The sequence below is a fragment of the Neurospora tetraspora genome (genome assembly GCF_033439725.1).
Source record: "Neurospora tetraspora strain CBS 560.94 chromosome Unknown B0H65scaffold_1, whole genome shotgun sequence".
Classification (NCBI taxonomy): Eukaryota; Fungi; Ascomycota; class Sordariomycetes; order Sordariales; family Sordariaceae; genus Neurospora; species Neurospora tetraspora.
In genome coordinates, this window is record NW_026944383.1 from 2210260 (window position 1) to 2424178 (window position 213919).

The window sequence follows — 213919 nt, forward strand, 5'->3', positions numbered from 1 at the left end:
TATTAGGTTCTATTTAGATTTTAAGAAATACGAGTTCGTGGTAAAGAGTATTAAATATTTAAATAGACCCGGAGAAAATTAAAGCGATTATTAAATAGGAGGTACCTACGTTTTAAAAAGGGGTACGAAATTTCTTTAAATTTACTAATTATTATTAGATATTCATTAAAGATTTTTCTTTAGTTATAGGATTATTAATAGTTTTTATAAGTAAAGGGGTCCCTTTTAAATAGATTAAGTAGTACGATATAGTTTTTAAGAAATTAAAGGAGTTATTTATTGAAGCCCTTATTTTTATTTAGTAGGATCCCAATTTATTTATTTTTTTAGAGGTAGATTATAATATGTATAGTTTCAGTGGTATCTTTATTCAAGAGAAGGATAGGTAGAAAATAATAGTTATTTATTATTTTTAAAAGTTTATTTTCATTAAGCGCAATTATTCCATTTATAATAAAGAAATGCTTACGATTATTAGGTATATAGAGGAGTGGTTTGTGGAATTTAGGAGTTGTAAGAAGTTTGTTATTGTTATTAATTATTATAATTTCGAATATTTTATAGAGAGGTAGAAATTCTTTAAATAATAGGCGCAATAGGCCGAATTCTTTTTATAGCTTAATTTAGAGATTTTTTACTACTTAGGGAAGTTTGCCGTAGTTTTTAATACTTTATCCCGTCGGGATTAGGATTACTTTAACGAAGAGGATATAGAGTTAGGGAAATATAGTTAATTTTCTAATTTATTTTTAAAAATTATATTTGTATAGTCGCTTCTTTTATTATAGCAGGGAAGGGCGTAAAGGTATTTGAGAATTTAAATTTATAATAATTTTTCAAAAAAGTTTTTTAAGAAGACGAAGTTTATTAAGTTATTTATTAAATTATTATTAATAAAAATAGGACCTTTCTAATTTCTACGTAGGGTTTAAAGGTTTAATTCGGTAAATATATTATCAATCGGTTCGGTAAATTATATTATAGAGGTTATATTTGGATTTTAAGAGTTTTTACTATTATTAAGGTTATAGCCTTATATATATCTTTAGAAGATATTGAAAGGAACGTTTTTAATACTTGTATTATTTAAAAAGTATACGATTTAAAAATCTTTAGGCACTTTAGAAGAGAAAGTATTATTTATATTATAAATAGAGATTTTTATTGGCCGTTAATAGGTATTTATATCTGTCGGTTTTTAATTAACTACGATATTTATAGTAAAGTAAAATATTGGAGAAATTAAAAAAGAGGGTTATTAAAGCTTCTTCTTATTTTAAATTAGTTCTTTAAAAATATTTAGATGGACTTTATTATTGATTTCCCCCTTGTAGGAGGTTGCGTTAATTTCTTCGTTATTAAAGATAGGTTTAGTAAATTAGGGATTTTAGAATTAATATTTATTATAGAGGTAGAAGTAGTAGCAGAAGTTTTCTTTAGATATTTTATATAATATTATAGGTAGTTGTAGTTTATTATTAATAATAAGGGTATTAATTGGATTAGCCGATTTTGGAAGTATTTTTTATTATTTATTAGGTATTAATTAGTTTTCAAATATTGTTTTTTACTTTTAAACCGACGGTAGCCCCGAAAGAATAAATTAGAAGGTGTAGGCCTTTTTGAAAGTTTTTATTAATTATGCTTAAAATGATTAGGATTATTAGTATGTTTCTATTCTTTACTATTTACGGCTATTATTTATAGTCCTTAGTAGCTTTAGTAATTCTTTTAATAGAAGCAGATTTTAAGAACTCGTAGGTTAGAATTAAGGATTTTGTTATAATATTATAATAAATTACGGATTTATATTAAGCGATTATAGTAGTTTTTGTATAAGAGTAGGAGCGTTTTATTAATTGTAAAAAGTAATTAGTTGAAGTTTTTAAGGTGGGAGATAAGGTTTGGTTAAATTTTAAGAATTTTACTATAGCCTACCCTAAGAAGAAGTTCGATTAGATCTATACGAAATATATGGTATTTAGAATTTTTAACCCTTTTATAGTAGAGTTTTCCGAATTTTTTTTAAAGGTCTTTAATTAAATTTTATATAGATTTATTTAAGAGGGTTCGTGATAATTCTTTATTAGGTTAAATTATTATTAATTTTTAATTACTAATTATTATAGGAGATAGGGAGAAAGAGTGTCTTGTAAATAAAATTTTCCATTATACGATCAAGAAAGGTCGTAGAATAATTTTAATTAATTAAATTAGTTAAGAATAATAATTTTAAGAGTTATTAGAAGAATTTGTTAATATAGTGGCCTTGGACTATTTCGAAGCAAAATATAGCCTAATTAATATTAATAATGGATTAGTTGAATAGTTTAGTACGGAGTATACGAAGTAATAGAGATAATAATAAAGGAAGAAAAAAAAAGGGTAGTAAATATCAATTTTAAATTCTTTTAATTCTTTTTCAATATTTTACGCTTCCAGTTATTCTTAATTTTTATAATTTCTAATTATTTTTCGAACGATTTAAAGCGGGCTATTAGTTTTATTAAAGTAGGTTCTTTAGAGGGCAGGGCGGGGGTTAGGGGAATAGTTGGGGTAGTAGGAGCGGTAGGGGTTAACGGAATAGCAGCGGCGTTACTAGGGGCCGAAAGGAAGTAATTATATTTTTATTTAAAAGTTTCAATTAATCGAAATTTATTTTACTAAAGTAAATAAAATAAAAGGAATTTATCAAGAAATAGCGTTATTTTTATATAGTTCGGCGGTATAACATTGGATAGTTATAGTTTTATAAATATACCCAAAGGCTTTTATTTTTATTTTATTAAAAGTCACCGCTTCTCAAATTATAGTAAATTTTTTAATTAAAGACGAAGCTCAGCTATATTATTTATTATTGTTATAATAGATTATATACGCCCGGTTTCTAGGCTTAGTATAGTGTTTGCGCAGGATATTTAAATATAAAATATATAGGATTTCGGAGAGGTTATAATTTAGTTAAAGAATAAATAAAATTAATAACGATTTTTTGAAGTAGGAATAATAAGGAGGATTTATTAGTAAGTATTTAGATTTAATAAATTTAGGCTTTTTAAGGGTAATAATAGGGTTTTTAATACGTTTATAATAGGCGGCCGCCTCTTAGGAGGGGGATTAGGAATTATATAATAATAGCGAAGACGGGGCTTCGTTTTTAGATGGTTAAAATAGAAATAAGAACGGTTCGGACGAAATTAGGCGAAGTATTTATTTGAGTTAGGAAGGGTAGGTGAGGAATTTGTTAAGGGATAGTAATATTTATTTTAGTAATTTAAACGATAATTAGAAAGAAAAGAAGAAAGGAAAGAGAAAGGAGAAAGAAGTAAGGGGAAGGGTTTTTGTATATAATTCTAGAGGTGTGTGTGTGCGTGCGCTATTGCTTGCTACCTACTACTTTCGTTGGTTGAAATAGAAGGAGTAAATATATAGAGAGGTAGGAGGAGGGAGGAGGGGGGTAATATTATAGGGTTAAGGCCTAGGTTATAGTATTTTAATTATCGATTAGAGCTATTATGAGGCGCCGTGGTTATATTTATATAGCCTCTATTAAAACTTTGTATTTCCGGTAGAGCCGCCTCTTAAATAGAACTTTTTTTCTTTATAGAACCTTAATTAAGCTATACGACTAGCACTTGTGTTAATTGTGCTGTCCCCATTATATTCTTACTTTATTACCTTTACATATAAATACTAATTATACCTCACAAGTATCGAAATAACCCCTTAATAATTAGTATTAATAATAACTACTTTAATAAGATTAAACCGTACTAATAATAACAACGATAATTCTATTACTATCCCTCGCGCTAATAGTAAATAGGTACGTCGATATATAGAGAAGGGAAACTTCTATAACGTTCGAATAAAATCGATAGCGTAAGTAAAAAAGGCATTACAAATACGGGCAAATATAAACGAGGTCTTTTAGTTATTCTATAAGACTATTACGAAATATAAATTAAGAGGGATAATATCTAGAATAGTAATAAATTTAATTTTAGAGTTAGTATATTAAATAAAACCTATTTCGTATAAATTTATACTAAAATAACCGAAGTGTAATCTATTAATCCTAACTAAAAAATCCTTATTACTATTCTTAAAACTATCTCTACTTCTAATCGTACTATACTACCCTTCGTTTTACTCCCCGGCGTTAATATTACATACAAGTATATTAATAATTCCCTTAACAATAGGACAATCCTCGCCGCATCCGTACGAAAGTATATAAATAACTAATATACGCTAAATTAATTCAAATACTAAGAGGAGCATTTACAACCTATTAATAAGGAAGAGAGGCGAATTTTAATATTAAATAATATAGTAATTACTATACTATCGAATTTTACGAATAATATAAGCGAAATAATATTACCCTATTTCTTTTACTTCCTTATTCTACCTACTTCCTTTAACCTCTCGATATTAGGATATTTTAGATCTATAAACATTTTTATTAGGTAGATATATGTAAGAAGTTCGCCTTCAATAACGTAAACTATAATAAATTAAATTTTCTTAATAACCTTAAGTAAGTTCGTAAGAAGGTGTCACAAGATTGCCTATAACTGTGCTTGGCACATGCACGGCTCCTACTATAGGTAGTTGAGCCTCGTGCCGTACTATTGCCGCTATTAGCCAATAGTATATTACGTACATATATACGTCCGCTAGTCCCAGCTCTAAGTATAGCCTTCGTACTTTATCCTATATCGCTAAATTTACGTATACTTCTCTTCTCCTCTCTTCGTATAATTACGTATATTTAATCTACTCCCTACTATTTGCTTTACTCTGTAATAGTTAATTACACCTTTCTATTACGCTGCGAATATATGTTATTATTATTACCGCTATTATTAAAAATCTCTAACGTACTCGCAATCTAATGCACTATAATAAATTAATTAGTCATACCGTAATATTAAATTAAGTAATTGTATTATAATACTTTCGAACGCTTATAAAGTAGAACTCTTTTTGTCTTTTATTAAATATTGCTATATAATAGTACCCTATTATTTAAATGATTAATATCTTTTATTATTAATATAGATATTACGATTTCTATAATTAGTTCTATTATTGATCCTACTTACGAATAATTCTTCGATAATATTATTAAGGCCCTTAACGGTAATTAAGAACTAAATAATTTAATTAAAGAGGACCTTTTTAATATTATTTTATAATTAATTAATTACCCTGCCTTCTCCTATATTATTACCGCCCTCGTACGCTTAATTAACGAAAATGTAATTAAAGTTGATTTATTTACTACTATAGTAGAAAATACGTTAATTATTATTAAAAAGTAATGTATTGCGTAAAATATTATAATTGCTAATCTTTTTAATATAATTAATATTTTAAATAGTAAAGTTATTATTTTTAAAAAGTATTTTATAAATATTTAAAATAATTTAACCGACTTTAATTCTATTTTCTTTACCGCTAATAAAATTTCAACCAAATTTAAAAAGGACATTACTACTTAAATTAAAGCCTTTAAGGACGCCCTCCGTACGAAAATTAATTTACCCGAAATTATCCCCATACTTAAGAATAACGAAGAAGAAAATAATATATTTACCCTTATTCTTAAATTACGTATTAATAAGGATCCCGAAGTTTTTACCGGCGAGGGTAATATAATTATTAAACGTATTAAATCTTACTATATTTAGCATATAAAGATCGAATTCTATTAATTTTAAGATGCTGAGTACTTTAATTAACATAAGCGTTATAAAATTATTTAAATTTTATAATATTTAGGTAGTCCTGTATTTTACGTTCTATTGCCCTAGGTTATATTAATATTAATGGTGGTTGATAAAAATAAATAAGTATAGAAGATTAGCGAATTTTTATTCGCTTACTTTGATATTAAATATAATTATATAAATTTTACCTTCGAATTCTATTGCGATTTTGAAAATTTGAAAATAATCAAGGGTTAAAATAATTCGATTTCGAACATAAATTTATTACCCTTATTGACCGTTATAATTTAAATAATACTATAAAAACCTATTATTTAAAAATAAAGGTTACTGACTAAGTTTATAACGTTATTGCGTACTAGTAAGAGACTCCCGCTCTTAACGATTATAATAAGTAGTTTACTATATATTGTAAGTTCGCTACTAACTTCGAAGAGTGTAATTAGTATAATAAAATTATTATATTTTATAAGAATAATAATTCCGGTAATTCTAGCTCCAGTTCTAGTAATAGTGATTCCGCCTCCGCCTCCGGATATACTATTAATTAAAATAGTAACGCTATAAATTTTAATACTATATTTGCCCTCGATATTTCTCTAGCTTGTATAATTAATAAAATTATTATTAATTACTACGTATAGAATAATCTATATAAATACTACGTTAAACTGGGTTATTAGGCGATTAATTATTATAATAGTATTAATACTAGTATTTTTAGGTTGGAGAGAGACTGTAATTACTATAATAACTATTATAGTAGTAGTAACGGAAGTAATAATAATTAATCCGTTATAGGCTAAACCGGCTATAGTAATGGCGTTCGTATTAATACTATAGGTATTAGAGAGGCTATTCCCGCCGCTCCTACTACTATAACCGCTCCGCCTATCGCCCTAATTCCCTCCGCCGCCGGCGAATATAGCGCGGGAAATACGTAACCTCCCTATTAAATTATACGGAGAAGCTATTATTTATTATAGTAATAAAAAAGGAGCATATAAATTTAATAAATTTAGAAATTATTTAATTAAAGAATTTAATTTTAAATCATTATAATAATAATTTCATCTTATTTTCTACTTATATTATTTACAGATTACGTAATTAAAGGAATAAATATACTATTTTAATCGACAATAGGTATTTAATATTCGCTTTTATTAATTATAATTTTACTATTTATTATATTATACTATTATTAAAGCTTCCTAAGCTAAAGGCTTTATATTTAGCCGACAGCGTCCCTAAGGATTTTATTATTTACTATTACGAAATCTAATTTTAAATTGGCTATTATATAGAAATAATTGTAATATTAACGTAAAATTTAATAGTAGATTACCTGGTAATTTTAAATATACTATAGTTCACATTTTATAACCCCTTAATATTTTAATTAAATAGATTAATTACTTTTAAGAAAATATATATTAGACATTGCTTACCCGTAAATTTATTTATTTCCTTTCGTCAAATACCTAAAGCTTAGGATAATAATTATACGAAACGTTATGAAGTTTTAAATTAAATTATTACCCCGCCTTTATCCTTAATAATAGAAGATAATACTGAAGAATCTTTATAACCCGAAAATAGAATAATATTCTATTTATAGGAGATGAATATACCCTTATAATTAAACTTTAACCCTAGAACCGCTAGCCGTCTATTACCCATTTAATAAATGAGATGTGCTATAAAATAATGTTTCGTACCGCTAGAAGTCTATTAAATACGTTCTAATATACTGTTAATTACAAACCCCGCCTCTAAAATGAAACTTGCAATTTACTATTTTATTACTAGTTAATAGAAATTTAATATAGGCTACTGTATATATATTCGCCGTATTTATTATTCGAACGATTTAATCATTTTAATAGATATTAAAGATTTAATAGTAGTTAATTTTAATTGGCTTTACGAAATTTATAAATTACGAATATTCTATATATTATACGCCGAAATTATAGATATTGTAGAGGAAGTTAAGGCGGAAAAGAAAGTCTGGGCTAAAGAAGTAGAGGGAAACGTCTTAAAATTTAAAGAGTAAAGAAATAATAGAAGGGTTATCGAATGAAGGGTAAGGATAAGAATAAGAAATTTATTAATTAAAGAAATAATATAGGAAATTATAAATAGTAAGGGTATTAAATATAAGAGGTTATTAGGTAAATATTTCTACTTTTAAATTAATGTCTACGCGGGTGGAGGATCTAAAGTTACTATTCGAGTTATTAGAATTATTAATAAAATTTACTTAAATAGTAAGTTAAATAAAGATTTCGAACGTTGTAAGGAAGCTATTAAAATTGTTAGGATTATTGAGGAAAACGCTGCTAAATTCTATAAAAAAGCCGATAAGCCCCCTAAAATTAACGAATAAATTAAAGAAAATTTTCTTAAATAATATTAGAAATATATGAACGTTTGTAAATTTAAGAAAGTTATAATTACCCCCCCTCACCGCTCTTATAACGTTAAAATCGAATTAAAATTAAGCGAATAAGTGCCCTATTTAAAGTTAAAACTTTTTAACCTTAACGAATTAAACATAATTAAAAAATAAATCGACGACAATTTTAAAATCGGATTTATCCACCTATTCTAATTAGAGGCCGCTTTTTAAATTTTATTCTCAAAGAAACCGGGCGGCGGAATAAGAATTTTCGTAAATATAAAAGTATTAATAATATTATATTTAAGAGCTAATACCCCTTCTTTTTAATTAAAGAGACTTTTAACGTTATTTATAAGGCTAAAATCTTTATTAAATTAGATATTATCGCCGCTTTTAACCGTATCTACGTAGTAGAAGGGTATAAATAGTTAATTATTTTTATTACTCGTTTCGAGCTCTTTAAATCCTTAATATACCCTTTCGGGCTATAAAGAATTTTAAATACCTTTTAAAATTACGTTAATGATATCCTATACGATATATTAAATATATATGCGACTACTTATTTCGATAATATCCTAATCTTTTTTAATAACGAGGAGGACTATAAGCAATATATAAACGACGTTCTCGAACGCTTAGCCAAGGCTAACCTATAAATAAATATTAATAAATACGAACTCTATATTAAAAAATTGAATATTTAGGATCAAATATTATATTTAGAAATATTAAAATAAATTTAAAGAAGGTTAAAACTATCGCCGACTAATAGCCCCCTACTTTTAAAAAATTCTTAAAAAGCTTCCTAGGCTTTACTAATTTCTATTAGTATTTTATTAAAGAATTTTCAACTATAACTATATTATTATACAATTTTACGAAATAAAATATCGAATAGGTATAGACTTTAATTTAGTAATCCGCTTTCAAAATATTGAAAGCTACTTTTAGTAGCGGACCTACTTTATATATATACGATTAATCTAAAAAAAATAATTGTAGAAATAAACGCTTCCAATTAAATATTAGGCAATACCTTCTTTTAATATAGGGACGACGGAATATTCTACCCTATAATTTATTTCTTATTAAAGTATACCGCCTAATAATATAATTATAATATTTTTAATAAGGAATTGCTAGCCATTATTAAAGCTTTAGAGGAATAGAGGCTAAATTTAGAGGTCGTTTAATAGCTATTTAATATCGTTATAGATTATAAGAATTTAAAGATTTTTACTACGAATAAATACTTAACCCTTTACTATATACGCTAATTATAATTTTTATTCTATTTTAATTTTTTAATCCGCTATACCCCAGATTCGAAGAATCTTCGCCCCGATACTTTGAGTAGGAAGCCCGAGGATATACTTTTAAATATAAAGGATTATTATTTAAAAATTAAAAACCGCAAATTAATCGACCCCGTTCGTTTTGAAAACGGTTATTTTAAATTATCGGCTATAAGTATTAATAATTTAAATTTCAATAAAGAAGTTTTCTTTCTAACCTTAAACGCCCTAAATGAATTAAATAAATTTACGGACAATATTATTAAAAAAAGCTATACTTAATTTTTAGTAATATAGGAGGTAATAATTTATTTGCAGGACCCGAACCGTTTTAAATAGTGCCCTTATATTAAAAAAAAGTTGAAAGTAGCATTCGTAGAATATTTAATAATAAAAAATAAAATATATTATAAGAGGAAAATATTTATTAACCCCGACGATATAATTATTTATTTATAATTGATTTATTATACGTATTTATTTTTAATGGCGGGCTACCCGGGTAAAAATAAAACCTAAATATAAATAAACGAATATTAGTATTAGTCCAATATAGCGGAGGCTATTAGGGCTTACTATAAGGGTTATTTAATTTATTTAAAAATTAAAATATTGTGGAAAACTAAAGTAGGCTACTTTAAGTTAATGCTAGCCTCTTTCATACCCTAGACCGATATTTCGGTCGATTATATTTCCCTACTCCCTGAAAATCTATATTTAAATTAGAAATTTAAATATATTACTATTGTAATAAATTAATTAATTAAAATTTTATTATTATACCGTTACCGAGACTATAGAAGTTAAAAAAATTATTTTATTATTTTATTAAACGGGTATATACCCTTTATGACCTCCTTAATATTATAGTATCCGATAGAAGCTCTTAATTTATATTATTATTCTAGTCTACGATTTATAAAAGATTAGTAATTAAGAAGCTACTTAATTCCGTTTTTTACTCTTAAACGAATGCCCAAATAGAGTATATCAACGCGGAAATAAAATAATATTTACAAATTTTCGTAAATTAGGTATAAACGGACTAAGCTAAGTCATTATTACTAACGGAATTCGCCGGTAATAATATAGTTTTAGAAATTATAGGAATTACTCTATTTTTTACTACCTATAAATTTTACCCGTATATAAATATCGAACTTTCTTCAATTACCCCCTTATAATTTTCGTTTACTTAATAAAAAGAATATTTAAAAGTTAACGAATTAATAGTTTGCTTTAAAATTATTTAGGATTATATATGTACTTCGATAAAGAAGGTATAAAACTGTTACGAAGCTAATATTAACGAAAAATAATTCGATACGCCAAAATACCAGCCTAAGGACTTAATTATACTAAATATAACTAATTTAATTAATTGGCGCCCTTATAATAAACTATACCCTCGCTAGGGGAGCCCTTTCAAAACCGAATAAATATATTCCTATAATATTAAATTTATTTTACTCACTAATATAAAATACTCCCTAATCTTCTATACCTTTATAATTAAATTATATAGGGAAGGTTTATCCGGTTAAACTACTATTTAAGAGGATATACGAATTAATAAAGGTAGGGTTATAATTAGAATTAATAATTATAAAGAAATAATAAAATAGGAATTCGATAAATTTCCAAATTATAAATAGAAGGGAAATAATTACTATTAATTCTATATAATAATATAAATTTATTATAACTTTACTAAAGAATTAATTACTAACGTAATTAATGTAATGAAGGCTATTATAACCTTCTATAATAATTACCCCAAAGCGCTGATTCCGTTAAGAATTTAAAAATAATTAAAGATTATAACTATATTATAAAAGTAAACCCTAGCCCTAATACTACGAATTCTAACGCCCTACGTACCCCGAATACCCCGAATTATATTATTAATTCCACCCTTAATATTACCGACCCTAACCCTAGCCCCAAAACGCTCTAAGCGTATTACTAATTTAAAAGAATATATCAACGCCACCGTTGCAAATATTACAACCGAACAGTAAGTAGCCCCGCCCCTAAAGCTAGGCCTAACGGTCGAAACAATCCCCTATAAGCTAAAAGTACTATTTATAAAGGATATAAAGAAGTTAGATAAAGTTTTCAATAATATCTTTAAAGAATTGTCGGAAATATAATAAAGAAAGAGGCTCCCTACGAAGAATATAGAGGATATGCTAGAGGCGGGGACCTATTAATAAAATAATAATAATTAAATAATAGAAGAGCTTAGGGATATAAGGAGGATCCGGGAATTTGAAAGCGGAAGATCTTATTTATAAGTAAAGGAGTTTAAAGATAAGGATTGAAAGATAATCTATTATTTCATATATATATAGATTTTAAAACTATAGAACTTCTTTTATAGGGAGGAAATATTACAAAATTACCTATAACTATACTTAACATATATACGGCTCCTACCATAAGTAATTAAGCCTCGTGCCGTACTATTACTGCTATTAGCTAATAGCATATTACGTATATATATACGTACGCTGGTCCCGGCTCTAGGCATAGCCTTCGTACTTTGCCCTATATCACTAGACCTGCGTATACTTCTCTTCTCCTCTCCTCGTACAACTACGCATATCCAATCTACCCCCTACTACTCGCCTTGCCCCGTGATAGAAGGTATTCAAACCAATTAATATACATTTTATTTAGAAACGTACCGGCTTAGCTCCCTTCAACCCTAATTTAATCATATCAAACCTTCGTAATCCGTTAACCTCATTAATAAACAACGAATTTATTAAAGAAAAGCGAGGGTATATAATTCGTCTCGCTAAATAGGGATTTATCGACTTTAGTATAGAAAAAGAACGAATATAATTTCGTATATTAAGGAAACTATTTACCAATGTACTAAATAATCCCCCTGTTGTATATAACCCCTATATAATAAGGGAATTCCCTATTTTACCAGAGCTATTTATACCTAAGTAGAAAGACCGCTCTTAAAGAGAATAGAACAATATAATTATATTAATTCTTAACCTCCTCTCTATTAAAAAGTATAATAAATATATTAATTAACGGCTTTCGTTTATAATTAAGGGAGATTACCCAATATTATTAACGGTTTTATACGTATTTGCCCAGTGAAATAAGGCTAGTAATGCACTTAGTTAATTAATTATAAAGGAGGTTAAATTAAAGCGTAAGTATAAAGATAAAGTAGTTAAAGAGGTACTACGTAAATTTTATACTACTAACCGTCTATTAGGCTGTAATAATATAATTATTATTAGTGATAGTAAATTATATACGGCTATAAATGAGTATTAACGTATTACCCTCACTAAGAAAGAAAATGACTGTATTTATATTCAAAAACTTCAATGAAAATAGAGTATATTAAGTAAATAGGTCAATAGCTTTATTATAATTTGAAAAATATAATTAACAAGCGAGAGGTTATAGTTACGTGTTATTAAAATACTAAGGAAGGAGATTTAAATATATACTATTCTATATAGAATTTAATTATTTAATAAATTATAGCTTATTAATTAATACCGTAAGAAGAGGGTAAACTGCTGGCGCTACTTTTAAGTAGAATAGTAAAAGGCTATAAATAATAAAGTAAAAAGGTTAAGGGGTAAACGTACTATAAAGGTCATAACCCTACCCATTTATTAATAACTTTCTAATAATCCCCCCAAATTATATACTCTATAAGTATTTAGTAAAGTAAGAAAGAAAATTACAAATAATACTATTACTACCTAATTAACTAATAAAAATACTAGTATAATACTAATTGCTAAAGAGGAACTACTAAAAACAAAGGTTATTAAAAATAAAGAATATATTAATCTACAAGATAATTTAAATTAGTAATACTTTAACAACAAACGGTATACCCAAATAAACAAAGAGGATAAGGAATATAAGGAATATAAAAATAAGGCTATTTCTAACAATGACGACGACGACGAGGGGGGGGAGGAGGATAATAATAACGATATAGAGGGATATAGGGATTCTAATTACGAGGAGGTTAATATACTACAGCAATAAGGGTATATAAAATAATCCATGTCATTAGACTCATACGTGTGCAAAATAACAATAATTTTACGTGTTGATGTATATGCTGGTCATGTCAGCGATTTTGCATGCGACTAAGAAATATGGATATATTATTATAAAAAACTATTGGCTCCGGGCGGAAGACTTCTATTTGTATGGGAAACGTTAGTAAGTGGATGTACCCCGCTCGGTATGAATCGCTGGTCGTGTACGAATCGCTGGCCCTGACTAGGGGGTTTCCCGCTAGTCAGCCGCCGATTTTGTAGGCCTGACGAGTATCTCTATCTACCTCTGCGTAGCATTATTGATAAGATTTCTTCCATGGACCTTCTCTGACCATTCGAAGTTTCTGCCGTGTTGCTTCCGTCACGAACTCCCACCTGCTCATTCACCTTAATCACCTCGGACACTTGGACAAACCACTAGACTTGCGGTTCATCATCACTACCAGAAAGAATCAAGAGAGGGGAATAGATCAACATATAACCACGGCAAAACGCACAGCTCCAAGGAGAAGGATTCCGGTGAAGATCTATCTATACCTCCAAGTCTGAAGCCTCACGTCGTGTTCCCATCCAGTTTCAAGTTGCAGATGATCGGGTAGGTATGTAGTTACTGTGCGTAGATTAACATGGTCAATTTAAGTGTTCACATACGATCCGATTCTTGCAATACTCCGCAAGCATGTGAAAAGAAATCACCGCGCGGAGCACTATGGCGAAGAACCCCGTACTGTATATCAAATAGTTCATTCTTCAAATGGGTTTAGCATCAACAACAACACACATCACTTGGAAATGAGAGCTCCAGAAAAGATCCAAGAGAAAGCACGTCGCTTGATTTTCGGGGTATGTCCACTAGCTGACACAAACTCACAAAACTAACTAGCGGTACTCACTCCATCTTCCTGTACCGGTAACAAATCCAGGACAGCCGACGCCTTCCTCTTCGACACCGTTGATGGGAAGATTATTAGCGGCATCATAGACTCGATGGTCGCTGTCGCTCCAGACATAAGCTTTGATTTGTGAGAGGCAGTAATCCTCGGCAGCTTGCTCAACCTTGGCCACATCGTGGAACTCCGCGCAGCATGTCCGCGTCCAAGTCCCAACATGACAAGCTTTACAGACCAGGCCGTCCACATTCCGCACAGGTCTTCTGGCCAAGCGCCAACCCACAAAAAACATGCTCCCACAACTCGTCGATCTCAACCATCGAAAGAACATACACCCAGACTTCTATCTGGATCAGGGCCTCCAATTCCCCTCGTACCATCCTCCCGAGGAGCAACCGGCTCTCCGTCCCTTCCCGCCTCTTCCTCGAGTCGCTGAACAGGATCATCCAGTAGTCGTCGTCCGTCTTTTCCTCTTCCACCCAGCGCTTCCATTTCCATTTCTGCTTAGCCATGGAAAGAACCTGGAGAAGCCCAGCCACCGTTGCTCCCGAGGAGCAACCGGCTCTACTCTTCCATCGGGTACTTGGCGCTCTGGCTGCCGTCTGGGTAAGTGAGGTGCTTCCTTGTTCTTGGATGCGGCTGTTGATGCCTTTTGCTTGGGGGCCGGTTTGTCGAGAACAGTACCCTTGACATCCAAAGGAGGGAACTGCTTCGCGGCATTGGTGTTGGTCGGTGTTTTGGTGATGTTTATGTTGAATATTGAATCGACCTGGTGGAGGACGAAAGCCTTGCGTGTCTGGGTCGAAGACGAGTATATATTGACTGTCTGCTGTAGTGCGGACGCTATTGTATTGATATTTGTCTCCGTTATCATCGATCGTCGTCGGGAGCCGTGAGGGTGTTCTCCTGCGGGTGGTGGAGAGAATCAGATTCTCTTCAAGCGTGAAGATGATCGTCGTGTAGAAGCAAAACTCTGGTGACTGCACATCGGGTACATGTCTCCAGATGTCGGTCAGCGGTCCGTCATGATCGTTATGCTCCAAAATCTGCCGGACCCTCGCCTTCTCTCTGAAGACGAGTTGCTCGATCAAGAGTTTTGATCGGTCGAATCCTTGGGCGACTTTCCGCTAGTCAGCGGCGACTAGTAGCCCAGACGAGAATAATAATCAACGCTCATTTCATCTGACGCAACATAAATAAATTGTTCGTCAGTCATGAATCGGAGCCGAGCTTCTTCAGATGTCCTCTTCCATCTCGTCCCATCCCCGTACCTATCGTCCTCCTCTACATCTCCTTACTACCTGCTTGGTTGGGCCCAAGGTAAAGTAGCCTCTCGTTGGAACCGCCTCCTCCACGTCTGATAAATGTTCTGTTAGAACATCGAATGTGTTATTGCCGCCGTGCCAGCGCCGCTCTTGCATCGACTGTCCGTTTAAATGCCTAGCCCATCCCCAAAGTCGGGCTATCACTAGTTCAACCTGTCCCGTCCCCGTTTCGTCCGTCATACTCTCCTTTAAGAAGTTCTGGTCAATTTTGTACCTAGCACGCGGGGTAAAATGAAATTGGACTTGGTAGTTCCGATATCCAAAGTCATGGTGCTGGCAAGTCGGCTTAAACGGGAAGCCCCAAGGGCTGTCCGGCACGGCGGTACACCCGTCCGATGACCAGTCCCACTCGAGCACTCCGCGCGAGGACGTCTCGGCCGGAGGGACTAACAATATAGCCAATAAGGTTGGAGGTGGGCTTAAATTTATTGTAGCCAACACCCAGGCGAGCGAGAGTGTGTACGGAGACCAGGGAGAAATCAAGCTCAGGGGTAATGAGGAAGGACCCCGGTCTGGTAAGGGTTGCTTGTCTTCCATTACCAACATCTATACTTGCCCGGAAGTTCGCGTGACCTAGGCTATTTGTGTCGCTGCCGGAAAATTCGTCATGGATAGGCCACAGAAAAGTCGGGGATAGGTTTCCCACGGTCAAATTTCTGGATGTCTCCTAAGACTACCCGGTAGAGATGGACAAGTTGAGACTCACCAAAGGTCGTGACCACGTTGTTGAGTTGCTGCAACTCATCGAGAATCTCGCCCGCAGACCGCGATTGGCACGGGAACGCCGCTTCGTTCGACATCGTTATCGTTTTGTTTTCGTAACAATGTGGTGTATTAGGTGTTGGTAGGGTAACGGGTGAAGAGAACGGGTGAAGAGTCTGAGATCGAATCAGAATTGGCTCCGTATGAAGACGAACCGTCTGCATCCTCCCCCTCCCTTCACGCCGCCCCACCGGCTATTATCCGCTTGTTGTTCATGTTTCTTACAACCGGTAGAATGACGCAACGTATTCTAGCCCTTCAATTCAGGGACTAGAAGAGGGGTCCCGGCGGGGGGTTGGAGTTTATGTACTCCAAGAGGGCCTCGCAGCCTCGCTCGTTTAGCAGGGCGGCTGCGGCGGAGAATGTCGCTGCAGCCGAAGCTGCCGACGTGGACGACGTTGTCGTTGTCGCCCTGATCAGCGTACTGGCGCAGCGCAAGCTCCTTCTGGAACTCCCGACCGACCTGGCCGTACATGGCAACCAGCTGCTTGCACGCACCGACGAGCGCCTCGCGAGGAGTGAAAGCTGTTGAAGAGGGCGATGTCGTGTTCAGTGGCCCGGTTTAGGATTGCTGGATTGTTCGAGGGGCTTTTTTCGAGCCTCCACAAGTTCAACTCAATGAGGTTGTGTACGCCGGTGCTCTTGTTTCTTTGCGGTGTTGGCTTCACATAGTAGGGTACATCCCACTCGTCCAGCTCAGGATCAGAATCCCCCCACTTCGTAACCGAGTCCTCGGGTACGGTCTCGTCGAGGCGAACGTTTTCGAAAACGGATTCGTCTGATGGAACCGTCCGTTTGGATGCGGATCATGGCTTCCGGCACATTAGGATGGGCAACTGTGTGGTGTTAGTTTCTGTTTATTATTGTGGTGGTTGTGGTTGTAGTTGTGAGGAGGGGTTGTGAGGGCGAGAGGGAGGTGAGGGAGAGTGAGATGGGCTGAAGGGGAGGTAAAAACGTACTCCTATATCCGGCCATAAGAACGTGAGACGCCTACTTCAGGTGCTCAGCAAGGAGGTGTGGTCCTCCTTAAGGATCTTGAAGTCGGTGTTGGACATTCCTTTCATCAGTGTCAGCCTCACGTCACCACACTTTAATTTTCGTCACTTCATCCTCATAATATCACGTACCGGTGAAGACTTTTTGGGACTCTTCTGCGGTCTCTGAGGGAACTTGCGGCGGCAGCATCATGGCAGCCTCCAGCGAGGTACTCATTGGCACTTCAACGGAAGGGCGGACATCCGGAGCAGCAGCGGTCCCTTGGGTGGCCTGTCCCCAGGGACGGGAAGGGGACTTCGGCGATGATGGCTGGAACTCAACAACTACCACGTTAGCGGACTCGGAGGCCGCCGGCGATCCATAGGCCCGTTCGGCCGCTTGCCTTCGGAGAACTTCCGCGACGCTCTTTGTTGGCGAGGGTGCGTTGGAACGGGTGTTGCGGGCAATTGAATCAGTGAGGATCTCCCCGGGCGACGGTGGCCACCTCAATCTTCTTCTCCCCATCCTGGAGAAGGAAGAGCTTCTCCTCTTCGTTTGTGTCCTGGTCGGTCTGGAGCATCTCGGTCTGGGGCATCTGGGAATTTCCGTGTCTCTTGGATCTTGGTACGGCCTGAAAATTCGTATGCGAATAAATTCCATTTCGTCGAGTTGTCGATCGAACGGTGTGTAGTGCCTGCCTGCGCCTGACCCATATCTCCCGAGGGCGTAGAGTGGAATGGCGTGTGTGTTCGTGTTGTCAGACATCTTTGGGAGCAGATACTCGTCAGGTCGTCGAAGTTGGCGGTGGATGTGGTTGCGGAGTCGGATGAGCTGGTGGACGTGCTGGTGCTCGCCGTCGAAAGCGTCGGGCGAGGCCCGTTTTCGCCAGTGGTAGTTTGTCCAAAACCCCTTTCCGTGGGGCGGGCCTGGTGCCCGTTTTGACCGTTCTCAATACGGACCATAGTGCTGGTGTTGATTTGGACGAAAAATTGACCGTGATTAGGTATAGTTGATGCTTTCGCTTCCATGGCGACGGCGGGGTATGGGGGTTTGACCACCCCCTTGCAGTTGACACTGCTGACCTCAGGAGCTGGTGTCAATAGGCCATTTAAGACCTGCGTCTGCCCGAGAGCGGGAGCGGGAGGTATGTAGTCGGGGAAGGCTCGTCGTAGATTGTTTCAACGTTGGTGATATAGTGAACACCACGTTGGCTGTTGCTTGAGCTCGTAGGCTCGGGAGCAAGGGGGCCAGGTAGACGGCGCTGAGCCCGGAGAGACCGAGGAAGAGGGAGGCACGGTAGGGGATGGACTCAGCGCGGGACTCTGAGGAGGACTCTGAGGGGGGCATTGTGGCGGTTTTTCTTTTCCGGATAGCTTTTCTTTGGATAGTAGGAGAAGAAGATTGTAACTGGATTGTTCTGAGTCGGCTGGGGGGAATGCGGCTAACGTGAACGGAAAAGTAGCCATGCGATGAAGGACGGGCTCATGAAAGTCTGGAATGTGCAACTGTCCTCTTGATTGCGACGTTTGATGCCGCCAATTCCTGATGAGCCGCTGCACATATCTCTCCGGATAGCCAGGCAATTCATCACTGCGAAACATCGGAGGTTGGAAGGTAGAAACCTGGAAGTCCACCCCTAGTTGCTCCAATTGGGCCTGCAGGGTTTGCAAAGTTCCACGGGGGCAATAGCCATCGTAAGTAGCGTTGTCCGTCGCATCTTCCTCGTCATCCTCGCGATCACACACCACCGAGAGCAGCTTCAAATCGGCCTGATCGTTGGCGGGATTACCGTCGATAATTATTTGAGAGACGACCAATGCTGCCGTCGTTGGACGACGACAATGATTTTGTGTTGACAGTGCTAGCGTCGTTGGACGACGACGACAGGGAAGAAACCAACAAGAATACTCACCTGCGCTGGTGGTATGCCAGCTCACGGATTCCTTTGAAGGAGCCAAATGAGACATAGTGTCCGCTGTGAAGAGAGTCACCCAAAGAATCTGCCAGCCACAAAGAGAGGGATGGCGACAGAAATCACTTGCATCAAGACGCCAAAGTTGAAGACCCAAGAGGATATGATGAGACCCCATCGCCGACCTATCTTATCCGCCAGCAAGGGAGAAGCCAAAGCACCGACAAAGGTACCAGTCGAAAGGATAGAGACGATAAGGGAAGATTGCGAGGGGCTAATGGTCAATTTCCCATTGACATCCGTATAGCCAGTGGAGAAATGTTGCTTCCAGTATTTCATGGCAATGACGCCGTTGATATGCTGCCGGTGTCATAGCCAAAAAGAAGACCTCCTCTTCCTCCTCAAGAAGGATATCAGGCCCGAGTGATGCCGCCTCGGTGGGGGCGAAGAAAGGCACTAGCTCCACGAAGAGAGCGGGCTCGAAGAACATCTCCGGCCCGTGTGAGAACTCGTCCTCGTGTGCGTCGTAGGGAGTGGGAACCGAGGGGAGGGTGGAAGTAGAGGAGAATGCAAGGCAAAATCTCTTGAATGTAGAAGAGCAAGAGGAGGTGGACGGAGAAGAGGAATGCGAACGTCAGGAAGAGGACAGTAATATATTGGACGAAGAGGTTGAAGGCTGGCTCCATTCTGCCAGGCCAGCAACCTCTCCTCCAGGCCAGTCACAGCTATACCTCCTTCAAACGGAGAGCTACCACTCCGTGACAGGCCCGGAGTCATGTCCCAGACGAGCCAACTTGCAACTTGGAGCTTGGTAGATGGCCTTTTGGAAAAGACCGCACTCCTCTGGCGAGAAAGGACTGTCTTTGGACTGATGAAGTGCTCACATTGCCACATGGCCCCCAGGACCGGTCTGATCGTTGATAGAATTGTGGCCGCCTCCGGGCGCCGGTGCCGGTGCCGGTGCCGGTGACGATGACTGTGTCGGGAAGCGGGAAGGAGAGGGACTCGGTGCCCGACTCCTGCGTCTTCTGGCCGCCATGTCCGCTGCGACCTCCTCTCTTCGGTAAAATGGACTAGCGTGTCCCGACCAAGAGCCCGGAAAACTTGCCCACTGTGACACAGCGGCTACTACCAAAGATATCCTAGCAACGGCTGAGGAATTCTGGAACTCGAAAACAACTACGTCAGAGGACTCGGAGGCCGCTGGCGATCCATAGGCACGAGCCCACTTTAGGAAGCGTTAACCTCCTCATAGAACTTCTCAACAGTAGGGAGGACTTCATCTGCAAGTCATAAACAATTTCGTTAGCATCAAATTTAATGAGAACAAACCAAATAAGAGGTTATACGTACTAATGGCAACATCACTCCCGCACTTCTCCAACACGCACGCCGTGCCGGCTTGGACGATAGCCGACGCGTTGTCCGCCGTGCACCAGTACTTATAGTCGTCCTGGGAGCACCGTCATCTCAATGTCTCCGACGGTCACCTTCGGGGTCGTACCCCGAGTCCGAATCCTGGGAGGAGGGAGACAAGGGTTGAGGGAGTGATGGTGTGACTATGTCAACAACCGCGACTCATGGATGCCCATGATCGAATTCCTCGACGACCAGCACGAGTCCTACATGCTCCAGGAGCAACAACCCCGCCGTGGAAAAAAGAAAATGTGCAAGATGGATGAAGAGAGGCTCTTACGTTGCTCATGTTGGCTTGCTCGAGATGCTCCTCTGGTAGCGTATGCACAATCACCGCGACCTCCTCTTGTAGTAGGTTCGGTGGTACTGAGTACACGTTTGAATTGTTCGTTGACGGGAAATTTAAGGGAGAGGTGCCTGATCAGTTTCCCCTTTTCTGGATCCTGCACAGGCGTTTCGGAAAGCCCGCTTGATCATGTTGGCAGCAGAGGTGATGGGTCTGTCAGTGACGTTGTTGGAAACGTCGACATGGAGCGTCGTCAGATTTGGTAACAGTGAACTCGACCTCTTCCACCGCGGTCAAGGTGGATGATCTAGTGATGGTTCTTATTAAGAGACTGCCACTCGTCGAATGTATAGTAGGTTGCGCGGGCCTTCGAGTTGTTGGTCTTGTGAGCGTTGGGGCACCGAAGGTAAAGAGACTTTGCCCGATTAGCAGGGCACGGTAAACGAGGAGGTAGAACATCGGCCGAAGATGGTCGAGCGAGGATGGCACTTTTGATCGTTGATCAAAACAACCTGGCCGTTTCAAGCAAGATGGAGGTGCCTCTAAGGGTATCTTCACGGACTCAGGCATACTTTGTTCCAGAGGGATGGTATTCCAACGGAACGGCCTGGTCACCATCAATGACTTTCTTGTGCGTCCGGGATTGCCGGCAGCCATAGTCCATGTCAAGATTATCAAAATCCGGAACGATTGACCGGATGGGTGGCAGTGTTGAGCGTGGCAGCTCCCACCAAGCATTGAGAGACCAGAGTCTCGCAACAACAGCAACAAAGCTGCTGAGTCTTCAGTGTGTCGGTGTTTGAGTTGAATAAAAATAGAGGAGGCTCATGGAGCCGGCCGAATGAATCGGCCATAACACGGGTGATTCTGCAAAATCACGTTAGCCGACAATAGTCAAATGGCTGTTCACGAGAATCACTTACCCCCAAAAAAAACGACCTCACCAAGCATCGAGGTCCAGAGCTAAACCAGATGATCGGCCATGTACGTTCCAATCTCCCTACAATCGCATGAGCTGCATGGCGACATCCTTGATGTCCTTATCCTCCTCAGACACACAGCTTCTCACGGTGGGATCGGGTGTGAGCATGGTCCCTGCCCCTGTGGCAACACCCAAGAGTGAAGTCAAGATGAGGAGGAAACGACTTCGCCATGCCAAAACAGATAGCCCAGCTGATGTAGACTTGACAGATGCCGGACAGTGCTTATTAGAAGTAGGGACTCCCAATCAAGAGGAGGCCAACCCGTGAGATGCAAGTAGGGCGAGACAATGCCGGCACCACTCGCAGATTCTGCAATAGACAGGTGTCGGATTTGACACTGCGGCATTTGTCGCCGCCAATCCTTGTGAATGGAGAATGGGAGGAAGTCGCATGAAGTCGTCAAGTAGCCGGTTCAGGAGTTGCGTGATTCGACGCCGCTGCTGACTCCCATCTGCCGTTCTGCCCAGGGCCCACATGTAGTTCTCACTCGCTTCCTTGAGAGCAAGGAGGTCGGTGAGCTGCACGGGATAATCCTTCGGTGGTGGACGGGAAGACGGTCGGGGGCCGCGTTCTCTGACCAGCCGTTCTCGATTTTCCTCGTAGGTGTGGCTATCGAAGAAGAGATCGGCCTCGGAACCGGTGAAGCGTTCATGGGCAGTGAGGTCAAAGTCTGGCATATGGTCCCGGACCTCTTGCCCAAAATCAGGAGAAGCGGGCGCTCGCAGAGTTCCAACATAAGGCTTTTCCATGCCATGAACGTAATCGATCAGCTCGTCCGCATCCTTCAACCTTGTCAGGTGCCTCACGAGCTCAGTTTCGAAGCACCCAGCACGCTCTTCTGCTTGGATGGCATCTCCATTCATCCTCGTTGACCACATCAAGAATCTCATCATGTGGAGACGCATTCGAAAGGCGTAGCAACCCTTGGCGTGCATGAAACAGCCAGAGCACAATGGTGTGTCACGGAGGCTGGTGCCTTTCACAATCATCTTGAGCATCTGTCTTCTCCCGTCCTCAGCGCCCTCGGCCAAGCGAAACAGTGCTCGTAAGGGCAAGGCGTCCAGGGAACCGCATTTGACGCACTTGGTCTTGACCGGGAAGGCTGGCACGATCTGCGGCTGTTGAGGCGTGTCGAGGGGCTCAGACTTGGGTTGATGGGTTGAGGAGGATGGTGTTTCCGGAGCCTGGCTAGGGAGTGGTGTCGGGAGGGTCTCCATTGAGGAGGGTTTTAGTGAGGAGGGTTCCCGTGAGGAGGGTTCCGCTGGGTGTGGGCACATCAGGTCCGATGATCGCTGCACAAATAGTTAGCATCTCCATCGAATACAAGCAGAGGTGGTGTCAGAGGGTAAGGGAGAGTGTGGGACGCTCGAGTGTGATTGTTCTCAAGCTTTGCGGCTCGAAGAGTTGGGGAGGTGGGGAGGTAAACCGAGGAGAACTGACCTGGAGGATAATGCCACAATAAGAAAAAGAATATGACAGAATGGGAAAAGATATGAAGAGAAAAAGATATGGTGCTGATGTCAAAAGCTTTGAAGATGTTTTGTAAGATGGGACTGTTGATGAAGAGGAGAGGGGACAAGATCAGGAGGGGGGGAGAAGAGGGAGGTATAAGTAGTCGAGGGACGAGGAACTCTCGCAGAGGAGTGATTCTGTGAGAACGAGAGAGGTGTATATTACTTCCTTCCCTCTGCTTAACTGTCTCTTGCCATGCTGAGGCAATGGAGAGAAGGCCGAAACAGCAGCAAGCAAGAGAGAAACAGCCTGCCTCCTGTAGTTCCGCTGGCAGGAAGCTTTTTCAGATGACAGGGCGCCCACCACTTGAGCTCTGTAGCGTTAAACTGCCGAAGATGTTCTTTCTTCGTAAGGTCAAATGGTCGGGGGCTCGTCCAGAATTGAAGTTATGAGAGGATGGATTTACCTTAAAGACTCGGGGAGCCATTCCCAATTTGAAAGATCGAAGGCCTCCGACAACCAAGCATACCTACCGTATGAACTCATCAAACTTGGTCGGGTAAGTGCGAAACGTGCCAGAACCAAGCACTCGGAGCAGCATAACGTACTGGAAAGCATCTTCGGGTTTTGGTTCAGCGCAGAATACCGCAGTCTGCAACAATGACTCTACATGGAGTCCGCAGGTTCAGTTGCATGCCTAGATACCCGAGCCCCGATTTGACGAGTTTATACGGTATGGATGCTTCTTGACAACCGCCAGACCGACCCGACCAACATACAGGTAACACTGCCCCGGTTTCCCGAGTCTCTTCGGTAGGTATGAATCGATCGACCACGCAGCTGTGAAAAGAAGGCGCAGTCCTTCAACACAGGTTGTTGCTGACCAGGTCGCCAGACATTGGAAAGTGGAAGTCAGATGCCGTTGAGAGAAGACGTCACGATGCACGTTATGCAGAAGAGTGAAGAAGAAGGGACGGGAGACAAAGAGAAGGCGAAGATCTGAGAGGAGAAGGAGATAACAAGGAAGATGGTGAAGCCCGATGCCATTCCAAGCGGACATTTGCCAACTTGGATGAGAAGTGGAAGCCACGAGGCTGAGTGTTGGTAGGTGCTATCCATCGATCTTGACTTGACCCTTGTCGAGGCAGGTGGTATGCACAAATGGCTGGCTGGCTGTCTTAGTTCTCGGTCCCGGGGTTCAAGTGGGCCCTTCGAGATCGTTACTGCCTTGACATTCAGACATTGTCCCTAGTGGGGTCAAGGGTTCGACCGAGCTAAGGCTGCTGGATCAGATTTCTGCCACCAGGTAGGTACGCATTGGACATTTCTTGTTGCCATAACATCGGTCTCAACCGAAGACCTGATCCAGATTGAGCTTGTCAACAGAGACCAAGATGATTCCACAGGCAAGTCTGTTGCGTAGGTAGTACTGGCAATGTACCTACCTCTTTACTTCTTCGTTTCATCTCAACTGCTCAGCCAAGAGCGGTCACTCGCGTTGCAATATCGGATCTTTCTCACTGCTATACTGCTCGGTCGCTCTTTGCTCCCCGCTGGCCTCCCCAGCTTCCAACCAACTTCATTGCCTTCTCTCCACCTCCCTCTAACCTCTCATCCTTCAATGCGCCTGCTAGGCACTTCCATGGGTCTTTGCTACCTCCCCACTTGAGCAGGTTTCCCTTCAACCTCTCTCCATTTTCTCTTTGCAGCGCTGCTCCGCCTTGTCCACCGGAAAAGACAACATTCCATACCCTCTGAGCCAAGACCCGGTCAAAAAGGTAACTGTAATATGTGCTGCCGTATCCGACCAGATGGCCGAAGAAGCCCTGCCATGCAGTTCCCTGGGGATCAGGCGGCGCGGTGCTGTACTGTCTCTGAAGGTTGTGGAAGACTTCGGTGGAGTCGATGTGGCCTTGCGACGCCTTGGACGAGTGCAACTCCTGATCGAGCATGGCAAGGATGATTTGGTTCTCAGTGTCCAACGCCTCAAACCGACGGGCCTCGCGGATCTTGTTGTCAACCCACTCATACGGAAGGGGGTTGTCGGTCTCGTAGTGGCGTGCGAACAGAGCGAGAACAGACGGGTCAGCAGCAAAGTATTCCATCAGTGTAGAAGGAAGCTCGGCGAGATCAGTGGCGCAACGAGTACCGCTGACATTCTGGAAGGAGGTGCGGGCGAGGATCGAGTGGATAGCGTGACCCATCTCGTGGAAAAGAGTCTCGAGCTGGAAGAAGGACAGGAGAGCGGGCCGGTTGTGGGATTGCTGGGGGAAGTCGCACACAAGAGCAATGGTGGGAAGCTGTTTGATAGTACCGTCCTGGGAGCGAGAGTAGGCCATGCCATCATTGGCAGCAAACTCGGCAGACTCGAACGAGGGGATCAAAACATCAGGGTTTTCAGCTTGGGCATGGGCAGTCTCAGCAAGCTCTGTGGGTGACAGCTCACGAGAGCAGCGGAGGGTGAAGTGAGCTGGGTTCGGCGACTTGAGGGGACGGTAGAAGAGGTCGCAGTATAGAACGGCGACATGACCCTCAACATCCGAGACGACATCCAACCGGCGCACATCGGGATGCCAGGTCTCACCGGGCATGGGCTCGCGGGGGACGAAGCGAATACCGTAGAGACGAGTGAATATCCTGGAGAGACCTTGCATGACGGTGCCGAGGGAGAAGTAAGAGGACAGGTCTTCACGCTTCTGTCGGGACTTGATGGCCTGACGGATAGACTCGGCGTAGAAGTCCTTGTCCCAAGGTTCAAGTGTTGCGTCCTCACCCTTGTGGGCCCTCTTAGCCGCGGTAAGATCGGCCACCTCCTGTTGAGCTTGAGGTCTGGTGTTTTCGGCCAGAGCTTGGAGAAACTGTCTAACAGACTCGGGGGTGCTGGCCATCATACGGTCATGGAGGACGAGATGGCCATAACTCTCGAAACCAGAGAGCTTGGCCGACTCACCACGCAACAGCATGAGCTGCTCCAACAAATGGACAGTCCTGCGGGAAGCGGTGCGAGAAGCCATAAATAATTGGTGTCGGGCGTGGTCATCACGAACGGTACGAAGTGCTATTGAGGCTTGAGGACTCAGAGTTTGGACGTACACTTTGCCCATAGAAGTCATCCTCTTGACCTCCACGGGGTCCATGCCCATCATCCTGGACTTTTCAACGGTGCTGTATGGGGTCTTGGGCTCCATGTGCTGGATAAAGTTGGTTCCAGTCTGGCTGATTGCCGACGACAGTTGGACGAACTTGTCCCGAGCGTCCTTGGGCAAGTGAACGGCGGATTTGGCAAAGTCGAGCTTGAGGACCTCGGCCACCATCCTCTCCTCCTCAGACCAGGTGGAGCTAACATCTGGGTTGTCCATTGCCTTGACCAACTGGTCGTACAAGCCCGTCATGGTGTTGAGCTGGTTCATGTACTCGTACATCATGTCCCAGGCTACCGAGGCGGTCCTCTGGATGGCCTGGTCAGGGTGCGTGACGCGCACAAAGTCGGCCATGTCCAAGACGCGACATAGGATATCACTCAGGCGATCGAGATGGCGGACAACGGCGCGGTATTCGTCGAGAGATTGGGCGTTGAGGACCTTGTCGACCAGGGCGCGAGCCTTTCCCAAGCTCACCTGGGCAAAGTCGAGGAAGCCATGGGGGCTGGTGAGATATGCGTTACGGAAAAGACCGACATTGCGGCCATGTTTGTCGCCGGAGAACTGCTTCCATGTTTCGGGTGAATCGAAGATGGATCGTAGAAGGGAGTCGTCGTGCTTTGCCCCGCCGTTCTCGTGGGTGACGGGGGTACTACCCGTCAAGGTCTTGGGAGCTTGCGCAGTAAAGCCTGTGAATCGTCGCCGTTGCTGTCTAAGCAGAGGAGAGGGAGTGCGTCGTAGAAGGCAGTTGGAGCAGACCCAAAGCCGGGGCCTGCTGGCTTTGACCAGAGGCTGTATCATGGTGTCGAGGTGCCAACTGGGTTTGGAACTTGGAGGAGGAGAAGGAGGAGAAGGAGGAGGAGGAGGAGGAGGAGGAGGAGGACGTGGAGGAGGAGGAGGAGGAGGAGGAGGAGGAGGAGGAGGAGGAGGAGGAGGAGGAGGAGGAGGAGGAGGAGGAGGAGGACGTGGAGGAGGAGGAGGAGGACGTGGAGGAGGAGGAGGAGGAGGAGGAGGTGGAGGACTCGGTTTATGGTCGCTGGGTCGGTAATGGTTGTGGATGGCGGGGTGACCAACTACTACTATAGTGTTTGTCTAGGAGGCGAGCATGTGCCGCGATTGTTCTGTCGTGAATACTAGAGTAGATCTAGAGGTCGGGATATGGTGGTGTTACAATTGGTGATAGGAAAAAGAAGTAGTCAAGACAGAATTATGAGACAGAAGAAGTATTGCCTAGAACAAGTTCCAGTTGTGGAAAAGCAAACAAAAGTCAAAGTCAAGCTCGCAAAGTGCCTTTTTAGCGGTTATCGGTACGTACTCTCGGTACTCCAATTGACGGAACGGTAACTGTACCGCTGTAAAGGTACGTAACCGTCACCCGCCAAGAGACGATCCCCCCCAGTCCGCTGCGGGAACCACCCCACCACGCCCGCAAGCCGCGACCGCAGTGACCAGGGGCAGAAAAAGCAGCAGGAAACAAAGTCCCGAGTTCCCGGAATTTTACCGTAACGATACGGGTACCACAGCTGTACCTTGACAGAAGCTTGAATTGGACTTTTTGCGCCTGGGCTTGTATGTGCAGTGGACATCCGACCGATTGATTGATTATCCTCCAACTGCCCTCATCCCAAGCTCTCTTCGCCAGCTCTACCTACCCACCTCTCCCCCCCTCGTCGACTCCATCATCCCGACGCCGTCTTTCTTCCCTAGGTCAATTGGGTTGGATAATGGCTGCCAGACTTGCTTTCCAGCGGGTGAGCTGACTTTTCTCTTTTTCTCTATGCGACTCCAATGTCTCTCTCTGCATCATCACATGTGCTGCGTCATAAGGTAAACATGGACATGGGATACGGACTCATGCTAACTTCTTGACTTTGACCAACAACAGCGCGCCGCCCGGGCTACCGCCGCCGCCCTCGTCGGCTCCTTTGCCCTCGTTCCCACGGTCGCCTTCGCCGAAGCCTCCGAGAGCCGTGCCTCTGTACGTGTTCAGCCCGATTGCCGTCCTCCATATTCGCGCTCGCTAACCGACGTCATATCTCTGCCGAAACAGGCCAGAAAGCCCATCTACGACGATGACTTCGACGTTGTGCCATCCACCCCTTCCTTCACCACCGCCGAGACCACAAAAGACGTCAGCTCTCCCGCCGCTGCCACCTTAAACGCTCCCGTCACCACCAAGTCCCCCGCCGGCCAGAAGACCTTCACTGATAGCCTCATCGACGTCCTCGCCAGCACCAACACCCCCCGCGGCCCTACCCCTACCGACCGTCTGGCCGCCCAGATCCGCCGTGCCCGCCTCTTCCTCTACGAACAAGCCTGCGTCGCCGAGGACGCCGTCAACTCCGGCATGTCTCGCGCTTTCGACCTCGAGCACTCCTTCACCTCCACCATCGCCGGCCTCGCCCCTCCCCGCGAGAGCGGCGAGCGCCTCATGCCCGGCCTCATCTACGTTCTCGTCTCGGGTATGGCCGGCAGCATCGTTGCGCGCAACCGCGGCGTTGTCTTCCGCGGCGCCACCCCTCTCGCCTTCGGTCTCGGGGCTGCCTGGACCTTCCTCCCCGTCACCATGAACAACGTCAGCGCGCTGGCGTGGAAGTACGAGCAAAAGTTCCCTGCCGTGGCGAACGCGCACATCAGGACCCGTGAGGGCATTGAGAAGGGTATCTACATGGCCAAGGTACACACCGAGATTGCGCAGCACAAGGTCGAGGAGGCGGTTACTGGCGTGAGGGAGACGGTTGAGGGTTGGGTTCGCAAGGGCAAATAAATTGTTGCAGCATATCACTTATAGAGAAATGGGAACCAACAAGAGTGGACGATGATGGTTGTGAAAAAAAGAGAACGAAAAGCGGGCACAGGCACATGGGGCTGTGACCTGCGCGTGTGTGTGTGTGTGTGTGTGTACATGTGTTAGGTATAGCTGGGCAATTCCAAGTGAAAGCGGAAAATAGAGATCGTGTTAAGCTTCAGGCGCGAGGGAGTTCCTCTGCCATGTATATTGTACGATATCACATCACTTGGTGAGTGGAAAGGGTCAAGCTGAATGGTATGATATCCTCTTCACAATTGATGTTTCTTTTGTTAGCGTCACTCAGGGGCTCACCTTGGGGCTTGGCATGCGTTCCGCTTTGGGAAATAATTGGCTTCTGCATGTCAGCAGCTGAAGGATGAGTTTGACTTCGGTCTCTTCTCTTCACCATCTCTTCACCATCTCTTCACCATCGACAATCAACCTGAAGAGTTTTCAGGGTCCGGCTTGCAACATTCATCAAAGTTTTTCTTTCTGGCATCTAGACACATACTGGTGGCTCAATCGGCAACTATACTGACCTCTATTTTGTCTGCCTAAAATCAGGGGTATATATGGTGTCACAATTCCGTCAAAACCCACTTCATTCATCGCTCTTTCCCCGCCTTATCAGACCCTGAGACTGGTTGGTCTTTCTATCTTCTGTTCTAATTTCATCAGGCCATCTCACTCAACCTGCCACAAATGAAGTGAACAACCAACTCTTCAACCACATCAATCCCCCAACCAAAGTGATCACACAACCACCACAACACCACAACCATCATGGCACCCATAGCCAGCGAACCCCGCCAAGTCCGGGTAGTCCTCGACCTCCCCAAGCGCAAGGCTCTCTACACACTCGTCGTCGAAATAACAGATTGGATGCGATCCCAGCTCATCCTCAAGAACCCCAACCAGCAGAACCAAGCCAACAACAACGCCTCTCGGGAACCCAACACCTCCGGTGGCGGCCCATCGTCATCATCATCATCATCCCTCATCGATGATCTGGACCATGATGGTCCCCCCTTACCTACCCGACCCAGCCCCGGCGGCACCGGCGGCACCGGCGGCGGTCCTCGCTCAAATCCCAACTATAGCAGTGGTGGTAGTGATAGAATCGCCCCCCTCCGGCACGCCACCCTATCCCACTTCGACACCTGGCGCTCCTCCCTCCTCCAATCCCTTAAAGACCTCCTGACTCCCGCCGACGACACCAAAGAGATCGACGCCCGGCGGCAGCGCTCTGAACGACTCGCCCAACTAAAGCTAGAGTCCCCGGCGCCTGGAGAGAACTTGATTGATTCCGGCGACTTACTCGGTCCCGTCGCCGCCGCCGCCGCCGAAGACGGCAAGACCGTAGCCGCCCTAAGGCGGCAGCGACAGAAGAAGGAGGTAGCGGCGTTGCAGGGACGGTATCACGCTATTCCTACCCCCCGGCTACTACTGACCGTGATGAGTCAGGAGGATAGGGAGGAAGTGGTGGTTTGTCTCTTGCTGCTGCTTCTTTCGGGGGGCAAGTATGTGGCGGAGTCACGGACGTTTTTGGTTTACCTGTGCTCTGCTCTGGAGTTGCCGTTGGCGGTTTTGAACGAGCAAGAAGCGGAGGTGGCTACTTTCCTTGTTGAGTCCTCCAAATCTCCCGAAGCGCAGCAACAAATGTCAGCAGCTAAAGAAGCCGAAGAGCGCAAAAAGGCCAATCAGACCAGCCGACTGTGGAAAGTTGGCCTGGCTTCCGTTGCAGGAGCAGCGATTATTGGAGTTACGGGAGGACTGGCGGCGCCGGCGGTGGCGGGGGTGCTTGGCGGGTTGATGGGCAGTGTCGGGTTGGGAGGCGTGGCGAGTTTCTTGGGTGTGTTTTGGATGAATGGTGCGCTTGTGGGAACGCTTTTTGGGGCGTTGGGGGCGCAGATGACGGGGGAGATTGTGGATCAGTACGCGAGGGAAGTCGAAGACTTTGCCTTTCTGCCGTTGTCTGGGTCTGGGGCGAACCAGGGAGAGAGGTTGAGACTAACGATTGGGATCAACGGGTGGTTGACCGAGTCACTTTCTTCGCTGACTGCTCCCTGGTCGGCGCTGGACGCTAGGTCGTCGAACCTGTTTGCTTTGCGGTATGAAGTCGCGGCCATGTTGAATCTGGGAAACGCTTTGAGCGCCATGGTCACGAGCGCGGCGTGGACGTATATCAAGGTCGAGCTGCTGAAACGCACGGTTTTGGCGACGCTGTGGTCAGCTTTATGGCCGATTTCGTTGCTGTCGATGGCGTCGGCGCTGGATAACCCGTTTTCTCTTGCTAAAAACAGGTCGGAGAAGGCGGGCAAGATTCTGGCGGATGCGCTGATTAACAGAGTCCAGGGCGAACGGCCGGTGACGCTGATCGGGTATTCCCTGGGCGCAAGGGTTATTTACTCGTGCTTGCGCACGCTGGCGGAGCGCAGGGCGTTTGGACTTGTCGATGAGGTCATCCTCATCGGTGCACCGGTGCCGAGCGATAGGGATGCGTGGGAGATGATGAGGAGTGTGGTTAGTGGCAAGCTGTGGAACGTCTGCTCGGGCAACGATTACCTCCTGGCCTTCATATACCGGACTAGTTCCATTCAGCTGGGTGTGGCGGGGCTGCAGGAGATCAAGGGTATTGAGGGTGTTGAGAATCTCGACTTGACGGGGACGGTCAAGGGACATGTGCGCTACCCGGACATCTTGGGTAAGATTTTGGACAAGTGTGGTGTCGAGATTAAGGAAGGATTTGGAGGTGAGATTGAAGTTGAGCAGGATCTCACGAGGGAGGAGGAGATTGTGTTGGCGGATATGGAGGCACAAGGAAAGATTCCTGCGGTGTCAAGGGGGGACAAGGAAGCTTGAGTGTAATGTGATGAGATGGGTGGAAACGGAAAAGGAGATATATATAGGTTTCTTATGAGAGTACCTACCTAGTTTTAGTAGTCATTAATGGTATTCAACTTATAATAGCTCATCATCTTTATTACCACTTTTGTCTCTTTATTAGCGGGTTTCAAAAGTTGAGTAGTGATCAAGTCTTGAAAACGGCGAGAGTAATTGTATTGTAGCTAAGTACTTGATTGACAACTATGTTCATGGCACAAGAGGTTTTTATCCTCAACAAGCCGACCCGACCCATCTCATCTTCTCCATAGTAGTAATCAGAAAGCGATTGATACAATCTTTGTGAACAACTCTCGATAAACCCCCGAAAAAACAACATCACCATTTCATAGGTAGCCAGACCAGCACACCGCAACAGGAGAAAGCAATTCAGAACGAAACCATCGGCGAGGGGGAAAAAACACATAGTGTAAACCTCCTTAACCATTCCTTCACATTATCACCCTTACACTAGAGACAGACTAGGTAAACACAAACGACCGACCGAACTCAGCAAAACCCTTCCTTCCTTCCTTCCTCCCAAACAAACAACAAAATCAATGGATGGTATACCTTGATAAACACCCTCTCTTTACTCCAACAGCAGCAACAAACAAAAAAATTCAAACAAGCCAATCCTTCCTTATTTATTTCCCTTCTTATTTCCCGATACTTCCAGCCCCAGCCCCAGCTCCAGCTCCAGCTCCCGCTCCAGCTCCCGCTCCTGCTCCCGCTCCACCACCAACTCCCCCATTGTTATTCCCCGTCCAACTCCTAGCAAGCGGACTCCCCACCTTCGGCGCAAACTGCAAGCTCTTTCTCCTAGCCGCATTCAACCGCATCATCACCCCCAAATTTCTCTCGCGGTTATCGCCTCCTCTTAGGAGACCCATCGTTCCGGCCATTGTGCTACTTAGCGGTGGGCCGCTTAGTCCACTCAACGACGACGACGACGACGAGCCTTCACCGGCAGCGCCGGCGGTATTCCCGCCATCATCAATATCCATCTCATCCAGGGCCGCCGGCAATCCAGAACACGACCCAACCGACATTGAAAAGAGACTTGTTCCCCCCCTTGTCGTAGTACTAGGCACAGCATAACTCAAACTAGGCTTAGGCGGACACGTCATCGCTCCTCCCGCGTGAAGACCGTGACCGTGACCGTGACCCTCCGGCATCGCCTCCCTTAGGAACTCGGCTTCGTGACCGGCTTCGTCGGCGGGGATTAGGAATGACCCACCGTCAACCTCATCATTGTCACCGTCACCGTGACCGTAATCGGTGGAAGAAGCGGGAGATAGATTAGCTGCTAGACGGGCGACGGTTTCGGGGGCGGGAGTCTTGGGGATTGGTGAGAGGGTTGTCCATTCCCTTTCTTCTTCCTCCTCTTCTTCTGTTTCGTTGTGGGGTCTTGTGGTGGTGGACGTTGACATGGCGAGGATGGAGTCGCTTACGCGACGGTTGTCACCACCGGGGGATGAAGAAGAGGCGTCGGGAGAGGGAGGGGTGCGGACCCAGAGGGAGGAGGAGCGGCGTTTGCTGCGGCCGGTGTTGGTGGTGTTGCCGGGGGTTGTGGGGTGTTGTTGTTGGGTTTGGCGGGTGGTGGTTGAGGATGAGAATGAGTTGGTGGTAGTCGTGGTTGTGGTCGTGGTCGTGTTGGTTGTGCTGGTGGTGGTGGTGCTGCTGGAGCCGGAGCCAGAGCCGGAGGGAACGAGGGTGCCGTTGAGGTTGGCTAGCGCCTTGGGCTCCATGCTCTTTCTCCTGCGGGCACCACCGCGGGGGATGAAAGAGAGATCGATCAAGTAGTCGGCCTCATCTAGCCACTTGTTTTCACGTTCGCAACTGTAAATGGTTAGCATGTTGTTCATCAGTTCATCGGGGATAGAATACTCACTCAAGAACCCAGCTGACACCCACGCACTGCACGACACCTTGACTCTCCTTGACCTTCTCCAACGTCCTCTTGCTACCATCCTTGAATACCACATGCGTGATACCAATCTTATGCCCCGGCCCAGACACCGGTTCATCACCCGACGCGCCAGCATTGGGATTCCATGACCAGTTCTTCACGCAGCGGGCGCCCATCTGGCCAAGCAGCTCAGTAAAGAGCCCACTGGCATCCGCGCCCTCAGCAGTATGCACATCGCAATATACAACTGCCCCCCTTAACAGCTTGGGGTTGAGGTCCTTGTGAGGAGTACGAGCAGGCGTGTCCATAGCCGACCACTCGACCTCGGACTTAGCGGGCGTGACCGGCTCGGAGGGGACAAAGTCATCTTCCTCATCCTCTGGCTCCGGTTCCTCGGCGATCGGGGACCCGAACTCGGCTTCGTCTTCTGGGATCTCGGCCAGTGATGCCCCCGCGCCCATGCTAGAAATGCGACGACTGCGGCGTCTCTGGCGGCCGCTCTCATCTGTAGTGATCTCGTGGCCTTTGGGAGGCGACGGCGCAGGAAGTTCGTTTTGTTCAGCGACAACTTGAGGTGGAGTCTGCTTCAAGGGTGTCTTGAAGGGAGTCTGTTGAGTCGGAGTTTGCTTGACAGGAGTCGCCTTCACGGGAGTCTGGTGGATGTGCACTTCAACCGGCTCGTTCTCTTGCTCATGTTCTTGCTCCTCATCGACCTCCTCTTCAACCGTCTCCATCTCCTGCTGACGCTCTTCGATGATCACATCAGCAGTGTCCGCGAAGGACACCCTCGAGAGACTGCTTCTCCCCGACTTTCTAGGTCTGAGAGAACGCGGTGGTGGAGCGGTAGCTCCGTCAGCAGACTTGAGAGGAACCTTGGAAACTGTGTGCACCTCCCTCATGGCAGCCTGGGGGCGAACGGGGGTGGTCGGGTGAGCAAGAGCAGCGGAAGCTCGCCTGGTGACCCGATTAGTCGTGTCAGCCGGCGTAAAGAGATTGACATTCAGCGGACGGGTAGTGAACTCGGCCATAATCGGAACAGCATTCTCATCGCCATATTCCTGGCTCGCTTCCGAAAGGTTATCGGAGATGCTGTGCTGGCTTCCATCCTTATCGGCGCCATCGGTCGTATCCATCACATCAGAAATGCGGGCTAGCGCCTCGGCCTCGGCTGCGAGCTCAACGTCTTCGGTGGTGATAGGGATGTCCTCGAGAATTGGGGATGCGTCGTCATCGTCAACCATTGCATCGGGGTCGACTTCGGCTTGATCGGCATCGGCCATGACTGTCTCAACGGAGTCCCCTTCATCCTGTTCCTCTTCGCCCTCGTCAACCTCAGCCGCCTCGTGAGCATCCCTGTCAACGGGCGCATCATTCGCATCAGCCGAGTTAGCCTCCGCTTCAACTTCCTCATGTTGCTCCATTTCGACAATCTCTTCCTCTTCCTGTGCCACTTCCATATCCTCATCCTCCTGTTGCTGCTGAACATCGGCCTCAACTTCAGCCGAAGTTTGAGCATCAACCTTGTCAGAGGGATCCTCCATGGTCTTCTCAGGAGAAGATTCCTTCGACTTCTGCTGCTGCTGTTGGCGAGCAACCGAAGTTCCAAAAATCCCAGCCTCTTTCATCGCGGCCACATCGAAGAGTGATTCCTCCTGCTCATCCACCTGTTGCAGCCTCCTGGAACTTCTTCTTCTACCGAACCTGCTTTCCAAAGGGGCCGCAGTGTTAGGCTTAGCGGGAGTAACACCGCCATTCCAACCACTTAGCTGCTTGGCCAGCGGTGTGAATCCCAAGCTCGAGTTACTCTCTTTCTTGGCGAGTGCCGGAGTCTTCGCAGGTGCTTGGGTCTTCGGAGGCGCCGGAGTGACTCCGCCGTGCCAACCGCTCAGCTTCTCAGCCAGGGGGGTAAATCCGAGGTTGGAGTTGTCGTTGGCAGCAGCCTTGGCTGGAGTAGCCTTCGCTGGGGTAGCCGTGGCCTTCAGCAGGTTCACCTTGGGCGGTGCCGGGGTAACACCTCCCTTCCATCCACTCAACTGATCCGCCAACGGCGTGAAGCCGAGGCCAGAACTGCCGTTGTCAAAGCGCATTCTCTTAGTTGTGCTTCGACCGGAAGGTGTCCGGTGGCTGGTGTTAACAGAAGGTGTAGCGGCGGGATGAGGGTTGGCCTTGCTGCCCCTTGGGGGTTGGGCGGGAGTGGCGTCCTCGCTCTCCTCGGAAGGGTTGAGGACATCTTGGCGGAGATTGCCGAACGAAGGACCGTTGAGCAGATGCTGAGGTGGTGACTCAGGAGGAGTGGTGCTAATGCTCTGATCGATGTCCAAGTAACTCTGATCATCATTTTCGGGCTGCGGGGTCTCGGGAATGACGATTTGCTCGACGCTTTCGTTGCCCAGCTCGACCTCATCGACCTCCATCGAGTCCTCGTCGTCTTCCGGCTCGATGACCTCGGGCTCGGCAACTTGCTCCTCTTCCCGGTCTGTCATCTCCTGGTCCTGATCTTGTTCAGCCTTGTGCTCCTCTTCTTGCTCCTCTTCGTGCACCTCCTCAAGCTCTTCCTGCTCAACCTCGTACTCTTCCTCATGCTCTTCCTCTTCCACGTTCTCTTCTATACCCTCTTGCACCTCCTCATGCTCATCCTCTTGTACCTCTTCTAGCTGCTCCTCCTCCTGGCTATGTTCATCCTCGGCTTGGATTTCTGGCTCTTCCTGAACAGCAGCTTCGACCTCTTTCTCCATATGCCTGAGAGATCGTCGGCGTCCAGTAAACAGTAGCCTAGCTGGCTTTGCCGAAGAAGTGAGAATCTGCATCGTGCGCTCGCCAAGCTCACCAGAAGGACCATCGTCGTCCTCCTCGTCCGCAGAGTCCATCCCTTCGTCTTCCTCTTCCTGCTCCTGAACCTGCTGCTCATTCTCCATCTCCTCATCCGCTTGCTCTCGGTTGTCGTGTTCCTCCTCCTTGTGCTCCGTTTCCTGCTCTTTGTGCTCCTGCTCCCGTGCCATCTCTTCCAGACGCTGCGACTTGCGTCTCGCAGTGCCGAACTTGACAGGTGGGCTGGCGAGCAAAGAAGGCTTTGTTTCAGCAGCAAGTTCCTCCACAATGGGCTGCGGCTTGACAGCAGACATTGGCACCCTCTTGGCCGGGCTGGCGAAGAGGGAGGGTGGGCCCATCATCCCCGCATTCGTCGAGGTGGTGGCGGGACCAGCGAGGACATCTCCGCCCATAAGCACAGTCGCATTTCCGGGTGGTCTTTTGGCTGGACTGGCGAGAAGGCTGGCACCGCTCTTAGCGGGTTGCGCAACGGGTTGCCCATCCGGTCGGTTGGCGAGTAGAGGGACGCCAGCAAAAAGACCCTCGACGCGCTTGGCCGGGGTCTTGATGCTGTTCTTCCATGGAGATGGTGGAGGACGGCGAGCGGGAGAAGCGAGCATCGAGAGGTGTTCGGTCGGAAGGAAGTGGGGCTTCAGGACTGAAGGTTCGGCGGAGGCATCCTTGTTTTGCTCTTCGGGTTCAGAGTTCGCGGTGGACGTAGATGCCAACGCGGGTTCGTGTTCCTGTGGCTGGTCCTGTTCTGGTTGCTTCTCCTGTGCCTTCTTGCTGGTCTTAGGGGCCGGCGGTTTAATGGGAGCTCTGCCTGTCAGTAAGGGCTGCAACAAGGCCGGACTGTTCTCATGAATAGCGAGTTCATCCTCCGAGTCGTCACCGTGTTTGGCGGCTGCCACTAGTTGGTTAACTTTCTTAGGGCTAAGGGGAAGGGGCTTGTGTTTCATGCCTTCGACCTTGATGTTTTCGGGAGCATCGCTGGGGGTAGCTGGTCGGCCAGCACGAGACACTGGCCTATTTGTCGTGCCATTGGCAGCACCTCTCCTGGCTGTCGACGTTGATCCCTTGGCTGTTGTACCCGTCCGAGTCCTGACTGGCTTTGCACGAAGTCCCCCGGTAATTGCAATTGGTCCTGCCTTCTTCTTCCTTCCTCCCGGAGGCCCGATGTTCTCTTTTTCTGGCTCCTCAAACTTGACCGTCTTCTTGATAGCGGGCTTTGCGAGCGCTTTGGATGCGGCGGTGGGCGCGGTCGCCGTCGAGTCGGTCGGTCGCGTCCTGGTTGTGCTGGTGTTCCTGGAAGTGGCTGTTGAGGAAGATTGGTCGTCCGGTTTGGCTGAACGCGTCGCGCGAGTGGCCTTGGAGGCAGGTTCTTGAGCTTTGGTCGGCGGCCTACCGCGCGTGGCCGTTACTGGCGGTCTGGTGGAAGCTGACGACGCAGGTCTCGATGCAAGCGAGGACGCGGGTCTAACCGATGCCGAAGGGGCAGGTCTCGATGTCTTTGCAGCTTCGTTGGCTGGATTCCGTGCTCGAGCCCGGGTGGCGCGGGTGGTTGCGAGAGCGGCAGCTGGTAGACGTACGGGTCGAGTGACGGGAGCTGGAGCAGGGCGATGCTTGGCGTGATGGTCGTCGTCTTCGTCATCGTCGGTCCGAGCCTTTCTCTTGAGGCTTGTCGAGGCAGTGGGCGCGGTGGCTCTGGATACGCCGGTCGTGGCAGATGTCGCGGATGTGGTGGTGGTGGTGGTGGTGGTGGTGGTGCTGGTGGTGCTGGTCGCGCTCCTGGCTTTGGCTGCGGCAGTCATAGCTCTGGCATTTTTGGTGACGGCAGACGAGGCCACTCGCGCTCTCGTCATGCGCTGTTGTGGTTGCTGCGTGTTGGATTTCGGTTCACCCATGATGGGCGATGTGGTGTGGTGTGGTTGAAGACTTTGGCGACGAGACTCTTCTTTGGCAAAGATCAAGGGCGAACCATGAAGGGTGGTTGCTGATGTTTGTCGTCCACGGGTTGTTGGGGCAAAGCGAGAACTCGATTCAAAAAGCAAACGACACAAGTAGAATAACCAACGTCCAAAGTGGCGGGAACAGTGAAAATGATAAACAGAGAAGCACTTGCACACCTGGTTTTGGGGGACGGCGATTCAAAGTCAACAATTGGGGAAAAGGGAAAATGCAAAAAGTGGCACCCTTTGTTGATCAAGCGTCACGCTCCTTGGTTGCCCTGGGAAACGACCCGCTTTTCGGCTGCGGTGTATCCACTGCCGTCATGCCTGGTGGGGAAGGTACGTACCTGGGCAGCTCGGGTTAGGGTTATTCTCGCCTCGTTCACCCCTCCAATATGTTACCAAGATAACTCATCGTGCCTTCATATTTGAAACTTGAAAGCCGGGTTGTTGAATGAGGGTGTGGAGTTCAAGGTATTATAGGCTGATTATCGGGTTGGATTGTTACTGCAATTTCTAGTTCGAGCATTGTGAAGACAATGGTGAATAGCTTCAAGTTCTCATCAGGTGTTTGAGCCCAGGGTTATCAGTGACGCGACATACCTACTTGTAGACTCCATACAGTGCTTGGACAGTCCCATGTCTCATCACACCCTCAACCCTTGACTTTCAACATCAACCTCGAAACCTCACTTCAAGTCGTCTTCAAAGACAGTTGACGTCCACCACACCCACAACCTCTCTCATCTCACTCCCTCATGTCAATCGACCTCAGCTGGGAAACCGTCACCGGCGGGCCCGACGGCCAAGAGCTCGCCCATAAAATTCGCGATTTCATTCACAACAAATTCCAGTCCGTCCCTCTACCGCGTTTCATCAAGTCCGTCACCGTCCATGACTTTGAGTTTGGCTCCATCCCTCCCGAGATCGAGCTAAAGGATATCACCGACCCTCTCCCCGATTTTTACGAAGAGCAACCCGGTATAGATTCCTCAGAGGAAGAAGACTCCGAAGAAGACATCGCCTACGAAAATGAAGGCGAATATCTTGACGACCCAGCCGAGCAGTACGGCAGGCTGAGAGGCGCCTCAGCCTCCGAATCACGGCGAAGACTCACAGTAAACAGCAGTACCGGAAGTGGCAGAACCAGCGGCGGAAACGGAAGCGGCGGGCCGAACTCAGGCAGAGTAGCCTACCTCCCACCGCACCTAAACCCACACTACAACGGCAGCGGCAACAACAGTTCTCAAAGCCTGGATCGAGATGGCAGATACTACCGGGACCCAAACACAACAGGCGGCGGTCCCGCCCACGGCACAAACCATCATCACGCCGACCTAGGCTCCCCCTTCCTCGGCGTCTCCACCCCCGGAATCCCCGGCGGCACCTCCAACTTGAACTTGCACTACTTCACCTCGCAATTCACCGCCGGCCTTTCCGGGACACAAACGCCTCTAGCCGCCGTAGCCGGCGCCGCCCACCAACGCGGCCCCTCATGGATAACAGACCAACAACAAAATAACATGTTACCAGGAGTCGGAGGAGTAGCAGTAGGAGGAGGAGGAACAGCAGCAGCAGGCCAAGGCCTTCACAGCTCATCCACGCCCAACCTCCGGCTCCACTTCCCCGGAGTCGGAACTACTAAAAACGCCCCGGGACCCAGTCCCCTCACCGGCTCCAGCACCCCGTTAGGCGCCCTGGGAACCGCCGGAGGCGTGGGAGGCATCGGCCGCGGAATGGGCATGGCGGGCATGGGAAGCATGGGTATGGGTGGCATGGGATACCCACCGACTGCTCCTGTGCTTGCCATTCCCACAGGTCCGAGACACAAGAGGAATCCTTCTTCGCAGAGCTCGAATTCGGTGGGTGATTATAGCCCTGTTGCAGCGCCGGCGGCGGAGAGACAGGGGTTCTTTTCGCCATCGTCTTCTTCGCGAACTTCGCCGTCGGCGGCGGTGGGATTGGGAATCGGAAGAGGGCTGCCGGCTGGTGCGCTGGGAGGGGCAGGATCAGGACTACTGACCGGCAGCGGACCGAGTAGGCTACAGATTCCCAAGCAAGGATTGAGGGAGAAGCATAGCGTGTCTACGTTGGCGCCTAACTCGGCTGGACCGTCGTCGTCGAGTAATCATAATCATGCGGGGTCGGCGATTCTGGACGATGATGATGGGTTTTTGGATGGGATGCATGATAGAGATCCGGTCCAACAACACCTGGACGTTGAGGAAGATGAAGAGGAGGAAGAGGAAGAGGAAGAAGAAAGACAACGGTTTCGGGAACCAAGAGTGGAAGACATCCAAGCTGTGTTCCGCATAAAATACGCTGGCGACGTGAAGCTGTTGTTGACGGCTGACATCTTGCTGGATTATCCCATGCCCAGCTTTGTGGGGATTCCGGTGCGGTTGAGCATTACCGGATTAACGTTCGATGGCGTGGGGGTGGTGGCGAATATCAGGAAGAGAGTGCACTTCTGCTTTTTGAGCCCTGAAGATGCGGTGGCTGCTGTGGGCGGGGAGGAGAACAAGGCTGCTGGGAGCGGGAATGGTGTCGGGATAGGAGGAGGCAGCGATGGGGCCAAGACGAAGATGGGTGGGCTGTTGCAAGAAATCCGCGTTGAAAGCGAGATTGGGCAGAGGGAAAGTGGGAAGCAGAGCTTGAAGAACGTGGGTAAGGTGGAAAGGTTCGTGTTGGAGCAGGTGAGGAGGATCTTTGAGGAGGAGTTTGTTTATCCTAGCTTTTGGACGTTCTTGGTGTAGTGGTGCTCACTTCATACTAACCCACAAAATCCTATGACACGACTCTACGTAAGTGTGCTCTTGAAGCCCTGATACGCCGAGTTGATATCCAGCTCCAACTCCCTAGCTTGTTCCTCACTCAGCTCTTCCGTCGCCTTCATCTGGTTGAGGGTGATCAGCCACTGCACAATCTTGCCCCTATTGTCAAAGTCCCTATCCGTCACCTTGTTTACCGACTGGATCACGTCTGTTAGAAGAGGGTGCAGCTGATCCTTGGCCAACAGACCCAGACGCAAGGCATCGAGGAAGGTGATGAAGTCCTGAGTGGCTTCGAGAATGAGAGTGCCGCTTGTGCCTCCCGAAGCGGCAACCGTTGCGGGTGCTGGGCCGGAAGAGGCGTTAACAGCTGTTGAAGGCATGCCGACGCGGATGCGTTCAGTTGCGCGGGGAACCTCGAGCTATGGGAAGGTGTGTAAGTCAGTCAGACTCATGAGACGGTGAAGTGACTTTGATGATGGACATACATCCCACTTAGCCTTGAACTCCTCTAAGCCGACGAATGCCTTGGCTACAGTCTCATCGGCAACAAGCGACTTGTACTGCTTCAGCGATCTCTCACAGATCTCAGTATAATCGGCCTCGGGGATGGCATCTTTTAGGAATGCCTTTTCCAGCTCATCCAGAGTGACGATGATGCTAAAGATTTCCGCTAGTGAGTCCTGAAGGTCGCGCTCAGCGCGGGTATCGGCGAGTTTCACTTCCTGTTAAAGTTGGGAATGGCATCATGTTGTCAGTAACAGGACCATGACATGGCAAGGTAACCGAGTGGGGTTTGTTTACCTCGTCCAGGTTTATCGTAGCTGAGAGTGCAGTGTTTGGAACATAGCTATGAGGTGTAGGCGCATATGGCTGGCGGGATATCATCTTGGGGGCTGGAGGTTGTGAAGTGTCGTCGTTCTTGTTGGACTCTTCATCATGAAATCAACTTGAAGATGACAAGTATCTTGCGGGCGAAGCACTGAAGCTCCAGTGGATGGAGAGCTGCGAGGACGTTCCAAGACAAGCTGCATGCGCCAGTCAAGAGTGGATCCGCACAGTGACAGGAGTGCCCCACCAGGTACACAACTAAGACCAAAGAAGGCTAGCGCCTCCACCGATAAGAGCAGCCGATAAGAACCCCGGAATCTAGGAGGAGAAAAAAGTTTGGGAGGACCGCGACGGCAAGAGCACAGAGCACGGGTCAGTTTGGGTGCGGAATTGGCTTCCACTTCCACTTCCAGGTTCTCTTCACTAAAAAAAACATCACCAGACTGGACTTATCACACCCCCCAGCCAGTCGCCCACCATGGTCAAAAACGTCAAACAAACGAAAAAGTTCGAAAAGAAGCACCTGAAGGGTGTTCTAGAACGCAGAAAGGTCGTCCAGAAGATCAAGCAAAAAGAACAGATCAAGCAGAAGAAGCAGGCAAAAAAGTCCCAAGATGACGCCTTCATCAAGGGCCCCGATGGCGGCAAGAAGCCTGTCCACGTCAAGAAGAACCTCGGTACTGCCGCCGCCGGCGAAATGACCGTCGACGACTTCTTCCAGGGCGGCTTCGAGATTCTCGACAAGAAGACCAAGGATGCCTCCGGCAAGCTGGGCAAGAGGAAACGCGACGAGGAAGAGTCCGACGCCGAGGAGGAGCAATCAGCAGACGAGGGCAGCGATGTCGACTTCTCCGACGACGATATTTCCCACGATGAGGTTAGCGACGACGAAGAGGATGACGAGGTCGTAGACGACACCGCCCCTACAGGTATGACCAAGGAGGCCATGGCCTCTCTCGCCGAGAAGGATCCCGCATTCTACAAGTTCTTGAAGGAGAACGACCCAGAGGCCCTCGAGTTCGACGAAAACGCAGAATTTTCCGAGATTGACGAGCTCAGCGGGAGCGAAGGCGAGGGCGAGGAGCCCAAGAAGAAGAAGCAAAAGAAGGACACCAAGGCTGCCGACGACGAGAACGGCTCCGAACTCACCCAGAAGATGATTGCCAAGTGGAAGGCGCAGATCGAGGAAACAAAGTCACTTAGAGCCGCTCGCCAGGCAGTAATAGCCTTCCGTTGCGCCGCCCATCTGAACGAGGACGACGACGAGAAGCCCCAACGATACACCATCAACAACCCCGATGCCTTCAACGACATTTTGGTTCTCGCCCTTAAGCATATTCCCGAGGTTCTCGCACACCACGTTCCCGTCAAGGAGTCTGCCTCCGGCAGGGCCTATGTCAACACCGATACCAAAAAGTTCAAGATTCTGTCGCAGCTCGTCAAGAACTACGCCGCCTCCATCATCCACCTCCTCGGCACCCTTTCCGACGAGCCCACCCTCAAACTCACAATCTCCGCTCTCGAGCCCCTTCTCCCCTACCTCCTCTCCTTCAGGAAGCTTCTCAAGGTCTTGATCAAGACGGTCGTCGCCTTCTGGTCGCAGTCCGCCAGCACCGAAGCCACCAGGATAACAGCCTTCCTGGTTGTCCGGCGCCTGATGGTGATCTCAGACAAGGGTGTGCGCGAGACGGTCCTCAAGGCCGTCTACCAGGGTCTCGTGCAGGGCTGCCGCCTCACCAATGTCAACACGGTAGCGGGCATCAACATCATGAAGAACTCGGCGGCCGAGCTCTGGGGTCTGGACCAGACCCTCGGCTACACCACCGCCTTCGGCTTCATCCGCCAGCTGGCCATCCACCTGCGCAACTCCATCGTCAACAACAAGAACAACGCCTTCCGCAACGTCTACAACTGGCAGTACGTGCACTCGCTCGACTTCTGGTCGTGCGTCCTCGCCGAGCACTGCTCGCCGCTCAAGGAGGCCGAAGCCGGCAAGGAGTCGCAGCTCAAGCTCCTTATCTACCCCTTGGTACAAGTCACCCTCGGCGCCATGCGCCTCATCCCCACGGCCCTCTACTTCCCCCTGCGCTTCCAGCTCCTCCGCTCGCTCCTCCGCCTCTCCCGCGCCACCGACACCTACATCCCGCTGGCCTCCATCCTCCTCGAAGTCCTCAACTCGGCCGAGATGAAGAAACCCCCCAAGTCGTCCACTCTCAAACCGCTCGACTTCGCCACCGCCTACAAGGCGCCCAAATCCTACCTGCGCACGCGCGTCTACCAGGACGGCCTGGGCGAGCAAGTCATCGAGCTTCTGGCCGAGTACTTCGTCCTCTGGTCGCGCAACATCGCCTTCCCCGAATTCTCCCTGCCCGTCGTCGTGGCGCTCAAGCGCTGGCTCAAGGACTCGCGCAAGAAGAGCAGCGGCAACAACAACGGCAAGATCGGCACGCAGCTGGCCCTCTTGGTGCAGAAGATCGAGTCCAACGCCAAGTTCATCGAGGACAAGCGCAACCGCGTCGAGTTCGCGCCCAACAATCGCACCCAGGTCGAGGCGTTTTTGAGGGATTTCGAGTGGGAGAAGACGCCGCTGGGCGCGTTCGTGGTGGGACAGCGGAAGTTGAGGGCGGAGAAGAGGAAGATGATGGAGGAGGCGAGGAAGGAGGATGAGAAGAAGAGGAGGGAGGAGGAGGAGGAGGAGAGGTTGGGGAAGCAGGCTGAGGATGAGGAGGATAGCGAGGAGGAGGAAGATCATGATGATCTTGCTGAGGATGATGATGATGAGGAGGAGGAGGAGGAGGAGGAGGAGGAGGATGACGAGTGAACCATTCCTCTTTAAAGTAAGGAAGGAAAGTAGTAAAATGTTTTGCTTTGTCTTGTCGAAATATTATGGTATAGATTAGAGATGATACCTGCAGTTTTTTGTGGTTTTGCACTGCCTGCGTCCATCGTATCAAAAAGGCGCCTCTTTGATAGTTTTTAGACTAGTACCTAGGGAAAATAACGGAGTTTAAGTGTTCTGAATTTTGGTCATTTCAACTTCATCTGAATGGATTGTTCTCTATGATTCTCCCTTCTAAAAAAAAAAAAAAAAAAAAAATCTCCTAAATGGGTTGGTTGGAGCTTGTCTCAGTACCGCAAACGAATCAATGGAAACCGACACCTCCTCAAGAAACTGAAGATATCCTAAAACCGAACTGAAGGGTGTTTTGCCATTTACTCAGTTCACACGCGATATATGACCAAAGGTCAACAACCATCAACATTAGCCGTACGATCAACTGTCAAACAAGTACTACTCGCAGAGTCTTGATCCTTCAATCAACTGTTCGTCATTGAGTTTGAGCGGCGAATGATCTACCATAACACCCCAACCAACACTGTCTTTAAGCAGCGTTTCCTTTGCCCAAATGTAACTACATATGTATAATAATGATATACCGAGTTTTCATACCCAGATCCAGCATACCCAGATTCAGCATACCCAGATCCAGCCAACCACCGTATTACCCCTTTAAGAGACGAAGTTCTGTTCCCTCGTTTGGTATCCTCTGCCTTGAAACTTTCCTTTCTTCCAACTCCCCTTTCCACCACCCCCACAAATACACCCACCCCCTCCCAAAATCCTCAACACCCTACCTCCCCTCCCCCAACCTCCTAAACCCCTCCAGCACCTCCTTATCCACATTAACCGCCCACTCCGCCTCAAACTGCTGTTCACCACCCATCCTCTGCACCAACCCCTGCAGTCTTTCCCTAGTAAACTCGTACGCCTCGACTCTATGCACCGGATCCTTCAGCGCAAACTGCCTCTCCGTCACATCCAGCGGGGTATCCCACTCGTAACTCGGCAAGCTATTGGGATCCCAAACCAGGTAATCTCTCGGGTTAGTACTCCCACCACCCGGTTGTTGTTGTTGTTCTTTGGCAGAAGCCGAGTTTATCGATTGTCGGAAATCTTGTTGTTGTTCAGTCAACGACTGCTGATCATCCTCGCTCGCCGCCAGCTCCGTCACCACGCTCGTCCACATCGCCAAGAAATCCTGCAGTCTAGCGAGCACGATCTTCTCCTGCACCATGGGATCCGGCAACTCCCAGAGGCGGGTGAGCGCCAACAAACTGAGCTTCTGCCGCTCGACCTCGGCCATGCAGTCGAAATTGTTGAACCACAGCGTGCCGAGCCACTCCCACACCTGCTCGACGGTGGAGCCGGCCGTCGTGGCGATGCCGGCCAGCATGGTTAAGAAGACCGTAGGGTCGCCGAGCGCGATGCGCGCTAGCAGCATGAAGTAGTCCGTCTGCTTGATGGTGTTGATCTGGCTGACCTTCTTGTTGGGGCCGTGCGTCGTGCTCGCCTCCCAGGTGCTGTGGAGGCCCTCGAAGATGGTGTTCAGGAGGCCGATTTCCAGCATGTCCTGGACGACTACCTGCAGGCCTTGGACGCCACCGATGTCCTCGGCGATGCGAAGCACCAGCTCGATGGACTTGGCACCGGTCTGGGATTGCTCGCGGGAGCGGGCGTCGAGGGTCTTGACGAGAGCGGCGAGGGTCGGACGGCGTAGGCGGTCGTCGAGGATCTCCCTGGGCGCGAGGAGGATGTAGTTCTTTACGACCTCGAGACATTGGTTTGCCACTTCCGAGTCGTACTCGAGGAGGGGCAGAGCAAGCTCAACCATTTGTACGAGGTCGGGGTGGAGGGGAGGGTAGCTTTGTGTGGTGACGGACTTCCACAGAGCTACCGATTCTTCGATGAGGTGAAGGTGAAGAGCGGACTCGGGCTCCATAGCCTCACGCAGCAGCGGAATAATCGCAGGTTGGTAGCGTTGAGAGTCTCCGCGCATCGAGTCAACAAGTGCAGACATGATGGCAAGGATCGACTGCTTGATCATGTACTCCTCCTTTTCAGCTGACTCCCACAACTTGGGTAGAGTCAGCATGATGGCGTCGCCAAACTGAGAGATATGCGTCTCCATTCGTTGGACAATCGCCCGAATAGTGTCCAGAACAGTCAGCTTGGTCTCATCGCTTGCCACCTCCTGGAGCAGCCCCATAAGCTGGTTGAAGACATCAGGAGCAAACGGCAAAAACTGCTCGCCCTGGAACCCAAAATCGTCCACGATCCCCTTGAACTCGCGGGCAGCGGTGATGCGGACAACCTGGTCGTTGTGCGGATCATCAGGGTTCATCAAGTGCCTAAAGATCTCGTACACAGCAGGTCGACTTTCCTCGGCGATCCGGATGGAGATCCACTGGTTGAGCAGGATAGCTATACGCCTACGGAGCAGCTTGGACATGGAGTCCTGTATCTGTGCGTCCTTCACCAGCGTAGTCTTCAAAAAGCGATCAAAGTCGAAGGCCTCGTGAATAACGGCAGCCGCACACCCAAGAGCGCAGTAAGCGGCCTCCTTGGTGACGATATCCATATCGACCTTGGTTGCAAATTCGCAATATGTGAGAAGTGGTTGCCCGAGCTCCTTGTAGTGCGTCAGGAGGTCAATGAGCAGCCTCTCAGCACAAGGCCGAACAGCCCACTCGTATGCTTGTCCCTCATTGCGCTCCGCAGCCTCCCACTCTTCCGGGTCTTCTTCCCATGCCTCAAGATCAGACTGCCGGAAGATAAATAGCCTACTGATGGTCACTTGGACAATATCCAAAAGGAAGTTATTTGTCAGTAGCTGGTCCTTGACAAGTTCCATCGCCTCCTTTTCCTGATTCTTGACCTCTGGGCTCTTGTACTTGAAAGTCTGCATCGGCCTGTGAGCAATCGACACGCAGCTTCTAAGCAGCAAGAGACCCTTAAGGGCCAACTTCTCTGAGAGCGGCCCTTCGTGCTTAGCGCTGCCATCGTGGTTCTCAGAGCCCGTTTGCCTGATGCCGCCCGACTTTTCAAACTCATTCGAGAACTGCTTGACAAGGTTCCAGTAAGCCTTGACAAGCGGGATGGAATTCGGTAGCAAGGGGAAACTGGCTGGGTGGGAATCGCACATGTCGATGTGCAGTTTTGTGAACTGGATCAAGTGCTTGCCCACCGAGTCCTGGAAAGGGGCAGGGATGTGTGACTCGGAGCTGATGCCGGTGAGGAACTGGTCAAACTGAGACTGCGACAGCGACCAGAAACCCTGGACCATAGGATCGGTATGCGGGTGTTCGTAACCAACCGTGACCAGCCTGCGCAGGATTTTGAGGGCCGTCAGGCTGTTCTGCATGTAGTAGTCGGCCTCATCCTCATCGCCGCTGCCACCCCTGGCGAAGAACTGCTGCCACGCGGCCGTCCGCTCGGTATAGATCTCACCGAGCAATTGGACGAGCTCGGGTGTGACAGCCTGAAGAGCGGTCTGCGACCTCCGCAACCGCGCTGTCGCAAGCTCTTTGACTACCCGCAGCAACACCTGCAGAGCTCCGCTGAGGGCAACAGCACTCTCTGTTCTTGCGCTCCTGGTGACATTGATAATGGTGGGCATGACGTCTGGCCAATCGTTGGGATAGTCTATGCGGACAATCTTTGCGATGACAAGGGCGTTGTGTAGTGCGAGGTTCTTGTCCTCCTCGCCGACTGAGCCCTGTAGTAGCCTCGAGCGAATAAACTGTTTTTCGGCGGGTTGAATCGCATGTTTCGCAGTGTGTCGCCAGTACTTGTCGATGCCGTTCTTGAGCAGAATAACTGCGAGAAAGCGGATGGAGTTGTTTATGGACTTGTCAAGGAACACAGTCTATATGGACAACATGTTAGCATGGGGCACCTCAAGTCTAAAGGTTGATACCTCTAACCCACCTGTAGAGAAACATAGTAGTCTGGGCGAGACTCCCATGACTGAAGCTGCTGGCCGGCTGACTGTCTCTGGGCGTGATCTGTAGAGAGGGCGGCGTACTCGAGCGTCCGGGCAAGCTCGACGAGGTTTAGAGGGGCTGCCTCGCCGGGCACCTCGATAGCGAAGCTCATTGTGTTGTTGTTGTTAGCGCCGGCTGGGGGGTGTCTCTGGCCTAGTCGTAGTCGGTTTAGGGTGGCCTGGGGTATCATATATAAGAAAGGAAAGAAGGTCGATTGTGTAGATGTTTCAAGTCGAGTTTGTGGAATCAGTCGAAGCAGGCGGAATGGAGATGGAGCTTGACAATCTGATCTTCGAGACTCTGGAGGTCTGGGCTGTGACGCGCTGCAGCTGTTGAAGCGGGCCCGTCACTGGGCTGAGATGTCCCGGCGGTGGAGGGAGCACTTCCACTTGGACAGGGGCAGCAGTGGATGTGATACGGATTAGGTGGGGTTAGCATAACAACAACGGGATGGCGGGGCAGCCAGAGTTGTTAGTGCAACAACATTACTGCAGTGCGAACTCTAACGCTGCTGCAACCACTTTCACCCATCCCCATTTCGAGACCGCTTTATCAACACAACAACAATAAAAGGGGCTTCCTATTCGAGCTGGCTGCAGACTAACACAGTTACACATTCTATGCTCTCGTCTTCCCACCCTACAAGCTCGAACTGGGATCAACCTGTTCCAACAACGCAATGCCCGTAAACGCTCCCTGGTCTTCATAGAATTTCTGTTTACCACTGCCGTCCATGTTGAACCGGTAGACCGCACCACCGCTGTGTGTGTATGGTTAGTCAGTACATCTTGAGTCCGAGTCTCTAACGCAGCAGGGGTGTTGACATACAGATCTGTGGCATAGATATGCCTCGTCGTCTTGTCAATGGCCAGTCCAATTGCCTCATGCAAGTTCCGCGCGATGACTTGATGGTTGCTGAAGGACCCATCCGGATTGAGGGTTGCCCGGTTCAGACTATTACCATTCGGCAGCTCTCCGCGGTCAGTCCAGTACAGAGCGCTGCCATCCTCGTCCATCTCGAGGTCAATGGGCTCCGGCAGGTGATCGAAAACCACCTCAATATCCGGTCTGTTGGAGGCATCACATCCTTCAGGCATCTTGATGGAGGCTCGGTAAATGCGTCCTTTAGACCCCTTCGGCGGTCCCTTTTGGGTCCAGTAGAACTTTCCCTCACGAGCTGAGACAGTGATGCCTACGCACCATGAGGTAGGGTCATCAATCCCCTTCCTCCAGTCGCCAGCCCGGACAAGAGTCTGGAGATTCGACCCGTCAACACCGCAACGGAAGACTCGCATACCCTCTCGGTCGGAAAAGTAGAGCATCTCGTTGTCCTGGTCAACAGACAACTGCTTGGGCGTGTGAACGGCGCCAGGAGGGATGATGACCCGTACGCCAGTGCCGTCCAGGTTGCACGACATGATGGAACCGTCGTTTTGGCCGGGAGTGCCCATGTTTGTCCAGAGGATCTTGCCAGCCTTTTGGGAGAGGGCAATCCCATCTGGCATCGGCAGGTGATCGACGATTACCTTGAGCGGAGATCTTCCATCTGCACTCCCGACGAGAATGCGGCCCTTCCTGTAGAACTCGACGTTATCCGGATCATTGTTCCATCCGATATCCAAGAAGTACAAGGACGGGGCATGCAAGTTGTCGTCACTCATTTGTTCCTGGTTAGCTGTCTTGACGGTGTAGCCAGGTGGGTAGAGACCGCCCTTGCTGCTTTTGGCTCCGAGTCTGCCCTCGTCAATGTACTTTTGTAGAAAGGGCAAGACGCCTCTGTCCTGCAGGCCACGCTCTTGGATGTAGTGCTTCTCGATGAGTGAGACGGTATCTAGGCCGACCGAGTCCATCAGTATGCAGGGCGGACTGCCAGCCTTGATAAACATTTCGGTCCAGACGGCGTCGAGTTCTTCGGGAGAAGCAACCCCTTCAGCTAGCACCATGAGACACTCGCGCTTGATGGCCGCCCAGACACGGTTCAGGATAAAACCAGTCGACTCCTTGTGTGCAATCACCGGCATCATGCCTGACGCTTCGAAATGTTGCAAGAGAAAGGGAAATATCTCAGGTCGCGTAGAGCCGCTGGTCATGAGCTCGACGATGCGGATGGCCGGCGGAACCATGTAATGGGTGTTCAGCATTCGTTGGGCAGTCTCTGGCTTGACCTTGGCCGTCATCTCGCGGGACTTGTAGGAGGACGAGTTGGAGGCCAGGATAGCGTCCGGCTGAGTGAGGCCTTCGAGTTCGGCAAACACATCGATCTTCATATCCAATATCTCGGGTACGCATTCGATAACGAGCCAGGAGTCCTCCACGGCGGGTTTCATATCTTGGAAGCCATGAACGCTGATGGTGTTCGGATCCACGATAGGCTTGTACCTCCATAGCTCGTTGGTGATGTACTGCAAAGCCGCGTTCGTCTGTTGAGGGTCTGGGTCTCTGATGTGGACTTTGTAGCCGGCGGATGCCCAGCAGGCACCGATTCGACGGCCCAGGACGCCGGCCCCGAGAATTCCGACAGACCTTCCGGCAGTAGATGGTAGCTTCCACGGCGTCATGATGGATTTCGACAGCCTAGGGGAAAATGTCCATAAGGTGTTGAAAGATGGGAACCTGACATGTTATTCAACGGGGAGGACAAGGTTCACCTAGGCATATGTTCCCAGGTACCTGTAGCTGCTCTCACAGCTGCAGTCTACACTCTCCCATCGCAGCTGCCTTGTTCTGGAAGTGCAATCCGAAAGCATTCTCAATGCACACGTCGGCATGACGCGAGGCCATCAGGTTCAACCAACCTTCATCTCGCCTCAACCCTCACCGGGCCTCGATTCCCCTCGGGTTCTTGACTTTGTCCGATGTCCTCATTGGGTCAGTAGCATGGACGCGTCTTGCGTGTTCAGCTCCACGAGAACGAGTAAGAAGAAATCAGAGAAGAATCACCGTTTGGTACTTGATCCAAAACCTCACTTATATCGGAAGTTCGGAAAGGGATGTCGTTTGGATGAAAGGGTGAAGTTGCAATTCCCCTTGCACTAGTTGTAAGCCAATAAAGTGGGTCCATCTCCACCTTCCCCGGCGTGCTTCTGCCGTGTCGTCCAGGGGCCCGGGGTTGCTGTCGGATGGGGCTGGCTGGGCTGAGGTTCAGCTGAAAAGGACGCCGTCAAATGCCAATTGACCAACGACGGTGACCGGCGGACGGTTGCCGGTCTGTTAGTGGCTAAATACCCTCTGTTTGTCACTCTCTGTCAGGCCTTCCAAGCCTTCCAATTTGGGCTGGAACAGACTGAACGGCAACCGCCGCCCGTGCCAACCTCGGCTCCCCCGTTGTCTTGGCTCCTCCTGAGATCAACACTAGACTCCATCGACCTCCCGACACCACCTCCACGCACCCATGATCATCGACTACCGCCGACTCTTCTAACTTTTCCCCTGGCCGTTTCTTGTTTCTCTGTTTTTTGTTTGTTCTTGTTCAACCAACCATGTGATACGACCTCCATCCCGATAAACGAATGATACACCCACGCCAGCCTTGAACCCTCGAATCCGAATCCCTCCTAATCCGATCCGATGAGCGACACCAAGTCCCCCCCTCCAGGGCCTCCGCCTTCCGCTCCTGCTCCCGCTCCTGCTCCCGCTCCTGCTCCCGTTCCCGCTTCGGCTCCTGTTGCCGCTCCCGCCGCCGCCGCGCCGACTATCCCTCCTCCTACCTTGCCGGCAAACAACACCTTTGCCCTCGCCCAGCAGCGACTAATCGCCCGCCGACAGGCTCGTGAGACAGAGAACGCCGCGCGCCTCGCCGCCCAGCGCTCGGAATCCCAACTACGGTCTCGCATCGCCGCCTCCCAATCCCCTTTAATCCGACGCCTCGGCTCATCCACCCTCTCTCTCTGGGATGCCATCTCCTCGCGCGAGGGCACACGGCCCGCCTTCCGCGTCGGCCAAGTCGACGCCGAACTTCTCGACGCCGAGCTCGTCGACCTCCTCCGCACCCAGGTCGGCGACGCCCTAAAATACATTGGCGGCGGCGTCTCGTCGACCCTCAAAGACGAATGGGACGCCGAGATCCTGCTCATCCTGCGCGCCATCCTCTTCAAGCTGACCATCTGGGACCACGACGCGACCTACGGCGCCGCGCTCCAGAACCTGCGCTACACCGACGCCCGCAAAAACGGCCCCGTTCTCCAGCCGCCATCGAAGCTGCAAAAGAGCCTGTACGGCTTCGTCACCGTGGGCGGCAACTACCTCTGGACCAAGTGGGAAACCTACCTGCTCGACCACGACGAGGCCTCGTCCTACTCGCTCGAGGGCCCCAACCCCAACATCCAGCGTCTCGGCCGCCTCACCGAATCGATCGGCACCTTCCACGCCTTCGCCTCCTTCGCCTCCTTCCTCGTCTTCCTCCTGCACGGCCGCTACCGGACCATCCTCGACCGGCTCCTGCGCATGCGTCTGGCGCCGCCCACCTCGCAGGTCTCGCGCGAGGTATCATTCGAGTACCTCAACCGCCAACTCGTCTGGCACGCCTTCACCGAGTTCCTTCTCTTCGTCCTCCCCTTAGTGGGAATCAACCGCTGGCGCCGCTGGCTAGCACGCACCTGGCGCCGGACCAAATCCATTCTCTCCACCTCGGCCAGCAACGATCCCACCCAAAACAAGGGCGGCGAATTCGCCTTCCTCCCCGAACGCACCTGCGCCATCTGCTACCAGGACCAAAACAGCGCCAAGTCCGAAGCCGAGCTTCTCGCCGCCGCCTCCTCCTCTTCAGGCGTCGTCGGCTCCGCCCAGACCGACATCACGAACCCCTACGAGGCCATGCCCTGCGGCTGCGTGTACTGCTTCGTGTGCGTGGCGACGCGCATCGAGCGCGAGGAAGGCGAAGGGTGGACGTGCTTGCGGTGCGGCGAGCTGGTTAAAGAATGCAAGCCTTGGAATGGCGATGTCTTGTCGCCCTCTGAAGCGCATGCAGCGGCGGCGAATAGTGGCGGGAGGAACGTGGCGTTTGCGGCTGGCGTAAAAGAGCGACCTGACTTGAACAGACTGTCGACGGAGAGCAGCGGGAGGAGGAGTAGTAGTAATCGGGTCTCGTTTGATGATGAGGTTAGGGAACGGAGGAGGGTGTCGTTTGAGGATGAGATTAGACCGGGCGAGGATGCGGCTAGTGATGATGGGCCGGTTCGGGTGCCAGAAAAGAAAGAGACGCAGCAGACGCAAACGACGAGGGCGATAGGAGTGGGTGCGGGTGCGGGTGAAAGTGAGGGCGAGACGGCGAGCAGTACGAAGGCTGATCAAGAGGAGGAGGAGGAGGAAGACGACGAAGAAGAAGAAAGAGAGGAAGAAGAAGAAGAAGAGGAGGAGGAGGAGGAGACACAATCAAGTGGTGACCTTCAGACAAGTTCTGACGCCGAGGACGCCGAGGACGACGAAGAAGAAGAAGACGAAGACGAAGAGGAAGAAGAGGAAGAAGAAGAAGAGGGCTCAGACTCGGGATCCGAAGGTTCCGATTCCGAAGACTACGAAGCGGAAGAAGAGGAACTTGGTCAAGATCTTGCTTTCTAGTTCTCATACCATACCAGACACCCGATTTGGTCATTGTCATCAGATACTTAAGATGGCTGGACAGACAGATGGATTCAAAATTCAACGGGCGGGCGGGTTGTCACAACATGCAACGTTGCAGAGTACGAGCGAGCGAGCATTAGATGGAGCAGGCAAGCAAGCGTGCAAATTATTTTCAGTGTATATGAATGACAGACACATCTAAGTACAAGTACAGTCAGGAAAGGTAAAGGGGTGACAAATAAGAGTACTATTCTAGTGCAATGTGTGGGTACTCAAGCCTTTGTCAAGATGAAATATGGACGGAGCGAGAGACCGGATAATACTACATAATGATGATACCCGCTCTCAGAACCTCTGCCGTACTCCGTTGATGGGACCCCAGGAGTAGTGATCGTGATCGTGTGAAGATGGTGAGTGGGATATGTTTGTTTGTTGACGACATGGACGAACTCATCTTCTTGACCAGTTTGCTACCATGCATGGGATTCATTGTAAGTGACGAGAAATCGAACTTTGCGAAATAGCTCGACACATCTACACCTAGTTTAGTTATAACATGCCCTTACTTGACACTCGTAAACATAACAGGTTCTCCGACGTGTATCAATCCCTTATTTCCCTAACCTATCATAATCATACAAGTGCTATCCATATCATCAAGTCATTATCATGTACGCTGTCTATCCTGTCCGTCTGTCTGTCTTTCTCCACCATCCATCCAATCCAACCCGGTCCATCTAGGATACCCAAAACTTCCTTAATCAAAGTAAACAAAAAGAGGCAAAGGAAATGGGAAGGAACGTATAAGGCTGTTAACTAGCCATGTGCCGCAACTTCTCATCACTCATCTCCTCCAGTCTTTTCCATATCCAAAAGTGCCTCTCATCTCACTCCTTAAACCTCCTCCCTCTTCCGCCTAAAACTCCCCAACCTCCTCTTCAGTGACTGTGCAATATTCTTCCCCGTGGTATTACTTCTGCGCAACCCACTACTAGACTCCCCTCCTCCTCCTCCTTCATAATCATACCCTCCTCCGTATCCCGTCGTAGCCGCGGCATTACTCACGCTTCTCTGACGGACTCTAGTGTTGCCTTCTTTCTGGTCACCCATCAAGCCAGAACTAGAGCCAGGGACGTCCAGGTGGTGAGTAGAACGAGGTTGCATCTCAATCATGGTCACGCCTTCCTTAGAGGCGTAGTCCCCATGGCTATAGCCACGGGCACGGCGAGAGGTGGCCTTGTGGTCTTTGAGTTGCTTCTCGATAGTGTAGGAGGGCTCGCCTTTGCCTTTGAGGTCATCGGGGTGGTATCGCTAAATGGTTTTGTTAGTTGATGGGTTCGTTTGAAAAGATAAAAGGGGGAACTTGGGGAAAGAAACATACATAACCCTCCCATCTCTTGTAGGCATTCCCGCTCGTGGCTCCCTCACGCATCAAGTCGATGCCTTCTTGATAGTCCATCGTCCGTCCAGCAAGATCTTGCATTCCGGGGGGAACGACGGCGGTCCCTTGTAGCGGAACGTGCTTGACCAATGAGTCCTGGACGTATTCACGGGGAGTGGCCCTGAGATCCTCCATGTTGGTGTCCTTGACGGCTTCGACGGGCGAATACTTCTTGTTGCGGTTGCGGGACGCCATGGTGGCATCATATGGGCCGTCATGGTGGTAGGTGACGCCACGTCCGGGGCCAGTGAGATCTAGTGTGTCGATGATATCGATCGGTTGCTGATGGCGAGGGTTGTGCAGGTTGGGTGCTCGATTGGCAGCCCGGTGGTCCCGTTCAAGCATGGCGAGTGGCCGGTGAGACATGTCACCAGGATAACGCTCCCTCAAGGAGCTGGCACGACGAGGCCGACCGGTTTGATATTCGCCTTCACGAGCCATTGTGTCTTGGTCTTCTCGTTGAGCGAGTGTTTCGAGTTTCTGGGTGAGGGTTTCCACAAATCGGTGAGAGTGATCTTTAGGATGATGCTCGGCAAGGGAGACAGCACGTCGAACGCCCCAGCCTTTCTCTATCAAGAGCTTATTTGACTCGTTTACGGTTGGACGAGACGAGGCGACGCTGTAGGACCTGGTGAGAAGAGTGCCCTGGTTCCAGCGGGTTGTGGGAGGGCTGGCCGTGTGTAAGGATTTCTTTCTTTCCAACTCGGTTACCGGGGGAAGAGGTAGTTCTTCGGAATGCTCGGCGGTAGGCGCGAGTGAGCTCCTACGACGGTGGGTACCAAAAGTTGGACGGGTAGGACTGGCACACGGCGGAGATGTGACGGGAAGACCTTGGATGCGAGTTGCGGATTCCTCGCTGGGCTCGGGCTCGTAGAGTGGTCCTAGGATATACTTGCTTGCCTAATCGGGTGTGTAAGTGCAAGCCGTGGAGTAGAGGGATGTGGGAAAGATGCGAGTTGTAGGAGCGAAATTGAGTAGGTTTTTTTCTGCAAACAAGATGACTGAACAAAAAAAAGAAAAGGGTGACTGGCTAGTTTATATCTGACGCTTACACGCAGGGTCCTGTCCACAGCAAGCCGGACGAAGCATCAGGCATGGAGTCTCTCGGCCTTCAAGTGGCTGCGCCTTGGCAGGGGATCAGCAGGAACGTGGGAGGTGACGCAACATCACAAGTACTTCCCGGCTTGCTGGCTGTCGTCACTAACAGCTGGGGGGGAAGGGGGTGTTAAGAGAAGACGGCAGAACCATGCGAAACTGTTAACAGAAAGGGTAGAACTGATAGCGCTTGCCGATCACCACTACAACTGGACATGTCAACACTCATGCAAATTCCGCCAAAGCCGAACATCCCGTCATCTTGGAGCTGACGACTTCTGATTCTTGTCGAGGGACCCAAAGTGTGCCCACACAAGCTGACACGGCTGGGCGATCTGTGGAGCAACATAGAAGTAAAGGACAAAGGACGACAAAGCTTACCCATTGCTTGTCGTACACCTGGTCATCGTCGTCGTACGTTCCGTCATCCATCCCGCTTGGCTCCAGTCTCGGGTGTCTCTGAGTCGACAGATGTGCGGCGGCCATGGCTTCCGGACGGCTGTGCCCTTGATGCAGGGGATCGGCAGTAGGTAGGTTGAGGTTGAGGTTGAGGTGGCACAACGGACACGACGGGAGCTATTACTTGTCGCACCTGAATTGAAAAAGAAAACGAAACAAAACAAAAGGAAATGTTACCAAGGGCAGCTTGAAAAGGTCGGGTCGACTGGGTAGCAAGCGGTGCGATATTATAATTGCCATCCGCTTCCCCCTCCTGAGCCTCGCTCCTCAAGAACGGGTGTCCCATGATGGAGACATGGCCAATTGGCGGCTTCATTTGGGCAGCATGACCACCAGGAGAGCATTACCACCCCCAGGCAGCGCAAGCGCATTTAGCCAGCCCGGAGACGATGCAATCTAGACCGGAGGTTCAGGCCGGGCTAGCGACGGCATGTTTGTTGGGCTGGTCGGTCGTGGTTGCGTGGTTAGGGTGGTGAGTTTGGCAGGATTCTGCTCACTGCACACAAAGTGGAAGGCACTGCACGCCATTGGGATCTGAGACCGACTTGATGCCAGGGCAAGATCTATACCTGCGGTAGGTACGATGGCTGGATTGGAAAGAGGACTTGAATGTACACAGTAGTGTAGAAGGAAGTCACCGTCGGGTCAACAGACCACACTCATCTCCAGTCCTGCGAGTGTACCTGCTTCTGTTCTGCCTCAGGGAGACGCAATGTGCGGGGAGAAAGGGTCGGAGAGGATCTGAGAGTGCAGGTGGAAGCCGCGATTACCGCCATGTCTTGTCAAGAACTCGATCTTTCCGTTGAGTGAGTTAAGAATTCTCCACTCGGTCTTTGCTCACACTTCACGCTTCAAGTTCTCGTCGCGACACCCTCCACAACTGTTCCGGTTGGCGGTTACAAGAGGAAGCAACCAGTGAGAGGATGGAGAATGGAAGGAAGGGGTTCCCCGATCCACACCTTCCCCGCGTGCCGGTACCTGCTAGAAAATGCAAGTTCACTCGCTAGCAGGTATGCGCATGTTCTCCGCCGCGCAACTGCCACCCAGGGCCCGGGGAACCGAGGCGGGTTAGCGACAGACTACCCCCTTCCCCTATATCTAGACTACTTAACCGCTTTGGGTATAACTTTTAGGAAAATGTCTTATCTTATCGGCCACTAACATTTCAACCCCAAATCAAGGCCAAAGTCCGTTAGTCCACAATCGGTCTTTTTCGAAAATTACTCCAAGAAATGGTTGGTCACACTTATAGTCAGCCTCCAGGACAATGCACCTTCACCAAATGCACTCCCACAAAATCAAAAGTTAAGCCTAGTCGGGATTAAGACCTTAATCGAGAATCGTCTTCATTGATTATAGTAAGCGAAAACTTGGACGAGGACATTGTTGTTTGCTCTTGCACTGTTCAGGTTGGAGTGCATCGCGACATTGAATTGCGCGACCTATGGAGTGGTTTGGAATGCGATTTGCTGCCCTGAAGACCGAGCTGCAATCACTGAGGTTTGGACTTTCAGTGCACTTGCTTTACGGACCTACAGTGGTGGTTGACCAGGTCCGACTTCTTTTTTGTACAGTGGAAAAAAGCTGGGAAGTGCTTCCCGAACCAGTTAAGTAGTCTAGATATAAGGAAGGGGAGTAGTCTGTCTCTAGCCCGCCTCCGGGGAACCAGGCACGCCAGACACGCCAGGCACCGCGGCACCTCGACCTCAAAAAGCAGATTCGACGACCTGGCAAAAACCCCATCTCCAAGCTCAGCAACTTTAAACCAAGAGTTCATTTTTTTTTTTAATTTCCGGAACGTCTTGGCTTTCTTTTTTGGCCATCCGCTTAGAGGTAGAATTTGACCATCCCATCTTTAGGGCGTCCATTTTTTGTCTGGTACATCACCCACTTGCCTACACAGATCTCAAGCCAGACCTCAGCTCACCTCTACTCAGCCAGTCAGCCAGGCATTTCTCAGCAACCTCCGTCGCCGAGCAGCCCCGTTACAGGCCAGCCATGAAACGGACTCTGGTAGAATATGAGTCCGGGTCCGGATCTGAGTCCGAGTCTGGAAGCCCATCGGAGAAACCGGAAGCGAGTTCGGCAGATATTCCTCCACAGCTCAAGAGGCGCCAAACTGGTGACATCGGTCCTCGGGCCCCACCCTCGGCTCCGGCTCCGACTCCGGCTGCCCCACTTGACCGAAGCTCTGGCACCCACACCATACCGCCAAAACCGGCACCGAAGTCAACGTCATCTCTCCCACCAATCTCAGATCGCTTAACTGATTTATACTCCTCTAACGCTCGAACTGCTGTCGCTGACGATCCTTCCCTTCACCAAGGCCGTCAGCGCCAGGTCCCTCACATTCCCGGAAACTGGCCGAGCCACGTATACATCGATTGGGACCCCAGCTCAGGGGAACGTGAGCTCCTCTCATCGCTTGTTGACAAGCTTCAAACCGAGGTGGCTTCTGCTGCTCAGTGTTACCCCGATCTCGAGAATGTTAAAATCAACACAGCCTTGCGAGATCCGGAGTTACCCGTGGACAGGCCATTGCACATCAGCCTGTCGGCCCCAATTACACTGACCTCGAAGAACAAAGACGCTTTTCTTGACGAATTGACCAGATCGATGAGGTCAAGTGGGGTGAGCCCTTTTGTGGTGGACTTTTCCGGAGGAGTCGAATGGTATCGATCCGAGGAAAGCACCAGATCGTTCTTGGTCCTGCGGGTGCGTGAGGTTCAGAACACTGGCACCACTGCAGATTCGAGCCCCAACCCACGACTGACCACCCTTCTTCAACAATGCAACAAGACCGTGAAAGATTACGGTCAACCGCCACTCTATGATTCTCAGGATATGGGCTGCCGCTTCCACGTCACGATAGCCTGGACCCACGCTCGTCCAAGTGAATCGTTAAAGCAGCTGACGGATTCGCTCCTCGACAACTGCAAAACCATTTATAGTGAAAACGTGTCGATCAGGGACAAGCTTCGTACTGGCTCAAGTTTCCGCATTAATACGGTCAAAGTCAAGATTGGAAATTACGTCACCAGGTTTGAGCTACGTGATAAGGGTCTCGGCTTACCAGTCAAGACTGCATAGGAGTGCGGGCCTTGCCAGTTCTCACGCGTCAAGTCATACTTGTCTGGCCTAGAAACGCCCTCAGATTGCTAGGGCCAAGGGGAAGAAGGCGATCCAAGCCCTGTCGAGTATGGGTGCAGCCCCAAGAAGTATTTCGATACGGAGGAGGAAGATTGCCAGCATTGCCTCGAGTCCCACCCGGAGATATCAAAGGGTTTTGACAACGCTGCAGAACGGTCTTCGTGCCCCGGATGCCATCGGATCTTCTTTTCGCGACAAGCTCTTGATACTCACCTGGATTCAGATGTTTGCGGCGCAAGGGAGAAGAGCGCGGAGATTGAAAATTATTTCGTCGATATCAAAGGGCAATTGATGTGCCGTTTATGCAAGACTTTCCTGAACCCTTCCCAAACGGGAAAGTATTTGAGGCTTTGGAAGCATATGGTTGGGAGTGGTTGCTACGACCTGTCGAAGTCGTTCGATGCAACTAAGGAAGCAATACAGTGTCGGCGATGCGGTTCACGCTGGGAGGGAAAAGATCCATCGGTAAATTTGGGCAATCATGTGCGTGACGTATGTATCGCTCTAGCGGAGTCGTTCGACGCAGTTGGGGAAGGATTCTGTTGCAGGCATTGTGGTGTTGAGTTCAGCAAAGGAGCAAAGATAGGCCGGAGCATGTATGAGATAGACAGGCACTTGGGTTCGCGAAGATGTAAGATTTTACAAGAGTACGAAAAAATCGAAGGAGGATTAAGGTGCCGGAAATGTGGTGCTGATTTGGAGTTCACCTATAGGCTGAAAGACATAAAGGCACAATGGCTCCTTGATCACGAGAAGACACTGAGCTGTAAGAGGGAATACGAAAAGCGAAAGGCGGATCCGCTGGGGCTAGGGAAGGAAGAGAAGTCTAAAGAGGGTGAGTCTGGAAAGGATGACGAGTCTGGAAATGATGACGAGTCTGGAAATGATGATGAATCTGGAGAGGATGATGACTTTATAAGCGAGCATGAGGCTGGAAACGAGGTATAAACGGGTCAACAAGGGGTCAATGAGGCTAATCCCGAGGAGAAAAGCGGCTGAGGGGACTTGGTATGACTAGAGGTTCCTAGATTCAGCGAGACTTCTTGGTGGTGTTTCAGAAGTCGACGTGAGCATAGTTATGGTTGGGGTACAGCACTTCTTTTTTGCATCAGCGTTCACATGTTCATAGAGGTAGCTAGCATCAAGGGTACGTGGACAGAAGACGGAGGAGGTGCCTTAGCATAGCAATGAGTTGCTCATGTATTACACTCGTACTTCCATCGTTCAATTAGCACTCGAACAGTGCTGGCAACTAAAACAAGTCAAATCTATCTTGGTTAGTTGTTTATTGTATTCAAGAAGAGACTGACTTGTTGAGTAGGTACCAACTGAAGTGTAGGAGTACATCGAGGACTAGACTAGACACAACCACTTAACTGAGTTCAATAACCCGCAAAGAAAGAAGAAAACACTTCTCGCAGCAGAGGAAAGATGTGTCCATGAAGATGCCTATACCTCTATTATGATTATGCCTAGGTAGTTGAACCCACATCACATCACATCAGACACATCGTCCAACTGATCTTTGGAACAAGAACCACCACCACACGGATGGAAAGTTGGCAACAACAGCCTCCATGTATAAATAATATCCTACCTTGCTTACCTATGCAAGACGTTCATGTGTTTAGCCTTTGAACATATTCGGACGAGAAAACCGCGAATGTATTTATGCGGTATATATATATAGCAGATTCAAATTCACGTTACTGTCTTCGTAAACACACACGTTTAGACAAGGGAAGTGTAAAAAGGGGGGGGGGCGGGGGGTGGTGAAACATTCAGCTGCAGAGAAATGTCCATCAGTGTCTATATAGTTCTTGAAGGGTCACGAGAAAGTACACGAACACTGAGAGTCTTACCGAGTAAGAATAGCCTCGCTCTCATTCACCAGAATTGAGGAAAACGCGCAAATCAGTGAGTGGTACAGCACATCAATCATAATCATATTACGCATGTTACTGTTCTGTTGTTTGTCCTTTCTTCTCGACACACCCATCGGAATTGTCACTCGAAAGGTAAAAAAAAAACAAGCCATGCTTTTATTATAAACAAGAAAAGAGAAAAGCTACCCTGTAAACTACACCTCTATCGATACCAAAACTCATCTTCTAAGCTCAAAGCCCAATCAAAGCTCATCAAGACTAGGTCTCCTAAACTCCCAAGTCCGCGGCATGACGGGCAAGCCGATATAGAATTGCCAGAACCGTTTAAGTTCGGTGGTGATGATTTCGTAGCTGTTTTTTTTTATTTTTTATATCACCAACCAATTAGCAAATGCACAAAGAAAACAAAGATGGAAATGGGGATGGGGGTTGGGGGGGTATAAAACTCACAGGAACCCAGGTAACTTGAAATAACTCTTGATCACCAACTTGAACGCCGCAAGCACCACCGTGAACTCGTTCTCGAGCTCATCCTTAATGGTTCTCTTCTTGTATTCGAAGTTGGGATCGGTGTCGGGGTGTTGCGGTTGTTGTTGGAACTCGTCGAAGTCATCATCATCGATATGTTGTTGCTGCTGCTGCTGCTCTTGCTCAACCTTGGGAGCTGGAGTAACTCCCGCCGCCGTGGCCTCGTCTACAGCGGTTGTGGCAGTATTTGTGACAGAGGCCTCCTCAGCGGCATCAGCGGCAACGGGTGTCGAAACAATAACGTGTCGTGGCTTTTTGGCTCGGTCGGGGATGTGATGGGCTCCCGAATTCTCGGCTTCTTCGACTTGCTCGTGGGATTGTTGTCCCTTCTCGCTCTCCTCAACCATCGCCCTAAACTTCTGAATGGCTTCCAAACTGCTGCTTAACCGAGCATAAGTATTAAACAGCGCCACTAGCTCGGTGCGCTTAAGCTTGAACGGAATCTCGTCAGTCGTAGAGGTTGTCGCGGGAGTATCGTTGTTAGCGAACTCAAAGAGAACCTTGAGCGCAGTCCCGTACCCAGCCGTCTGCAACTTGCCCCACAACCGACACTTGTCGCAGCCGACGCAGTCCATCAGCCTCGAGATGTTGCGGAAGCGGTTGCGGAAGTCTTCCTTAAGCGAAGGGCCCTCGCCGTTCTTGAACATAATCGACTCGTCGAACACAGGGCCAGGCACGCTGTTGGCGGCCTTGGAAGTGACGGCGAGGACCTTGGCGCGCGTGTCGGCGTCTTGGGCCGGGTCGCCCGTGCAAAAGGTGTACTCCTCATGAGAGGAGAGGTAGGGCCCCAGCTTGGCGACGGCGCGGGTGAGCAGGGCGTAGTTGAAGTACAGGTTGCTGATGCGGTCCGGGAACTTGTGCAGGCGGTTGATGTAGCAGGACAGGTTGGGCTGCCACTGGCCGGTGGTTTGGTTGAGGAAGTCCCAGCAGAGGTGCGTCGAGATGGACGCGTGCATGCCGCTGACGATCTTGTAGAAGACGCGCTTCTCGAGGCACTCGTCTTCGGACTCGAGACCGGTCTTGGCGACGAAGGGGACCAGCGGGTTCTGCTCGCGCTCATGCTCGAGCACCTGCTGCCGACCGGCGGCTTGCATGACGGCGCGGAAATCCTGGGCGGCGGGGCCCTTGGGGACCGAGTAGGTCTCGCCCAGCGAGGCGGACTGGGGGAAGGAGGATTTCTGGAAGCAGTTCTCGCGGTAGATGGCGTCCCAGACCTGCTTGGCGCCCTCGCCGGCGTATCCGGTGAAGCGCTCGGGGTTGCGCAGGAGAGAGACGTAATCGCCCTTGGAGGTTGCGCTCTCGTCGTCCGGCACGCAGTAGTCGCGGTCGTCGCACTCGTCGTCGTATTCCACCACGCAGGACTCGCCTACGTTCTCTCCCAGCTCGCCCTGGAGCGGGCGCTTCGGTTCTTGTCGCTGGACGGACTTTCCCGGGTGCTTAGCATGGGGTCCTTCGAGCTTGCCGAGCTCGCGGGCGCGCCATACTTCGGGAATGTCTTCTTCGTTGTCGAGGGTCTCCACGGCGCAGGCAATGTTGCCGCACATGCCGTTCTCGTCGTTCCAAAAGGGACATTGCTTGTTGAACAAGTTCAGGCGGTAGTGTGAGAAGAAATCGGTTGTCCGTGTTAAGTCGTCGAGCGCGGGCTTGATGTCGCGGTTAAGCTGTTCGAGGGTGGAATAGGAGGCGCATGCATCACTGACGATGGCTTTTGGTGATATCTAGAAGGAGAATTGGCGGTTAGCTTCAAGAGCCTCCTTTCGCAAGACACCATTGACTTACAGCGCATGATTTATCGTCGCTCTTGCACTGGGCTTCGGGACTCCAGAGCGCAAAGAGCGACAAGTAGAAAAGCCGCGATGCGGGCTTCATGGTGAGCTGTTGTTGCTTGTCCGGGACTCGTCTCCTCCGGGTGCATGAAAGAGGCCACTCTAGCTAATTATACGTTGACCTTGGGGTGTTCCACGGGTTTCGGGGCAACGGTGGCCAGACCGTAACCGTTCTCGGATAATCCGATGTTTCGTCCCGTATAGCAATGTCCGTGTAGAGATGAAAGGTACCTGTTGCTTCGTGGCACTTCTAAGATTCTCGAGGTATACTTTTTAGGGGCGAGTTCAACGTGTTCTGGACTCTGACGTCGCTCTCTGCAGGGGTTATCTGTCTTCTGCGACACGGAAAGAATTCTGATGGAATCTTCGATAAGCACACACGGACAGCGCAATGACAGGGGTCCGGGTGAGAAAGTGCCAGTCTCGGAACGTCAATAGGGGGTTGAATAAAAGTTGGGAAACGACAAAGACAAAAAAACACTTGAAAGGAAAAGGGCAGAGCAGACCAGGGACATGTAGGTGGGAATTGATATTTTCGAATTATCTGTCCACTACCTGGGGTTCTCGTACCGGGTCTCGCGGGCTTACATCTTAATAATCATCCCGAACCCAGTCCTCCATACAAAGGAGGCGAAGCATCTTGTTTGTTGCAGTCCGATCAATTGGACACCCTAATGGTAACTTTCTGGAAAGGTGTCCAGATGGAGATCGGGAAAATCAGCAGATTTCAAATTGCCGACCGAACGACCTTTTCTCGACTGACCTGACGATGTGATGCGGCACTGTCCGAGGTGGCGCTCCCTTGCATTTGTCCAATTATGTTGTTCCTTTGATGCTTGAAGAGAGGTTCAGTTTCCGTCTTTCTGTTTCGGGCAATGTCCGGGTTAACACACGATATGCTTCATTCAACAGCAAAAAGGCGTGACCTCATGAGAAAGAATGCTCTAAAGAATCCCACGAGCGGTTCAGAATCCATATCGAGACATCTCGAAATGCCCGACAGTATGCAAATTGAAGTTACTTGTGTGAGGCCGAAGACTCCGGCCCTCTTGGCACCCGTCCGGGTTCGGGATCCGAGAGCTAAAGTCCCGTGAATCTCCGCCCACGATAACACCACATCACGTATTTAAGATGCATATCAAGATCGGTAGCAGCCATTCCAAGAGCAAATCTATCGCTTTGGTCTAATAATGAAGGCATCGTCTTAATCTGGATGGGCATAAGTCATTAAATCCCAGCCATAAGAACATACGGTATATGCACCTACAACATCGCCTCCACTCATATCCAAAGTGAACGCAACCATCCATCTTACTAGGCAACGCATCGAGGTCAAATTCCAGGCATAGGTCAGCGTATTGATAAGACTCTTAACAATATAACGATGCCTACCGATGAACCGTAAACACATGAGGACTAGCGTCGACCTGGCTGAACAAGACGTTATCATGCCTTTTACAATTCATGACACATCCGACAACGAAATTTAGAAAAAAACATACAAGACAGAGTCACTTTTACATCAAATGTAGACAAGTTAAGTTTTGTTCATCGTTTGTATTGTTTTTGCACCTTCCCCAGTCTACATGCAGTTGCGCCGAAGAGATTTTGGGTCATAAATAAAGAGATCAATGGCGCTAAAAGGCAAGAAAAAGAAATCCATCCGGTATGTCATTCATTCTTGGAAACAACCATTCCCTGCCTGGGGATGCGACTGATGCCGTAGAGTGCAGATCAAATACACATGGCCCCCCCAACTTTTGAGTATCCGGTCCCAATGAACGAGGTATATGAAGACGTCGTCCCAATACAAGACAAGATTCTGCCTTCAATTAAAGTTCCTGTTCCTATTCCCAAGTATTGCGCTCGTTAAGCTAAAAGGTAATTTAGCGGGAAGACATGGCCTTGGTGACGAGGCGCTTGAGGGCAAGCTCCTTCTTCTTGAGGTCCTCGGCGGAGGAGTCCTCAATCTCGAGCTGGCTCATGGCCTCGGAGAGGGACTGCTCGATCTTCTCCTTCTGGCCGCGCTTGAGCTTGAGGGAGAGAGTGGGGTCGGAGACGATCTCCTCAACGCGGGAGATGTAGGACTCGAGCTGCTGCTTGGCCTCGAAGCGCTTGGAGAAGGCCTCGTCGTTGCTCTTGAACTTCTCAGCCTCCTCAACCATCTTCTCGATCTCAGAGGAAGAGAGCTTGCCAACGGAGTTGGAGATGGTGATGTTGGCAGAGCGGCCAGAGGTCTTCTCAGTGGCGGTGACCTTGAGAATACCGTTGACATCGACCTCGAAGACGACCTCGAGGACGGGCTCACCAGCCTTCATGGGAGGGATAGGAGCAAGAGTGAACTCGCCGAGAGAGGTGTTGTCCTCGCAGTTGACACGCTCACCCTGGTAAACGGGGAACTGAACGGTCTGCTGGTTGTCGGCAACAGTGGTGAAAGTGCGCTTCTTGATGGTGGGCACAGTCTGGCCACGGGGGACGACGGGGGCGAAGATGTTGCCCTCCATGGCGACACCGAGGGAGAGGGGAACGACATCGAGGAGGAGGAGGTCGGAGGTCTCGGCGGAGGTGGCCTTGCCGGAGAGGATACCGGCCTGGACGGCGGCACCGTAGGCGACGGCCTCATCGGGGTTGATGGACTTCTCGAGCTTCTTGCCGTCGAAGAACTCGCTGAGGAGCTTCTGGACCTTGGGGATACGGGTAGAACCACCGACAAGGACGATCTCGTCAACGGCGGACTTCTCGATAGCGGCATCCTTGAGGACCTGGGCGACAGGCTCGAGGGTACCGGAGAAGGCCTTGGCGTTCAAGTCCTCGAAACGGGCACGAGTGACGTTGATGTTGAAGTCCTCACCGTCGAAGAGGGAGTCGATCTCGATGGTGGTCTGAGCACCGGAAGAGAGGGTACGCTTGGCACGCTCGCAAGCAGTACGGAGACGGCGGAGAGCACGGGCATCACCGGAAAGATCCTTCTTGGTCTGTGAGAGAGTTAGCCCAAGTCCTTTGCATTGGATTTACCGGATTTTTTTCCCAAAAAAAAAAATCCAAAAAAACCCCCAAAAAAAACGACGGGAATAGGGAAAGCAAAGACAACGGAACAATTCCCACGCACCTTACGTGTGAACTCTTTCTTGCAGTAGTCAAGAAGGTTGGTGTCGAAGTCCTGACCACCAAGATGGGTGTCACCAGCGGTGGCCTTGACAGTGAAGACACCACCCTGGATGTTGAGGAGGGAGACATCGAAAGTACCACCACCGAGATCGTAGATGAGGACGTTGCGCTCCTTGTTGGACTTGTTGGCACCGAGACCGTAGGCAATAGCGGCAGCGGTGGGCTCGTTGATGATACGGAGGACGTTGAGGCCGGAAATGGCACCAGCATCCTTGGTAGCCTGACGCTGGTTGTCGTTGAAGTAGGCGGGGACGGTGATGACAGCCTTCTCAACCTTCTTGCCAAGCTTGACCTCGGCAATCTCCTTCATCTGTGTTGTGGGAGCACATGTTAGGATGCGGTTCTTGTGCGCACGGACCGGGGAGTTCGGGATTCGGATATATGGCTGTGGCTTACCTTGGTGAGGACCATGGCGGAGATCTCCTGGGCGGAGAAGGTGTGGACACCGCCGAGGTAGTCAACCTCGACCTTGGGGTTGCCGGCACCATCGTCGACAACCTTGAAGGGCCAAGACTCCATGTCCTTCTTGACAGTGGGGTCATCGATGCGGCGACCGATGAGACGCCTGGAGGTGCGTTAGTGAGGCTGCGTCTTTGAGACTGAGATACTGGATAGAGCGTACTTGACATCGAAGACGGTGTTCTTCGGGTTCATGGCGGCCTGGTTCTTGGCGGCCTCACCGATCAAACGCTCCTCAGCAGTGAAGGAGACGAAAGAGGGAGTGGTGAAGCTACCCTGCTCGTTGGCGATGATCTCGACATTGGTACCCTCGTAGATGGCAACGCAAGAGTAGGTAGTGCCTGTGTAGGAGGATTGAGGTCAGCAAGGTGCTCACATATGGGTGAGTCTTGACCGAATGCGCCGTTGCCCTTGGTGATGCCCAAAAACGCACAAAAACAAAAACTCGGGCGCAAACAGGTCGCAAAAACGGTGGCAACAACATGGTATTGCGCACGGCGGGGCTTATAAAAAAGGTTAAGACATACCAAGATCGATGCCAATGGCACCATCGTAAACTTCGTCCGCCATGATGAAGATAGTGTTGTCTGGAAAGGGAATGTCGAGACTGAGCTGAAGCTGGCAACGACGAAGGGGACGAGGAGGGAGTTGAAGGGTTTTAAAAGGCCTGAGCCGGTCCAGTCACTGGGGAGTGGGCTACGTGGGGCAGGGCAGGCCGGGCGACATTCAATTTTGAAATTTTCAACTGCGGTGCAACTTTTTTCTGTTGCATGGCCAACCGCCCCGGTTTTCCCCACTGACTAGCCTGGATTGGGCATGGCTGGCTATGGCCACTATCTTATCTAAGCCTGACACGTGACACTACTCGTGATATCTGGTCCCAGTCTTCTTCAATCCGAGCCTACGACTGGCTGGCTTCTGCCTGACATGGGGTGTGGGAGGGACGTTGAGACGGTCGAGGGGTCTTGTCTTGGAACTTTTTCACCTTGGGCGCCTCCTCCGGCCTCTGGGGGCGCTAGCAAGGACTGCAGTGCAGGGTGGGCAAGGGCAACTTTTCGAAGTGGAGGAGGGGGAGGGGTCTGAATCAGTTGCAGGAAAGACGGGAATGGTTTCATTGGATTGTTGACCTTCTGACACGACAGGGCAACTGAATGATGAAACTGAACTTTTGCCGACAATGCAATGTTGGAGACTCGGAGGGAAGTGGAAGTGGCCATTGTGAGTCGTAAAGTTTGATCTCTGGGAGTCTGGAAGCGGCGATGGTTTGGAAAGAAACAGTTGTGTTACGAGTCGTTACACGAATAATTGCTGCAGGCTACAGGAAGTAGTTGGCGTTGTCTGCATTTTGCTGCTTGTGATTGCGGCTACACTGAATTTGTCAGTTGGCCTCCATACGTAACTGCCAATACAAAAGTTTCTTCGATTTGTTCGACCGCCTCCAAGACAAACCCACTCTATCATCTTGTCGGTGACTATATCTCTCTAGAGACTACCTCTCTCTATCTGCACTACTGCAATCTCTGTTTGAAAGAGCAACCGACTTGTTTGCCTGGAGCAGCAAGTCGCAACTTCCACTTCCAACTTGCAAATCGCACCTGCCGTCTAGACCCTGAGTGCTTGGACCACGCGTCTAGAAACTGATTTCTTCTTTTTGCCGTGACAAACTTTCCTCGTTCCACGTCTTCTTCTTCTTCCTCTCAACATCTCAACTTTTTCTCAACAACCAAGCATCCAGAAACTTCCACTTTTCCTCGGAAGAGCAGCATCCCGCAGGCAAAAGCAAACTACATACACAATCCAAAACATCCGACCGAATCGTATCGTGGATCCCCCAAGTTGGAGCCCCCCTCGCCCGCAGTCCCCAATCGATTCGCGCTTCCACCCACGCCTCGCCGGGCCTCGCACGCTTAAATCACTTTCTTGGGCATAAACTGCTTTTTTTGTGGGCCCGTCTGTCCAAGCTCAGTCCTTGTTAGCTCGACTCCGTCTTGTCGCCCTTTGTCGGAACGACACACTTTGATCAACATCCACTTTCCAAACCCCCATCGCAACATCACAACCGCCACCATGTCCGAGCAAGTCGATCTCACCACCATCCCTATCAGCCCCGAGGGCGGCAACACCAACGGCGACGCCGCCGTCAAGGACGACAAGACCGTCACCGTCTTCCACGACAAGGAGCACTTCAATGTCAAGCACCCTCTCTCCAACCGCTGGACCCTTTGGTTCACCAAGCCCTCAAGCGGAAAGGTTGGTTTCCCTCCCCCCCTCCGCCTACCATCTGCCCCACCATACCATGCAGTCAGCTAACATCACGGCGACCAGGGCGACAACTGGAATGATCTCCTGAAGGAGGTTATCACCTTTGAGACGGTCGAGGAGTTCTGGGGTGTATATGTATGTCCATGAGTGCCCTCCCACCCCGCGCTTTGCGCAACATGCATGCTGACCAAAACGCGCGCAGAACAATATCGCCCCGGTATCAGAGCTCGCTCTCAAGTCCGATTACCACCTCTTCAAGGAGGGCGTGCGCCCCGAGTGGGAGGATCCCCAGAACAAGCACGGTGGCAAGTGGTCTTACCAGTTCAAGGAGAAGCGCAGTGTCAACATTGACGAGATCTGGCTGCATACTATGCTTGCTGCGATCGGCGAGACTCTCGAGGACGAGGAGGACGGTGAGGTCATGGGTGTTGTCGTCAACGTCCGCAAGGCCTTCTTCCGTGTTGGTGTTTGGACTCGCACTATCGGCAAGCACATTCCCGGCCGCGGCGACGGAGACATTTCTGGCGGCAAGGGTAGGTCCCCTGAGAAGGGCAAGGAGATCCTGATGGCCATCGGCCGTCGCTTCAAGGAGGTTCTCCAGCTCCCTGCCAACGAGGCTCTCGAGTTCTCCGGTCACACGGAATCCGCTCACAGCGGCAGCTCTCGTGCTCGTGCCAAGATGACCGTCTAAATGCGGCCTCCAGTTCTGGCCATGTCATTGACAAGCTAAAGTCAAACCCGGCTTTAGCAGGCGGCTTCGTTTTCATGCATACAACGAGCCGCTTATAATATCTACGACGTTCGAGAAAGGACGCCATGCGGTCTTGGCGGCGGCATACACGCAAACGACAACGCATAGAAATATGGGATATCTCGTTGACGAAAAAGTTACCCGCTTCATTTACTTGGTGGAGGAATCCGGGAGTCTGGAAGGGGGGAATCTAGCCGTGGCGTCGGTTTCCAAAAATCCTTTTTACATTTCATTCAGCAGCTCTATTGAGGTCCTTATCATGGCGTTATTTGACTTTGGAAGTTAAGGCAGCCTTTAAGTCGGTTTTATACACCGTGGCCTCCTACTCGCAGATTTGTGCATGGATCTGAGCGTGGGCAGTCGTGGAATTAGACGATGGTTTATACTCGGGACGAGATGGGATTGCCGCACTATTTCCATCGGGTTCCTGAGAGAGCATGTGTATGGTGTGTTGGGCTTTTGCGGCGGGCGTGGGACACAAGTCGTCGCGGGATATGGGACATTGATAGGAGCTTAGTGAGGAATAAAAGCATTGGTCCTCTACATTCGGCCGGAAATGGACATGCGTCTTTGTTGACTAACATTAACGTTAAGGCTCGGAACAGGAAAGTCCGGCTTGTTACCTCTGATTGTGGACACAGCCGTCCTGGGCACCGCTCATGGTTCGCCTTGAGAGTCAACGAGCTTTTTACCAGAGGTATTGATACCTTACAACCCAAACTCGAACGATGACATGATCGCGGATCAAGACGACTGACTTAAGAAGAGCAGGTATAGAAAGAATTTCTCAAAGATAAGCTAGCTACTATACAACTTTATCCAAACTCCAAGTTGACCTAACGCCTCCAAAAACCAACATCCCTAATAAGATCAACCAACGGACTACTTATCCAACTTTCCAAAACTTGTTATCCACGGTTAAACTGCTTCATGGCGTAAGAGGAGGAGGCGGTGCCGCGCCGGCAAGGGTGAAGGTTCCGTCGCCAGTAGTAACAGTGGAAGCAGTGGTGGAAGTCCGCCTCCCAGACGTCAGACCACCACCTTTAGCAGTGTTTTTCTCAGTAACAGTGAACACTTCTTCCCCACCGTTAGTGGTAACAGTGTAGGTAGTCTTCTCAGTCTTCAAATCAGACTCAACCCCCCTTGCAAAAGGATTCCAGTTACCACCACCACCAGCCACCGCCCCGGCCGTCGTCGTAGTTGTCGTCGCCGTCGTCGTCACCGTCGTTGTCAACCCCCCTCCCCCACCTCCTGTTCCTCCTCCTCCTACTGCACCTCCTCTCCTCCGCCACGCCTCAGGTAAAAATGTAGCACCAGTAGCACCACCAAGCCACCCATCAACCCTTTCCAACCCCCCTCTCACACTCTCATCCACCAACTTCACCCAATCTCCCCACCATCCAAGCGCACCTTCCAACCTCGCCCAAACCCATCCCACCGGTCCCCTCCTAACCAGCTGCGAATAAAGATACCCCACCCCTCTTAACAGCGCGGCTAGCGGCGGAAGCACCACCTTTTTAACCAGGTCCCCGATGGGAGCGAGGACTGGTTTGAGTATAGCTAACGCTAGGTTTTGAAGGAGGGTTAATGCGCGGAGGAGGAGACCAACCAGAGGGCGGAGGGCATCCACAATGGGGGTGAGGAGCGTGGTTAGGCCGTCTTTGACCTGGTTGAAAACGTGGAGGAGTGTTGATTCCAGGGCCAAAAAGAAGGGGAGGAAAGAAGGGAAGAGGAAGGGAAGTACCAAAAAGCGGAGGAGGGAGTAGATGAGAAGAGTAAAAAGGAGGCGGCGGAGATGGAGGAGGGTGCGGTTTGAGGGGATCAATCTGCTCAGGAGAGATGAAGAGGTGCGGGAGGAGGAGAAGTAGGGGGAGGAGGATGAGGATGAGGAGGAGGAGGAGGAGAGGGAATGGGAGGAATGGGAGGAATGGCGGGAGGTAAGCGGGAGATTAGTCCATTCTCTCAAGGTAGGAACGTGCTCCGGCAGGTAACCTGGGTAACCGATGTAATACTTTTCTGGACCTGCCGAAGGATCATTGCTGCTGCGGCGGAGGGCGGAAAGGTTGGACTCGTCGGCTACGCCCGAGTAGTAGATTGCGTTGCCTTTGGCGATTAGGTGGATTGCTTGAGCGTCTTCTTGACGGTCGAAGGGGTTCATGTGATGCTTGAGACGGCGGCGGGTGTGGGGGGCTTTGTAGCCCTGCTCGTCGGAAGAGTCTTCCTCTTTAGGAGGGGGATTGCGGGGGATGACTTTATCAAAGTAATACTCGTAAGTGGGGTGGGTCTCGATGGAAGCCATGAGGTCGTTGGTGTGGAAGGAGAGGCCGACCCGGAAGGACGGGTTCTTCTTGACCTCCTCACGTCTAAAGGTTTCCAGGTTCATGTAGCGTTGGATGGCGGGGAAGATGGCGATTTGAGTCTTTGCCAAGCGAGAAGGGAGGTAGAGCTCTGGACGGTTGGGGTCACTTTTAGACCTGCTATAGTTCGGCTCTGGGGCAGGAGGAGGATCGTGAACAGTGGGTGCAACAAAGCCGGGACGGAGTCGCGCAAGCCTGGCGGCTGTGGCCGTCAAACCGGACTTCAACTTTGTACTGGCGTCATCCAAGGCAAGTCTGAGGGTACCGCGTGCCATGGCAGCCGTGGTCCTGGGAGTACGTCCGTCCAGTCCAAGCTCCTTTCTCCTCTTCTTCCGGCGGCGGTCCGCTTCCAGGCCTGCGTGATACCGCTTCTGCGCGTCTTGCTCGTGCTTGTCGGCCCATGCCCGGGAGATCTCAAAGGGAATGTCGTCGACGTTCTCGACCTCAAAGCTCCATGCATCTCCAGGCAGAGGCCAGTTGAAGCGGAAGACGTCGCGGGATAAGCGCATGGCGATGTTGAAGTACCCAGCCTCGGCAATGATATCGTGGATTTCTTGGTGGAATTCCAGTGGGTCGATACGCTTCTCAAATTCGACGTCCATGAACCGGAGCAAGGGAGAAAACAAGGCAGTGGTTTGAATTGCCAGCTTGTCCACCTCGGGCCAGAACTCGGGAGTCAGAATGTATTCACCAAGAGCAGCGCGAACGCTTTGGGAACGCATCACGGTGCGGACGTAGCCTAGGTAGTCCGCGGTTAGTTAACGGCCACAAGCACAAGGGAGACAAAGGATCAGAAAGAAACATACCATCCATCTCAATATAACACTCATCCTGCGCCTCCAACATCCTCTTCGTACCCCTATCCGCCCCAAACAACAATTCATCAAACACCTGCTCCTGCAACAACCTCACCAACACCGCCACCATCAAAAACTTCCTATACCGTCCCTTAGCCAACAACACATCCCACCCCGCCGGGTGATTATTATCCTGCCTCGCCACCAAGCTCGCATAATGAACAAACTGGTCCGAAACGCCCGCCTGCTTCCACAGGTTCATCCAATCTTTAACACTCTTCGCACTGAGCTTGACGTCGGACCCTTCGTTGTCAAAATACTTCTCCGCCCACCTATACACCCTCCGCATGAGGTCTTCCCAAAGAATCCCATACCAGTCACTCTGGAACTCGATCTCCTTATCCTCCTCCGACAAAGTCGGCCAGCGGATATGATCAAACCCCAACTGCGTCGGCCTCCACCCCGATTCTCTTATAGTCACCACCTGTCTCGGGATCACAGGAGTCACATCCACCCCGAGACCGACATCGAGCCTCAACTTCTTAGCCACTCCCTTCAACCCCGCCTCAATAGCACCGAACGCCTCGAGGCTTGATCGCGCAAAGGGGATGTAATCCAGGGTATGGAACGGGTGTTTCTTTAGGGGCAAGGGCTTAAGCAGTCTGTCGTCGACTCCCAAGATGGCGATCTTGCGCTCGTGCATGGCTTTCTTGTTGAGTTCCTGGTAGAGCCCGTCCGAGGGAAGCCAGGGCCGCTCCTTTGTGGGGATGGGCTCGACGACGACGTGGGTGGATGAGATGCGGCTGGGTTGGCGGACGTCGGAGCGGGCTTTGGGGACGACGCCGAAGGAGGGGGGCTTGAACCCGCCGGTGCTGTAGAGGCCGGTGGGCGCGGAGTGGGCGCCTCGGTGAGCCATTGTTGTTTTGGTTTACGTTTCTTCTCCTTGCTATGTTGATGAGTGTTCGTCTTTGCGATTGTGGTATGCGCCAGCTTTCTCGTGTAGTTCTACTCGGGGAATCAAAGATATCGTGGGTTCCTAGTGAAAGCAATGATTTGGTGAAGTCATGAAGATGTTGCCAAAAGGAATGCAGAAAAGGTTCTGTAGGAAGATAGTTGGCAACATGCTGACAACATATGAGAACAGGACACAAAGGGGGGGTAGCTGAGCGGGATCAATGAAGCAGTCAACATTCTCGACCTTTTCGACAATGGGCAGAAACAAAGGGTGATGCGATGCTAGGGGATAGCTGACGGAAATGGACATGAAGCTGGAAGAACAAAGCAGACCCAACCGGACATGGAAAAGTCCAACAATGGCTCACCTGAGAAGCACTGGCATATCTTTGAGAGACAACATTCCAACCGTTCGCATCGCATCGAAGCTTTCTGTTCTTGTTAGCTGCCGTTCTCGGAATTGGCAAACATCTCAGGGCCAACAACCTGAGTGTGTTGCATTGTCTTGTTTGCGACTGTAGGTAGACAAAGAAGGCTGTCAATGATGGCTTCCTAGTCAATAGGTCAAAGTGCACATCGGTGCTCGTCTTATTTCCCAACTTGCTGCAAATCAAATGTCGTCGCCGACTGGCTTGTAAAAATTCGCTGTTTGGATACCCCCTTTTGTCACAGATATCATACATAACAACATGATGCTCTGGCAATGTCCACTTCATCCGTCCATTACCATACCTATACTCTCTCAGTCATAGCACCACCTCTTTATTTAGGCAAGCAGACCTAACAACCCCCATAATGGAGAGAAAGTACCAAATGACCGAGCCGAACGCATTGTATTCCACCTCCCACCGTCCATAAACTCCATGATGTAAGTAACTTGACGCTCGCCAACCCAAACACTTTCGAAATGACTCGACTATCTTGCGCCGGCCATGACCAAGCCCCATCGTTGAACCAGAACCTCCTCAACATTGCGGAAACCGACAAGATCTTGAAAGGAATAAGAAAGGTATCAGCAAATACCAGAAAAGAACATTTGAGACGAAAGTTCGTTCAAAGAAGCGGTTACACCCTAGGTAAAAAGGCATTGATAGAAATCCTCTCCAGCTCACACTCAGCGCCGCTGGGGAGCTTCTGGCCTTTTGGAAGGGCTGCAATCATCGTGACACTGATTACTGTCGTACCCGGCTGCAACGGAAGGTCAAATACTATCGCATTCACGGGCAGCGGGTCGTCAGAAATCGGTAGAGGAGTCGCCCTTCCCACCATCGAACCATTAATGGTGATGAAAAGGCGATATTGCCGTTGTTGCTGCTCCAGAATAGGAGACAGTCGTGGAATAAGTTGCAGTCTGCTGTGATTAGTCGGCAGATGAACTGTCAGGTTTTGTTGGGCCAGTTTTGGATGGGCCGGAACTTCAAGCCTAAACCGCCTCTCAAGGGGAATGCTTGGATGGGTACGAATGAGGATGCTGTGGATAAGGGCATCGGCAAGACCTTTAAAATGCAGTTAGCGATTAAGCCTTCATAAACAGACCTGACATGAACTTACCTCGACCAGGAGCACGGTATGTCTTATCCCATATAGGCGGAGGCGGAGGCGGCGCTACAATGGGCACATGGCCGTTCTGAAGCGCTGCAGAACCTGGCTGTTGCGAATTCAGTCCCGGCGTTGCGGTTCCAGGTACCACAGCGGCCCCATTCACACCCGCTCGGGGTGGTAAAGGCACAGGTGATTGTTGGACACCCCCTTCGAGCTTAGCCTGGGTGACGGCAGGGCTTGGTGCCGCAGAGACAGATAGACTCCTGGCTTTATCTTGAGATATAGCGGGGACTGCAGACGGGACAACTCTATTGCCATTGACGGCACCATGGCTATGATTGGAATCGATGGATTGGCCAGTTGGAGGCGCTGGCGAGGCGGCAGCGCTACCACGAGAACCGCCCACGTGAATGGTGATCTTCTTTGGACCGCTCACACTTGGGGTCTCCGAGCCGGGAGCGACCTTTAGTTTGATCTTGGGGGGCTGTGGCGGTTCTTGAACGAATGCCTTGGCCTGATCCAACTCTTTCTCAAAGCAGTTCTTCAGTTCTGTCGCAAGGTCGTAAATAACGCTCCCCTCCTCGTTGTAATAGTGGGCATTGTTCCAGAGAAGGCTGGCCTTCTCCTCGAATGCAGCCCAACTCTTGAACTCGCTCACACCTGTCGGACTGGCGCGACCGTAGATACCTTTAACGAGCTTCTGCAGGCCTTTGAGGGAGAGGGGCTCAGTGATGACAGCAAAGTAGTCCTTGAAGCTCCTTGGAGGAAGGTTGATAAAGTCAAGGAAGTAAGGGTCACTGTTTTGTCATGTTAGTTTAGAAAGGATGGCAATTTGGGACGAGTGAGCGATGGGGGTGCAACGTACGATCCATCCGGTTTGCGAATAAGTTCCTCCACAATCTTCTCTTGTGCTTGCTGGAAGTTGAGGCCTTTGTAGGGTACATTCTCGTACTCATGGTCTGCCTTCTTCCTGCCGCCTCTACCAGGCTTTGACGTAGGTACTGGCGAGGCTGTACTCCTAGCCGTTGGTCTGCCACTCTCGCGCCTCTTGATAACAATCCTTCTTGGGTTCTCGTTGTCTTCGTCACCGCTCTCGTCGTGGTCGTCATCGTGGTCGTCATCTTCGCCTTCAACATCATCCTCGCCCTGGGTATCCTGTACTGAGGGAGATTCGCGTTTCCGCACAGACTTGACAGAGCCGTTCGTCGAGCCGTTTGAAGAGTTCTTCTTGGTACCGTTCTGACTGGCGTTCTTGCTCTCGTCATCGTCCTCCTCTCCAGGAATCGGCGCTGCGGTGCAGCTGTAGCCGGTTTCTCGCTTGTAGGCGGGATTCGTCTTGGTCATATAGTTGCTAAGCGCTTTTCTGACGCGTTCAGCGTCCTCAAAGATGTCGGAGCCTTTGTTGTAGTATTCTTTCGCGTTCATAACCATACGTTTGAAATAACCCTCCAGCTCCGACATGTTCGCAAAGTCCTGGTTGTGCAGTTTGCGCTCGATTGTTTTGAGAGATATGGGCAGCTTGATGCGCCTGTAGTAGTCTTCGTTGCCTTCGCGGGGGATAAGGTCTTCGAAACAGTTGGCGACAGTCCGTCCACTATGATCAGGATGTCAGCGTCAACCTTGATGGAAAGAATCCAAGATATCCATCTGTTGTTGTCGATCGCAGGTGGTGCAGCTATAAAAGAGAAATTTGCACCGGGTTTCGTGTCATACCTCTTGTCTTTGGTCCTACGAATCATCTCGAGGAAGTGCAGGCCATATGCGGTAGTGGACTCATGGGTCTCTTCGATGTTGAGATCGTAATCCGTGTAGGGCTGCATTCATGGTTAGCTGGCTGTATGTAGTCGTACATTGAGAGCAGTGTTTGGTGGCTGGTGTATGTATTGTCGGAGCCAAGGGATAAGACGCGGGTTGAGCATCGTGGGAGGCAGATGCTAAGCTTCATTGACAGTGAGGTGCTGGGGTTTGATCAGATAATGGTGCTGGGTGCTGTCAATGGATGCATGTGCACTTCCTCAACTCCCTCCCCAGACGAGGGAAGGAAGGCAAAGGTTGTGGTCACTGTATGGCCGCATCCTCGTCGAAAGAGACCAGCACAACGGGAACGGGGGTGCATGTATATGGGGGAATGGGAGGGAATGGTTGGAGGTATGATGGACTTACGCCTGGTTCCTTCTTGGTGCGCTTCGCAGCGCGGTCGTCGCCATCCTGAATGTTGGCTCCGTTGGAGATGCTGGCTTTCCGCTTATTGTCCATGTCGGCGAAGATGTCGTCAGAGCTACCGGTAGGGCGGTGCCGGCGGGGCAAATGGCAGTTGGGGAGAAGGGTCTCGTCTGGGGGTCAGGGACCGGATGGGAGTCGCTGGCTGGCGCAGAGCAGGACGGGACTCGGGGGAGACGCGTTGCGGTTTGGCGATGTCGTTCTGCGGGCACAAAAAATGCCACTTGGGTTAGATTGATGGGTAGTGGATTAGTGGGAACCGCGCTCCAGTGCTCCAGCAGCGATGGGCCTGGCCTGAGCTGGGGCTGTAGCGGGCGGGCGGGCAGGCGGGCGGGCAGGCGGGCGTCGATGGAAGTGGACGGGAAGATGGCCGCTTGAGAACGTGATGGAGAGAACAGGGGGCGGGCTAGAATCGGGCAGTCCAGTTGTAAGTGAGGTGGGCAACCACCCGCGAGCCAATAACAGTGGTGGCTTGTGATGGTGTATCGACTCTGCGCAGGAACAGAAACACTTGTGTGGATGCTGCACGGCGTGCTGGGCAGATCTGGATGCCGGCAATGTGGACAGTGGTGATGGGCAGTGGGAATACCCTCAAGTTAACGTGTGGTATATAGATGGCGAGTTGGGTGCTCCAACAGATGAAAAAAAAGACGGTTGGCCGTTGCTTTGAGCGGATTGTCCCGAGCTTGTTAGTGCAGGTGGTTGTTTGCTTCCCTGCGCCGGGCCTGGTTGTGGTGGTGTGTCTGGTGCCCGTCCTCTGGGACGACTTTGAGAAAGTGAGAAGTGAAAGCGTCGGCACTCTGACCACATCCCTTGGCGACTTGGCGGCTGGCGGCCGTCTGTCAAGTTCTTATTCAAACATGCCAAGACCAGACAGCCTGCCGCGGCCGGCACCATTTAGGAATCTGGTGGATTTGCCGGCCGGACACTCCCGTCTGCCACCGAACCCCTGTCAACTGGGTGCAGTGGACTTGTGATTCCCCTCGTCACTGGCCGGCCGTTGTCAACCACATCAACCATCTCATCGCAACACCGACACTCTACAATAACGCCAAAGTCTCTCGACAATAGAAGCTATTGTTCAAGATAACCTTCGTGCGACTCACAATATCACCCGCCCTCTACAATTGACTCTCGGCTCCATCGTCCCAACTAATCCTGACCTCAATCTGAAGACAATAGTCACAATATACCTACTGCCGCCAAAGACGCCGACTCCACTGCCCTGACAGCGACCCTTTGCCTCCGGGTTCTTAAATAGCACTCTATCCGCCCCACGCGCGCGGCCACCACAGCGAGACCAAACCACCGAGAGACGCGTTGTGGAATCGCACAGCACCGCCAGCAATCATCGCCTTAGCAACCGATACCCAAACAACAACAATCGCACCACCGTAAAACACCCACAACGCAAGCAGGCAAAATGACACCGGAGGAGATGGGCATCGACACCAGTCGCCGCAACCCCAGCCCGCGGCCGCTGTCTGATAACGAGCGCGCGCGCCTCGAGGAGTTCATCGACTCTATTCACTATTCTACTCGGTACGCCCTTGCGCACTTTAGGGAGGGTTCTACTGTACGGTTGCTGACCCTGCCACTCGTTCCTATAGCTACTCCGACAGCGAGTACGAGTACCGTCACGTCCAGCTACCCAAGGCCATGCTCAAGGCCATTCCCTCCGACTACCACGATAAGTCCAAGGGCACTTTGAAGCTCTTGTGGGAGGAGGAATGGAGAGCCATGGGCATTACACAGGTGCGCGCCAACATGATCATTTGCGATGGGCAACGCATAAGGAACGGGAAGACTAACACAAAGGTTGCGACAACAGAGTCTCGGTTGGGAACACTACGAGGTTCATGAGCCAGAGCCTCACATTCTGTTGTTCAAGTAAGCGCATCCCATTCGACACTACCACGATCAACATTGCTAACTAGACGGTACCGCAGGCGTCCCCTAAACTACCAGCCCCCTCAGTGCTGAAGACAACTTGACTAGAGGAGGACTAGACGGGAACACACACAACACACACGCATTTGGAATTGTACCATACCTTGCATTACCATGATACTCACGACTGCATAGCGAACTTTTTTTTAGGGGCGACATGTGCCGACAGCGATCACGATCGATACTAGGATAATACTCGGAGGAAACTTGCTGGCTCGAAAGTTTTGCTTCGATCAATGCGCCCATGATCACCCAAAAAGCCTGGTGCCTGGAGGGCTGGTGTGAGCGGCCGCATGACGAACATAACCTACTGTGATATGGATGGATCGACTTGACGGAGACATAATACCACAACCTGGAGGCTCACTGCTGGAAGGGATGAACATGCCGAGCTCTCTGATAGTATAGGCCAAGGTTGGAGGTGGGTTCGCTAGACGTGCAGAATTCTTTTGTTCATGCACCACCCGGCCAGTCTCCGGGCCAGTCACTGGTCAACCATCTTGCTGTCGCGGCTCGAACCGAATTTCAGGCGCAACGGTTGATATCGGCAGACAATCTTGAAGGAAACAAAGCAATCATGCATGGGGGATTGTTGGCCTCATATCTCCGGGGTGGGCTGTTGGGTTCCATGGAAGGGTGAACGGAGATAGAGAATCAATGGAATGGAAATGATTTGCCAGTCAACACTCCCTAATGTCTCTATTACCAGCTAGCTTGTGTGTGCGCCGTTGACTTCCCACGTGGTCGTAGGTATGTACCGCCTCGCTGCTACGTTTTACGATGTGTACTTGAGGAATAGCTTCATTTTGTAGAAAAGGGGCGGCGTCCACCTCGAGCAGGAGGAGCCTAGGGAGCATACTACCTAGGTAGATAGATGGAATGAACCCATGTTGGGGGAGTGAAACTTGAAGATTGGGCGTTTCGTAAACCATATCAACCATTCCTTCACCATGGGTTTACAATGACGAGCCCTCGCATACATACCGATTCGTTGTGAGCTGAAGTGCCATGGAGAATGTGAACTACTCAACTCCCAATATAAGTAGTCATCAACGACAGGGTAATTAATGGATAGAAATGGAATCTATAGATGTATGTGTACAACAACAACAACAACTTGCGCTTTGACTCGAATCAGGCACTGCAGTGGAATTGCCTCTTCGGACACATAGGTGAGTGAGTGTCATTCAGTAGGTAAGGTACCAATTCACTAATGTTTCGGTGGTAGTTTTCCAAAAACAACAACCACTTAGTTCCTGGTCGAGTGGCGTAACGGTCTGTCTACCGTCCTAACACCTCCTCGAACCTCCACTCCAAAATTTCCTGTCCGGTTTGGAACGAAACGATGATGTACATTCAAGTAGTAACCCAAAGAGCGTTCACGTCGTAAGCCTCGTCCGTCCACTACCCGTCAGGGTTAGAAAAGGATCTGTGCAAGTGTGAACAGCGATAGAAGAAGGTAATCACAAGTGCGCAAAGAAACTCAAACTCAATAAGTTGGGGTGTTTCGACGGTTAACCGTCTCGTGCTCGGATGAGCGGTTGTCGTTGTTGTTGTTTTTTTGTACCTTTTTGTAACTTTTGTCGGAGGGTAGTAGACTAAGAGAAGGTTAGTTTGCGTATTTTGCGAGGTGGTGAATTCGATTGAGTCCGTCCCTGTATGACTTTATTCTTTTTCTTTTTCTTTTTACGTTCCTTCCCATTGCGTTGGCACCGACCGTATGGGCATTGGGTCAGGACTTCCTTGAGATGACTGGCGACGTTCGATGTTGAGCAATTTGCTTGTCCAGTCACCCTAGGTACGTATATCCACCTTATCAACCTGAGTGAGTTTGTCGCTCGGGTAAACTATCAACATAGAATGCCCATCCAGTCTCGAGCCGCCCCGAGCAAGGTACCTAATTGAAAGTACCGAAAGTGGAACGCACCCTTGCTCGTTACGTGAAAGCTGGGGAACTGGGGCTGGAACGGGAAAGAGCGAGCGAGCGAGCGATGATGGACGGACGGATCGTGCCTTCCTATTGTAGAACTTGTGCTCTCACTGGTTTGATGTTCCAAGTGGAAGGATGGTAAGCGTGACTCCCCGTCTCGTCTCCGTTCGAGATACGATCAACACTTTGGTTGTGATCACAAGAGATTGAAGAGGAGGAGGACTCGGAGGACGAGAGAATCCACCCTCCCGTCGCAAGTCTCTGGCTGTCACTGGTCCTCTCACGGAGATGAGATGGTGACACTCATGCAGGAACACATGCAGGAATGAACGTTTCAACACATTGTAGTCCTCCCGGTGTAGCTTTGGAACCGTTCCAGGGGCCTCTCAAAGGTTGTCATGATTAAGGGGCGGTAGTATCCTAGAAGTGAGGTTTCCAACATTACTCGATCGTCAAGTGAACATCAGGGGGGATGTGGGCAGCACACCGGTTAGACACTGACGCCTCATTGGTTTGTCTTCGCATTCATCGTAGCTTCGTCGACCTCCCTGATCCAGAAACGCCGAACAGCTCCTCTTGGTTTAGTACCGTCCAATGGATGAGTGACTGACTGTAGTAGCTGGTAGTTGATGTAACCGCCTAGTGGTGCAGTTAATCTACCACTCAAGTCATGAAACGAATTCCCTCTTTACCTCTTCTACAGAAAACTCCGACTGTAGGTAGATACAGACAGGTACGAGACAAACGGCTCTGGCATTTTGATTCCGTTTGAGATTAGGTAGTGTAGAGTAACCAGGAAACGGAGGAGGGAGCCCCTATCGTAACCAGTAACTAACTCCCTCAGTTCCCAATTAGTGAGGCCATCACAAACCTGGTTCGTCCTTTCATCATTTCGTTGGGAACTGTATTGTATGGTGTGTGTAACAGGGTCACAGTCATCACGACCAAGTACCAACATACTGGAACTTGGAACTACACTGCTACCGTGTCGTCGTTGATGAAGCGGAAGTGGTAAGCTCGACGAGGGAGGGCCCGGCGGACCAGAGGGGACCCATTACGTACATTCTCCATTCTCCATTCTCCCTCCTTCATTCCCCCTTCCCCTTCCCCCTCTTCCTCTTCCTCTTCCCTTCGTCCCTTGCCTCAGAGCCGGACCGGACTAGACTCTTTCAGGTAGATGTATTGATATTGATCACTTACCGAAGTGAGTGAATACCTAGGTAGTCCGATCTGCATAGAGAGAAGTAGCCCATGTCGTACTTACTGCCTTGTATGTAGGCAGGGCAGGGCAGTTGAGTCAACCTATGTGGTAGTAACATAGTGGCATATGTGAGGGAGCATGAGGGAGCATGAGGGAGTGAGTGACTTCATCACGCATCGTCGCGTTTCATCATCTCATCTCCCTCCCGTTTGGTCCGTCCGTCTGTACCTTTACAGTCGGTCCCAACAGGACAAATGCATGGGGACATTACTGGCTGGCTTATCACGCACTGTCAGGAGAACCTGGGTTAAGTGACTGACTGATGGAGTGATGGAGAGAGGGAGTGATCGAGGGGGGTCGAGTAATGTACAGTCCAATACTGGTTTGTTTGTTAGCTCGAGACTTCGAATCAACTTCCCAAGGTGTTTTTATATCTAATTGATTCGTTTGGTTTCATAGCTAAAGCGTAATCTTACCTTGAATATGTTATTTCCGAAGTTCAATATTTATATTGAATCTTGTTAATGCCTTTTCGATCTGTACTTAGCCATTCAATTTGTCCTTATGAGGTTTGGGACAATTCGGGACGGATATCGTCCAGTATACCAGGAGTACCAAGCTAACAAACAAACCAGCATTGGACTGTAGTGTCGAGTGCTCGAAGTGAGGGAGCAAAACTAAAGTGATGTGATTTCCACCATGCAGTTGCAGTAGCAGCAGTTGCAGCAGTTGGTGGTTTACCTCACTAGACACTCCCTCACTCCCTCACTCCTGGTCCCTTGACCCTCCTCAGAACGTGATAGTGATGTTCGTCGCCTTCGTCATCATCCTCGTTCGTACCATGTGCACCAAGTCTAGATTGTCACGACAGTGTATTTGCGGTGATGAAGAACACTATACTCGGAACTGGGTGTACTGTACTTGAAGGTGGCTCAGCATTTAGCAAAACTCCAAAATATCCACAGCAATGTAGGAAAATGTGGGAATTCTCTCCCTCCGTTGCCGCGTTGTCACGGTGGTCGCATCGAGGTCGACCACCCGGGTGCGGCATTGCTGTTGATGTCGATTATCATTGCAGTTGTGGTTGTGGATGTGGATGTGGATGTGGATGTGGTGGATTGGTGATGTAGTGTCTGCTGCGTGGTTGTTGTAGTTCGGAGGCAGTCGGCGTGACCGGGGTTGTACCGTGGTCTGTGGTCGGGTCATGCAGCATGCGGCCGGACTGCGGAGGCCGACCGGGTCGGTGGAATGGGCCGCATCGCATCGCCCCGGCCGGCATCGCATTAGTCTGCGGCGCAGACTGTCCCTGGACGGAGGGACTGGAGTCATTGGAGGAACATGGTTTCTTTCCACCCCTGCCTTGTGCATACTCCCTCTTTTTCTTTTTTCTGATTTCTGCTTTTGCGCATCTTTTGTCAACAACGGCCCTAAAATAAAAACCGGCCTGTGCGCAATTTCAAAATATTTGTATTATTGGGAAATGAAGCCGTCAGTTTTTATCTGACGTAGTATTGTTGCAACTCGGCATCCGCTCACCCGTTTCCCCGTCCACGGTGAGGTAGCAGCGGTCCAAGGGTTGGGAAGGAAAAGCAAGGGTGTTGATGTTGGAGAGGTGTTCGCGGAAGGAGCAATCATTGACGTGGTCAATCTCCAATCACGGCCGCTGGGGCGCCAGCTTGGAAGGCGTGCTTTTTTGTTCACGTGACTAGGCTCCTAGGTTAGGGGTTCAGTACCCGACATTCTGGTTCGGTGGCTTGGATATGTGGGCCGAATGCGAGGTCTTCTGCCAATGAAAATATTCCAAGATGAGGAACAACCCAATCACGAAATGGCCCTGTATCTTCCATACGCTTACACCACAGCCTTCACCCCTTTGAGACACCCCCTTCCTGGGCAGCTCGCCTTGGCTCTCATCCTGGTCTTGGCTTGCGACCGTTGTTAACTGTTGCTCACTACCCATGTCCCGGGGAACTTTATGCTATCATCCAATAGTCCCAAATGTCTTGCGTGCTGCTTGTTTTGTGAGCGTTGGGTACTGGAATGCTACGCTGGTCCTTCCAGGACATGCCGGTTACCGGTCGTGCCATCGAAAGAAAGGTGAGTTATTTGGTTTTCTTATCGATTTGTTTTCGCCGGCCGGGAGAATCTGGTGCCGTTCAAGTGGCTTACCCGCTCGCTCATACCGATACTTCACCTTGTTTCGTGTGGCTTGCACCTAGTCTTAGAGGCGTAAAACTAGGCGAGAAGGGGCAGAAAGAAAACTGTAAAGACAAAACAGATTCCGTGAGGAAGTCGGCCAGTCCGTAATGACGGGATGCTTGTCACGCCATCACGAAGCATCATCTGTTCCGAATGCACTGGCAGCAAATGTGTGACGACATTTGTTACTTACCGTGAAACCCACTTGCCTCAGATGAGCACTGGAGTCCGGCCCTACCAAACGAGAGCGACCAAGCTCTGTTTTTTGCCCTTCTTTGCGAGCAGGTTGTATGGCGTGTAGAAGAAGAAAGAAGAGTGAACTCTTCGTTAAGAAAGTAGACCCCCCCTTGCGCCGCGGATAGCACTGGCCACCATGGCATTAAGCCAAGATGGGATCAGCGATGATCTCGCTAACTGCCTGTTCCGATGTCACCCACATCTCCTCACTTCCCCGACTCCCTGATCCCTTCCAGTGCTCCTCTATCATTCATAGCTTTGCCCTTTTCGGCCATGTTTACAACATTCGAAATCACACAACGACAACGGCGGAGCGGCGGCTGGGCGGGGCGGTCGTCGGGGCGGGGGCGGCTGATTTAAACTGTGCTCCGGCCGGCTTTAGGGTGTTAGTTCCTGATTGCCGGGGCCCGATTGGCTGGCTTGGGGTCTGGTGCGACCCAGCTCCTAAGCCACTCGCGCTTAACTCGTCGAATGAAACGGGTTGCCTGTTCTCGTCACAACGTTTTGGCCCCATCTTTGTTCTCCCAGCGGGTGGTCAATGTCACCCTAACTTTGCGCGATGCCGCCCTTTGCTCACCAACTTCCTGCTCCGAATGGAAAGTCAACTTGGGCTTGGGCATCAATAATCGGACCTAGTTGATCGACTACCGTTGTTGGTGATGATGAGGATATCGTGTACACGGTGGTGCACTGCGCTGAGGTGGTATCCGCTCCAGTTAATTGCGAGTGAGGTTTGCGAAACGAGGTGACGTTGAGATTGGCTTGTCGCGGCCAGGGTTATGTGTCTGGGGCTGACAGACGTTAGTGCCCGCATACATAGTCAATCTCAATCTGGGGCCACAGAAGCAGGAGAAAGGCACGGACAGCCTCCTGCTGGGGTTGAACAATTATGTACACCCCCTGATCAAAAGGCCGACCTCGCTCAGATCAATCCGCTCAGTGATTCGCCCTGCTGGAATAGGCAAGTGTCGAATGTGTGCTCTCCAAGGTTAACCCATTCCACTCCTAGAGAGATTGAGCCTAGTAGGGTCGTCCGAATACATGAAGGGAGGATCGATTTACATCATCGGGACAGGGTCGGCATCGGGTCCTACAGGGTAACGGGAGAGAATATTCCTCGCTTGTTTCTTAGTCAGTGATGTGAATAGCAAATCCCATGCATTTCGCAATGATTTTGACGCAATGTGGCACAACCTACTTACTGTTATCGGTTTAGACGGTAATCTCGTTTCTTTTTCATCGGGAATCTCTTTCTAGAACGACATCTCTCTCTGGTTCGTTTACGGGCATCGTTTACGGGCATAAGGAAGTCTTCTTCCCGCCAAGGAAGCAGCCGTACCCCCGATAACCAGACCATGCCCAACATGGGCTCACATCCCAAAGCAGGGCCGCCGGACATCTTGCCGGACATAAGTATCGGGTAAGGTATGCCACCGTTGGTGATTGTCGGTTCATCCCATATTAAAACCCGAACCAACTCATCCCAACCAGGCTTTGTATAGTCAGGTACCGGTGTGCCAGAGGTACATTCGGTAATTATCGAAGGGTTCGAAGAAAAAGCGCAAAAAAAAAAAAAAACAGCAAGGTCTCGGCCAACATCCGGTGGCACAGCTAAAAGCGAGTCGGATAACGGGTGGACAAAACAGGAGATCAACGACTGTTCAAGCCAAGAAGAAAAGAAACTGAGGAGGATTCAAACCCTTGTCCCGAGCTGTGAGTGTCTGACTTCATGTTGTGAAGCACAAGGTTATGTGCATAGGCTGCTTGCTTGATCTGCTATGGCGCAAACTGCTGTGCTTCCCAGAGTAGAACGAGGTGTGAGACTGGACGCCTCGTCAGGCATTGGCGACAAAGGGTGTGACATGTTGATGCCAGGAGATGCCCGCCCTGCTGTTGTATGTATCACGAGACTCGGATCCGGCGCGAGTAAGGAAAGAAATCGTTCCTGTCTTTTTTCACCAGCCTTTGGGAATGGCCGGCCAGCCAGCATCATGTCATTAAGGGATGCATGCCGCGACCTGTGCGTGCGGGAAAGGCTTCCCGTCTGCCGTCCGGCTTACGGCGGCGCGCGATGTGCGGTGCGGGGGTAAGAAGCATAGTGCCATCCTACCTCTGGGCATCGCAAGGTACGCGGTGCGATGCTTTACATGTGTTGGCGTGCCCCGGTGGAGATGCGTTGTGCAAAATGGAGTCGGCAGCCGTAGCCCGTAAGAGACACAGTATGTGACGATACTGTACGGCATACGGGGGCCATGAACGGGGCCCATGCCGGGACCGGCCACACCAAAAGTTGAAGTACACAGCACGGCTCCTGATATTGGCATCAGATCAGGCACTATAGGTGCGTGTGACTTTTGCGGTGGTGTACTTACTGAAGGGGTTCGTGATGACGGCATCTGCACTATCAGCGGAGTCGTCACGTCTGTGGTGGCATGGCCGGCCATCCGAAGGCTGAAGCCCGTCAGGCCGGAGGACGTGATCCCTTTGCGCGATGGGTGCACTGCATCATCACATAGCAACAGGTGCCTAAGATGGCTCGTATTGCTGCGACTTTCCTGTGCCTCTACCGCTATGAGCAATCGACAAGGTAACGTTTCCCCAGATAGTCGGTAGATGTTTGGGCTTGTGGATATGGCCTTGAGGCGTTGGCCATGTTCGGCGGGGCAGGACATCGCTTGCGCTTGCGGCTTATCCTCGTTTAGATTTATCGCCGTGCTGTTGGAAGCTTTCACCCGATGAAGTCTCCCCTCCGCGACCGCGTTTATGACCCAGTAACAAGTCGTAGGTCCACGGGTATGTTCTGGGCAGAACAACCTGATCAGGATTGGACCGCGGTGCGAAGAGAGACACGGTGGTCAGCAGGACGTCGAGACATGCATCTGAACCTCTCTTGTTTGCGGCGAGGGAGTAGGTAGGAGTAGGAGTAGGCGGGGATTTGGTTCGTTTATTGCTGGCAAGACAAGTGGCTGCATACGTTGATCTCCCTTGTGCCTAGACTGAAGGATTTCTCGTTTGCCTTTCCAATGCCGGTGCGCGTCGGGGTCCGTCGCACAAAGGGTGCCGTACAGGTGCCGTTCAGTGTGAGAGTCCAAGAAGTTGAAAAGTGATGTTTTGTGAAAAGTGTGGGCCGAGAGAGGAAACGCGGAAGAGGTTGCCGAAAAGAGAACGACCGGGCCAACAAAAGTCGGCCTGCTCGCGCCTACGCTACGTAAAAGTGGATCCCTGCGGCTATTGCCAACCCCACACTTGCCTATAGTGTAGGGATGGGGTGGAATTTCACAGAAATTGTAAGGAACGGAAAAGTAAGGAAAATAAAGGAAAAATAAAGGAGAATTTCAACACGTGCCTTATTAGGTGACCTTGAGTCCTATATATACGTACCATATAGGTGTAAGTGCTAACATCTAGGCTAGGATTCTATATGCAACAGTGCTAGATTTCGTATAAAAGTACTAAATTTTATAAAAAATACTAGATTTTGTATACAAAAGTACCAAATTTCATAAAAAGTGCTAGATTTAGGTCAACATGCTAGATTACTAGTACTAAACTAATTAAATCTAACCGTCTTTTCTACTCCCTTCTTTCTATATTACGATATCTATTATATTTAATAACACTAGCCTTATACTTCCTAATCCTCCTCTACTACAATAGGATCGTCGTCCTACATTTCTATATATAACCGGTCCTCCAACTCGTCAAAGAATTCTTATCTAAACTACTCTAGCAAAGCCATAAAAGGAACGTAATTGTTTTAAAAGACCTTATAGTTCATATAGATAAAGGAAACTATATCCATCTTCTTAACTCTTATACAGTTGCGCAACGGTCCCTCAATATAATTCATAGCTAAAAAGGCACACCCAGAAAGCACACTATTAGCAGGCGTCTATAATAGTCTAATAGCTATAAGCCATAGTTTACTACCCTCTATGCGCAAGTAGGTCCAGAAAGTAATAGGCTAGAGGTTGTACTACTATACTTAGCGTTAAGGGGTAAAGAAGCCTTCTCTTACTAAGTAGAATAAAAATTCATTAACTAGAAAATTACCTTTAATACTGTTAACGTGTGGCTAGTACTGTGCCTTGTAACTGCCTTGTACTACCTTGTAGTATAGAAGGCTAGTTGAACTATTCCTTCTACGGAATCAGTTGACTCAGTCCCCACAGAATGTACTAGAATACAAGAGGTTTTGCCACTGTATTCTAGAGTCTTATAACTTAGCTAGCATTTCTTCCAGACTGATTTGTCATCACAGGATTCAACAGAAGCTTCTAGATGCTTAGTGTCCATGTATATAGAGACCTCTCCTCTCCTTCAGTTCGTCACTCCTTAAGCAAGTAAGCACAAGTCAAGCAATACAATATAGTCTTTTCTCACAGTGCAGAGTCCACTGTAATCTTCTGTCTTGAGAGCAGAGTCCTCTCTAAGACCTCTTTTACAACATCCTTTTATTGTACTTGCAACTACGCTGCTTCCTTCAGCATTGCTGTCGTACTTCCTACCGCTTCCGCTCCGCTCTGCTACAAGTGCATAGTTCACTGTAGCAACCTTGTACTGGTGCTATCATTATAGGCCAGTCAGGGCACCGCAGCAAACAAATACTAATTACCCACTTATACTAATTTTGAAAAGTATAAATCTAGGGTATAACTTCTAAAATAACTAATTAGATCTAATAAATTTGCATCCCTATATTATTAGGGCAAAGAAAATATACTAACTAATTTATAAGGGTAAATTACTTATTCCTCCTTACAATATAAATAGCTACAAACGACTCTTAATCGTATAGCATAATACTACGCTAAAAAGGTTACCAAACTTGCCAAATATTAATCTATCTAGGAATAACGTAATCGATAATTGCTTTACTAAATTTTAATATCAACTAAACCTTATAAATTAGCTATATAAACCGTTCAAAAACATCAAAAGCGTACCAAAAATTAATATTCTCGATAATAACCAATACGTTATTAAATTTAACAGGCTCGTTATTATTATTATTAATAACAGCGGGAGGTATATTGTTAGGCATAATATTATACCAAACGTTATTATATATATTATATATAAAAATAATTAAGGCATACTTTACCTTCTAGATAAGAGTAATAGATCTATACTATAACCCCCAACGGATAATTACACTACTATAAATTAGATTAACGTTAATATATATAAATAATAATCAATAAAAATCGATAATAGTCAATGTAAGGGACAATAGGGGATAACTCACGAAGACAGGATACTAACCAACTTATATAATTCTAATAATATATATACACGAAGTTTTACTAATTATAATTCAAAGGTTGTAAAGAAGGTTACTAACTAAGTAACGCTATTAATAATTATTTTAAACGGCTCTATCTCCAGCATATCCTTAATAAATAGCTAGAGGCTATAAAAATCATATAGAAAACGCGTACTGAAATGAAGCAAAAACACACTACCACAGAAAAGCATAGCCTACCCAAAACCTTGGAGTGAGGTGCTAATCTGAAGGTTAGGAATGATTTCGCGAGGATGCTAGAATGAAGCCTCTAAACTGTAGCCATCAACCACCAAAGGAGGGAGGGGGAAGCAGAGCTTTACCCCTAAATTAATTGCCCTAGAGTTAGGAACAGATCTGGAGGTCAGGTTCTTAGGGAGGGAATCACGAGCAAACTCAACAGTTAAGTCTTTTTGGGAGCGAAGGTCAAATATATTCTGCTAGTTGAAGTGATGTCTAGTCTAAGCTGCCTGCCTTCCTTCCTCTCGTCTCAAGGAGAAGTGCTACCCTTTTTATCCCTAGAGATCTCTACTATGACTGTCTACCTTTGGAGTTTGAAAGAGACGGTCCGACAGATCTGCTCCTCCTTATCTGAATCACTCTGCTTTTAATAACCCCCTGGGTCTATACTAAAAAAACAGAAAAAATTCCCTAAATTAGTACTTTAGCTCGTCCCTCTCTATTAGAATTATATTAATAAGGCGGGCGCTACTATATATATTGGTTACAAAACTAATAATCTTTACCTATTAATTCTCAATAATAAGGCCGGTTTCAACGAAAATTAGCGCTATAATATTAGCTACAATATATTCGGTATTACTAGTATAAATGTTCTTCCAATAGAACGTCGTCTTATTAGGGAGGTAAATAGAAATATTAAGAATACGACAGCTAATATAATTATCAAACTCATCAAAAACGATACTAACGTAGGTTGCTCGCTAAATTCTAATTATTACCGCCGCTTTAACCTTATAATAAATACAGGGAAGGTAGACGTCTAAAATAGTACGCCAGTATAATAAAGAGTATACTATATTAACTAACTGGAATAGCGCCTTTATATATAGGGTATCCAAGGTTCCAAAGGGCTTACCCCTATATAATATCGCTTTAACTATAAGGAGGTAATTCCTCTCTACCTAATCAGGACTCAAAACAAGGGCATAATACCGTATATTCTCGTTATTAACTACTTACTAATTGATTAAGTAGCATTAGTAAATATTGTAGGCCTACAAATAATCTCTCATTCTAGTAACATTAATACGTTATACCTAGTTATAAAAACGGTACTTTGTATCCTATACCTATCTACCAAGGCGGTTGCAGAATTCGAAATGTTAGTAAACCGCCTCGTTTCGAATAGGAGGCATCTCATGAGGTTGTTATGATGGCTTCAAGCATTCAAATACACTCGAAATCGTGTGGTTTGGTCAAGAAATGAAGGAGTAACTGGCGATAAGATATGTTGGAGGTATGGTGTGCAGACATTTCTGGTGGCTTGAGTGCACGGGCCGTTATTTGCAAACGGATATTTTCGTTATTTTCAGAATTTCGATAATTTCGGGATTTTTCTTATTTTTACAGGAATTAAGCAACCCTACTATAGTGGCGCATAGCGGGGGAAGTACCTAGCCCACTTTGTTTTTTTTGCCCACTATCAAAACGCTCAGATCATCAACTTGCGTTCAACTTCAACGCTGGGGATTGGAAAGTGCGAAGCTGTATCTTGATGTACCGGCAAGTATCGGCAGCATCCCACGGCTCCTTCCCGGAACTTTGGACCCCGGAGGCTTGTCGGAGCACCCCCTCCTCCCCTCCACCTTGACTGCATCACATCGCTCCTTCCTACTACCTTGCTATTTGTCCAGGTCGGTTAGATGATAAGGTGAAAATGGAAAGATAGACCACGGGACTTGAGATTTTCTCACATGCCCGTCTCGTCCGGGTTAGGAAGGAAGGCCCCCAAGACGCACGGCAAGCACATGACGGGATATGTCTGCGTCTTTCTGCGTCTTTCTGCGGACTGCGTCTGTCCGCGTCTGGCCGCGGCTTCCCAAGGCCGCACATTGGGCAACTGCCGCGCCATCGGCCTGCGTTAGCTGGCCAACAAACAGTCGATGAGGTGGTTCGATGTAAGCATGAATTTGGGGGTTAGTGTTGAACTGGCGGTATCACTGATAGGTTGGAAATCCGAGGTCGAAACAGACGTCAGGAAGTTTGTTGAATGTTGTCAGAGACTTCTTGTCATGAGGAGCAGTAGGAGGTGTGATCCCAAAAGTAAGCTGGGCAGGTTTGCTATTGTCTGGGCGCAGACAGATTGCTGTTGATGTGATGATGCAGGGAGTTGGCAAAGTCGGCTAGGGCGGTGATTGTTGTTGGTTTTGGCCCTCAAGACGACTTTTGATGCAAAACTGGGATGCGGGAGTAGTAGGATGATCCTGCTACGTAGTTCGGTGTCAAAGAGCCTCCTCGAAACCCCAAAGAGATGAGTGAGGTTTGAAGGCGGCTGGAAGATGACGAGAATAGAGTCGAGGCAAACACTCCCCTCCCACACACACACAGCACGGAAGTTTTTACTGCACTATTCCGGCATAGAAATCACAACATCGAACACAGCAGGTCAAAACAACATGGCACGCCAGGTCCCCCATGACTGTCACTTGTCAACACGAGCTTTGCCAAAGTCTCACAAACGCTCGCTTGCTTTCCGAGTTCTCTTTGCCAGAGGTGATTCAGCATGTGGTTGGAGTGTGACAAGCAACACATGGACAAACATGCACACGTACAACATGCGGCAAAGCTGTCTTGTCACGGAGAATTTCTTGACAAGCAGAGGTTTTCATAAAGCCGTCAATGTGGGAGCGCGGCTGTTGTACCACAAGACGGATAGCCTCAATATGAGTTCGGTAGATATTGCATTGCCTTGTTTACTTTCGATGCAAGGATTTGCAAGCAATTGTCAACAATTGGCGAGGTGGTTGAAGACAAGCAAGGGGGGGGGGGGGAGGACGGCTTATAACCCTAACCCGCGTGGAACTCTGCCTGGCCGGGTCGGGCCAGGCCAGGCCAGGCGACTTACACGAACTGAGGCCGGCCGCAGACCGGACCCTGCAGCCAAAAATGGCAGAACCGTAAGGCTTTTTTGTCACAGACGTCAACTCCTCGGGCTATTTTGCATGATGTTTGCTATTGCGGAAGTCGAACCTTGTAGGCTTTCGTGTTCACGAGCTGTGGGTCGGCGCGATGCCTAGAAACACGCTTACATAGAGGGTTAGCAGGTTGTAGCATAGGTGTATGCCAGTAGTGGCTACTGTGGATATTCCTTGCGGCGTTGGCGACGGCACAGCAGCAAACGGTGCGGGAATGGCGTCTGACGGCAATACTTTGCTTTCTGATCGGATCATGCGGTCCGAACCGCTAAGAATTTGTGCACTTTGACTGTTGGTTCTGTTGGTCCTTCAAAGGGGAAATGGGACTTTTGCAAAATGCTAGACTCGCGGGCAAAAAAAATAGCTGGTATTGCTACCATGATCTCAGGCTTATATTATGTTGCAAAACAAGGATATGTAGAAGAGAACATGTACAAAAGCGACGAGGGTGGATTTGGGACAATTAGACAAGTGAATTGCAAAGGATGAAGGAAACAAGAACAAATCTGGCCAGATACAAAAAAATATGTGCAAAGGAGAAAAGTAAAGATAAACATGGAAATCAAAAAGCCGCCCTTTTCCTTCATACACAAGGAGTCAGCACCAGTAAAGCCCAGTTCTCGGACCAGCCGAGAAATGAGCCAAGGCCTGACTCCCGTCCAACGCCCACATCTTCCACCAGTGCTTGTCCTCCTCCATCACCACCCAGTGTGCCTTTGATGTTTAGAAGCCAGCGATGGGATGCGCAGATGTGCGGCAGGAGGTCGATAATAATTGCCCGAAGGTAGAAAGGTGGAAGTGTTGCATATTTTGGGAGTTCTCAAGAGTTGTCGTTCCGGTGGTTATTGACTCGGGGATGCTAATGATATGCAAGACTCTGGTTAGGAAAGTTTCTGTCGCGGTAGATGAGAGACCAACGTACGAGAGTAACTCCTGTTCATTCGTGACTCCGCAAAATCAATGCTCTCCGCAGTCGCCGTCCTCCTTGTGCTCAATCTCCTTTGGCGCACCCTCGGGGCAAGTGTTGGTTCCGGATCCCTTCTTGGCCGCGCAATCGATCAGATCCTTCTTAACATGCTTGCAAGCACTGAAGCGGGTAATATAGACAGTGCACATTGTGGCGGCTGGGGAAAAGTTGACAAGAGGTGAGAATAAGGTGATGACTATTCGTCAGAGTGTTTTGACTCGTTGATGGAGGCTGTTGCGTAGGTGTAGAGAAGTGGTGGCGAGGCTGATGGGATGATGGGAGTAAAGTGAAGCAAAGATGGTGTGGACAAGTGCTTATATACTTGTCACGATCCACGGTTTGACAAGGCAAAATGTCGTAGAGGGTGTAAGAGGCGTAGATTGCTTGGTAGTATGTCCAGGTCCAATTCCTGTTTCAGAGAACGGTTGTAACCAAACTGCTGGTATCAGCCAAGTGTTCCCTATAATGTTGTTGGTAGGAGACACCTCTGGTGTAGTGGCGAACCCAGCAAGGATGGATAGAGGCTGTTGGTTGATAGTCCCAAGGTGGATGTGGAGGGTATTCTCACAAGATGGGGGCCCCGCGACGTGCTCGTAGACGAAAGTACCTACGCCGTTCGATACCTTCGACAACGACGGAAGCAGGGTGGGTCAGTGTAGGGGAGGCATGCGGCAAGGGGTTAGGGGTGGTCAGAACAGCCGGGCCTATCAAAACGCCACGGGAAGACGTCTAGTGCTTTCTGGACCGGGAAGAGCAAGCAGGTGGGATACCAGGGGAGGAGTGTCAAGGCTGCATATAGCCCTCGATAAGGAAAGACGACACGACAGTGCGGGAGAGGTGTGCCTTTCTGTGATGGCTGTCGGGTGGGAAGGGATGTCAAGTCCTTAGTAGATTAGCCAAAGAATCAGTTGGGCCGGTGTAGTAGCATCCAAGTTTGCGGTGCCTCATACGTACCAGGTATGATTCCTTCGTGGGCAAGAGTTTGTCAAGAGATGGGTGGATCGATCAAGCCCTGTAGTGACATGCAATTGTTCTGTTGGTCTGCTAAGCTGGGACTACCAAACCTAAAAAAGCACCGTCCTACAAGGCTATTGGCTGCCGCGTATGGTGAGCGAAGGGACAGGACAGAAAGAGTTGATATCAGGTCTGTGTAGAGTACAGTAGCGCGCCGGGGCAGAACTGGAGATAGATTCGTATAGGCGGCCAATATGCTTGCTTGCCATGTAAATGGTACGTCTGAGGGAGCTCGAACCAGGGGACGACGTACCTTTTGAGAGACATGGGATGAACAGAGACGAAGGAGAGGTAAGGTACGGCCAACTCTCGGCAACCTCTTGCAACCCCAAGGTAAGGCAGAGACAGCAAGTGTAAAGAGGAAGCCCTAACTGGCAACGCAGATTGCTAGGGAGTGCCCCTGACGAGCAAGGAAGGCCGGTTCACTTGCAGGGACATTGGCTTCCGTCACACAAGCCTACGAGTTCCGGTCGCTCCAGGTGTGTACAATCCTTGCTCGTTCAACAGGGAGGGGGTGTGCAGAACGAAGACTAGGCTATCCCGGGCCATGTTGGAGTACACAATGGAGGCTAGCCTTGATGGACTTAGTGAAGTGGGCAGTCTCCAGATGGCCAAGCTTGAGCCGGGCCCGGTGGAGCTGGGGTGGGTGCAAAAGAGATATTCAGTCGTTAGAGTTGTCGCTCCTGTCTGGTACCAGTCCCGGCACAGTGGCATTCTGGTGTTGTTGATGATGTGTCGGCCTTGTGCAAAGGTGAGGCGCAGAATTCGAGGCTGAAGAGGTGAGGTCGCATACATGGGTTGTAAGGTGCGTAATTGGAGATGGGTGCCCGGGGGGGGTACAAAGATGCTATTCGCTGACGCCACGAAGCGATGCAGACAATATATGTCCTGGGACTTCCATTGGGTTGAATTGATTGTCGCCATTGCCGAAATAGGTAATCCAGCAGAGACTGCTTCGCCGAAAGAGGACTCTAAGCGGCCGAAATTGGCCAAGATTGAAGTCTCGATATCTCCATCTCCAGGCTAGCCCATCTGAGTAGTGTCGTTCTGCACAGTGACCTTGTCGCATGAACCGTGGCTCGCGTGACTTGGGGCCGCCGGGCATCGTTAGGTCTGAACGAACAGGCCCTGAACCGAAGGCTCTGACTCTGAGCAGGCTTGGGGCAGGCTCGGGACAGGCCCTCGATGTCTTGGAGAGGGCCAGGGAGTTGTCGAAGAGTTGCAAAATGCTTGTTTTCTGGAAACTCGTTGGTTCGGTCGACGTGCCGCACGCAGTGATGATCTGATGTCTCTCCAGGGTCAGAGATAAGGTATTAGCCTAGAGGTAGCCCTCGCCTGGATTTGCCCTGGGGGATGGAGGGTTTGGAGGGCCTGGAGGGCATGGTAGCAGCAACGACAGTGGTGGGTGGCACATTGCGCCCGTAGCACTCTGCTACCAACACTCAGGTCTGGAGATGACGAGGGTGATGAAGTGTGGTATTTTGGAATATCCAGATCGCGCTAAGGCGCCGCGGCCTGGGAAACGGGCGAGCCGTGGATGAAGATGGCTTGCTCTGCCCTGCCCTATCCGCCGTGCTGGTGATGCTGGTTAGTCTTTCGTCTTGACTGCATTCACACGGGGCGTCGAATGGCCAGTGCCCTGTTCCTTCCCGCGGTGCCTGCCCCTCTAAATCTTCCGAATTGGCCAATCAGGGAGTTTAAATTTCTGGCTTGAACTGGATCGCCGCCAGGGGTCTCCAAATTTCTCTCAATATTCCAATCTCGTACCGGTGACCAGCACCGCAGCAGCCTTCCTCGCTGCAACCTTCGTACCACTGTACCTGAAAGATGCCCACTCACTAGCAAATTGCTCTACGGTACGGGCTGTCCACACTGCAATTTTCCCACCTTTCTTTAGTTTTTTTTGGTTACTAATGTCTTCGAGGTACTCATCAGCCCAACGGGAACGGCGATTCCGTGTCTCGGGGACCTCGTTCTTCCCGGTGAAAGTGTGCAAAATGTCCCCTTGCGGTTGGGATCTGTTAGCGTTCGCTGGTGGAAGCAGCGGTGGAAGTTGAGACTTGCAGCTTCTGAACCATCGGAGCGAGTGCGGGGGGAACTGGACTCCAATTTTCTGCGACTCCATCTCATCTCTTCCAGAAATCAGCCCAACGGCGGTCGCCATCTGGATCCGTTCAATCGCCAACTCCAGTCGCCCTCTCGACCGACTTGCACCCCCAACTCAAATTGCCGGCGTCCTCTCACCACCCTCCTCAGAGAAACAGTGACGGTAGCTTCATGCGGCCCTGAAGACGACTCGCTTTTGGCTTGGTTCCTTCCGGCTAGACCGGGACCCCGCTTAATGGCCCTCTGGCCGCCTTTTGCGGCCGCCACAGCCATGTTGGAGGCTACCGTGCCTTGACTACCAACACTCCGCCTCCGGCCGATATAAACTCGGGCCTGATATACCGGCCCGCTAAACGTCGACGAGCAGCATGTGGATGTGGCATTGGGAAACACAGGACCGGGCGGATTGATTAGTTGAATGCGCATCATGGAGGGGTTTCGGAGGCCCTGGCAGAGGGACTACTACACTCCCTTGCTCTCGACTCGCCAAGTGCCTCGAGCGAGGACTTGATAGCTCCGTCGCCCATCGTTGTTGCTTCTTCTGCATCCGATCAAAGATGCTATCCGGGATGGATCATCAAAAGCATGGTCTCATTGGCGACAGTACGACCGAAGACGCTCCCTCCCCGGGACAAGATGACGGGGTCGTCCAGTGCGTGTGACTATGGGGTCTGCCTGCTCTCCCCCCAGGTTGCTCTTTGCGGGAGAGCGTCTTGGGATACACTGTCCCTCAGCTGCGGGCGATGGTGATGTGATGCGTCTTCTCTGAAACTCCCTAAACTCGCACATTTCTGCAGTCAACTGACCTTTCCAGGGCGCACACCTATTCGACAGGATGAGAAATGATCCAATCTCGAGCGTCAATGAAGGGACGTCATAGATTGGTTTCCGACGCCCCAGTGATCTTTCGCAACTAACCCATGATCTGGGACACCCTCAACCATATTGGCTCAAGGTTAGGACGACAAATCTCATAACGGTGGCACGGTGCTCAGTACTTGATGCATCATTAAAACGCTCACGTATGTTGCGTACCGTTTTGCGGCCCATCCATGGAGCACGTCTCGCAAGTCATTGCTTGCTAGTGAGGGTAAAATGTGTCCTAGGATAAGACGGGAAAATTGCTGGCCGCCCAGACAAGTTACCTTGTTCTACGACCATCCAGGACAGGAGACTACGTTGCTAGCCCGTGGAATCTATGGCATGCAACATAGACGAGGACACCAAAGGGACACTGTTGGTTGATTCATCGGCTGTTCGCGGCTCTTGGCGTTCAAAGAAGCGAGGGCCGGCATGTAACTGAATATGTTCCGGCATAGGGGAAAGCGAAGAAAACCAACAACAATGCGGCTCTTGTCCTGGTCAATATTTGGGAAAGGGTGGTAAAATCACCGAGTTTGGGTGGTTATCCACCGTTCACTGCGCTTTATACGCGCGTGTTCGCGACTATGTCTGTGATGGCGCCCGATCTGCCAATCACAGGAACGAGTAGCCGCCAGAACCATGCTACCGGTAAGCACCATCAACAACTCAACTCTATCGCTTGGATATCTTCCGCCTGCTGTGTACTGACCAACTACATAGCCCATACCAGGCGTCACTGGCATCTGCCACCTCCGTGATCGCTTTTGTCATTAATCGATATTGTCTCCTACCTAATGGAGACTGAGTCACGCTTATCTGTGCCCCAAGAGAGGATAAGTACCAACAGTCACCATACCCGGCCCCTGACCGTACGGTCGATCGTACCTGGCCTCTGGCTGTGATTGGGAACTATTGCTTTCTACCACACTGTTCAAGTACGGCTGGTAATGATGGGTAGCATCGTTCTTTGACTGTGTCACAGGCTCCGGTTCACAACATGCTCCTGCCGAATATGGTTCCCTAGCACGGCATCCCCCTCCGCCGCGTGTCGACTGTGATGGCCCGATTGGCGCAAGTTTTCTGCACCAAGCCAGCTGTGGTGATATTACCTTTGCCCAGCTTTAATCTCCAATACGACATGCAGGAGACACCGGTGGGACCACGCCGTCTTGCCCTTGTGATATCGGAATCAAGTTGGAAGCACCCGGGCACAGTTCGCACAGCAAACGTATACCGGCCCTCCTTCTTCACAACCCTCGATCATGATCACTGTCCAGCAATCTCAGCATTTGAGCAAGGGTATCAGAACTCCCCCATGCCGGAGGAGGTACCGCAGAAGTGGGCAGGACTCCATGGGATGATGGTAGAGCTTCACCAACTGGATACATGCTCATATGCGTGTGCTAGGTGCGAGATATCCTACCCAGTTGGTCGTTGGTGATAGGACTCGCGCTAGGGACCTAATGAAGCGCACCAACAGTACCGTTGGAAAGCTATCATAGACCGCATCGGCCCGGGTCGATGACAGGCATGCATCTCAAGGTACTAGGCACACCCCTTCATTCGTGATCCAATTTGCGGGTGTCTCTAATCGTAATGGCACGGTGAGATATGATACATCCTCCTCAGGGGCTACTTTCAAGACGTGTAGGCCGCCATCTGTTCTTGTCCCTGTCTTTGCTTATACAGGCAAGACAGTCTATCAGTTCCGTGACAGAAGAGTCGCCGGACCAACAACCCGACCTTGATCAGCTATAAACAGGAACGAGCCGCACCCATGATTTTCAACTTGTCGAAGGTGGACTTCGTCAATTTTTCATCCAAAACGACCCTGCGGATGCTTTGTTCTGGGCGTTTATCAAAATGAACGCCTATATGATATGAGATCTCAACAGTTACAATAAGATCCCTTCACCCGAAATTCGGTATGTATCTCTGCATTCACATGCTTACATGATTGGAGCAATGCTGCCGGTGTTAGGTACTCTGCTAATACACGGAAAATCGACACGTAAGTTGCATGCTTCCATCACTCACACCACTTTTCTTCCCGCAACCTTGCCCCAAAGTTTGAAAGAGGAAAAAAGATACGCTGTTCAGTGGATAAACCTTACATCTATCGTGAGACGGTGAAGCGACCACGGCTATCTTCGGGGTTCCCATCCGACCATTTTATTCTTTGATAGCATACTAACTCTGAAATAGCATTTCCCCGATTTTCCTGCCTCTTTCTTGGTCACATGCTCAAGACAGGGCAAGGCACGCCATCAAATAACGTACTAGGGTTCCCCAGAGGTCAAGGCGCCCTAAAGAAACTTGAACCTGTGACGCAATTATCGGTCGGCATCCCCTTCTAGTTTGAGTGTCTTTCGACTTCCCAAGGCCTTCACATGGTACCTTTTGGCGGCTGGCCCCGGTTGAGGTGGCCCGTTTTAGGTTCCATTACCCCAGACTTGCGTGGTTGAGCTCCAGCTTTCCCCGCGCCCCACAACCCCCGAAATCCCGGATGTCAAGTGACAGTCGCAACATCTTCCGAGATATCTTCGACGGGTTAGCCGGCGACCAATCAAGGCCAGCCGAGGCCCGGTCAATCGAGGACGGCGTGTCGGAAAGACCGCCCAGACCTGCCAAAGAGCCGCTCATTGCTCCACATTTTATAGGCTACCCCTGGTGAGTATCAAAGTCTATTCTCGTTTCCGCCGCGATGGCCTTGTCCCAATCCGCCATCATTGCACCGGTCTATGGGCAGGTGCGCAAGCCGCCGAGCTACCGCTGCCCTACAGGGCATTTGACGTCGACATCAGTCGCCCGCTTCGCATGCGTTTTCTTACCTCCAGACTCTAGGCTGGCCAATTCGCACCGCTTGCCAACGTCTCTTCACCCGTTGTCAGCTTGCGGATAACAAAGGCTTTGAACCCCTCATTACGCGTCCATCCCGTTCTGTCCCAAGCCAATGACAACCCCACGTGTGTTGGTTCTCTGACCTGGCGCCTTCAAGCTCCGGCGACAGGGTAACCTCGCTTTGGTCAATCCAATCATGCGTCATAGAGGTTTTAGCTTGGGGCAAAGGTGTGTACTCTTGCAGTCCTCTTGCAGCATCGTTGCAGATAAGGCTTGGCAGGCAGCCGTCTCATGGGTTGGAAAAAGTTGGCGTCGGGGAACACTGGCGCTCTTTCGATCACCTTGTTCATGTGAAAAGTGCGGAGCACAGAAAAGAAAAAGCAATGATTTGCGGCTTGCACCTGCCTTGCGGTTGGTAAGCAGTCGGCCAAGTGTTGCTCGAGTCAGGATATAAGGGCATGCCCCGTCTCCATGGAACCCCCGTTCATTTCTCCAGAGCTCCTCCTTCCCATCTCTATATCAACCCCAATTCCCTCTGCTTTCCCTTCTCATCACGGTTTCCCAGACACTTTTCCTCAATCCAAAATCGCTCCCTCACTCAACTTTCGCAACTACCAGCGGGCTCTTCACCCACAAGAAAAGCACCACCTTTCTCGGTCTTCAACCACTCTTCAATCACCAGCCATGTCTTCTCAGGATACCCGCTCCATGAGCCAGCGTCTTCGCCCTCGTCGTCCCTCGACCTTCCTCACCTTGGCTCCCATCATCTCCGGTGCCGAGCAAAAGCCCAAGGACGCTTCTGCCGATGAGGTTGCTCTCGAGTCTCCCACTGAGAGCGTCAAGCAAGTAGAGGCCGACTCCGCCGAGGCCCTCAAGCGCCGCACCTCCAGCGTCAGCAGCGCCGGCGGATTCCGCTTCCTCAGGAACCACTAAAGGGTCGCACCACTCTTTGGTGGTCGGCACTTTGCCCATCCTGTCATTCAGTCATGTTTTTCAAGCGATAAAAATAGGCAAGCGCGAGCCTTGCTGCACGACACGTTTCTTTATCATATACCCTCCAGCCATGGTGGCATGAATCCCACCGACATGGGAACAACAACGACGTGCTATTTCGGCGGATAGAAATACACCTCTTTTGGGCGACAATGGCAAACTGGATTATTCTGATACCACAAAGGCTTCCAAACGGCGCTTCTCGGTTCTTTTTTTCTGTTTTCTGACGGGATTTCTGCGAATGATACGCTCCACCCGGGATGGAGCATTCAAAGGCGCTGCGGAATTTTTTTTTTTTTCTCACTCTCGATAAGGAGTTGTGGAGGTGTCCTTCAGGTGGACAAGGGAGGGATGAATGTGTTTTTTCCTTGGCAGTTTTGGGAAGGGGCAGGAGCCAAGCACGTGGGAGGTTCATTTCTGGGATGTGCTGGCGGCAAACAGGAAGGGGGGATCAACAAGGGGATAGTATACCAACTTTTCAAATGAGAACTCACTAGTTCCTCTGCTGGCTCGGTATCGATTGCCATCGTTGTGTGTGAGCGGGCACAATGTCTAAACAAAACAGTTTCAGGCAACTTGGGCAGTGAAACTTGAATCGTTTGGTTTCTCTCTCTCGAAGCTGACCAACTGTCTGCCCCCCACCAAGCTGTTCGTCTCGTATTTTTTTTCGGCTTCCCTCGGTTTTTTTTTTCAGCGCTTGTCATCCACATGAAATCCCCACCCATGACGTCCGTGGTTTAATCAACTCGACCATTGAGATCGTCTTGTTGAAGCACACCTTCGGTAGGCAGCATTACAAATACTGTAAATGCCGGATGGTGGGTTTCACATCCAATCTTACCAACGAATAGGATTCAAACCGTATTCTGACAGAAACAATGGAGAATGTTACTTGTCGTTGATGAAAAGAATGTCGATAAGGGTTGTGAAGCCAAAACCTTGTCTTGGCGCTTATTTGCCAGCATATCCTTGCCTCCAACGCACCCGGCCAGGTCTTATTTCCCCGATTGCGATAAGCTATCGAAACTTTATTTTGTCTACATCCGACTTGCGTTGACATTCCACTTCACACCTGCCCGCCTTCCATGACACTTTGGGGGAGAATACAGGAGACGGACATTTTCAGGAAGGAACAATCAAACAACAGATCACATCGATGGACCTCATCAACTGACACACTCCATCCCAAATCTCAAGCCGTCGGTGGCTCGGTGCAAGATGCCCGTTTCAGCTCGCACGATAGGAGGTATTAGATCTTGGGCTTGGCAAAACACTTGAACACTTGGCGAAGAGGGGTAAAAAGACAAACGGTTCAGGTTTGAGAACTGAGACCCTGATGGAGGATCACAGGCAGGCAGGCAGAGAGAAGGGATCTTCGGGGGGGAAAAAAAGGCAGGAGAAGCAGCGGTAAGAAGAATCGATGGCCGGACCGGGCGGATGCACATGTGAAAAGCCAGGAGAATTCGTTGGTCTTCGTTGTTCGTTCGTTCTTGTGCCGGTCGGTAGATCTTGGGACGGAGGCTGAGATCTGCATCAAGGGGTTGCGCTGTTGTGTAGATCATCGGCATTGTTTTTTGCACATCTGATAACAAGTTGACAACTCACTGGCACTGGGCTTGGTACATCATACAGCCGAGCAAAAAAATCCGGGGAAATGCCCTCCAAACCCAAAAATACCACCGTGCCTACATCTACATAGATGATGCTGTCTGGTTCTGTGCCGTTGTGCGTGCTTCAATAACCGCCACTGCCGACATGCCGTCCGTCCATCTGTTCCCTTGGGTCCCGTCCCTTCGGCACGGCGTGCGGCCATTCGGCCAAAGGAGGCAAAAGCGGTATAACACTCCGAGATCTTGCTTAGATTTTCAAGATCAAGATCTCTTGGCACACTTCATTGTGCCTCGCAAGCGCGGGGGATTTTGGGGCCAAGCTTTCAGGTACGGACTGTACACTGTACAGTATGAAGATAAAAGCGAAGAGACAGGGCATCATCTTGCTTGATACTGACAGAGAACGGATTTCAGAGAACGCAAAACTGAAGAGGCGAAAATAAATGCATTCGAACAACACCGCTAATAATGTTCTACACGCTCGGGAGTGGTGAAAGATCAACATCTGGCAATCCAGACAATGATTGACCAGAGATAAACTCCAAAACATGATCGTCACTGTCCGTCGCCGCCGCCGCCGCCGCCGCCGCCTCAAGCGCGACGGAATTCAGTGATCAATCACATGAAGCCTCTACTACTCGTGTGTTAGTTGTTGCCCACTGCCACTGCCAGCGAGCTCTCCCTCCCCCACCATCACACAAAAAAGCGGGGGCAAAACCGCAAGCTGCCGTGCCACGGTGCCAAGGCACTGCGCTAATGCCAAGCTAGAGATAAGCTCAGGCAGAGGCACTGCAGGCACAACCCACCACCCACCCACAAAACCTCCACACACAAAAGCCCACAACAAGAAATGGAAAGCCCGCCGTACGGCAGGCAGAGAAAGAAAAGAAACGACGGAGCGAGCGGGAACTTGAACTTGGAGTGAAGTTGAGATCCGAGACCCGAGACCCGAGGCCTCAGGCCTCAGGCCGAGCGGACGGACGGACGAAAGCGGATCTCCGAGCGAGCAGCTCAGCTGGTTTGGGCGGGCGGGCAGGCACGACGGGAATTCATAATGAACGGACGACGGGATGCACAGACCACACGGATACCGGCAACTGGCAATTGAAGTTGAAAAGCTTGCCGAGGGAGGGCCCGAGGCCGACCGGGCCGGACATGGCCCCACTCACGGAGAGTTACTAAACCGGGCCCGGGCCACCCGGTCCACCCGGTCCGGACTGGAGCCAAATATGCCGGAGGCCGGAGCGGGCGAGACATCCGGGCGCCGAGATGGCTGGCCGTGGTAACCGGGTGCCGGTTCGGGTGCCGTTTCAGATCCTGAATTACATCAATAATTGTGGCCATGGTAAGTATGTATTCACCCTGAGCGGCTGGGGGTCAGATCACAGCACCTAGAATATACGATTCGCATTCTCCTTGAGTTATGTCAGATGGCTGATTGATCATTTGTATCGATATCAAATTTGAGCGTTGATGAATGAGTTTCCACTTGTGCCAGCCAGGCCTCTACAGTCAGTTGTGAAACATGATTCAATTACGATGTCTTCTTCGGAATGTTTTTATTCTTTGATTTGAAAAGGAGGGAGATGGTGGAGTTTGTAGAAGAGGAAGGTTGGGCCGTGGTACGTATATCTTTCGAACTTGTTTTTACTTGTGCAGAGTGCCTTAAATGAACAGAGCGTTCTTCGGTATCTTGAATCCTTTTATGGAGTCAAGCAGTTGATCTACTGGTGGCTTTTGTGTTCAAAATCCTGTAACCGAATTTCGTTCGCATAACGGCTTTTGGTTGTGTTCCTCACATGAATAATACTGTTCGATGGTAAACTGGAGGAAACGAAAAAAGCAAAGAATAAAAACATATCATTCACCCACCCTTTTGCACCTTCACATATAGTCCACAACCCATCCCTTCACAGTCTAACCACCTACTCCCACCTACCTACTCAAAAATACCCCAACCCGCTCCACCCAAGCACCCCTCCCAACTCCCCTCTAACCTCCTCCCACTCCATCCCTCCCTCCTGCCCATGCAACCCATTCAACCTCAGACCCGCCAAACTCAACCCACCATTGCCTCCCAACATCATCTTCCCACTCCCCGCCGGATTGACCCCATGTGCACCGGTGCCAACCACGTACCCCGCCCGTCCCGCAATCTCTTGCCGTTTACCCGTTCCCAGCTCCATGAACCGCTCCAGGATTTTCCCATCGACAATGTTACGTCCGATACCTGCGTCCACGCCCGGCAGCTGCATGCTGGCCGAGGCCGAGGGCGAGGGGAGGCGGTAGCCCTTGGGGTTGAGGCCCGCAGGGTGGGGGAGGGCGTTGGTTAGTTGGACTGCTAGAGAGGAGAGGCGGCGGTAGGCGTTTTCTTGGAGGGGGCGGAGGGTGGCGAGAACGCCGGTGGGGGAGGCGAGGAGGAGGATGTGTGGGGGGTTTTCTTCTGTGTTGGAGGACGAGGAAGAGTGGGGTGTAGGGTAGACGGCGGGGAGGAGGAGGGAGGAGGTGGGGTGGTGGGCGCCGGTGTTGAAGGTTGTGCGGTGCAGGAGGAGATGGCCTTGGAGGGATTTGGGATCTGGAAAGGCTTTGTTAGTTTCTGGGGTTGAAAAGAAGAAGAAGAGGAGGAGAAAAAAAAAAAAGGGGGATACATACGCTCGGGATCAAATTGCAGAATGTGAATGTGACCATCTGCATCGCTAGCCACAATGTACAGCTCCTTCCCATCAGGCAAGAAATCCGCATTCAACACCTCCATCCTGGTCGAGCTCTTGCCGAACAGCATCATCTTGTAAGGCTCTTCCGTGTAGCCCGTGAACCACACGCCCTTGAAGGCGTCGGCCATCAGACAGAGTCCCGTGCCGGGCAGCTCCTTGACACTCGTGACGTAACAGTTCATATCCATAAACGCCACGGGCAAGAGCGTCCCGTCTTCCTTAAGACCGCGCACCATGCATTTCTGGCCTTGGGCGACGAGCATCAGACCCTGGGTGCCCACCTCGGAGAGCGCTGTGACCGCGCCGCGCGGGATATCCTCCTTAGCGACCAGCTTCAGCTTCTTGCTGGTCTCGGGCTTGCCAGGCTCGGGGATGACGTCGGCAATGTCGAAGACGTAGACGCGGCCTCTGGTCGGAAGATCTTCGCCCTTGGTAAGAGCGGTGCCGACAGCGATGAGCTGTTTGCGCTCGTTGGTCGACTCGGACACTTCAAGGTTGAGTGTTTCGACGCAGAGGACAGTTTCGCACGGCTCCATCTCGACGGTGTCGATGACGGTCCAAGTGATGCCACTAAGGAGTTTGAGCATGCCGCGGTCAACCATGGGCTTGAACGTGATGTTTTCGCGCGCCCATTCCTTGTGGTAGTCGTCGTCCTTGGGCAGCTCAAACGGTTCGACGTTGTTGCAGCCCACCACGTACGCCTGTGTAGGCGGGTGGTAGGCCACCGACTGCGTGTCAACTCCCACGGGGATCTTCTTGACGGAGAGACCGAGTTCAGCGTAGCTAGTGTCTGTAGGAATTTGTGTCACCCGCGCGATACCGTTGGTGTCAGCGTAGATAAAGCCATGTTCGCAACCTTCGGTATGGAAGGAGCTCATGGCTTGGACACCGGATCCCTGTAGGCTAAGCACCCTGGGACTGGACTTGGCTGTTTTGAGAATGAAGCTGGGCGACGACCCAGGAAGGAAGACGGTGCTGTAGCCAGAGATGTTGCTGCAGCGCCGCATAGGAAGGAATCGTTGTGCATTGTGAGGCTCGTCATCGTCCACCGGCTTCTCCTCAGGCGCCTTGGCAAAGGTTGAGTTGGGTACTTTTTGGAAGAAGAGCGATTTTGAGAACGGCTGTCCAGCAGTAGACTTGAGCCGGTAGGGTTGGTATAATGTTAGATCATCATTAGCATGGCGAAGCTGTACATTGATCGATTAGCTAACACTCATCGTGACAGGACGGGTCTATAAGGACATACGATAAGATATGGTGATTTGTGAGTCGTGTCACCCAAATCAGCGACCAAGATCTCGGCAACGGACTCCTTAGCTGTGCCTTTCCTGGCAGCATAGTCGGCAGAAAGTCCTGGTGGTATATAAGAAAGCCCTTCTGCCACATAAACTGGTTTCGTCAAGTCAGGTAGACGGTAAATCTAGTGAAGCGGGTCAGCATGTCTTCATCCGTGAGGCCTTGATGCTCTTACATATAGAACACCGCTTGTACTTAGCAGGAACATAAGAATACTATCTTTTGTTCCCTTGCCCGCGGTCTCATCGGCAAATACGCCGTTGGTGTCGGTATACAAGCATCCCGTCAGCCACTTTGTGCTTGTCAAAATCTGATCTTCTTTGTCGACTTCTTCAAGTTCCAAAAGCTTTGGACTCATTTCCGCAATGAATACGCTGAAGTCGTCCCGGATAAGAAGAAGGAACGGGTCAGCAATGCTGGCAGTCCGAACCCGCGGCTCCGCTCCCGTTTCTTCGTCAAGCATGGGCACGATCTGGCTCAGCCCCAGGTCTAGAGAGGTTGTGTTAGTATGGCACTTGAGGCGTCGTGCAAGCTTTGATCTTACGTACCTCCGTCATAGCATCGCACTTCTGACTTGAGGACTTGAAGGATTCTGGAGTCCTTCCCCATGGTCCCTGCCTCAACAGTCAAGCCAGCAGCCGGCTCGAATTCGGTTCCGGTAAGGCTCTCAAAGCCAGCTGCTGTAAGGGCATAGACATCAGAGGTTTCATAGCCATCAAGATCCACCTTGGCTACGATCATGAACTTGTGGTGCTGTCCAGAGGTGTCGTAGTCATTGTTCATGGGGCCCTTATCACCCACCAAAGTTTTTGGGATGGGCTTCTTGGCACAAACTGTCCAGAATCCTCTTGCCTCTGGGAACTCGAATCTTCCAATGATCTTTGGTTGTATTGCCAGGTTCATGATGGCGAGTGCGCTGGCCTTTCCCCGTCCCACGGCACAGACCAGTTGGAGATCGCTGCGGACACCTTCCGAGTTTCGTTCCTCCTCGCTGTCGGGTAACGTGACGGGTTGGCCATACGTCATCTTTTGTATTGGTGCAATGCTCAGGAGTCGGTCGTGGATGCGGAAGTTGAGATCTCCGCTCTTGATGGCCTTGGCGGCGGACATGGCTTGCTCTGGAGATGTTGACTCCTCGCCATATAGGTCATCGTCGTCGTCCTCGAGATCTTCGTCGTCGAGATCCAAATCCAAATCGGCATCCTGAATTCGCGACTTTTTCCTCTGAGTTTGGCCCTGTCTCCTAGTCCAACCAAGCAAAACGGAATCGCCTTCCTCGGAGCCCACGAACACAGTAGACCTTCCTACCCGGGACAGCGAAGTAACACGCGACTGAATGACACTACCGCCGGCTTCTGGGGCTAGCATCTTAATGCTCAGGCCCGAAACCGTACGGCCGTCGATGCGGAATGTGATGAGCCCCAGGCGTCCGTCGTTGAGAATCAGGAGGAACTCCCCGAGTTCTGCCGCCAAGACGTCGATAGCGCAGCCTTCGAGACGAAGTTCCAAGTCGGATTGGTCGACAAGACTAAAAGAGGTGGTCTGCTTGGTGAGGGGGTTGACAGCAATCCCGTTTGATTTGCCAGACTGGTCGATATGGATGAGTTCGTTGGCTCCTACAAGCAAAGCGCCACCCACAGGTGCCGGGAGGGCGACAACACGGAAGAGATCCTGGGGCAGTCCATTGACAGCCAAAATGGTGGTGGACGCCCTTTGCTGGAGGTCTAGGGTGAAGACCATGTATGTAAAGTGGTCCTTGTGACCGAGCGAGTTGGAGGCGGTCTTGGTGGAGGACAGGACACCAATGGTGGGATCTCGATACTCATGCAGGAAGGCGAGGTGCACAGGATGGAGGAGACTAGCTTCAAGTTTGGAGAGGCGAAGGACGAAAGACGGTGAATATGGTGTGTCTTCTATAGTGCTAGCTCCATTTGCGACGGCGCCGGAAAGGTCCTTCTTGGACCTTGGGCCGTCCAGCTCTTCATCCCAATTATCCATGTCCATGTCCTCATCCGGCTGCTTGAAGGGCAAGATGGCCAAGTTCCTCTCGCTGAACTTGAGCGCAGCGCATCTACTCGCGGGGTCTGCGACCAACAGGGTGGGATAGTGATGCAGAGGCGCGACCCACGGGCTCCCTACGAGCTCTTCTTGTTCGTAGTAGTGAATCGAGACGGTCTCGAGAGTGTTGCGTTCGACATTCCACTCAACCAGGCTGAGACGAGCGTCGCGGAAGGAGAGGAGCAAGCAGTCGGCGCCACCGGACGAGCTGCCGCTGGGCTTCTTGATTCGCGCGAGACCTGTTATGGTGTTGGGCAGGGTGACTTCGGCGACAAGAACCAGCTTGGCGCTGTTGGCACGATCGGTCCTTGCGGCAATATTATCTCCTCCCAAGAACGAGGCCTCGAAGCCGTCATCGTCGTTTACGAGTCTGCTATCGTAGCGGCCAGCCGTCGTAGGCTTGGATGGGTTTGTACCATTGAGGGTAGCGGGGGCATCGATCTCGACGGAAACGACCTTTGTCTTGAAGATTTGGAGTAATGATGCCTTTGCGACGGCGAGATTAGTACCCTGACCAGGGACGAGCTGGAGGGTTACTGAATGGGTGACGGCCGTGGGCGGCGTCAACTCTGTATAGCATTGCATCGTATGGGAGTCGGGAGCATGTCGATGCTAGACGAAGCTCGGAATAAGTTCTGGCGGCAGATGATGCTGCTTCCTGTTATTGTTTTAGTAAAGTTTAGCGCGCCAGTTGCAGAATGGTTGTAAAGTGAAGACGAAGGTACGCAGCCATAGATTTCCCTATGCGCGATGTGATGTTGAGTGGACGGAGGATTGTATTCTGTTGCCGACGATGCAAGTGGAAGTCAACACGATGATTGTCCCAAAGCTCAGACCCCCAGCGTTCTGGACCACACATTTGATGGCTTGCTGGATCCCACCTCAGCTGAATGTTGAAGCTGTGCGACCCACAAGGTTCTCGTTGGAGAAGCCCCGCCATCCCCTCGACACCAATTCACGTGGAGTATTGAACAAGATATTAGCATGGTACAGCACATTGTGTAGCCGTGAACTGAGACATTCTTGTACACAGCAATGACACCCAACCTGTGACGCCATACGATCGGTTGACATTCCGGGCGGGCAAGTGTGAGACTTCTCCAACCCACACTCAACCTGTGTCTGCCACTGACGACTTGCACCTCCAGCTGAAGTGCTCAGGCTGCAACAGTGCAACATTCAACTGCACCCTGACGACTTTGGCTGGCCATTGGCGATCCTGCACCTCTTCCCCTCCAACCAAACAACATTTTACATATCAACATGTGAACCATTTAAACGCGGGATACACACATACCTTACTTTGCTGGACCCTTCTTTTCCGAATCTGATTCATGACTGGGTGTTTCTCCCTTGTCTGATGCACCCCACGTCATCCGGCCATTGATGTTCTCCACGATTCCATCCGTACCTACCACTGCGACTTTTGTCACTTTTTTTTCTCCCGTTCCGCTGGGCTGGCAGCTGGCTGGCCGTCAAAAGTCCATTTCTTTCCCAACTTGTCGTGAGTCTTCTTCAGATCATACAATCACCACCCAATCACCACCCAACCACGGAACCCAGGCGGCCCAACAGCTGGGATCTTGAAAGCGGGAACCTTAACCAACTCAATGAATCTGACCCATATGATAGGTCCTTTATCCTTTTTTCCATTGGTCCCCTATTAGATAACGACGAACCTGTGAGCTACAAGGCTAGGCTTGGCCGCGGGGCAAACTATCGCTAGACACCCAAACAACAAGACGAAACCTGAGCTAGACGGCGCCAGAACCGGCTATCAGGCATACAGACTTCAAGATATAACCCATTCCATGTCCAGGTTGCCGCCTTCGTGTTCCGCCTTTATACCCTTCTGCGATTGACTGACGAGTACCCATGACCATACCGCCTGCCCGACGTCACCTAGAGAGTGTACCTGATAAAGGATGGTTTCCGACCCTCTTCACCTCCTGGATTAGCAACGACATCTTTGTCGTCAGTTTCCGCCGAGATGGCATTCAAGCTCCCCCTTGGTCCCCTTTCGCGCTCCAACAATGGCGACCATTCCTCCGAGTCCGACTATCCGGGCGGCCGTCGCGACTCCATGGCCGCTCTCTCCATCTCTTCCCATGTCAACCAGGAACAGCTCGCTCATACCCTTGACCGAATTCACAATACGGCAAGCCAGTCTGGGGTCCTGACCACCTTCAACGATTTCGCCCCGCCTCCTCCACCTACTGTGCCTGTCGCCGAGAGCAAGGGAACTACGGGCGAGTTGGTACAACAAGGCTTGAGTGGTCTCTACAGCCGTCTTAAGGAGGTCGTCGGGGTGGCAGGGAAATCTTTTGCCCAGGAGGCCGAAAGTTCTACTAACACCCAGGATGCCGCGTCCAAGAATCCCAAGAGCCCGATTCCCAATAGCTCCAACAACAGTAGCGCCAAGATATCGATTCCCTCCCTTCCCAAGGGAGATAGCTCATCCATCAAGTCGCCTTTTGATGCAAAGTCACCCTTTGATGCAAAGTCGCTCTTCAATAACAAGTCACCCTTTGAGGCAAGGCACACCTTTGATGGGCCCGCCTCTCTCGAGATCCCACCCGCCAGGTCTGCCGGCACATCACCGGTTTCGCCAACCACCATACCGGCAGACCTCCAGTCCCCCTCACAGACAACCAGACCACCATCACTTACTACGCTGCAGAGCCTCAAGACTGGAAACTCGAGCGCACAGACAATTCCGAGGACGGGAAGGACGCCCCAGTCAACCACTGCCAGCCCTACCGTTGCCCCCTTCATGGGAAAAGGGCCTTTCGAAAGGGATAGTTCTAGGGGTCCTGCCAGACACCTCGAAGAGCCCTCAAGTTGGGGCTCTAGCCGGCGGAGCATCAGCAGACATGGTGACGGATCCACGCCGCCTACCATCGCCGTGAGAACAAGTGTAGATAGCACGACGGCCGCTTTGGCGCGCAGTAGAAGGGAGGACGACGTGAGTATCGACGGCGGCATCGACAGCCCCATGAGCCCTTCTAGGCCTATACCAGATGTGCGCATCTCCTCTGCCTCGTCGCGCTTGTCCGAGACCAACCAAGTTAAGCGAAGGCCTGCCATTATTGACCGTATAAGTCAGTCAAGAGGTCATAGCCACTCCAGGTCCTCGTCTATGGAACCCGGCAAGGCAGAGCCTAGCCCCATTAGCACATCAGCTCACAGCACTGTCTATCATGACTCTTTTACTCATAATGTCAAACCACAGAGGTTGCAATCTGGAGCCATGAAAATACCAGGCACCACCACAAACGAGGGAGCCCCCGAGGTCGTCAATGCTAGACTAGAAATGATGAGGAAGCAGGTCCTGAGCAAAGAGTTCTGGATGAAAGACGAAACCACCAAAGAATGCTTTGCCTGCGGTAGCCCGTTTACTGCCTTTCGGCGCAAGCACCACTGCCGCACTTGTGGCTGCATCTTCGATTCAAAATGCACCTCTACCATTTCCGGGCAGAAGTTTGGCGTTCAGGGAACCCTTCGCGTCTGCAAGAATTGCTTGGAGGTCATAAACCGCCGCTATGAAAGCGGATCCGATGATTCAGCGGATGAGCCCTTTTTGCCCACCATCTTTCGTTCCAACCAGACTAAGCCGCCTCCTCTTCCAGCTAGACCTCAGGCGGATGACGAGGTTAGTATTGCCGAGCGAACGGAGCAAGCGAATGACACAAGGTCCGCCAAAACGCCCATGATGGCGATTCCAGCCACACGCCGAGTTGGTGATAGCAATCGTCACTCGGCCGTTCTGGAGATTGATATGCCACAGCTCAGCCGCCCAGGATCATCTCGGTCGCTGAGATCACTTGCGGCGGGCCGACCACAGTCGTCTAGTCACCGCAGGCTTCATTCAAAACATACCTTCTTGAATAGATTCAAGTCTACTACGACTGATGACAGGGCGCCTTTTCGCAAGCCTGCCAGCGAAGAACTCGGGAGAAAATCCAAATTCAGCGCGTTCCACGACGACAATATCATTGACCCAGAACTTGCCCCCTATATGTCGGACGAGTCAACCGATGACGAACAAATGAGTAGCATATTTGCAACCCTGAACAGCAATGATGTGCCAGCGGCCAGCCTTGATCCCGACAAAGCCAGCATGGGCTTTAGAAAACATAGGTTCCGCCACGGCGAGAAGAGCATCAGCGGACTTAGTTATACCAGCAGAGGCCACGAAGACACTGGTTTACCAACTCTCAATCTCCATACCCGGCCAACCAGAAAGAGAAACCTCAGCACTGCAAGTGTCACGGGCCACCCGCTGCGGTCACCACGCCCGAGATCTGGTATCTTCAGCATCATGTTAAACACTGGTGCCTCAGCTGACGCCTTATCTATGTGGGATAATCCTGGAGTTGTCGAAGCATCTGCACTCAGTAGAAGGGATTCTTATTTCGAGGGCAGGTCACCAACCGGTGGACTCAACCCCATAAGCATGAACCACGTCAAGAAGCTCTTCCGGCAGCTTTTGAACGACGCGGAAATTCCCAACCCTGCAGCGTGGGAAAAGGCCCTCATCCCAATCCTTGACAGGTGTGCTGATGACGTCGATCCGGACGTCCGCAACGGAGATGACATGGACATTCGACACTGGATCAAGTTGAAAAAGATACCCGGCGGCAAACCCGGCGATACTGCTTACGTCCATGGAGTTGTCTTTTCCAAGAACTTGGCCCTCAAGACCATGCCCCGCAAAATCGAGAATCCCAAAATCGTCATCATCACTTTCCCAATCGAGTATCAGCGGCACCAGGAGCAGCATTTTATGAGCTTGCAGCCGGTCATAGAGCAGGAAAAGGAGTATCTGAGGATGGTGGTGAACAGAATCCTAAACCTCGAGCCTCGGGTGTTGCTCGTCGAAAAGAACGTTTCTGGCGTGGCTTTACAATATCTTTCGGAAGCCGAGGTCGCGGTCGTGTATAACGTCAAGCCGTCAGTTATTGAGGCTGTCTCCAGAATTGCCAACATTCCTATCATTTCATCCATGGATATGCTAAGCTTGGGTGCCCGCGTCGGAACCTGTCAAAATTTCGAGGTCAAGACCTTTGTCAACAAGGAGCTCAAAGGAAGGAAGAAGACGTACATCTTCATCTCCGGCTGTCCGAAAGAGCGCGGCTGCACTATTGCTCTTCGCGGTGGGTCAACTGAGATCCTATCCCGCATGAAGAGGATCACCGAGTTCATGGTTTACGTGGTTTACAACCTCAAGCTCGAATCCTGCTTGATGCGCGATGAATTCGTTCATGTGCCTCCGAAGCTCGAGTCTCCCCCCCGGTCAACCACGAAGCTCCTGAGTGATGGCAGTCAGGTCCCGTTTTCAACAACTCCAAGCACACCACCAGAGGAAAACCCCCCCGCTCACAGGATGGCCGAACACAGCCCCGAACATAATCAGCCCCCTGAACCCTCTCAAGTGACCGATGAGACTGTCGAGAGCATAACCTCGACTGAGGAACATTCAGCTGCCGCCCTCAACACGAGTTCATCAATCAAGGAGGAGACCGAGGAGGAACTAATTCGGGCTGAGTCCGAAACACATGAAGGTCAAGGTGCGGAAGACTTGCCTATGCCCACATATTATGGTGACATGGTCGCCAAATACGAGACCAGAATCCTCTCTGCATCACCCTTCGTCAAGTTCACTCAACCATACCTGCTCATGAAAGCCCGAGAGCAGGAGAGGCGTCTGGTGTATCTCAAACGTCTTCGTGACCAGGACATCGTCGAAGAACTCGGAGAAAGCGAGAAGAGTGAGCCTCAGCCTAGGCAATTTCAGCTTATCAAGCCTGAAATGGTGCATGAACTCGGCCAAAAGGCCCCGCGCCACATCATGGAGGTGCTTCATGCTGTCTACGATGCGGAATATGACAAGGCCTTGTACAACTACCAGACCCAAACCAAGCAGTGGGAGAATTACATCCAGGGAAGCCTCGACCTATTTGATCCTCACTCACACCAGAGCATCGTTGTTCTGTACTCGGTTACGTGTAATGTGACCCAAGTCCCATGCACGGAGCCCAGCGTCGTGGCTTTTGAGTTCTATAGGGAAACTCCGGACGCACATAGTGGGATGTACCAAGACTGCACCCTGGGGCAGTACATCGAGGACGTCTGCGAAAGCGCTGACTCAATCTGTCACTCCAATGGATGTGACCGAAAGATGTTTGAGCATTACCAGACGTATGTTCACGAAAACGCGCGAATCACGGTCATGGTGGAGGACAAGCCAAAATGGCCAGAGAACTTCCCCGAGAGACCACACGAAAGAGATGGTTGGAAAGATGGCACCGGAATCTGCATGTGGAATTACTGCAAGGTGTGCAACAACCATTTCGGGCTGATGCCCATGTCTGTGAGCACCTGGAAGTATTCTTTCTCGAAGTATCTGGAATTATCGTTCTGGAGCCGTGGTTTACGCCTTCGTCCAGAGACAGGATGCCCTCATGATCATCAGAAAGACCATGTTCGGTTCTTCTACTACCTATATCGCGACATTGCCGTCAGGATACACTACGATCCGATCGACTTGTACGAAATCATTGTCCCTAGGTCAAGAATCACATGGAAGGTAGACCATGACCTGAGGTTGAAGAATGAAGTCTTTACCAAGGCAGAAGAGCGCTGGAACCGCTTTATCAACTCGGTCAAGGCCAGGTTGAAGAGCATCAGAATCGACAGCGTCTTGCCGGAGAAAACGGAGCACTGCAAAGCCGAAGTGGAAAGAATGACAAAGAAGGTACAAGAGGACCAGGCCGAGCTGATTCAAGACCTTCAGGACGCCTACATGGGCTCAAAGTACTACGAGGTTCTTGCCATGAACGGAGTTATACGTCAGATGGCGGAGAGAGCTACTGAATGGGACGTGGCCTTTACCAAATTTGAGGCCGACTTCCTTTCGGACAAAGATGTTCGCCAGTTGACTATTATCCAGCTGAAGAAGATGTTTGACCCAAAATCCGGATCCTCAGGTTCTGAACTTGGGGAGAAGCCGTCCTCTGAGGCAACTCACTCCAATGCCAACGCCGGCGAACCGGAAATGAAAGAAAAGCCATCGCAGCCAACGGAAGATGAAGGCCCTAGCCCCAAGACGCATTCTCCAGTGTCTTCCGCGACCAAACCTGTTTCTGTGGTAAGGGGGGAAGCAGTGGATGAAGCCGGGTCCATTCTGGGAAGAGTCGAGCCTCTTGACCTTGCAACTGCATCCTCGCCCACGCTCATTAGAAATGGGGCGGATCCGGTTCTGGAAGCAGCAAAAGTCACAGTCAACGAGCCAACGCCGATCGTCACAGCCGCAACCCCCACACCACTACCGACACCTCTCTCAAAACTCAACGAAGCACCTCAATTTACCGGTGGCGAGTTGTCTTTGGCTGAAACGATCGAACTCAAACGCCGAGAACAACAGGCAGCCATGCCTGAGGCTAGCACCTCCGCCGCCGGCGGTGAGGGTTCGATGGAAGGTTTCAGGCCTATTGTACCGGAGCGCACGTCATCCCGTAAGGCGGGTTTGACGGTGTCGCCTCCCTTAACACGGGCCATTTCACAGCCAGTGGGAGCCATTCCGAAGCTACAGTCCGCCATTCCGAAGGCTAAAGAGCATAAGATGCCTGAGCCGGGTGATCTTGCGCGGGCAACAGGAGAGGGCTCATCTCTCAAGGGAGATAAGAAGTTCCTTGGGATGAAGATCCGTCCTTCTGCTATCCCACGCTATCGGCATAGGAATTCGAAGGTGTTCACTCTTGCGCGTCACTTTGAGGAGTTGAGTCGAGAGTTTGAGAAGGAGCGAATCAAGGACAAGAGAGAGCGGCAGGCCAAGATGTCTTTTCCACGTGCATATCTGCCACGTTCGACTACCAAGGCCATCGTGGAGATCTACGAGGATGTCGACCAGGCTGTTCAGGAACCCGGTACTGCGGAAGAGGGCCACCCTGGTGACAAGGACTCGAAGGACAATAGGCCAATGGAGGGTTCCTCTCCGCCAGATCAAGCCCAAGGGGATCATGCCAGATTGTCTGCAGACCAGGGCCGCACTTCGTCAGTTGAGATCCCATCCCGAGAACCTACTCCTGAAGATCGGGACCACGAAGCGGACGCAGACGAAGGACAACACGAGAGCGAAGCCGAGTCCGATGAAGAAGGTGCAGAAAGTGATGCCGACCGGTCAACATATACGTATGACGATATCCCGACTGATGTCAGGGACCTGGCTGCATCCATCGAGCCAAGTGAGGAAATACCTGAGGAGCTACCAAAACACCAAAGGAAGAGCCTCATGACTATGCTCACCAACTTTTGGGCTGAACGCTCCGCCAGTGGATGGCCCGCGCTTGACTACCCTTACAATTCGACCGATCACATGTTCACGGACTCTAACGTGATTGTCAGAGAAGACGAGCCAAGTTCTGTTGTCGCCTTTGCGATGAACTCCATGGACTACCACATCCAACTTCGAAACATCCGAAGGAACTCCAGGAGAACCCAGCAGCAGCAACAACAACAAAGGCAGCAGAAAGAGCAACAGCAGCAACAGCAGCAACAACAGGAGCTACCATCCCAGGATCCCGAAGAGAGCAGCGACAGCGGCATGCTAGAAATCAAGGGCGGCGGCGCCGGTCCCGACCTCAGCGAAGCCGAACTCGAACAAAGCATGCTCCGCCCCTTCGGCACCCACCTCAAGTTCCAATTCACGGAAGGCTCCGGCAAGTTCACCTGCAAGATCTTCTTCGCCGAGCAATTCGACGCCCTGCGGCGCAAGTGCGGCGTCGGCGACCGTATCATCGAGTCCTTGTCTCGCTGCTTGAAATGGGACTCCAAAGGCGGCAAAACCAAGTCCGTCTTCCTCAAGACGCTCGACGACCGACTAGTCATGAAATCCCTTTCCCCCATCGAAACCTCGGCCTTCCTTGGTTTCGCGCCCGTCTACTTTGAATTCATGGCCCAAGCTTTGTTTCATGACCTCCCCTCCGTCATCGCCAAAATGCTCGGTTTCTTCCAAGTAATCATCAAAAACCCGCTCACCAACACCGAAGTCAAACTCGACCTTTTGCTCATGGAAAATTTGTTTTATGACCGCTCCCCCACCCGCACCTTCGACCTAAAAGGGTCCATGCGCAACCGCAAAATCCAATCGACCGGCGAACAAAACGAAGTCCTGCTCGACGAAAACATGGTCGAGTACATCTGGGAATCTCCCCTCTTTGCACGGGAGCACTCCAAACGTTTGCTCCGAGCATCCGTCTGGAACGACACCCTCTTTTTGGCAAGACAAAACGTGATGGATTACAGTCTCATGATCGCCGTCGACGAGAACAAGAAGGAGTTGGTGGTGGGCATTATCGATTGCATCCGCACTTGGACGTGGGATAAACGCCTCGAGAGTTGGATTAAAGACAGGGGGTTTGCGGGGGGAGGGAGGAACAGGCCGACGGTGACGAGTCCGAAGGAGTATAAGAGTCGGTTTCGAGAGGCTATGGCTAGGTATGTGCTTTTTGGTCCTGCGAGGTTTACGTGCTTGGTTACGAGGGGGAGGGATGGGGGGTTGGTTTTGTTGAGGGGGTTGGTTTAATCATGTTCGCATGAACAAGGTGTTCGAACGGATGAGGGAGGGGTGGTTGGAGTGGACGTTGAAATTGCCTGCTGACACATTCTTGGATACTTCTCCTTTTCCTCTATGATTATAGGTATATTCTCCAAGCACCTAATTGCTGGCATCACTTTGGAAGTGCCCTGGGCCCTACCGGCAATCCTTCCTTGAAGGCTGTTGTTGGTCCTGCTCCTAGGACGAGGTTCGCGGGGGATGTTACTCCGTCGATTAGGGGGTCGGTGAGGGGGTCGGTGAGGGGGATGGAGTGAAAAGGTGGTCGAGGGTAGGAGGTGGTAGGACAGGAAGCATATGGGAGGAGGATATGGTTGAGAGGTGGGTATGTGTTGGGAATGGAGAGCATGATGGTGCAATGACACCGGTGTGGCTGTGGGATGGGGAAAATGAGGAATCAGAAGAGTTTGTTAGGCCGCAGTCTTGTTTTTTGTCTGTTGCATTGTTGTTATCATTATTGTTAAGCACGGCGTTTTGCTGTTGTGTTCACCTGTCAGACAGAATGAAAAGGGGAAAGTGAGTCTTGGTCCGTTGCCCAATTGTCTGTTGAAAAGTGGTAATCAATTCAGTCATCTATCCATCTACTTCCTTTTGTGCCCTTGATCTGACTTCTGATTGGGAATGCTTACAAACAGCGACGCTGTCTATCCTGGTGAGAGGCCGGTCAGTTCCCCCCGTCCCCCGTCCCCCGTCCCCCATCCCCCGTCCCCCATCCCCCATCCCCCATCCCCCGTTCCCCTTCCCCTCCCTCTTTTTCTTTTATTCCTCGTTCATGTTACTAACTTTCCACGATAGTCTTCCTCAGATTCACCATGATCACTACCCAGCAAAAATGCCAGACTAGCCAACACAATCACTTGCCATCAATCACTCACCGGCTTAGCAACCATCAAACTAATAAGCGACAACCCAACCTGCGCAGCAGCTAGAACCGTCGTCTCCCCCTTATTATCATAAGCCGGGCTGACCTCTACCACATCCGCCCCAACAACAGACAAGCCTCTCAGCCCGTCAATGATAGTCAGTAGTTCCCTCGTAGACCACCCGCCGGGTTCCGAGGTCCCCGTGCCCGGAGCAAACGCCGGATCCAAGACGTCAATGTCGACGCTGATATACACCCTCGAGTCACCCACCCGGGCCTTGATGGTCGATATAATCCAGTCGATCCCGTGCTTGTCGATGTCCCGGGCTGTGATGACGGTGAAGCCGCAGCGCTTGTCGTTAGCACGGTCACTGCGCTTGATGATGGGGCCGCGAGTGCCGGCGTGGACGGAGGTGTTGCGGATTAAGCCCTGGGAACTTTGTGTTAGTGACTGGGGGATGTTATGGGCATTCAATGAGGGGACCTTACTTCTTCGTGGGCGATGTGGAGGAAGGTTCCGTGGTTGATGCCTCTGTGCCAAGAGGATGTGTTAGAGTTGTTGAACCTCGCTGGGTGCTCCGGTCTGAAGATCGACTTACGCATAATCGGAGATGCCGCCTCCGAGAACGTCAGGATTCCATGTGTCTATCGTGAGGTTAGTGTCCACTAGGCCGCCGCATCGATACACAGATATTCCGCGTCAAGACAACTCACCAATGTGACTATCGAAATGGATCACGGACACCTGACCCCATCGGTGAAAGGTTGATCGCAGTGCCGACAGAGTGGTGCTGTGATCACCGCCCAACATCAATATTCTCGGCACGGCTGCAACCGTGTCGTTGGCCGTGGGCCGTCCGGATATGACTCTGTGCGCCTTGTCGAGCTGCTTGAAGGCAACGGTATTGTCGAGCCAGGTCAAGGTGGCGTCGCCGCAGTCCACAACGGTAGCCCAGTCATGCAATGCATCTTCGTCTGCAAGTGACCATCACATCGAGTTAGTTGGAAATCTGGGAGCGGTGACCTTGACAATTTCCGAGTAGTACTCTTGGTGGGGTTTTGGTTGGTGTTGAGCTATAATCTATATTGACTACCATCGTGTACTTTGGAGGTACAGTACTTAGCTCGAGGGGTACTCTTTGTGAGACACACATTGCATTGGGGAACTTGGGGTCCTTTGGTCTTTGAGATCATGGTGGTACCGCAGCGAGTGCCGCGGAGAGATTGAAAGCTGAAACATACTTACCCGTGTAGAAATCGAATCCTCCGAGGCGTTGACTCCCGACCCTAATTCCTGTCGGCCCGTAGCGGGCTCCTGGTCGTCCGGTAACAGCCTGCAAGAAAGTGTATTTCGGGTAAGACAACTGGACTAATCTTGTCAAAGAGGAAAGAAACAAGACTGACTGTATCAAAGGGAGCGCCAAGAACAGCAATGTCGTACTTCTTGGAGGCCGCTTCTTCGTCCGAAAAACAATTCACATACGGAAGGCTGCCGAACGTCTTGAGTCCGTGGAACTGACTTCCCGTCAGGATGTCTATGTCGTCCACACTTGGATTGTCAAGGGAGATTGGATGTTGTCTGTTGTTGCTGGAAACCCAGAAGGAGGAGGATGAGGATGAGGAGGAGGAGGATGAGGAGGAGGAAGAATGAGGAGGAGGAAGAATGAGGGGTACCGTGAGCTACTACCCCGCCCATGCCGAGGGAGAACAACCCCAAGAATGATCTCATGCTGATTGACGTAAAATCAGGCATCATTAATATCCAAAGAAATGGAAGGAACAGCTATCCTGAAGCTGATAATAGTTTCCGCATTCCAGGAAGGAAAAGGTGAAGATGGCCAAAAGAATCATGGCCGTCAAGGTCCTTATACCAGGCCGTGCCTTCCCGTCCTCGATTGCAGATTTCCTGCCGCCCCGCCTTTCAATGCCCTTTGTCGGTTGCAGCATGCTAGATAAGCTGACATGGGAAGTCGCGGCAGGTCCAGTAATCGTGATGCAATTGAGATGGAGGCAACCTCGTTCTTTCCCAATGGAGCAAAGTTTGTTTTGCGGTGACCAGTCGAGTTATCGCCCCATTTCAAGAGAATCTCTCTCCATCACCACATCACCATCTTATGTCCATTACCTAATATCTTTAACCACGATATCCGACCTATCACCACCTAGAATCCGTCTGCGCAGGACCTCGATAGCATCTTTCAACAGCTACACCTTAAAAGACATTTTCAAGGCACTCAACCATCCAAGCTCCTCCGTCTTGCGCAATGGATCCTTGGGCTGGAGGCGACAGAGTGAGCGAGAGCAGTACTCGCCGCCATGTACCCATCAGTAGCATCAGAGAACCATCTGAGCATTTATCTCCCAGGGCCAGTCACCGAATCGATTCCCAACAGCCAGAAGAACGTCGAGACACGGCCTTTACTTCCCACCCAGACAAAGATGAAGTTTACGAGGCCTTCACTGATATTGACCTGGGACCAGAGCTGGAGAAACAGGGAGTGCCACCTCGCCCCAGCCGGAGGGTTCGTGCCAGAAAGCATTTCACCTACGCAGCTTAGTGGCAGCAAGAGTTCTGGTACGCCATCATATGCGTCTCCACGGCAGTTGGGCTGGTGACCCTCCTCAGATACTACGACAACCAGCTTGTGCCTGAACTGGGTGTCGGAGTACAATTTGACTCAGTCCTCCTTGTCATGGTCACAATCTTCCGAATCTCACTCATGGCCTTCGTTGGCTCTTGCCTAAGCCAAGGCGCGTGGCTTTGGGTATCGGAAATCTCGCAACAACGTTACAACCATGATGCGCTGCTGTCGGACTTCAGTGTCTTTGACGGATCGTCTCGGGGAATACGAGGCAGCTTGCGCTTGCTCTGGCGGATGAAGCTCAAACATCTTGGGTGTATCGGTGCGCTTATCATTATCCTATCACACTGGTTCGAGACCTTCAGCCAGCAAATGGTTCTCTTTGAGCAGCGTCCCCGAATTCTCAACCGTGGGTACGGTCCGGCACCGCCTCCTCCACGATCCGAGGTCTAGGACGCCTACATGAGGCGAGGAGGCTACCTTGGAGACTTGGTGCCTTCGCTCTCTACAAAGGCAGCCATCTACAGCGGCATCATCTCAACCGAGATGCCCAGGCTTCCTGTGTACTGCGAGACTGGAAACTGTTCTTGGCCAGTGTTCCCGACTCTGGCGGCTTGTGGGGAGTGTATCACAGTCACCAACGTCTCATCAACTTGCAATGAAACTTCACGCATGTGCACATACAGCGTTGACTCCGGTAATACATTGGATGTTCCCATGGATCCAGCAGCCGAGTTCAACATCTTCAAAGTCGCTCCGTCCAACGGGACATCTCATCCAATCAAGTCGACAAACCGGGCTTACTTCTCGGTTTTTGACATGCTCTCCCTCGTCCAATCTGAGGATCAGGGATTGTCGGTCACGGGTACCGAGTGTGCTCTATGGTTCTGTGTCCAGAGTTTCAAGCTCCTGGTCTTTGATGGAACGCACAATGAGACCATTGTGGGAAACTGGTCCACCACGGAACTTGCACATGCCGGTGGTGGCAATCTCCACGGCGCTGGATATTCCTTCATCGGCCTGCCCGAGCATCTGAATGCTGACAACACGACGACCTACTCAGTATCCAATGAGGCCATAACCGCTTTGCGAACGTTCATGGCTGATATAACGTCTGGAGTGGTCCGCGCCGACACAAACATGTTAGATTACTCCTCGGACTGGGTTGAAGCCATGTGGAACGCAACCAATACCCTGCAAGCCTGGATGGAGAGCTTCACGCAAGCCATGACAGCCGAGTTTCGTGTCAATGGGAGACTCTCCAACGGGTTAGGCGGCACCAAGGTTTATGCTGGATCTGCCACTCAGCTCGCCCCTTTCATTAGAGTCCAGTGGTGGTGGATGTTCTATCCCGGCTGCATGCTACTGATCAGTTTCTACTACTTCTTTCGCACCGTTGTTATCAGTGCTCGTCATGGCGTGTCTGCCTGGAAAGGAGATGCGTTGCCCATGTTGTTCGTCCGAGTCGACGACAACATCCATGCCCACGTTGGGGATGGCATGGACGTGCCAGATGGCTTGATGGGGAGAGTTGGGAATATCCGGATTGCCATGTACAGGGATGAAGATGGACAATGGAGATTCAGGTCGACCAGAGATGACCCTAAAGAAGCCTAGCCAGAACGCCATGTTGGTCATTGAGGCTTTCAATCGTCAACAGTGTCTCAGCTCCTCGGTGACACCGGCCACCACCAGCATCTTTTCCTACACAGTCACTCGTATAAAATGGCGGGATAAACTGCAGACCCTGGCCACAGCTGCCCTACTGAGAAGCTCCCCTGAAGAGTTGAAGCCGCTGTGTAAGCTCCTTTTCTAGTATACCAGGATGAATGACAAACACTTTTCAGCCTGGAGAACCTGACAAGAGCGTGATGTGAATAAGGTGTGTGTTGTAACCTTTCTGTCACACGCCCTAGGATCCAACTCCATATCACTAGGTCATTGCAAGGATGAACAGCAACAAGGTCTTTCAGATGCCATCGATGCGGTTTTGCAGGTGCCCGACAGCTGTACTGCGAGGAGGCAGGTCGCACCTGGAGATTAAGGACCGATTTCCCTGATGTCCCACTGCAGTGTGTGCTCATAGAACCTTGTGATGGAAGCACCTTCTTCATCCATATCGAGGAAGCAGTTCGTCGGATTCGGGCATCATAACCGTCATTGCGACTTCCAACAGGGCAGCCGACGATTTCCACTGGCCGTCTCCAGCGGGGACAAACAAACCCGATCCCCGAATGTCAAGGGCTGGAGGGACGCGCACCCGGGACTGGGATGATGGCGGTCAACACCAATAAGATATCATGAAGTGATGGGGTGGAAAAAGCAAAAGCGAGAACCTAATCTCGTCGGAAATAGGAGCAGCTAGGGAGTTCTGCCAACAGGCGAACGAGTTTGGCGTTCCGCGGACCCACCGTTCTGTCCTGGCGGTGTTAGCGCTCACCTAACCACCCTGCGGTTCACTCACCCGTCTTGTCCTCCGCTAAATCCCTGGCAGTATGGGGATCGCTGGGATGAGGTGGAAGGAACATCCTTCAGGCCATCTCGGGCACTTTCCCCTAGGGCAGTAGGGCTCGCGCCGGGGAATACTGGGAACCCGTCACCGTCGATCGCTTCCACCGTCCAGGGCACGAGTCCAGGGGAAAACACAAGGGCAGTTGGCAGAAATGAGCCTGCAAGATAAGATCTGATTCTAGGATGCCTGTACCTGAAGGTCGAACATTGTCTAACCACAAAGGTCGTCGAAGACCAGTCTCTAGGATTCTTCTTCATTTCCATTTGTCCGAACACCACAAAACATCCGCAGAGAGCCATCTTCAACTGAATTTAAGCCCACAAGCGTATTCGTGATCAGTCAGTTTCCCATCTCTCCTCTTGATGGTTCGGGGATCCACTACCGGACCGATGTCACCGCTGCCGGGTCGGGTCCGTTCTAACGATGGAGCTCATGGGTCGAACCAACCACTGAGGTTCGCAACGGCACCAAGTGGGAAGGAGAAGAAGCCCCGGCGTACCCCAGTCTGTCCTCCACTCGACAACAATTATTCTTCATCTTCATGATCCCAAGACACATCGAAACTCGAGCTATGTAACTGACTGGACCCGAAATGGCAGCACACCAGCAAAGTTTGCGAGTTCCAACAACGCCTATCTACACCGCCGTGGACGGGCGTTTTGTATTGTGGCAGCCGGACCATTCACATGTGTCTGATCCTTCCATGTTTAGAATTGTGGCTGCTCTGACGACGAATTGTCCGTCCTAAACCCGCAAAGCTACCAAACTCGAAGCACAAAGCGTTATTGGAACAATCTGCGACTGAAATCGTTCTCGGTTCTGGGCAGAGCTGGGCAGGTCTGGAGAAGTTGGGGGAAATAAGCTAATCGCAACACCTGGCGTCATTTTCGAGAAGAGCACCGTGTACCGAGAGACCTCATCCCCGTTAGGGAACTAGTACTACACTAGTAAAGAGGATAAGCTCGGCCAACTAAATACGGGCTCCGGTTAGTGGGGGAAGAACGGAATTGCACTAATAACATGGCTATCACGCTTGGCAGTTCAGGACAAGAGGGTTTTCGGCCTGACTCTTGAGAAGCTGTTGAAGATCACAAGACGGACGGTTGACGGACGGCAGCGGAAGGCCCCACGGCGGGATCGATCTTCTAGAGGCATCTCCACATTGCGTAAAGAGGCACGGGAATTTGTCAAACAAACCTGAGCGTCAAGGACAAGGCACGATGGAATTGTGCACCCCCCTCCCCCTAAATGTTGTGAAGCCGAAGAAGCGATGTACCTGTGGCAGAAAGAGTACATTGTCTCTCCACACGACTCTCATCACCGCGCTTGTTCTGCAAGTTGGCCAGGTCGGCCGGCCCAGTTGCACCGAACGAATACACGCAGTGACTGCAGAAATGGAATTTTACCTCTCAGCACCAGCCTTGGCGCGATAAAAGTGCGCTTCCCATTTCAGAAGCGCCGTTCTGATTCGCCGAGAAGCCGTCGAAATGGCGTGAGGCGGGGTTGGAGCATGCCAGGTAGCATTTGGACCCCAGAGCAACCCAAGGGCAACTCATCTCGCTGCATACTGTCCTGCTGGTCTCACTTTGGCCGTCTTCGCGAACGGCAATTCTCCGGCAGAGACGAGACACACGCTGAAGAAGACCCCACCACCACCGAGCACCGACCGCCGCTTAGAACATCCAGAAGGAATTGCAGCTCGCTTGAGTGTATATCGGCCGTGATGACCATTGGACAAGTTTCAATATGAAGTTGCACACTTCGCTACACGGGACGGCCGTCCCTCATCCGTCGTTTTCGGTCCCGATGGAACCGATAGCGATGATATCGACCGAAAGATGTGACTGATCACAACCTTTCCCATGATCTCGAAATGTTTGGCGCAGCGCCTTCAGCGTTACAGGTTGAGCCGTCTCTGTCTGTCCCTGCATCATTCAGGGCTTCTGGAGCAATCAATTGCCAATGAGCTGGACCAAGCCACAACTGCTTCCCCAGGGGTCGAGTCAAATGGTAGTAACGGCATCGTGGCACAGGAGCCTGATGTGCCATGCAACCCATACGCTATACAAAAAAAAGAGGCAGTATGCGGTGCCACGTCAAGTTGAGGGTTGCTCGGGACGGTAGCAGCCGAAGGCATCTTCAGGACCGGCGCGGACGAGTGAGAACGAGGTAGGATCCAATCGCAACAACAACACTTTTCGATAGGAGACACTCAACAACTGCCACAACTATCACGACTGCCCACAAACTGCCACTCACATGACAGGAGACGATACCGAGAGCTTGGAACTGGAGAGTTTTTGAAATCAATAGCGTGGTCAGCCTGGCAGTTCCGGTACTGCAGCATGCGGTCTGCAGCAGTTTAGGTTATGACCGCCCCCTTCCGCCTCTTCTCAGCCTGTCAAATTCGATGAGCTGCATCCGAAAAAAAGTTTGTTTCGAGTTTGGGTGTTCGTCCGTCTAGGGTACCCGAAAAAATATCTTTCTGCAGCTGGTCATGAGAGGCTCCGCTCCGACATTCAGCATGGCATGGAGTCAATCATGCATTGCCAGCGGCGGCGGTGGAGAGAGAGAGACGGAGAGAGAGGGTCAGAGGAAGAAATGAAAGGCTCCGAGTCGCTGCGCTGTAAGGAAGGGGAATGAATGGTGGACGGGGCATACAGTAGGAACCCCTGTTAATGCAAACACCCCCTTTTGCAAACACATACAAACTGGCCCATTAGATGCAAAAGATTTCTGCGGCCCGGATTCCCAGTTTTGTATGTAAGTGAGGCACCCCTTAATGCAAAACCCCCTCTTTTGCAAAGAATCCGAGCCATCCTCCATAGTGCCCGGATTAGTTGCATTAACAGGGGTTCCTACTGTAAAAGAAACGAAAAAGGAAAGAAAGAAAAAAAAACGAAAATCACGTGCCATGAGACCCGACAGTTTGGAACCGAGAAATTCTGCCAATGACAAGACCAGATGAGACCCGACAGTTTGGAACCGAGAAATTCTGCTGACAACTGTGCACTGGCGCCAAGCGGTGCGCGCCCGTTGGCCGGAGGCGACTGAGGGCTCTACTAGATGGCTGGCCGCTACTCCACGAGTACTTACATGACCCGACCCCATTACCAAAGCTTCCTGACCTAAGTAGATACGCTAAGACCGACCCTATACTGTGAAAAATCTCTCATCCGACCCTCGTCTCCTTAATATTTTCTTTCCCCGTAGAGAAATAATTAATCGCTCGCTTAAAGTTCCTTATAGAGAAATAATATTATTCGCGTTTTTAAATACTCCTCTTAAATATTAACGATTATATATTTAAATACGATTGTAAACTGATTACGACCGACATTTCTTTATTATATACGAATAGCCTGTGAATTATTTTTAATATATCTTTGAATTATTTTCGTAAAATAGCTAATGATAATATTATTAACGCCGACATTTTAATTATTATTACTAAGCTCGGTTTAATTAAGTAGAATAATATAATTTTTATTAAATTATTAACGATATTTAATTTAGAATAAATAGATAGTATAACGGCCGAATTCAATGAGTTAGAGAAGTTGAAGGATATAATCCCTCTTAATATATCGATATTAACAGATTTTTTTAATAAGTATAGTTAATATATTATTAATATATTTTAAATATATCTCTTATTAATCGATAATATAATAATATTAATTATATAAAAGTTGAAATTATATGCCTAATATTTATTTTATCCGATAGTATTAATTAATATTCCAATTTCGTCTAAATAATATATTATATTATAACTATTTTAGAATACTTTGACTCTTCTATTTTTAGTGTAGCTTACGTTGTATATATTAAGGGTTTAACTGAGGTTTAGGTTAAAGCCCCGTAGGACGAAGTATATAAAGTAAAATAGTTAGAAATAAATTAGTAATATATATAGAATTAATCCTTAATTAATTTACGATATTATAAATCTAGTATTTTATAAAGAGGAAAATGCTTATTAAGGATATTTCGTCTAATTATTTGAATAATACTATATATTATTATACTATTTATAAATACTTTCATATTAAATACTATGAATATTTAAACCTGCGAATTTAGTAAACGTATTAATAAAGGTTTACTATTATAAATAACGAAGAGATTATAAACTTTTTATTTAAAGTCCGCTTCCAATAAAATGAAGTCCTTTTAATTAAGCGAACTATTAAATACGGATTTATCATTAATTTATTCCTAAATTATTTATTATATTGTTTTAATTCAATTGAAGATAATTGTCTTTTATCAATATTATTTTAAAAATTAGTTGGGTATAGGCGACTAGGACGCGTTGGGAGATATAGGGTTATAAAAAATCGAAATTATTATATAAATTCGTTTAGTATATAAGTAAGGTAAGTTTTTATTTAAAATATATCTTTAATAATAAGCATTATATTTAAAATTTATTTCTATTTAAATAATTACTAGTTATAATCGTTATTAATTAAAGTATTAGAATTCGAAGCCGGGAGAGAGAATATACTTTTTTACTAACTTCCTTAATAATTTTAATTAATATTAATTATACGTTAAATTAATTATTAAAGAGTATTTAAAGTATTTTATATTCAATTTAATATATATTAAAATATATATTAAAACGAATACTATATTAATAAAAAGGACGTACTATAGTAAATAAATCTTTCCTCAATATATTTAAAATTATTAAAAATTCATTATCGATAAATTAGAGATTCATTACGTTTAAAGCTATAGTATTATTAAGATTCGAAATTATAATATTATTATCAATTTTTATATTCTAATCAATATTTAAACTATCTTATATATTGTTGTAATTTCCTATAATTAATATACTTACTTACCCCCCCCCCCCCCCCCCCCCCCCTCCCCCCTCTCCCAATAAAACTCCTAAATTGATTATTAATAATTTAATATAGGTATTAAAGAAGGTAGGAAATCTTAATATAATTTAGAATAACTAAATCCGGAATATATTATTAATAGATTAGGGACAGATTGGAAATTAATGTATAATTTAGTAATTTCAACCTATAATCCTTACTATATTTAATTATTTAACGAATATAGTACCAATACTATTCACTAAATCTATGCGAATTTTAATAATATTAATTAGGTTCGATTAGTAATTAAAAAGTATTACGCTCTTATTTAGCCTTTAGGAATTTCGAACTTTGAAGTTATAATATAAGAATATTAATTAAAATACTAAAATTTAAATACTCGTATAAATTTATATATCCGGGATTTATTAGGGATGAATTAATAATTTTTTTAATAGTAGATTTAAAAGGTTCTTAACGATAGGACTAATTTTATAATTATTAATTTTTTTAAAGAATAAGTAGAATTCTTTCGTAAAGGTTTAGTTACATCCTTCGAATTAAACTATAAGTATCTTTCTAGTATAGAAAATAGGGAAATTATTTAGGGCTTTTACTTAGACTAATTAAAACGATATAAATTATTAAGTTATCCCGAATTTATTTTTAATGAATTTCTAATTCCGATAATTATTCTTCTTGTCCGGATTCTTATTAATATTAATTCGCCGAAAATATACGCCCTTACTGTTAAAACGGTATTTGAAATTTTTAAAATCGATTATAAATATATAGTTAAATAGCAGGAGTTATTTAGAGATGGCTTTTATAGTATTACTATAAATTAAGATTTTAAAGTAATTATAAGTATATTATTTTATTTTAAAAATCTTTTTATAATATATCCTCATTAATTCCCTAACTAATCGATATAGGTTTTTCGGTATATATTTTTAAAATAGATCCCTACCTTTGTAAGGCTATATACTTCGTTCGCTATATAGTACGATTTTATTATATTTATTTTAAGTGTAGTATTAAAAAGCGTATAAAGAATAATCTTTAACTTCGTTAATAAATAGAAGGGTTACTTATATATTTAACCCTTAATAAATATATGTAATTTTACTGTTATTTAAAATGTAAGTTAAAGATTATTTATAATTATTTTTAGATTTGTCTAAGATAAATCTTGAATAGAGCCCTAATTAATTATTCTATAAATAATTTATAAAAAGAAATTCGGAATTAGGCTTAGAATAAGAATATTTTAATTGTTTGCGCTAGGTATAACCGCATTTGCTTTAATATAAATTAAGAAATATAAAATATATTTCGATTAAATATTAATATAGTCGAAATATTATATTAATAATTTTATTGTTGGAGCTATCGGTTTGTTTCGCTATGTCATTATATTTACGTATAAACTATTAATAAAAACTTATCGCTAATATATCTAAGATTTACTATTAATATATTATAATTAATTTATTAGTAGGAATATAAGATTCGATCGCTATTTTATAGTACACGAATAAATTTGGATAAAGTATAATATTAAATTCGGGTATCGAGCTAATTTATTAATAAATCGATTAAATTATAATATAATAAAGGCAGATAGTAAATTAAAAATAAATTAATAATTTATTTAATATATTAGCGGCTAATTTAATATAGATAAATAGAAGAAGAATAGCACGCTTATAATCAAGAAAGTAGTTAAAAAGGTACTTTTTTTTTTTAATTTAATAACCCCTCTTTATCTTTTAATTCCCCCTTCTATTGTTATTCGATAAAATAGAATAAGATTAATATTTAATAATTCTCCGATTATATTATTATTTTAAACTTTTAGCGACCATTAATCTTTCACAGAGGCTATATTTTTTAATTATTATTCTAAAATTAATTTTAGATATAATTTAGATAACTTAGCAAAATGTTTTTAAAAATCTAATATATATATTAAATATTAATTATTTTAAATGTTTACTTTGCGGCTACGAATATTGGCTTAAAGGGTAAGAGAAGTATAAATTAAAGAAAGAGATAGAGAAGTGGCGCGCGTTATCGAACTTGAAAATATATTTATAAAGCGAATAGAAGCGGAAATTATAAATATTAAAATATAAAAAGAAAATGCCGAAGCGTAGATAAAATTATGTTGATTAATAAAGGAGGGTAAATTTTAGAAGCGGGAAATATTTATTTTAATTATTAATATAATTTGTATATTCCTTATATATAATTTACTTTCGTTAGATAATATATTATATATAATTGTAGGTTTACGTAAGAATTTAAAATAAATAATAGCGTTTATACGTTTATAGGGCTACTCTTATAGAACCCTCCCTATACGTAGTTAATCCCGCCCTTATATAACCGGGGATATTATAATAATTATAATTATTAAATATTTATTATACTATTATAATTAATAAATATAAAAGATAGATAATTATAAGGGAAATAAGGATGCTTTTATTGAATGTTTAGAACGCTTTATATAAATTTTTATTTAAAATGTATTATTTTTCTATAGGGAAGGTTTAATTTAATTAATATTTTATAATATTTACTTTCTTCGAAATAAATTTATATACGTAAAGTATAGAACCTCCCCCGGGTCGTTCCTTCCTATCCTTTTTCTTCCTCCTTCTTATAATTCGCGCTTTCCCTTTTCTTTCTCTATAAAGAAATAATTTATTAAAAACCCTTAATTAATACTCTATTACGGTATATAAGTAAATTCATAATTATAATCGAACGATAAAATTTTTATACGGAGAAATAATATCCGAATAAATCTATAATTATAACCGAATAATAAAGTTTCTATACGGAGAAATAATATATTATAGACGATTCCAATATAAATAGTAATTAAAATACCGTTTGGTCCGGGCGAATTAATATAGTAAAGAATTTTAATCCGAACCCCCCTTTAATTTTTTTTGACGGTACCGATTTTGCGCTATTATCCTACCTTTACTACCCCCCCTTTTCTTAATATCGCTTAGGTAATAATAAGTAGGCTAAGAAATATAAGAAAGATTATCGTAAAAATATATTAGTCGATAAGGGATACTTACTCTATATTGGTTATTACGATGTAAAGATAATTATATTATAATTTAATTTCGGCAATAGTAGTAAAATCTCCGGTTATTATAAGGGAAATAATATATATCTAGTCGTTTATATTACCCTCGAGCCTATTAGTAATAAATATTGACGAGAGGAATTATTATCGCTTCTTAAGACTTTATTACCTAAATAGATTATAATATTTAAATTAAGAGTAAAGGCCCTTTATAAAATTAAAATTATTATTAATATATTAGAGTATATTAATATACGTACTTTAATATAATATACCGAATATAAATATATATCCCCTTCCCGTTAAAACTTTATTTACCCTTTCCTTATAGAGAAATAATATCCTCCTTCTTATATTACTTTGCTAATTTATATTTAGTAACGAATATTTTTAATCCTTTTATATATTTAAAAACTTTTCACGAATTCGGTAATAAGTTTTAGACCAGCGCGACCTTCGATAATTAAATTAATATATGGAAAGGCTTTCCCGGATACTTTTACGATAAATAATATAAATATATTTTAATAGTTATAGCGTAATAGGATGAATTAACCTATATCCTATATATAATTCGGACTGGGAATTTGAAGAGTCCTACCGAATAATAATAATGGTTAATATATTAATGGAAGATTTATATAATAGCGACGTTTTATATTATATATTTACTACATTTTAAAGTATTTTATATTGGAATTAATTAGTTTAGGAAGCTCCGATATACTTAGGATCCTTATAATAAATAAAATAAAAAGGGTTATTAAGGAAGCTTCTCTACCGATGATTAAGTACGTACTATAATATACTATATTTATACTATTAATCGTTGTATTATAAAGAATTATTATTTAGCCGGTTATAACGGTATATAGTTTAGAGAAGTTATACTTTATTAAATTATTTCTTTAAACGACCAGCTAGGGATTCTAAATTACAAAAGGTATAAAAAGTCGATAAATACCTTCGTTTAAATCGCTACTAACCGATTATATTTAATAGTACGGGATAGTTTTAAAGTTGTTGACGACCTTTCGGATTTTAATAAATTTCGGGTATTAATTTAAAATTTAAACCGCCTAGAAAAATTAATATATAATTTAATTATTTTCTAATAATTAGGCCGGACATTTTTAGAGTTATCGAAGCGGAAGAAGCTTATTAGGAGTTAGAAGGATTGGTTAATTCGCTAAGGCGCGTAGTAATTTTCCAATTTATGTTTTAAAATATTGATTCTAATTTTAGAATCGATATTTAAAATTTTTATTCGTATAGCCTATAACGCTTATTCGAATCCGCTCCGGCTATATTTTTGGGTTTATTATACTAGTAGAAGGTAATATGCTATTTAATATAGATCAAATATATTTTATGTTTTTTACTAATGGAGATTTAGAATATTATATATAGTACGACGAAAATAGTGAGGTTTATAAGAAAGTTATAGAGTGGTTAAAGGAGAATACGATTATTTATTAGGAGAGGTTAGGGTACGAAATTGCAATTCGTAATAAAGATATAAATAGGTAGAATCAATACGCCGAAGAATAATGGAAGTACGGTTTTATTATAATTCAATTATAATAGCGCGGTTATTTACTTAAAAAGTAATACTATAATCGAGCTGCCGAGTTAATATATAATACGATAATTAATTAGGGTTGCTCCGTTGATAGAAATTAAATATATCTACTTGAAGGGGGTAAATTTATAAATTTCGCTACTTTAAAGGGTTAATATAATTAGGTAAATTGGGATTTAGGCAGTAAAAACCGATCCTTATTACTATATTAATTTGTTAGTAAATTTATTCAGTATTTATTCCTCTTTGCGCTTCTGTATACTTTTTCTATAGAAAAATTATTTAAAGTTATTATATATTATTTGTTTTTATTCCTACTTCTTTAAATTTTCCCTATAGAGAAATACTTTAAAGCTATTATATATTAACTTTGTAGTTTAAATATATATATTATTCTTTAGCTTGAATGGAGCCCTTTAAAAGCCGCTATATTAGTTAATGATATTGGTATTGGAAAGACTATTATATATATAATAGTAATCCGTATATATGCGGATGGGGTCTAAAATGATCATAATACTGGGATTTCTACTCCGGTATATTTATTATTAGTTCTAATACTACTTTTATTTATTATATAAATCTGTTACAAATATATTATAATATTTAGCGATACGCTAATTTTTAAATACTTTTATGGCTATAGGGTAATTATAAGTATAAGAGACCCGTAGGTATAGGTAATATTTATTTAAATAGAATTCGACGAATTTATATAAAATATAGTTATTAGCCGAAACGATATTAAAACGGCGCGTATTATTATTTTAGTAGCCGTTTTACTATATTACTGTTGCTAGGTAAATAAATATATATAGAAAAATAATAGAAAATTGGAAGATTCGTACGAATTATGTAGTGTAATCCCCGCTAATACGTTTATTTAATTTAATAAATGTATTAAAAAGGTTACGATTAAAAAAGCCCGTATAGGGAAGGGTATTATTAAGAAAGGTTCTAAAAAAATTATTATAAAGAAAAGTATTTTTAAAACTATTATTTAATTTAGTTTTGAGGAAAATAAAAATATTGACGACGATTTATTAGAAGCGTATTTAGTTGAAGAAGAAATTGATAAAATAGGGGATATAGACGAAGAAGTTTCTTTATAGAGAAATAATGCGCTATATTGAAACTATTTTAAATTAATGTATATAGAAACTTTATTTCGGATAATAGGATTAAAGAGTAGGTCTAATTCTACTACGAATTACGGATAATTAAGGTAGAAGGTATTAAATTTTATTAAGTTATTTATAATGAAGTATAATTTCTATAGAATTAAGATTCTATAATATAGCGGTAGATTAGACTTATATTTAAATATATTATTATTTTCGTATTAGTAACGCTTTTCTTAAATTATATTATTAATTTAAATATTTTCGTTAAAATAGTTTAGAATAATACCGGTATCCTTATTATAATCCCTGATATTATAGAGGGATAAATTCTAATATAATTGGAGAATTTTGATTATTCCCTTAGGACTTCTGGCTACTAATTCTATAATAATACTCTATATTATATATTTATATTTCTATGAGAGATCGAATAAGAATAGGGGTTTAAATAGTAGGCCTTCTTAAACTATATTTAAATTTCTATTATTGATATTAGCGTAATAATATTGGCGGATATTACTAATATTATTTCTAGTTATCAATATATTTGGTTATCCCGCGGAATAATTATTGTAATTACACTACCGAATGGCCTTATAATTTACCTTTTAGCGACTATTCTACTAATAATAATTAAGTGCGTAGGATTTAGATATTAATACTTTACTAATATAGTAGTAATTCTAATTAATAGGATATTAAAATAGATTTATATCGATATAATTACTATAGATAACGATGGCGACGGCGATAAAGTAGGTTTAAAGGGACTAAAGATAGTGTATATTCGCGCTATATAGTATTTCGTTTAGGACTACTATTTTTGGGAATTCTTCGGCGTTTATAATAAGGTTATAAATATTCTAGTAATATAAATATAGAATTTCCTAAACCGTAACCTAAGGTTCTCTATTAATAGTAATGTTATTAGCGACGACGATAACGAAATCGCTACGAGGTTCGGTATAAAAATTGTTAAAATGTTAATTGAATAGAATTTTGATAGGGGCCTAATATATACCTTCGCTTAATTTAATTAGGACTTTAATAATTAGCCTCCCGTTGAACCGGAATAAATAATAGGGTTTAATTATTCAAAATCGCCCTTCTAGGCCTAGATCGTCTAATAGTATTTCTAATAGAAGTTATAATAGAAGCGTATCCTTATCATAATCAATTCCCCTTAAATATAAATATAAATAATATTTTTGGGAAGTCTTATTGTAATATTAGATTAATATTTTAATAGGACGCTCGTAATTATTTTAAAAAAAGAAATTTTTATTACCTAATCTATCCGCTCCTAGTAATTATAATTGAAATAAACTATTATTATTATTAATTAGAATTCGCTGTATATGGATTTTAAGATTTTAGTCATAAATTCTAATATTAATATAGTCGGTTTGAATATATATTAGTAATACTATATCGGTAACGGTCTCTTTTTTATATAGAACGTCCCTACGATCCTAAAATATATTGGCCGCCTATTCCGTATTAGGTAGACAGAATTAATAAAGTAGTATCTTTTTACTATTTACGGGATTATTAATTATTAGTAAAAAAGCGTATTATATGTAAAGTGAATATTTCTTTCCCTATAGAGAAATAATATGATTATTTATTAATATATTCTAGTAAGTATATTCTTTATAATTAAAAATTAAAAATTAGTACGTTAAGAATTCGTATTTACGGACTATTTTAATATATAAAGTTATTAAAATATCGATATCCTATAAATTTAATAAGTATTTGTAAGTAGCTTCCCTTCTTTAAAGTATAAATAATTATTATATTACTTATACTACCCGAATTGGAAATATATATTCGTTTATTATTTTCTTATATACCCGGGACCCTTATAGGTTCGAAGCCGATCCAATTTATAAATATTTCTTAGAAATACTTCATATTTTTAGCCTAATATTTATCGAATTTTATTTCTACAGCTAACTTAATATAGTTTTAACGTTAAAATAATTAGTCGAAATCGGTTAGTAATCTTTTAATTAAATTGAAATCGTTTAATAATCGATTAATTAAATCGGTCTTACTTAATAATTTATTAAATATATTATATAATATTAATAATTATAAAAAGAAAGGAAGTTATTGCTAATTAGTCTAACGAATATTCTAATTAGAGTAGCGAAGGATAACGTTTATAAAAGCCTTATTATTTAAAGTAAATTCATAAACAAAATTAATTAGACTGATATTCAAATCGAAAACGACGAATAGTTAAATACTTTACGAAACAACGATACTAAATTAATAATTTAATATTTAACTTTAGTAACGCTATTAAAACTTTAACCCTTACCCTTCAAATACAGTATCGATAAGGGCGAAAATTTATTCGTATTAGTCTTTAACAAACGGTGTTTAAGCGCCGATAGTATTTTTAATACGTTTAATAGGTAAGACCCGGAATCGATAAACTTTTTTATAAAAAAAGAAAATAACTACCCTAATCTACCTTCATTACTTACGGGCTTACGTAGACGATACTAAATTAACGAGCAACTTATTTTTACTAAGAGTATAGTAACTATAAATGCTAATCTTACTAAGAGTATGGTAATTATAAATATTAATTTTACTACGAAGAAGGTAGTTGCAAATACTAATCTTATAGTGATTTGGGGTGGTATGCCTTATAATTTTTGCGCTGATTTTTTCACGATTTTTCTACAATGCATTTTGTTCAGGAGCATGGTTACAAGACTGAAAGGAATTGGTCAGCTGACATTGATCAAGGATTATAGGAAAGATTGGAAGATTGACAGATAGCTAATCGTATGGATTGTCTAGATGGATAATTACTTATCTATAATTGATAGATAAAATTCGATAAGCTATTGATAGAAAAAGAACACTAATGGAAAAAGAAGACTAATGGAAGAAGAATGGAAGAATAGGAAGATAATAAAAAGGAAAGGGGATCAACACCAAGAAAAAGATTATAAGAAGAGAAAATAATAAGGAAGTAATAACATTCTTTTTAAATATACTCTAATATACTTTAGTTGAATACTTTAAATCGCCTTTCATTATTTCTTTGCATAAAATATCTAATTAGTCATTTTATTTATAATTACGCGTTTTCCTAATCTTTTACTTTTCTATTGAAGAGAAAGTTACCTTTATTTATTAATTATCGCATAGTAAGCTCTATATTTATTTATTCTTTGGATTTTAAAATCATTCACAACCTATTTGTTTACTCTCTTTAACCCTCCTCTCTTTAAACCTCAAACTTTATCCTTTCTATCCACAATTAGTACTAATTACTTCGTTTACTTAAATTATATTTTCTAATAGTAAAGCCTTAATTAATTATTTATAACAAAATTTTATTATAGTACGTAGCGTGTTTTATATTATATTATTATACTATTTTAATTTATTTTAAATTAGTAATAAGGATGAAATAGGTTATAAACTTATTATTAAATTAGTGGAAACGAAAATGGGAAGTTTATAGTTAGAATTTTCCATCCTCGTTACGGTTTACCCATTTTCTGAGAAGGTTAATTAATTATTTATTTTAAAACTATATTAAAATCATTAAATCGGAAGAACGACGAAAGCCTTAGAACTAATTATATAATAATTCCGGGGCCCTCGATAATATTAATATTTAGTTACTTTAATAACTATATTGAATCGTCGACGTTATAAAAGAACGGACGCAATTAGAAAGTAGCGATTATTTAGGTATAACGATAATAATATAATGAAAGATAACGATAGTTCGATAAGTGATTGGATGAAATAATAAGAACGACCGAACGTAATTAGATATAAATATGGACGATAAATTAAATACGATAATTATAATAGTTATAACCGTTCGTATAATAGTAATAGTTTGATAGTTAAATAGTTAATTAACGGACGAATACTAAATAGTATTTAAGGTAACAAACCTTTAAATAACGTTTACAACCTTTATTTTAGAATAAAAGATTAAATGAAGTTTAATCTACCTTTTTATAAGTATATAATTAAATATTTTTATAATAAAATATTCTTATAAAATATTTTTATTAATTTCTTTCTTTAAAAAATATATCTTCGGTTACGATTAATACTTTTTACTTCTTAATAAGATTTATTATTATAATTAAAAAAATATATAGAAATATAATCGGATAGTATAATCCTTATTAGAAAGTATTATATTAGTCGCCTCCGCAATACGGACGATAGTAAGAGAAAGAGCTACTTTTCAATAATTGTAGTAATTTCTGAAGAAAATATTAAAAAAGAACGTTATAATATTCCTTTTATTAGGTAAAAGAAATATTTAAGAAAAAGAATTATTAGTATTAACTAATTAGAAAAGTATATTAATACTAACGAAAGAATTAAGAGATAAAAAGTTTATAATCCTATAATAATCGTTAGGAAAAAAAAAAGGAAGAGGGATATGGATAGTAGCGACGACAATATTTTGGGAATTTTATTCACTAATTTTAATTTAGATACTTCTAATTAAAAACCAATTTTTAAATTACCTCCTTTACCTCTTTTACCTTTTTTACCTTTAAAATTTCCTTTATTTCTTTTACCTCCTTCTCCTTTATTATTACCCTTACTACTTCCCTTACTACTACTATCGTTACCCTTATATATACCCGAAATTACTTTCTTCTACTTCTTAATATTTAATTAACTTATTATATCTAATTGAAATTAGGTACTTAATTAGATACAATTACTTTCTTTATTTCCCTTAAAGTTTTCACAACCCATCTTATATTTCAATAGAAATTTAAATAATTTATAATTTTACTTTCTTTACCCTATAATAGAATTAACGGATATTTTTCTTGTTATGACGAATAGTGATAAAAAGACTCCTAACAATATTCCGCCAAATTTTGAAATTATATCTTTAAAGATTTGTTTACTAGAAGCCTATTTCGAATATTAACGGCCAAACTTTTAATTACTATCTTTATAATTAATTACATACTTAATAAAAAGTTCAAAAGTAAAAAGATTAATCAATACCTCGAAAAATTAAATAAACGTATCGAAAATTACGCGCTATTTGATCGAATGAAACTTGACGTATAATATTAATAATATACTAATAATATTAAAGGAATTTGCTAGGAAATTATTCGCGTTCTTAACGATAACGATAAATTTAATTAGGAATAGTACTATAAATAATTAAAATAAGAATTCTTCGCCCTAGACCCTAAGTAGACCGATTTAAAAATTATATCGTTTAAGATTTTTTATAATAAGTTAATTCTTTATTAAAAATTAAATATTATTAATACGATACTTTTATATTTTATTGCTCTATTAAAGTAACCCGGTAAAGAGAAAGAATATACGAAATTATTTGTATTTAAAGGTTTCTACCTTAAATTAAATAAGAAGACGCGGTAAATAATTATAAATTATATTAGCTTTAAAGACAATTTATATAAAATAATATAATTCGAATTTAGTACGCAAATTACTAAGGCAATTATTAAACTATTTAATAGAGGAGAGGAGGATACGATAATAGATTCATCCTATAATAATTCCTTTAATAACGAACGAATTACTATAATTAAATTAAAGAAAAAGACGAAGAGTAGTTCGACCCGGAAAGTTCGTCTTAATAACGGATTAAATAATAATTCTAATAAGATCGTTAAAAAAATTAAAATTATAGTAAAGGAAATAAAGCCTTCACCAATCAACTTTAATAATATAACTAATAAATCCGATATTAAATAAATTACCAAATAAATAAAGAATTTAGTACTAAAAGTATCAGTTATTAAGAAGAAGACTAATATATAATAAGAGCCAGAAAATTATTAGACCAATTTTAGCGCCGTTAATAATATTTTAATTAATACTAATAATTCCTGTAATAATACTTTTAATTTAATTCGAAGAGGAGGATTCGGACGAAGAAGGAAGAATATATTAGGGTAAGGTTAGAACGGTAACTATAAATGTTAATACTATTAGTATAGCGGTAATTATTTTTAGTACGCCTATTAAAAAATAATTACTAACTACTAAATTTATAAATTAGTAATTTATCGACCTAAAAATACTTAAACTACAATTTAAACTATAATTACTATTAACGATAAGGAAGAAGTTTCTAATTATATTTCAAACGAGTTAATAATTTAAATGAATAAATAGGGAAGATTTAGTACTTTGGCTCGATTATAGATATTTATTTATAATAAGATAATTAATTATAAAGCCCTATTCAATCGGTAGAAAAAGGTTATTTAGATACCTTATATAAACACTAAATTGGAATCAACCTTCGACCTTCTCTGAAACGACGCCTGAACTATATAGGAGAAAAAGAAGAAAAGTACGGAATATTAAACTAATATATTCAATACTAATATTATAAATTTTTATTATTATTAAAATAGTTTCAATATTAGATAATTAGTCTATTAAAAGAGCGAGGGAGAATGAAAAGTGATTTTAATTCGTTAATCACTAATTACGCCATTTAATAATATATCTTTTTATTTCGTAGGTACGTATTAGATTACCGAGGGCAACATTAGTCTATATATCCCTAGTCGAGTGCTTAGTTTTAGTGAGTTTATTAAAGATGAAAGCGAAATTATAGATAAATCTTCGATCGAACTAGTAAATTCGCTAGATTTTATTAAAATAGAAATATTGGATTCCGTCGAGATAGAAATACCCGGCGATAATAATATTTAATCGCCTATTAAATATTATAAAAAACTATCTAATTATTAAGTTATAGAATTATATATAAAGGATCCTACTTTTGAAAAGGAATTAGAAAATATAATTGTTAAAGTACGCTAAAAGGAAGAATGGTTAGTTAAAATTAGAAAATCTGTAGAAAAGTGAATTAGCGAATAAATATTGTATTTTAATTAATTAATTTAGTACTACCGTTTGAAATAAAACAATAAAAAGGATAGTATAATAGAATAAAAGATAGGGAAGAAGATAGAAGCTTTAACTATTCTAATTAGCGAAGTTTCTTTTCTTAATCGAACTATTAAGTGCCTTTGTACGTCCGAAGATATTAATAATAATGAAGCGATATTTAATAATTACCTTCGTTTCGATTTCTAAAAAATATTTATTATACTACCGGCACTTCCGCCTCTAATCCTAGATAATAACCGTAAGGCTACGGTAGAGGATAAGCTGATTAATTTACTAACCCTTAATTCTAATAAGGAGAATATATTATTTAAAAAGAATTGAATTATATAAACCCTTATTAAATTAAAATATAAGGACGGAAAGCCGATAAAGGCTATTGATTTTTAGGAATTTACTAATAAAACGATTAAGATTTTGAAGGATTAGTTTTTTATATTTGAAAAGGTAATAGGAATTTATATAAAATAGATCTACGCCTCGTATTAGCTATAATGATAATAATTAAGTATAATACGGGCTTAAATAAGAATACAGTTATCGTTTCTTATTAAGGAAGTACGACGGTTAATTAATTAGAAGAGGCGATTTGAGTAGTCCCTATACTAGGCGAAAATATATAGATAAATTCGATTACGTTGAACGATTAATATATATATTTAATTAGCAATAATTTCGTATTAATATATATTGCCTTAATTAGGTAGAAAATAGGAGAACGGAATTCCGTCGCTAAAATATAATAAAACCTATTTTATTATATATAGTTAGAAAGATTATTATTAAATAATTACGGGTCTATTTAATTTAATTTAGCTATCCTTCAATATTCGGGCTAATTACTAAGGTTTCAATCTTACTAACTTTATTTGTATCTTTATACCCGAATAAATAAAAAATTAGGGTATTACTAAATATAAATACTAAGGTAAATACTATTATTTAGGATATAATAATCTATTACAAATTATTTATTATTTTTATTATAGTATTGAATGTCGATAATAATAGAAGTAAAAAAAGCTTTATAGGGGAATGTTATATAAAAATATAATTAGTTCATTAATCAAAAGATATATATTTTTTCGTTACTATAATAGAATTATTATATTACGACGTAATTCTTAATTAGCTTTTCTTTAAAAATACCTACATTCATTTTAATTATTCCTTAATTAGGATTGAGATAATTAATATTAAGATAGACGATATTCTAATAAAAGTTATTTTTATATTTAAATAAAAGGCTAATTTAAATATATTCTTTTATACTTTATAGGAAAAGACTCAATAGCTATTTTCTATAGAGAAATTCGTTAGTTGTCTTAGAATTATATTAAATAAATATTAATTAATTCTAAATTAGTATAACGGAGAAGCAAGTGATACAATTTTCTGACGGGTAGAAAATAAAGTAATTAATTAATTATTCAAATAGTATTATTATACGAGGGAGAGATTTTGACGATTGAAGAAATTACTTTTAAATATCATCCGAAAATTCCTAAAAAATAAATTATTCGAGGAGGATAAATTGGAAAGGTGTTTATTTAGAAAGAATAAAAGAAATAGAGAAGATAATACGAATAATCCAGCGTTAAGCGTTTTAAGAATAAAAGATAAATCTTTAAATAATATTCTTTTTAATTGATAATAAAAACGAACTTTATTAAAGGCTTATAAAAAATAAATTTTAGAACTTTGATATTTTTATACTATTCTATAACGTTCGGTATTAGTTAGTAAAACGAAAGCGGGATTAATTACGCTTACTTTTACACCTTTCAAGACAATTAATTAATTATTTCCTAAAAAGATACTAAATTTAAAGACCTTTGCTATTTATATTATATATAAGAAGAAAAATTAGAAGGTTATACCGGTTAATAATAGACTTTTTAATAGGTTAAAATTAGAAGGACATTTTAAATAGAAGGTTAAGCGTTTTACTACCTAATAAGAAAGGATTAATAAGAGGAGGAAAACCTACCCTTCCCTTTAAAATAACGTAATTACCCTTCGCTTTTTTAAAATAGAGGAAAGTAAACGTCTAACCTTAGAACATTTTTAAATTATATTAGAAGGTATTTAAAATATTTTAAGTCCCGAAGAACGGAACCTTTTTATTTATATATTAAATAATCAAGAAATTACTCTAGCTTGGGATTTTAATTATATAGGGAAAATCGAACTAGATATTTTCCTACCATAAGAAATCTACACTATCCTTCATACCACTTAGTAGAGCAAATTAATTCCTATATTAAAAGCCAATTATAGTAAAGTCTATAAGCTTTTCAAGGATAGGATTAGGCGTAGAATTTTGGAGGAAAGTTATACGGCCTACGGAAAAATTTAATTTTTAATAATTAAAAAAAAGTTCTAGCCTACATTTGGTTAATAATATATAGAAAATAAATACGGTTATACTTTATAATTCTAATATCCTTCCTAATTATAAAGGATTTAAGAAAGAATTTAGAAGCTACAAAATATTATCGTTATTTAATTTATACTCCGGGTATAATTAGATTGAACTTGAGGAAAAGAGCTGAAATTTTACGACCTTTAGAATTCTTTAGAATTTCTCCAATATATTATACTACCCTAAAGAAGGATAAATTCAGTCCCTTAATTTATACATAATATAATAAGGATTTTATATAATTCAATACCCTAGGTTTATGGATTTTATTTAAAGAATATCTATATTAAATTAATTATTATGAATTATAATAAGAAAAAAATTAAATTTAAGATAAGGAAATACATTTTTAAGTACCTTATAAATATTAATAGGGTACTTACTAATATTAAATTAAGCAGTATAATAATAGTAGCCGAAAAATCCCGATAGTATTAGCTAGAAATTATTTTAGTAGGCTACTTCTATTTAAAGAATAATCGACGACCGGTATTTAAAAAGGTATCTAAAGTTATAATTTAAAGATACTATAAATATACTAAAATCAAAAGAAAAGAACTTTAATAACTAAGAACTTTTCTAGGAATTGTAAAGTATTATAGAGTCTAAATTAAGGATTTTAAATTAATCGTTTTACCTCTTTACGCCTTAATAAAGAAGGGTATAAAATACTAATAAATAGAAAGTAAATAGTTCGCTATAAAATATTTATAATATAAGGTTACCTCGGCGCTTTACGCCTTAATTATTTACGATAATTCGCGGTATAAATAAATTTTTTTCGTTGTTGATATATTATTAATAGGTTGGGGTAGGGTCTTTAAATAAATAGGATTTAATAAATTAAAATACTTTTATTAATTCGAAAGTAGAATTTAATCCGACGCGGAAAAGCAATATAACGCTATTAAAAGAGAGTTTCGGGGTCTTCTTTATACCTTAAAAAGAATACAAAGACATTTTTTTAGTATTTAATTTATTATTGAAATAGATACTTAAATTATAGTTTATTAATTAAAGGGTATTATTAATAATATTCTTAGAGTATTAATTATACGTTAGATTATTTGGATTCGTTTATTCGATTTCGAGATTAAGTATATTCTAGGAAAGAAGAATATTATAATTAATTATTTACTACGTTTACCTCCTTCCGACAATAATATTAAGGAAAAAGAAGAAGAGAAAAATATTAATAATTATATAGACTATTAGAGTTTTACTTTAAAATTAAAGAAAAGTTAACTTATAATATATTTAGAATAGGAATTACTTATTGGTAAGTAGTTTATTAATTCCTAATAGATTGTTAAGTACTTATAAATTTTTGAATTCTTTAATTCTTTAAAAACGGAAATAGATCGCTAACGTTTTAAAATAGAAATTATTAAATTTTCGTGAAGGATAGCGCCTTATAATTGTATTTTAAAAATATTATTTAAGTACTACGTAAATTAGTTAATAATATAATTAATTAGGATATTATCTTTTAAAAATATTATAATAAGGTTGGGTATAAGAGAAGAGAAGCTATTTATCGACGGATTACCAATTACTATTATTAGAAGGGGATATACTCTTACGTAGAAAATTGTATTAAATTTTATTAAAACTATTAAATATAAAATTTAAAGTAATTTATTAATACTTTCTAATATATTAATCCGACGTTTTAATTATTTTATAAATAGATTTTAGATATTTAATTTTTATTTAGAGAGAATAGAAAAAGAATCGGTATTATTAAAGCCCGGGATAATTTTATAGGTTACGTTAAAGCTGAGGTTTTATCCGTAGTAAATTCTAAGAACGTTGCTCGATTTATAGAAATATAAGTTATTTATCGTTAGGGATTTCCCTTATTAGTAATTGTTGATGGAGGATTAGAATTTAGGAAATATTTTGAAAGATTATTTCTAATTTTAAAGGTCTTATTTATTAGGATTTTACCTTATAATTCTAAAATTAATAGTATAAATAAATTTAGTTATTTCCTTATTATTACTACGTTTATAAAGATTATAAGCGGTATTAGTAAGGATTAGAAGCCTTAATTATTTTACGTTTTATTTATTGATTAGATTATAGTTCGTGGGAGCTACGGTTTTGTTCCCTTTTATTTCGGTTACAATTATAATCTGGTCTCTCCGATTAAATTTGATTTACTTTTTTAGAGAATTATATATTAGGTAACGATTAAAAATAATAGATTATTTAAAATTAGGCTTAATTTAATATTTATTAGGGCCCGTTTATTATAAGATAGTAAGTACCGTTTTAATTTGGTAGTAAAGAAAGTTTCCGCTATAAAAAAAAGGTTGTAAAATATTATAACGAAACGGATAACGGGAAGATTAGATGTAACGTTACTAAATCTACTATAAGGGATTCTATTTTAATTTACAATTTAATCCTCTGGATTAATATAAGTTCTATTCGGAAATTAATTTATTAATCGTTTGGACCCTTTAAAATTAAAAAAATTACTTTTAAATATAAATACCTCTTAAAAACTTTAAATAGTATTAATATTAAAACTTCTTACTTAGTGGAAAGGATTAAGAAGTATTTTCTTATTAATAGAATTTGGTTAGAAATTAATTAAAATATTGAAAATCCGGAAGTATTACTTTTAGTTTATCCGTAAAAAAGTTTAGAGGAAAGAGTAATTAGTAAAAATATAATAGGAAAAACGGTAGCCGATTCGGAAGGGAACGAACGGAATCCGGCGGTTAATAAATTCAATTAGATAGTATAATAGGAAATACGAAAAGATATTGAATAGAGAAACTGGAAGTTTGAAATTATTTTAATAAAAGGACCGCTTAAAGATTGGAAACCAATTTATAATTGAAGAAATTAAAAGAAAAATTGACGATAGATTTATATTCTATAATCAATAATATATAGATTGGATATTATTTTTATTTTTGTATTTATTTTACAAAAAGAACTGAGTAGATATTATTATTCCTTTCGAAGGGAAGATTATGATTATAATACTATAAAGAATACTTTATTATTAAATAAAGATTTGTTTGCTGCGGTGCCCTGACTGGCCTATAATGATAGCACCAGTACAAGGTTGCTACAGTGAACTATGCACTTGTAGCAGAGCGGAGCGGAAGCGGTAGGAAGTACGACAGCAATGCTGAAGGAAGCAGCGTAGTTGCAAGTACAATAAAAGGATGTTGTAAAAGAGGTCTTAGAGAGGACTCTGCTCTCAAGACAGAAGATTACAGTGGACTCTGCACTGTGAGAAAAGACTATATTGTATTGCTTGACTTGTGCTTGCTTGCTTAAGGAGTGACGAACTGAAGGAGAGGAGAGGTCTCTATATACATGGACACTAAGCATCTAGAAGCTTCTGTTGAATCCTGTGATGACAAATCAGTCTGGAAGAAATGCTAGCTAAGTTATAAGACTCTAGAATACAGTGGCAAAACCTCTTGTATTCTAGTACATTCTGTGGGGACTGAGTCAACTGATTCCGTAGAAGGAATAGTTCAACTAGCCTTCTATACTACAAGGTAGTACAAGGCAGTTACAAGGCACAGTACTAGCCACACGTTAACAAGATTATTCAAAATAAAAATCTATTCCGAACGAAAAATTCGAAAAAACTGTATACTTTTTTTTATATTATTAATAAACTTTTTTCGGAAAAATTAATACAAATTAATTAATCATTTAATAATATACGATTAAAAGACCCTTTACTTTTTTATATTAAATTTATCGAATTTAAGACCTCTAATTCTTAATTCCCTCTCTCTTACTAAATATTGAACCTATAGTTTAAAATTCATTCTGAAATGAATTCTAATTCGAAATTTAAAAGGATAAATACTAACGATTATCTAACTCTTATAATTAGAAGCCTACCCCTCCTTAATTTAATTAACTCTTAACAATCTTATAATAATAGTATTTTATACGTTTTTTATACTTATTAAATAAGAAGAGATTTTATTAAGGGCTTAGTAATAGTTTCTATAAATACCCTCCTTTAACATTAAGCCGGGAATTATTAGAAAACGGTATTTAATAAACGGAATAATAATCAGTACCTACTCAGATTTCCGGGTATTATCATTATATATTAATATACACTCCTGGGAAAACCGATCGGCGTAGTAGGAATAATATAGATAATTACTATTATTACGAAAAATTAATTAAAAATTAATTAATAAGTATAAACATAATTTAGATTTTACCAAAAACTTAAATAATAAATATTTTAATATAATCCTCCCTTTAACTTATAAGGAAAGTAAAACGACCGAATGGCTAGCCGCCTTTCTATTTAATTTAGATTGCGCTCTATAGTAATTATAATTAAGTCTAATTCTTTTCAATCGGATTAATTAAGCCTTATTTAATATTAAAATCTTAAAGTATTTTAACGAATCCTTTATAATTTCGTGAGAATTACTATAGTAAAACTAATTATAATATTTAAGGAGGATAGGTAACTATATAAAAAATTATTAACCGGAGTATAGCCTATAGGCGTTTAAACGAATTGGCTCCTTAAATAATATTATCGGGAAATAATCCTTTACCAATTTATTACTAAACCCGGGATTAAAGGTACTACTTAACTTTTGGGCGATTATTATATTAGATTTAGTAATCGGCTATATATAAATATCTTAAAGGATAACCTTAACGAAGAGGAAGAACATCGTCCTTATAATCTCGTTACTACCTAATAACATTCTAATTTAAATTCTAATTAGATAAAAATTATTCGGAGCGAAAATATTAAGATAAATCTTCATTAAATATCTTAATAGTTTATGAAGTCTAAGTATTTATAATAAAATAAAAAAATGAAGAAATATAATAATAGGCAAAGAAAAGAAGAAGGGAAGCGGGATTCTTATATTTAAATAGTAGATCGAAAGTAATTAATTAGTAATATTTTACGTTACAAAAATGTAATTAAATACTAAAGTAAATATATTACTTATAATTAGGGAGAAAAACAATAGACGAAAGGAAAAAATTATTAAAGTGGTTTATACTACTATTAAGAAGAAATGAAAGTAATTTCTAGGGAAAGTTCCGCTTTCAATTTTTAAGTTTATTTGAATTTGCCCTCTAGTATAAAAGTATTCAATAGAAAAGATAAAATATTTAAATTAGAAGTAAATTTTAATTAGATTAGGTATTATTTTATAGTCTATATAAGTAATAGCTTCGAAAAGATACTTTTTTATAAATATTATTACTAAACGGATAATCCCCGGGAGGTCTATAAAAATACCTCTCCCTCGCTTTATTTCTACTATTTTTTACCCTCCCTTTTCAATAATTACGAACGATATAAATAAAGTACTATTTACCCTCTTCTACCTATTCTTCGATTACTTAATACGCTTTTAAAATTCCGAATATTAATATTTTTCCTTCTTACCCTTATTAGCGAGAATATTACTTATTTAATTAATTTTATATTAATTATTAATTATTATATTTATTCGTAATACTTCCTCTACTAATATTCTAAGTAAGCCTTCCTCGTTGTTATTTAATTCGAAGAAGAACGAACGTTTTGCCCCGAAAGGTTATTCGTAAGAATATATTTCTAGCCCGAATATTATTACTAGCAACCCAAATTAACTTACTTAATTTATTAATTATATCGGGAGGGATAGCTTAATTGGGAAGATTTGGGCTTGGTTTACCTTGCGGTTGTTTCCGTAAGGTCGTGGGTTCGAATCTTGCTCTCCTTTCTTCCATCCGATCTTTTCGGCTTGGAATTCTTCCCCTACCCTAAGCACGTGGTTAAATTTGTAGGGCTCTCCCTAGTCTAAAACCCTGGGAACCTTACTAAAGTAGATTTGAATCGATTTTCCATTCTTCGATAAAAGAAATCACCCCGTCCAATAATACGACAGCTTTTCCGCCTAATTAACGTACGATTCCCTAATAGTAAGTAAGGTAATACTTATTTTCGCTTCCGAAATTAAGGCCTTCGAGCCGAAAGAAGACTTTAAGAACGCCGATTGAATCCGTAAATTCCTTCTTCCCTCCCCCTAAAATATTGCCCTATAAAAGATAAACGGTCCCAGGGTGGTGAAAAAAGGGTGGGGGTAAAGGGGTTGGCTAGAGGAGGATAACGAAGGGAAGGCTTGGAATAAACGAAGGAAAATATTAAATGTAAAGACGCGGGAGGTTTTTATCCGGTATTTGTAGTAGTAGTCTCGGATATACGGTTTTTCCCGCCCGGTTTTGAACGACGAAGGACCGCATGCTTAAATAGGCGACTAGTTAAATTAGATAGTCAAGCGTGAATAAGATTATTATTATTATTAATTATATCGATTATTAATTAGGCCGTTCGATATTTCGAAGTAGTTAGGTAGCTCCCGTTTACTAGAGACCCCTGAACTGGTATAACCTAGACAACTTACTACGGGAGAATATTAATAATTAAAGTGTCGTTTATTAAGGTATTACTCCCGAATTTATAATAAAAGTATTTAAAGGTTTTACTAAGGAGTATATTTTAAAATATTAAGAATATAATTAGTAAATATATAATTCTATTATAAAATAGTTATGTAGTTGGAAAAAGGATAAGCTATATAATTGTAAACTAAGGACTCCTAATATAAGAATAGATTTATTAGGAAGCCCTATCCCCGGTATAAAGTAACGTTTATATTTTATTCCCTATCGAAAAAAAATAGAAATTAGCGATATAATATTAACTTACTTTATACGGACGTCCAACATTATATATGATGATTTAATAAATCTTTTTACTCTGATACAAAATTTAATATAGTTAATATTTAACTTAATAATTAACTTCAAACCAACTTTATAATTTAGAAAAGAATAATAGTACAATTAGCGAACTTATAATATAGCATTAATAAATATATTTCTTTATTTGGCGAAAGCGTTATCGCTATACTATTATAGATAACTAAGAAGCGAGAATAATATATCTTCGTTATGAATGAGTATATGACGTTTTACGAATTAATTAATAAATTTCGAACGGCGCCTTATAAGAATTAGTAAGTAATTAACTTAATAATAATAAGAAGATTCTAGGTATTACCCATTTATTTTAATAAATATTTTATAGTAATTATCTTTAATTAAGTAAATAGTTAATAAGATTATTATAATTTATTATTTAATTAAAAAATAGCGAATAGGGTGACCGAAGTTGTAATATATATTACTAATTATATGGGGATATAAATAAAGGTGCCTAATAAGGTTAAATTAAATAAAGGAATTAGTATTAGATTTATTTACTTTACCGATTAAAAAAACCCTCAGATTTGTAGTTTATGGGTTTTAAAGCTATTTGTATACGTTTATTAGAATACGAGCCTGCCTTCTAAATAATAAAGCCGAAGAATTAGGATTAAAATTCGGTTTAGTATAGTTATAAGAAGTTTAATTAGGTTTAGAAGGAGAATTTAATAATTTTGTAATATTAAAAATTAATTTGTAATATCCTATATATTAAGTAATAGTATTTTTTAAGAATACTAAAAAATAAAGAAATAACTAAATTTTATACCGAGGATAAACGATTTAAGAGAACGTTAAGAATTTAATATTAAGAGATAGAAGGAAATTCGATACTTTAGAAATTAGTTTAGCCTAAAAATTATTAAATTAGTATAGATTGAAAGAATAAGAAGCGATAAGGTTTTGTAGGAGAAAGGATTTAATATAGATATCGGATTATTATTAAACCTTTTAATATCGTCGATATTCCGAAGTTCTTCCCTAATTCCAATTTGCTAAAGTAACTATCTATAGTAGTACTTTTATAGTTTAAGGCGCCTAAATAATAGAAACTAATTGAAAACGTATTATTACTGATTAGTAATCAGTTTATAGAAATTAACTTTATAATCCTAATTACTAAAAAGTTCTATTTATTTTCTAAAAGTAAATATTTTAAAGATAATTAGTACGGAAATTAATTGAAAGATTCTATATTAACCCTAATAGAACGAAGGATTATAATATAATTTAAAACTAGTATTATTATTAATTAGATTTTACGCCCGAATGTTTTATTTCTTTTGAATGCTTAATTACTGAGAAGAAGCGTATTGGTTCAAATTTAAAAAGAGATAATTAATTAATTAAAAAGGGAAAAATAAATGATATTTAATAATTATAACCTGTTAGGCGGCTATAAGAATACTTATATCGGGATTCCCTTTACCTAAATACGGTCGCTACTTATATTCCCGTTCGAAAATTTATATTTTCGGATATTTAATCCTTAGTAATTTTTAAATATTCTTAAAAGTATTAACGAACCTAAGAATTTAAAATTGGAATCTCTTATAAATATTATTTAGAAAATACTATGGCCGTTCGAGAATTTGAATTAAGTATTAATTTCGGCAATAATTTAAATAATAAATAATCTGATTATTTAATAGAGGAATAATTAAAAGAGGTAAATACTTATATTTAATTAAGGATATTAAGGATTATCGCTTGCTAGCGGATTTAAACGTTTTTATTTTATACGGTAGATTCTTATTTAGACTCCTGCTTAAAATCCTATTTTTAATCCTTTAATCGAAATATAGATTTAGTTTAATAATTATACTTTCCGAATAAATTCGTTCATTTATTTTATTCGGTATAAGGAAAGTAATTTTAATGGTTTGCTAAAGTATAATTTAGTACGTCTTAAAATACGGAGTACGGACTTCGAAGAACGATTTAATCTAAATATAAAGTTGCGTTTAGAGAATGTTAATTACGTACTAGGAATATTTTAGTAGGAATAGCTAATAAGATTAGATCGATAGAAAGCCGCTTAGGACCTACCGAAGAGAGAAAGAATTTTAAAGGAAAGAAGTAATATTATAAGGGGAAATTACAGTAATAATAATAATATAGGAAGTTAATTATATATATTAAAAAAATAGAAATTTATTCGGAGCACCTTTTATAGATTTAAAGGGAAGATTTGATTTGGGGTAGTATACCTTATAATTTTTGCGCTGATTCTTTCACAATTTCTTTGTAATATATTTTGTTTAGGAGTATAGTTATGAAATTGAAAGGAATTAATTAATTGATATTAAGTAGGGATTATAAGAAAGATTAAAAGATTAATAGATAGCTAATTATATAAATTATTTAGATGGATAATCACTTATCTATAATTAATAAATAAAATTAGATAAGTTATCAATAAAAAAAGAAGATTGATGGAAAAAGAAGATTGATAGAAGAAGAATAGAAGGATAGGAGGATAATAAAAAGGAAAGGGGATTAATATTAGAAAAAGGATTATAAGAAAAGAAAATAATAAGGAAATAATAATATTCTTTTTAAAGATACTCTAATATATTTTAATTAAATACTTTAAATCGCCTTTCGTTATTTCTTTACATAAGGTATCTAATTAATTATCTTATTTATAATTAAGCGTTTTTTTAATCTTATGCTTCTCTATTAAGGAGAAGGTTACCTTTATTTATTAATTATCGAATAGTAAACTTTATATTTATTTATTCTTTAGATTTTAAAGCTATTCGCGACCTATTCGTTTACTCTCTTTGACCCTCTTCTCTCTGAACCTCAAACTTTACTCTTTCTATCTACAATTAGCGCTAACTACCTCGTCTACTTAAATTATAACTTCCAGCAATATAGCCTTAATTAGCTATTTACAGCAAGTTTTTGTTATAGTATATAGTTGGTTTTGTATTGTATTATTGTATTGTTTTGGCCTATTTCAATAGAAATAGATTTCTCTACGGAAAAAGAAGGTAATTACCTTAACTTACCTTCGTTACTTACGAACCTATTTAGGCAATTTCAAATTGATAAGTAAACCCTTTTAACTAAGTTCAAAATAGCTGAAGAGGCCTATTTTATACCTAAAGAAAAAGCCCATCTTATTATTTAGGTAACTAAAAAAAATATTCGTTTTATTATTTAAGTAACCGAAAAAAATGTCCGTTTTACCGCTAAGGTAGCCGAAGAATAGGAAAGGGCCTATTTTATTATTAAAGTAGCCAAAGAAAAATATTCGTTTTATTACTAAAGTAGCTAGGGAATAGGAAAATACTTATTTTACTACTAAGGTAATTAAAAAATAAGAAAGGGCTCGTCTTATTATTAAAGTAGCTAAAAAATAGGGAAATAATGTATAAATTTTACCGAATACCCCCGTATATAATTAAAAAAGAATTTTTAATTATATAAGGCTCCTTACGTTCGCCAACCTTCTAATAAAGGCTCTTCGCATAATTATAACTAAAATTATTAAACCTAATATTAATAGGACGGCGACTATAAAATTCATATAATAAGAGTTCGGCATTATTATTTCGTTAAAGATTTATGCAGCCTATAAGGGCGCTAAATAGAAGAAATGTAGGGTTAATAGCCCTTCGTACGATGTAGTAAAATATTTTGGAGCCGAAAGGGATTGTATCTAAACGTATAAAATATTCGGTAAGGAGGTTTAGAAAAATATTTATAAATTCAATTTAAATTATTTAATAACTAGTATTATACTACTTACCCGATTAAATTTAAAAGATTACGTTGTAAATAAGTACGAAACCTTTTTAAATTATTAAGAGGGTTATAATAATAGTCCGGTTTAATAGGTAGTATTAATTTCTTTAGCCTTTATTTGCTCTTTACTTTTGTTATTTTATTAGTCGATTGCAAATAGTAATTACAATTCTTATAAAGGTTATTCGTTCGGGGTTCTAACAATAATATTAGATGAGGGATATATTTATTTACTTTTAATACTAAAGTTTCTATACTATTTTCGATATTAGTAGTAATAGCTTTTTATACTATTTTTACGTAAGTAAGGCCTTTATAATTTCTTTCTTTACCCGTAATTTGTATTATAACTTTACTTATATAGTTAATAACGGAGGGTTATATATAATAGTTCTAATACTATTTTATATCTTAGTATCGTATATCGTACCGTTTATTCCATTTCGTAATATTATTTATAAGTATTATAATTAATAGTGAGTCGGTTACGGTAATAATTAATACTTACGTAGTTTATATTATTAATACTCGATTTATTATTTCTTTATAAAGAAATAAATTCTAAGTATTAGTTTGAATACTAATAGTATTCTTAGTCTCGTTCTGATTTTATTATATCTATAATTTAATTTGAACAAATTGTATTATATATTAATTGTAATATTATTATTGATTATCTTCTTCTAATCCTTCTAATTTAATACCCTACCTACTATTTCTACATAGAGAAATAAATGTTTTATATTAGTAGTATTTTCTCGTTCTTATTTTATTATATTAGTAATTTAATCATATAAGCCTTATTATATATCAATTATAATATTAATATCAATTATTTTCTGTAATCCTCCTAGTACTTTATTTACTATTTCTCTATAGAAAAATAAATTCTACGTATTAATAATATTCTTTTATTCTTATTTTCCTTTATCATTTTAAAAATCTTATTTAGATAAACTTTATTTTATATCGATTATAATATTGTTACCGATTATCTGTAAGTATTCTTTTTTTAATAAAAGGCCTCGAAATAAATCTTTATTTTCGAAGTTAAATTTACATTTTATATTTTAATATAAAATAAATTCCTTCGTTTCTATTTTACTTTATTTCGTTAATTGTAACTCTTATATAAGTTAATTATATTAATATATTTACTTTAATTCTTATAAGCTAATTGAATTAGATTTGTAGGCCCGGAATTTACTAAATAATTAAGTAAACTATCGATTCTTTTTCTATTTAGGTTTTCGATAGCTTTAATAATATTAGGCTATCTTTAGGCGTAGGGCGCGGGATAACTTCATTTATAATATATTTAGCGAATACGAAATTGTTCGGTTAAATTATCTATTTATTTAATTCAATCTAATTATTTACAATCTTCGGTCTACCGTTTAAATCTATTTAATATCCTAATTATAAGCCTCCGCTACTTTTATTACTCCTTTAGGTAGGCGCCCTCCGATATTAGGACCGGAAATACATATATATTTGGTCTAAATCATTAAACTAACTAATTTATTATATTTAAAGCATTTCGTTATATATTAATACTTTCTATATATTATTTATAGTATAATAATTCTGTATTCGGTAAAGGAATATAAATTTTAGCGTTAGCGCCTAGGCGGGTCTATATCGCTATAGAGTTTTACCAACTATTTATCTTATATAATTATAATCAAATAGTCTACGCGCAAATAGGTAATATATAATATAATATAGTTTTATAGCATATTAATAATTAATTAAGTATTTATAAAGCGAAATATTAAATTATAATATCTTTACATTTTAAAACTAATTTAAATATTATTATATATTAGAATATTTATATCGTATATATTATTAACCTACTACTTCTCTAACGGTTATCTTATTATATATATAATATAAACGTTCAACAACGCAATACTTTAGGGGCTACTACGTAAATTAATTAAGTAGACCCTAATACCGTCGTTATTCGCATTAAATTAATAAATAAATTCAAAGATATATAATTAAAATTAACTATTAGAATTAGCCAAATCAATTCGAATTTGATCCTTTATTTATACCGGAATAATAAATAAATAAATCGGGAATACACTATACCCTTATTATTATATTTTTATTACATTTAATAATTCTAGCGAATTTTTATTAAGCGTTTTCATATTTTATTCTACTCGTTTAATAGGTCTCTCCTTATTCGCCATTTACTCCTCTATACTTTATTAATATTTAATATTCGCACCTACTTTATTATATCATTTCCTCTACTAATACTTTTCTTAAGTACGACCTATAGCTACTATTTATTCTTAATTCTTACGCTAAGCCCTAATTACTTTATTAATTGTAAATTTAATTTATAAATAAATTAGGATTTACAACCCTATAGACGTACTTTTCGGCCAAGCCCTATTTATTTTATTAATCTTCCGTACCTATTTTATTATATTACCTCTTTATTATATTACCTCTTCTATCATACCTCCTTCAAATACAACCTATAGCTACCGTTTATTCCTAATTCTTACGCTAAGCCCTATTTACTTTATTAGTCATAAGTTTAACTTATAGATAAATTAGGACTTATAACCCTATAGACGTACTTTTCGGCCAAACTCTATTTATTTTATTAATCCTCCGCACCTACTTTATTTCATTACCTTTTTACTATATCGCCTCTTCTACTATACCTCCCTCAAATACGACCTATAGTTACCGTTTATTCTTAAATCTTACGCCAAGCCTTAATTACTTTATTAATTATAGGCTTAATTTATAGATAAATTAGGACTTATAACCCTATAGACGTATTTTTCTGCTAAACCCTATTTATTTCATTAATTATAGGCTTCGTTGTAGATAGATCAAATAAAAAGGAGCGGTAGTATTAATACAATATTATTAATATATTATTTTTAGTAAAAAAAGAAAGTAGCCGGGTAAATAACCTAATATAATCGATAATAAGTATATAATAATTATACGTAAAATATAGTATTCCAAACCTTTACGTTATATTAGATTCTATTAATTAACCGAAGCTTTAATTATTTTGATTGTAGCGCGGCCGCTACTATCGGTATAGCCCGTAGAGAACGCCGACGAGAATGTCGGATATAGTAAAGAATCCGGATAATTATTATAAAAGAAGAAACGTAGTGCGGAAGAAATAATAGAATAGGATAAAGCGGTAGTACAGTTAATGATAGAATATTAAGAATTTCCTTTATTTATACTTCTTAGGGTACGTACCTTTTTATAAGCCCGATTTATAATACCCTATTTTATAATTTACGTTAATTCGTTAAACATAAATAGAAATATTTACCCCTAATATTAAATAATTAAACTCTCCTTTTCGTACTTACGTATTAGAACCCTATATTATCCAGTATTATATTTCATATTAAATATATATAATTAATTTGCGAAGACTATTTATTTATTCCTATTTAACTATTTAAATAGTAATTTATTATAAATCTTTTTATATTCGCTATTTTAAAAATTTCGACCCTTAAAGTTTAAACGGCCATTCTTACTACTTTATTCCCTAATAAAAGATTTTTTACTGAAAATATTTACCGGTCGGAATATTTATAATTATATTTTAAACCGGGCGTTTTTAACTTATTATCGCCCGACTATTAATAATAAGAAAGAAGATCCAACCCCGTAGTATTATATTTCTAATTATAATTCAAGGAATATTAAATAAATTAAGTCGCTGGACACGTACTTATCGCTTTTACCGACCGATTAATAACCGTTCGGGTATTATATTTAAATATATACTGGCTTTACCGCACTATATAATTCGAAGTCGATACTAACTATAATTTTAAATAGCGTAAAAATATAAAAGAATTCAATAATTTATTAAGATTATATTCATTATAACTATATCGTCGTTTAATTACTTTAAAAACCTTTTTCCTATATAACTACTGTTAATTAGGGAATTAATTATTATATAAAAATTTATTAGACTTAATAAAGAAATTCTTAATTAATATTGAAAAAAGCGGTTTAAGGGAATTGGAATTATAATAAGGATTAGATAATAAGGAGGATAATAACGAGAAGGCTTATTTTAAATTAGACTACCCAACGGAATTATATAGGGGGTAATTTCCGTAAGTTAATAATATATATTGATTTTAATATACGATTGCCATTTATCCGTCGGACGCGTACTAATTATAATTATAATAAATCTAAACGGCTAATTTATAGATAATAATTCAATTTAATTTAATAATTTAATATCAGAATTTAAATTAATTAATTATAATATTTACTATATTACTACATAATTCGTAATATAAGTAGCCACTAATTATATTAACATATTAGTACGAATATAGGTTTTTGAAAACTCTTTTACTAATATATTCCAATAGGTACGGAGAATAGTAAATAAAACCATCCGGGATAAAATTATTTTAAAAAAAACGGCGGAACGACGGAATTATAAATATAATTAAAGATTTAAAAGTAATTATTCGAAAGGGTTTTTATAAAATTAATAAGAGGTTGGCAAGTATTTAAAGGATAGTTGAAAATAAATATAGTAAATTATTAAGTATTATAAAGAAGGTAATGGATATAGTAGATGAAAATACGTAAGATTTTCTACGATTAGAGTTAGATTAGGAATTTCTCTGATAAAGGATAAATAATTTAGTAATAGGGTTCGAATAATTATCGGTATTTATTTATAATATTAAATAAATACTTTTCTAATTAAATTATATTCGATTTTACCTATAAAATTCTATACTATTTAACTATTCGTCTCTATTTAGCCTTAAGATTAAGATTAGGAAACAAAAGAGAAATTTATTGGCGTTTCGTCCTATTTTTATAAATAATAATTAGATCCCGTCTTCGTTATATTACGGTTCAGTCGATTTATTAATAAATTCGTTCGATACTTGAATTTAATACTAAATTTTATTTATATTTATTTATATACTATAAAATAACGATCGGGTTTTATATTCCTGCCCCTAGGTTAGTTTTTATACGTTAACAATAAGTGCGTTATATTAAATATTTTCCTTATTTCGTATATATAAATAGAAATTAGGTATTTAATATTTCTACGTAGGGAATTATATTAAATTTGAAGTTTATGTATTAGAATTTTTTCTATAAATAAATATTTACCGGTAAGCGTTTTGCTATTTACTATTTTAATATATAGTATTTTAATATATTTAGATTTATAATATACTTTATAATCTTTTTAAATATAAAAAGAAAATTTTATAATTCGAATTAGTAGCCTATCAACAATATAATTTATATAAATATTCATTATACTATAGTACTAAATTTTATAATATAATCGCTAACCGGGTCTATATAAAGTTTAAATAATATTATTTTAAAAAATTAAGGCCGTTATAAGTAGTTGAGCGAATGAAATTAGATTTATCCTAGTTTTATCCGAGATTAATCTATATTATAAATTTTATCTAATATTTTACCCCTTTTAGCGAATATATTTAGTATAATATAAATAGCGCAATTATGTACTTATATGTATTAATTTAGCGAGAAGAAAAATTATTATATTAATTAGAATCTTTTCTTTTTAAATTTCTTTTCCTTAATTCTTCTTCGATTATTTAAATATTTATTAATTTACCTCCATCTACCCCCTACTACTCTTCCGAAACATATCAAAATTAATTAAAAATTTATTAACGATTTATTTTTTATAATAGCGCCCGCTTACTACAAATTTATAGCTTCTAACGTATATAAAGAATATTTAGATAGCGATTAGAAACCCGCTAAACCCGAGGATAAGGATAAGAAGGATTCACCACAGGAAGCGGCATGCGTCTACGAGATCGGCTCATGCTGTGCCGCTCTGGATCCATCTGGTCCCAAGTACTACGTATGTACGTATCGCCCTCTGTACAATCTAATGCTGGTTTGTTTGGTACTCCTGGAACACTGGACGAGATGTATCCCGAATTGTCCCAAACCTCACAAAGAGATAAACTGAATGGCTAGGTACGAGTCGGAAAGGCATCAACAAGATTCAATATGGCATATCAAATTTCCAAAATAGCATATGCAAGTTAAGATTACGCTTTGGTTATAGAACGAAACGGATCAATTAGATATATAAACGCCTAGGAAAGTTGACCAGAGGTCTCGAGCTAACAAACAAACCAGATTGGACTGTATTGCAATACTGTACCGCTCAAGTTACCTGGTGGGTTTCTCCATTTTTCCCAAGTCAATTGCGAGGTTAATTGGCCATGCTGGACCGAAATTGTCCACTCCCCCCCCCCCCCCCCTTCTTCCCCCTTCCCACTCTTTTTTTCCCAACACCCCTCACCTCTGTCGTCATTCGCAATGGGGACCGCTTTCCAGTTTCCAGCACTACAGGTTCCAACTCGACCTTCCCGATTCTGGATCGGCGGGCATGAGGACACCCATCGATGGTCGTTTCCAATCGTCCCTTTCGATGGTCATTGGGGGTTGAAAACTGGGCGCAGTGTGCCAAGTAACGGTTACCTTTTTGCGACCACACTATATACCCAGAAAGTAACCAGACTGCGACACGAGGTGCAATGAGGTGAGCACTTGTTGCGGAGACAGCGGCACTAACTGATAGCAACAGACCATTCTTTGGGTAGGTAGTAGGTAAAATGTGAGAACCGACACCCAGGACGTCGGAACCAGCGCTTGAAAAACGGCCTTGCAACATAACAGCAGCCTCAGGTTGGCGCGGTTAAAGCAGAAGATTGTGCGCAGCAAAACCTCAGAGACAGCGATATTATCATGTGATATAACGTCTCCACGGTCCCGGGGGCACAACGGGGATGACGGGGATGCCGGATTGACGGGGGGCCCAACCGCAACGGGGGGGTAAGACGGGATCTGCTACCCTCGACAAGAAAATCAAGCTTCAATGTAACCCGGGGAACGGAAGCACATCATCCAGACGAGCAATGCCAGACTTCAACGGCACTCAATGGGACCTCGATGCTTCCTCGCAACCAAGGGGGGAGATACTCTCCAGCAGAGGAATGGGGATGATCCCATCGACCCACAACAAATTACAGGGTCTGCCGTGCTCCCCCCAACTGCTCAACTTTGGTTAACGTTATACAGACCCAGATCCACATACCAAGTAGGTACTCTCGGGTGCGCGCTTCCAGGAAAGGCATAAAGCAAGTCGGCCGGGTGCGTGCCTGCGCAGCCTCACCTATTCTTGTACCTTGTGCTTTGCATTGGACATCTCTGGGTCTGGAGGGGGAAAAGGAAACACAGGGCACATAGCCGAGATGGGGAATGGAGGGGACTCCAGTTCTCTGGGCAAACCAGTCCGGGGCAAGCCGGGACGTGGATAAACATTCCATATGCAGTTTGGCGTGTGGAGTGGAGGCCCAGATGTAGGCCTGCAAGTCTACAAGGGAACAAGCCTCGCAGGGCACACTTCTTAGTGTAGTGACTGGCGGAACAGGGGCTGGAGTCTTCCGTGTCGGTACAGGGTTGACCTTGCTCAGGGCACTCACTGCCTTTCCATATCTCGTTCTTGCCATGGTCACTGTGGGGAAATTATCCCACAATGTTTTTCTTTTTCGCTGCATATTTTGCACCCTACCTACCTCTCTCCACATCTCACCGAGTATTCTTCAAAGAGAAATACTTGTCCCTTGCTTGACTATATCGAATAGGCCTACGGCGTATGGGCAGCAGGCCGGTCAAGTTGTTTGCGATGTGCGCAAGGCAACATGGCGTGTGTGAAAGAGAAAACAAAACGGGACCCCCCTCCCCTGTCCCCCGGCCTGATATGTATCATGGTACCTCTGGGAATGGGCATGTCCAAGTACGCACCCTACGTACCTCTACTAGCCCGAATAAACACATTCTGGCATAGGACCGCAGACCCCGATGCCACTACTTCGAGTCTGGCCTTGTCTTCTTCTCTAGCATTCAGTTTGCCCGTTCCTGCCCCATCCACATCTTCATCGAGTCCACCGTGTTCGGTACCCGTCCGAGGATCGCCGTCGACTCGAATGCCCCATTGCTCGCTCTTTTTCTTCCATGGTGATTTCTCGACCTTGATCAACCATCTTTCGACTCCCCCAGTGTTCAACAAACCCCTTCGGGAATAGCTTGCGAGCTCATTACCAAGGACGATACCACCTAGGCCCGTCGCTTCACATCGCCTGAATCCCTCAGTGGTACCCTGGTCGACCGTTTTTGGCGGGGCTTTGCTGTTTTCCAGAACCCGACTGTGTGGTTCAGGCGTCTAGTTTAGGCACTGGTTGATAGGCCTCCTGCGAATCACGGCCCGGAGCTTGTTCTGCCACCAGCACGTTTGCTTTTGCTCGCCAGTATTAAACCTACCATCAAGTACCTCCCAAGGTCCCGAGACCATGCCCTTCATCCTTCCCCCTTCGCTACACCACACAAACTCATCATGCTCTACTTAAACAAACGCTCTCCTTCCGAGGAGTTGGCCTCTGTTCACAACCCAAACTCTCCCAGTGGTACCTCTACTTGGCACGATCACAAGATGACCGAGGTAGTCGCATACCCTCAACCACAACACCTCTACCACTTCGGTGGCTCATCACATCGTTTGCTTGCCCCTGCCCCTGAGCAAAAGTCCCCTTACTTCTCTCCGGATCTATATCGCGAGATGCCTGTCTACCCCGTGGGCTACCAGACCAGCTCTCATCTGCCCAGGTCTCCCCCAGAGGCTCGCTCGGCTTCGGTCTCGAGTATATCCTCTCCGGCCTCCCACGGCACACCTAACATGTCTTCCTCCCGCACCATGTCACCAGTCACGGACTCCAACTCTGACTCCATGGCAAGCCCCCCGGTCTTGACCAGGACATATAACCCGCCGTCGTCCTACCACCACACACACCACACCTCTCAGGCGCTACCTTCGTCGTTAATCCCCGCCCCATCGCATTACTTGCATGCTCAGGTCGCCCCTCCGCCACCAATGTCTCTCTATCCTTCGATGCCGGCCCCGTCACAACGAGCAACGACGTACCCACCATCATCCTCATATGGTTACCACCAACACATGGGCCACCCTTACCCATCTCAGCAGCCAATGCACAACTACCAGTTACCGATGCACAACTATCAACCAGTGTACACCTACACCAGCGCCCAGGCCTATCCCAGCCATTCAGCAGGCACAATATTACCCTCCATGCCGTTCACTCCCACGCCAGGGTCCTCGGTCATGTCCCTCCCGCATACGCAACGTCAGGGGAAGGCTCCCATTGAGCGCTTGCTGAAGGATAGAAACGACATCGTGATGATGATCCAGTCACACCTGGACTATTTCGACGTTCTCAAGGCTCAGATGGCGAGCAGGTTCTTCAGGGACCACTTTGACCCCTCCAAGTGCCCCGAAGAAGACAAGATCCGGTGCGTCATGTTCGCCGAGATCAACTTCAAGCGGTTCTGGCCCAACAACACCTCTTCCGGTGGCCGGGGCGGCGACAAGGATGACGGCAAGCACCCCGGCTCCTTTGGGTGCTACCACTGCTTCAAGGTCAAGAACCCGGAAAACTTTGAGCTGTTCAGGTGGAAGAACGATTTGGAGGATGCCCCTGATAGCAACAACAGCAACAACAACAATAACTCCAACAACAAGGAGCAAAAGAGCCAAAGAGGCTCCATCTCCTCCTCCTCCGCCTCCTCAAAACAACAACACCAAGCACCAACAATAAACATCACCCAAGCCTCCGCCCAACAAACCCCACCTCTATCCCCCTCCACATCCTCCCACACCTCCACCTCCTCATTTTCTCTCACCTCAAACCCCCACCACGACCCCTCAGTAACGCGCTCCTCCCTCGCCGCCGCCGCCGCCGCCTCCACCAAAAACACTGGCGCCCGCCGCGGCGGTTCCGGCGGCCATTCCTCCTCCGGCACTTATTCTTCCTCGGACCAATCCCCCCGCATCCACGAAACCTGGGGCATTAGGAGGTTCTGCATCGACTGCGGCATCGCCAAGAAGTTTTATAGACCGGGCGTGCTGATCGAGCTCCACAAGGAGAAGAACGCGGTGTGGGTGTGCGATTGCTGGGTCACGCATAAGCGGCCGCAGGAGCTGGATTGTAAGGTTTGTAAGAAGATTTTGCCGCTGAGCACGCCGAATCGGAGGAGGGGTTGATCTGGGGCTGATTTTTGGGGTTGGCCTCGGGGGTTAGGTAGTGCCGGGTTAGGACGGGGCGTGAGATGAAAATCGTGGTTGGGGTATTAGTTGGGACTTCGTGTTGCTTGGGAATAATGTTGGCTTTGATGGTTGCAGGCGTTGGGAGGGAGGGTTTAGCGCTGTCTTTTTGTCCATGTTTTCTTCTTCTTCTTCTTCTTCTTCTGTTCATGATTTTTTTCCTCGGGTTTTTGGGTATATGGATTCTATTTGATGGCGTTGAGAAACAGCGGTTTTACTTCCTCGAATATTATTCTGTGAGGTGACGAATCTCTATGATGTTTGATGATCTTGTCGTAGGTAGTAAGTTTAGAGTGCTGATAGAGCACGCCCCCTTCTCGCAGTGGTCATCAGGGGGTCAGGGGCATTGTTTCCCGCTTGCTGACCTTCCCGCTTGCCCTTCCCGCTTGCCTGTACGTGAATGTGATTGGGGCCGTTTTGGCTTGGGCTTGCTTATACGAAGTCCAGCCTATTGTATCTGTATGGGCCCTGTGTGTTCTCTTTGTTTTCTTTACCAACTGAGAGCGGGATTGATTGAGTGATTGAGTGATTGCTGGCTGGCGTCATTTCTTCCTCCTTTTTTCCTTCCCCGGAATCATCCATACCTACCTACATACATCCCGTTTCATAAGGTCGGCAATCACAACGTGCAACGGCGACCACGGGGACCACGCAAGGCAGAAAGATCCCCGATGCAGTGCGGTCAGTTCTCAGTTTTCGTAGACCGGCGTATGCAGAGACGGAAAAAAAAACATGGGGAAAACGTGGTGCTTGAAGCAAGGGAATAGATCGACTTGTCAAACTTCAGTGAAAAGACTCACTCGAGTCGCCAGGATTTACTTCCAGTGAGAGGTGCTATGGCACTGAAGAGCGGTGTCTCCGGCTCTGTGGCTTGAGTGGGCGTCTCTGACAGCAAGGTATTGTCGACCTGCCAGAGATAACGTGGGATGATGGAAAGGGCAATTATGTCGCCGCAATCTCCTCCCGGTGTTTTCCTATTATTCCTTCCCTTTCCACTTTCTTGGCCTCCATTGTTATCATTGCTCATCTTCTGTCCTCGCTCGTTTTACGTGCGCAGACCCCAGGCCACAATGTACACCTAGGTGAGCTTCCATGTAACCGGGTATCTAGGCCTCTGTTACCCGGACTGTCGTTGCTCTCCCAGAGTTACATTGACAGTTAGGAACCTCAACCGTCCCTCCCACCACCCAGACAAGCCACATACATAATCCCTCCCCCCCTTGATAGCGACAATTAACATCCCCTTCGTATTAACAAGGACCGTTCTTCCGCCTTACCTGACAAACATACCAAAAGGCTCACTTCCTATTGGTTAACCATGGAATTTTGGACAGCCACGGGTAACCACCTAATCACAGCCTTTCCATGTTCAATGTTACCCTGATCCAGTGATTTGCCACGGTAGAAGAGAACGGGAGGGACATGATGCAGAAAGAGGCAGCTCGCAACAGGCGCGTGGTAGTAACAAACGCGCGTCAATCACCAACAAAGAGAAAACTTTTCATTGTTGCAACGTTTGTTCGTCACCGAGAGATACCGCTTTTCGCCGTATATATGTGTCTATATCACCCTTACTTATGTTCGTGTATATGAGTTACTGGGTAGAGGTAGCGTGGCTGTAGATCATGGGGACGGATGAGTGCTATGTGATTCCATGTATAATGGGCCCGTGGTACGACTTGCATTATCCCACTGCCTCGATATTCATGCCACTAAACTTGACGGCCTTGGGGCAACACTTGTTCAGAACAGAGATGGACCAGACTACGACAAAGACTGGACTCGAAAGGTCGCGAATAGCACCAAGCCCCGAGTCCAAATTAAGGAGCTCACCGACTCAGGAGCCAACACGCACCCTCTGCCTTTCGATTGTTGCATTGGCGTCTGGCGTAATAACAAATAAGAGTAGTTACCAAGCTGTCGGGATTTGATATCTGATATTTGGAACGCTTGCACTTGTTTGCCTCCGGTTCCCCCTAAACCGGCTAAACCATTTCAGTAAGGAGCTGAGGAACTTTGCCTCTTCCTTGTTGTACCCGGTGCCCACAACATGATATGCAAATACAAGGAAAATTTCATTGAAGGAATGCGGAGGAGAGGCAGGGACTGAGACATGGCATGATTTCGCTGTGGCTCTGTGGTTCGGCGGCTAATCAACGAAGCGTTCGTCGCGGCACTTCCAAATTCAGCCATCCCGGGGAAGACTTCTTAGTTACAGGATTTTGTCTGCTTGTAGAAATATTCCCGTCGTAAATGGACCCCTATGAGCACTAGTAGGTGGGGAAGATGTGAATCTGGGGTATGTCATTGAAGGTGAGGGCAAAGAATAAAAGAGCAGCTTATCTTGTTCCTGGCACTCACCGAGCCATTGGAAGCTCACTTGAGTATGAGATAGGCTCACTTTGAAGATCCAGTCTCCTTGTCACCCCTGGCATCATCTCGGTTATAGAGAGCATCGGCACGTCGGCACTGAAGACCTGTGTTCGCCTCTTCATTCGGTCCCGATGTGAGGAAGGGAAACTTGGTGTCCTGTCAGGCCTGTATAGAAACTGCAGCTTGCGTGCAACCATCTGAATAAAGACGTCAAAATAACCATGGAGGGTGAGGGACTAAAGGGAGGAATAGCAGAAGACGGTGAGAATCGATACCTGGCTTTCCTGTATATGGGCCCCTGTAGGGAAAAGCAAGGGATGTCATGGGGGGTATAAGAAATTGTAGGCCAATAAGAAATGTCCTTCTGAATTCGAACATGCAGATTGGACGAACGTCATTCGTGGTCGGGTTAAGGATGGTGGGCGGCCTATGTGGCTTCAAGAAGACCGTCTTTGAGCCAGGCTTCCAGGCTCAACACTGTACTGGGCTTCCAGCTAAGGGTCTGATCGACCGCCATGGAAGAAGCTGTCTTCAGCCCATTCGGCTAGCAAACAATTCTTACTGTGTGCTGTACACTATGAACCGACATTCCGTGAAGCGCTTAGCGCGGCACTTTCTGACGCTCATTGGTAGGAAAGAAATAATGGCTGTCGTGACGCGATATCGGTGACACGTATATCTGGCCGTGATATGTTTAAGGTTGATGTTGTACATCCGTTCACACCATCGAACGGCCGACCAGAGACACTCGACTGTTCGGTACGGACTTGGATCAAAGGGGTGTCATCCGGTTAAGAAAAAGACGCCATCTCATGAACATCGTCTCGTTGACGGAACCGGAAGCCTATGCCCGGCGATTCAAATTCCAAATAGCGGGCAAATTTGCCGGCCAGCCGGTGTCATAATCAAACGGTGGGGAGACCAGAAGGACACCGAGGAAGTCTAGTCGGCGACTTGTACCGTTCTGTCGGGTCCGTAATCATTCGCTTCCAGGAGACTCGGGATTCAGGCTAACCATTTTCAAGACCGTTCAAGGCCATGGTTGGTGAAATGCTATGTCGGTCTGTGTTATTTTTTTAGACGAACGCATTGCGCTAGGGACGGCAGCCGGTTAGCTGCGGACGACTAGGCTAGGCCGAATGAGAGGAGAGAGAGTCGGCGATCCTGACGCCATCTGGTTAGGCGGAACGGTATGTTGAGCCCAGCCGCGCTGGCGCTTAAATCGGAGCAAGTTGACATGGCCGAGCGTATGGTCACCGTGGAAGTAAGGGCAAGAGGCCAGGATTCGGGACAGCATGTTTGGGTTGAACGAACGGCCGCATGAGCAGCAACGCCCCTTTGGATACTGGCTGTAGCTGTGTTCGGAATGAGGCGCTGGTGAGCAAGTGTCCAAAGGTAGGTAGGAGCAGTGGTATCAAGGTATGTATTGGTAGGGATTGGCGAGGTTGCAGATGTGGCTCAAGTAACATGATTTCGAATAGCTGCAAGCTTATGGTTCGCGAACCAGGCCGTGAAGAGGGCAAATCTGTGGAGCGGAGAAGTTGCACGCTCGCAGCTGTGAAAAAGATTGGGGTCAGCAGGAATGCAACTGAAGGGGGGGGTTTAGTGTGTTGCTTGTATGGGATACAGTGGTAGTGGGCGGTGTTACGGGCCGCGTTACCTTGATTGAATATGCATGTAGCGAGACTGCATCCTTGTTGACGTCGTCGCTCGTCGGCGTCGGGTGTTGTTTGCATTCTCTCCGATCGACATCACCAACGTCAGAAGAGTCTTTCGTTCGTTCTCAGAGCTGCAATTGAGACACGAGACTGACCGAACTCGAACAAAATGACGGTGAGGAGCTGCAGAGTCTTGTTTGATGACTTTCACTTTGACGTGCTGGGGCCGGTAGGGTGTTGGGTCAAGCACGCAGACTATTTGCAGCAAGTCGCCGGAAAAAGATACCAAGCCTGGCGATGTCTGAAGATCCGAAGCGGTCGGCGACGGGGCTCGATTTCCCCCAAGTGGTGATGTGGTAGCTGGTAGCATCATGGCAGCTGGTTGGATGTCAGACGGTGGAAAGCTCGAGATAGGTGGGAGATGACGGCTGCTTGGGCTGTTTGGCTGCCATATCAAGGATCAGAGCCCGACAGGACTGCCGTGGACTCAATACCCTGGATCTGGAGAGCAACCTGGACAAGATTGTGTTTGTGGGAGCAAAGAAGAGATTTCTTTGGCTGGTTGTGGATGCCATTGTCGCACCTTCCCCGTTGACGTGCACCTCAGAATCTTGAGGTCGGCTAATGCCTTCCCATCTTCATTCCTACGTGCCTTCCTATGCTGCTAGCTGTGCCCCGTTTACCTTACACGAAGGGCAGCAGGGCAGGTGCCTCTGGTCACCTGATACGTCATCTTAGCTCTCAGCTTCCAACTTGACGCTTTTCCCTTCCCGTCTTTCTCCCGCTCCTTTCCTTCTCCTTATTGGACTTGGACACAATAAAAGTTGCAAAAACACATTGCTGATACTATCTGCAGCAACCTCCATAAAGCCTGAGCCTGTCAACATTCATGGGCCAGAGCCATACCCGGACACCCACGAGACCACCAATCCGTTAATGTTAGGCTATCGGCAAACCTCATTGGATACGAGACTGGGCTCTCTGTGTGATGTGGTGCTCCAGACCGTCGTTGATGACGAGAAGTACGGGTTTATTCATGCCGCCTCTGGCGCTCGTGACGCCACCGACAACGGTTCGAGCCTTGGAGATTACACAAGAGGGGCGGCACTCGGCCATGGCAGGCTTTGGCAGCTTCGCCAACACGAACATCACTGGTCAGTCATCTCTCCCCTGCATCGTACACACCCTCGTACACACACCGACCAAACCCCAAATCTGGGGGCCGAGCAGATCCCCAGCAGGCGTGGGGCGGGGGTAAAACAAGGCCTCATGTCTTCATGGTGCTGTCACACTTTTGCCTCTCCCGCATTCTCCTATCAAACCGTCCAGGTGCATATGAGCAGACACATCACTAACGCACAACGGTCAGCCGGTCACCCTCAGACGACGGCAGGCCACCGGCCGGTTATCCTTTGCTCCGATGTGACCTGATATCAGGAGCACAGACACATATCGGCGATCCAGAAATAGCAGCCGTGTCGTGGCCCGCAACGGCGTGACACGGCATTTACATTTTTGTTCCTTACATCACCATCTGTTCGGAGTGCGTAGACACTGTTCTCTATTCCAAACATATGCTGCCTTTGCAACAGGAAAAGGTCTCTCATCACCAACAGCACAATCTAAATTCCAAATTGATGTCGAGCTCGACCCATTCTGGCTTCTCCTGCAGCAGCCGGAACTTTCGTTTCCGCTTACTAAGGAGTTAGGAAGGAAACAGGGGATTGTTTTCCTCCTCTGAAATAGCGCAGCCACAGGGCCAATATCAGGAGCTGATACTCCTTTCTTCTTCTTTTTCTGCACCCCCTCCCCTGTTTCCAGAATATTCTTCTTCAGGCGAATTATCACATATCATCTTCTTGGGGACAGCCGAATGAAGATTGCTATCTGCTCATGCCCTGGTGATGTCTCACTATCAGGCGATTGACACCTGTCCATGAAGAATTAGTGATTATCAAAGGTTTGGTTGGCTGGCTGAAACTTCAACCCTCAAGGATGGAGAACCTAACAATTGACTTGTGAACAAGTGCACACGAGACAACCAGTTCGTAACAAACAAAAACCAAGAAGAAAAGCAAGCTCCAAAAGGCCAAGAGAGAGGGAAGTTAATAACAAAGAATGGTAAAGCAAAAATAGAGAAAAATATTAGCTGCAACTCGTTTCGATCGAGTGACCTCCGGGTTATGAGCCCGGCGCGCTTCCGCTGCGCCATGCAGCTGAATTCTGATTTGATGAAAAGCTTTGGCCATTGTTGACCTTTTATCCCCACCAAGGGGTTCTGAACTCTTCACTGGCGAGACTGGCTCCTACACCATGCCAGCTCGCATCAATCCCCAACGGATGTCTACAATACGTTCATATTAAAAGACCCAAAATGTGTCTGTTAAAACAAGAAGCTCTGTGCACGAAAACCGGAAAAGACCGCACCAGGATGTCCTCGTCGTACAGTTCAACTTCCAAGAGTTGCGATGGCTCGTGCGCCTGGTAGCTTGGTAACGGTACACTTCCTTCGTCGAACAAGTGCTGGTTGGACACTCGTCCATAGCTTCGTCACAAAAATAGTGAACTCGTGCAAGAGGGACAGGATAACTGAGAATATTGATATTAGAATATTGATCAACCTTCTTTCAAAGAAAATAAAATACCATTGCAGTTGGGCTTGTTTTCATCATCAAAAGTGTTCGCTTGGAAGTGTCTCCAGTTCACCACTGAGCGCACGGACCAAGTATCGTTCATGTTGGGTAACAATGGCTTCGTCTGCTCTCGATGGTGTAGAACTACTGTTGACTTGAAGGAACGAGTCAGGTCAAATTTTGGAAGGAGATGAGATTCCAAGAAAACTAAACTGAAGGAGCAATGAAATGTCCGTTGTTCTGCACTATTGCTGCCAGGTATCTAGAGTAGATAAAGTAAGAAAGGTCCTAGAAAGAATACCTAGGTAGGTAGAAACATCACAGCCTGCCACTGCACGAAAACCCATCGGTACTATCATTCTATCTTGTGCCCTTCATGTTTCCAAGCATTACTACGGGGAAATTGTGAACAAAGAACTCCCCTAAACAGGATAAGACGGCGAAATAAAAAAGGGTAAAACCTAAGGAGTGTGATCAGAACAGAAAGACATGAAAGAAACCTATACTGAACTACCAAACTACCCAACTCACAAACCCCCCTTCTCATTATCCGGATTCCCACTCGGCACCGCCACAAGACTCGTAGCCACAGCCGTGAATATCTCCGTCGCCGACGGGAACGGCGAACCCTCCGTGGTAGTGTAAGTGATTGTTTCATGGAGACTTACTGTTCTGTCACCCTTACCGGAATCACCACTACCACTACCACCACCACCACCGGCCGCGGCGGGGGCCGAAACAGAAGCACTCGGTGCAGCAAAGCCGCCGGAAGTAAAGCCGGAAGAAGTCCAAGACCAAGTAAAGCCCGGGAAGGTGGTTGTCCAACTCCACGAAGAACCCGCACCTCCAGCACCTCCGGCACTGGTACCCAAAGGAGCATTGGCAGTGACTGGGCTAGCAGTTACCGTGACAAAAACAATGCTTGGAGCCGGAGCTTGAGGCGCTTGAGCAACGGTCGTTGCTCCTGAACCCGAGCCGCCCCCGTTACCGCCGCCGCCAAGGGTAATGGTAACAGTGCTAGCTGCTGCCGTCTGAGCCGGCAAGTTGGCTGCATTAGAGTTGGCGACAGTGACAATGACCGGAGTAGATTGAGCAGTGGGAAAGATGACGGGGGCAGTCACTGTTGTGACGATGATAGGGGCTAGGGAGCCGCCGCCGGCGATTGAGTTGGCCGAGCCGTTAGAGCCATTACTGGCAGCTGCTTGGGCAGCGGAGGAAGGGGCGGGAACGATGTCGATAACTATCACCGTTGGAGCCGCTGCGACGGAGGGAGCGATGGCGGTAGCGGAGTTATCGGGAAACCCCGAGATGCCGGAAAAAGCGGAGAAGCCAGCTGGTTGGGAGACCAAAGCGTTGATAATGACGGTGGTGGTACTGGCGAAGGATTTGGAATTGGCGTTGGTGATGATGTTAGTGGCGGCTGCGGTTGTGGGAGCGGGGAAGGAGACGGGGTCGCCGGCTGCTTGGGTGATGCTCACGACGATGACGCCGGGGGCTCCATTGGCGGCGGGGGCATCGGCGGTGATGAGGACCGTTTGGGTGGTGGTTGGGGAGGCTACACCGCCTGCACCGGGAGGGACGACGACTGGGCCGGCGGCGGAGTTGCTTGTTGCTGAGGGTGGTATGACGACGGCGCTGGCGGAGCTGATACCCGGGATTGGGGATGTGATTGAGGGGACCACGACAACGGCGCTGCTTGAGGAGACCGGAGGGGCTGCTGGTGTTGCTGAGGGAACTACCGGCGGAATAGAGGGCGCTGCTGAGGTGACTAATGGGGCTGTGAGAGTTGCATTGGACGGTGCCGGCAGGGGAGCAATGCTTGTGGCGTTGGGAAAAACACCTGCGGCAGAGGAGTTGCCTCCTCCGAGAGGACCGCCGGTTCCCGTGACGATGGGACCAGTGGAGGTTGGCACCGGAGGCGATACTGGGGGTTCGGTACCCGGAGGAGCTGGTGGTGCCGATACTGGGGATGCTGACGCAGGAGGAGCCGATGCAGGAGGAGCAGACGCTGGAGGAGCCGATGCTGGAGGAGCTGACGCCGGAGGAGCTGACGCCGGAGGAGCGGGAGCAGCCGTCGCCGGAGGGCCCGCCGCTGAATCAGTGTCGGCGCGGACGTCGGCTGGTGTACGGTTGATGGGATAGGTAAACTTCCGATGTTTGATGGGCTCCTCTTCGTTATTGAACAGACTCCATCGTTTGACGAACCCACGGAGCCCGTTAGAGAAATGATTTCCACTTTGTATTTGCCCCTGAGTAGACAACTGCGGAATGACCTGCTTGTTATCTTGGGATTGCCTATGAGCTGGTGCAGCTATAACAGACGTGCTCGCTACAAGCAAAGCAACAGCCAACGTTGGCAGCTGCATTGTGTCTGTTTACTTGCTGTCTCGTTGGTCGTTGGTGGTTGACAGATGGATCAGAGTCTTAGGTAACGAGCGTGGTGTTTTGGTGTGGAGGGCTGCTTAGCTTCCTACATTAAGATGGGTATTGACCGGAGCAAGATATATAGAGGGGCCGAAGTATGGGAAAAATCTCTCTTGGCTGCCACCTGAACTTCCTCCACTACTGTCAGGAGCCCTGCTGTCGTCTGGCCTTGTTTCTTCTCCCGTTCGGCCGTTCCGAAGCGTACAAGCTTCACCCGCATTTAAATACCAATGCTGGGAAGACATACCTTGGACATGGCGTCATACAGATCTACCACCATCGGGAGTCGGATGATGCTACTCTCCATATGGGTCATTTACAGCATCGAGATGAGTGATTTCCGGAGAAGAGCTCAAAGTACTACCAGTAAAGAAGGCTGATTTTCCATAATGATCGAGTACAGCCAATGCTTTGCCTCCATGGGATCAGGAGAAAGACCCGTACATTGGTACAAGTAAACCCCAAAGGTTGTTCGTGCCACAACCGCGCGTTGGCAGGTATGACTGTGACCAGAGGACAATGCCAGGAACCGTAAGTATCGAGTCCTGTGACACTTTCACGTCTTTGGCACTCGACACTGCTGTTTGGAATCTTTCAACGTTATTCGCGTAGTGTCTTCTCAAGGCCGCGAGAATCAACGACTGCGTGCGGCTGTTGAGGTCTTGCATGAGTTGTCTTGAGTTAAACTCCGAAGGCGACTCTGAAATGAGACCAAGAAGTAAGTATACGAACCCCTTATTTCTGGAAGTCGGCTGGAGGAACACTAGAATAGAGTGACGTGTTGGAGCGTGAGACCAAGAACGGACTTTGTACTCACATCATGAGACCGGCTTAGCCGTCCGAGTCCATCCCAGGGAAAGGCCATTGTACATGACTGAACACTGGGAATCCATGTGAATGACGGAAGTGATGAGAAGAAGAGGTGGCTGTTTCGTGACAGTGTGGTCTCGATGATTCGTAAGATGGCGAATAATCGTCCATCTTGACAATAACCCACGGACGGAACGCCACCTATCAGAATTTTCATGCCCAACCCGTGGATGTGTCTGGCCTCTGTGTGGTTCGAATATCCTAAGCAATGGTACACTTCGTATTACTGGGGAGAATGACCAAAGATGGTGTTCTCACCATGGGGTTGTCAAGAAAACTCCAACCGACGGTCTGGGTCAATGCTGTGCTGACGCTTAGCAGCCATTGGCAGCCTTTCATAGATGGTTTCGTGTGGCTTTTCTGTCGGAGGCGGCTTATTGTCACTGGCATCAACAAGGATAACTTTCTGTATTCCGAATCACCATGACCCAACTTGCAAGCGATGTCTCGTCGGGCCTTTATCAACTCTTCGGTATCATCAAGCGATCAAGCGACGTTCTAGTGATGGTGTTGAAGTGATTTCTGGCAACACCCTAGGGATAAGAATGCCGATGATTCGAAGAATCGCTCTAGTTGGCCATTCCATCCCAAAATGGAAAGCATTGGTGTACTTTGAGTTATGCTGGCACAGGGACGCGTCGCCCGTTAGGGTGTAACAAAGTCGGCATCGCCCATGGGAGTGTTGTAACATCAGCATTACTCAAACCGCAACAGCGACAGTAGCCGGTGAATTGTTCATGACTTGACTTGTGGGATCAAGTTGGCTGAAGAGACGAGAAAGATTCCACTGAAGCACAGGCTGCGTTTGAAGCCTGATGGTACCAGTTCGGAGTGGATATGCGGTGACCATTGCGCTTGTCTTTGAGATTCAGGTTCCCTGAAGCTTGGTAGGATCTAGAAAGATGCCGGTCCATTGAGCTTTGGGACGGCCAGGAGAAAATCATATTGCATGCTGGCAGCTGCATGAGCTAGGAGGCGTTATGTGTGGTTGAGTGCGCTGTACTAAAATCGTCCGATATCCATACCGTCGTGGTGTTCTCCAGGTCTTAGTGGCCAATCTCGACGTTGAAGGGTCAATTGACTCAGTTCGTCTGATGATGGGACCAGCCGGAGGGTTCCGATAACCATTTGGTACGATGTTTGCTGTTTGTGTGAAAGAGGTGATGGGAAAGTTGGACCCTCTTCTGGGTGATGTTGATGTCGTTATTGACGGATTGCTCCTTCTCTGTTGGGGAGCTCACACGTGGCTCGCTCTCACGGCCACACCTACCAACTGTTAGCTATCTCTGAACATTGAACATAAGGTATTGCTTCCAAAGCCTGTTGTGAAGATATCTGCGCTTGAGAACGGTAGCAACATGGATTTATCTCAAACAAAACGTAGCAAAGTTTGGGAAGATATTAGTAGTCATCACCCGCATCTTTGCGCCCTTGTCATCTCACCTATTCCCATGTTAGCCTCAGTCTCATATAGCCACGCTAGGGAGGACCAGATGAGAGCCCACCGCCGATCCATCTTACCCATGGTGGATCAAAATGTAAACACTTGAAGGTTCCTTCTCGCCAAACCCTTCACTTGCTTGTTTTGTCTTGACCCAAACAGGTCTATATAAACCGCAAGATATCTGGGCTTCCCATCTCTTACCCTTCCTCTCCTCCCTCACCACCACCAACTACCCATAACGCTCACTTAACTTCCAGTTTTGGTTGACGCCGGTCCTTTACAGACCACTTTTTGGTGATATTTTGGATCCAGATATCACTTAACCCATTCCCATTATCAACGTGAAGATGGCTTCACTTTTTACTGCTACCACCTCGGAGCGAGCAGCCGAAGACACCGATTGTTCTACGGACGTCAGCCCGGAGGTGTCATCCATGGATAGAGAACCTGAGGGTGGACTCATTGTTCCTGCTCTCAACCTATCCGAGTCCTCCATCGAAGATGCATGCCAGGAGTCAACTATCGCTATGGACGTCAGCCTGGTCATGCTACCGGTGGACGCTGCCGATGTTCCTCTGCCAGACGAGGAAAGTGATCGGGATGAGTTCGAGGTCAGTATCTACCCATCCATAGCGACCACCTCCTGTGCTAAAATCCTTGTTTAGACGTCACCAAATGCCGAAGAGAATGAGACCAGCATGAGAGTGGAGGTTGTCAAGCGTCCAAACAACAAACCGGCAGACGTGGACACTGTCGACCGGGGTCAAGATGACGACCAATCCGATAATTCCGACCATCATGACATGAGCTTGACATCGGCGTCTTCAGCGCCAAGCTCTCCCAAGACGCCAAACAGACAAGAAGAATCTCAAACCGACGATGAGGGCCTCCATGACACTAGCACATCGTCCATGCCGTCCATTGGAAGCTCCCCAAAGACGCCGAAGAACGAAACGTCATCAAGCGACCCTTTCGTTCTGGAAGATCCAACCAAGGGTCTCTCCTTGGACAACCTTGATCTCAAATCTCCGAATTGGATGGAGTACTTCACCAACCTTCTCAAGAAAATCGAACATATCAAGCCAAACACAAAAGAGATCTTGGAGCCTAGTACCGTCAAATTTGGTGATGAAGAAGGGGAGTACCAAGGACCGATCATTGCCTTGCCAGACACGCCCGACTACCACCCATACTCCAGCAATTTCCAGATACGCCTATCCAAATATGGAGGCTTTGGAACCTTCGCGACTCGAGACCTCAAGCTAGGAGAGGTCATTCTTATCGAAAAGCCCCTCTTGAAGTCAAGGCATGTCGATTTCTACTCCGACTTTCGGGAGCTCTCGGAGGACGACCAGCAAGCCTTTATGCAATTGTATACCCCCCCTGGTGATTACTTGAGTCGCGACGGAAGCGACTACAACCACATCAGGGCGATCCTAAAGGCAAACTCCTTTGCCATTCCCCCTTACGACTTCGGCATCATAGGCGTGTACAACGCCGCATCGAGACTCAACCACGCTTGCTCATGGGTTGCGAATGTCGATTACACATTCGACGCCAACAACTCTGATGCGATCGTGCTGAACGTTAGCAAGCTGGTGAAAGCTGGTTCGGAGCTGTTCATCAGCTACGGTGGAAGTCCGCTGTCGCTCTATGAGCGGTACGGGTTCCGGTGTTGCTGCGGAGGGTGTAAGGGTGTATCCGATCAACACCTCACGATCTTGAAGAAAATCAAAAATGGCGAGATATCCAGGAGGGAATTGGAATGGATATGACGGGGAACCCGGAGATGAAGATGCTCTGTGGGCTGGTCGTCTTGGAGGTTTGGACAGCAGGGCTATACCCTAACCCTGCAGTTTATGGTGGATGTTTTCCATCATCATTTGCTCGCGGTCGGCAATGATCTTCGCTATGGTGGTTACACAGCGTCGATTATTGACAGGAGGTACCGCATTCTTTGCTCAGGGAAGGATGAAAAGCATATCTTGGGCATTGTTACACAACCTCCATCTTTATCTGGGAATCAATCAGCAACGATATCCTTGTTCAAGGAGCAAGTGGTGGAGGTATCGAGGGATTGGGCTTAACTGGTTTGTAGTTCACTTAGCTGCGCATGAGGTGCTCTAGAATGAACGCAGTTTTCCAATTGATAAGTCCATGGTGCTTTGCTATTGTGAATCTGTGCGTACTGTGGTGGGCGATGGTGTTAATGTCTGCGCTCGCGGGGGGTTTCATCAGGTCGATAGGTGTTCACAAGTCTCCAAGTTGGCGTGATGTGAACCGTCCCCGTTCCGTGACAGAGGTGATCATGATTGAGAGAAGTGGTTGAATGCGGCAGTCAGATGTCAAACAGAGTGTCCAATGAAGTCAACCTAAAAGAAAGCAGATGATCTCCAGGTGGTGTGGGTCGCCGTCATAGGGCTGCTGCCCCTGCCGCCGTTTTTCTGGGGGCGCACGAGCCCTCTCCAACATCAGGCCAGGGGGCCCAACCCACGACCACGGGTCCCCGGGATTGGGCAATTGCTAGGGATCCAATTGGCGATGTTATCGACCGCTGATCAATGCGATAAGCTCTCTCACCGCACTCGCTACGGCGCCGAGTCACTCCCATCACCACTCGCGTCTTTTTTTGCGGTTTAGCCTTGTCTCTTCCCCTCCTTCCCCTCTTTAAGTCGCGAGAAATTACTGTGGACGTGGACGCCCGAGTATTGTACGATAACTTAACACACAAGGAACCAAGTGTTGACGGTAATGCATCGACACGTCTGTCTCCACGAGCCAACGCATAAACCACCATCTTCAACCTCCACTTGATCTCGATCAGGCACCGAGCTACCAGAAAATAATACTAGTCCGTTGGGCACCACAACCTCGAGTTGGGGCAGGACTCGGGAACGAAACGATCACCAGACCCGAAAACCAAGAAACGACTATCACGACAACGACTATCACGACAACGACTATCAATCCGCTAAACCCGCAATTCTAATGGGCATATTCGGTTTCTTCTCCAAACCCGATCAAGACCCTCTCGAAGCCCACCTAAACGAGTACCACCGCCGACAACGGCCTGGACCCACCCCTCATCGACAGTGGACGAGCAGCGGCGGTGTCCCAACCCGGAGCAATCCATCCTCTCGGCCCCCTTCCCGTAGCGCTTCCCGGTTCGGTCGCTCCCGCAAGGCCTGTCATGCCCACAGCAACAGCAATGGCAGCAACAAGGGCCCGTCAACCGCGTCGATAGCCGCCGCGCTAGCTGCCCAGCAAACGGGTCCACTGCCGAATTTCTTCTCGTTCGAACAGGGCTCCGAGCGCGCTCAGGGTCGGTACCAGAATGAGTCAACTCCTTTGCTTGGGAGGTTCCGGGCCATGCCTGGCGGGCCTGGTAGGAGGCGGGAGTCGGACGACCACCAGGGACTGTTGACGGCTGGGTGGAGGGGGAGCGTGCATGTGGGCTATGGCGCCTTGATGGCCGCTGCGGCGGAGGGGGATGAGGAGTACGACGACAGTGGGAGCGAGGATGAAGACGACAGCGAGGGCGATGGGATGCTGGACTCCGGATTCCTCGGCGCAGGCACGCTACATGGATCGACATTAACGAGGAGGGTGATGATAAAAAAGCTGAACAGGGCTCGCAGGAGGCTTTATTACACCTGGGTAGACCCGAAGGCTTCTGTGATCAGGAGGGTGGTAGAGCATTGGTGGAGCCGATGGTTTGTCCTGGTAGTATTACCGGCCATTTTGGTAAGTTGGCAGAGTGCGAATCGCTCCGTGAGCCCCAGCGATGTGCTGACAAAAGATGTGTAGGCTGTTGCGTGGTGCGCGATACCCATCCCACAATACCCAATACCGGACTACGACGACGGGCGCGACCCGACAACTCCACCGACAGTACCAGGCGAACAACCAGGGCGCAGAACTCCCGGCCACGGAGCGGCGCGAGTGCAGGTCAACTTCTGGTTCTTCCTCTTCGTCTACTATAGCTTCTACAACTTGACGGCCCTAATATGGATCACAAAAATCTTCAACCTCTACAGTCTGAACTGGTGGCCACAGTCTCTCGGGTTTCCCCTTACCGTCTTCACGATCGGCGTCATCTCGCTAGCAGCACCTATACCGCTCTACCTCATCCCCGAACTGCGGTGGCTGATTGTTCACAACACAGCATGGATTAGCTGGACCTTCGTCATTATGGCCATGCCCGTCACCATCGCTTTCTGCATCCTCATGACTAACGAGCGTCACCTCAAGCTACGACATTCTCTTTCCGAAACTCAGCGTATATTCACATCATCGTGGTGGGCCGGCGAGTCCGGAAACAACAGCCGCCGTGAATCGACGCGGCGGGCCGACACCGGGCTGGACGCCGCTGAGTTTGGGTTTGACGAGGGCCTCAACCGGAGGCCTTCGGTACCCGTCCGAATAAGGCGCAGATGGCTCCCGGCGAGCTTTGTCCGCTTCGTGTGGTTCTGCCTGGCCCTCTCAATCGGCCTTCTTGCCTATGTGATAGGAGAGGCGTATGCCGAGATTTACCTGCGTACGCTTCCGCATAACAACTTGGAGACCATTGTCTATGTCTATGGATGGGTATCGACCGTGTATCTTCTCGACGGGCTGACGGGTTGGATTTTGGGTGGCAGCGAGGGCGAGAGAGTCGGAAGCTATCCGTTAAGCTTTATCTTCAAGCTGTTAGTAGCCATCTCCTGCCCCTGACTTTGATCAACCCTCGCTAACCTCCCAACCCTTACACAGCTACTTCATGCTAACCTACCAAACCTACGTCCGCGCCCTATACGCTCGCCTCCGCTCTCCAGAACAGTTCGTGATGCTTCAAGTCCTCTCCTCCACGACCCTGATCATCGTCACACCCATCCTCATGTCCCGCCCCGTCCATTGGTTCCTGACCATCACCAACCTCAGCGGCCAATCCTACGGCTCCTACCAGAAGATCTGCATCCGCAACGTCTTCATCCGCTTCGTCGCCGAAAACGCATCCATGCTCGCCTTCTTGGGGAGCGTTGTCATCCTGCACTTCGGCCCGAACAAGGACGTGTACCCCTACTTTGCCTTTGACGGCGAGCCGGACGACACCTCAGACTTCGACTTTGGTCTGACATTCTATGCCTCAAGCATAACCTGGGCGTGCGAGTTGGCGGCGGGATTCATCGTGTCGGGTCTGATTAGGCTTATCTATGGCGTCAATGTTGTGACGGAGGGAAAACTTGATTTTGCGGTATGGCCCGAGTTGCTGCCGACCAGTGTGGCGGTGGTGTTGCATGTGTTGCAGAATATGCTGTTTTCCATTGTTCGGTTGCAGTTTCACTAAGAGCAACTGTTTGTTCGTTTTGGTCGAGTGGTTTGATACCCCTGGGATGGATGCTGGGAACGTTAAAGGAGCGGGCGACGTGTTATCGTTGAACGTGGACGTGGGAACAGTTGTTGGGTCGGTCGGTACAAGTCGCGCAAGTTTGTGTGTGCCGGAGCACACCAGTCCGGTCGGTAACACGACGCCGTTTTGGTGCTTGCGATTGCGAAGAGTCAACAGGAAAAGAAAAAGGGGAAGAAAAGTGAAGAGACGGGAAAGCGGATGGGGGGAAGTGATGCGGATGCGAAGAACTATCCATCAGTTTCCCCGCTACCACCAACTTCAGATCCCACACCAGCCATCCCTCACACATTTCATGCGCACCCACAGCACAGCACAACCACCTCACCTCGCGATCACAAAAGAAACAAACAAGGCGTCGTGTATTGGCGGCTAGCGGAAGTGACGAAGAAAGAGGAGAGAAATAACAAGCCAGTGGTGGTGGGGTTTGTCGTACGGCGTCCTTTTCAAGGAAAGAGGGGTGGGATACGCGCGGGATTTATATTAATCGGTGTAGATGCGGTTTGATTGCGTGCGCCGGCGGCCATCGTCACTGTCACAATCACAGTAGCCGTTGGGTTCATTGCGGAAAGGGGGCCCAGGACCGTTACGGGGGGCCATGGGGATGGTGGTCACACCACATCCGCGACACGGGCGACCAGAAGCACGACATACTTATAACAGCCATCGGATGCACCACACACACGAAACGCAACGAAACACACGCAACGAAACCAAACGCACGACACGACATGACGATAACCATGAATATTGGAAGAAACAAGGAGGAAAGACACGAATGAATTTCACGAAGATCATGAACACAACACTGCCATGACAGCGGCATCGCAGGACATAACGTTAGACAGTCGTCATTTGTCCAGGGAGAGCAAACCACAATCAATACGCACAAAGGACATAGAGGCATACTGGACACCGAAACAACCACGGTTGAGTGTACATAGTATACCTTGCCATACCTGCTTCGAAACCGCCCTGCTTTTTGCTTGCTACCACCCATCATTCAGTCAGAGCAGTTAGAGTTAGAGAGAGAGAGAGATACATACCACTGCAGAGTGAGATAGAGAGGTGGAAAAGGGGAATTGAATAACCTCCCCCAAGACTAGAGCAGGTCATAGAGCATTTTTCCATACCATCCACGAGTTACTGATGCCACACAATTTCCTGACTAAACAATATACTCTACCCGTGTCCGTAGTAAGATGTAACTATTGTGGGTACTTGTTCCGGGATGTGGGCAAGGATGGTGCTGTGCGGTAGGTAGGTATGTGGTGTGTATGCCATTCTATATATGCTAGGGATACGAGAAATAGGAGAGTGAGTGAGTGAGTGACGTATCAGATTGAACCATTTTTATCATATGCAGTATGGCATGGCATGGCATGCTTGGTACTAAAAACCCCCCTTGGCATGTCCGGAAACAAAACTATATTGACCTGGGTGGGCTATGCTCCTTGAGATCTCCATGTGAGGTACTTGTAGGTATAGATTGACATTCTCTGAGTCTCATAATTGTTTCATCGTTAGGTACTTCAATTCAGGTTCCTGATAAGACTACGAACTACTTAGCGACAGCTGGCAGCCCGAAACAAGGTGCAAAGGAGAAAGAGAACCTTGATGGCCAACCTCAACATCGATCTTAAGCACTTTTCTCATCGATGTGTTTCCGTCATGCTCCTGACTCATCTTCCTTTTTAGGTAAGGTACTCCAGTCGGCAGGCGTATACTCTGCTCCTACCCAGTTACTACGTTACCGAGTACATTTCCTTCCCTCTTCTCTTATTCTGAGATTTTCTCTTCCTTTCTTTGTCTTATCTTTTCTTTTCTCTTCCTTTCTTTGTCTTATCTCTTCTTTTCTCTTCCTTTCTTTGTCTTATCTCTTCTTTTCTATTCTTTTTCCCTTTTTTTTTTTTTTTTTTTTTTTTTTTTTTCCCTCTCCTATTCTTTTCTTTTCATCTCTTTCTTTCTCTCTACTGTCATTTTCTGTGTGTATTTTTTTTCACGCTCTCCTTTCTCAAAACATCCATATAATATGAGACGCCCGTCATTGAAGCCCACAGGATGCCCAAAAGTTAGCTAAACCTGGCCGAACTTGCCAATCAGCCCAGGTACAAGAGGCTGCCGGGGAACGCAAAGCATACAGACGTGCTTGCTTGCTTTTGCTTGTCTTATACATAGTAAGGCTCGAGGCATCCGTCGACGTGCAGTGAAAAGCACACTTTCCGCAATGTCATGCAGTGTAATCCTACCAAGCAGCATGTGGGGATCGTGTGTGTATGCCAAGACGGTCCGGACCTGGAATGCGAAGGGTACGTACAAGGGGGAAGGAGGGTGGAAGGGGTGTGTGCATGGTGGAGGAGTGGTGGTGCTGTACTTTATGCAGGTGTTTCCAAACATATTTGATATCTATCAGCTTAATGTTGATACCCAGCTAGTGTCAAAGGAGGCAGTACGAGAAGCTTGCATGACTCTCCGTGGGTGATTGGAGAGGATATTGTAATCACCGTTAAACGAAACGGATCAAAGAGCAGGATTTGATATCTGCTGGTCAGCCAGAGATAGCGAAATGCCAGACACAGATAGGAAGGTCAACGCGGGACGGCTTCTGGCGGCTGAGGAGGACATGCCATGTTTGGTTGTGTATAGGAGCATCGAATATAGCCTATAGATCACCTACCTCTAGGGGAGGCGTGGACAGATTAAACGAGCAAAGCCATGGTCTGCAAAGTGGTGTGCTGGCGGCTTTATGATTTTCTGCCCAGCCTTATGACTGAACGTCTCTACCCATTCCCCTTGATCTGCAACGTCAAAACCCGGTAATTCGGGTAAATCGGTATGGCATAGCCGGACTGAGCGAGTTTGATGTTTGGTTCCGAAATGGCGGCGTAAGGATAACCATGTCTAACCTTGAAGAATATGGCTCGCTCGGGGAGTCCTGGGGAAGAGGATTTGGTTCGGATGGAGGTTAGTAAAGTCAATAGTGTACGCCTCGGCGGGGATCTCGAAGAGGGATCTCAAGGGGTGACGGCGTGGATCGGAAGGCCACGAGGAGGTGAACGTGTGGCGGTCAGGATGTCTTTTGCTGGGTCGGGTATCGCTCATCCCGCAGGCTAATCAGGGGTTACCGGCAGGAGTCCTGGGGCTACCGGCCTTCTAGAAATCTTGGCTATGCTTGGCCCCGCTTGTGGAAAAGAGCGCCATGTCCGTGTCCGTAGTGTCGAGCGAAGTGTCGAGCAAGTGTCGCGGGTGTTGGAGAGAATTGCCCATTGTCATCTCCTCTGCTCGTATCTTCTTTTTGGATCGTCCTGCATGAGAACTTGTTGGTTATGTTGGCCAATGGAGATAGCACGGTAATTCGAGACTGTGTGACTAACAACACAAGGCGGCTACGGGAGCCTTTGTGTGTGGTGTGCTATCAATCTAAATGAGTAAAAAAGAAATAACGGTCCCGTGGGGTTTGGAGATCACGTAAGGTGGAAAGTGGAAATGTGAGACTGGAACCTCGGGAGCTCTCACCCCGCAGCCACGACATGACTGTAGGCCAGTGAGAGGGCAATGTTGAGGCATCTTGTCGTCGATAGGATGTCGCACGATTCATGAACAGAGAAAGAAGGCGTTGCGGTCGTTGCAGACCGAACGGAGAGGGCTCGTTGCCATGCAGCTGCTGTACAGGGATGGTACATGATGCAGTGCAAGGTACACTTTGCAGTAGCCTAGACTAGTGTCATTGCTTGGATGGTGAATGTTGAGAGGTAAAAATCCGAATGGCCTCAAATCCTGCTCGAGATGATGGCTGCCTGCTGCTCGTTGCCCTTTCCTTGTTTCGTGAGTTGCACTTGTATCCGTTTTCATCATTGATGGATGTCCAGGAAGGAGCGTGGATGGGAATTTGGATTGTCAAGACGAAAAGCACATGCACAGGCAGGTGGGGTTGGACTTTTTAGTTTTCTTAGCCCCACAGATATCTACAACTCTACCCCACCTTTTCAGCGAGCAAGGTCCCCCAATCGGCCAATGCCCCTCGCTGGTTACATGGACTCAGGGCAGGACGGGACGTGAGCCCCTCTTCATCGAGCTCATTCACAAGAGAGACACTCTACACCACATTACGCCCACCTGCCATTTCCGAGGACCATCATTTGCTGACAGTCTACTCATCATATTCCGAATTCGTTGGCCCGCTCTACGTGATTGGGCGGCACGTCAACACCAGCTTACGTTGATAAGATGATGAAGTCGTCTCCATCAGAGTCCAGAACCTCGACACTGCGCAACACATCCAAGGGGTAATCCACCTTCTGTATGCCCAATGCCAGGTACGTTCGGCTATATGTCGCCATCGTTCATCAAGCTGTTACGCTGCCGGTTTTACAACGTCTCGGTGATATGGCTCCGTGATACCTATGGCTGATGCCGCTGACCGTTAGGCGATACTGCGATATCAGCCATTTAGACGACCATTGAGGGTCTCACCGACTCCACTCTGCGACGGGCCCCGGGGGGTGCCGCGGCTCCATCTGACTCTTTCCGGCAACGGACCCGCCCGTTTTACCATCTTTTTTTTTCACTGCGATCGCCGTCGTGCGTGTTTGCGATTTGCGCCCGCCTGTTCTACTGGTCGATAATTGGATCGCCTTCGCTTCCGCGCCGTGTCCGTTTTTTTCTCTCTCTTTTCCCTTTTTCACACCGCTCGCCATTCTTGTGAATCTTGTACGTACAGTCCGCTCACAGCAGTTCGGAGTCCCCTCGGTAGGTCCAGACAATCCCGTCTATTCTATTCACACCCACAGCAGCACGCATACCCAGCACACACCAGCACGCACCAAGACGAACACCCCACTCGTCTCGTCCCCGGCTCGTGTCTGCTGCAGCCCGCCCTATCATTATCACTCCTTACATACACCCTTGAGCTTCACCCCCCCAACACTTCGGTCCTTTCCCGCGGCCGGAATCTAGGTGGCCTGTCACCGCAGCGCGCAGCTTGCCATTAGGAGAAGTTCTTGTCTGACACCAACCGAACCCTTAGGTTGCTTTAGCCAGCCCTCCTTTATATCCCACATAGATAGGCGCGAGCCGTCCAGAACCTCTTTCCCTCTTTTTCTCTCTTCTCTCTCTCATCATGAGCGCCAACGCCGAATCTGCCCCCCAAGTGGCAGACTTTGTTACCCTGACCCAGGACAACACCGCCAACACGCAATCCACCGTCAACCAAGATGCCTCGGGACGCAAGCCCTCCTCCCCCGCCGCCGCCGCCGCCGAACTCGCCAGTACAAAGGTAAAGCTGATGGCCGCCTTGAAGTCGTTCCGCGATTTCCCTATCCCCGGCATCAACTTTATCGATATCCTCCCCCTCTTCCAGGACGTCAAGACCCACGAGGCTCTCCTCGTCGCTCTCCAGCTCCAGATCGAGCTCTCCCAGCAGAAGCCCGATGTCATTGTCGGTCTCGATGCCCGCGGCTTCCTTTTCGGCCCCTCTCTCGCCTTGAGAATGGGCGCTAGCTTCGTCCCCGTCCGCAAGCAGGGCAAGATGCCCGGTCCCTGCGTCACTGCCGCCTACGAGAAGGAGTACGGCACCGACTTCTTCCAGATGCAGGAGGGCGCCATCAAGCCCGGCCAGAAGGTTCTTATCGTTGACGATATCATTGCTACTGGTAAGCATTATGCGCCCACCTTTCCTTTCTTGGCAATTTTTTTGCCCTATCACGCCATATCTCATCTCAGCGATGCGCTGGATCTTGGCCTTGCCCAATTGGCATACTTGCAGTTCAATTCGGCTAACAACAACTTTTACAGGTGGCTCTGCTGCTGCCGCTGGCGAGCTTGTCCAGAAGCTCGGTGGTGAGACGATCGGTTATCTCTTCATCCTCGAGATCGCTTTCCTCAAGGGCCGTGAGAAGCTCGGCGGTGTTCCCGTCACCACTCTTCTCGAGACCGATGAGTAAACTCAAAAAACAACATCGAATTCATCTAGACCTGCATATACGTCCAAAATTGCGCCACCGTTATACCAATGTCTTATATCGCCGGCCATATACACCAGTTAAACATCGGCCGCTCAAGATCTACGACTCCTTTCGCAATTCTCGCTATCAATATGCGCCTTTACGACCCAGGATTTGGATTTTAACGGGGAAGAAGCATAAACGATACGGACCCGACGGTTGCGACCTGAACAACAAAGGAACACTGGGGCGACGGCAAGCCAACGGAGAGATACAATTAGGTTCTGCTCTCAGTTGCCAATCAAACAAAAGTTGGGACACGAAGGATTGGGGACTTTGGTTCTGCATTTACCTGGCGTTCGGGCGCGTTACAAAAAAGTGGGGTTCAATGGAAGGTATTCATGGTTAAAAGCCAACCTTCGGCCGTGAGAGAGGAGGATGCCATTGAGTAAAACAAACTGTCTATTTTCTTTGGTTGCATGATAGACCGTTGGCTTCACGTCGAGGAAGTGAGGATGAAACTATTGCAGTGTTGCAACAATCACCTACCATTGCCTAGGCCCTTTCGTTCGCTACGAAGTATGGCCGTCTCGCTACTTGTTTCTGTGCTAAGAGCCACATTATACCCGAATGTTTGAAACACGCAAAGCTTATCGCAACGTTTTCACTGGGACATGTCTACAGGGCGCAAATGCAGGAACACCACAGCAAGGACACTCGGCAGTTACAACAGTACAACACTGCGGCTTTTTTTCCTTTGAGGGTATGACTGCAGGATCGCCATTGACAACAACAACAACCTGCGCGATGACAACTCTGTATTGACCTCAACAAAAAAACAAGAATCTTAAAACCTTGATGAAACACCAATCGGTCGTCGTCATAGCAACACTTGGGACCATCTGATTGGCTGATTCCCCGATTTCAACAAAATGTCGAACAGATTATCAAGCATCAACTGCAAGTCATCGCAATACACGACATCAACACCTTGCGCCTTTTCGGTGAACCATCAATTGACGCTAGACCCAGCTGGCCCTTGTCAACAAACAACAACGGAGTGTGAGTTGTAGGTATACAGGTATGTAGCTATCGTCACCACAAAACCCCGACACTTTCTCCAAAGAAAAGGGGTCCGTCCAGGCCATGTACAAGCGCAAAGTGTACCTGCATCTGTTCCCCATCGGAGTTTCTACGCATCAAGGGGCGTGTGCATATGCCATACGCTACACCCTGCTTTTCATCCGTACTCCGTTTCGACGTTCCATATCCACTCGTCCGATGTCGGGGTCCGCGGCCGGGCCAAAGCAGAAGGGCCGGCCGGGATGAGAACGCAGTGTGGAAATGTAATGTCGATGCAACTGCCATCCCACATATATCCACCTTGGACACAGAAGGATGAGTTTTAGTGCCCTCCGTGCATCGGCATTTGCCTCTCTATCCGCTTCTTTTTTGAACATTGGGACGCAGCGGGACGCGGAGTGCCATACATATGTGAACTCTACTGCGTAAAGGGGAGTCCCTGCTAGAAGTCTGCATGCAGGAGAGGAGGTACCTGCGAATAAATGGGTTTGTGTTCTGCGGGTGTGATGGAACCTCCGCATCCGTATCCCCATCCCCATATAAGACAAGACTATACTTGCAAGACTAACAAAATGGCCTGGGAGGAGAGAAGGGTATGTATCGCAGATGAGGGTAAAGGAGGGGGTTCACTCGGCTAACGAAACTTGCAAAACAACGTAAGGAACCTGAGAATGGCGTAGATGGACAGTGATTATTAGTTCGTGTGATATATACAGAAATGACGCCAAAAGATATTAACAAAGACGTTGGCATGAAAAGCAACCAAGGAACAAAAACAACTCTGTATGATGTACTGCAATAGAAAGTCTATACAATCGCTTCTTTCTCGAAACCACCCACCCCCTTTTTAAACATGCTCTGCTCTCAAACGCTGTTATATGCAAATAATCTTTAGCTAATTATCACTCACTCCCTCAACTCGCTATAAAAACCCCAACTCTCCAATCCCATCATCTTCGACACACGTCCCCTTCTCTTCACCCCCCTCCTCCTCCCCCCCCCCCCCCTCTCTCCAAATCAAGCAACCCCCCCAGCATCCCCCTCATCCACAATCACATTCCTCACCCTCCTCCCCTGTGACTCCAAAAACCACCTCCTCCCCACCGCCACCCCCTTCGCCCTTTTCAGCGTCTCATACGTCATCTCCCCGCCTCCAACCATAATCATCGGAATCGGATTCCTTCTCACTAATCCACCGGGAGTCTTTTGTACCTGATCCAATAACGGCCTCGCCAGTCCTCCCCCTACTCCTTGGGTATTGTAGGTTTGACCAGAGTAGTAAGCAGCATACGAAGCATCTTCGTCGTCTCCGTCTGATACTACTACTACTAATTGTAAAGAGGTGGGAGAGGGGGGGAAGGCCGGGATGTTGGCGAGTTTTTCGGAGAAGGAACAGCCGCCGCGGCGGAGGAGGAGGATTTGGTGGGTGCGCGGGATGGAGTCGTCTAGTGGCGGCTTCTGGTTCTCGGAATCGGAATCGTTAGGGGAGGAAGCGGAACAGAGCTGCCCGGCGGCGTAGATGGTGGTGTAGTGGATCATGTCGCGGGGGACGGGGCCGAAGGCCGGGAGGAGTCGAGGGTGAGCAGGATTGTTGGCGATGTAAGGGGATGATGGGGGAGGCGGAGGAGGAGGGAGAGGGGCAGCGCCGATGCCGGTGGCGGTTACGGCGGTGGAGTTTAGGAAGACGTTGAACGGATATTTGATGCGTTTGGTGGTCCCATGGATGGATGAGATGGACGGGATGGAGGGGAGGATGGAGGGCAGAGCGGTGACGGCTGCTTCGAGGGGGATGCCGTGGAGGAGGTCGTCGAGGGAGGCGGCGAGGTTGGCGAGGAGGGATTTGACGTAGGAGCCGAGGGAGGAGGAGGCGGGTTCTTCCGAGGTGGTGTTGGCTGTTTCTATTTGTTGTTCGGACACCTCATCCTCTTGCTCCTTCTCTTGGGAAACGTCATTATCGTCAGTCTTGTTGCCGCTCTCGGGTTGAAGCTGCTCCTTATCCTTGTCGGCCTCATCCTGGCCGAGGTCCACATGGTGCAGATGCACGAACTTGACGTTAACAGGGTCGCGAACGAGGTTAAACCGCGGGTCGGACACCTCGCCTAGGATGGCTCGGTTCATAACGATGAACTCATCCCGGCCGAGAAGAACGCCGTTCACCTTGCTAACACGCCATTCGCCGTCCGAATCCTCCTCCTGCCTCATGGTCAGCCTCAGGCCGGAAAGGGTCTGGACCCGGATCCGATCCATGGTGAGGCGCTCGAGATTCTGCGTGCCTATCAGGTAGTTGAAGGCGCTGCCGCCAATGAGTTCTTGCGCGTTGGAGGAGAACTCGAGCAGCATCTCGACCGGCTGGTTGATTTTGCGGCATGTTGCGTTTTGGGGAATCATTTCTGGTGGGAGAGACCAGGGGAAAGGCGTGAACCGGTCCAATTCGGTTTCAGGCTTCCTGGAAGATGTATGTTGACCGGAAGGCTTACTACCCTCCGCTGGGAGTCCTAGACGGTTCTTTGGCTGCAACAAGTGCAGGTCTAACATCTTTGCGGCGTGGAAGATGTCGTCTCTGGCAGCGATGACCGAACCTGTGAGAGGAGTGATAGAAGGCGGTGCCGGGCAAGTGTTGGTATAGGCAGGGTCATGGTACACTATCAATTCCTTGTGACCAGACGTTCTTGATCGGACCGATGACTTCGCCTTTGGCAAGATGAGCGGATGGCCCTCTGTGGTAAACACAAAGGCAGCATCCAGCTTGTTTAGGGGATGCGACTCGTCAAACAACAGATACAGATACTGCGTGGTCTCGCCAAGGAAGAAGCTTTCCATGCGATCGCTCTTCTCGCCGGTTAACACATTCTGAAGGCCTGCCCAGCCACATTGCGTAGTGCATCGCCTTTGAATATCTCTCATAACCATCTCGCCAACATAAAGATACCAGGGGTCCTTGGTAGCTTGGTATATGTAGTAGGTCGACTCGATGAACTCGGGTCGTAATGGCCACCAGCCGAGACCGCCCTCGATGTCTTTGTGTGTAATGGACCAACGTTCGGGCAGCGCTGCATATCGCGCCCATATGGCAGTGTAGAGCAAGCTCGTTTCAATGGCCTCTTCAACCTCACCAGCGAGGACGAGCAGACCAGCGTAGAAAGCACCTAGGCTGTCTACCCAGTTAGTAGCCAGTGAGCCTGTCCATAAGTTGACGTTCTCATAGTGCGGGTGATCTCTGTCGCTATAAAGATGGCGTTTAATAGCAGCGTGGGCATGATGCCACGCCTGGAGGAAGGCATCGGGGGAGTTCTCAACATCAGTAAGTGGAGCAAAGAGAGTATTGGGGTCCAACCAGTCGTCCTTCGGTTTTGGCTCGACGGCTGTCCGGTTTGGAAGTTCGTGCCCAGAAAGCAAGATGTGCGACTTGAGTGCGTACTCAAAAAAGCTGTCGGCGCCAGCACCGACAACGGAATAAGGGCCTACCCAATGGCCTTGTTCAGCATCGACGCCTGCGCCGAGGAGGCCGATGTGGCTCTTCCGATACCACACTGCCCAGAAGGCTCGCTTTGCAAGCTGTTCGAACCGCGGATCACCTGTCAAGCGACTGAGAACAGTGAATTCGAGAACAAGCGACCCGGCGCCAGCACTGCATGTCTCGGTGATCTCAGGAGGCCCATCAACTATGTGGTCCCCGGAAGACGTCTCATGCAGTGGCGAATTCTTGTAAAAGGGGATACCATGGCGCAGATTGACACGCGGATAAGGCATTCCCGTCTTCGTATAGAAGGCCGGAAGAATCCTTGTCCCAAGATCAAGCGCCAACCGAAGCAACTGGCCGTCGTAGATCAAGCCATTCGGCCAGTGAATGGGCGGAGGGCTCAGAGGATCATCCTCATGACCAAGAGGTTCATATCCATTGATCGGTAGTGCGCCAACAGCAAACAAATGGGCACTGAGAAGGCCGCCTACGCCACGAATGACCGTCTCGAAAACCTGAACCTTGCTATCGACATCGAAGCCTCTAGCGCGCAGGCCTTGACCAGAAGGACCGGGACGGCCATCGCCATACTGCTCGACCAAGGCGGCAACACCATCCTGGAAGTCACGCAAGGCTTTCGGTCCCGTGCCGCGGTCATCTGGCGGGGCTGAGGCAAAGATGGCCAGCGTAGACAGAGTGTCTATCAGAGTAAGGGAGTAGTTACCCAAGACATCGTTCACCTCGACGTTCCCTGGGTTCTTAGCATCCCGGGTCAGAGGGGCACAAGTAACGGGCCGGAGCTAACAAGGCTGAGTTAGCTTGGAGTTACTGAAGCGAGTTGGCCTTGAGATAGTGAGACCTTGATAGTGATGAATGATGGTGGGCCATACCTCGTCCTCGGGGAAGGCGATGCGCATGTAGTTGTCGAAGCCATGGTAGAACATGTCGACCACCTCGCGGCGGAGGTCAGCCACGCGACTGGGGCGCATTGCCCCAGCACTGGGCAACAGAGCCACAAAGGCCAACAAGGCCAGAGCAAGGAGCCATGGTGATGACCGAGGCCGGGACCGGGACCGAATATGTGGCCGGAGACGGGGCTGGAGTGGTTCCCGGGTCATGTTACGATGCGGCCGGAGTCCGGAAGTGTGGCTGTGAACTTGACAAGTTGTCAGAGTTGGACCCCTCCACTTGGACGGTGATGGCTGCCAGGCCCAGCAGATCACCTAGGCGGGTGGCTGAGGAACGCGACTGAAGACTGCATAGGTGTCCAATACGGTGCTCCGTGTGGAAGCGGTGGGTGATTGCTCGGTGAAAGCGTGGAATGACCGCGGAGGTTTGCAATGGTGAATGTGTGTAGCATGCAATGCCGGGTAGGTGAATGATGCCACTTAACCAATGCTGCAAGGTGTAATCAAGGTGTCACGGTGTAACTGTGGCTGATGCGTTTGCGGGTATTGACGTTACATTACAACCAAAAGGCGGCCCGTGGCAGGTGTCAAGCACGACATTTGGGCCCACTTATCAGCGGTTGTTTGCTCCACTAACTCCGGTCCGGCGCGGCCGCTGGAGGTCAAAATCGGTCCCCACCACCCCGACTTCTTCACTCCGTCCCGCCGACCAATGGTGTCTCAACACTCACTCCAATTCATCACATCAAAAATGGACTCTTCGATGCCAATGGCTCACCATGAAGAAAAATTCACACACACACACACCATATCTCCTTCTATTTTCGATCTTCGCTTCTTGACCCAAACGAATTCCCGGGTACGGTGCGCCTTTGCTGCCACTGCCTCGCCCACGCGCAATGCGGGTTACTTATCATCCGTCATCATCGAACCACTTATCCCATCGCGGTTTCCATCCGGCCATCCAGTTCAATGTCGCATTGCAAAATAAAGATGCCACGATTGCGGCTGCCTTCAGCCATGTAACCCGGCGTGTTAATCTCGCCGCAGTTAACGTCACCGATTTTCTGTCTCGACGCCCCGTTCGTATCACTGCTTCCGCGTCGAAAACATGATCCCCGGATGATGACGATGTGGTAATGGCTTAGCGCAGTGAGATACCATCCGAAAGCTCCTTCCAGTCGCCAACCTTCAGTACACTAGGCCGTTTGAGGCGGGTGCTTTCCTCTCGACTTCGGTTCTTTCCGTACAAGCGTGTGCCATCTACTACAACACAGCGACATTCAACAGGGCACTTGCTCCTTCTATCTTCTGGTTAGTGCGTCTGCCTCTTGCAGTGCTGTTTTGACCGCAACATTGCAGCTTCAGTTACAGTGGTCTGCGTGACTCACTGGTTGTCGAACGAGATGAGAGCTCTCGACGTCACGTTTTTCGTTGGGGGCCAAAACTGTGAGTGCTCTCGGGTAATTCAGTCAAAATCAGTCCGGAAAATGAGCCGTGACAGAACCTAAGCCACTCAGGTTCCGGTCCAGTCCTCAACATTACTCCCCTCTACAAAGCAGATACGACATGGATATGACGACTTGACAGCTCCGATACACTGTTCCTGAGCTGGCCGGGGTTTACGGTTTGTCCCAGCCGCTGTGTGGCACAGCTAACCCGGCGAGCGTCACCTGTCATTAAGCTGGCCTATCGGTAAGCACTTGCTGTAATTTTGATTCGTATGTCGCTCGATATTATCTTTTTTTAGGTCCGTCGCCCGAATGCCACTCTCAGTGCACTGCAGTGTATATCAGCCTTTGTCGAAGCCCAGTCACATCTTGACATTCCGATATCCGTCGTTATACTGCTTTATACACTGAAGACCAGGCAGGCCCTTCCGGGCCGGGCTGCCCGTTTAACAAGTCTGGGGTCACACACGCGTTACAGTACAGTACGAAATTGGGGCTTTTGAATTTACCATGTGACGGGACTTGGTGGCAAGTACGACCATTGGATCCTTCCCTCATGATTGCAATCTTGGTTCAACCAGTGACAGGCATCATCGCAGCTGCCATACATCTGTCTGTCAACAACCCGGCTACCGAACACGAGTGGACTGAGCGGCGAACTTGGAAACGACAAGAGGTATCTCCTCAAAAAGTCTGTTAAGAGGGGTAGTAGAGCGATGAATTTCTACATCGATACTTAAGCACCGCCATCACTAACAATGGTACATCTTGTACAGTTGTAGTCTCAGACAGGGCAGGTAATAACGGATATGCCACTAGTGTAGTGCGGTTACACAGACCGAACATTCCTTCCTCTGGAGTCCGAGTCCTGTCGGTACAGGTATGGCCAGGTTAAGGTTAAAGAACCATTAGAATTCGATACGGCGCTTCCTGACCACCACAACCTTCAGTTCACAGGAGGGGCCAGAGCTCAACATAACGGCACAGATTCTCGAGTCTTCCCTACCTAACTAAGTATGGGTAACACATGCCTGCAACGGCCTGCACGCTCCAGCCAGTAAGTTCTGTCCAATGGGCAACTTGAAGTCCGTCGAATCAATGCCATCGATACCTGAAGGAACTTGCTGTTCTGCACATGGGGTCCAAACGAAGTATCGCCATGTACTTGGAGTACATGCAACCAATGAACTTTGTGGATGCCGTTCCCATAGGCCAGCTTACCGAACAAGATCGAGTCAATGCCCATCAATGGCGTTTCCGTGGCTTGATGAGATCAAAGGGTAGAATTTCCATCTCGACAGCTCAAGCCCACGGAAATCGACCGTACTATTCGACAGCTCTGCTTCCGCATGGCCGTTAGGACGGAATAAGGCCCTCGTATCATTCATTCAACGAACGAGTCGCCCCGACGTCGGACCCCCAACCCATGTGGCAACGTATCACCAGTCTTTTGGAAAGTTGTATGCCTAGCTCAAGGGTAGCTGCAAGGTCCTTGGACTCGGCCCTTGGGAAGACAGATGCCACCCTTTTTCGCAGCTACAAACATGGATTATTATCTACAAGCTGAAGCCGAGAGCAACCTCATAGCCTCCCATCACCCTGCTGCGGTCAACCTAATCTGCCATGTTCCCTGCGGGTCGGTGTGGATGGCTATTCCGGAGTGCGGACATGATACTCTGTGCAATGACTGTAGTCCGGAAGTGTGGGTGCCTTGCAGTCACTCAAAGGACTAACAAGCTTCATCTGACTTGCTTCCGTACCGTCACGATCGGCCCCATGGACCATGCTGTCCCGTACGGCCCGCCGCCATGGCGCTGGAACCCCGTGGGATTTTTATCTTTCCGCGGCAGTGGCTTTGAGTTTCTGAGCGCAAAAACTTTGAAAAAAGACGGTTGAAAATCACCAAATTCCGTGCAAAAAAAGACAACAAGGTCTTTAAAGATACACTCAACCTCGACATCCTGCGAGGTTCTTCCCAGTTTCCTATTCCAGACCAGTTTAATCGTCATTACGGCCCAAGAAAATTTGGGGGCCAAAAAAGCGAACGTACCCCTACCAATACGGGGCGAAGCACGGTCAATATCACCCAATTCTTCGAGATGCGACATCCCCTCCCCCCAGGTGCAGCAACAAATAACATTCCCACACTCAAGCACCTTGACAGTTGCCAAGACTCAAGCACCTTGACAGTTTCATGAGCTGACCACAACTTTTTGGCAAACGGACCATCGAAACGAAAAGAACAAGACTTCATTTGCCCATATCTCCACCAAATGAGGAGATGAAAGAAAAATGATTGTAGATTCAACATCAGCGTGCTTGAAACTATCAAGAGAGTACTCTTTCTGATGATATAATTGAATTTCTTAATTTTCGTCTTTCGTTTCGATGGTCCGTTAGTCAAAAAGTTGTGCTCAATTCTCGGGAAGTCTTGGCAACTGTCAAGGTGCTTGAGTGTGGGAACAGGGGTCCAATGGACCCATTTTCCCACTTAACCACTGCATTGCAGCTTCAAGTGGCATCACATGTGTATTAGTGAGCGAGTCACAGGACGCGAAAGAAAACAGAAGGGCATGAAGCACAAAAAGCCGCCGTCATCTAATCATGAAGTAGGTAGTATTGCTGAGCCCCGGATGCCAAGAATCTTGTTTCCTCAGTTCACGGCCAGCCGTTTGTGGAAGCTCGCGATTCGAAACTTCACTGCCTGGCACTAAACTGACACTGGGCATCAATCAATGAACCTGACCTGACCGAGGATGACGACTGAGTCCTTATCTGGTCCTGTCGCGGTCACTCTTCAACGCAACTCACTTCACCCATTCTGTCGTCCGTCTTGCTTCATTGTACGTACAGGACATAAAGTTCGAAATCGTCCCCCCAACCCCTGTCCACGACCATCAAATCAACCCCGGTCCTTGATAGACCGACCAGGGGAGAAAAAGACAACCCCAGAAATGGAAACTGTTGATCGACACAGCCCAGAACGGCGGGGGCGGGCCTCGAATCCGCCGACCCCCAGACCCCCTAGCAGGCGCCAGGCGTGCACAACCGGGGGACGGGAATGTCACGGACGGGCAGGATTGCGGAGACTCCAGATTCGGAGGACTCGAGGCGACGGGAGGGGCGGACCCTAATGACGGACTGACGACGGATCGATGCAGATTTTATCCCACATTCCGGATTATGGATTGATGTCCAATCTTGATCAGACATTGACGCTAAAAACTTAGCAGTCACTGGAGGTTTAAAGCCATATGTATCAGGCCTTCGTCACAATCTCATATGCTTCCAATTCTCAGAAAAAAGCAAAAGGAATAATTCGCAACAGGCAGGCATACAAAGTGTTCTTGACCTGCTCAGGTTAGACTTGCGAAAACGATTTATTTTGAGGTGCTGCTTCTTCCGCTGGGGTTCATTACCCCTTTATGCCAAGGAAAAATTGACAGCTGGTGGGTTTATGGGAATAAAAAACCGGAAGAGAGTTCCTGGAACTCCCTAAGCGCTCTTGTGGTAGTGTAAATAAAAAGGGAAAAAGAAAGGAACTGGGAATGAAATGGCGGGATAGGTGACGCGGGTCGGGTGCCCTGAATTTGTTGCTGTTCCCGAGCGTCAGTTCTGTGCCTGGACAGGCAGGCGTGCAGTGTACCGACATTTTGCCCGCATATTGCATTGGCATTCTCGAAAATACATGGAAGTGATTCCCCTCTGTCTTCTCGACAATATCACATCGCCATGTGTGCTATTCAGCAATCTACTATGTAAGTACTACCCCCTCATTACACCCCTCTTCATCGCATCCACCGCGTTGACTTTGACATCGACAACGACAACGACAACGACACTGACAGGAGCCCACTTCCACTTGGCGCATATCTCGCGTTACACAAAGGAAAAAAGGGGCGGCTTACTATTACGTACACTGCAGTGCTTGACTGCACTACCGCACGCAAGGTCCCGTCCTGTGCCCCGCTTGTAGGTATCACAACAACATCACTGCAGTTGACAGCGCCAAGCTCCGATGCATTTCGGAGTGCACTGTATTGCAGTGGTCTTCGACGCGATGGTGTCACTTCAACTGACTTCGAGATGGTGTGATGTATTGCCCTGAATATCAGTGGTTGAGATTTTGGCGGTTGTTGATGTGGGTGGTCAGACGGATGGGATTGTGTTTTGGGATTGTGTTTTGGGATTGTGTTTTGGGATTGTTCCCGTTTGGGAAATTTGGAGAGGAATTGGAGGGTTGTGATTGGTTGACGTTGAAGGCTCGGGGACGTGTTGTTGATTTGGGGATTTGAAAGATCAACGCCTGTCGATGGGTATCATGAAACCAAATATTGAAGCCCGGCTAACGATACAGAACTCTATGGGATATGCTTCACGCTATGAACGGATATCGCATCGTGTAGAAGTGTTCTTTGCTTAGTTCACAGTTGTTTTTGTTTGAGACTTTGGTCTTTCACTGCACTGCATGTCCAAACAACGGGGATTCAGTGAATCTGCAATCCCCAGCTATAGAGAGTTTAACATCTGGAACTCCAAACGGAATGCGTCAGATAAATTGGAAAAGCCGTTGAACACACGGCAAAGCTAGTGCCGCTCTTTCTCAAACAAACTTCCCCTCATCGCCATCAAATCGGGCTTCGTTTCAAGCCAGCCAGCCACCATGTTTGTTTGCTTGCGAGCCGCTCGGGGGCGGCAGATCTAGATGCAGCACAATGCCTTCACCTGATCTTACCCCTACTTGGAATACCTATCAGGCCTATCGACCTACCGGCTACCGAGATCGAGGGACGGTGATTGCCGTCGGAGGTTTTTGGGTTTAGCCGAGTCCAATGGTAAATATTTACACTTTTCTGCCACCTTCTTCGCTAAGGTAGTTTGTGGGGTGCAAACACATGCTGGATTACTACTTTCCGCACACGTATTCCGTCCTTGCGTTTCCGGGCTTGCAATCTTCAGCCTGTGTGTCCCTTGCTGCTTCATCGTGACGGCCACGGCTAGTCCAGCTGGCCTTTTCAGGCTTCTATGAATTTACGTGGCAGAAGCCGTCAGAGTCACGTTGTATGTGGGAGACTGCAGTGTCTGCAGTGTCCTGGGTAGGTTTTGATCAGGATCCGGTATTGTTTGAAGGCATGATTCATGCCGTGATGTGATGAGAAGATTGGTCCCGACTCCGAACCCCGAGCTCCGTCCCGTTTTCGTCCCGCACCCACCAGTCCCTGTAGGCCCGCTATGGGAAGCTCCGCGCGGTGACAGTTGAAGAGGGTTCCGGGGAATTCTGGCAGTGGAGTAAGGATATGAGCCTTGTAATTTCTTTGGGATTTTGGAACAAGCCGGGGCAATAATCCATGCATGGAATATCCCGCGACACTTATTGAACCCTGAGAAACAACGTTGAAGAGACAGTTCGTTCGGGAACAAACATTGCCAGCCAGTGAATTACCATTGGTAGGCGTGAGATTATCTCCGATCCGAGACGTACCGTGAGCTTTCCGTCGCACGTATTTTCTAATCTTGGCAGAGAAGTGACAAGCGTTCAAGCGGCCAGGCAGCTATCCGACGGTCGGGTCCTCCTCACAACCCATGATGTAGACCTTAGTTCTTTTGCATCATAATCTCACCTCCTTCTTAAAACAAAAATTGTTAGCGGAAAACGGACTGCCGGCTTCCACCACAATATTGGCACTCTCGTTTAGGGGATCATATGCCATAACGAATGTGCTCCAAACAGCAACCCCACAACCCTTAGGCAGCAAAGTAGTATCCCCTGGACGATAGATGGATGGTGTGATTCCGACTTGCGTATGTACTTGAAGTCCGATTGAGGAGCAGACCTGACAGAGTGACAGGGTGACAGGGTAGAGGAGTGCTGTGCCCATCATCCGCCAAGACTAACCAAGAATAAAATCTGACTTTCCCTTTGGGGATTGGTCTTTCTGCGCAATTGACCATTTTCGTCGTTTTTCCTTTCTGCAGATTGCTGTTTACTCGGCGGAGAGCTCTCCGTAATGTCTACGTCACACGCAGTAGATCGTTGCCCTGAAGACGAATACATGTGGGCGTCTCGGCTGGTGCCAATGGGGTGATAATCCGTCTCAATGTTGTTGTGATTCCGTCCGATGCCTGACCATCGCATACGGGTATTAATGTCCTGTTGTTGGCGTTTGAGGCACCTTGGAAACCACCGCCTCCCTATTCTTTGGTCAGCAGGCTCAGGTGTGCTCAACCGGCGTGAGGAATAAATGCAAGCACTCATTGACAAAAGAGAACTTGGGAAATAGATAATGCAAAAAAAAATCAGTTGCAGGAAGGTTTATGCATGAGCATCTCCGATGGTAGGTATGAACAATAACCACATCTTCGTCATGTTGTTTGTACGCTATTGACTTGAAACTGTAGCGCCCGTTTCGCTGGCAAACGCGGGCTGCTCTCATCGCTGCCCTTCATCCCTTGACCTCTTCTAGGGCCCCTCGCTATTGTTCATCTGTTCCTTCTTGCTTCGTGCTCTGCAACCCAGCAGAGCTCGCATCTCGCTCGGTGACTTCGACATGCCAGAATGTGTAACAGATAGGAAAGCAGGAGTAAGCCATCCATTTAGATGAAACCAAAGTCAAGACCGGACACCCTCTGTTGAAAACCGAAGAAGTGAAGTCCCCAACGCCACATGTGATGGATGTTTAAAGAGCATGCGTAGAAGAATAGGAAAAAAACGTGAAGGATATTTTGAGGATAGGTAAGGGAAGAAGAGGATGGTAAGAAAAGAAAGATAGACAACCATATAGGGGTAACGGGGAAAATGACCAATAGCCACAATGATCAATCTGTCACCTGTCGCCGTGCCGCCGTAAAAGCATGCCATTCTCTTCTCGTCAATTCGTCCAAGAAACCCGATTCCTGTAATTGCTATTGTTGCCGTCCTTGAAGCAGTTGTTCGCACGCCTGTTGTGCCATCCTCGCGCTAGAGGCTTGTTGGTAACTGTTTAGCTCATCTCTCGTCGGCGGCCGCGAATTGTGAGCGCTGCTAGTCGCAGCATTGGCCGCTCTCTCATCGCGATCTGCCACGTCTGGGAAACCGGGACTTGAAATCTCGTCCTCATCAACATGCCTCGTGCCGTTGAATATCTGCTCAACAGTGTCATAGTACTGTTCGGAAGTAAGTTGGGGAAACCTTTCGTCGCTCGTCAACTCGTAGAAAGGTTGCTCATGGGAGGGCTGTCGACTGGTCGATACCATGTTCATCATGGGTTGCTGCTGGGAATGATTGTTGGGGAAAACATTGTGGAGACCAAGACCAACAGATCCCTCGGACCAGTCAGCTACCATGTTCTGTTGCTGCATATGTGGCGTAGAGTAAGCAGTCCCCCCATGCGATGCCGAGCTGGTATGCTTTCGCTTTTCCAGCTTCTTGCGCCGCCGGATTCCCGTCTTTTCTTCTACTTTGGCATCCTCAAGGCCCAGCCTGATAAGCATGGCCGAAATGTGTTGAGGCTTCCAGTCCCAGACCTTGCATCCGCCCTTCTCCTTCATGTGGGCTATGAGGCGTTGGTATCTCTTCTCTTCGTCTTGAAAAAAGGCTTCTTTCAAACGTTGGATCTGAGAATGGTTGTCAGTTAACAATTCTCCTTTCCCAAGATTCCTCACAAGCCGTTCAAAGCTTACCTCTTGTTCTGGCCACACACCAAATTTGGCTACTGCGCGCGATACCTTCATTTGCAGTGCCGCCTTTGCCCAATTACCCTGGTGCTTCTCTGAGTACTTGGCCTTCATTTCTTCCCACATCCCCTTCCCCTTCTCGGAGATATGCTCCTTTCTGAGCTGGAACAAGAACTTATCGTCTTCCGGTGCGTCATCATGGAGGGTTAGCTCCTCCTTATCACCCTCCCCTTTTTGATAAGCAGCAGGTCCATCTGTGTACCCTGGACGTGGCGACTCCTTTGATTTTCGAGACGATGCCTTTCCAGGCTTGGAGGTCTTGCTCTTCTCCTGTCGCTTTCGCTTCGATGGAGCAATGGTTGGTGTGTGGGCAGCATATGGTGGTTGGAACATGGCGGGATCGCCACGCAGTTCCTCAAACCCAGCGATCCTTGGGGTTGTCTGTGGTCTGTACTGGGAAGGATTGGGATGGGTGAGGAGAGACGCTTGGCCGTTGGAGGCCATCCGATGGTGCATTGGCGATCCATGGATGTTCAAGTGAGGCTGTTGCGTTCTATACAAGTATTCAGACGAGGCATCTACGTCGACGCTGGGAAAATGAGGATATTCCGGAACAGGGTGATGCGATACCTCACCGCCGTGAGAGGTCGAAACGCTATAGGAACCAAAGTAGAGGTCTGCAGGCCCCGGTGGAAATTCGGCTTTGGGAGACGTTGCATGGTGAGCGTTAGGGGCCATGTATGCCGATGACTGATCGAATTGATGGGCTTCTGTTACTGCTGGGAGACCAGACATTGAAGGAGAACCCTGACTGTTGTAGGGACTGTAATACATCCTTCCTGTGTTTGGAGGCGTCGGTACCTCATTGAGAGACATTGCTGATTGTGAAGCGTGGTAATGCTCCATCTTTGGGCACGGCATTTGGTTTAAAGGGGGGCTCTCGGAGCCAGAGATTGGTGTTAGAAGGGTTGTGTCGACGATGGCTGGGTAGTTGAATGAAGAAATGCCCGAAACCTGCCCAATTGGTAAGTGAATGTAGCAGTGAAATGGGACGTTAAAACGTACGGTGAATGGGTCCAACTCAGGGGGGGAGTAGGCAACAGTATGTGGGCCGCTCGGACAAGCGGTCGTACCGGCGAGAGTTAGGCCGTGGACACGCAGTCGGTTCGGGTGATGTGTGTTCGGCGTCAGATACTGGGCGCTGGTCATGTCGAGGTGAAACTGCAAGTGCTCAAAAGGCGTGCAGATGCTGGAGGTGGCAATATAGTCGTCCTCCGAATCTGGAGCCAGACGATCGTCTTCTAGACTGTGATCTTCCTGTCCGTCTATATCCATTTTGGAAATTTAGAATTTTTCTTGATGGGAAACCTGGAACAGAACGCGGCGGGGCTTCTTGGAAGGTATATCCACCTTGTGCTGACCTGCTTTCCCGAAAGAGGGAGAGGGGAGAGGAGGAGGTCCTTGTAGGGTGATGTTTAAATCCTTGACCCGGCAGAAATGGAAAGGGAGGCGGAAGGAGATGCAAGGTGAGCGGCGAGAAAGGAATCAAACGTACCTTATTTTATGTTCTCAAATAAATACACAGCAGCAGACTGAGAACGTCTGAAACGAAGAAGTAGAAGGTTGAGACGGCAGGTCGTGGGGCAAGGATATGGTTTTCTAGTACTGGAGGACGAGCAACTCGTATGAGCAAGCCTCCTTTGCTCCTAGAGAGTGGCCCAGGATCAGGATAACGAGCGGCACGTACTGTGGTACTGGCTCGAGGGCCATGTGGGGGTGGAAAAGTGGATAGGTAATGATACATACCCTTTTGATGTGCATTAGGCTAGCCGCCATCGAGGAATAGGTGTGCGGAGCCTTGGGACTGAACAAAACTGTGTGATTGCCGGGTAATGGGGGTATGAATCGGGGGGGACAAAGCCATGCTGGGTCGGTCTAGAGTCGTTTGCCATGCGGGTCCGATTTGGCAGGCGCATCAACACATACAAGATGATTCCTGGACCCCCTTGACGTGGATTCCTCAACGAATCCCTTTGTCATCTGGAGCTGGTTTTGACTGCGCATCAAACGAGAATTGCGTGCTATTGCTCTTGTTAGCTGGAAGAACTGGCAATCACGTACTGACATAACGGCCAAGAACGAGGCATATGGCCAGCGTGGATGGGAAGAAGAGTAAGCTGGCTGTTATGCAGGGCTTATACAGAGCGGCCGCTTGGTCGAGGCTGTCGGGATTCAGCGCGAGCGGGAAGTGTGTAGGTACAGAACACAGCACGGAGTTCTACCAGAACCCCCTTGCACGTTTAGCAGAGCAAATTGGGCTCAGCGGGCCTCCATGGGGAGCTTCTTGAGCCCCACTGTGTAATAATACAATGGTACCAGATGGCCTAGCTCGAGGCCGAGCTGGTCGCTGGGCCGGGATCACGGTGAACGAAGATGCGGTTTCTTGCTGTGTACCTGTGGTGTAAACAGTCAAATTTTCACCCCGTTCACACTCTCTGGGATGGAAGAGGCGTTCGGGACGGCAACGCTCAACATCAGCCAGGGGGGCGCTGCCCCTGGTCACTTGCCAAGGGTACGGAGTGCCATATACTTCCCAGGGGGTAAGCAGGGGGACAGGTGGTGGAGATAGCACCCAGAGGTCACTGCTGACAGGGATGAGGGACTTGCAAAATGTACGGTGCAGGACTAACTGTATCGCAGTACAAGTGGCCTGCTCAATGGTTCCTGGTCGGTGGTCACTGGATGGGCGGCGACGACAAAAAGGTACATTGGGGGACAAGTGATGTCCACGCAAGGTACCCGAGTGTACAGCCCCGTCCCTTCTCATAACCAGAACTCCTCAATGCGCGTCTCTGGAGAGCAAGCCTGTCATACTTGGTTGATGTAACCAACTGGCGGCTATTGTGCTCCCTTGGCTTTGACCTTGGGCCCGATAGACGCCGCTTAAGACCCATCGCATCATAGTGTAGACAACGAGAAAGAAAAAGCGCAAGATCGGCAGAGAAGAGAAAAAGACGGGCGACCATTCCAGTTCAAAGCAGCCATGTCTACATCCGACAGGCTACCAACTGGAAGGTAATACAACCTGTCCGTGCCCGAACGAAGTGCTTACCTTTGATGCTGGGTCGATCAACAAGGAGCCCCCAGCGGGCTGTTGTGATGTGTAGAGTTGAGCCTAGCGATCCGGTCAAGCTAACGTCGCTAGTGTGAGATTCGATGAGCGGGTAGCGGCTAACTTGACCAGCTCCAGGTGTATCGCCGAGTCCACAGAAGGTCAGGACAAACAGCCCGAAACCGGATTTTGTGATCTGTGTGATGGCATTAAGCTTCGAGTTCCAGAATGCTTGGATGAGAGATCGGGCTTGGAGCGACGGTGGATAATGCGCCGGCGCGGGGGCGGTAAAGTGGGCTCCGGGGCGGGCCACCTGATGAAAACGGTTGCGCCGGACCCCGCCGACTTTTGCGGATCCGAACAAGCCATTGAAAACGGGACCCGTAGGGCCGCGACCCAGTAGTATCAGGCTGAGCAGCTCTGGTCCGGGTTCTTGTTAGTGTTTGCTAGCGATGTCAGCTCAGGGACTAGCTAGCAAATATCAGGAAGGCATGACTACCATTATTGTTCCATTTCGTCCATCATCTCCCAGCTGCTGCGGGCCCGAACGAAGTGCGATGCGACGGAGAGACGCTGTTTAAGTTTAGGCGAGTGACGTGTCCTTCCGCGGTTTTGTCGGGTTGCAATTAGGTGAAGTCGGGGGTCAAATCTTCAAGATGAGCGATAGTGCCGAGAAAGGAGTGCAACAGCATTCTGCATGGTGATGGTTGATTGACTGTGTCCTGCTTTGGTCGGCTCTCTTTCGCCCAATCAGGGCACTGCTGCTGAAAAGGGAAAATGAGGGCAAATTCCGGTGTGACATCTGAGAGCCCTGAAGTTGTCCGACAAGTGAAGTGGGTGGTCTGAGATGAAAAGAAATCCGAGAACTTGAGTGACTGTCGAGCTGCAAGTAGGAAGTGGTTTGATGGCAGAGGCCCCCTCCATGCACGAGTCGCAGCTTCTGTTAATGTTCGGTCTCAAAAATTCTCACCTGGAAAACCTGTGCGAGCATTTTGTGGCAAGCGCGATCAAGAGCACAGGAAATTGAACACCTTCTTTCCAGCCGAGGCATGAGAACAGTCGGCGGGAAAATCATAGCGCGCCAGGGGGGTCGTAGAAAATGATCAAAACAGAAAGGTTCATTCAGGAATCCTTGTCGTTGATCTGGCGGGGATGTTGCGATTTCCGCAGAAAGCGCCCGCCGCCAAGAAAACGGATTGAGTTGCCGGCGGCACTTGACTGTGACAGGTCTGCAGACTCGAAAGATTACTTCAGTCTTGTCACCAGTGTCTTCTCTGTCTTCTCTGCGTCAACAATGATCTCTTGTAACTTTTTTTCAACCTATGCACATGAAAGGGCCATCCGCACTGCCGAAAGATTCTTTCCTGCGAGATGCCCGCCTTGCCCGCCACGGCAGTCTGAAAACAGCTGCCGGTCTTTCAGTGGACCCCGTCCGAGGGCGGCGCAGGTGAGCGAAGCCGGGAATCATGGGGCTTAACTGACAATTCAAGAATTTCCTGGAGGCAGAGTCCAGTGTTATCAACTACAAGATGGTAAGCAGGCGACTCGTTTCAATGTAGTCCTTCTTGCACGATTTTGAGCATCACGCAAATACACTGCAGGAGCTCACCTCGTTGTCGACCAAAGCACGAGAATTGCGGGTGCAACTCTGGTGGAGAGATTGGGGGCTTCAATGTCCAATCGCAACTCTTGCCGTTCCGTCGGGAACGCTAACCCTCTTTGGGCTATGTCTGCCTGGACCAGGCTCACTTCTGGTTAGCGTGTGTCTTGGCGGCCTGACAAGAAATGACTCGTGCTCCCGTCTTGCTGCGCTTCGTGCTGGTGCTGTGTCGTGCGCAATTGTGTGCAGCCGCAGATCTCTGTGATTCTTCAACACTTGTTGCGCGCTTCAAGTTCGCTTCCTTGCGAGAATGGAGGAAGGACACAACATCGAGGCGCGACACACTTCCAACATCATTTCCACTTCCCTTCGAACGCGCTTAGGATTCACTTCCATTGGCCGGAAAAGCCAGATCAAGCACCAGACTAAACCAAGGAGGACAATTCGCCGACCAACTTCACGACCAGGCGCGCGGGGAGAATGGGCAAAGCACGCCATTGGCCCGGGTGAAGAGGGCCGCAACTTGGGGTCCCAGACTGCCAGTGCATGTTGTACCGTACGAATCTTCGCGATCCATCCTCCCGTCGTCCCGCCCACCGTTGACGTTACGGACATTCTGTCTGCGCTGTCCGCTAGAAATTGAAGCGACCTGAAGCCAAAAGGCCCGAGAAAACGGCTCTGTGCTACTGGTAGCCGAAATCATCGAGCCAACCTGGATAGGTAGCATATAACCATAGCTCCGTAAACCAGCAAATTGGCCTGCCCTTCACCTGCAAAAACGCAACGGGAGCCGGTTCCGCGACACCGACAGTATGTACTGGCACCATCGCGTCCTCTCGGTTCATCGCTAATCTTTTTCTCCCCGTTACCTTCCGCTGCTCCCCGCCTCGGAAGCGCGATTGTTAGGTGATCATCACCCCTCCATCTTGTCCACCGGGCTACCTATGAAGCCGGTCTGAAAGCTGTCTTGATCAGTTGAATCCATCCCCAACCCTTGTCTCTGGGCTAGTTCATATTCATTCATGCTTGAACCGCCATCAACGTGAGCTTATCTGATGATATTCACAAAAGCTCTTGGGTGACGGCTGCGGATCAGGCTCCCCTATTCAGGTTTTGCTTGGCCAAGACCCAGGTACCTCTCTCTAGACGTGGGCTTCTCCTTCGGCGTTACCTTGTCATATCCGGAGTTATCTCCAGTGAGCCTGCATTGCTCTCAAAGCAGGCATTTAACCCCTGACAGATCTTCCCTACAAACGTTATACAAACCCTAACATCCAGTAAGTTGTTTACGAAGAATCACCGTTGTTAACCCTTCATCACCACCTCACCGGGGTAACCATGCTCGCTCATTGGTCTCTTCCTGGCTCATTTTGGCCCCTATTTGGGGCTGCGCGGGTCCTGCATTAGCCTGTCCTTGTGTCTGATCCGGACTAGGCTGGTCCCGCTGTGTGGGTGTGCAATGTCCAGGACTCCAGATGAGGTCCCTGTTCTGCCCGATAGGGTTGAGGATTTACCCAGGTCATCTCGTCTCCCGCTGGACCATTCTGTGTTCTTATATCAAGGTGTTGCCAATCCCTTTGCTAACGAGCGCAATACCTGGCTTGTCGGATGGAGCTTGTTCAGAGCCGATATGAAAGACACCTCTCGCGGGCGCAGCATCCGCAGCTCATACGTGTGGAGGGCACAGTGAAGGTTCCCAAAGCATTACTGCTTTACGAGATCTACCGTCCGGCCCCCAAGGTAAGAACTTCTTTTCAACCTTTGGGTCTCTGAACTGCCTGGCCTGCAAGGCTTGGACTCTTGGCATATCCTGGCCGTGGCTCATCGGTTCCATGGCAATTCACCCCTACGATTCAGTGGTTGACAAAAACTGTCTACAATGGGCGCTTCCCACAAAGCCACTGGGAATTCACCATGAGGAGCCTAAATAGCGGCCAACGTTGCATCCAACAGCACGGCACGATTTGGAAGACTTTCCGAGGCCCAAAACCCCCCTCTGACAAAAACTGACCGTACAAGTCCAGGGCCGGGATGGTTATTTAGCTGCACCACGGCTGCACTGCCGCCCCTTGGGTTACGGTTAAGGTGAATGCAACATCCGCTTTTCTGCAAGGTGCCCCAAGCAGAGAACGATGAGATGATGTAAAGTCCTGCTCAAATTCACTACCGTATTATCTCGCGAAATTGAGATCCGGTTAGGCAGGGTTAAAGGTGTTGGTCAACTACATACATCGGGCATACATGCCTTTTTACACCTTTAACCCTGCGTTGTGCCTGCCTAACCGGATCTCAATTTCGCGAGATAATACGGTACGTTCTAGGTTGAGAGCTTACGGGCCCATATTCCAAATAACTCGAAAATCACTACATCACACTTTTCGCCGACTGAAATGGGTCAATATTCTCAGATGGACACCACATGGACACAAGCGGAAGGTTTAAGCGACAAGTGGATCAGACCCTGCAAGAGCGCAACCGCAAGTCCATCTTCCCATCTCGCGCGGTCGGGGAAAGCGCGTCCTACTTCCGCCGACGATTTCAGTCCCGACCGTTCGTGCCTGCCCTTTCCACGACCCTGTCATGCCAGTCATGTGTTGGGCAAGTGCTGGCTCCCAGTCCTGCCCGGCAAGACAGCCCTGACATCTCCGGTCACGGTATTTCCGTAATTCCGTTCTCCTGGGTCAGGCTGCTTCCCCAGGTCCCCAAATTCTCCCCGCCTGTTTGAACTCACACATTTTACCTACTTTGCACTCCCACTCCCGTCCCTCAAGTCTGGTTGCAAGCTTTCTGCGGAAAAGAACTAAATCACTCGATTTGACACCTCGCATTCTTTTTCTTTTTCAATTTCTTCAAGCTTGTTCACCATTTTCGGTCTTAACTTGGCATCCTTTTTGCTTCATCCAATTCATGATCGCTCTCAACTACAGTTCTGCGAGTGCTATCTGCCTTGCAGTGGGCTTAGCCCAGCCTTGCCGAAGTGCTAGCACCTCACCGAGTGGTTTTCCCTCCCGTCCTTCATTTCGGTAACATCCCAGAGCTCTATGATCACAGAGATCCAGCAGTCAAGTGGTGTCTCGGGGATCCGGCCCCCACACTCCCGATCTAAGCCCTTAGAAATTTTCCATTTGACGACCCTTCACCATGAGCCAGCTGGAGGTGAGATACAACAAGCACGCACTCGCAATTTTTGGCAATACTTCATACAGTTGCATTCGTCTTAGCGAGGTGGTAACATGATGAGGCACAGTTGTCTCGAGACCTGCTCTTGC

At 46.6% G+C, this 213919-nt stretch overlaps 44 protein-coding genes and 1 non-coding gene across 45 annotated transcripts; 19 read left to right on the forward strand and 26 right to left on the reverse strand.

Annotated features, from left to right (window-relative positions):
* Positions 1-4098: 4098 nt before the first annotated feature.
* B0H65DRAFT_415432 (uncharacterized protein) lies at positions 4099-4248 on the forward strand (the record flags this gene model as incomplete). Its single annotated transcript, XM_062823985.1, has 1 exon — positions 4099-4248. A coding segment is annotated over one exon (150 nt), but the record flags the coding sequence as incomplete, so codon positions are not given.
* Positions 4249-14213: 9965 nt separating this feature from the next.
* On the reverse strand, positions 14214-14822 carry B0H65DRAFT_449120 (uncharacterized protein). The gene has a single exon (XM_062825937.1). It carries the CDS (start codon positions 14720-14722, stop codon positions 14381-14383), a length of 342 nt encoding a protein of 113 aa, XP_062686018.1. The 5' UTR covers positions 14723-14822; the 3' UTR covers positions 14214-14380.
* B0H65DRAFT_19732 (uncharacterized protein) lies at positions 14738-15464 on the reverse strand. Its single transcript, XM_062821738.1, has one exon. The coding sequence runs from the start codon at positions 15263-15265 to the stop codon at positions 14834-14836; it is 432 nt and encodes a 143-aa protein (XP_062686019.1). The 5' UTR covers positions 15266-15464; the 3' UTR covers positions 14738-14833.
* Positions 15465-16002: 538 nt separating this feature from the next.
* B0H65DRAFT_416293 (uncharacterized protein) lies at positions 16003-16272 on the reverse strand (the record flags this gene model as incomplete). Its single annotated transcript, XM_062824033.1, has 1 exon — positions 16003-16272. A coding segment is annotated over one exon (270 nt), but the record flags the coding sequence as incomplete, so codon positions are not given.
* Positions 16273-16728: 456 nt separating this feature from the next.
* Positions 16729-18800, reverse strand: B0H65DRAFT_584417 (uncharacterized protein; the record flags this gene model as incomplete). The annotated part of the gene is made up of 5 exons (XM_062830895.1): positions 16729-17003; positions 17267-17314; positions 17606-17879; positions 17950-18048; positions 18660-18800. The coding sequence occupies 5 exons, from the start codon at positions 18798-18800 to the stop codon at positions 16729-16731; spliced, it is 837 nt and encodes a 278-aa protein (XP_062686021.1).
* A 640-nt stretch (positions 18801-19440) lies between these two features.
* Positions 19441-19704, reverse strand: B0H65DRAFT_417982 (uncharacterized protein; the record flags this gene model as incomplete). The annotated part of the gene is made up of 1 exon (XM_062824120.1): positions 19441-19704. The coding sequence occupies one exon, from the start codon at positions 19702-19704 to the stop codon at positions 19441-19443; it is 264 nt and encodes an 87-aa protein (XP_062686022.1).
* An 891-nt stretch (positions 19705-20595) lies between these two features.
* On the reverse strand, positions 20596-21070 carry B0H65DRAFT_543952 (uncharacterized protein; the record flags this gene model as incomplete). Its single annotated transcript, XM_062829258.1, has 3 exons — positions 20596-20648; positions 20719-20818; positions 21062-21070. 3 exons carry the CDS (start codon positions 21068-21070, stop codon positions 20596-20598), a joined length of 162 nt encoding a protein of 53 aa, XP_062686023.1.
* A 1008-nt stretch (positions 21071-22078) lies between these two features.
* Positions 22079-23697, reverse strand: B0H65DRAFT_19768 (uncharacterized protein). Its single transcript, XM_062821741.1, has 2 exons — positions 23491-23697; positions 22079-23342 (listed from the first exon to the last, which is right to left on the reverse strand). Exon 2 carries the CDS (start codon positions 23325-23327, stop codon positions 22296-22298), a length of 1032 nt encoding a protein of 343 aa, XP_062686024.1. The 5' UTR covers positions 23328-23342; positions 23491-23697; the 3' UTR covers positions 22079-22295.
* A 1096-nt stretch (positions 23698-24793) lies between these two features.
* On the reverse strand, positions 24794-27553 carry B0H65DRAFT_19752 (uncharacterized protein). Its single transcript, XM_062821739.1, has one exon. The coding sequence runs from the start codon at positions 27441-27443 to the stop codon at positions 25026-25028; it is 2418 nt and encodes an 805-aa protein (XP_062686025.1). The 5' UTR covers positions 27444-27553; the 3' UTR covers positions 24794-25025.
* Positions 27554-28155: 602 nt separating this feature from the next.
* B0H65DRAFT_449132 (apolipo protein O-domain-containing protein) lies at positions 28156-29606 on the forward strand. Its single transcript, XM_062825938.1, has 3 exons — positions 28156-28393; positions 28528-28620; positions 28693-29606. Exons 1-3 carry the CDS (start codon positions 28367-28369, stop codon positions 29407-29409), a joined length of 837 nt encoding a protein of 278 aa, XP_062686026.1. The 5' UTR covers positions 28156-28366; the 3' UTR covers positions 29410-29606.
* A 610-nt stretch (positions 29607-30216) lies between these two features.
* On the forward strand, positions 30217-32295 carry B0H65DRAFT_413817 (uncharacterized protein; the record flags this gene model as incomplete). Its single annotated transcript, XM_062823870.1, has 2 exons — positions 30217-30759; positions 30814-32295. 2 exons carry the CDS (start codon positions 30217-30219, stop codon positions 32293-32295), a joined length of 2025 nt encoding a protein of 674 aa, XP_062686027.1.
* Positions 32296-32479: 184 nt separating this feature from the next.
* Positions 32480-38863, reverse strand: B0H65DRAFT_449134 (uncharacterized protein). The gene is made up of 2 exons (XM_062825939.1): positions 34211-38863; positions 32480-34158 (listed from the first exon to the last, which is right to left on the reverse strand). The coding sequence occupies exons 1-2, from the start codon at positions 38845-38847 to the stop codon at positions 32976-32978; spliced, it is 5820 nt and encodes a 1939-aa protein (XP_062686028.1). The 5' UTR covers positions 38848-38863; the 3' UTR covers positions 32480-32975.
* Positions 38864-39583: 720 nt separating this feature from the next.
* On the forward strand, positions 39584-41763 carry B0H65DRAFT_19855 (uncharacterized protein). Its single transcript, XM_062821748.1, has one exon. It carries the CDS (start codon positions 39744-39746, stop codon positions 41739-41741), a length of 1998 nt encoding a protein of 665 aa, XP_062686029.1. The 5' UTR covers positions 39584-39743; the 3' UTR covers positions 41742-41763.
* Positions 41764-42776, reverse strand: B0H65DRAFT_19854 (ESCRT-1 complex, Vps28 subunit). Its single transcript, XM_062821747.1, has 3 exons — positions 42561-42776; positions 42245-42481; positions 41764-42178 (listed from the first exon to the last, which is right to left on the reverse strand). The coding sequence occupies exons 1-3, from the start codon at positions 42642-42644 to the stop codon at positions 41786-41788; spliced, it is 714 nt and encodes a 237-aa protein (XP_062686030.1). The 5' UTR covers positions 42645-42776; the 3' UTR covers positions 41764-41785.
* A 165-nt stretch (positions 42777-42941) lies between these two features.
* On the forward strand, positions 42942-45408 carry B0H65DRAFT_584425 (Noc2p family-domain-containing protein; the record flags this gene model as incomplete). The annotated part of the gene is made up of 1 exon (XM_062830896.1): positions 42942-45408. The coding sequence occupies exon 1, from the start codon at positions 43066-43068 to the stop codon at positions 45406-45408; it is 2343 nt and encodes a 780-aa protein (XP_062686031.1). The 5' UTR covers positions 42942-43065.
* Positions 45409-46219: 811 nt separating this feature from the next.
* On the reverse strand, positions 46220-51970 carry B0H65DRAFT_418039 (armadillo-type protein; the record flags this gene model as incomplete). Its single annotated transcript, XM_062824121.1, has 4 exons — positions 46220-49294; positions 49357-49519; positions 50056-50172; positions 50241-51970. 4 exons carry the CDS (start codon positions 51968-51970, stop codon positions 46220-46222), a joined length of 5085 nt encoding a protein of 1694 aa, XP_062686032.1.
* Positions 51971-52647: 677 nt separating this feature from the next.
* B0H65DRAFT_19880 (peroxisomal biogenesis factor 2) lies at positions 52648-55320 on the forward strand. Its single transcript, XM_062821750.1, has one exon. The coding sequence runs from the start codon at positions 52980-52982 to the stop codon at positions 54966-54968; it is 1989 nt and encodes a 662-aa protein (XP_062686033.1). The 5' UTR covers positions 52648-52979; the 3' UTR covers positions 54969-55320.
* Positions 55321-55865: 545 nt separating this feature from the next.
* B0H65DRAFT_543964 (uncharacterized protein) lies at positions 55866-57993 on the reverse strand (the record flags this gene model as incomplete). The annotated part of the gene is made up of 3 exons (XM_062829259.1): positions 55866-56282; positions 56353-57312; positions 57889-57993. 3 exons carry the CDS (start codon positions 57991-57993, stop codon positions 55866-55868), a joined length of 1482 nt encoding a protein of 493 aa, XP_062686034.1.
* Positions 57994-58686: 693 nt separating this feature from the next.
* On the forward strand, positions 58687-61056 carry B0H65DRAFT_415131 (uncharacterized protein; the record flags this gene model as incomplete). The annotated part of the gene is made up of 2 exons (XM_062823967.1): positions 58687-58772; positions 59826-61056. Coding segments are annotated over 2 exons (1317 nt in total), but the record flags the coding sequence as incomplete, so codon positions are not given.
* Positions 61057-61232: 176 nt separating this feature from the next.
* B0H65DRAFT_19917 (uncharacterized protein) lies at positions 61233-62330 on the forward strand. The gene has a single exon (XM_062821755.1). It carries the CDS (start codon positions 61408-61410, stop codon positions 62062-62064), a length of 657 nt encoding a protein of 218 aa, XP_062686036.1. The 5' UTR covers positions 61233-61407; the 3' UTR covers positions 62065-62330.
* An 875-nt stretch (positions 62331-63205) lies between these two features.
* On the reverse strand, positions 63206-65665 carry B0H65DRAFT_19946 (endoplasmic oxidoreductin-1). The gene is made up of 3 exons (XM_062821762.1): positions 65310-65665; positions 63453-65248; positions 63206-63353 (listed from the first exon to the last, which is right to left on the reverse strand). Exons 1-3 carry the CDS (start codon positions 65397-65399, stop codon positions 63245-63247), a joined length of 1995 nt encoding a protein of 664 aa, XP_062686037.1. The 5' UTR covers positions 65400-65665; the 3' UTR covers positions 63206-63244.
* A 1577-nt stretch (positions 65666-67242) lies between these two features.
* On the reverse strand, positions 67243-69553 carry B0H65DRAFT_414806 (heat shock protein 70 family; the record flags this gene model as incomplete). Its single annotated transcript, XM_062823941.1, has 5 exons — positions 67243-68331; positions 68466-68834; positions 68921-69089; positions 69147-69324; positions 69511-69553. The coding sequence occupies 5 exons, from the start codon at positions 69551-69553 to the stop codon at positions 67243-67245; spliced, it is 1848 nt and encodes a 615-aa protein (XP_062686038.1).
* Positions 69554-70837: 1284 nt separating this feature from the next.
* Positions 70838-72154, forward strand: B0H65DRAFT_19996 (translation initiation factor eIF 4e-like domain-containing protein). The gene is made up of 3 exons (XM_062821767.1): positions 70838-71233; positions 71309-71380; positions 71448-72154. The coding sequence occupies exons 1-3, from the start codon at positions 71051-71053 to the stop codon at positions 71934-71936; spliced, it is 744 nt and encodes a 247-aa protein (XP_062686039.1). The 5' UTR covers positions 70838-71050; the 3' UTR covers positions 71937-72154.
* A 610-nt stretch (positions 72155-72764) lies between these two features.
* B0H65DRAFT_449163 (uncharacterized protein) lies at positions 72765-76550 on the reverse strand. The gene is made up of 2 exons (XM_062825940.1): positions 75160-76550; positions 72765-75092 (listed from the first exon to the last, which is right to left on the reverse strand). The coding sequence occupies exons 1-2, from the start codon at positions 76064-76066 to the stop codon at positions 72925-72927; spliced, it is 3075 nt and encodes a 1024-aa protein (XP_062686040.1). The 5' UTR covers positions 76067-76550; the 3' UTR covers positions 72765-72924.
* A 619-nt stretch (positions 76551-77169) lies between these two features.
* B0H65DRAFT_543970 (Bromodomain-containing protein) lies at positions 77170-79902 on the reverse strand (the record flags this gene model as incomplete). The annotated part of the gene is made up of 5 exons (XM_062829260.1): positions 77170-77600; positions 77656-78443; positions 78512-79240; positions 79360-79460; positions 79810-79902. The coding sequence occupies 5 exons, from the start codon at positions 79900-79902 to the stop codon at positions 77170-77172; spliced, it is 2142 nt and encodes a 713-aa protein (XP_062686041.1).
* Positions 79903-81123: 1221 nt separating this feature from the next.
* Positions 81124-82173, forward strand: B0H65DRAFT_20053 (regulatory subunit of cyclin-dependent kinase). The gene is made up of 4 exons (XM_062821780.1): positions 81124-81408; positions 81477-81621; positions 81698-81756; positions 81816-82173. The coding sequence occupies exons 1-4, from the start codon at positions 81290-81292 to the stop codon at positions 81847-81849; spliced, it is 357 nt and encodes a 118-aa protein (XP_062686042.1). The 5' UTR covers positions 81124-81289; the 3' UTR covers positions 81850-82173.
* A 6914-nt stretch (positions 82174-89087) lies between these two features.
* On the reverse strand, positions 89088-90191 carry B0H65DRAFT_20094 (uncharacterized protein). The gene has a single exon (XM_062821783.1). It carries the CDS (start codon positions 90053-90055, stop codon positions 89381-89383), a length of 675 nt encoding a protein of 224 aa, XP_062686043.1. The 5' UTR covers positions 90056-90191; the 3' UTR covers positions 89088-89380.
* A 6217-nt stretch (positions 90192-96408) lies between these two features.
* On the reverse strand, positions 96409-96764 carry B0H65DRAFT_415125 (uncharacterized protein; the record flags this gene model as incomplete). Its single annotated transcript, XM_062823966.1, has 2 exons — positions 96409-96644; positions 96740-96764. Coding segments are annotated over 2 exons (261 nt in total), but the record flags the coding sequence as incomplete, so codon positions are not given.
* A 1604-nt stretch (positions 96765-98368) lies between these two features.
* On the forward strand, positions 98369-100207 carry B0H65DRAFT_437992 (uncharacterized protein; the record flags this gene model as incomplete). The annotated part of the gene is made up of 2 exons (XM_062825343.1): positions 98369-98557; positions 99704-100207. The coding sequence occupies 2 exons, from the start codon at positions 98369-98371 to the stop codon at positions 100205-100207; spliced, it is 693 nt and encodes a 230-aa protein (XP_062686045.1).
* A 3273-nt stretch (positions 100208-103480) lies between these two features.
* On the forward strand, positions 103481-104550 carry B0H65DRAFT_504711 (uncharacterized protein; the record flags this gene model as incomplete). Its single annotated transcript, XM_062827936.1, has 2 exons — positions 103481-103525; positions 104236-104550. 2 exons carry the CDS (start codon positions 103481-103483, stop codon positions 104548-104550), a joined length of 360 nt encoding a protein of 119 aa, XP_062686046.1.
* A 3607-nt stretch (positions 104551-108157) lies between these two features.
* On the reverse strand, positions 108158-113192 carry B0H65DRAFT_535493 (CPSF A subunit region-domain-containing protein). The gene is made up of 5 exons (XM_062829027.1): positions 110779-113192; positions 110406-110719; positions 110181-110354; positions 108873-110121; positions 108158-108795 (listed from the first exon to the last, which is right to left on the reverse strand). The coding sequence occupies exons 1-5, from the start codon at positions 112871-112873 to the stop codon at positions 108164-108166; spliced, it is 4464 nt and encodes a 1487-aa protein (XP_062686047.1). The 5' UTR covers positions 112874-113192; the 3' UTR covers positions 108158-108163.
* Positions 113193-114013: 821 nt separating this feature from the next.
* B0H65DRAFT_20259 (uncharacterized protein) lies at positions 114014-121947 on the forward strand. Its single transcript, XM_062821812.1, has one exon. The coding sequence runs from the start codon at positions 114279-114281 to the stop codon at positions 121872-121874; it is 7596 nt and encodes a 2531-aa protein (XP_062686048.1). The 5' UTR covers positions 114014-114278; the 3' UTR covers positions 121875-121947.
* Positions 121948-122645: 698 nt separating this feature from the next.
* B0H65DRAFT_584442 (uncharacterized protein) lies at positions 122646-124495 on the reverse strand (the record flags this gene model as incomplete). The annotated part of the gene is made up of 7 exons (XM_062830897.1): positions 122646-123196; positions 123256-123298; positions 123366-123411; positions 123481-123741; positions 124013-124100; positions 124171-124301; positions 124363-124495. 7 exons carry the CDS (start codon positions 124493-124495, stop codon positions 122768-122770), a joined length of 1131 nt encoding a protein of 376 aa, XP_062686049.1. The 3' UTR covers positions 122646-122767.
* A 535-nt stretch (positions 124496-125030) lies between these two features.
* B0H65DRAFT_504715 (uncharacterized protein) lies at positions 125031-127652 on the forward strand (the record flags this gene model as incomplete). Its single annotated transcript, XM_062827937.1, has 6 exons — positions 125031-125292; positions 125371-125761; positions 126035-126934; positions 127017-127066; positions 127435-127482; positions 127525-127652. The coding sequence occupies 6 exons, from the start codon at positions 125031-125033 to the stop codon at positions 127650-127652; spliced, it is 1779 nt and encodes a 592-aa protein (XP_062686050.1).
* Positions 127653-127838: 186 nt separating this feature from the next.
* B0H65DRAFT_394803 (uncharacterized protein) lies at positions 127839-128027 on the reverse strand (the record flags this gene model as incomplete). Its single annotated transcript, XM_062823762.1, has 1 exon — positions 127839-128027. A coding segment is annotated over one exon (189 nt), but the record flags the coding sequence as incomplete, so codon positions are not given.
* A 38844-nt stretch (positions 128028-166871) lies between these two features.
* Positions 166872-169528, forward strand: B0H65DRAFT_437997 (uncharacterized protein; the record flags this gene model as incomplete). Its single annotated transcript, XM_062825344.1, has 3 exons — positions 166872-168542; positions 168933-168935; positions 169421-169528. 3 exons carry the CDS (start codon positions 166872-166874, stop codon positions 169526-169528), a joined length of 1782 nt encoding a protein of 593 aa, XP_062686052.1.
* Positions 169529-173055: 3527 nt separating this feature from the next.
* B0H65DRAFT_504717 (uncharacterized protein) lies at positions 173056-174023 on the forward strand (the record flags this gene model as incomplete). Its single annotated transcript, XM_062827938.1, is given in 3 exon segments — positions 173056-173098; positions 173541-173938; positions 173949-174023. The coding sequence occupies 3 exon segments, from the start codon at positions 173056-173058 to the stop codon at positions 174021-174023; spliced, it is 516 nt and encodes a 171-aa protein (XP_062686053.1).
* An 807-nt stretch (positions 174024-174830) lies between these two features.
* Positions 174831-174902, reverse strand: B0H65DRAFT_t62. The gene has a single exon. It is a non-coding gene; the product is annotated as a tRNA-Met (tRNA).
* Positions 174903-175522: 620 nt separating this feature from the next.
* On the reverse strand, positions 175523-178093 carry B0H65DRAFT_20606 (uncharacterized protein). The gene has a single exon (XM_062821867.1). It carries the CDS (start codon positions 177681-177683, stop codon positions 175845-175847), a length of 1839 nt encoding a protein of 612 aa, XP_062686054.1. The 5' UTR covers positions 177684-178093; the 3' UTR covers positions 175523-175844.
* A 2309-nt stretch (positions 178094-180402) lies between these two features.
* On the forward strand, positions 180403-181830 carry B0H65DRAFT_504719 (uncharacterized protein; the record flags this gene model as incomplete). The annotated part of the gene is made up of 2 exons (XM_062827939.1): positions 180403-180666; positions 180721-181830. 2 exons carry the CDS (start codon positions 180403-180405, stop codon positions 181828-181830), a joined length of 1374 nt encoding a protein of 457 aa, XP_062686055.1.
* A 1118-nt stretch (positions 181831-182948) lies between these two features.
* B0H65DRAFT_20625 (uncharacterized protein) lies at positions 182949-185512 on the forward strand. The gene is made up of 3 exons (XM_062821869.1): positions 182949-183799; positions 183863-184743; positions 184808-185512. The coding sequence occupies exons 1-3, from the start codon at positions 183044-183046 to the stop codon at positions 185379-185381; spliced, it is 2211 nt and encodes a 736-aa protein (XP_062686056.1). The 5' UTR covers positions 182949-183043; the 3' UTR covers positions 185382-185512.
* Positions 185513-190560: 5048 nt separating this feature from the next.
* On the forward strand, positions 190561-191383 carry B0H65DRAFT_416752 (phosphoribosyltransferase-like protein; the record flags this gene model as incomplete). Its single annotated transcript, XM_062824053.1, has 2 exons — positions 190561-191092; positions 191235-191383. The coding sequence occupies 2 exons, from the start codon at positions 190561-190563 to the stop codon at positions 191381-191383; spliced, it is 681 nt and encodes a 226-aa protein (XP_062686057.1).
* Positions 191384-193469: 2086 nt separating this feature from the next.
* On the reverse strand, positions 193470-197327 carry B0H65DRAFT_449235 (glycosyl hydrolase family 47-domain-containing protein). Its single transcript, XM_062825941.1, has 2 exons — positions 196817-197327; positions 193470-196726 (listed from the first exon to the last, which is right to left on the reverse strand). The coding sequence occupies exons 1-2, from the start codon at positions 197042-197044 to the stop codon at positions 193484-193486; spliced, it is 3471 nt and encodes a 1156-aa protein (XP_062686058.1). The 5' UTR covers positions 197045-197327; the 3' UTR covers positions 193470-193483.
* A 7537-nt stretch (positions 197328-204864) lies between these two features.
* B0H65DRAFT_20792 (uncharacterized protein) lies at positions 204865-207386 on the reverse strand. The gene is made up of 2 exons (XM_062821885.1): positions 207004-207386; positions 204865-206952 (listed from the first exon to the last, which is right to left on the reverse strand). Exons 1-2 carry the CDS (start codon positions 207271-207273, stop codon positions 205189-205191), a joined length of 2034 nt encoding a protein of 677 aa, XP_062686059.1. The 5' UTR covers positions 207274-207386; the 3' UTR covers positions 204865-205188.
* Positions 207387-207597: 211 nt separating this feature from the next.
* Positions 207598-207890, reverse strand: B0H65DRAFT_504725 (uncharacterized protein; the record flags this gene model as incomplete). The annotated part of the gene is given in 2 exon segments (XM_062827940.1): positions 207598-207802; positions 207814-207890. 2 exon segments carry the CDS (start codon positions 207888-207890, stop codon positions 207598-207600), a joined length of 282 nt encoding a protein of 93 aa, XP_062686060.1.
* Between the last annotated feature and the right edge of the window lie 6029 nt (positions 207891-213919).

Bases quoted from the DNA above. Each gene is read 5' to 3' on its own strand.
- B0H65DRAFT_449120 (XM_062825937.1), bottom strand. From the start codon at position 14,722: ATGTTCTTTCGATGGTTGAGATCGACGAGTTGTGGGAGCATGTTTTTT.
- B0H65DRAFT_19732 (XM_062821738.1), bottom strand. From the start codon at position 15,265: ATGATAACGGAGACAAATATCAATACAATAGCGTCCGCACTACAGCAG.
- B0H65DRAFT_19768 (XM_062821741.1), bottom strand. From the start codon at position 23,327: ATGTGCCCACACCCAGCGGAACCCTCCTCACGGGAACCCTCCTCACTA.
- B0H65DRAFT_19752 (XM_062821739.1), bottom strand. From the start codon at position 27,443: ATGATACAGCCTCTGGTCAAAGCCAGCAGGCCCCGGCTTTGGGTCTGC.
- B0H65DRAFT_449132 (XM_062825938.1), top strand. From the start codon at position 28,367: ATGGCTGCCAGACTTGCTTTCCAGCGG. The intron at 28,394-28,527 runs GTGAGCTGACTT...GACCAACAACAG, and splicing joins CCAGACTTGCTTTCCAGCGG to CGCGCCGCCCGGGCTACCGC. The intron at 28,621-28,692 runs GTACGTGTTCAG...CTGCCGAAACAG, and splicing joins CCTCCGAGAGCCGTGCCTCT to GCCAGAAAGCCCATCTACGA.
- B0H65DRAFT_449134 (XM_062825939.1), bottom strand. From the start codon at position 38,847: ATGACTGCCGCAGCCAAAGCCAGGAGCGCGACCAGCACCACCAGCACC. The intron at 34,159-34,210 runs GTGAGTATTCTA...AACCATTTACAG, and splicing joins GGTGTCAGCTGGGTTCTTGA to TTGCGAACGTGAAAACAAGT.
- B0H65DRAFT_19855 (XM_062821748.1), top strand. From the start codon at position 39,744: ATGTCAATCGACCTCAGCTGGGAAACCGTCACCGGCGGGCCCGACGGC.
- B0H65DRAFT_19854 (XM_062821747.1), bottom strand. From the start codon at position 42,644: ATGATATCCCGCCAGCCATATGCGCCTACACCTCATAGCTATGTTCCA. The intron at 42,482-42,560 runs GTAAACAAACCC...CAACTTTAACAG, and splicing joins CTACGATAAACCTGGACGAG to GAAGTGAAACTCGCCGATAC. The intron at 42,179-42,244 runs GTATGTCCATCA...ACCTTCCCATAG, and splicing joins AGTTCAAGGCTAAGTGGGAT to CTCGAGGTTCCCCGCGCAAC.
- B0H65DRAFT_19880 (XM_062821750.1), top strand. From the start codon at position 52,980: ATGAGCGACACCAAGTCCCCCCCTCCAGGGCCTCCGCCTTCCGCTCCT.
- B0H65DRAFT_19917 (XM_062821755.1), top strand. From the start codon at position 61,408: ATGTGCCGTTTATGCAAGACTTTCCTGAACCCTTCCCAAACGGGAAAG.
- B0H65DRAFT_19946 (XM_062821762.1), bottom strand. From the start codon at position 65,399: ATGAAGCCCGCATCGCGGCTTTTCTACTTGTCGCTCTTTGCGCTCTGG. The intron at 65,249-65,309 runs GTAAGTCAATGG...TTCTCCTTCTAG, and splicing joins GCGACGATAAATCATGCGCT to ATATCACCAAAAGCCATCGT. The intron at 63,354-63,452 runs GTGAGTTTTATA...AAAAAAAAACAG, and splicing joins TTCAAGTTACCTGGGTTCCT to CTACGAAATCATCACCACCG.
- B0H65DRAFT_19996 (XM_062821767.1), top strand. From the start codon at position 71,051: ATGTCCGAGCAAGTCGATCTCACCACCATCCCTATCAGCCCCGAGGGC. The intron at 71,234-71,308 runs GTTGGTTTCCCT...CACGGCGACCAG, and splicing joins CCAAGCCCTCAAGCGGAAAG to GGCGACAACTGGAATGATCT. The intron at 71,381-71,447 runs GTATGTCCATGA...AAACGCGCGCAG, and splicing joins AGGAGTTCTGGGGTGTATAT to AACAATATCGCCCCGGTATC.
- B0H65DRAFT_449163 (XM_062825940.1), bottom strand. From the start codon at position 76,066: ATGGCTCACCGAGGCGCCCACTCCGCGCCCACCGGCCTCTACAGCACC. The intron at 75,093-75,159 runs GTATGTTTCTTT...CGGACTACCTAG, and splicing joins GTGTTATATTGAGATGGATG to GCTACGTCCGCACCGTGATG.
- B0H65DRAFT_20053 (XM_062821780.1), top strand. From the start codon at position 81,290: ATGACACCGGAGGAGATGGGCATCGACACCAGTCGCCGCAACCCCAGC. The intron at 81,409-81,476 runs GTACGCCCTTGC...TCGTTCCTATAG, and splicing joins TCTATTCACTATTCTACTCG to CTACTCCGACAGCGAGTACG. The intron at 81,622-81,697 runs GTGCGCGCCAAC...TTGCGACAACAG, and splicing joins GAGCCATGGGCATTACACAG to AGTCTCGGTTGGGAACACTA.
- B0H65DRAFT_20094 (XM_062821783.1), bottom strand. From the start codon at position 90,055: ATGTCCTGCCCCGCCGAACATGGCCAACGCCTCAAGGCCATATCCACA.
- B0H65DRAFT_535493 (XM_062829027.1), bottom strand. From the start codon at position 112,873: ATGCAATGCTATACAGAGTTGACGCCGCCCACGGCCGTCACCCATTCA. The intron at 110,720-110,778 runs GTACGTAAGATC...CAACCTCTCTAG, and splicing joins AGTGCGATGCTATGACGGAG to ACCTGGGGCTGAGCCAGATC. The intron at 110,122-110,180 runs GTATGTCCTTAT...ATCAATGTACAG, and splicing joins ACAAATCACCATATCTTATC to CTTCGCCATGCTAATGATGA.
- B0H65DRAFT_20259 (XM_062821812.1), top strand. From the start codon at position 114,279: ATGGCATTCAAGCTCCCCCTTGGTCCCCTTTCGCGCTCCAACAATGGC.
- B0H65DRAFT_20606 (XM_062821867.1), bottom strand. From the start codon at position 177,683: ATGCAGCTGCCAACGTTGGCTGTTGCTTTGCTTGTAGCGAGCACGTCT.
- B0H65DRAFT_20625 (XM_062821869.1), top strand. From the start codon at position 183,044: ATGGGCATATTCGGTTTCTTCTCCAAACCCGATCAAGACCCTCTCGAA. The intron at 183,800-183,862 runs GTAAGTTGGCAG...AAAGATGTGTAG, and splicing joins TAGTATTACCGGCCATTTTG to GCTGTTGCGTGGTGCGCGAT. The intron at 184,744-184,807 runs GTTAGTAGCCAT...ACCCTTACACAG, and splicing joins TTAAGCTTTATCTTCAAGCT to CTACTTCATGCTAACCTACC.
- B0H65DRAFT_449235 (XM_062825941.1), bottom strand. From the start codon at position 197,044: ATGACCCGGGAACCACTCCAGCCCCGTCTCCGGCCACATATTCGGTCC. The intron at 196,727-196,816 runs GTATGGCCCACC...CAGCCTTGTTAG, and splicing joins TCGCCTTCCCCGAGGACGAG to CTCCGGCCCGTTACTTGTGC.
- B0H65DRAFT_20792 (XM_062821885.1), bottom strand. From the start codon at position 207,273: ATGGATATAGACGGACAGGAAGATCACAGTCTAGAAGACGATCGTCTG. The intron at 206,953-207,003 runs GTACGTTTTAAC...CCAATTGGGCAG, and splicing joins CTGAGTTGGACCCATTCACC to GTTTCGGGCATTTCTTCATT.